Source organism: Saccostrea echinata, unplaced genomic scaffold (genome assembly GCF_033153115.1).
Source record: "Saccostrea echinata isolate AGI-Se365-2 ecotype Australia unplaced genomic scaffold, CSIRO_AGI_Sech_v1 ptg000006l, whole genome shotgun sequence".
NCBI lineage: Eukaryota > Metazoa > Mollusca > Bivalvia > Ostreida > Ostreidae > Saccostrea > Saccostrea echinata.
The window spans coordinates 3,419,236-3,707,593 of NW_026889755.1; the positions used below are offsets into that span (position 1 = coordinate 3,419,236).

Here is a 288,358-nt window from a genome sequence, read left to right on the forward strand (position 1 = left end):
GTTAGATTTTCACATATCCTTGCGCTTTCACGAAGTACACTTTATCCTTAAGGACATATGCAATGTACCTTACCTACTTATAATTTTTCATGATATTCTTAATTTAAGATTATAGTGCCATCAAATGTTGGTCGACAAAAAATCAGCATGCATTACCAGGGGTTTTGAAAAGATGGCAATTGATGATAATTCTTGTATTATTTAAAGAAAAATAAACAAAAATTACTAAGCATATATTCTAGATGTTTTGTTTATCCAAAATTGTTATAGAAGAAGTGTACAACAGCATATATAGACATAGAAATGTAGCATACAATTCCTTTAAGTAGTGGAACTCTTCAACTCCAGGGAAAAAGACAATAAATTCAAACTACATTGCATATGTCCTTAATACTTAAGAAAAATATAAATTATGTAGTATATTAATGAAAAATATTATTACCATAATCCGGAAAATTCAGAGTAGTTTACAAACACAGATGCTTGACATGATGTTATGAATAATGTCGTCATTGAATTCTAAGAATATTCATGTTAGTTCAATTCATTAACCTTAATTTATTTCTGGAGTAAAAATTGAAATTTTAAATTGTAAGAAAAAAAAACGCAAAACAACTGTGTCCAAGCCCCTTTAAGCACAAAGTAGTCTTTTCTTTAATTTGTGAAAACATTTTATGGTAGCATGTATCATTTTACCGGCATTGTACTTGTTGTATATTGTACTGACTTCTAACACTCATTATAGGATATATAAACGTCTAATTTTAACAGCTACTGTTCATTTATATTTATCCAGTTTTTCTTATTTTCTCATTTGTTTTTCAGTTTTTCAACTTATTTTTTTTTTACATTTGTCGTATTTAAATAAAAAAAAATGTTTCCATTTTTTTTTTTTTTTTTTTGGTTTCTTTGTGTTTTTGTGCGTTTTTTAATTTCATTAAAGACAAAGGCTAAAGTGAGTTATTTTAATAAATAATTTTTTTTCTATCGCACGTCCATTTGCGTTTGAAAATTTTCACAATTTAACCAGACTTGCAGCAATGCATTTTATGGCGAATGAAATGTATGTTTGTTCTCCTCAAAAGCTACGCCTTCTTTAATGTCAATTATTATCAACATGAAATGGTAAAAACAGGCTGCAGCTCGGAAACATGGCAAAAGTCTTCTAGAACCAGTGGATGCCTGCTGAATGAAGACCGTTTGTTCTTCCATCTTCTGTTCCGTATCAAATCACACAGAAAAGAAGGGCAATGAAATCAAACATGCTATTTTATATTTTAACAATTTTCAAGTGTTTTGGATCATATTATAGTCTTTATATGTTAAAGTCTTGATCTTTAACATTGACCCACGTTCAAGTCTTTTCCCAGATCAATTTAAAGGTTTAGTCTTAATCTTAAACATTGAGACACCATTGAATCAGGCCTTGCAGACGTGCGACTACATTAACATAAATAGAAAATACACTAAACAAAATTGCTAACCCACCACTAGTTATTCTTATTTGTGAACTGAACATTTGCCTGATCGGTTCTAGTATATATAATATGCCAACTTTTTCAAAACAGTGGGGTTGACAAATGTCTTGGTGTCATGACAAGACCCTGTAATGACCTTTATGCCGAAAACCAATTTCCCGACGAGCACCGCGAACCGTTTTTGCCATGATATGAAGTTGGTGATTACCATTGGTGGTCCATGAGCAGTCTCCCACTTAAAGAGCAAAAAATATACAGCGATTGACTATCATATCGCCTAGTAGTCATCCAGTACCTTGGTGTCTATACCTAATCCGCCAAACTTTTGGTTGCCCCAATTTTGTGGAACAATCTTATCGTGTGGTGCGTACTTAATGCCGTGGCTATCTATAGTAAACATTTTTTTGTCAATCTATTTACAACAATTTTTCAGTAGAGGAATGGATAATTTTTTAATTGTTTTAATTTTTCATAAAGAGCTAAATCCGCGAAGGGGCTAAATCGGCCTATTTTTTCAGGAAAATCAAACTGAGGGGAAGAAGAAAATAAACAATAGAAATATTATCCTTGGGTATCAAACTTAAATAATTTATGCCAATTTTTTTATTTGATGACGTCATATTTGTATAGAAAACGTCTAAACGTGCACTTTGCTAGTTTTTATTAAAAAAAAGAGAGCATTTTTTCGTCTTTGGTTCAAATTTTTGCTGTGGCCACACCCTTCGAACAAAATAAAATTTATACCATTGAAAAGAGGATTAAAATATGAATAAATAAAGTATATTTTTATTTTGTTCGAAGGGTGTGGCCTCATCGAAATTAATACTTTTCGTTCGATTCAAATACCTTAGCACCGACTCACACTTTGAAAATAGCGGGGATTACTTTAAGTTAATAGAAGAGAAAAAGATTCTATATTGTTTTTGTAAATATTAAAAAGTTTCGAAATGCGAATGTTATATTTATTATAAGTTATTCTGTGTTGTGGTGCAAAAAACTACGAAAAACTCTCTCTAAGCATGACTGCCTGTATACATGCAGTAATTTCGACATTTTGTGTACTACGTGCCTCAGTCCTGACCCAAGACTTTTCCTTCTTGTAGCTGATCTATATTTAACTCATCATTATGCTAAAATGTTGAAAAAAATAAGGTGTTCTCTTTTCCTCTGACAGCCTATTTATTCATACTTTGAATTGGTTTTCCAACTCCCGGCTCCTCGTCACCATGGTCACTATGTAATCAAAGGGAGATCACCCGAGAAACATGTAGGCTACATCTTTATTTTCTCCTGAGTGGCCGTGTCGGAATAACCTAGAATATTAAACAAATTACATCGGATGCAACTGCCAAGACGTATTTATAATGATTGTTTTGCCACCTTACAAAACATGAATGTCGTGAAGTCTGCATCGACAGCATACAAATGGTTAATGTTACGCAATAGAGTATGTTATAATTACATGTATTATAATTATAACCCATACCCAACATGCGTTTCAGAAATCGCCAGTGGCATTTTTAGACAAAAGATTAATATTTATTAGTGAAAACCTTTACTGATCCGAGACCTCTTAATATAAATTATGTTACGAAGTACTGAACCTAGAAAATTCGAGTTGACAAATCAAATAAACAATAGATTGATTTTACAGTAAGATCGCGTGTAATTTTTGTAATAGGCCTCTATAAGAAAAATGTCTATATTGTATAAACGAATAACTTACTACCAAGGCAGTGACAACTCTTTAAGGTTTTAAGTAATTTCAGTATCGCATGCATGCTGTGACCTAGCCAACGCATGAAAAAAAATGTCAAAGGGAGGCTACTTGCTATCTCTTTCTATTTTGAGTTACTCCGCTTAAATGTAACAGGCCCAAGTGAGAGATGGCAACCAAGATTAGCAAGCATGTAGTAGTGTACATTCATAAAGAGGGGATCGGAGCATTGATATAAAATAAGAAGCCCCCCCCCCCCCCCAAAAAAAAAACAAACAAACAAAAAAAACAAAAAACTATTACATTTACAAAAAAAAAAGACAGGGGTTATTTGGGGAGGGGGTTTCGGGATTCCCACCTTCACTCATTAAATACATGGGACAGTTCGACCAATTACTGCTGCCATTTAAACAAGAAAGTTGTAAAGTGAATAAATAACAATGCCAATTATATGAGTCCTTGTATATATAGTATTAAAAAAAATAATAAAGTCGACAGCAGTTTTCATTTTTTTTCAATCTCCTTGATAAAAATATCATTTAAAAACGATTGGTTTTTCGTGACTCGGTCATTGCATTTAATTATAGATCACAGGCCTGTATGTAGCAATTTCAGTTGGGGGGTAGGGTGGGGAGGGAGGCACAGCTATACATTTTCAGTTGGGGACACTATCAACTACCAAAATTCCTTGACAAGCAAAAAAAGAAAAGAGGGGGAGGGGGGAGCATCAGACATTTTTATTGATGGGATAGCATATAGTAGCTTTGTTTGATATAGTATTCTATATATCGGCAGAATTATTTGGGGGGGGGGGGGGGTGTGCATGGCCAACCCCGGTTCCTACGGCCATGTAACCTGAATGTATTATTTTTATTAACGGTTATAACTGCTAATTTTGCCTGTCAATCATATCTGGTTTTTTTTTTTTTTCTTTTTTCTTTTTTTTTTTTTTTTTTTTTTTTTTTTGAAAGGATGTCTATATAGAATATAACTTCATAGATCGGGCATTTAAACATGGTATTTTTTTCGGGGGGGGGGGGGTGTTATGGTAATATGTCGCTCGACATGTGGTCCGTATTTTTTTTTTTCCCCGACGGTCTGTAATGATAGCCATTTATTAATGCTAGTAGCTGTTTTTCGTATATTTTTGTTTAATTACCAAAAGTAACGATCCGAAAACGTCCAAGTTAAAAAGTATACGATATTATGATTATTTTTTCGTCTTCTATATCTATTTGTAGTTGTGTTAGAAATTAATTGCACATGGAAAAACGAAACATTATTTTAAATATATGAAAATTATGAGTAAAAGGTTAAAACTGGTTTTGAACAATATGAAAGTCTTAGATGTTGTTATGTTTCAATTTCATTTTCACTTCTCTCCAGATAATCATAATTTTATTAAAAGGGTTTATAATAGGTACTCCGCAACATGGGAGTGTGTAAGATATGATAATATGATAAGAAAACGATAAGTCAGCAATAATTAATTCGATCGGTTTTGTCATTTGAAATCTCTTTATATATCCATTGTGGGTATATAAAAAACGTTTCTCTTTGATGATATAACATATTTATCATAGTTAGTGAAACTTTATTTCGATTAAGTAATTTACATTGAGTAAAGTGGTACACGTGCCATTTCCGTTTATCTTTTTTTTTCTGAACTTCAGGTTCCGTTTTGAAATTCAAATACTTTGAAAATCTTGTTTCGTTGGACTCTTAATTTTTTTTGCGATCGATTTGATGCTTTGCATCACTCTTGTTTAAAAGTATGTAGTGGCTTCTTTCCTGACAATCTGTGGTGTGCAGGATTGCCGTCAAACGTCACTATTTTACGTATATTACATATAAATGAACTACAATTTCATTTCAAATGTCAGGGAAATGCCATAAATTTCGGAAGTGCAACGAAATTCTCAAAGTGACAATACAATAGATGGTAACTTCAAACGTATTCATTTTTAATGCAACTTTTCATTTTAATTTTATGTTTTCGTTATTAAAGAGTACTTGTGTATTTTCTGAAGAAAAAAAAATCTATTTTTTGTTTGTACGCCGTATGACCATACAATAACACATTTAAGAATGATAAAATCCTTATCCATGGCTACTATAGTGTATATTTTACTACATTAATTCAGTTTTACTCAAATATGATATCGATGGATTAACACTTTGTGTTTGTTTTCAGCTTAACGTGTCTCTTATTATCATTTAATTAAAACGTGTTACATGTATCAACGATTATAGCAGACAACCCTTGTATATAACGAATATTTGGCATTTCTTTAGAGTACAAATAACTTCAGTTAAAAGAAAAACCAAAAGTTTTCAGAACTTCTTGAAAAATTCATAGTAAAATTTTTCCCAAAATTTTTTAGAAGAGCCTATATTGGTTATTTTTATTCCATCAACGTACATATGTTACTATCTTATGCAAAATGTCAACGTCACGACGTTAAATTATGTGAAGTCAACGTAATGACGTGATGGTTTTAATGAGGAAAACAATGCCAAATTTAAACGAATGTAAAAAGAAAACGAGAAAAGATATTGTCAAAAAATAAATTATTTTACAACATACAAATCTTAGAGTTTTATGTGAGAAAGTTTCTTTTATTTTGATGACTGGGTCGATTTAGTCCCTTCGTGGATTAAGCTCTTTCTCCAGAGGAACACCCTGTAGACACCATACTGGCTGCTTTAGCATGCTCTTCGTGGGTCAAACGCCGCATACTGTGTAACTCTTTTTTCTGAGTTTTTAATTAGTACAAACATAAAGAACACAAAGACAAAGAAAAAATAGAAATTTATCCCCTCAAAAACGTATTGACAAGATTTCAATTTTTTCTATGATTTGGTTACGCATCAGTAAACATTGTAGTTATTTATCAGCTAAGACATTTAAATGTCTCGTTTTTTATTAAAGTAATATACTTATTTATTACATTTTCAACAGTGAAATACTGTGGATTATTTATTGAATAAAAGTGATATTCTCTCACAGTGTGAAAGGATACCAAAATGATATTCTCTCACAGTGTGAAAGGATATCAAAGTAAGTAAAAAATAATTTCTGGCCTGTCATAAGATAGAGATAGTAACTAAGCATCTTGATAGAGCTAAATCTGCAAATTTGTTCCCAAATATGTTGCCAGTATCTATGCTATGTAATGTTTTCAATCACACAACTGCTAACTATGAGGTCTCAACCGCTCAACTACGACGTCAAGACTATGACACTGTGTTAAGATAAGAAAGAGGCAAAGGGAAAATCGAAGAAAATGTAATAAACAGAAAATTCAATGTTTTGTAGATGAATATGGAATTTATTTCACTCGTGAGACAGGATTTTTTGATTTTTTCACTCGCGCTTCGCACACGTGAAAATATCAAAAAATCCTGTCCCACTCGTGAAATAAATTCCATATTCATCTTCAAAACATTGAATATCCTCTACGAGGGGTTATCAAAAAGTTCGTGGACTGACGCGATAAAATTAATAATATGTAGTCTTTGCTTACAAAATTTAAGCGGAACATAAAACAACAAAAGTTTAAGAAATGTTGAAAATTTTAGCTTGATACGTTGATAATTTGCCAAATTATTCTAAAATTAAAAAGACTTTATGTGATCACCCGGCGCTGTCGCCGTTTAGTGTCATGACGTCCGCTTAACGTCATTGTTTCTTAATGTCCGCTCTCTCTACCTCATACAATTATATTGATGAGATTACCTGGAGTTAAGTAAGGACTTAAACCCGTCTTATTTATATGAATTTACAATGTCTTGAGCAGCTGTTTTCAATGCATATAATATTGTAAATGGATCTTTATATGGGGAAAGATCCTCACCTGATTATGCCAGAATACTTAGTTTGTTGGAGTTCAATTTCTACCACACATGATCAACGTCACTTTTCGACGTGACTGACTTTTGACACCCTGACTACAAATCGACACTAACTGTGCATATTTCATCTCTCTGAATCTTTTTGGGCATTAAAAACAAGTACTCTGGATGCATTTTATTTTTCTGTAGCCAGTTTAAACATTCCTTAGGTCAATACCAGTTTTTCCAGGAGCGAAACTCTATAGAGTGATTGAAAAAGAAACCCCTCCCCCTTGTTGACGTTATTTTCAAGTCCATAATTGTTTGGACACTCCATATAAAATTTACGATAAAATTTCATAGAAATTACAGAATCGGGTAAAAATTGCAAATTTTACTAAACAAATGTGTCATACCACATGCCTGAATTAACGAGATTTTTGGATGACAAATACTCATATCTAAAGAGTTTTTCTCAGTTATACCCAGGTAGAAAAAAACGTCATATTAGAGGTTGCGCCGCCTGGACATACCTTTGCTTACAAAAACACTAACAATTTATTAAAAAATAAAAATTATGATTTATGGTTTATTCTATAGATAGAAAAGATGATGCTAACTAAATGTGTAAAAATTCATTGATGTACCTAAAGCGGTTTTAATTTTATGACGCTAGTCCACGAACTTTTTGATAACCCCTCGTATATATCAAATACATCATAAACAAATTTTGAAAAATCAAAATATTAATTTCTTTTGGCGGGGCGTTAGCAATTTTGTCTAGTGTATAGTAACAAGCTTGAAATATGGAAAAATATGTTTCTGTGGCTCAATAAAACAAAACTGATTCAGAAACTACATGTATCATGTATTGTTGAATTATAAATTGTTTCAAACAAACAGGAATTCAATGAATGAATAATGAACTAGATTTATATCTGCAAAAATTATAGTATTCAATATAAAGGACAGTATTATATTAATTTAAGCTTAGAAAAAAAAATCCCATGATAATACCGTTTGTTAATGTCGATTTTGAAGTTGTCCATCTTAGTGTCCTATTCCATCAGGTGATTATGAACAGCGTTAAGTTTCCATTCAATGTAATTTTAATATCTAGTAGATCGCTTCGTTTATATTATGCACTGTTGCGTCCGTTCCTACACAAAGTATGGGGCATTATATGAACAAACTGAGTTTTATACTATGTCAGGAAGGTTTCACACAAGTTTTTATTCTTTTCTGGCTTAGTGGTTCTTAAACAAGAAAATTATTTCAAATGACCCAACCAATTTCTGTCTTTTTTTATAAATTATTTTTCCAAGAAGTATGATGTGGTCCATCTTATAAATAAACGTGAATATCCTTCAACCAAGCATTTTGATTAATTTTGGCCCAGTGGTTCTTAAGAAGAAGTTAAAAATGTGAAATGTTTGAAACGATGACAGCAAGACGGACATACCAGGCGCAAATTTCAATCAAAATACTAAGTGAAACCTTGTGAGAGCTTAGAAATATACTTAAAGGATTGAGGGTCTAAAAATTAATTATTGTTTAATTATATGCTAATCAATGACTCTTTGCAGTAACTGAAATTGGATGTTTTTTCCCATGTCTAATGAAGTTGCAAAAACCCCTGTCCTCCACTATCGTCTATCCACCTATAAATAATTCAGTTCAGTTCATTTTATTAAAGTCAAAAGATTTCAATCATATATAATGATTATATTAACATCCAACATGTACAATATATAACATAATGATATTTTCAGTAATTCAAAGATTTGTAAAAAAAAAAACAATGTTCTTGTTGCATTCGCTAAATGCAAAAATTTACGTAATTACATAATTCTTTCACATTCTGTGTACTAAGTAATTGTACCAATTTGAAGACACATGCAGCTACATGTACATTACAGGTATACAAAGGTTGTCCCTAAAGTTCATGCACAATAATATTTTTGTCAAACTGAATGGTTCTAGACATGCTAATTGTATACCACAATATTTGTAACAAAATTCAATCCGAAAAAAAATTGGTTGTTTGAACTCGGTTTTGGTTTTAAATGATTATTTTCTTCATAAACAAGCCAAAACTTCATAAAAGAAAAGAGTGTCAAATAAAGCGATTATCTTTATTTAATAATAATATCTAGTACATGTATCTAGTATAGCTTATTGGACAGATAGTGAAAATATTAAGAAATACGTTTCAAAAATCGACAGAAAAAGTGGCGTTGGTCATCCGAATTGAACAGCTTACGATCATAAAATTATGGTTTAATATGTTTGAAACGACGTCAACGACGAACAATCAACTAGAAATTATTGGGATATACGAATTTTCAACGGTGTGAACAATTTGAGAGAGTGGAAAACTGCTGTTATTTGATAAAGACACGATATCCTTTTCATGTCGTTATAAGAAATCTAGCGCAACGTCGAAATGGACTGTGCAGTCTGTCTATACGAAATTCTTATACTAATGAAGCTCGTAAGTTATCATTTATCGTTTTAAATTTTAGAGAATTACTCAGTAATGGTATATATGTAGATATTATAGCACACCTTTAGCAGTGTTGCATAACAAAGAAAGTATAGGGTGTGTCCACCAATATGAAATAAAATTCAAATCCATATTTTTGTCATTATCGTGAAACTAGCCTATGTCAGACTGGGCTGTGCAGCTTGTTTATGCTGTCTATGTACACCAATATCTTTCGTAAAATTGTTTGTATTGTAAGTTTTATTTTTAATACATTTATTAAATCATGGTCTATATATCAAAATAATATCGGACACTTTGGCAGTGTGGTCATCATTAAATTTGTCTACGAACTTCATAGACAGGCATCTTACATTTACTTTTAATTATGTCGATATTCAAATAGCGGATTCAGATAATAAAAATAAAATCAAAGCAAACGAAAATAATTCCAATACAAGATATGGTATGTGTAGCCGTCCGTTTTGAGAGATAAATGTATATAAACTGTTTCAAACAAGAATGCTATATATTTTGTTTTATATTTGATACATTAAAAAAGTGTGACTTGAAAAGAAAAGAACTGGAATGGTGTTTTGTTATTTGAATTCATTCATATATACATCCATATATGAAAGAAACTCTCCAAGTAGTTAACTACGTATAATTGTATGTGATTTTTTTAAATTTAATGTTAAATTACAATTTAACAGAGATTTTAACAGTAAGATGAAACTTCATTTTTAAATAAAAGGGGGTTTATTGAAATGTTTAATGTTATCTTAAGAAAGTAACAAATGACACCCCCCCCCCCCCCATGAGTTATAGCGTGTCATTTACAACAATTTGCAGCTTGGTTTGTTTATTAGTCTCTTGATTTGAGCAAAACAAAAGATGATTTTCAGCCTTTTTGAAATGCCTGTATTTCACATGCTAAAGTCAAATTTCCTGGAACCTGGCGTAGAGTAGAGATTCCCGGACTTTGCGTCCACGGATTGTGATTCAAGCTTATGATTCGTATGAGTATGATGATGCGTGATATAGTGTTTTTTTTTCATCTGAAGAAAAATCGCAGCTAGAGCAATCGAAATGTGAGCTTACAGTCATTTTCAAGAAGTCTTTGTATCACTTAAGGAAAAGAAACTATAACTTTTGTTCGGATTATTGCCGCCATACTTATGATGAACAGAAAAAAACTTTGTAAACTCAAATTATAACCATTTGTTTTGTTTAACATGCAAATATTAATATCCGTTAAGTCGGGCTCGGACTTAGGTCGGTAAAGTGTTGAAAATAATTTAAGAGTTAAGTTACTGACTATGCAAATTTGGAAATGTCTTTAATTTTATGTACAAAAATAAACTCTCTATCTGATTTTTTACTGTGAAATGGGATGTTGCAATTTTGTGCGTTTCAATATATATATATATGATAGATTCTAGTGAATATTTTTTTGAATCTGTTAAATATTATTGTAACATAATTCAATTAAACGTTATATTCTGATAAAGGATTTCCTCTCTGTTATTTTTTAATTCCTGATAGCCATGCACAGCAGATGACAAGGTTCCGCTTTCGTTAAGAATCTGTCTCTGAATTGAGGCATCCTTTGACGCAACAGTGTTAGACTTTATCTTTGAGCACTCCCTCCTTCGAAAAGATATAAAATTAAAAAAAAACATGATTCAAAGTTATTTTCTAACTATTATGTTCTCCATACTGTAATTGTACAAACAATATACCATTATAGTTCTTATTGAAGCAAAGTTATCAAATTTTACAAAACATTTTTTTTCAACTCAGAGAAAGAGAAAATCCTAAATATGACTACAATGTAAAACTACCTGAAGTGCCTAAATCCAGCAATTAGTATTAGACATATATTCAGTACAACCGACAGAATCAGTCTTAGAAACCAGAATAAAGGGATCGGAAGAATAGAATCTGTAGCGGATTGTGGATGCAGCTCTGTAACTTTTTAAAGAATTTTAGCAGTAATTTATTTTTTAAGTACCAAATTCCTCGACAATATAATTGCTGATTTCCTAAATCTAGCCAAAAAGCATTGTTTTTAATGTTTAATCATATAAAACCCCTCACTATAAAAGTTTATATTTCATTCTGATTCACAAGAAAGTGAAAATGTTATTTTAGTTTTTTTAAATACACATAGAATATTTATATTACTTTTCCCTTCAACAGAAAAGAATATTTTTCGAAACTGGTATACTAAGAATGAATTTTAAAAACAAATGCTAGAAGTACCGTTCAGTTGTGAGCAGTTTCCTGTTATTTGTGAACAGTTTGACCCAGTGTAGGGTTGTTGACATCCTCGTGGACAGGTTCCATCGTATATATCGCATGAGTCATTAAATCCACAGTGTAAACTACACTCTTCTTCACAATTTATTCCGTAAAATCCAGAGGAGCATTCTAAATTGTCACAGAAAAGAATAATTATTTTTTTAAAGTGTGTTTTTTTTTCAATGTGTTACTAAAATCAGTATACAGTAAAACTCATTTAGTACGAACACGGATTTATCGAATTCACGTATTTTGCGAAGTTTTTGGGGCCCCCGGCAAAATTCTTTACAATTCTTTGTAAAATTTACGGTTATAACGAACTCTGATATAACGAATTTACGGATATAGCGAACTGATTTTTAGTCATGTAGAGGTTAAAAATAATGAAATTTACATCTTTTATAATGAATTTTCAAAGATCTCAAAATCTGAGATATTGAACCGACTTTATTTTCAGTAAGTATTTGTATATAAAATTCAATTCATTAAAAACCTCAGTTATCCAAGGTATGTTTTGTAATAATTGCTTCCCTAACATATTCGGTAATAAAACTAGAAGGAAAACGTCCATATTGCGAATTTGCTATATATAGTTATGCGAATTCGTTAAACGGATATAACGAATTACGGATATAAGGAATTAAATTCACAGATCCCCAGGACTTCACTATAACCGAGTTTTACTGTATATAGATTAAAAATAGTTTAAATTCAAACTAAAAGAAAAAGAATAACTATATTTTGAGCACCTTGGATACAATTGGTGCCCATCCAACCAGTGGCACAGATGCAAGATCCGTCTGTTTGCAGACACGTGTCCATGCATTTAGGAGAGCATATCTGAGAACAATTTCTACCATAATGTCCGTTATCACACACTACATAATGAGAAATTACATAAACCTGATATATAAACCATAGACTATCAAGGGTCAATCTGTATTCTGAAAATTTATAATTATGAAGTGATTTACAAGAAACTTAAAATTTATGACGTATTTTTTTCCCACATTTGTTGCATCTGTCTCCTACATATCCATTGTCACATCCTTCTGCGCAGACTCCGTCTACATGGTCACATGCACTGTCATTCAAACAGTGTTCACTACAGCGTTCCATACATCGGCTTCCAAAATGTCCGACAGGGCAAACTATTTGATTGAGAGAGAAATGATACCATAGGGAACTTTAAAAATTGGTTTTATCTTAACTTAATTTTTGTTTTCCAGTAACTAAGAAAGAAAGTTACCGCTGTTACAGAAGTGATCAGTGTATCCGTCTTCGCATCCTTTGTCACAATGTCCAGTTTGTTTGTTACAGGGATCGTTATTCTGACAGTGACCACTGCAACTGAATTTACAACCCACGCCATAATGACCAACTCCACACTCTGAAAACAAATAAAACTTGCAGAGGACCAGTGAGAATAGAATTACAATGTCAATGATCACAACTTGTCTATAATTTTAATATGTGTGTTCTACTATGCTTTCGGTAGACTGGAAGAGATAAAGATTTAACAGAAAGACTTTTAGACAATATGTTATGGTTCAAAGTGACAAGGCTCGTAACAATATAGTCGGCTTTTATATCAATTACATTAAAAACATAATTAACTCCACATTTGGAATTCCAACTTACACACTTTGATCTGTTTAAAAGGAAGAAACAGTTCGAATTCAATGTTCAAATTGTGTATCAGTTTTAACACCTAATAATCCAGTCAATGGAAGTGAATTTTATTTACAGTACCAACAAAGAATTCCAAGACTTAATAAAAATCCTTGCAAACAAAGACACATTACAGGTTAAGTAACTTTGAAAAGACTCATTGTAGGGTCAGTAAATGTTCTCATACTCCTCACAAAAGTATAAACTGCTGTGAAGGAGAAAAAAAAATCAAACGTACGTAATCAAGTGTGGATTTAGTTAAAATCCAAAGAACTTTAAGAAAAGAATTTCAAAATCAACACCATCAAAACTTCTTACTTTTGAACATTGTATATGTTACAGTAAATATGTGTAATCAGGAATTCTATGTATTTCCTGAATTTTAGGACATACATGAAATTCCTATCCTGCTTAGGGAATACATGTATTTGCTGTTTTCGGTTAGGAAATACAGGTGACTCTCGATGGCTCGAACTCCGATCTCTCGAAGTTCTCGATCTCTCGAAGTGAACCTCCGGTCCCGTTTTTTTTCCTCTATATATCTAAGCAAATTTACTCCTGATCTCTCGAACTCCCGATCTCTCGAAGTTCTCTATCTCTCGAACCAAGACCTGGGTCCCGTAACACTCATTTCATTGTTTTTTTACTCTCTATCTCTCGAAGTTTTGATCGCGCGTGTCTGTATACACGTCAATCAAGCGTAAAAATAATGCAGCTTGGACTTACATGGATGACAGTGAACGTCGGGGGCTGGGATAGACGTGTTAATTGGGTGTTTACATTGATTATACTACACCTGTGAGTCGTCCGAGTGTTGATATAATTAATTGGTTAATTGGTAAATTATAAACAAATCGCTTCACAACTTATTAATTAATTTGACCTGACGAGACGATAAGTTTGAGAATATAATTTAGGGACGTGTCCGTAATTTTCCATAGATTATGAACTTTAATATTTTTAGTCTACACAATCCCAGTTTGGCAAACATTGCACAAGAAATCCTATCTCAAGAAGTGAATATTGATTACGAACAATCTTGTAAAGTACTGATCAAGCCCGGGGAATAGCCAAATCGACAATTGCTATTCAGTTTTCATGTAATCATGAAATAAGAAGAAATATAACTTAAAATATTCATTTTATTTATTTAAAATACGATCACTGATGTTGAAATCAAGTGAATTGCCTGTAAAATACGATTATAAATGTGTAATAACATTATCAACATATACTTCCGGTATGTATAATAGTAGAAAAATGATGATCGGAACTGAAAATTTCGGATTTTATTCACTCTCTATCTCTCGAACCCCCCGATCTCTCGAACTTTTCTTACCGTCTCTTGAACTTCGAGAGATCGAGAGTCACCTGTACATGTATTTACTGATTTTTTTCAATACTTTTTACACATATTTACTGACTGTGTTTTGATGAGATAATTTAAAAATATGAATCACAAAATATGAACAGATGCATAGGATATTCAATGTTTATATCAGTTAGCATATCATGTGAATAAATAATATTTGAAATAAACCTTTATTTATCATTTATAAATAAAAATGCATTATTGAATATTAATTAAAAACAACAAATAATGATGCACTGCTTTCATTTTTTGAAATGAGTTGTCTATATCACAACATGCTTTAACTTTTTTTTATTTTACTTACTGCTATTTCTTGTTTTACTAGATATTCATACATTGCTACATGTATTTTGCATTTATTGACGGAAAATTTGAAACCCTGAAGCATCTTATTTGCAAATAAAACAATTCTTCTGTCGTCTTTAAAAAAGCAAAAAATATACTATTCCTCAAGATATCTTAAACATAATGCCCTTGACTTAATAGACAAGTGCGTCCTGCAACAAAGTAGAACGCGGAAATTTTGATTTTTTTGTTTTTGGTTAAATACAAAATTTCTTCTTTTTTTTTTCAAAAATATTTTTCTTAACACAAGTATTTTGAGGTTGATAATAAAAGGATGGGGTTCCTTATAGACAATATCTCAGTCGGCTTTCGAGACCACCTTAACAGAAATGAATTAGATAACTATAATTTACTTAATATTCTTATATTCAATTTTCTAATTCTTATGAGCAAATCTTTGATATTTAAAGTAAATATTTTATGTATATATTTGCATATTTTTTTCCAAAATAATATCATTGGTATGGAATTTAAAGGATATTAATGGTAAAAATCTTAGAAAAAATTAGAGTTAAGATTTATTGTAAATCAAAAAATTAAGTATGTAAAAAAAAAAACAAACAAAAAAAACTCTTGTTAACTATATTAATATTTTGTTAGGATAGGATCTTCCATCAGTCCGTTGAAATTTCAATGGACGAATTTAATCAGCTGAATTCTCTTAAAAACATAACTTATTTTAAAAATTCTACATGAGAAGATCAAAAATTCAATTCAACATTAAGATATAGCGACGGAGATTTATCAATTAAGTATAATATCTTGCATTCAAACTCCATTTACATGTATCTCCAACATACATGTATGGAGAAATTGTAATATTTCTGCTCATTTGCAGTCATATTCGAGCTATTATGGAGGCAGATTTCTTAAAGGTTTATATAGAGAAAATACAAAAAATCGCAATTTTTTTTTTATATACAAACCATTTCAGATAAAGTTTTCCCTCCAAAGATTTGATTTTTCATAATATCTTCAACCGGAAATTATTGAATGTTGATACCAAAGTCAAAGTTTCGACCTCCCTTTTTATTTGAAAATTCGAAGCCAGGGAATCTCCGGTTAACTGGTCAGAACATATGGCTCAAAGCAGGTATGACCGATCGGTAACGGATATCTACCCTTTTTGGCACCTCATCCCATCTCTGATGTTTTAAAGGGACCATACTTTTGCCCTGTTCACGATATGTATTTTTACAGAATTTATGAGATTGATCACTGTGCTATCTTTTTTCATTTCACAGGAACAGGAAATATATCAATTTTTGTCTAATCTTAAAGATAACAATTTCTTCAACTTAAAACATAGAATAATGTATGTATTTCTTTTTTTTTAAGAGCAGGATATTGGTACAGTTGAGATAAATGTTTATTACACACTTAGGTATGAAACATTGGAATCCATATGGTAGCAACAATCTGATATTTAGTAGACTAATTTCAGTAATTTGGCACATACGAGAGGTTATCAAAAAGTTCGTGGACTGATGTGATAAAATTAATACTACGTAGCCTGTGCTTACAAAATTTATAAGGAACATAAAACAATAAAAGTTTAAGAAATGTTGAAAATTTTAACTTGATACGTTGATAATTTGCCAAATTATTTTAAAATAAAAAAGACATTATATGATCACCCGGCGCTGTCGCCGTTTAGTTTCATGACATACGACAACGTCATTGTTTCTCAATGTCCGCTCTCTCTAACTCATACTCTTACCTTGATGAGATTACCTGGAGTTAAGTAAAGACTTATGCAAGTCTTGTTTATATGTCTTTACAATGTCATGAACAGCTGCTTTCAATGCTTATAATATTGTAAATGGATCTATACAAAGGGAAAAGCCTCACTTGATTATGCCAGAATACTTAGCTTGTTGGAGTTCAATTTCTACCACACATGATCAACGTCACTTTTCGACGTGACTGTCTATTGACACCCTCACTACAAATCGACATTAACTGTGCATCTTTCATATCTCTGAATCCTTTTGGACCTTTAGAAACAAGTACACTGGATGCATTTTATTTTTCTGTAGCCCGTTTAAACATTCCTTGGGTCTATACCAGTTTTCCCAGGAGAGAAACTTTATAGAATGTTGGAAAAAGAAACCCCTCCCCCTTTTTGGCGTCATTTTCAAGCCCATAATTGTTTGGACACTCCATATAAAATTTACGATAAAATTTCATAGAACTTACAGAATAGGGTAAAAATTGCAAATTTTACGGAACAACTGTGTTGTAACACATGCCCGAAATAACGGGATTTTTTGATGACAAATGCTCATATTAAGAGTTTTTCTCAGTTACACTCAGGTAGAAAAAAAAGGTCATATTTGAAGTTGAGCCGCCTGGACATACAATTGCTTACAAAAACGCTAATAATTTATTAAAAAAAATAAAACGAATGATTTACGGTTTATTCTATAGATAGAAAAGATGATGCTAACTGTGTAAAAATTCATTGATGTACCTAAAACGGTTTTAATTTTATGGCGCTAGTCCACGAACTTTTTGATAACCCCTCGTATATATATATATATATATATATATATATATATATATATATATATATATATATATATATATATATATATATTCTATGTTAATAAATAATTTTTGTGTTTCTATTCTTGAGAAAGAAACTTTTCTTTGACGGATTTAAAATTCAGTTAGAGAACCTACTCAAGTCTTAGGAGTAAATGCAACCAATGCTGAGAAATATGCACATACGTACGTTCATCACAGTTTACTCCTTTCCATCCTTCAGCACATTCATTGTCACATTGACCAGTCACGTGGTTGCAAAAAGCGTTACCTCTGCAGTGTCCAAAACACTGTAGTTTACATTCAAGACCATACCATCCCCCTGAGCACTCTGTGTAAGCAAAGTTTATGTTCAATTCAATTGTAATATTCATACAAATTATAACACAAACATCAAATTTTCAAGGATTTGCATTAAAGCAAAACCAAGGAGGATATGAATATAAAGCTATATGCGCTGTTTTTTGTTGTTTTTTTTCCAGAATTTTCTTCTGCTGTACAAATGTTCTATTATGATAGTTCTACACGTACCTTAAAACTTTATATCAGACTTAAACTAAGTGCTAAATCTTCAGAAGAAAGATATCTGTAGAATGGAATGTATGTACATGTACGAGGGTTGTTCAAAACTTCGTAGACAAGCGTAGTTTTGGAGGATCCCCGTGTCATAAATTGATGAAACTTTGTACATAGATTAAATCAATAGTAACTTATAAATATATGGACATACATTGAGTAATTACACAGAAGAACCCTATTTAAATGTCATATTTTATTGTATGGTTTAAGAAAGCGGGACATTTCCGAAACATTGCAATTAAAAATCGATATATAAATATTTAACATCGTAAAACAGGTATTAACTGATCAAAGTTTCGAGAATATAGAAATAAAAATTCTTAATATTGTGTTGTTAATACGCTTTTCTCAAATTTTGTTGTGCATGCTTCAATTAGTGTTGTTGAGAAATGGCGGCTGCGTTGACAAAGGCGGCGCACTGGACTGTGATCAAGTATTCTGATCTTGAATTCACTCCTACAGAAACGCATGTCATAAAATGCCTGGTACACATGGAAGTGTTTTTTGGTCCTTAGTATATGAAAATAACTTAAGCACTTTCCCTATTATAAGTTAGTGAAGAAGCAGAACTTAAAAAAAGACAGGCTAAAGAATCGGACAAGAGTGACACTGTGCAACTCTATCGGGGTAGACAGATGAAAAACCCATAGAAACGTAGAGGTTATTATTATTTGATACATGTACAGCTGTACATACTTTGTTCTATATTGAAATGTTAAATGAAAGCAAATAATTAAGAGCTTTCACACTTTTATCTTGAATGTTTACGATGAATTAGTGACTTTCATTAGTGTCGTTCAGAAGAAAGATCCGAGTCGGTGGTGTTCATCTTTTTTGACGTTGGAGATTTTCCCTGGTGTTAGGGATCGGAACATTACAATTCTTATTATTCCAATTGTTTTCAAGTAATCATGTTAGGACTTCGAATTTTGCAGCGAACAACATACTTTATCATCCGGAAAATATAAAGATATGAGCTCAGTCCATAGAATTTTGGGACAACCCTCGTACATGTATGTGGTATAAAATAAATCAATTTTCAATCAGCGTTTCTAAATAGTTTTTCTATCATAAATATGAATTGAAAAAATTGGCTAGTGCAAACAACAGCATATGCAATCATTTAGTAATGAAGTGAACATGCACAATACTCAAGTTAAATTATGCAAAAACTAAAATTTTCAGAAGTTAACCAAATTTGATTTCCATGGCAATGACAGTCATTTAGGAATTTTTATTTACCAGGAACATGGTGAGACAATTACAATATCAATATAATTAAGCTTGAAAGACCTATACAGAGAAATATTTATGAGAAAATTTCTATTTTGGTTCCCATGGTACCAAACTTTGTCCGATAACCGATCCCATTTTTCCTTTAGCAGAAACCACTTTGATAAGATGTAGTGGATAGTCAGTTAAAATTAAAAAAAAAAAGGGGGGGTGGCTGGGAAGATACTGAGAAAATTGAAATTAAACATTATCATATATCGTGTGTTTCCATTGCATTCGGGGCAACATTGAAAATGTTAAATGCCATAGGATGAAGCTATGTGAAAGGTGGTTGACATTCTACTGAAAGGTACATGAAATAACTGAATGGCAAAGCTCTGCCATTCAGTTACCTTTTCAGACCTTTTGGTGTAGATTCATATTGTGTGCACAACTTGATGGATATTTCTGAGAGGTTTCCTTAAGATTACCCGAGCCATCTGCATGAACATTTGCTTACAAACTTATACCTGAAACTATAGAAATGTGTCGCGTCGACTTCGAATGGGGTAATATGAAAAATTACTTGTAATAATATACATTATTTTTTAATGTCATTAAAATAGTAAATTATAATTTAACAGCTAAAATTTCCGACTTCAAAATAAAAGCTCATATTGCTTTGATATAATCATTAAATCGTACTATTTTCGCAAAATGCTCCAGTCCACCCTTCTAAACATCCCAGACAAGTTCCGTTGACGATGTCACACCTCTGTTCTTGACAGTTCTTGGGGCATTTTTGTCCACAATGCTTACCATAGACACCTGCTCTCCTACAACCTTATCAATGTTTAGAGTTATAACACACTTAGAAATAAAATTAAATATAAGAGCTTGTCCTACTTATTTAAAGAAATTTATTTTCCTATGTACGATGATTGTACTTGAAAAGAATTTAGCTTATTCATATCTTTCATAGAGTAGATTGAAATCTATAATTTTCTAGTGTGATTTCTATGAATGGAGAAGAGAATTTAAAGAAAACTAATAGATTTGTATTTAAAATTATGTATAAAAATGTACGGTACAATTTTGTTTTAAATCAGTCACATGTTACTAACATATAAGATGTATCTGACATTAGAAGATATCTGAAATCTAGTATATTTCCTTCAAAAGCAACGAATTCTAGGAGCTTAGACATCATATTGATTCAAATCTTATGTAACAATTACAAGTTAATTACTTATTTGCTATATTTCTTTTAACTACAGTACGTACTGCGTTATAATTCACCGAATCACGCTTGATAAACCTTCAATGCAGGACTGAATGAGTTTTGACATTTCATGTCACTGAGAGTTTAACTTACCAAGTCCTGGGAATCGGTATTCTAAATAAGTAAGAATCATGGTAAGTGATTACCATTTACTATTACTTCGCACAATTCAGTGACTGTCGTACGTTGGTATCCGTCTGGATATGTATTTTCATCCAATCGTTGATTGTAAAATGTAACATATCGTCCATATCCGACACATATCGTCGTAAAGTTTAATGGTGGCAATTCTTGTTCATCCTCGTAACACAGGAAATCACTGTATCTTACACTAGAATTTGATAAGTAAAGAGACAATCCCGCAAAACGGCCTCTTTGTCGTATTTCTGTACAGAATAAGTAATAAGCTAATTACACATTCATTTCAAACTTATCTATTTATGATTTCAAAAATGTAAGTTTATTTCAATGGGCTTTTGCACGATATTTACCCACGGGTTAATGTACAGGTTCCATTGATGGTTTTTAAATAGTAACCTTTTTTTGTTAGTTCTTTTTTATTTGCATATATTGTTTTCTCAATGCAGGTCTCTCATCAACTCTATACAACCAAATAAACATTTAATCAAATTGATTTAATTGATAAGTCATTTACCCAATTTATATGAATACCTGAATTGTTCATTTTTTTAGAAAAACAAGATGTGTTTGTGAAACACTGATGCCCCCGTATGGCAGCTTATGGCGAAGGTTAAAGTTTCTTCAAATGCAAGTCAAAATCCAGGCCAAAAGATAAAAAATGTTGATACCCAAAGAAAGGTCTTGTCTCGAGGAATACACCTGTGAAATTTGAAAGACCTAGATACAACTGTTAAAAAGTTATGGCCAAGGTTAAAGTTTTTCAAAAGTAGGTCAAACTCCTAGGTCAAGGTCAAAGGGTCAACATGGTTGATATCCAGAGGAAGGTCTTGTCACATGGAATACACATGTGAAGTTTGAAACCTTAAGCTCCAACTGTTCAAAAGTTATGGCCAAGGTTAAAGTTTTTCAAAAGTAGGTCAAACTCCAAGGTCAAGGTCAAAAGGTCAAAGTTGTTGGTATCCAAAGGAAGGCCTTGTCACAAAGAATACACATGTGAAGTTTGAAACCCCAAGCACCAACTGTTCAGAAGTTATGGCCAAGGTTAAAGTCTCATAAAATTTTGCAAAAGTTGGTAAAACTCCAAGGTCAAGGTCAAAAGGTCAAATATGATGGTACCCAGAGAAAGGTCTTGTCACAAAGAATACACATGTGAAATATGAAAGTCATAGCTCTAACCAATCAAAAGTTATGGGCAAGGTTAAAGTTGACAACAGACTGACAGACAAACGGACAAACAGACAAACAGACAAACAGACAGACAGGACAAAAACAATATACCCCCGGGATCTTTCGATCCGGGGGCATAAAAAACTCACCATAACCGTTATAGTTCTTGAACAGGACATTGGTGCTGTAAATACTGTAAACTGCACCAAGATCTACTCTCCACCACACCGTTTTCGTGATTGAAAATGTTCCTATTTCAGTGTTTCTTGTACACGTTGATTTGTCTCGGTCAACTGCATTCGCTGCTATATAAAATGTGCTACACGCATTTTTCAGACATGGATGAGTTGAGCTCTGACTGGTGGTTTTACCCATTGACAAATCCTCTTTAAAAACAAAAAATACGTGTTATGAGTTTTTTGTCGTTATGGATATTAATTGCACATACTCAATACAAGAAAATTCGAATTAGGCCAACTTTAAAATAATGTTTGTTTGCCCTCTCTCGACTCAAGAGGAAAAAATTGGGTGGGTAGGTAGGGGTATTTTTTTTTCTCAGAAAATTTCAACATCAATGCTAAATTTTCAAAATCTATTTTCAAGAATTCTTAAAAAAATATTTCTTTTCTAGAGTTTAGAAAGTTTTGAGTCGGGCAAGCAAGTAAAGAAATAAGAACAGGCAGGACATCTATACGATGTATTTGTCTTTGTTACAGGTAACCTGCCTAGTCATTTCTAATTCAGGACCAGTGAAAAGTGTGTGTGTGAGTGGGAAGGGGGGGGGGGTTCTTTTGGTGAGGACAGAAGTAATGGCATATGAAAGGTTTATACTGGATTGAAAGGTGTCTGGAATTCGCTAATCAAAATTTTGCATAATTTAACCAAACAACGTTCACGTTTAAGTCAGTCAAAGCTTAAAAATTATTAACCCATCAAGAGAAATTGGACAGGTGGCAGAAAAAATTGATAGAGACATCAGGATTTCTTTCCCTTTGCGTTACTCATAGTATAAGTTAGTTATTTGGACTAGGCTTTTAGACTTGTCGGAAATATCAGCTCTGAGATCTACATATAATGTAATTCCTTGGTGTCCTGCTGATATAGCTATAGAAACTTTTTGACTTAAACTGATATAGTGATCGTAGTTCCTTTTTTAACCCGCTTGAGCCGAAGGCTCAAGTAAATTTTTCCTTATCAAAAAGAACTGCGAACGATAGTATTGTTCTCCCGCCTACCTCCAAGTCAATTTTCAAAAGTTAACACATTTGAATGATTTTTCATATCTATATAGATATTTATATGAATTTTCATAAAATAGTTCTTCTTTTGGGAAAACAAGGAGAGATAACTCTATAATTTTGGTAAAACTTGTGTTTTTCACCATAGAAAGCAACGGAAAACGGAAAATATTTAAATATTTTTAAAACATCTGAACCCCCCCCCCCCCCCTCGTGAAACAAAAATTCCTTTTTACAGAAAATGATTCAAATTAATTCAAATGCAGGGCAACGCCCTCTTCCAGGGGGATATAATTAACAAAAAGTAAAAATTGGGTGTGGTCATTTAAAAATCTTCTCAAGAACCACTGGGGCAGGAAAGATGAAATTTTTGTGAAACTTTCCTGTCATAGGGTAAATTCAAGTTTGTTCAGATCACGCCTCCTGGATAGGATGGGACCCCTATGGGTGATCAAAGTTTTACTTTGGAATATATAGGAAAAAATCTTTCAAAAACTTCTTCTCAAGAACAGCAAAGCCATGATCAGTCATATTTATATGGAAACATCGATAGGTAGTGTAGATGCAAATTTGTTCAGATCATGACCTCCGGAGGTTGGGTGGGGCCACTATTGGCGATCAAAATTTTACATAGGTATAATTAGGAAATATCTTTTTAAAAAAATTCTCCTTCTCAACAATAGCAAAGCCATGATCAGTCATATTGATATGGAAGTTTCCTTAGATATAATGTAGATTCAGATTTGTTCAAATCATGAACCCCAAGAGGGGAGGGGGGTTAGTGTGGGGCAACTATGGGCGAGCAAAGTTTTACTTGGATATAAATAGGAAGGATCCTTAAAAATATTCTTCTCGAGAATAGGAAAGCAGTGTATAATCATATTTATATGGAAGTATCCCCAGTTAGTTTAGATTCAAATAAGGAAAACATAGGAGAAATCTTTTTAAAAAATCTCCTGAAGAAGAAAGGTAAAGTCATTACCAGTCATATTTATGTCTAAGCATTCATAGGCAAACCCATCATATGTCTTATTTATTTCGATGCATCCACAGATAGTGCATATCATGACACCAGGGGTAGGGTGGCGCCACAATAGGAGATCAAAGTTTTACATGGGAACACATAAAAAAAAAACTTTAAAAAATTTCTTTATCCCAGGAACATCAAAAATATGAGAAAATTACTATTTAGACAGTGTAGATTCAAGTTTGTTCAAATCACGACTCCCGGGGATAGGGTCTGCTACAAAGGGTGATCAAGTTTTACATGGGGATATATAGGAAAAAGAATCTGTTGATAAGAACAAGAAGAACCATAGTTACTCAGGTGAGAGTTGAGGCCCATGGGCTTCTTGTTATAGAGTATTTTATGTAGTCACAGGCTGTTTCGGGTAATAAGAGAATTGTAAGTTAGACTAGTCCGTCTAAGTGATGGGTTTATAAATAGGCTGGCGTTTTGTATGGATGATTAATTATTGGTCATTTTTATGCCCCCGGATCGAAAAATCCCAGGGGTATATTGTTTTTGTCCTGTCTGTCTGTTGTCAACTTTAACCTAGCCCATAACTATTGCGCTGTCAAGGGTAAGGCTTTAATATTTGACATGAGTGTTCATTATGACAAGACTTTTCCATTGGTACAGAAATTGTTGATCATGTGACCTCAACTGTGACCTTTGACCTACATTTGAAAAATTTTAACATTGGCCATAACTATTGCACTGTAGTCTACGTCCCACTCCAGAATTGTGTTACGATCGGGGGCATAGTGTTTCACAAACACATCTTGTTTTGATTATTTTCGTTCTTATTTTTTATTTTGTAATTATTAACAAGAAAGTACATAGAAAAAGTATATATAAGGGATGACGGTCAGTTTTGCGAGAATAGTAAGTTAGACCAGTCCGTCTCGGGGATAGGTTTATAAATAGGTTGACATTTTATTTGGATGTTTGATTTTTGTTCATTCTTTGATTATTTTTCGTTATTATTTTGTATTTTGTAATTATATTAACCAGAAAGTAAATAGAAAAAGTATATATTACGGATTTTGGTCATTGTTTTGTTAGTGTCTTGTTGTAAATGAAATCTCCTTTGATTTTTAGGAATGAATCTAAGTGAACCCAACTGGAAATCATTTGTATCTGAAGATAATTTTAGAAACTTGCACAGCCATGAATTCTAAATTTTAAAAAGAAAGATAATTTTGACACATCTGTTTCATTTTTGGATATTTTACTAGATAAATATGTTAATTGTAACCTAACAACAAAACTTTATGATAAACGGAATGACTTCAATTTTTCTATCGTCAACCTCCCTTATTTGTGTAGCGATATACCCTTATCACCTGCATATGGAGTTTATGTCTCACAATTGATTCGTTACGCAAGAGCATACTCTACGTACAAACAATTTTAAAAACGAGGCAAGCTATTAACAATTAAGTTGATGAAGCAAGGATATCAACAGTCTCATTTAAAGACAACATTTCGCAAATTCTATGATCAATACAATGACCTAGTCAACAAATACAATCTACCATTAAGATGAATACTGAAATACAGATGAATACAAATTGTTAAGCCATCATTTACACAATGAATTGTCTGCGGAATTTTCTGTATGCCCGGTCATGACAAGGAGCACACGGCGGGTGTTACCGGTCGGCAGGGGATGCTCACTCCTCCATGGCATCTGATCCCAACTCGGATGTTTTTAGAAATCCGTGTTTGCTCTGCTCCAAATTGGTATTGTTTCAGTGAGCTTTTGAGCTTGATTAATGTTTGTTATATCCATATTACATGATTAAGATATTCAAGATAAATCAGAGGCAAGAAACACAAAAGAAATAAAATAAGGGAAAATAGACTTCAAATCATGAAATCAACTCGCAATATTAGAGATGCAATTTTAAAATGACACGAAAAAAACATTCATATTATTTATATCATATATATTTCCTGGTTTCTATGGTCGAGACAATGGCCTAGTTTGCAAATATAATATGTCATTTGAACGATTTGGGACGTTTTTGAAACAAATCCTTAAGTAATTGTTTTCATGCTGACTTATCTACTGAATGCACGTCCTCCGTTTACCTGATTAAAACCAAAGGCCCAGGGCAGGTGTGACAATAGTTATGAATATTTCCTTGTTAAATTCCCAATTTGTAATATGATTTATAATTTTAGTTTACATGGTAAACAATTATGTTTGATAAAAATATCTTATTGTAAATTTTAAATTTTACCGGGAAGCAGTCAATGCAAATATTGCTTTGTAGTTTTCATCTGTAAATTTTGTTCTTACCGGTACTTTCGTTACACAATGACTGAGGTAATATGTGTGAAAAAATGGTTCCTGTTCGTTTTTCATGCTTTGAAAAGTAACATAGTATGTAGTTTACAGCTAATAATTAATTAAATTCAAAGCTTCTGTTGACAACTTGATATCGTTATATTTTATTAAATATTTTCCTTACATTGAAAAACATCAGATTTCCTAGATTATGAAATCCATTTTTGAGAAAGGTTTCATGTTATAAAAAATTTCACAAATGCACTTTAATTCATTGCCAATCAAACCCTTATGTTAATATGATTTTTAAAAGCTTGCTTAACCAAAGACATAGTCGCCCGCGTGGCGCAGTGGTTAGAGCGTTCGCTCTAGAGTCGCGGAGTAAGGAGTTGCAGATCCTTAATTACGTCGTGGGTTCGAATCCCACTAAGGGACGTGGAGACCAGTCCTTCGGATGAGACCGTATAAACCGAGGTCCCGAGTCGCAGTAGGTGCTGGCACGAAAAAAGATCCCTCACAGCTCAATGGCTTTGAGTGCCGAGTATAGATCAAAATATGTAGCTCTCCACCGGCAAGTGGTGGCGTCTCTATATGTTTGAAAAATTCTCTCGAGGGACGTTAAACAATAAACAACAAACAAAAACCCAAGACATAAGAACAGTAGGAAAACAAAGCTTAATATTTTTATTTTTTCTCAAAGCTTACTTATATCAATATAATGCAAAATATCTTTCTTCTCATTATAGCTAAAATAAGTTTAAAAAAATTTAATTGTTTTATGAAGATATTTGACATTTTAGCAAATAAACTTTGTTTACCAACTTCCGTCATTCTGAATATGTACTACATTTATATAGCACTTTCAGTGTTATTCTCTTACTGATTATTGATTTGAAGTGCTACATCATAAAATTGCCTGGTGGAGTTTGCATTTACTCTCATATGGCCCAATTGTATCGAAATAATAGCGTTTGGAATGACATTCTGTTTTATGTATGCCATGTCTACAGACAGGATACTGAATACTTGGTATATAAAACAGACAGATTTCTGATTTCCCAGTTAAGTTTTTATATAGCCCCATGTGTAAGGAATGAGTTCATTTGTGAAAATCTCATTTTGCAAAACGAAAAGAAAAGAGACATATTCATTAAATATTTGAAATTGGTACTCACCATATCCAAACGATCGACCTACTGAATAAAGGACAAATATTATTCTGAAAAAGATCGGGATATCCATGCTACGATCAACGCTATTCCGAGGAACGTACACTACAAATACATTACAATATAACGATGCTTTATATTGAAGGAAATGAAATAACTTTTATTGAAAAGCAGGTAATCTTTGAATTTTATTGAGTGGTAAAGCACGTTCGTCTTATTCATTAATTTACTAGATAAAACATATTTTATTTTCTACTTGTACATGTAACATAAAATTGAAGCTGCATAAAGAGATTTATTTCTAGTATTTCAATTCTATATTGAAATATATAAATAAAACTTTCTGTGAAAGTTTCGTTGCGTCTCAAAAAGAGTAAAGTCAGAGTTAGCTATATTAAATAAATATGTAAGCAGCCTCAAGGCAGAATTAAATTTGTTTTAATCGTGGTCCCAGAAGATAAGATGGGGCCACAAGAAAATATTTACAGTTTGACATAGAAATACATAGAAAAAAATCGACCTCTTCTCAAAAACAGCTAGACAAATATTACATAATTAGCATCTCTTTAAGTGCAGAATCCCGGGAGTATCTGTAAACATACCACTAACGAAACCATCGATTTGATATCTTAGATAACAAACCCTAAACAAGTACCAAAAAATGTTGATCTTTACCTATGAAAACAGAGATTATTTTTTGAAATTTTGCTATTGTTTGGTCCAAAAAGGATCCCAAGTGTATGTGTATGTACAGCCTACATATCCGTGTAGAAACAGGAGTTATGTCTCTTTATATGAAACGTCCCTTGCAGTGAAGAAGCTGATCTCCCTATATAAATGGCGAATAGGTAAAGTATCTTTAGTTAGTCCCAATTATGATATTTATCGTTTTGGCTCACCGTAAGGAAATACCTAAATTTCATTGTATGTTGTTGTCAGTAATTTTGCATTATATTTGAACCCACAGCCAGAAACATGTACCTTGTACTCATACTCATTCAAAAATGGGGAAAAATGCATCATGATGTTGCCAAAAGGACATTTCACTTCCTGTTGGGAGACGTGCATATGAAATGAAAAAGGTTAAGATAGCAAAGTGATCGATTTAAGACAAAACAGATCTGTTAACAGGGCATAAAACACAGACCCCCGAAATTTCAGAGGCGGAATGAGGTGCCTAAAAGGAGTAGGCATTCTCTGTTGACGGGTCACACCCGATGGGAGCACTATGTTTTAATCAGGTACTGGAATATTCCGTAGTCAAACTTAGTATAAAAACAATTGTTTGAAATTGGTAAGAATTAGTATGAAAGATGTCAGTCACAATACGACCAATTGACAGGTTACAAGTAATAAGGTCATTATAACGTCCATAGACATTATTGACACATCTAACTAGATACTGTTAAGAATCTGAGAAATACTTTCAATTTAGCTCTGCGTAATTTGAGAAAAAATATACTTCGTTTTATTTGACGTACATTTTAATTTCATCATCTTAGACTTATCAAAATTTAAATAAAATTACAGCTTGCTTGTCTTAAAAGAAAGACACAAGGAAAATAGCATAATGGAAAAGTGCATCCAAAATACGGTTAAGCGCTAAAATGAGAGTTGGTACAAGAAGGAACGGAAAGAAGAGTACTTATATTCACCAGGAAGTTTTGAGATGAAATTTTGTGACTATACACTGAAATTGAGTTTCTTGATATTTATCTACTGCCACTATACTTTTCCAGAATAGAAAATGTAAACCTGTTGTTATTCTGCACGGTTTTAGACACATTCTATCAAAAGCACAACTCAGCGTAACGCTGGCTGTTTTTGATTAATACTAACATTATTGAAATAATTTAATTCTCCGATTTTTTGTTGTAGTATTGCTGATAAAATATGAGACGCACATATCTGAACAAATGAAATGAGAAATGAAGGATACTAAATATGTATAATTATATACGTTTGTGCCGATGATATCCTGAATGTGTACATCTCAAATAACAATATAGGATTATAGGTGTATAGTAGAAGATAGTCCGAAATATCTGAAGTTTTCCAGGCTTTTTTCACGATTTTGATATTTTACGTGCCAGGAAAAACGTCAGAACCGGCGCCATTGCGAAAACTGGGAATTCGCCGCCTCCAACAAGAGGCGGCATTCTCGGGTTGATTTTCGATACTTGCAAAGCGAATGAAATGTCAAACTTACAATTTATCAATAGTACAATGCTTTTAGTAATCACGAACATCGTTTTTTATTGTTTGTTTATAAAATATACAATCCGATGAAAACATTTTATCCGACTCTCGAGATTTGTTTTCATTTAGTGCACTAAAAACAACCATTTATGGCCAAATCAATTTAGTAAAATAAACAAGTTACTACATGTGCTCATGCTTGCAAATAAGCGAGATTGATTGGTTGGATGATTGTTGTTTAACGTCCTTCTCGAGAATTTTTCAGTCATATAGGGACGCCACCACTTGCCGTGGATGGCTACAAATTTTGACCTTTACTCGGCACTCAGGGCCATTGAGCAGTGAGGGATCTTTTTCGTGCCAGCACCTTCTGCGACACGGGACCTCGGTTTATACGGTCTTATCCGAAGAACCGATCTTCACGTCCCGCAATGGGAATCGAACCTGCGACGTCAAGATCAACTCCTTACTCCACGACTCTAGAGCAGACGCTCTAACCACTGCGCTACGCGGGTGACCAAATAAGCGAGAGGCTACATGCATCATGTTCAGCATGTTGAAATTTCACTCCACTAGGATGTAGTTTGTTCGTACAGATAAACAGGATGTAGATGTATCTATTTATGCTTATGCTATACCCCCGGCGTCGGTGTCGGCGTCGGCGTTAGCGTCGGCGTCCCAGGTTAAAGTTTTAGGAGCAAGTCCCATTCCCAAGTAACTATAAGCCCTACCTGGACCAAACTTGCATGGATGATGCATCTAGGGATGGACACTACCAAACTTGCTTCGGATGCTGGATCTGACCTAGATTTTCCAGATGAGTGACCAGGTTAAAGTTTTAGGAGCAGGTCCATTCCTTAGTAACTATAAGCCCTACCTGGATCAAACTTGCATTGATGATGCATCTAGGGATGGACACTACCACACTTGCTTCAGATGCTGGATCTGACCTAGATTTTCCGGATGAGTGACCAGGTTAAAGTTTTAGGAGCAGGTCCATTCCCAAGTAACTATAAGCCCTACCTTGACCAAACTTGCATGGATGATGCATCTAGGGATGGACACTACTAAACTTGCTTCGGATGCTGGATCTGACCTAGATTTTCCAGATGAGTGACCAGGTTAAAGTTTTAGGAGCAGGTCCATTCCCAAGTAACTATAAGCCCTACCTTGACCAAACTTGCATGGATGATGCATCTAGGGATGGACACTACCACACTTACTTCGGATGCTGGATCTGACCTAGATTTTCCAGATGAGTGACCAGGTTAAAGTTTTAGGAGCAGGTCCATTCCCAAGTAACTATAAGCCCTACTTTGACCAAACTTGCATGGATGATGCATCTAGGGATGGACATGGCCACACTTACTTCGGATGCTGGATCTGACCTAGATTTTCCGGATGAGTGACCAGGTGAAAGTTTTAGGAGCAGGTCGATTCCCAAGTATCTATAAGCCCTACCTTGACCAAACTTGCATGGATGATGCATCTAGGGATGGACACTACCAAACTTGCTTCGGATGCTGGATCTGACCTAGATTTTCCAGATGAGTGACCAGGTTAAAGTTTTAGGAGCAGGTCCATTCCCAAGTAACTATAAGCCCTACCTTGACCAAACTTGCATTGATGATGCATCTAGGGATGGACATGGCCACACTTACTTCGGATGCTGGATCTGACCTAGATTTTCCAGATGAGTGACCAGGTTAAAGTTTTAGGAGCAGGTCCATTCCCAAGTAACTATAAGCCCTACCTTGACCAAACTTGCATGGATGATGCATCTAGGGATGGACACTACCAAACTTGCTTCGGATGCTGGATCTGACCTAGATTTTCCAGATGAGTGACCAGGTTAAAGTTTTAGGAGCAGGTCCATTCCCAAGTTACTATAAACCCTACCCGGACCAAACTTGCATGGATGATGCATCCAGGGATGGACACTACCACACTTGTTCAGATGCTGGATCTGATCTAGATTTTCCACATGTGAGACCAGGTTTAGATTTAGGAGTAGTCTCATTCCCAAGTAACTATAAGCCCTACCTGGACCAAACTTTCATGGATGATGCATCTAGGGATGTACACTAACCAACCTGCTTCGAATGCTGGATCTGACCTAGATTTTCCACAGGAGTGAATTTTAGCCATATTTTAACCAAATTAGCATGGATGATGTATCTAGGGATGGACACTTCCAGACTTGCCTTGGATTCTGAATCTGATGTACATTTTCCAGAAGAGTGACCAGGGTAATTTTTTTGGAGTAGCTATATAATATTATGGCCTGTTATGATTTAACTTGCATAGATGGTGCATCTAAGGATGAAAACTTCCAGACTTGCTTTGGATGTTGGAACTGACCAAAATTTTCTTGATTACTAAACAGGTCAAAAGTTTTTTTGAGCAGGTCTATAATTAAATCAAACTTGCATGGATATTGATCTTGGGATGTACCCTAACTAGAAAAAAAATATGATGTGAAATTTGCCTTACATGTAGATAACATTCGTCGAGGTGAGCTTCGTAATCTTTGATTACCTATGTTTTCAATAAATAGAAAATTAACATTTTACTCTTATTACATATGGAGGAGTGATGGTTATTACATATAATGTGAATTTTTAGGTATGTTTTGTACCCTAATATCTCAAAATCCTCTTGACAATACCAACTCGTTATTTCATCACCAGACATGTACAGTAAAACTCGTTTAGTATGAACGCAGATATAGCGAATTTACGGATATAGTGAAGAATCTTGCAATCCTCGGCGAAATTCCTAATAATTCTTTTAAACTCTCACGACTAAAACACTCGGATTTAGCGAATTTGCGGTTAAGGCGAACTAATTTTGTGTCCCCTAAAAGGTACCAAGATAACGAAATTTACAACTTTTATAGAGGATTTTTCAAAGATGTCAATTTTTAAAATATTGAACTAATATTTGTTTTGTAAGTATTTGGGACTTAATTCATCCGAAAGTTCTTGAACTCCAAGGTAAATTTTGTGTTTTATACGTCCCTCGATACATTTGGTAGTCATACTTGAAGGACAAAAAACAATTTTTATTGCGAATTGGCTATGTATACTTTAACGAATTCGTTATACAGATATAGCGAATTACGGTTATAGCGAAGTAAATTCGCAGGTCCCCAGAACTTTACTTTAATCAAGTTTTACTGTAGTTATGATACTAGTTCAATGCTTCAAAAACTTTTATTTTTTATTTATTTATTTTTTTATTGGCTCTTACATTTTACAAATTAAGATAAAATACAAACATGTAACATTGCAGAAAGAATATATAATGAATATTACTTAAAATTATCTTATATAATAAAAAAAAAAAGTCTAATAATTGAATGTTTTTGGGCTTAATCTTGTATAAAAATACTTTAAATCAGTTTTCCAAATTCTCTAATAATTTTGCCATTCATTGTAAAAATCTTCTAATTCTCCCTTACTACAATATAGATTTTTTTGATATATAGTTTTTCCCTTAGCATTTTTCTAAAAACAGTGAAATTCAAATTACATTCACAACTCTCTTGTGCATTTCCAAAGGTTGAGAGTTGCTTTAATGTCATCTAATTTGGAATTGAAATTTTTAACAAAACAGTCATATTCCCCATGTACACTAAACCAGATTCCAAGTGAAAAAAATAAACCATTGGACCATTTCACTGGTAAACTTCCTGGAGGAAAATTCTTACAACTACCAATCCATATGGCTTCTGTTTTATTTAGATTGATCTTTAAACCAGAGCAATATTTAAAATTTTGGGTGATTCTCAATACTTCAAATCCTGATTTTTCATCACTTAAGAAACAAGTTGTGTCATCTGATAACTGACTGATTTTAAATTCTGTTTCACCAATTCTTATACCGTGAATACTTTTATTTGATCTTATTGCAATAGCCATTAATTCAACACATAAGATAAATAGATAAGGTGATAAAGGACATCCTTGTCTTACGCCTCGAGAAATCTAAAAAAAAAAAGGAGGAGGAATACCCACTATTAATTTAACAACTTGTAATGCCTGAGTATAAGATACGTACCCATTGCCGTAACCCTGTACCGAATCCAAAAGTTTCTAATACTTTATCTAAATATATCCATTGAACTGTATCAAAAGCTTTTTCAAAATCGACTAATAAAATAAGTCCAGGAATATTTTTTAAACTTGTGTAATCAATAAGATCTGCAATAGTTCTTATATTTTCTTATATTTTCTCCTATATATCTATTTTCAATGTAACCTGTTTGATCAGTATCGACTATATAAAGTAGAAGTTTTTTAATTCTTCTTGCAAGAACTTCTGCTAATATTTTATAATCAAAATTCAGTAAAGAAATTGGTCTCCAATTCTTTAATAAAGTTCGATCTTTGTCTTTTTTAGGTACAAGAGTAATGATTCCTTTTCTTTGATCTGAAGAAAGAGTTAATTTATGAATGCTTTCATTTAAACTATTTACCACTAGGTCTGCTATTTCAGGCCAAAAGTACTTATAAAATTCAAATTGAAGTCCATCACTTCCTGGAGATTTATTTAATTTAAATTGTTTTAAGATATTTTCACATTCATCTTTACTAATTAAACCTTCACATGTTGCAGAATCTTCTTTAGTAAGTTTTGGACAAAAACTTTTAGTTTATAGCAGAAGACGATCATGTACATAAGTTATGGCATTGATTGATGAAATATTTTTCTTTCTTTGAAATTGATTTTTTTTTCATTTATTCTTGTAATTACATGTTCTCGTTGTCTTTTAAGACAGATAGCACGGAAATGTATGAAACAAATAAGAAATCCCTATACACACAGCTTTCCAAAAATGATATGTGTAAATTACAACCAGAGATTGATATAAAACTTACAGATTAAATTTCTTTACAGATATGGTTTTACCTGAAGAAAATGGTCATTGATCTCTTTGTAAATCTACTACTATTATATGAGAATTTAATATAATTTTATGCGAATTTAATTGCTCTAATTATACAGATACTTCGCCAGGTACTCTACAGGTTGATAAATTATATACACTTGTATGAATATGAGACAATACTCTTACAAAATGCGAATATTTTAAAGTTATATTTTATATTACTTGGATTAATTGTTGCCTTTTTTTTGAAAAAAAAATAATATAATCGTCTGAAGGTTTCACCATACGAGGCATTTTTAATGTTTTCTTCTTACTTCCTGGCATGGACACATACATTTAGCAGGTACATGATAGCAAAAGACATGAAGTATTTTATAGAGTATATGTTGCTTTTGTGGCAACTATATACGGTATGTACAGCAAAATCGAAAGAAAATATGGTGCACTTTAATTTCTTGATCGATCTTTTATTGTAACATGTCTGAAATCGTGTACGAAGTACTCTCTGCAATCTAAAATAAAATGCACTGTAAAAGTTATTTAACTACATGTATGCATCTGTTCAAAAACCTAGGAAAAGCATACTTATTAAAGGAAACAGACCTATTCAAGAGACATTCATTGTAAACTCCCGTAATTTCCTCATTATAGTCTCTCTCTCTCTCTCTCTCTCTCTCTCTCTCTCTCTCTCTCTCTGAATGTGTAATGGCAGTAAAAATCTCCTCTCCACCCACTACACAGACAACGATGTAATGCACAATTTAAGTGCAGAGAGAGTTCAAAATTTAATTAGAATATTTATTTAACCTTCACATATGACAGTTTTCATTGTCTTTTAATTGGCCCCACTAAGAAAAAAAAGTTCGATTTGAATATTTCAATATAGAACAATGTTTATAATATAGGAAAAACATAGATCTCCCTCGATTTGTAGGAGTGAAAACTTTCAGTGGATCTGACATTGCATTTTTCTTTCCATTTTTATTTGGGTAGGTTTGATATCAAATTTAAAGTGCAAGATTGCAAAATTTATATTTTCCGGGTTTTATGTATGGAATTTTAAGATATATTTTCTTTAATAAATTATTTCGTTATAATTAAGAAAAAAAGTTTCGAATTGAAAATATCAGATATTTACAAGTTAATATGGTATTCAAAACAAAACACAGTTTTCTCGATTCGAATTTACCGGTATTAAAGCGCAGAAATCTTGTCAATAACTATATAACCGGATACAGTAGAGATGTGCAACAGTTAAAATTAAAAACAATTAAATCTAGATCTGGTATTTTGAAAAATTCATTCCAAAATTTCGACATTCTAAAGATAAGAAATTTTTAAAGGATTTTATTCCTCCCATAGATGACAAGAATTTTCGATACATGCATGTTCCTAATTATCTCCGAATACTGAATGACTTTACTCTGAATTCAACTTAGCATATTTTGGAAAGAATTTGGAAAGAATTTAATGTAACTGTATATACAAATAAACTCCATACATGTATAAGGTTTAGAATACAATTTTAAAGAATACAATTTTAAAGATAACCACATTTGTTTTACTCGTTATATAATATAAAGTTTCTCTGTAAAGGAGAAAGGCCGAAAATGTCCATTCTGTGAGAGAAAGAACTAATTGAGGGCCGTAGGGCCGAGATTAGTTCTTCACAGAATGGAAAGTTTGAGGCCTTTCCCCTACTTAAATTCCTTGATTTCCTTTGTACTGAAAATTAAACAAAAATGTACAAAACTGGTATCAGATATGACAGGTAGCAAACATACAACGACAAGTTCATTGTTTACAGAATGGACAATCACAGCTAAGCTAGGGGTAGCCTTTGTGTTTCCAGATGCAAATAAGAAAAGGTCTTTGTCTAAAGAATGGACAGTTACAATTGGATTTTGGGGGATATTAGTGTCCTTTCTAACATTTTATTTCTTAAATAAAATCTGCGTCATGTCGCAGATTTTATTTAAGAAATAAAATATGCCAGAAAAGACACTAGTGTATACAAGTATGCGATGCTTCAAAATCAGTTTATAGTTTGCGTTGAAAAGGCATACATATACATGTTTTCCTCTGATGGAGAAAGTATATGGCAGAATCAAAATCTAATGCCTCCGATGGAGAAAGTATATAGCAGAATCAAAATCTAATAAACCAAAAGATGCACAAAATTAGTGATATTTGGATCGTTAAACAGAAGAGTTAGAAAAGAAGAAATATTAGCCAAACTTTGACCAAAAATGATCTTCTCCGACAGATACAGATACTAGTAATCTAATTCGAATCACACCTAGAAATGTTTTATTTGAATTCAATTTTAAAGGATATTTTGATCGACTTCAGCAGTGTAATGGTGAGATGTAAATTGTGTTCTGAGTGTTGGATAGTCATGAGCCGATCTTCGACCTGAAAATGTTTTTCAAATCAAATCTGGAAAGGTTTCCAGCAGCAGTGTAGTGTATATTGTGCAAACTGTTTTCAGAGTGGAGGGTTTAATATTAGACGAACTTCTATCTAAACTGAATTCACCTCGAGGGAATAATCTTTAAATCAGATATGAAATTGTGTCATTTGAATTCAAGTTTTGTTAAAATTGAGTTTTGAGTATTGAAATAATGTGCATTATTCATGAATTTAAAATAGTAAAATCTAGTTGTTGCTGTGCAGACATTGCGTTCTGGATTAACTTAGATCTCCGCGTTCTTTCTGTTATTTACATGTAAATTAAAGAGTATTTAGTGTATTTTGTTTTTGTTTCCCTCTTGTACACATTCCAAAGTTACCTATAACTCTCCATTCTGTTTGTTTTAACTGTCAATTCTTTTTTTTAAACTGTTCATTCTCAAAAAGAATGGACACTTACAGGTAACTTAATCGATTGTTTTAGGAGTTAGCTCAACATTAAGCTATAGAATGGACAACACAAACAGAAGGTTTACGTCACAATCATGTTTTAAACACAACTAATATTTTTTTTTCATACAAATCAGTTTTAATTTTTAAAGTGGATTTATCGAGCATTAACAAACAAGTCAGATCTTAGGAAGACCACGCTCAGTTGCTGCATCTTAAAACGTTTATATCTCAAGTAATACAGTGGATAGAGACAAAAACATCTCCACAAGAAACAGTTTGATGTGTGGAAAAATCAGCGCGGTGGAAAGTGGATAAGGGCGATATTTACAGCATCAATATACTGTTTAAAGACATTCATGACTACGGTAAGAATTAACATTTAATCAGTTCATCCAAACTATTATGTGCATGTAGAGTACTTCAATTTTGAACATGGATAATATAGAAACATTGACAAAATCGATATATTACTGAAAACAGTAATCGCAACTTAATTCCTGACAATTACTGTTAAATCAATAATTTCCTGGGGGGGGGGGGGTTTAAATTTTCGTTGTTTTCAAGGCATGAAAAGACCCACGAATTTATGTCCATCACGAAACGCAAATTTCACATATATTACTACTGAACAATTTTTCAACCACGAAATCATTTCCCATAACCCGATATATTTTCCTCAAACCACGAAAATTTGACCCCTCGGAAATATGTGATTTTACAGTATGCCATGCATGTTTGAAGCATATTCAAGCTCAAAATTAAACAAAAGAAATTAAAAGTGAGAAAAATAGATACCTGGAAACACAAAACATCAATGAACTTTGTGACATGAAGGTATATTTCCCTTCTCAATCTCATATTTCACACTGGTTTTTACACCTTCGGTGAAATTTCGGGATCAGCTCTGTGGCTACTGAGCTACTCGCTTAAACAGGGGATCTGATTGGAACAAATCCGAGATAAAAATTTAAAGTTGAGCTTTCAAAACATCGTTTATATTCTCAAAGTAATTCAAAAATAAATCAATCTCCTTAGACTAAAGAGTTCCAAAGCTGTTAATTCAAACTGACAAAATTAAATAGCAATTAAAATCATGAAATCAAATAGCAAAAGAAAATTCGTGATTATTTTACACTTGATCTTGTCCATGATCTTGAACTTTCACCATGACCTTGAATACACTGCTCAACGCGTTATCGGCTATTCGGTTGTTATCGGGCATTCGGTGCAAGAAAAGCAAAGTTTAAAAAACATAGGTGATTTTAAATTTCTTAATTCAACGATAATTGCGTACTTTAGCAACAAAGATTGTGATCTTAGGCACATAAATGATTATACTTTCAGCAGCAAAAAGAACAAACCAAATCACTCTCTTTCTAAAGATATACAGCTTTTTTAACGATATTTTATTAAAATTTCGGAATATTTCATCACATTTTAGCTTTTGTAGAAGTCAAAATCAGATTATTCTATAAAACAAAACGGTTCATTTATTCTATGGACAATCATATACCTGAAGATAAGCAAACTGAGATCAAAATCCAAATGAAGGGCTAGTTAACAGGCATCTAAAATGTCTCGTTAGGTTACAACAAGGTTGATGTTGCCGGGTAATTCGGTTTTTACGGGTGTACTTTATCGGAAACTCAGGATAAAAAGTTTCTTTCAGCTTTAGAAATAGATTGGGAAAAAAGTAATTTATAATCCGTAAATCCTTGAAAATAGCAGACGCAATGTGTTTTAAGGATATGCAATCCTCAACCATGAAGGATTATTATTTAATTTAAAAAGTCTCAACATGAAGCTTGAAATTGAAAACTATTCATGCAACAATTTCCTTTTTATGCATCTTAATATGACTTGAGGTTTTTGAAGTCTTAGAAAGGGTCTTGTAAAAAGTTGATATTTGTTCCTTATACAAGTAAAAAATAAATACAGTTTTAGATGAATAGGATTTTCTTGAGTTTAACCTTAAACACCAATGCTTTTTAGAATAATATGAAATTGGAAGTGATTTGTGATGCCTTGCAATGATAGCACAAACTTTTTATACTATGTATTATATAAATTTTGGAAGAAAATGGGAGACCTATACATGTAAAACCAAAAAAGTATTTTTAAAAAACATGCAAATTTCCCTAAATGCCTAGATACCTATTATTTTTTTTTAGCTTAAAATATATTTGTTGATCAGTTTTCAATTAGAAAATGCATAGTTGTTGTTTCTATTCGTCTTCTGAATATAATGAACCATAATGATTAACTTTGAAGAAATACAGTGGGTAAATATACATTTATTTGTGAATTCAGAGATATATTTGTGAGTTTTTTCAATTACATAGCTGCCGAGGATCGGACTACCTTAAGTAATTTTTTTTTAAATTTTCCAGCTTTCCATTGTTATTTTGTTTTGATACTCATACATGTATATAAATAAGAATAATTATTATAATTGTGATTTTATAATTTAACTATCTGTTCAATCATTTTTTGTTCTCCATTAAACATTATATATATGACATATTTATAACAAATCTATAGTTGCTTTAGTTAGTCACGTCTTCCGACCTAATACTAGTATGTCATTTTTGAAAAACATCGTCACTTCAAGTGCCCAAATGAGTCTAGAAGGCAAAATGTTTTTATGTTCAATATAGAGCAATAACATTGTTTGTGTCAAAACATTTGATGTTAAGGTTTAAAATAGAGGAAATAGAATGAGGTGCATATCGCAAAGAAATATTTCTTTATAAATTAAATTAAAAAAACGTTAAATTTCCCAAACGTGAAAAAACGGGGGGGGGGGGGGACTGGTTGATTCACTTCACTTCTTCATATGTTTAACTTTTTCTACAAACAGTGTTCCGCATTTTCAATGAAGGGAGGGGGATGCCAAGGGATTTTTTTTTATTTGCTTGAGTATAAAAATTCAATAACTCTGCAAATTCGAGGTGAGGTTCGAACCTCCCCCGACGCCCCCCCCCCTCTCCAGCTCCAGGCATGAGCTCCACCTACACATTATATTATCTACGGGTTTTCATTTGGCCGATAATGATACAGAGCACACTGTGGGTGTGACCGATCGACAGGGGGTGTTTATTCCTTCTTGGCCACTAAACCAACCTCTGATGTTTTTAGAGGTCCGTGTTATCTCTGTTCCAAATTTATATTGTTTCAATAGACTTTTGAGCTTTATTACTGTTCGTCATAATTTCCTTCCGTCAGTAACTCTATTTGAAAACCAGTAAAGTAAATCTCTTTTTTTTTCCCTCAAAAGTTAGAATTCTAGGTCATATTTGGCTTAACACCCTTTTGGGAAATTCGTTAAACCACCCATGAGTTTAGATTCTTTAATTGCTTGATACCAAACTAAAACATGTATGTACTTACATGTAGTACTAACAAAAGGCGGTTAAGGGTAGATCAAAAATGCAAAGTCAACGAATAAAGACGAAGCAAGCAAAACAGAGACAAAAGCGAAGAACAGTGCGTACATGTAACTGTGAAAGGCAATCACAGAAAACTAAGAATAAATTACTGTGAATTCAGCAATTATTGCCAGTCTTTTATATTGCGAATAATGCAATGTAAGAATCGAAATAATTAAATCTGGAATCTGTATTTTGGCTACAATAGAGATTTATAATTCAGAGATTTTAAAACTTATACCATATTTTCGAACAGGTCAAGATCATATACATTTCAGTGATTATGAGAAATGCCAAAAACACTCAAGTATTCTAAAAAGAGACAAATAATAGCCAAAAATTCGAATTGTGTGCCTGCATTTTAAATATTCAGATTTAATGAAGTTTTCTGTTGTTTCTTCACATTTTCCTAACCTATGACAACCTTTGTTTCCGATAACAAAAACCGAAATTTCCGATAACAAAGTGAACCATTCAACCGTATTTCCGATAACATCCTAAAAGTTAAAAAACTTTTTTTTTAATTGCATCTTTGCGAGATTCTGAGGATGTCACATTGTGGACAATAACTAATGTTAGGTAAATATAAGGATTTTGAAGAAAGAGGCTATATGCAGCAATGCCAATCGGACAAAAACTTGCAAAATATAACAAATTTGACTTTTAAAGTCTTCCCAAGACTCACAAATACTATAATAAGACATATTGGGCTTAATTTTTTATCTGTATTCATTCTTGTTCACAAAAAGCACAATCAATTTAACATTCCCTGTTTCTATTATTACAATGTTTATTTGCAACAATTTACTAACCTGTCAAAAGTTGTTATCCACGGAATGCCCGATACAACCGAATAGCCGATTACGCGTTGAGCGGTGTGTTGAATTTGGTCATGAAATCTGTCGTGATATAAGCAATATTTGTATCGAGTATACAGATCCATTTTGTTTCCATAACAAGGCGTTAACTGGGAAGAAGTTATACGTCATTTGTCAAGTGAACTTATTCGTACAAAAATTGCATTCTGTCAGGGTCACGACATGACCACTGGTCATACGCAATCCTTTGGTTACCTATTGGACAGTTATGCACCAGAAACAGATGGTACATATTTTCCTGCCTCAGATGTTGAATTTGCCATATTGATCTTGGGTTAAGGTCATAATACATCATCTTGAAATGGTTTTGTGTGTGTGGGTGTGTGTGTGTGTGTGTGAGGGTGTGTGTGTGTCGCCTGCAGAGCAGCACGACATTTATGGATCGCTTACCCGGCGCCTGTTTGTCTGTCTGTCACACCTCATAGCTCGAGAACTGTAAGAGGTATGGATTTATATTTTGCACATATATTGCATGGCAATGGCTTTTGTAAACTACAATGATTATCGTCTTTGTGACCTTTGAACTTGATCTTCGACAATGTTTAAAGTACAAAGTATATTTACAAGTATCACTTGTTTATCTAAGCAAATCCGCCTTGCATATGAATATTCCGCATATAAATCATTAGCTGTATCGGAAGTAGTGAAACCTGGAAACAGTAGACTAGTGCACTCAACTTTACCAGGATGTAATTGTTCATAAGATGGAAATTTCCATTACACAGCGACATGAAAAATTTGTTGATTTTTTTCCTTCTGTCTCTTTAATAAAAAAGTGAAAAGCAGCAGCAATATGGTTGTTATATATTTATTTATATAATCCCTTTCAGATTCTTCTTTACTTTCGCATTTGCCTGAGCAATGGCGTTTCAAAGTTTGAACAAATATTGGCTGGGATTTCTAGGTTATGGCCTGAATAAAATCATCTGAGAGACAAAGAGATAAGTGTTAAAAATAGAATATAGCCTTAATGTAAACAGATGTAATGAAGAAGATCGTTTAGATAGTGTCAGAAAGCTGTTGCATTTTGACATGATCTGATTTAATTCCTGACTCAGACGTACTTGTCAATTTAAGCATCTAAAAAGTACAAGTACCGTCTGTTTGTGTTAAAAGGAAATCATGTGGAATAAAGTCAAATCAATTATGCATTCAAAGTATGAGCTAAACCGGACGTAGGTACAAGGGTGCAAAAAGTGGTGTACTCGTCTTCAGGAAGTAACTGTACTGTTCCTGAGATGGTACTTATATACATACCGAGATCTCGTTGATTTCTTCTCTACTGTCACTATAAAAAATATTAGATTGCTTGCCTGTAATATGGATTACAAGAAATTGATTAAAAACTAATTAAGCTTTTGCAAACCTTTATTTTTGAGAATGCATATGCTAATGGAAATGTATATGCGTATTTTTACATGGACTGTGTAAATTATTATATCAATGTCAATGTTATACTGTATGTCCAAAGTGTAATACATGTATTATAATTCATGTATCAGATTGAATGCCAAGAAAGCTTATTCAGTTAGAATTGATTATTCTGGCTAAAGATTTTATCTAGATTTAAAGATAATAAAAAGTTATGATTTTCATATTCATAAATATTTTTAGATAAGCAAAATTCCTTCTTCTTGATATGTTTTATGAGTATCTATGCGATTTATGGGAAAAGAGGACTCATAAAATGCATTAAATGACAGAAAATTTGAAACTGTTTCTCATTTACAATATAAACACATTTTAACACCTTATGGAGCACTTTCTTTTCTTGTGCATGTAATATAAAGTATTTATCTGTTCATAAATCATTTAAATGACGCTGTCAAAAAATTCGTCTGAGAAAAGTACGATAGATAGTAAATTAATTACAAACAAGTACCTATTTTTTTAAAAAAAGAAAAAAAAATAGACCCATCTGCACATCTTAAACGCCACGACAGTTCATACTTTGAAATAGGAAAAAAATAGTATTACGGACGAGATAATTAATTACTGGAACATTTTACAAATTCATATTTTTCTTTTCTTTAAATTTTATATTTAATTAAAGGGGAAATTAAGGTAAAAGGCGCATTAACTGAATTGATGGCATAATTACCGAATATTTTTTATTATCGAAAATACATTAATATATATTGTTTGAGGAGTTTTTTTTATTTTTCAAAAAACATTATCCATTTCAAAAATTAAAAATTATCAGTGTGTGGGGTAGATGTGGAAGGTGGTAGGTATTTGATTAGCCAAAATATTCAGCAACTTTGACAGTACAAGAAAACAAATATTGAAAGTGTAGGTCAACTTAAATTACAGCTTCATTTTTAACAGAAAACACCATTACTGAAAAACCGGGAGGGTTGCAGCCCCCTCTCCCAAAGTACGCGTGCCTGCTTTTTTTTTAAACTCGGGCACCTCTTAATATCTTACCCAGTTTCCAAATTAAAAATTCTTACTTACAAATTTCATCAAACCTTTTTTACGGAAAAAAATCTGCATCCTCGCTGGATTTTTACTTATTTCTATTGACCTACATAATATTGAAAATTTTACGATTTTTCGCATATCATATATGCACATAAATAGGTACTATATCGAATACGTACAAAATAATTATTCTTTTATCTCTTTATGATCAAAACACTTGCCACTTTTTTCAAGATGTGTACAGACTAAGAACTTACGCCTACTCATGAGCAGGCATAGATTTAAGCTTAACTTTAGTCTCGACTTAGTCTGCGCCTTTTTGTGAAATGCCTAAGTTTAAAGTAGGGTACATATGTACTCGTGAAGTATTTGTTACTTTATCGGATATATATTTAAACAAGGAAGCATACTGTGCCTTTAATCATCATAAGGAAGAAAATATTTGCAAGAATGGAGATATGTTTATCATTCTGCATTTATAGTACATATTTTGCTTTTTTTTAAAAATAAAATAGTTCGCTGAGACATCCGTGTCAGAATAAAGGGCAACGTTTCCGCTTTATCTTTCAATTTCCCTAGGAGGTAACATTTCCTGGTAGCGTAATTTGGGGTGTCAAATGCTAAGGTGCTTTCTGAAGATGCATTTGCGCTGTCATTTGTTTTTCTTTATCGAATATATTTAAATGGCTTCCATTCACAATCGATTCAGGACGTAAAATCGACACAAATTTAATAATGTGATTGTGGTCCACTTACTCTGAAAGCACGAGTATTTCAAAAGAAAATTTAGTCGGATGAAAGAAATGATTAACTCGTATTCCTTATCAAACGCCAATCATCCGAGGACTTCATTTGCGGAAGTGAAATAATGTACAGGTCTCCCCGACTGGTATAAAGATTAACTATTATTCTCAAGATATTGACAATATTCATTGAAGACTTGTAACCAAGTATTTATGGTTAATGGTCTTTAGACAGATAATTCCTGAAAGCATAGGACCAAAATGACATATATTTCTACGATGTTTATTTCTTAAGGTTCTAGCATATATTAAATACGAAGATAAAGAACAGTAAGGAAGCTCAAAAGTCGACTTAAAGAAAACATATTCGGAGCAGAGCAAACATGGACCTGAAGAACTTCAAATGTTGAATCAGGTGCCATGGAAGAATAAACACCCCTTGTAGACCGGTCACACCAGAAGTGTGCTCCTTGCAATGATCGGGTATACGAAAAAGCCGTAGAAAATTTCAGTGTAAATAGAATAGCCTAATATTTTGTACGAAAATCGTCAATCAATATTAGACTTAGAGACTGTAATTGTTAACAAGGTCATTATAGCGACCTTAAAATTTGCGAACTGTTGACTTAAAAAGATACTGTTGATATACTTGTATCATCAATTTATTTGTTAAAAGCTTGCCTCGATTGAGAATTGTTCGCACGTAGAACATGCTCTTGCATATTTAATCAACTGGGAAAAATAAATTCCATATGTGTGGGATATAACTACATAAGTAGGGGACGTTGAAGTTATCAGGGTCATACGATTTTGTTGTTATGTCTTTCTAAAGAAAATATCCGAATCTTAATGAAATGCATTAGACTCGGCGGTGTTTTTCATTTCGAGTTCATACGGATATATCGAATCAATTGGCATCTGATCTAGAAATTGACTTGGTCAAGGTGAGGGACACAAAAAGGATTACATTTTTTTAATGAATAAAACATTGCTTATCCCTATGGAGAGCCCCATTATTAAAAGATAGGCATAACGAAGAGAGAAAAAAAGACAGGTATTTCGATGGGCTGGAACTGAGTCAATCCGACATCAAACAAATTTCATAATTGTGTTAACTTTAAAGTATTTTGGTCAATAACAAGTTTAAAAACTTCACTGGGAAATGAAGTGGGTCGGTCACGTGATCAAATCCTGTGAAGGCCGAAGGCAGTGAAGTTTTTAAACTTTTTTTTACTTATATATACATTTGGGATGGACAATCGAATATAAATATTGCACTATCTGTTCGTTGTAGATTTTGACAAATTACGCAAGGTATAAATCGGCTTGAAAAGCGGTTACGCTTCAAATTCATCTGGCAAAGGATTCGGTTTTGAAGGGAATTCGAATACCGGTATTCTGTGAAAGGCTACTTTTGATCAATTATAGTGAGCATATTGGTTTCTGGGAATTCTTGTATTCATGAGAACCCAATTTCGATGTTACAAAAACACAAGAAACACGAAATACTTCCGATGTTTGTTAATAAAAAGTTGGAGGGATTTTGGACGGAAAGGGATGGATGGAGACACTGGTCCGGACCAGTTAACTTGAAGTAAGTATGAAACTTGATTAGAAACATAAAATCTACCATTTAAGTAAAACATATTTATTATGATGTTGACACGGAGACACTGGCGACAGCTTACATTGTTAAGACAACGCTCTCGATGATGCACGTGCGCCTTACAAACTTCCAAAGTGTTTAATATCAGCTATTTGTGGCGTGATTATATTACATAGATATTTTCCAACAGATTTTCAAATTTATTGTGAGTAGAGTTTAATGAAAAAAAATTAGCATTTAGAGGTCTACAAGAAAAATAAGGTTAAACGTTGAGACTATGGAGCTCAGACATGAAACTTATAACACGTAGTTTTCTATTCTCTATGTAAAATCGATCAAGAACTGTATTGAATACTTGTTTACATTGTAAATAAAACGATTATTATTTTACTTGCGTAGTTTGTAAATTTTTATACATGAAAAGCATGCTATATCGCTAAGTAGAGTAAGTCTTTTTAATGTAACATTAGATATTACTGCGGTGTGTGATTAGGTCACGTAATGACCTATGACCTTCGAGAAACTTCACACAGATATGAAGATATTTGCTCTCTGTATGTTTATATAATAGAGAGATACCACAAATATATAATTTTATATATATATATATATATATATATATATATATATATATATATATATATATATATATATATATATATATATATATATGTGTGTGTGTGTGTGTGTGTGTGTGTGTGTGTAAAATAAACATGCTCATGACAGTTGAAGGTGGTAATATGTGAAAAAAATTCTTCCTTTTTTTTTTTTTTTTTTTTTGTGATATTTAAGAAAATGTTGTTTTTTTTTTCATTCTGTGTTATAACGCTTAAAAAAGATATTATCTGTATAAAAAGAAAAAAGGGAAAAAGGAATGTGACAGAAAAAAATAAGGGGATTTTTAATGAAGATTTTGAAATTATTGAAGTTAATTTACAAAAAATGTACTCGAATGGAGAAATGATGAAAATTTATGAGATAGTTCAATTTGGCCTGATGTTTCTTTGTTTGTTAAACGTCCCATTCAAGATTTTTTCACTCATTGTAAGACTCTACCACTTGCCGATGGAAGGCTGCAAATTTAGACCTACCCTTGGCAGGGTAATTAAGCAGTGAAGGATCTTTTTTGTGCCAACACCTACTGCGACAGGGAGCCTCGGTTTATACATGTACGATGTCATCCGCAGGACCTGTCTTCACGCCCCGCAGTGAGATTCGAAACCACGACGTACATATGTAAGGATCAACTCCTTACTCCGCGACACTAGAGTAAACTCTCTAACCACTGCGCCACGCGGGTTTCCTATTTGACCTTTTGATAGAATCATAAAATAACAGGCTTGAATATGATTTTTTTCTTTTTCGTTTATTATATATCAAAAAAGGAAATTGACAAATTTGATCATTTTTAATCAATATAGACCAATTTCTATTTGAGTAAGTTAATTGCATTATATAACTATGACAATCACTGTTAGTTCAAGTAAGAAATCTCAAAGAAAGAATAATCTTTAAGCTCTTTCATTAAACAACAGTAATAATTTTCCAGATTTCTAAAATGACAATCATGAAATTATATAACATGCTAACAAAATGTACAGAATAACTTTTTTTAAGACGAGTGAAATATTTATTTATTTTAAAGATAAATGTGTCAGAAAGGTTTCACCATATGTGAAATTTTTTAAATGCGTTTTATTTTGCTTCCTGGTCACATAGCTAAGTGTATGTTAATCAAAGAAATGAATTTTCTCGGAAGATATATTTTAAGGAGTATCTTTCTTCTAATGGGAATCTATCTCTCCGCGGGATACGGTATGTACCTCATTATGTTACTGAAACTAGCGTCCTTTATTTACTTGCAACATTTTGTTTATATTGTCTTTGCTTTACTGGCCCTTTACTATGTGTTTCATAATCAGTAAATGTTAGTATCAGATACAAGACACCAAATTCAGTTAGATGCAGTAATTACTCCTCTTAAGTACCTACCTCCTCTTAATGATAGATTGTATTTGTTGACGAGGTCATTATATCGACCATAGAACTTGCGAGATGATCGACTTTAAAAATGACTGTTGATATTCTTGTTTTATCAACTCGTTTGTCAATAGTTTGTCTTGTTTTAGAAATTGTTTGTACGTAGATCAAATCGACTCTTTAGATAAATCTTATTTTGAATTTTATTTTAACCTTAAATACTTTTTATCAATTTAATTTCATTTTTTTTAATTTGTTGTTGGACTACGGATTACTTGATTATTTACTTAATTGTATAGTGACACTTTCTGGACAATTGTTGAGAAATACGAAGAAACATATAGTGTTTATTCCCTCAATACTTTGTAATGCCATATAAAAACATTCATGAAATTATTTAATTCAAACTTCTTACATGTCCATCTGATCAAAGCCTGTCCAGAATATTTAATTTACCAAACACATAGCATTTTGTCACTCAATTCACTAATTGTTGCAAAGAACTCTTTTATACACCAGTGTCTAAATGATACTTAGTATTTGGCAGTTCGGAGACCTGACGCATTACTGGTCACTTCCGTCTTTGTCCCCGCATTTAGTACTTTATTGTTAAAATTGCTGTCCATCATTAAATTAAATGCTTTTATTAATAAACTCGGAAGCTAAATTACCCGTTACTTTGGATTTATAATATATGCTTTCTTGAAGAGCCCTAGGAATACGGCACTACTTCTTCCCGCCCGCAGCGCCACTCATTTTACGCCAACTTTCCCTCTTGCCCTATCAACGACATATAATATTTTTGACCCAGACTGCGCGGTCAAAATACTAAATGCGAGGCCATTACTTACACACTGAACTGTCTACGGGATTTCTCCGTTTTCCCGATCATGACAAGGACCAAACGGCGGGGGTCTATCTAGTGTTGACAATTACATTATCCTGCTGCATTTTTCTTATCTTTAGTTTGCATTTCTTGCAAAATTGAATTAAACATATAACTATGGGGAAATGGCTTTACTAAATAGACATACACACCTATGACTATGAGACAAACGTTACGGCTTTTAGGACATAACGAAATCTAAATATGTTCCCCAAACGAAGTTTGGGAACATATTGTTTTTACTCTGTTTCTTATTATTATTAAGGTCTTTCGTCTCCAACGGAAGACCTTATTGTTTTCGTTCGGTTTCTTTTTCCCTATAATTATTATTATTATTATTAAGGTCTTCCGTCTTCAGCGGAAGACCTTCTTGTTATTCTTAGGTTTCTTTTCCACTATTTTTATTAAGGTCTTCCGTCTCCACGGAAGATCTTATAGTGATTCTATTGTTTCTTCTTCTTATTATTATTAGGTCTTCCGTTTTCAACGGAAGACCTATAGTGATTCTACTGTTTCTTATTATTAGGTCTTCCGTTTCAAAGGAAGACCTATAGTGATTCTACTGTTTCTTCTTCTTATTATTATTAGGTCTTCCGTTTTCAACGGAAGACCTTTAGTGATTCTACTGTTTCTTATTATTATTATTATTATTCTTATATTTTTGACTTTCTTATTTTGTACACGCGATTTCTCGAAGACTATTGGACAGATTTACATGAAATTTTCAGGAAAGATGTGTCGTAACATGAACTTGATCTATCTGAGAGAAAATTTCGAAATTTACTTCCGGTGCCAACTTACGGACCATTTTCTGAATTTAAAATGACATTTTGTCCACGGATAATCTCAAGAACGGTAAAAGATATCAATGTGAAACTTTCAGGGATTATAGATCGTAATAAATACTAGCCGGGACGTGACCTTTCGTTCGTCGTCAGTACTTCCGGTCGTTACCAGATGCAAATTTAAAAAAATGAATTTTTAAACTTTTTTGATTTTCAATATTTTTTATTTGATGGAAGTAGTGTTAATAGAAGCCCTTCTGAAAATGCTTAATATATAATTTGTTTTCAAATAGATAAATTCGAACTCTAGATATTCGCATTTTAAAATTTGAAGCGGGTCCAAAATGGCGGCTCTCTCCGTACACTCCGACGAGCAGGTCGACACTCGGAGATCCTCGGGTGGCTCGTACCTCACACACTAACCTCGGACGTCAACGGTGTTCTACCATGTTGCTGATGTATTTGTATGTTTGTATGGAGCGTAGCGGAGTCAGTCGAGGATTGCCGATTGGAAGGTTGGAGTTTACGGAGACAGCCGAGCGTCTTGTTGAAGAAAACTACCATAATGATCACTGAAATGTGAAGGAATTGTTGGATCTGGCAGATTTTGGAAATCGATAATCTATCTTTGAAAACATAAATACTCTGACTTCCAAATGCAGTTAAATAAGTAATTTGTACGGTACATACAATGATATATATGAGAATCGAAACCATTCAATAGAACATACATTTCAAAGAAAAGGCGTGAAGATTTACCCGTGACTTTGGCGCGAAATAATGTATCGTGACTCCCCTTTCAAAGTAGAAAAATGGTCTGATGCAGAAGTTCAGAAAAAGATTACGTAGACACATCTGTATGAAATACATGTATATGGAATTGCATGGAATAAAAAGTTGAATACATAAAGAATAAAGGAAGTAAACATTATCATCAGTTTATCAGTAATAGATTATTTCTTCTGCTAACAGTTATTGTTTAAACTCAAGTAACGAATTCCGATGTGATTCTGCTTGCACAAAATTTGTCTAGCTAGCTATCATTCTATAATTCCGCACTACATAACAAAACTTTTAACCTCCCTGACGCTCGTTACTTCAGACAATGATACAAAGTAAACATCGATGATGGCTGGTAAAATTGATCTGGTGTAGTGGTTTCCATATTGAATTTTAACGCAGGCGATCTGGGTTTAATCCCGATTATGTCTGAATTTCCTTTCTCATTTTTTAGCTTAAATTTACTTTTTCATCTTTATAATTGATGTTTGGCGGGTTTTTTTCTGTGTGAATTCTGTGATTTTTTCATTTTGAAAAATAAATCTTTAAAATCCCTGCATTTTTGAAAGACCCATATATTTTTAGGCGTCTTTACTACGAGCATATAAAATGTAAGTTTACATGCAAAGAACATCACATATAAGGATGGTTATTCGGACGGAAGACCTCTCATTGCTCGCAATGAGATTCTAGTTAGGTCTTCCGTTTTCAACGGAAGACCTATAGTGATTCTACTGTTTCTTATTATTATTATTATTCTTATTTTTTGACTTTCTAATTTTGTGCACGCGATTTCTCGAAGACTATTGGATGGATTTACATGAAATTTTCAGGAAAAGTGTGTTGTAACATGAACTTGATCTATCTGAGAGATGTTTTGGAAATTCCGTTCCGGTGCCAAGTTACAGACCATTTTCTGATTTCAAAATGACATTTTGTCCGCGGATAATCTCAAGAACGAAAAGAGGTATCAATGTCAAACTTTCAGGGATTATAGCTCGTGATAGGTACTAGCCGGGTCGCTACTTTTCGTTCGTCGTCGGCACTTCCAGTCGCTCACGGAAGTGATCAAAGAAATCGTAAAATTTCAAGTTTCTTTTTTTTAAATTAATACTTACATCACATTATTGGATCTCTTTTGTAGTTTCGAAATATGTTGGTCCCACCGGAAACAAAAACGACAACTTCCGGTTATAAGAGAAAAACTACATAATTTGAGTACTTTTCTTTCCCATTAATATCTTTTGTAGATAAAGTATTTGGAATGAATTTTAAATATGTTATTCAGACTAAAAATGTCTAGAGTAACGTCAAATATCTTTGTAAAATTCACTTCCGGTCGCGTGTTTTCCTGTCCTCAAAATGAGAAGTTGTGTGAGGAAGATCTCGGAACGGTAAGAGATTTAGACACCAAACTTTTATGAGCAACAGACCTTAAAATGTAGGCAAAACCATTGGGGTTAAGAGTGTCAGTCGTCACTTCCGGTCGTCACAGGAAGTGATCAAAGAAAACGAAAATTTCAACTTTTCTTTTTTAAATTAAAACTTGCATCACTTTATTGCATCTTTTTCGCAGATTCGAAAGATGTTCGTCCCACCGGAAACAAATACGACAACTTCCGGTTAGAAGAGAAAAACTAAATAATTTGAGTTTTTTAATTTCCCGTAAATATTCTTTATAGATAAAGTATTTGAAATGAATTTTAAATTTGCTATTCAGAGTGCAAATGTCTAGAGTAACCTTAAATATTTTTTTCAAAAATTCACTTCCGGTCGCGTGTTTTCCTGTCCTCAAAATGTGAAGTTGTCTGAGCGAGATCTCAAAAACAGGTAAAAGATTAAAACACCAAAATTTTAAGAGTAATGGACGTTGAGGGGTAGGTGAAACCATTTGTGTTAAACGCGTCAGTCGTCACTTCCGCTTGTCACAGGAAGTGATCAAAGAAATAAAAAATTTTAACTTTTCTTTTAATAATTAAAACTTACATGACTTTATTGCATCTCTTTTGCTGTTTTGAAATATGTTAGATTCCACCTGAAACAAAAACGTCAACTTCCGGTTTTAGGAGATAAACTACGTTATTCTTATATTTAACTTTCTCATAAATATGGCTTATCAATGAAGTACCTGAAATGATTTTATGCATGTTGTAGATACTGCAAATGTCTAGAGAATAGTCAGAGATTTTTATAAAATTCACTTCCGGTTGTGTGTTTACCTGTTCTCAAAATTAGAATTTAGTCCCACAATATTGTTTGGCAACAGTAAACGACTGAGGACTAAAACTTTCAGGACTGATATTCAGTCATCAGTTTATTTGAATCGTGAGAAAATCTTGCATCGCCGTTACTTCCGGTCGTGAAAGGAAGTGATGTAAAAAAGTGAATGGTTAATGGTTAGCACGTTGGATTTTCATGCTGACGATTAGGGTTAAATCTCCATAGTGTCTGAATTTCTTTATCACTTTTTCAGCTTGAATTTTCGTTTTTATTTTCAGAATCGGACGGAAGACCTCTCATTGCTCGCAATGAGTTTCTAGTTATTATTATTTTTTTGACTTTCTAATTTTGTGCACGCGATTTCTCGAAGACTATAGGATGGATATACATGAAATTTTCAGGAAAAGTGTGTTGTAACATGAACTTGATCTATCTGAGAGATGTTTTGGAAATTCCGTTCCGGTGCCAAGCTACAGACCATTTTCTGATTTCAAAATGACATTTTGTCCGCGGATAATCTCAAGAACTACAAGAGATATCAATGTGAAACTTTCAGGGATTATAGTTCGTGATAGGTACTAGCCGGGTCGCTACTTTTTGTTCGTCGTCGGCACTTCCGGTCGCTCACGGAAGTGATCAAAGAAATCGTAAAATTTCAAGTTTCTTTTTTTAAATCAATACTTACATCACATTATTGGATCTCTTTTGTAGTTTCGAAATATGTTGGTCCCACCGGAAACAAAAACGTCAACTTCCGGTTATAAGAGAAAAACTACATAATTTGAGTATTTTTCTTTCCCATTAATATCTTTTGTAGATAAAGTATTTGAAATGAATTTTAAATATGTTATTCAGACTAAAAATATCTAGAGTAACGTTGAATATCTTTGTAAAATTCACTTCCGGTCGCGTGTTTTCCTGTCCTCAAAATGAGAAGTTGTGTGAGCAAGATCTCGGAAACGGTAAGAGATTAAGACACAAAACTTTTATGAGCAACAGACCTTAAGATGTAGGCAAAACCATTTGGGTTAAGAGCGTCAGTCGTCACTTCTGGTCGTCACAGGAAGTGATCAAAAAAACGAAAATTTCAACTTTTCTTTTTTTAATTGAAAATTGCATCACTTTATTGCATCTTTTTCGCAGATTCGAAAGATGTTCGTCCCACCGGAAACAAATACGACAACTTCCGGTTAGAAGAGAAAAATTAAATAATTTGAGTTTTTTAATTTCCCGTAAATATTCTTTATAGATAAAGAAATTGAAATGAATTTTAAATGTGCTATTTAGCGTTCAAATGTCTAGAGTAACCTTAAATAGTTTTTCAAAAATTCACTTCCGGTCGCGTGTTTTCCTGTCCTCAAAATGAGAAGTTGTCTGAGTGAGATCTCAAAAACAGGTAAAAGATTAAAACGCCAAAATTTTAAGAGTAATGGACGTTGAGGGGTAGGTGAAACCATTTGGGTTAAACGCGTCAGTCGTCACTTCCGCTTGTCACAGGAAGTGATCAAAGAAATCAAAAATTTTAGCTTTTCTTTTTTAAATTAAAACTTACATGACTTTATTGCATCTCTTTTGCTGATTTGAAATATGTTAGATTCCACCGGAATCAAAAACGTCAACTTCCGGTTTTAGGAGATAAACTACGTTATTCTTATATTTAACTTTCTCATAAATATCGCTTATCGATAAAGTACCTGAAATAATTTTATGCATGTTGCAGATACTGCAAATGTCTAGAGAAAAGACAGAGATTTTTATAAAATTCACTTCCGGTTGTGTGTTTACCTGTTCTCAAAATTAGAATTTAGTCCCACAATATTGTTCGGCAACAGTAAACGACTGAGGACTAAAACTTCAGGACTGATATTCAGTCGTCAGTTTATTTCAATCTTGAGAAAATCTTGCATCGCCGTTACTTCCGGTCGTGAAAGGAAGTGTTGTAAAAAAGTGAATGGTTAATGGTTAGCACACTGGGCTTTCACGCTGACGATTAGGGTTAAATCTCCACAGTGTCTGAATTTCTTTTATCACTTTTTCAGCTTGAATTTTCGTTTTTATTTTCAGGTTGAATCTCCACAGTGTCTGAATTTCTTTTATCACTTTTTCAGCTTGAATTTTCGTTTTTATTTTCAGAATCGGACGGAAGACCTCTCATTGCTCGCAATGAGTTTCTAGTTATTATTATTCTTTTCTCACCGATTTTGTGCACGCGAGTTCTCGAAAACGGCTCTATGGATTTTCATGAAACTTTCAGGTCTGATAGAACATCAAAAAATCTAGACATATATTTTTTTTTATTTTGATGACGGCACTTCCGGTTCGGAGATTTCTACGATTTTGCGATTTTTAGAGGGTCACTTTGTCCGGCAATGTTCTCAAAAACCACTGAACATAGACGTATGAGATTTTCAGTGATGATAGAACAAACTATGGAGAATTGAATTTTGTATATCATAACCACCGGAAGTACGAAGCGCCGACGCTCGCTTTTGCTCGAAAATATGATTGACAACTTCAAAATTTCTTACACCTTTTCTACAATATCTTTTTACCTGTAAATATTTGTTAAAACATATAGAACAAAAGTTGTGTAGAATGTTACGATCTTTCAAAGGATATCAACAATAAGGGGCTGGTCCCTAAAATCAGGGAGCTAGAGGGGCCAAAAGTGTTTTCCAGATATCTCAAAAAGTATTGAGAATTTGTAAAGCATCATAGAAGCAAAGTTGTTCAAAATGACAAGAAGCATTAAAAGTCGTCAAAATGACGTCACTTCCGGTCAAACCGGAAGAAATGGTAAATGGCTCATTCTTGCTCATATGACCGTAGATGTCTCTCGATCTCGATCCCATCTCCTTGAAATTTAGACGGAAGACTTATTTGTTGCTTTGCAACAAGCTCGTCTAGTTAAGGTCTTCCGTCTCCAACGGAAGACCTTATTGTTTTCGTTCGGTTTCTTTTTCCCTATTATTATTAAGTCTTCCGTTCACAACGGAAGACTTATAGTGATTGTATTGTTTCTTTTTAAGTCTTCCGTTCACAACGGAAGACTTATAGTGATTGTATTGTTTCTTTTTAAGTCTTCCGTTCACAACGGAAGACTTATAGTGATTGTATTGTTTCTTTTTATTATTATTATTATTATTATTATTATTCCTCCCAAATTTTGTGAGCGCGATTACTCAGAGATGGTTGGATAGATTTTCACAATTTTTCACATGATAGTAGGCTGATATATGAAGTTTATATAAAATTCCGTTTTTTGAAAAATTCACTTTCGGTCCGAAGTTACGGCCGAATTTCCAATTTTTAAATGGACTTTTGTCCGGAATTTTTCTCGGAAACGGTTTGAGGTAAAGATGTGAAATTTACAGGGGTATTAGATCATGACATTCTCTTCGTTTCGAAGTTGTTTTCGTGTGTTTCCGGTACTTCCTGTCCGAACCGGAAGTGAACTTGTGTTTGGTCAATTTTCAACTTTTTTGTTTTTTAATATTTTTTCAAGATATTATTATGTATAACAGATGTTATTCTACAAATACTAAATATATAATTTGTTTTGAAATCAGATTCCACATTTTGCAGATTTTCGGTACCCTCATTTTCCCTATTTACCTAGTGTTTATACAGTGGGCAAAGAAAGATAGCTCTGACTTGTAACTGAGAATAGAACTTTCGAGATAAAGGCGGAAATAGTATCGATGACGTCAGAGACATATACACTCTCCATATCAAAATATTTAGACGTTTTATATTCACTCTTCAAAATTTAAGAGGACGTTGGTTACCACTTCCAGTGCATGTAAAGTTTGAAGTTGCCAGTGTAGTGTAAGTCTGTATTGACAGTTAGTTAATTTACACATGAATATATCTAAAAAAAAATTAATATATATATGCTAGGTAGCTAATTCAAGTAAATATATTATAAGCACTGAATATACATTTATAGTGATGGACAGGCATGCAGTTTTATCTATTTCGTATATTAAGTTCAGAATACGATAGTTATAAGCCTTCTATAATGCAGACGATTTATTATTCTCTATGGTCTGAATGCGAAATTATCCCGATTTCCGAGTTTTACTTTCGATATTAAAAAATATAACATACACTCAAAAAAGGAATAAAGCGATAGAAAATTGTAATACAGTACTGTTTTAAAGCCTTTATAAATAAATTGATATCTGTCACTGAAAAGAAAGAAAATCAATCTATAGATTAGATTTGGTTATTACATATATATTTGATAAAAGGTTAAATTATTTATGACACATGATCTATACTCTATATACCCAAGGAATTATAAAAGATGTGAAAAGGCGACTCTTGGATTTTTGTGAAATACTCAAAGAGTTAAAAGTGTGTGAAATAATGGTACGCTATATGTTTCTTTTGAAAAAAAAAACATGATAAAAAAATTGTACAAGTCTGTTGATATGCGGGATAAGTATATCTGAATGAACACAATTTTATGCAATGATATATAATCATGTACATGCAACTGACGTCCGTACTTTTCCTTGTAATTCATAAAATTATCTAATTCCTTTGAAGCCCCCCCCCCCCCGTCTTGAATTTGAATTATATATTCGTTTTAGATTTAAATCTGGAACATGTGAATAACATTACCATTTACATGTATACAGAATTTCATATTTTATAATTATGAAATGTTCAATTTACATGTCTGAGAGAGAGAGAGAGAGAGAGAGAGAGAGGAGAGAGATTCCCTCTTAATCCCGATCCAGACCAAAAATTAGTTCTTTATCGGTCACACCCATTCTTTATTAGATGTTTTCTGATTTCATAGTCAGTCATGGTCACATCCTGTATATTTTTCAGCTTAAAAAGTATCACACGGAGTGCACGTGTGTTGACCTGTCAATCAAAATCACTTGACGCTGTATGCACTGCAATTAAGTAGCCTGAGTTCGAAATGATCTTGAAGTATGATCTTTAAGTAAATCTGCTGCAACAAACTTGTGAAAAAAATAGAATAAAATAAAAAATAAAATATCTCGGTATTATGAACTTCGATTGTGGGACGTGGAGACCGGTCCTTTGGATGAGATCGTATAAATCGAGGTCCCTTGTCGCAGAAGATGCTGGCATAAAAAAGATTCCCCACTGCTCAATTGCGATAAATGCCAAAGTATAGGACAAAAATTTACAGTCTCCACCGGCGAGTGGTGGCGTCTCCATGTGAGTGAAAAATTCTGGAGAGGGACGTTAAACAACATACGTATAATCAATCAATCGATTGCTGAAGAATTACTGTAATTGAATAATCTGTCTTATAGGTATGTTGTCAAATCTTGATATTATAACTTTACAAAACTCAGTGACTTTACGTTTAATGTGATACTAACTTAATTCATTATATTTTTTTATAACACCATCACAATTATGCCAAAACATACACACAGTGAAGTTTATGATAGTACGGTGTTCGTTCGTCTGTTTGTTTGTCTTAGAAATGATTGCAAATATTTTTTTTTTAAAATTGCTAATGATATACGTATATCTCTCATAGGTGCCAAATGTATTATACAAGATTGATAATGAAAATCAAAGTACCTTAAGTACTGAAAGGACTTTTTTCCAGTTATTTTTTTCTTTCACAGTAAATATGATATGTATGGTTTTTACACAGAAAAAAGCAAATTCTTACAGATTTAGAAGAACGGAAGACTTTTTTGTTGCCATGGCAACAAGAGTCTAGTTAAGGTCTTCCGTCTCCAACGGAAGACCTTATTGTTTTCGTTCGGTTTCTTTTTCCCTATTATTATTATTATTATTATTATTATTATTCTTACCGATTTTGTGCACGCAAGTTCTCGGTAACGTCTTGGCCGATTTTCATGAAACTTTCAGGTCTGATAGGTATTGATCTGAACCTTATTGGAAATTTTTTCCGATGATGACGTCACTTTCCATCTCGAGATATTTAGGATTTTCTGATTTTTAGAGGGTCGGCTTGTCCTGGAAACTCCTCCGAAACGACTTAAGATATTGAGTCAAGATTTTCAGTGAAGGTAGGGGAAGGTTTGTAGATTTGCAGGCAGGTGTCCGAATCTCTCTAGCGCAAAAGGCGCCGAAGCTCGGTTGGGCTCAAAAAATGTCTCGGAAACATCTCACAAAATTTTACACCTTTTCTTTCATATCTTCATACATGTTAAGAATTTGTTAAAACATATAGAAAAAAAAGTTGTGCAGAATGATACGACCTTTCATTTGATATCAAGAAAAAGGGGCTGACCCCTCAAATTAGGGGCTGAGAGGGGCCAAAAGTCTTTAATCTTTAACTCTTTAACGATCAATATTTTGTAATACATTACTGAAGCAAAGATGTTTATCTTAACGATTTACAACAATATATGATAAGATTTTGATCATATGTTACGTAATAAGGGGTCACAAGGGGCCAGAATTCTAAATCTTTGACGCTTTATATCTCGAAAAGGGAGAATATTTTGATAAGCAATACTGAACAAAAGATGGTCAGAATAATGTTCTAAACAAGATGTACCCTTTCAATTTTTGTCAAACGGCCCCATAAAGGACTTGGAGGGGTGGCCCCTTAATATTTCCATTCAGCATATCTCCACAACGAAAAGAAATCTCTGAATAGTTGTTGAACAAAAAGTCTTCAAAATCACAAGACCTTTCATTTGATATCAAGAAAAAGGGGCTGACCCCTCAAATTAGGGGCTCAGGGGGGCCAAAAGTCTTTCATCTATAACTCTTTAACGATCAATAATTTGTAATACATTATTGAAGCAAAGATGCTTATCTTAACGATTTACAACAATATATGATAAGATTCTGATCATATATTACGTAATAAGGGGTCACAAGGGGCCAGAATGCTAAATCTTTGACACTTTATATTTCGAAAAGGGAGAATATTTTGATAAGCAATACTGAACAAAAGATGGTCAGAATAATGTTCTAAACAAGATGCACCCTTTCAATTTTTGTCAAACGGCCCCATTAAGGACTTGGAGGAATGGCCCCTTAATATTTCCATTCAGCATATCTCCACAACGAAAAGAAATCTCTGAATAGTTGTTGTACAAAAAGTCTTCAAAATCACAAGACCTTTCATTTGACATGAAGAAAAAGGGGCTGACCCCTCAAATTAGGGGCTCAGGGGGGCCAAAAGTCTTTCATCTATAACTCTTTAACGATCAATAATTTGTAATACATTATTGAAGCAAAGATGCTTATCTTAACGATTTACAACAATATATGATAAGATTCTGATCATATGTTACGTAATAAGGGGTCACAAGGGGCCAGAATTCTAAATCTTTGACGCTTTATATTTCGAAAAGGGAGAATATTTTGATAAGCAATACTGAACAAGGGATGGTCAGAATAATGTTCTAAACAAGATGCACCCTTTCAATTTTTGTCAAACGGCCCCATTAAGGACTTGGAGGGGTGGCCTCTTAATATTTCCATTCAGCATATCTCCACAACGAAAAGAAATCTCTGAATAGTTGTTGAACAAAAAGTCTTCAAAATCACAAGACCTTTCATTTGATATCAAGAAAAAGGGGCTGACCTTTCAAATTAGGGGCTGAGAGGGGCCAAAAGTCTTTCATCTATAGCTCTTTGATAATGTAATATAAATCAAAAGAATGAAATCTAATTAGGGAAGTCTATGTATTATTATCTTTTAACAAAGATCATAAACAAAATCATATCTCATCTTATCGAAAAATCGGACGGAAGACCTACTCGTTGCTCGCAACGAGATCTCATCTAGTTATTATTATTATTATTATTATTATGATTCCTCCCAAATTTTGTGAGCGCGATTACTCAGAGATGGTTGGATAGATTTTCACAATTTTTCACATGATAGTAGGCTGATATATGAAGTTTATATAAAATTCCCTTTTTTGAAAAATTCACTTCCGGTCCGAAGTTACGGCCGAATTTCCAATTTTTAAATGGACTTTTGTCCGGAATTTTTCTCGGAAACGGTTTGAGGTAAAGATGTGAAATTTACAGGGGTATTAGATCATGACATTCTCTTTGTTTCGAAGTTGTTTTCGTGTGTTTCCGGTACTTCCTGTCCGAACCGGAAGTGAACTTGTGTTTGGTCAATTTTCAACTTTTTTTGTTTTTTAATATTTTTTCAAGATATTATTATGTATAACAGAGGTTATTCTACAAATACTAAATATATAATTTGTTTTGAAATCAGATTCCACATTTTGTAGATTTTCGGTACCCTCATTTTCCCTATTTACCTAGTGTGTAGAAAATGGGCAAAGAAAGATAACTCTGACTTGTAAGTGAGAATAGAACTTTCGAGATAAAGGCGGAAATAGTATCGATGACGTCAGAGACATATACACTCTCCATATCAAAATATTTAGACGTTCTATATTCACTCTTCAAAATTTAAGAGTACGTTGGTTACCGCTCCCAGTGCATGTAAAGTTTGAAGTTGCCAGTGCAGTGTAAGTCTGTATTGACAGTTAATTGATTTACACATGAATATATCTAAAAAAAAATTAATATATGTGCTAGGTAGCTAATTCAAGTAAATATATTATAAGCACTGAATATACATTTATAGTGATGGACAGGCATGCAATTTTATCTATCTCGTATAGTAAGTTCAGAATACGATAGTTATAAGCCTTCTATAATGTAGACGATTTATTATTCTCTATGATTTGAATGCGAAATTATCCCGATTTCCGAGTTTTAATTTCGATATTAAAAAATATTACATACACTCAAAAAGGAATTGAGCGATAGAAAATTGTAATACAGTACTGTTTTAAAGCCTTTATAAATAAATTGATATCTGCCACTTAAAAGAAAGAAAATCAATCTATAGATTAGATTTGGTTATTACATGTATATTTGATAAAAAGTTAAATTATTTATGACACATGATCTATACTCTATATACCCAAGAAATTATAAAAGATGTGAAAAGACGATTCTTGGATTCTTGTGAAATACTCAAAGAGTTAAAAAAATTATGTGAAAACGCGATTCTGTGTGAAATAATGCTACGCTATATGTTTCTTTTGAAAAAAAAAACCATGATAAAAAAAATTGCACAGGTCTCTTGATATGTGGGATAAGTATACCTGAATGAACACAATTTTATGCAGTGATATATAATTATGTACATGCAACTGACGTCCGTACTTTTCCTTATAATTCATAAAACATAAAACTATCTAATTCCTTTGAAGCCTCCTCCCCCTCCCCTCCCCCCCCCCCCCCCCCGTCTTGATTAATATTTGGAGACGTTCGTGCAGCTAGGCATTTGAATTATATATTCGGTTTAGATTTAAATCTGGAACATGTGAATATAATTACCATTTACATGTATACAATATTTCATATTCTATAATGGTAGATTTTTCATTAAGAAATGTTCAATTTACGTCTGAGAGAGAGAGAGAGAGAGAGAGGAGAGAGAGAGATTCCCTCTTAATCCCGATCCTCCTATCCATTTACATAGACCAAAAATTAGTTCTATATCGGTCACACCCATTCTTTATTAAATGTTTTCTGATTTCATAGTCATGGTCACATGCTGTATATTTTTCAGCTTAAAAAGTATCACACGAAGTGCACCTGTGTTGACCTGTCAATCAAAATCACTTGACGCTGTATGCACTGCAATTAAGTAGCCTGAGTTTGAAATGATCTTGAAGTATGATCTTTAAGTAAATCTGATACAACAAACTTGTGAAAAAATAGAATAAAATAAAAAAATAAAATATCTCGGTATTATGAACTTCGATTGTGGGACGTGGAGACCGGTCCTTTGGATGAGATCGTATAAATCGAGGTCCCTTGTCGCAGAAGGTGCTGGCATAAAAAAGATTCCCCTCTGCTCAATTGCGATAAGTGCCAAAGTATAGGACAAAAATTTGCAGTCTCCACCGCAGAGTGGTGTCGTCTCCATGTAAGTGAAAAATTCTGGAGAGGGACGTTAAACAACATACGTATAATCAATCAATCGATTGCTGAAGAATTACTGTAATTGAATAATCTGTCTTATAGGTATGCTGTCAAATCTTGATATTATAACATTACAAAACTCAGTGACTTTACGTTTAATGTGATACTAACTTAATTCATTATATTTTTTTATAACACCATACACAATTATGCGAAAACATACATGATGGTACGGTGTTCGTTCGTCTGTTTGTTTGTCTTAGAAATGATTGCAAACAATTTTTTTTAAAATTGCTAATGATATACGTATATCTCTTATAGGTCCCAAATGTATTATACAAGATTGATAATGAAAATTAAAGTACCTTAAGTACTGAAAGGACTTTTTTTCCAGTTATTTTTTTCTTTCACAGTAAATATGATATGTATGTTTTTTACACAGAAAAAAAGCAAATTCTTACAAACTTAGAAGAACGGAAGACTTTTTTGTTGCCATGGCAACAAGAGTCTAGTTATTATTATTATTATTATTCCTCCCAAATTTTGTGAGCTCGATTACTCAGAGATGGTTGGATAGATTTTTTACAATTTTTCACATGATAGTAGGCTGATATATGAAGTTTATATAAAATTCCCTTTTTTGAAAAATTCACTTCCGGTCCGAAGTTACGGCCGAATTTCCAATTTTTAAATGGACTTTTGTCCGGAATTTTTCTCGGAAACGGTTTGAGATAAAGATGTGAAATTTACAGGAGTATTAGATCATGACATTCTCTTTGTTTCGAAGTTGTTTTCGTGTGTTTCCGGTACTTCCTGTCCTAACCGGAAGTGAACTTGTGTTTGGTCAATTTTCAACTTTTTTTGTTTTTTAATATTTTTTCAAGATATTATTATGTATAACAGAGGTTATTCTACAAATACCAAATATATAATTTGTTTTAAAATTGGATTTCGCATTTTCTAGATATTAGGTACCGTCATTTTCCCCATTTACCTAGTGTGTATACAATGGGCAAAGAAAGATAACTTTGACTTGTAAGTGAGAATAGAACTTTCGAGATAAAGGCGGAAATAGTATCGATGACGTCAGAGACATATACACTCTCCATATCAAAAATATTTAGACGTTCCATATGCACTCTTCTAAATGTAAGAGTACGTTGGTTACCGCTTCCAGTGCATGTATAGTTTAAAGTTGCCAGTGTAGTGTAAGTCTGTATTGACAGTTAATTGATTTACACATGAATATATCTAAAAAAAATTAATATATATGCTAGGTACCTAATTCAAGTAAATATATTATAAGCACTGAATATACATTTATAGTGATGGACAGGCATGCAATTTTATCTATCTCGTATAGTAAGTTCAGAATACGATAGTTATAAGCCTTCTATAATGTAGACGAATTATTATTCTCTATGATTTGAATGCGAAATTATCCCGATTTCCGAGTTTTATTTTCGATATTAAAAAATATTACATACACTCAAAAAGGAATTGAGCGATAGAAAATTGTTACAGTAATACAGTACTGTTTTAAAGCCTTTATAAATAAATTGATATCTGCCACTTAAAAGAAAGAAAATCAATCTATAGATTAGATTTGGTTATTACATGTATATTTGATAAAAAGTTAAATTATTTATGACACATGATCTATACTCTATATACCCAAGGAATTATAAAAGATGTGAAAAGACGATTCTTGGATTCTTGTGTAATACTCAAAGAGTTAAAAAAAAATATGTGAAAACGCGATTCTGTGTGAAATAATGCTACGCTATATGTTTCTTTTGAAAAAAAAAAAAAAACATGATAAAAAAAATTGCACAGGTCTCTTGATATGTGGGATAAGTATACCTGAATGAACACAATTTTATGCAATGATATATAATTATGTACATGCAACTGACGTCCGTACTTTTCCTTATAATTCATAAAACATAAAACTATCTAATTCCTTTGAAGACTCCCCACCCCACCCCCACCCCACCTCCGTCTTGATTAATATTTGGAGACGTTCGTGCAGCTAGGCATTTGAATTATATATTCGTTTTAGATTTAAATCTGTAACATGTGAATATAATTACCATTTACATGTATACAATATTTCGTATTCTATAATGGTAGATTTGTCATTATGAAATGTTCAATTTACGTCTGAGAGAGAGAGGGGGAGAGAGAGAGATTCCCTCTTAATCCCGATCCTCCTATCCATTTACATAGAGCAAAAATTAGTTCTATATCGGTCACACACATTCTTAATTAAATGTTTTCTGATTTCATAGTCAGTCATGGTCACATCCTGTATATTTTTCAGCTTAAAAAGTATCACACGAAGTGCACCTGTGTTGACCTGTCAATCAAAATCACTTGACGCTGTATGCACTGCAATTACGTAGCCTGAGTTCGAAATGATCTTGAAGTATGATCTTAAGTAAATCTGATGCAACAAACTTGCGAAAAAATAGAATAAAATAAAAAATAAAATATATCGGTATTATGAACTTCGATTGTGGGACGTGGAGACCGGTCCTTTGGATGAGATCGTATAAATCGAGGTCCCTTTTTGCAGAAGGTGCTGGCATAAAAAAGATTCCCCTCTGCTCAATTGCGATAAGTGCCAAAGTATGGGACAAAAATTTGCAGTCTCCACCGGCGAGTGGTGGCGTCTCCATGTGAGTGAAAAATTCTGGAGAGGGACGTTAAACAACATACGTATAATCAATCAATCGATTGCTGAAGAATTACTGTAATTGAATAATCTGTCTTATAGGTCTGCTGTCAAATCTTGATATTATAACTTTACAAAACTCAGATACTTTAGGTTAATGTGATACTAACTAAATTCATTATATTTTTTTATAACACCATACACAATTATGCCAAAACATACACACAGTGAAGTTTATGATAGTACGGTGTTCGTCTGTTTGTTTGTCTTAGAAATGATTGCAAACAATTTTTTTTTAATTGCTAATGATATATTACGTATATCTCTTATAGGTGCCAAATGCATTATACAAGATTGATAATGAAAATCAAAGTACCTTAAGTACCGAAAGGACTTTTTTTCCAGTTATTTTTTTCTTTCACAGTAAATATGATATGTATGTTTTTTACACAGAAAAAAGCAAATTCTTACAGATTTAGAAGAACGGAAGACTTTTTTGTTGCCACGGCAACAAGAGTCTAGTTATTATTATTTTTCTTCCAACCGATTTTGTGCACGCGATTTCTCAGAAACGGCTGGGCCGATTTACACCAAACTTTCAGATGTAAAAGATATTCAATTGATCTTGATTAGTTTTTTTTGGTTTTTGATGACGTCACTTCCAGTCGTGAGATATTGACGATTTTCTGATTTTCAGAGGGTCGGCTTGTCCTGGAAACTCCTCCTAAACGACTAAAGCTATTGAGTTAAGATTTTCAGTGAAGATAGAGGAAAGATTGTAGATGTGCAATTGGGCATCTATATCTTTCCAGCTCAAATGGCGTTGAAGCTCGCCTGGGCTCGAAAAATAGGCTCACAAACATCTCGCAAAATTTGAAACGTTTTCTTTTATATCTTTTTACCTGTAAATATTTTGTTAAAAGATATATTATAAAAGATGTGTAAAATGACAAGACCTTTCATTTGATATCAAGAAAAAGGGGCTAACCCCTGAAATTAGGGGCTCAGAGGGGCCAAAATCTTTTATGTATAACTCTTGAACGATCAATATTTTGTTATAAATTACTGAAGCAAAAATGTTTAATTTCTCAATTTGCAACTATATGGCTTAAAATGTAGATCATATGTTACGTAATAAGGGGCCAAAAGGGGCCAGAATGCTAAATCTTTGACGCTTTATGTCTCAAAAAGGGGGAATATTTTGAAAAGCAATATTGAACAAAAGATGTTCAGAATAATGTTTTAAACAATATGCAACCTTTCAATTTTTGCAAAACGGTCCCATTAAGTACTTGAAGGGCTGACCCCTAAATATTTCAATTCAGCATATCTTGAAAACGAAAATAGATTTCTGAATAGTTGTTTAACAAAAAGTCTTTAAAATCACAAGACCTTCCATTTGATATCAAGAAAAAAGGGCTGATCCCTTAAATTAGGGGCCGGGTTCAGAGGGGCCAAAAGACTTTATGTATAACTCTTGAACGATCAATATTTTGTTATAAATTACTGAAGCAAAAATGCTCGTCTTAACAATTTGCAACTATATGTTTGAAAATTTTGATCCTATGTTACGTAATAAGGGGCCAAAAGGGGCTAGAATGCTAAATCTTTGACACTTTATATCTCAAAAAGGGGGAATATTTTGAAAAGCAATATTGAACAAAAGATGTTCAGAATAATGTTTTAAACAATATGCAACCTTTAATTTTTGCAATACGGCCCCATTAAGGACTTGAAGGGCTGTCCCCTAAATATTTCAATTCAGCATATCTCGAAAACGAAAATACATTTCTGAATAGTTGTTGAACGAAAAGTCTTTAAAATTACAAGACCTCTCATTTGATATCAAGAAAAAAGGGCTGATCCCTTAAATAAGGGGCTCAGAGGGGTCAAAAGTCTTTTATGTATAACTCTTAAACGATCAATATTTTGTAATACATTACTGAAGCAAAGATGCTTATCTTAACTATTTAAAACAATATATGATAAGATTCTGATCATATGTTACGTAATAAGGGGTCACAAGGGGCCAGAATGCTACATATTTGACACATTATATCTCGAAAAGGGGGATTATTTTGATAACCAATGCTGTACAAAAGATGGTCAGAATAATGTTCTAATCAATATGCACCCTTTCAATTTTTGTCAAACGGCCCCATTAAGGACTTGGAGGGGTGGCCCAAAAATATTTCAATTCAGCATATCTCCATAACGAAAAGAAATCTCTGAATAGTTGTTGAATAAAAAGTCTTCAAAATCACAAGACCTTTCATTTGATATCAAGGAAAAGGGGCTGACCCTTCAAATTAGGGGCTCAGAGGGGCCAAAAGCCTGTCATATATAGTTCTTTGATAATGTTATATAAATCAAAAAATGAAATCTTATTAGGGAAGTCTATATATTATTATCTTTAAACAAAGATCATAGTCAAAATCATATCTCATCTTATCGAAAAATTGGACGGAAGACCTACTCGTTGCTCGCAACGAGATCTCATCTAGTTATTATTATTTTTCTTCCAACCGATTTTGTGTACGCGATTTCTCAGAAACGGCTTTTCAAATTTACACCAAACTTTCAGATGTAAGAGATATTATATTGATCTTGATAGGTTTTTTTTTTTATTTTTGATGACGTCACTCCGGTCGTGAGATATTGACGATTTTCTGATTTTCAGAGGGTCGGCTTGTCCCGGAAACTCCTCCTAAACGACTAAAGATATTGAGTTAAGATTTTCAGTGAAGATAGAGGAAAGATTGTAGATGTGCAATTAGGCATCTATATCCTTCCAGCTCAAATGGCGCCGAAGCTCGCCTGGGCTCGAAAAATAGGCTCACAAACATCTCGCAAAATTTGAAACGTTTTCTTTTATATCTTTTTACTTGTAAATATTTTGTTAAAACATATATCACAAAAGATGTGCAAAATGATAATACCTTTCATTTGATATCAAGAAAAAAGGGCTGATCCCTCAAATTAGGGGCTCAGAGGGACCAAAAATCTTTTATGTATGACTGTTGAACGATTAATATTTTGTTATAAATTACTGAAGCAAAAATGTTCCTCTTAACGATTTGCAACTATATGTTTTAAAATTTTGATCATATGTTACGTAATAAGGGGTCACAAGGGGCCAGAATGCTAAATCTTTGACGCTTTATATCTCGAAAAGGGGGAATATTTTGATAATCAATACTGAACAAAAGATGCTCAGAATAATGTTTTGAACAATATGCACCCTTTCAATTTTTGTCAAACGGCCCCATTAAGGACTTGAAGGGCTGGCCCCTAAATATTTCAATTCAGCATATCTCCAAAGCAAAAATAAATTTCTGAATAGTTGTTGAACAAAAAGTCTTTAAAATCACAAGACCTTTCATTTGCTAAAAAGAAAAAAGGGCTGATTCCTCAAATTAGGGGCTTAAAGGGCCAAAAGTCTTTAATGTATAACTCTTGAACGATCAATATTTTGTTATAAATTACTGAAGCAAAAATGTTCCTCTTAACGAGTTACAACTATATTTTTTTAAAATTTTGATCATATGTTACGTAATAAGGGGTCACAAGGGGCCAGAATGCTAAATCTTTGGCGCGTTACATTTCAAAAAGGGGAAATATTTTGATAAGCAATACTGAACAAAAGATGGTCAGAATAATGTTCTGAACAATATGCACCCTTTCAATTTTTGTCAAACGGCCCCATTAAGGACTTGGAGGGGTGGCCCCTTCAATATTTCCATTCGGCATATCTCCACAACAAAAAGAAATCTCTGAATAGTTGTTGAACAAAAAGTCTTCAAAATCACAAGACCTTTCATTTGATATCAAGGAAAAGGGGCTGACCCCTCAAATTAGGGGCTTAGAGGGGCCAAAAGTCTTTTACGTATAACTCTTGAACGATCAATATTTTGTTATAAATTACTGAAGCACAAATGCTCATCTTAACAATTTGCAACTATATGTTTTAAAATTTTGATCATATGTTACGTAATAAGGGGCCGAAAGGGGCCAGAAGGCTCAATCTTTGGCGCGTTACATTTCAAAAAGGGGAAATATTTTGAAAAGCAATATTGAACAAAAGATGTTCAGAATAATGTTCTAAACAATATGCAACATTTCAATTTTTGCAAAACTGCCCCATTAAGGATTTGAAGGGCTGGCCCCTAAATATTTCAATTCAGCATATCTCGAAAACAAAAATAAATTTCTGAATAGTTGTTGAACAAAAAGTCTTTAAAATGACAAGACCTTTCATTTTCTACCAAGAAAAAAGGGCTGACCCTTGAAATTAGGGCTTAAAGGGACCAAAAGTCAAAATGTAACTCTTCAATGATCAAAATTTGTTATAAATTACTGAAGCAAAAATGCTTAACGTAACAATATGCAACAAAATGTTTAAAATTTTGATTCTCTATTGCGTAATTAGGGGCCATAAGTGGCCAGAATGTTAAATCTCTTACGCTTCATATCTCGAAATGGGGAAACAATTTGAAAAGCAATATTGAACGGAAGATGTTCAAGTTATTGTTATATAAATCAAGAGAATGAAATCTAAGTAGGGAAATCTTTATATCATTATCTTTTAACAAAAACGTAATCAGAATCACATCTCATCTCATCGAAAACTCGGACGAAAGACCTACTCGTTGCTCGCAACGAGATCTCATCTAGTTATGTTCCCCAAACGGAGTTTGGGAACATATTGTTTTTACTCTGTTTCTTATTATTATTATTATTATTATTATTATTATTCTTTTTTCTTCTTATTTCTTCTCCGGTACTTTTTTGTCCGCGAGTGTTCTAGGAAACTGCTCATCCAATTGAGTTGAAACCTTTTTAGGGTTAATAGGTATGTTGTGTAGATTTGCGGAACGAAGGTCATTTTGCGCGCACATGCATGCACGTGCGGGCGCGTGCAATGAGTGAAATGACTTACATACTTCATATAGCCGTAACTTATATATTTTTTGATGAAATGCTTTGAAAATCATAACATAAGGATATATTAGTAGAGTAGACAAGATAACATGGTCAAATTAGCATGAACTCACGCGCATGCACGTGCGCTTCGCTCTGATTGGCTGAAACAAAAGTCTCAATATCTTTCTTGTTTTTTGACAAAATACTTTGAAATTTAAAACATAGTCATACATTAGAAGGTTCTACAAGACAATATATAAGGATTATCATGAAAACACGCGCATGCACGTGCGCTGCAATCTGATTGGCTTAAACTTTAAATGGCTATAACTTTTTTGGTTCTCAACAAAACAGGATGAAATTTAGAACATAAATAGGTATAATAGATTCCTACATTATGCTACTATCAAAATTGAATGCAAGAAGATGCATGCACGTGCGCGCGCATACAATGCGTTAAGTGACCAATATACTTGATATAGCTGTTACTTTTCAACTTTTTGATGAAATGCTTCGAAACTCAAACGATAGAAATATATTAAAAGTGTAGACAAGATGATATGGTCATCATGCATATGCCTGCACGTGCGCGCGCATGCAATGTTGAAATGACCAATATACTTGATATAGCCTTTACTTTTATACTTTTTGATGAAATTCTTCGATACACAGTTTCATAAAATATATCAATAGTGTAGACAAGTGACATGGTCATCTTGCACATGCATGCACGTGCGCGCTCGTGTAATGCGTAAAACAACAAATATACTTCATTGCCTTATTTAATGAAGTCTTACAGGAAATAAGACACCAAAAGGGAGTTGGGGAGCGTTTGGGGAACATCTGTAACGGTCCCCGTTACAATTATAACTAGTTATCATTATTTTTTTTTCCACTTTCTTCTCCGGTACTTTTTTGTCCGGGAGTGTTCTCATAGAACCACTCATCTGATTGACATGAAACCTTTTTAGGGTTAATAGGCATGTTGTGTAGGTGTTCGGAACGAAGGTCATTTAGCGCGCACATGCATGCACGTGCGCACACGTGCAATGAGTGAAATGGCTGATATACTTGATGAAGCCGTAACTTTTATATTTCTTGATGAATTGCTTTGAAACTCAAAATATAAAGATAGTCTAGACAAGATAACATGGTCAAATTAGCGTGAACTCACGCGCATGCACGTGCGCTGTTCTCTAATTGGCTAATACAAAAATCTCAATAATTTCCTTTTTTTTGATAAAATACTTCGAAATTTAGAATATAAGTATATATTATAAGGTGCTACAACAGGTTATATAGGAAATTTCTTGAAAACACGCGCATGCATGTGTGTTGCAATCTGATTGGTTGAAATTATAATTATCTATAACTTCCTTGGTTTTCAACAAAACAGGATGAAGTTTACGACATGGATAGGCACATAGAGCACCTACATTATGTTACTATTAAAATTGAATGCAAGCCATGCATGCGCGTATGCTGAATTCTGATTGGCTAATACTTAAAGGGTTACATCTCGCTTATTTTTCAATGAAATTCTTTAATATTTTACACAAATGTATATATTGTGAGACACTATAAGAAAATTAATGTGAAAAATGTAGAAAACATGTGCAAGCACATGCGCTGAAATTTGATTGGCTAATACCCATATGGCTATATCGGAGTAGTTTTCCAATGAAATACCCTTAAAAATAAAGTGTCCATCTATATTACCAAAGTATTGTCTAATTTATTGAAGCTTTGCAGGGAATGGGGCATCATAAGGGATTGGGGAGCCGTTTGGGGAACATCTGTAACGGTTCCCGTTACAATTAGCACTAGTTGTATTATGTTTTTAACTCTGTTTCTAACATTTTTATTGAATACTTATAAAAATTAACTTTGATTGACATGTTTATTTATAAATCAGTCTATATCCATCACTGACATTCTTATTACCAAAGACTGGCCATGGGTCCCATTAAAAGCTCTTGATTTGCATGTTCGACGTGCATGTGTGGATTGGTTAACAAATTAAAAGTGCATGTATGTGTGTCTGGCGAGAAGAAGCGGGGGTAGGGATTACTTCATATGTTGATCATTGTTTTTTTGCGCATGCAGAAACTATCCATTTTATTATTAAAGAGAGAGAGAATTTTAATTTAGCTGGTTTGCAATGCATATTGTAACGGCAATAGGTAATAAAGGGAAGGGGATAAGGCGTTCCGCAAGGACCCTGTGTTCGTAAAACCCCGAGTTCCCAGGTATGTCGAATGGTTTGATCACGTGACATATCCAGGGTATATATAAGGCCTCCGAGACTCAAATGAGTGAGTTACTGATACAGTCACAGATAGGCAGCAGCAGTAGAAGAAAGCCAGCGTAAAGATATTGGTAAGTCTGTTCATAAGTCAAAATTGCTATGCGATTTGCGGAACAGTATTTTTACCTGTGCAACTGTCTAAGTGAGCGTTGCATGCAGTCTTTGCTCAAATAGAAGTAACCGGTCACATCTGGTAGAAGTGACGTGCCGGCGCTTGGGTTGCTTCTGTGGGCGCTTGGAATTCGCTCCAGAGTTTGAAGCCCCATGGATTAGGAGGCAGTTGGTTAAATTATTTTGTTTATTTGCGTGCTAGGGAAGCACCCTATATATGTATACATTGTAAATGTAAATAAGTTCATATCAAACAATCAAATACCTCAGCAAGCTATGTGCGGGGGCCCTAGACCCGGAGGAAAATTATATACGTGTTAGGCAAACACGTTACACACATGATTTGTAAATCAGCATGAAATTTTAAATGTCATGAAACCCCCTTCCCGCTATGTTTACACATGCCAGTAAAAATAAATAGATTTCTTTTCTAAATTTCATGCAAGTGCTATCAAAAAGCAAAAGCAAACTGATACACTCATCAACGAAATAAACACCCACCCACCCACCCCACACACACACATATCCGCATGCATGTTTCCAATTTGCAACACCTATGATTTGAATATCAACTGATTTTAAATGGCTAATGAAATCAATATATGATGAAATCAGATCTTATGTTAAGAAGCAGCATATGTTTATTTTTCCTTTTGTCTTATTTTCTTTCCATTTATTTTCTTCATCCATTGAAAATTATTCTCAAACTGACTGACAATAAGTGTGTTATTACATTTTGTGTTGTTGCATTTTGTTAATCTCGACGAAAAATGTAACAAAGCAAATGTAATAATCCTAAAACGTCTATTTTTACATTTTGCTTTATTATGCAAAATGCTATAATCCCGTTTTATTATATTTTGTGTTGATATTACATTTCGCGTTGTAATAATGCTGTGTCTTGAATATTTGAATACATGTATCCATACAAATAAATATTCATACATACAACATAAAATAAAACATACACCAATTTACATATTACATATAAAGCAATATACAGTATATAAAATTAACATAAATTTATTTATCTAAGCAGTGCGTGCCTGTATAATTGCATACATGTATCAGTAAAAATAATTATTAGTAAATGCAACACAAAATCAATAGACTTTACAAGCACATAACCTTTAAAGCAAAAAAAAAATAAATAAAATAAAAAATATAAAAATGAAAATGCAATTTAATGTACCAGTATTTATCTGATTTATTACATATTGGCCGTCACGTTACATGTAGCTCAGTCAGTAGTGCGCTCGCTCCGTGATCGGAAAGTCGTGTGTTCGAATCACGGCCGCGACTGACCCAAGCCGATAAAAAATAAATAACAATTGTTCCTTCGGCAAGCGCTCGACACTTTGAAGTGAAAGGTGCGGATCTTTCGGATGAGACCTTAAAAACCGAGGCCCCGTGTCACGGTTGGCGTTAGCACGATAAAGAACCCTCACTGCTCATTGACTATGAGTGCCGAGTAAAGGTTTAAATTTGAAGCCCTTCACTGTTATATGGAGACTTCTCTATATGGGTGAAAAATTCTCGAACAGGACGTAAAACAACACACAATCAATCATATTACATATTGCTTATCCATTTAAACACAGGAAACTTTACCTGTACACCCTTAGAGGGTCCCTTAAATTCATGTAGCTCTACATAGTTATCTGCTGTTTTTGGTGAACAGCCGTTCGGGGAAAAAACATTTCTTTATCGCGCTAGCATAAGTGGTAAACATCAAAAGACCGAAAGTTAATTTGACGCTTCCAATAAACGCCCGATAAGGAAGCTATTTTAATATATTGTATGTGATGTTTGCTTTTACTGAAATTTATATTAGAACGTGTATTATTACATTTTCAACAGTGAAATACTATAATTTATTTACTGAATACAAGTGATATTCTGGCACAGTGTGAAACGATATCAAAACGGTATTCTCAGAGTGTGAGAATATCAGAAATGCGGCAAAACGTACGATTTTCCTTCCCTTCACAGAGTTGTTTTTTTTTTTTTTTTTTTTTTTTTTTTTTTTTTTTTTTTTTTAAATCCCTGACCTTTTATAAGATAGAGTAAATGAGCCATCTTGACAGAGACTAATAGTTATACTGCCAACGTTTTTTCCAATAATGTCGTTAAAAATCCATGTTTACAACGTTTTTCAATCTCGCAATCGCTTAACTATGATGTCTCAACCGCTCAATTATGACGTCACAGTCTATGACATTGTGTTACGAAAAGACTGAGGCGTGAAAGAGAAAATCTAAAAAAAATGTAATAAACAGAAAATTCAATGTTTTGAAGATGAATATAGAATTTATTTCACTCGTGAGACAGGATTTTTTGATATTTTCAGTCGTGCTCTGCACTCGTGAAAATAAAAAAAAATCCTGTCCCGCTCGTGAAATAAATTCCATATTCATCTACAAAACATTGAATATCCTTTATTTATTTTATATTATTATGATTCCTGTCAATTTGTCTATATATAATCAATACCCAACTTTTTTCGCATAGTATTCTAAGGATTTATATAGCGTAAGCGGACTATGCTGAAATAGTGCACAGCTTCTTTTTCTGAAGAAAATCCGACAGCGCCCACGCCGATAAGAGAACTCACGAAACCGAAATTGTCAGTCCGACACGTTACCGATTACGCCACAGACGCCGTTATCTAAAGCACTTTAGTATAATATATATAAACTTAGTTTCAAATATTTAAACTGAAAGAAAAAATAAACAAAATTGTTTAAAAATAGTTTAAAATGGCAATTTTTCCCCCTTCACTCAATTAAAATTCTCTGAAACTATCTGTAAATGGAACAATCAAAATTAAAGAAAAAAGATTATGGCGTACATGTAGCACAACGTGACGTTATAATAGGGGTGCAATAACATGGAGAAAATGTTGTCGTTTTTATAGAACAGTCAGCATAATGATAACAATAGTTTTGTACTTTGCATTCACTATGCCTAAATAGTAGTCAGGGTTTTACACATAGTGCACTCGCCTCCGGCTCGTGCACCATGTGTCAAACCCTGACTACTATTTAGGCATGGTGCATGCAAAGTTCAACACTATTATATAGATATAATAAAGTAACATTTCACTTCACGATATAATTGACAATAATGGTTTGTCAAAAGAAAATTTACAAGCACATCGATTTAAGGTCAAGATCTAGTAGGGTGAATTCACCATGCATCGGACACCCTCGCACTTAAACAAGTTCTAGTGATATCGCTACCGACCGATTATAAGCAAAATGGAACTTAACATGTAGTATGTGGTTAAAATATAAATTTTGGTCACAAGCGTGCCCTATTTATTGAGAAAATATCATTAAAAACCGATTTTTTCGAAATAAGTCAGAATTCACCACGGATCGGGCAACATTCACCATGCATCGAACATGCGGTATTTAAACCAGAAAAAATATCATACCTTGATCTCGGTGCTTCAAAATTAGTGATATCGAAATATTTTTATCTTTTATTAAAAAATTAACCTTCTAATTAAATTTGAATGACTATTTCGATCCACAAATGTGATGAGATTTTAGTTGCATCACATCGCCTTAGAAAGGCTTTACAATACTAGTAATATGGCAACTACCGCCTATGTTTCGTGGGTTATCATCATCTAGTTGAAAGAAATAAATTGAGTTCACTTCTAGTCGTCATATATCGATTATTTGTATTTTCACTGAAAATTTAGAGTTTCTATTTTCTATTTCCGTAAAAAACAGCTGTCAATAGGGTTTTATATGAAAATGGAAGTGATTACCAATGCATCGGAAAGTGTCCGATGCATGGTTAATTTGTGTCCGATGTACGGTGAAATAAATATACTAGTAAAAAAACAACTCTAAAAAAATATTATACAAACATTAAAGTAAAATTTTTGAAAAAATTCTGTAAAACTATCAATTATTGATAAATTTTATAAAGGTCCGACCCGTTCCGTTGACGTCTATTTAAAAGAACAACTCTAAAAATTGCAAAATCGTAAAACTCTGGTTACGCCCCTTTGATGATGCAAAATATGACGTAATTTCAAGGCCATTCTTGTGGTATTTTTATCACAACATGAAAATCAAAATCGGCATCATTAAAAAGTGTAAATCTTCACCTTTAAAACAGAAACAAGTAAAAACACGGGGAGACTCGGGTTCAATGAAAGTTTATAGCTTAATATTGTTCGAAGCAAGGTATGTGTCTGATGCATGTTAACTCACCCTAAATGACTTTGGACTATTTTTTTGGTGCTAGATCCATTATGATGTCATAATCATTTTCAACTTTCTTTTTCCCGTACTTTACGACTCTAATATGATTATGTAGAAAATAAAATACTTTCATGGCATTCAATTTGAAATCGTGTGAAATGTAATCCAGATACCTATATTCAATTTAATATTATTTTAAAGGAGAGGCCAAGGATATACAAATTATCGTTTTCTGAGATATTGAAGGCAATCTGGGTACATTTCCTTTGTCTGATATGGAATAAAACTCCCGTATTCATGACAGATTTTCTTAATTTTCATTGAAAATGACAGTTTAAAATATGATTTTTCGTCTTATTTACAAATTATGCCCCGAAACAACTTCTTTGACAAAGCTAAAATTATAAAGCATCGGAAATGGTACATCACAGATTTGGCTGATTTTTTGAAACACCATATATAAAGCATATTTGGGGTCAATTATACAATTTGTGTCCCGGTTGCCATGGTAACCAAAACCATTAATTTAAGGCCAAAAAATATGGAGCAGCCTACTGAAATTATAACAACTTCATCTTATATTTCTATTTTCTACAAAATTCTTACAGGATGAATTGTTGCCTACTCTGATGCTTCGATTCAGTATTACATGTAGATCATGAAAGAGTCGTCTTTCAGTGAAAAAAGTGTCAAATTTTTTAAATTTAACAAATTTGAAAAAATGCCAATTTTTGGCATTTTACAAACATAGTAGCAAGAAAACGCCGGCAATCCATAACGAACAACTACCATCATTGAAAAGTTCACGTGTAACTAGTTCAGGAATGATCCCTATAATTGTTGATGTATCTTCATACAAAACCTATAGCCTCAGTGTTTGATTGCACTTCTAATTAATATACTTACTCGGACATATACAAAGGAATACTTAAACTGATCACATTTCTGAATTACTGCAGCATATGATCTTAAATGAATTCAATTTTTGAAGAATCATGAGGACATGAACTACAACGCTTCACACCGGCATATTTATCATGAAGCGCTTCATGATAAATATGCCGGGGTGAAGCGTTGTAGTTCATGTACCTCATGAATCTTCAAAAATTAAATTCATTTCTTATTTTTACATTATTTTTCTGATGATTTACCACAAATAACACCATGTCATTTTAAAGCAAACAGTTTGCACTATAGTTTTGACGTCAAGTGAGGCATTATGACGTAACAATGGAGATATTCATGCCCATTCAAGGTAGTTTATGAGAAAATGATCTGTGCTCTATTTTGTAAAGAATCATAGGGGAAATTTATTGGGAATGTGAATATTAGAGAATGAAGCACCAAAAAGGAGTTGGAGAGCTTTTAAGGTGCATTTGTAACGGTCTCCATTACAATTAGAACTTGTTATGTTTGGGATACTGTAATGTTTCTTTCCTATAGATAGTCACGCTCTGTTATTAATTAACTTATTACAAAACTTGTGAGTTTAAGTAAATATTTAGAAAAGTAAAGATTTTCACTGGACGATGGTACTTGCCTAGTATCTTTCTACATCACAACCTTATTATCCCATTCGACTAGCATTTTGCAACTTTCTAACATAGAAAATTCAAATAACAAATTACACTTGTAATTTTAGTAAAAAAAAAAATCAATAATAGTCACCTATTAATAAATTAATGGGATGAAATGACATTTATAGGTATTTATAGGTATTTTCCCACCAATGTGCGAAAATAGGTAACCTGTTGCCATGGAAACAAGACATTGCTCATTTCCAATAATATTTTTATAAAATGGGCTTATAATGTAACTATTTCACCAAGTTTCAACGAAATCGGTGAGAGTCAATTTCTAGCCCATTTTGATGCTTACAGAGAATGACTCAACATATTTCAACCCAGTGGGGATATTCTTGTCACCCTGACATCAAGTCTGCTTTAACACACTTTAAAAAATGGAAGAGCAAATTATACATTCATTTTGTTAAACATAAATCATATTTTTTACCTTTTCTTTAATCCCACGCTTTAAAATTTTGAATACACAAAATCTTGTCAACTTTAAAACCACTGGAGAAGCCCTCCACTAGGAAGGGCATGGTTTCTTGGGTCATATCCTTGTAAATAATTTGCTAATATATTCGCATTCATTGGTGTAGCAATCAATCTTTTTTTTTGGTAAGCAGCCTGTTTTCTAGGGAGTTCGACATGGGTTGATTTGAAGTGGCTGGTACTTGACAAGGTATGGCGACCTTTCGTGCACTGCATTTTAAAGTGTCGTCCTGCGCAGTTTTGGCAGATATGTGCAGTTTGGTTTGGTGCAGAAACCTTTGTTATTGTATAAGAAGCAGTATTTATGTTTCCATGGGCTTGCACGAAAGGGCTGTTTCCTAAATTTGGCCTACCCCAGCCATAATTGCTTCTTGAAAAAGCTCCGCATTTTTTTTGATTCCATGGACACGTTTTTTCATCATACTCAATCGCGGCATCCTCCCCACATGCCTTGGCAACCGCGTATAATCTGGGCGTATGTAATAAGGTGACTAACCTTCTCTGGATATTTTTGACAGTAAATTGCGACATGAAATTGACACATGAAATGCGTCTGTCCACTGCGCAAGGGTTTTGATCTTAGTAGTGTCAGTTGTTTTAACAAAAATTAAGTTGCCATCTTGTTCCAACATCTTAAATTTGGATTCTTGGTCAAAATCGGTTTAGGGAATCAGTACCTTAACTTGAAATATTCGTTAGCAAAGGTTTTTGCTTTTATTTTGGTGTCAACCCCTAGACCCACTGGTTTATCAATTCCTTGGGTGTGTTGGGATTTTGAGCATGTGTGTGTGTGCGGGGGGGGGGGGAGGGGTCAGCTATGTTCTACCTGCAGAAGTGATCTCTGAGAAGGTTTATGATCCTGTTGTCAAAGACCGTGCTTCTTGGTTCAAAGTTGAACTGTTAGTTGTTGACTTTGGTGTCAAGGACACTGAGGTTTTGATGACTGTAGAGTCCGTAGTATTAGATGATGTGGTAGTGGCAATTTGCCACAAGTTTTCAAGGCATTTTAAAACTGTTTCCTGAACTAGGGGTATTGTGGCGGCAATCACTTCTCCACCAGTTCGCACATCTCATCAGGCTGCCTGTTGCTGTAGTGTAGCATTGCTGTTCTTACGTGTGTGGCGTCGTTTTGGGTTGGATGCCATCCTGTAAAATTGAATTAATGCAATGATATTTGCAAACAACTCTGTATAGTTTGGCTTCACTACCCCTGTAGTGATAGCTATATACAGTTGAAATTAAAAATAACCAGAGCTAACTGGTAGACGTCCACTTAGCTTAAATTGATAACGTTATTAACATTTTGTTGCTGGATCTACTGCGTTTATGTCTGTAGCCAGAGCAACTAATGCATACTGTAGCCAGAACTACTATTACATTCTGTAGTCAGAGCTATGTTATTTCATACTGTAGCAATAGGTACTATTTTGTACTGTAGCCAGAGCTACTATTTTATACTGTAGCCAGAGCTACTATTTCATACTGTAGCCAGAGCTAATATTTCATACTGTAGCCAGAGCTATACTATTTCATACTGTAGCCAGAACCACTAACATTCTGTAGTCAGAGCAATAACTTAATTCTGTAGCCAGAGCAAGTATTTCATTATAAGCTATATTCTGTAGCCAGAGCTACTTATTAGTTTCTTTAAAACTTACATAATAAATTGAGTTGCCGGAGCTACTTAAAAATTTTCTAGGCATGCCTACTAGCTTATGATGCTTAAACCCTGCTGATACTTAGGCTTGTCCCTAAGAAGCGCGATATCATTCAGTAGTGCCTTGTGTGTCACAGAGTATTAAGCCTACCTTACCTGTAATAATTGAACTGTCCAGAAAACTAACTATGTAGATGTGTCCAATAAACACGCAGGGAGCTAGATAATGAAAGTATGAATGTCAACGAGATAATGATATTAATAATCATAGTACTGTTAAGCATGACATATATAACCCAACATTTGTAAGTCTATAGCATTAAACATATAAATATAAATCTATATAACTATATGTTTGTTTACAAAGAATATGTATCTCAGAATAAGTAATAACACTATATTTGTCCCATTCGTTTCCTGAAAAGAAATCCAGTTAGCCAGATGCACCTGACATCATGGCTCAAATACACTTGTGATTTTGTAACAGGATTCCCCTTAATTGGCGATAATATTTAATACGCATTCCCCAGGAATTTAAGTGTACGCCGTCTAAGAAAATGTCATTACAATTAGTAAATCCCTTGAGTCGCCAGTAACTGAAATTCACACTCTGACACAGTTCTTTCAAAAGAGCATTCGCTCTAATAAGCCTTCCGTTGTATACAGATGCACAGATATGGCGGGTTCTCTGTCTGGGCGAAAGTCTTATAATGGTAATCGTTGATTTAACACTATTTTGTCTTTTAACTGTGTAAGAACGGATATTAAGACGTGAACAGTTCTTTCCACAAGGTCAACTACATTGTCTAGGTCATTACCCCCCAATTGAACAATGACTTGGCCTATGATGCTGAACTGCGTAATTGAATTCCTGTAGATGACTGTGATTTCCTACTTTGGCTCCACCGATACCGAAAAAAGTAACAAGGGGTAGGTGTTCAATGTTGAAAATGTCATGAGATAGTCTGTGAGAACCGATAAATTGGTTGAAACGTCTTACATGTGAGCTGCCAATGCAGAGAGTATAGTCATATTCCGTAGCTGGTAAAGCGGGGTCACGTGATCAAATCGTTCATGTTACACAACACATTAAATTTAGAAAACCGATGTAAAAAGAGTCTGTTCCAGAGAAATAAATCACTTTTAAATGTAAAACGAATTACTGTTACACGTCCTGTTATGCAACACTCTGAGGTTTCAAGTGTATTTACACGCACTACACAGCTCTGTTTTGATGCAGATGAGGGCACAAAGATACACAGAAATTTTTCAGCGAAAAGTTGCTTTTAGCAATACCTAGAAATACTGGTTTTGATCACTGAAATTGCGTCTCACGTCCGGTGCATGAAAATCCAAAGAATACCTGGATCGCAGTCGCATAAAAACACACAAATAAGACTTCCCTAGACCTTACAATGGAAAAAATGCCGACTGACGCTATGTGCAGCCAACACAGCTAGTGTTCTACATTTAGAGATCAGCGCAAAAAATTCAAAATGAGTAACATATCAATATCCATAAATATGTTATTGTCATAAATATGTTTTTTTATTCTTTTTAAGAGGATTTATCAAGAAGTAAAACAACAAGTCAGAGCAAAACATGGGAATGCGTTATCCCAGCATGTATGAATTATTACATCTCAAGTAATGCAGTGGATAGAAATGAAAAAACCTGTGCAAGAAGCACGTTCATAGGTGAGGGCGCAACAGAGAAGACAGTATGGTGGAAAGTGGATATGGGTGATATTTACAGTATTTACAGCATCGATGTGCTGTTTGAAAACATGGAAGACGGTAAGATTAATTGTCTATATAATATAAATGACAATATCTCAAAAGAAATTTCATTCCTCAATTATATGTTTATTTCCCCTCAATGATATTTTTCCAAAAAAAGAAAATTGTTCACAAAGTATACTTTTCGTTAGAACTGCATAACATTTTTTTTAAATTCTACACTATATAACTGAGTGTTACAAAAATTGTCCACAAAGGTAGAGGATTCCTATGACACGTCATTTGATATATATACATGTAATTTTACTTGCCAAAGACCCTTAGGTGTACACTAATAAGTTCCTCGCAAGTTTATCATAATTGTTGCTGTTTTTTTCATAATGAAGTCCTTTCTCATTTAAAAAAAACGCTTTGAAATCTATATCATAGTTTAAATGCTAATAACATCTAATTGAAATGGCATACGACAATCAATTTTTCAATTTCTAACAACCGCAGCCTAATTACGCCAATTCAATTTGTACATGAAATTTTTACAGTGAAACCACTCGAATATACTATGCTTCTTCGAAATTCCAGAAAATGAAATGAATTCCTATTTTTAACTGCATCTAACCTTTTCTTTGCTTATCAAATTCGACATAACAAAGTAAAAACTAGGTATTTGTTTTCCGGGGGGGGGGGGGGGCAGATAAAAAATCTGACAACTTAATTGAAAGATCTTTGACGTGTAAAAAAAAAAGAGGAAAGGAAGTCTTTGTCTTTGACAAAGTAAAAGTTGGATGATGCGTGTATGACATGTATACGTGGATAAATGTAATAAAAGTACGAGGGTTGTTAGAAAAGTTCGCGGACACATTAATTTACGGAAAATGTAATGTGTATTTTGAAGAATCACGTATGTCTGATTAAATTTTTATCTTTTGTTCATTAGTATTTAAAAAATCAAGTCCATTCTTTTAAATTTTGAAAATATACGAGGATTTTTACTGTGCGGTTATAGGATTCATGGAGCAATTGCTTAACGTTAAGTGACAACATGTTTCCAAACTTGTTAAGCCCCTCTTTACAGTTCTAAACATCTTTTCTGTAGACTTTTCATATATTTTCCATACTATAAAGCTAAATAATTGTATAAAGACATGTTGCCTTTTTCAAAAGATGTCTTATTGTTTCATATTGGATATAATTGAGATCTTAAAATCAATGCCTACATAGTATTTGGAAACAATGCAAAATCCGTAGGCACAACGTCCATGCGATAAGCTGGATATTGGGGCATCACAAGAGTTGATCATCAAAAATGTCAATCCTTCCATTCTTATTAAGCTTCTACTATTTGAACACTTTGGTCCTAAATACGTGTAAGCAATTCCCAGCAGCATTTAGAACAATTTAGTATCTTTCGGGTATTTTCCAGTCTATACATTTATTTTTTTTAATAGCGCGGTGCTCCAAGACGTTCAATGACGTTGTCAGTCTTGACTTTTTTTTATGCATTGATCATCTATAATTAGCGATAAAACCGTCATGACACCTCCAATTAAATTCAAAATGACGTTTCATGATTATTGTAGCGGTAGGTAAAAAATAATAAATCTTTGTGCGCTACAATAATTTTTAATTTCCAAAAAAATGTCTATGTAATGTAAATGTGCGAAAAAGTGACAAGCTTCGTAAAACATATTTTATCTAAGTAAAATAGCTGTAAATTTTTGAAGGATCATCGGAAAACACCAAATATTTGCATATTTTGGAAAATGTGTATAGTATTTGTCTGCAGAGTTTTACTGTTTTCATGCAAATAGCGCACTCACAATAGAACTTGTCCGCGAACTTTTCTAACAAACCTCGTATTTAGCTTTTTTTTTTTCTTAGTCGATTCCGATAAAGTTATCTGCTGCGTAATATGTAACGGTGTGATAAATGTAAAAATTAGGTTTCGATGCATCCGGAAACATTAATTTGGACGTTGTTTACGCTCAATTTTTCATCGGTTAAAAACAAGAGAAGTCGTCATAATTTACTAGGGTTTTATGCACTTTATACATTTAACAGGTCTACAATTTTACAATTATTGCAAAGCTTCCGATGTCACAGGCGGACAGTCACAGAGAGAGAGAACGAGAGATAATTATATATCTAGTTATTATTTGCGCTTTTGGATAAGAAACACATAGCATTGCATTTCACAGGGAAAGGATAATTGACAGCAAAAGATAATTGACAAAAAAGAATCCCATTTTTTATACTTCAGGGAATTTTTGGAATACATACAGGGAAGGTTTAGTGTACTCAAACCAAAATTGGGGTGTCAATGAAGGAATCCATACGAAATAAACAGAAAATGATTATTTTCAGAAATAAAGGAGGGGCAGCCCCCTCCCTTTCCTATATTACATGCCTGGCTGAGAAAGTAAGAAACTATTCATTTTCACTTAAAGTCTAATAAATAGTTCTTGGATTTTTTTTCAAAATAAAATTATAAAGATACTTTAATACACAGTAGTAAGTGAGACATACAAAACAAGATGTGTCTGTGAAACACTGATGCCCCCGTATGGCAGCTTATGGCGAAGGTTAAAGTTTCTTAAATGTAAGTCAAACTCCATGTCAAGAAATCAAAATTGTTGGTACCCAAAGAAAGGTCTTGCCTCGAGAAATATACTTGTGAAATATGAAAGCCCTTGTACAAACAGTTGAAAAGTTCTGGCGATCGAGGTTAAAGTTTTTTTCAAAGTAAGAAAAACGGCACGGTCAAATGGTGCCCAAGGGAAGTTCTTGTCACAAGTGATACACATGATCGTGAAATGTGAAAGCCTTAGAACCAAACGTTCAAATGTTATGGCCAATGTTAAAAATTTTTAAAAGTAGGTCAAACTCCAAGGTCAAGGTCAAAACTGTTGGAATCCAAATAAAGGTCTTGTCACAAGTAATATACTTGTGAAGTATGAAATCCCTAACACCGACTGTTCAAAAATTATGGCCAAGGTTAAAGTTTTTCAAAAGTAGGTCAAACTTCAAAGTCAAAGGGTCAGAGTTGTTGGTATCTTATGGAAGGTCTTGTCTCAAGGAATATACATGTGAAGTATGAAAGCTCTAACATCAACTGTTCAAAAGTTATGGCCAAGGTTAAAGTTTTTCAAAAGTAGGTCAAACTCAAAGGTCAAGGTCAGACGGTGAAAGTTGTTGGTATCTAAAGGAAAGTCCTATCAGAAGGAATGCATATGTACATTTCCTGAAACGTTCTACTTTCCCATTTTTCTGTTCGTTCACCGTGCATTCACCGTTCGTTCACCGTTCGCTCTTCGTTCACACTTTTGCGTTCAGCGTCCACCATGCGCTCGCTTTTACCGTTCACAAAGCGTTCAGCGTTCGCTCTCCGTTCACCTTGCGTTCAGCGTTCACTTATCGTTCAGTCTTCAGTGTCATTCGGAACTCCTAAGTGAAAGGTCTTAACTTTTTGTTAGTAAAGATTTACAGCTTTTTTAATTTAATAATTAACATATCGTGTTTAAAGAATCATTATTTCATGGGGAAAAAATTATCCACAATATTCTAACTTATTATTTTTTTTTATTATTCTTACTTAGCTGTAAGGTAATTTACTCTGGAAAATAAAAATTGTAATAAGTATGTACCTATGTAGAACGATGCTGAAAAATTAAATTTAAATATGGCAATATTTAGATACTTCAAGCACTGCAACATTTTGTTGTTATGTTAAAGACGACAAATCGTTAATGGGTAGATAATTATCCAAGTCAGTTATTTACAAACTGCAGCAAAATTACGAAAATATTTATTTTTGACCCTTTTTTTTTAATTACTACAGAAATACATGATAGAACTAGTTCTGAGAATTATACATAGTACTGCGGATATACTGTTATTGAAATATCTTTGAAACGAATTTAATTGATAGTGTGGTTAAAAAAATATTTATTGAAAATGTAATACACTACATGATTTTCTCTACTATAATATATAAAGTCTATAGTTATAGAAAAAAATAAATTCTTCCATCACCGTAACTTTTTTTTAATTGACTTTAGACATAAACAAACATGCATACACATACACAAACACAGACACGCCACGGCTGAAAAGCTTACATACAGATTTTTAGGAATAAACATGAAATATAAAAAAAAATATGAATACACAAGATATACTAAAATAATAATGCAGATGACATAAATTTATCTATATGTTTATGTTTTCAAATATCTGGTTCCAGTTAATCCATCTTCTTTTATACACATGAAGTTCATTGTTACATTTCTACAATTTTTCTTCAAATTTATAATACACATATAAGTATTTAATGCTAATTTGTATAGTTATATTTTGGTTTTTTCTTGATTGTTGAAAAATGTACTGTTTAATAAGTAGCAATATAAGATTAATAATTGTGTCTTCTTTAGAAGAACCAAGTATAACTGTGCATGCATCAGATTTTATTATTTTTCCAGTTTTTTCAAATATCCAATCTTCTAAAAGAGACCACAATGGGTTAACTTTAGGACAATAAAAGAAAATATGTACAATTGATTCAACATTTTGCTGACATAAAGAACATAGATTATTTTCTCTCATTTTTGACAAAAACAAATACATACTTGTACCAAGAATCCTATGTATGATACTAAAATTAAACCATAGAAGCCTTGTGTCTTTTGTTATTGAATAATATTTTTTATGAATTAATTTCCAATTAAATTCCTGTTGTAACTGCAGTTCTTTAGCCCATTTTGATTCACACTTTGGTGAAGTATATACATGTAATGACAGATATGTATCATAAATTGTTTTAGAAACCTTTTTTATCTTTATTGATGATTTCCACAAATTTTGGCTGATAAGGTCTTGTGACAGAATTTATACCAACATTTCTAACATTTGGCCAAGAATGCAAAATTGCCCTTTTATGCCTTCGTATATAGTAAAAGGGACTTTTAAAGAAAATTCTTTAACAAGATCATCAAAGCATATAAAGTTACCATTACTGTCAAATAAATCACCAACTACAATAAATCCCTTTTCATACCATGGCCTTGAAAAAACATACTTATTTTGAGTCATAATTTTATTATTATACCACAGAGGTTCCAACAAAATATCTCCTTGGTTCGAGTTACATGTTATAAGACTTAAGAATTCTGAAAATACATACAGTACTTCTTTCCAAAAGCTATTTTGTGTATTCTTTGCTTTAGCTTTTGAATATTCTGGCCAAAATGGGACAGGTTTACAATATTACATTTTGTTATTTCAGTGAACAGTGGAATCCAACTAGACTTTGTAAATAGTAATCTTCTGATCGAAGTTAATTTAAAGATTTAATAAAGCAGTCAATATTGGTCATTTTAAGACCACCATTCTCTTTGGAAAGTTGCATTGTTTTTCTTGAGATTTTTTCTGTTTTATTGTTCCATATAAATTTATAAGAATGTTTTTCCAAATTTTTAATCCACTTTTTGTTTGGCTTTGGGAGAACAGTAAACAAATGTGTAAGTTTTGATAAAAATAAACTCTTTATTACAACTGTAACTTTCCCTAATGGAGATATATTTCTTTTTGACCATGATATTGTTTCCTTTTTAATGTTTTGAAAACATTTCTCAAAATTTAGCTGTTCCATATTTTTTTTTAGATCAGCAGTGTATGTTATGCCGAGGACTGTAAATGGTTCCACTGTCCACTGAAGTCCTATTTCATTACATAATGTGTTTCTTGAATTTATTTCAAAACCTATCCATATAGCTTTTGTTTTAGTAATATTTGGTTTAAGTCCTGAAAATTTTGAAAATTGAAAAAGAAAGTCTGAAGCACTTTTTAGGCTTTTTTCTGAACCATCTAAAAATATTACTGTGTCATGAATATTGCATATTGAAGTAAACATATTTTTCCTCACCTATTTTTATTCCCTACAGCATTCGGTAGCAATTACAATGTTTTACGGCGATGAAAATCGTGTGATTAAAAAGTTGAATTAAAACATCATACAAGAAAGATACTTACATGTAATGTGCATGTATCGTTTTTCTTAAGAAAATTTTGTAGCATTTATTTATTTAATCTTTGGTTTGTTTATTTATTATTTATTTATTTTTTGGCACCTGACATTAAGGTATGTCACTCGTCAGCTTTTTAGAAAAGTTCAGGCAGAAACTCTTACTTCAAAACTATTTATTAAAAGTCAGTTTTTATAACATATTTAAATGAAACGATGTAAATTGTTCAACATTCAATGAAAAAAAACTGCTCAAAAATTCATAAAGAAGCAAGATTTATGAGGGACTATTTCTTGTGTGGAAGGATATTTAGAAGAAAATTCTTCAAATCTACACATTTGTTAAATTTAATATCTTGGAACTTTAGCCTCACATACTTTTACTCAGAGAATATTTTCCGTTATGATATGCTAGGAATGTTAAATATAGGTCTCAATTTATATTTTAATAACAAATTTTACACCTTCCCTCAACAAACTTTGCCGATAAATGAAGATATATTAAAGAAGTCAAGATAAAATTCACACCATTTTTTGCCTGAAAATCGCATATTTTGACAAATATTTCAAAATTTACATCACTGACCCCAACTTTTTCTTTCATTATTTTAAACTACTCGATACTTTAGACTGATCAGCACTTAAGGCGTTAAAAGTTTGATACAAGAAAATATTTTATTGCCTATATAGATTTTTAATACCCCAAATATGTTACTTTTTTAGTGCAAATGTCACACAATAATTTACGCGCATTAATTTGCAAGATTTGTTCAATGATAGATATTATTCAAACTATTTTACGTAAAATAAGATTATATTTATTGCCATGGTTACATCTGATAAAATATGATAAAGGTTAAAGTGATTGACCAAAGAGTTAAAATTTAAGTGCAAAAAGGTCAACTTAATTGTACCGTAGATCAGTAAAATGCACACTGACACCCTGTTTTATCTGCGATTTTGAGTCATACTAAATGAGTACTCATCCAAAATATACTTCTCAAAAAATCCTTGATATAACAAATTTCACGAGTGACATACCTTAAAATACAATAGAATGGTTTGAATGCAAGGAAAAGATCAAAAGCATTCCGAATAAAACGTTCACCTTGCGTTTACCGTTCGTTCATCGTTCACTCTGCGTTCGCGTTTGCGCTCCGTTCGCGTTCTGCATTCGGTCACCGTTCACACATAGTTCACAAAGTTGCGTTCAGCGTTCACACATCGTTCACTCACCGTTCGCTCTGCGTTCGTTCACTGTTCGTTCAAGTAGGAAAGTAGAACGTTTCAGGGACTGTTAAGTATGAAAACCCAAGCACTAACGGTTCAAAAGTTATGGCCAAGGTTATTTTGTTTAAAATTGAAGTAGGTCAAACTGCAAGGTCAAGGTCAAAGTTATTGGTATGCAAAGAAAGGTCTTGTCACAAGGAGTACACTTGCGAAGTGTGAAAGACCTAGGTCAAACTGTTAAAAAATTATGGCCAAAGTGAAAGTTTTTTCAACATTAGGTCAAACTCCAAGTTCAAGGTCAAAGGGTCAAACGTGTTGGAATTTAAAGGAAGGCCTTCTCACAACGAATACACAGTGTTCAAAAGTTATGGCCAAGGTTAAAGTCTTAAAAATTTTTGCAAAAGTCGGTCAAACTCCAAGGTCAAGGTCAAATATGATGGTATACAAAGAAAGGTCTTGTCACAAGGTATACACAAGGAATACGAAGCCATAGCTTCATCCAATTAAAAGTTATGGGCAAGGTTAAAATTTATAAGGACAAACAGACAGACAGACAGACGGACGGACAGGGCAAAAACTATATGCCCCCGAATCTTCGATTACGGGGGCTTAAAACGAAGAAAAAACTAGACACATGTATTTATTGCCTAGGCAATAACAGGTCTTCTGTTTTCTTGACTACGTTTAAAAAACTCCATGTTATCAATTAGATAACTCTGAATGATTAACCAAAGTAACATCAAAGCTTCCAAAGATCTGTAATTACAGTTTAAAAAAATAAAATGTCTTCATTTCCAAATTACCTGTTTACTTTATTTTCTTCCTGTCATAACCGGAAATGCTTTTAACGAATTAAAAGTTACTCTACACCTAAATCATTCAAAACTGAATATTCCAAAAAGCTACTCATTTTTTAGACAACTTTCGGTTTTGGGGACCGGCACATCCGGTGAAAATAATTTGCATGGACCTATTCTATCTAACATCTGTATAACCCACGCTATTTTGTGAAAAGAAAAAAGATGGAAATTTACTTTTTGCATCGTTTCCTGTCATGACCGGAAGTGACGGCTACGTACGACCAGAAGTGAAGGCTGACGCGTTTAACCCGAATGGCTTCGCCTATTCCTTAAGGTATATTACTCTTTTTTCAGCTCTTTAATGTTTTTTTTTTAATTTAGATATTTCGGATTTCCAGCATTCCGGCATGAGCATCACTGAAATGCGCATCTGTTGCATCAAAATTGGTTCTGTATCAGATTTAAATCAAATAAGTTTGGTGTCTTAGTCCCTTACTGGTTCTGAGATCTCACTCGGACAATTTCTCATTTTGAGGATATGAAAACATGCGACCGGAAGTGAATTTTACAAAGATATTTGATGTTACTCTAGACATTTACAGTCTTAAAAACAATTTCAAATACTTTATCAAAAAGCGATATTAATGGGAAAGTTCAATACTCAGTTATGTAGTTTTTCTCTCATAGCCGGAAGTTGATATTTTTGTTTTCGGTGGGACCAACATATTAAGTAACTGCATAAGAGAAGCAATAACGCAAGATATGATTAAAAAAAGAGAAGTTAGAATTGTTTAAAAAAAAAAAAAGTGATGGCTGACGAGTTTAACCAAAATGGTCTCACCTACTAGTCAAGATCTATTGCTCATATAAGTTTAATGTCTTAATCTTTTACCATGTCTGAGGTCTCACTCGGACAAAATATTTAATAAAAAAAGAAATCGGATATATCTGATGACCAGGAGTGAATTTTTAAAAAAAATAAGGGAAAGAAGGGGGGAAAGTATTTTCATTGGCTATCATCTCTGAAACTTTCAAGAAAATCCATCCATCTCTGAGAAAGCGAGTCGACAAAAAGGGAATATTATGATAACTACAGACTTATTGCCTACGCAATAACGGGTCCTTCGTTTTCTTGACTTCTTCTCAAAACAATGCTAAATGATTGATAGAGGTCATCTCAAACCTTCGAAGGATATGTATAAAAAAAGATGAAAAATGAACTATCTTCATTTTTGAATTACTTTGAATTCCTGTTTCAAGTATCTACTTCTGTCATGACTAGAAGTGCTCCAAATTAAACACTACTACGTGTTACCAAGTTAACACTACTTCGTCTGCGTTTAGGGCTGATCACCATGTTCTGTTCAGTTTTGTTTGGCGCGTCCCAGTCCACTCCCATATTCACTTCATGGATGTGTTTCTTAACCAGCAATTTAAACCATTACTGAAGTGGACATCAAGGCAAAACACACACACACACACACACACACACACACACACACACACACAAAACAATTGTATTATTGTATTATATTAAGCGTGTACGATATTTGGCGGAAATTGATTTTTGAACAGGTTAGAGCAGATTTGATTTAGCGCATTGCTCCTTGTTCTTGCAAGACGTTGTACATGAATAAGCGGAGGTTTCTCTCCGCCAAAAGCGCTAAAACAATACACAGCCAAATGTAATACGTTTACAGTATGCATTTTTCCTTCCACGTATACTAACAAAATGCAGGAGTCAAAATCGATGAAACGGAATTCTTTGTTCAACGTCCAAGGATTTTTTTTTTTTTAGCTCAGAGCACAACTTGATCAAACTACATGTACAAGAAACACTGGCTTTCGATTTTACCAAATAGAGCCTTTACATTCAAATCTGATTTATGGTCTGGAAACATATCCGATCGTAGCATTACTCTGAGGAATGGATTTCTACATCTCATTTAAGTAATCAAGTTATTGCAGATCTCGGATTCTTTTTAAATGAACTCCTTCTTCATGTTCCTTAAAAGGGAACCAGGTCAATACGGCAACGTTTTGTCTGCCATAACAGTATGGAATAAGCGAATTTTTTTGCCACGCATGGTCACCGATTTTGATGAAACTTTGCCCATTATTACAACTTGACACCAGAAACATTTATCAAATCAATTTTGGTTGATATGTGTATGGTTGCCATGGTAACAGCCGGAAAAGTTTGATTTTTTTTTATTTTCGGCTACAAAACTTAGGCTAACCATTTTCACAAAAAATATGACACCTTGTTGCCACTTACGCTATAAAGAAACTATTTAAAATATATCTCCTAACGAAGTGGTAACTATGGGTACAATTTGGAATATATTTTAAATACAGAAAAATGTTCAAACTAATGATAGGTTTAGCATGATCAAACTCGATAAACAACTCAAGAAAAACAATAAAAATATTTGATCTTAAGTAATTTGGTAATGCTTTTAACATATGAAATGTTTGAACAAATTCAGTCACATTTAATAAACACTTTCTTAAAATTCACACTCTGAATCAGAACTATCAGATAGGATATATGCGCATATGCAGTCATTTTTTCTGCTTTCAAATGTTTGTCTTTTCATTTCAATTATTCAAGAGTAACAATTTGTATACTTCATCGCATGTCATTGGTTATGGTTGCTTGTATAGGGATGCTGTCTTAGACCAAGATCAGTAATTTCATCAGGCCTAGATTCCTCACAGGATTTCTCCACTGCCTTCTTATCAGTATAACACCAATATCTATCATTCAATCCTAGACAAAACTATTGCAGTCAAAACAGCATAGCAACAATTAATGCGCTTACATGTACCATCACCACTACAAAAAAAGATATAGTACTTGTGGCGATATTTTCTATCTTGTATTATGATCGGGTTTGACGTACACTATATGTTGTCTTTTGTTCAATAAACGTTACATGGTGTCAGAAGTACACATGTGCACCACGTTTTGGTGAATGCTGTCCCTTCTGTTCGGCATGAATGAAGGAAACTGGGAACCTCAGGCAGAGGGAGTTGCAGCCGTCTCACAGAAGGTGTATGTACCAAAGAATATTCCTTTTCCGGCGAAACTGGACATTCGAGGTAACTTGGCCATAAATTGGCGCCATTTTAAACGAGTGTGGAAGAATTATGAAATTGCCACGGGACTGAAAGAAACACACAGTGAATTACGTGTAGCAACATTGTTAACGTGTATCGGTGCAGATGCATTGTCAGTATATGATGGTCTTAAGTTTGAAAACGATGCAGATTGGAAAGACATAATCAAAGTACTGCAAGTACTAGAAGACTTTTGCATAGGTCAGACAAATGTGATATACGAGCGCTATACTTTCAACAAAAGAGAGCAAGAGATGAACGAAACAATTGACAGGTATGTTGCTTCATTTCGTACACTTGTAAAAACCTGTAGACGGCGGTCTTGAAGAAGAAATGATTCGAGATGAATTGTGCTCGGGATACGGGACAATCATACCAGAAAGAAACTGTTACAAGAGAAAGGCTTAGACTTACAACGTTGTGTTGACATTTGTACAGCCAGTGAGAAATCTAGTTCACAACTTCGAGTGATAGAAGAAGTACAGTTTGTAAAGAAAACAACTAAACCAGTGTCGGACAAACAGAAGAAAGGTCCTAGAGACAAACAAGAAGTAAGTTGTGAGTACTGTGGTTTACGACACCACAAGGATAAGGCAGATTGTCCGGCTTATGGCAATGAGTGTTCATCATGCGGACGAAAGAATCACTTTGTTCGAGTGTGTAAACAAGGAAGCACTAAGCAGCAGACGAAGTTGCGACCTGGCAGAAAGCCATTTACGAAGAGATCAGTGCATGATGTGAATGATTATTCATCATCAAGTGAATGTTCTCACTGTCGAGGAAGTGCACAATGTCAACAAGAAAAAGAAAATTATAGCCCAAATGGTTATCAATGACCAAACCGTACAGTTCCAGTTGGATTGTGGATCTAGTGTATATATTCTACCTGAGTCGGTGTATAAGAACCTGTGTAAAGGCCATGAGAACCTGACAGAAACTAACATGACATTAGTGATGTACAACAAGAGTGAGACGAAGCCATTTGGGAAAAGAAGATTAATTGTTCGTAATCCAAGGAACAGGAAGAAGTACAGCATTGAGTTTCTGATAGTTTCAGGAACAGAACTTAATCCAATTCTTGGAGTATCGGCGATACAATCGATGAAACTCATCACTGTTAATGAACAGAACTTTGTTGCACAGGTTGCAGGAAAGAGTAGTGACACTACAGAGCCTCTTACCAAAGAACATTTGAAACGGCAGTATCCAACATTGTTTGATGGGCTTGGGAAACTTGAAGGAGAGTTGTTACACCTTAGAATTGATGCTACAGTGCCGCCAACAAAGATTCCCACCAGGGAAGTGCCACTTTCACTCAAGACAGATCTAAAAAAGGAACTTGATCGGCTCCAGAAACTTGGAGTTATCACTCCAGTAACAAATCCAACTGACTGGATATCGTCAATGGTAGTAGCAAGGATCGATCGATCCTAAACCACTAAATTCAGCACTTCAGAAGAATCATTACCCCACTCCAACAATAGAAGATATCCTACCAGATTTAACGAAGGCCAGGATCTTCTCAGTGGTAGATGTAAAGGACGGATTTTGGCATGTCCTGCTCGACAAAACCAGTAGTTTCTTAACCACATTCGGAACCCCCTGGGGACGTTATCGTTGGTTGAGGATGCCTTTAGTCATAGCACCAGCCCCTGAAGAATTTCAGAGGAGTATGGATGAGGCACTTGAGGGTTTGAATGGAACGAAAGCAATTCAGGATGATATACTTGTCTATGGTTGCGGAAACACAGATGAAGAGGCAATTAGAGACCACAATCAAAAGCTGATTGAGTTGATGGACAGATGTAAGCAGAAGAACATCAAATTGAACTTTGACAAACTAAAACTGGGACATGTTATTTTAAAGCAAGGACTGAGTGCTGATCCGAGTAAAGTACAAGCGATTAGAAAGATGCCTATTCCAATAAACAGACATGCAGTACAGCGATTGTTAGGCATGGCCAATTTTGTGCAGAGATTTGTACCCAATCTTTCAGAATTAACTTCTACACTTCGGGATTTGTTGAAAAGTGCCACTTATTTCCATTGGGGTGAGCAGGTCCATGGAAAAGCCTTCAGCACTATTAAGAAGATTTTGTCGGAATCACCAGTCCTGAGTTTCTTTGATCCAAAGAAGGAGACAATACTGCAATGTGATGCATCGCAGAATGGATTAGTGGCATGTTTTGTGCAGGAAGGACATCCACTTGTTTATGCTTCGAGAGCATTGACCCAAACAGAGTGTAATTATGCACAAATTGAGAAAGAATTGCTTGCTGTAGTTTTTGGACTGGAGCGTTTTGAGAACTACACCTATGGGCGTCATGTCAAAATAGAGTCAGATCATAAGCCTCTGGAAATTATCCAAAGGAAAAGTCTTGTGATGGCACCATGAATACTTCAGAGGATGTTATTCCGACTCCAGAAGTTTGATTATGAGATCGTTTACAAGAAAGGTGCGGAGATGTATGTAGCAGATACTTTAAGCAGGGCATATCTACCAGCCTCAGAAGAAGATATGGAGAAAGCAAGCATATTTGATATTGATCAGAGGAGCTACATATCAATATCTGATGCCAAGATCATGAAAATAAAAGAAGCATCTGAGGAGGATGAAACAATGAACTTGTTGAAACATGTCATCAAGTCAGGATGGCCAGATTGCAAGGATGAACTTACACATAAAGTTCAATGTTACTTTCCATTCAGAGATGAACTTGTCATCCAGAACGGCCTAATATTTAAAGGGGAGAGAGTTGTGATTCATGATAGTGTTCGCAAAGACATTATTGAGAGGGTTCACGAAACACATATTGGAATACAAAGATGCCTGTGAAGGGCTCGAGAGACAGTGTATTGGCCCAATATGAACAATGACATTGAGAATTTTATACAGCGCTGTGAGATTTGTAGTTCATGTCAGCCAGACCAGCCAGAGGAACCAATGATTTCACATGACATCCCAAAGAGACCTTGGGAAAGAGTTGGTTGTGACCTATTTGAGTTCGATGGAAATGACTACCTGATTTGTGCAGACTATTTCTCAGATTTTTTCGAAATAAACAAACTCCACGGCAAGACTGGTAAGGAAGTCATAAACAAAATGAAAGCCCAGATAGCATGTCGTGGCATTCCAGATGTCATTATATCTGATAATGGTCCGCCATTTAACACTGGAGAATTTAACGATTTTGATGAAAAGTACGAGTTTGAGCACTGAACATCATCTCCTCGTTACCCGCAATCAAATGGAAAAGCAGAAAACGCCAACAAGTTTGCTAAGGCCCTAAAGCGCAAATGTGTTCTTGACCAGGAAGATCCTTTCTTAGCACTTCTAGCCTGGAGAAATACGCCAAGTGAGACTATTGGACTTTCAGCTGCGGAAAGATTATTTGGCAGGAAAACCAGGACTAGACTTACACTATCCGCAAGACACTTGCAAACCCACAATTCAGGCGGGAACACCAGGAAGCTGTACAAGAGGAAAAGAAAAGAAGCTAGCTACTATAACCACGGCTCAAAGGAAACGCAGAAATTAAATACTGGAGACACTGTCCATTCGGGAGAGAGAAGTCGTGGACAAAAGCACAAGTTACATGTAGATACCAAGTGGATATCCGTTCTTATAAAGTCCGTACAGAAGATGGACGTGTAAATAGGAGGAATCGAAAACATCTACGGCTTAGCAGGGAACCATTTTCTAAAGAAGACATACCCAGAAACACCAGTTTGTTCCCTGATGTAAATAAAGACAATTTGGAGACTAGTGCGTCTACATCGACAAAGTGGAAACCCAAGTCCAGAATACATTACAAACACAGAACACACCGGTAGTTGAAAAAACTGTCACACCAGCCAAGATGGTCCTGCAACATCTGAAGTATCAGGCAAGCGACATACAAAGAGTGGACGCGAAATCAAAACTCCACAGAAATATCAAGACTTTGTATGCAATGTTGAGTGTTTTTTGTAGTGGAGGTAGATAGTGCTCAGGTCATAATACCTTGTCTACCTCAGGTTTCCAAAGAAATCTTCTAGTCATTTTACATATTGCTTGTAGTTGCATGACAGTTTAGTTTTGTTTGTACGTTTCTATATTTTATGAACCCAGCAATTATTTTGAAACATTCAATTTTGGACACCATAGACTATATGAGATATTGATAAAGTCAACGAAATGTATAAATTTCTCTCATTTGGAAAATGCCCGTTTTGTACATTCATAATTTTGAAAGAAAAAAAAGTAATCTTGAGAAAGGGGATGTGACGATATTATCTATCCTGTATTATGATCGGGTTTGATGTACACTATATGTTGTCTTTTGTTCAATAAACGTTACAGTACTGATATTTATAGCATGCATGTCTTAATGTGCTCTTGTTATTCATGCACTGACTCTTTCCTCTCAACTTTTGAAATTATTTTTACTTCTGTTAATTAATTATATAGATATTTTGTATGTACAAATTGATCAATACTCAAATGAGTAACCTTAGCCCTGCTGTTTTGCGGAAGATTTTTAAAGATAATTAATTATATAGATATTTTATATGTACAAATTGATCAATACTCAAATGAGTAACCTTAGCCCTGTTGTTCTGCGGAAGATATTTAAAGACTTTTATATTGAGTCTAGAATTTTCGGATGATTCGTGTTTTAAGTCCTATTCACAGGTTTGTATTGTTTGAAGATTTTTTTACTATCGTTATTTTCACCTTTTCATTCAAAAATTTAAAATATGTTTGTATAAATGACAGGCAGTCCAGGGCAAACAAGACATTTACAATCAATGCATCCAAACTAATGAGATTCCGAGGGTAGTGAATCAATATTCTGTGAATTTGCTTGTTAACTCGCAATGCTTGTAGACAATTTTGTGAACTGTGTTTCCATTCATATGACTTTTATATAAAGATCTCATTCCTTTCATAAGAAATTAAAGAGACTGTTCAATCAAACTTTATTGCTCTCTCATTTTATTTCATTGCAATTCAGATTCCTTTGTTTAAAAAAGAAAGAATCCTCATAACACTACTTTCTCGCCCCTTTTTAAATGCAGAATTTTACCTTTTCAAATCAGAACATTGTTATATTATAGCTAAAGTCTTCAAGCATAGTCTGTATAGATACTCATAAAAGATTTTTTTGGGAAAGAGTCTTTCAATATATACATTATATCGATTAAATAAAATCGTATACTTCACTGTAAAATCCCGGTTTCGCCATTACAGCTATGTAGGTCATTGAATTATTTGAATGAGAAGGCGGAGCGTCTATCAAGCGTGCGATTAGTATGAATACATTAGCGTGTGTTCAAGGTGTACTACAATGTAAGTTTTATTATTAACTGACACCTGAAAAGCCTTTTTCATGCTAGAGACCGACAAAATATAAGCATACATTTTTTTATTTGGCTGGCTTAAATTTGATTTATTTTTTGCTTAACTTACGAGTCGTATTTGAAATGATTTACTAGAAATTCGTTAAATTATTTATATATTAAATACAAAATGGAATTTGGAAACAGAACGTATAACGAAAGATACACTATTTTTCATACTTTACAGAAACCTTTTTTTTTTTTGAAAAAGAGATAATTAATCCATTTAAGCTTATTACGTACATAATTAGAAATTTTTCATACATGTATATAATTTTGCAAAATCCGAGTGCTACAACAAATACACGTAGGCGGTTGAATAATGATATAAAACTACACTCGGTGTATAAAAAATAGATAGTTAAGAAAGTGAAAATTTAAACGTCAATTAAACGTCAGTTTAAGGTCAAGGTCTAGTAAATGATGAATGCCTATAGATTTTCAAATTTGAGAAACAAATTCCTTGAATGATCTATTACAATTATAGCTAAATAAATTTAGGTGTATCGGAACATAATTTTTAGATTAACTCAACGAAAAACCTATTTAAGATTACCCTTTCAATGAAAAATGAAGAAAATCAGGTACAAAAATGGGAGTTTTCTCCATCCCAGACAAAGGAAATGTATCAATATTGCCTACAGTCTCTCAGAAAACGGGTTTTCATATCTTCTTGACCTCTTCTTTAAAATTATATTAAATTGAATATAGGTATCGGAGTTACTTTTGACATGATTTCAAATTGATTTCTATCAAAATGCATCATTTTCTACATAATTCTGTTACAGCCGTAAAGTACGGGAAAAAGAAAGTTTAAATCAATTATGACGTCATAATGTGTCTAGCACAAAAAAGACAGTCTAAACTCATTTACTAGATCTTGTCCTTAAGGTCAAGATTTAGTAAATGACTTTATACTAACTTTTTGGTGCTAGATCCATCATGACGTCATAATCAATTTCAACTTTCTTTTTCCCGTACGTTACAGCTCTAATAGAATTATGTACAAAATAAAGTATTTTAATGGAATTCAATTTGAAATCATGAGAAAAGTAACCCGAATATCTACATTCAATTTTATATTATTTTAAAGAAGAGGCAAAGAACATACAAAATTACCATTTTCGGAGAGACTGTAGGCAATCTGAATACATTTCTTTTGTCTAATATTGTTTTTAGTTTTTCATTGAAAATGACAGTTTAAAATATGATTTTTCGTCTTGTCTACCTACAAATTATGCCCCAAAACACCTTACTTGACCAAGCTAAACTTATAAAGCATCACTAAAGGAATTTATTTCTCAAATTTGAGAAATCTGTAGGCACATTTCATTTACTACATCTTGACCTTAACGTCAGTATCATCACTGGTGGATAAAGAGACATCCGTGTCAGTGTACTTTGTGCAGTCCAAATTGCATTGCTTCAAAAAATCCTGTTCATTCTTGCCAGACAAGTTTATATGATCTTCCTCATTTAGGAATTCATTAATTGCCGAAATCCATTTAACAAACTCTCTCCCTGTAGTAAGATAAATAATAAATCAGTCCGAGGTATTTTTAACGCCCTTTTTCATTCGACTGATTTTTTTTTACTAATATCTAGATCGGACATGTGAAAGGGTCATACAAATGCATGTTCTTGCTTTTAAACATTATGCGTTAAAAATACCTGCGAACATGGACTTTCTTTTACATGAGCTGGAAAAAAAAATGTGAAATTTTGTGCCGATGTAAAAAGTTATAGCATTTGCTTCAGAAGAAACCTGAAGCTTCCTTCTATTCAAATTAGGGGTGCTTTTTGTGCAAATGTATTCATCCAGTGACTTTTCATCAGCTCCGTACTTCAATTTCTTTCCATGAAGTAAACATACCCCTGCTATATTAATCACATAAATACCTAATTACAGCGCAAGCAAGTAAAAATTGAAATTGAAATTAATAAACTACAATGTTTGATGGTAAGATTGAGGCAAAATACAGTGTATGTAGAAAATCTTTAATTTAATTTTTTGTAAATTATCGGGGGGCCAGATTTGGACATTTAAACGATTCATCCTTTAAAAAAATAGTAATGTGCTTGATTAGTATGTTAAAATACTTGGAACTTTAATTTTTCAGAGGCTCGACAAAGAGGGCGTTTTGCAGGATTTTCTCTCTACTTGTCAGAGTCAGGAAAAAGAGACAATGATTCACTTTGTTACAAAAATGGACAGGATGTACCTCCATTGAATTTTACGACAACTTGCATCGGATACGGGCGTTATGTTTTCTTTTACAATGAACGATTGGACGGAGTTGATTATCCACCAGATTACAAAATGAGATCATTATCTATGTTATGCGAAGTGATAGTGAAAGGTAAATGACACGTTTTAAGCTTTTCTTTCTTTCATATACTGCCATTACATATTAAGTCATTATTCATTCGCTAACAATAAATCATCGAGTCTGTAGAGCGCTTGTATGAAATTGACAGAAAATTGGATTTTTGAAATATACGTTCACTTTTTCTAGTTTCCTTCTTGTATTATAAAAATAAAATTTATGTTCTTTTAAAGCAATACGAGCTGCATTTTTGTGAATTTTATTTTGTTGTAAAAATGTGCTGATATGATAAATCTATGTAATTTAAATTTTTATGATCATTAAGACTAATGTAAAGTATAAAAAAAAAAATCAGAAGAAAGACTTCTTTACAATGGATTGTACAGTTTTATATATTAAAAAAAACCAATACTGCACAGGACGACAATTTTGTAATTTTGCTTCAATCAAAGCATATAAATAGTTCTTCCATCGCAATTATAAACATAAGTTTATAAACCTTCTTTTCTCTGTCATTTTAAAAAGTTAATTACAATATTGCAAAAAAAATTTCCAACCCCAAAGTTTCAGCTTATATTGCTTTAAGAATTGCATGATTTATCTCGAAATACTCTATAAAAATTGAAATACAAACTTGGGATAAAACATTAAAATTTGTGTTGAATATATATATATATATATATATATATATATATATATATATATATATATATATATATATATATAAATTTTTTTATAATTTATGCAGAGGTAATAATAATAAACCTAAAGAAATTACATTGACGTGTAAAGCCTTTTTGCATACAATTCAATTATCCAATAAAAATTGTTTTTACTCTCATGATCAGAAAACCAAAAAAAAGTTAAAAGACCTTTTTTCTCCAATAGGATTCGCCCAGTTGTTAGTCAGCCAATGGGCTGACTAATTATCTTACGAAGATTTTCGAATTTGGTTGCATGCTTTAGAGTTCTGGGAAGAAGATTTTGTGTAATTCACTTCTGTTAATTTCGTTTCATTAAAATCAATATTATCTAAACACCGAAACACCTATTTTTAACTTCATATACCGCTAATCCATGGAATGACTTGAGTTTTTTCACGGTTTTTCAAAATTTGTACAGCATTGATTTTTTTAGGGTCAGTTTTAATTCCCTCTGAAGATATAACATGTCCAAGAAAACGGACTTCACTTTGAAAAAAATACACTTTGATTTTTTTTTAATTTTAACCCATGTTTCCGGATGATTCTAAACACAGTCTCTAGTCGCTTAAATTGTTCTGGAATTTCTTCTGAATATACAATAATATCATCCAAAACACTCGTAAAATGTTAAATATTTCATCTCTAAAGCAGTGTTGTGTTGCATTAATCTTTGAAACGTCGCCGGGGCATAATCCAAATTGCATACGAATATATTCATACGGACCCATTGGCGTTGCAACTGCTGTTTTTTGATATCATCTTCATGGACAGCTACTTGGTTATATCCACATGTAAGATCTATTGTCGAGAAAAATTTCGCACATAGAGCATCAAATGATTCTTCACTGGGTAGTGCATAAGCATCTTTGTGTGTTTTGCTGTTAAGTCTACGGTAGTCCACACATAAGCGAAGTGAATTATCTTTCTTTCTGACTAACACAATCGGTGATGCGTATTGACTAGTACTCTCCCTTATAATATTGTTGTTGAACAGTTTACGAATATGTGATTTCACTCCCTCGTATTGTGATGGCGGTATTCGTCTGTAGGGTTGTACTATAGGTTGATCGTCTGTCGTCCGAATAGTATGGTTTATGGCTGACGTATATCCTTTGTCATCAACGTTCTGTGAGGATACATCTCGATTTCTGTAGAATAGGGCGTGAATGTCTTTCATCTGTGCAGAATCTAAATTACGTAAGGGTTAATGTACGAGTAGCGCTCCATTCCATTAATAGAGCCGAGGCCCCGAACGGGGCCGAGGCCCATTGCTTTTAAGGAATAGAGCGCTACGAGTATATTAACCCGTCTAAAATCCACCTTTTTAAATGCTTGTAATTATTGTTTGTTAATATAAAATAAAGAATATTTCTATATACACTGTAAATATACATTTAAGGAGGCTCATTACACCCACATTTTATTTTAGATTTCATTACAGCACCACTTGTAATGTAGATGTCAAATATCCAAATGGAGGTTATGATATCATAAATATTTTAGTGAATTTTTAAACTTTTTTCTATTAAGTTAATTATTAATAGAATTGCAGAAATTTCAGTGTCAAGTGATGCACATCTTCTTTAGACATGTACACAAAATGACAATACTTCATAATATTTAATATTATTTTTTTTTAGAAAAATAGTTTTCTCCAAAAAAACAATGAATGCCATTTTCTTCCTAATTTGTGCTTCAATAATTTGGAAAATGAGTTCTAAAGAGACAATGAATGCATTTCAATGAATTACAGGTGGCAAATTGAATGAAGAATGTTATAACGAAATGAAAATTCCAATTCAAAAAATATTTGGAATAAAAAGTCCACTTGCAAGAGTTATCTTTCCTAATTGCCCAAGACTCAAACACAAAGGAACGTTTGAACATTACATCTAAAGTTCAGAATAAAGCTTTAAATTTCTCGAGTATATAATTAAAACAATAAAAACAAGTATATAAATCAACACGACTACAATAAATAGTGCAAGTATTTTTTTTTTTTTTTTATTTCAACAAGGTTGTAGAATTTAACTCGAATTTCCTCCATACATTCATGTTGTAGCTCACACCGTTTTCGCTATGACACTGTATATTACTTGTTTAGCGATGATATGGCTGTTGTTTTCTTTGGTTTCTACTTAAAAACAATTCTTCTTCGTGTATGCGTGATGAATCCGTTACATTGTTTTCACTGTTTACAACATCGCATGTTTAGTCTATTTTTAAAGCGTTCTAAAGATCTGGGTCAGATTATGAGGGAACCTGTACAATTCGTCCCCAGAAGAAAACGGACGAAACAATGGAGGTTTATTTTTTTGTGTAGTACGTCATCAAAAAGTGGTGTAATGAGCCTCCTTAACATATTACTAGTATTTATTTATATAGAAAAAGAAAGCGAGGCGAAAAAAGTGTAGTGAAGTTATTTATATCTGCTTTCATTCAACAGCTTCGATAGCGTAGTGAGATGAGTACTTGACTCCGAAGGTGAAAGTACCGGGTTCGATTCTCAACAGTGCCATATTTATTTTCTTTACGTGAAAATAAGCTTGTTAAATTTTTTTTTTCAGTTCTTTCTTCGGTAGAGGTACGGGGAGGAGAATGTGAATATAACAAATTCTGTTTTCGATTATTTCAAAACTCTCCATTCCTGAAAAATAATGGACCGCTCAAACATAGGAGTGACGTCACAGGTGGATTTTACCCCTTACTTCTGTCTTCAACTTTTCTATTTCCGGTTGAATTTTGAAATAACTTTCCCTTCATCTGACTTTGTGGTTTCATTGCACATAAATTTTTGTTGAACGAAAATCTCTTCAGTATTTCCTTTTCAAGTGAATTCAATGTTAGATGAATTTTCAAGTACATCACCATTAACAAGGACTGCAACTCTTGTTCTGGGTGCTAACCACACATCGTCAGAACCAATATTTGCGATACGAAAACACAAAAATCCACAGTTCACTTTGTTAAGGGTTCGAACGACTATAATGTTTCATGAGAAGTGTTGATTAGATGTTAAAGGTTCTACCTTGGCTTCATAAAAATCTTGGTATCTTTGGTCCTGTACCGTTGATAACAGTAACTCATTTTCCCGGAATGCGTACTGGAGACTGACTTCGCACACACTTTAACATATCCTATAACATCACGTTTCATATTTCTGCCACACGCTTTGATTTGTTCTTTTAATTTGTAATTTGCTGATATTTCTTCAACTTTTTATGTGTATTCTGTTCCATGTTGCGTTCCCAATAATTTCTTACGCAGTGAAAGAGTGTTCGTTCCCAGAATGGCCGAGATGTTTTCTTAACGCTGACGTGTTTCTAAATCAACGGAATTTTTCACAACCAATACACCCAATTGCAGTCGCCCGCGTGGCGCAGTGGTTAGAGCGATCGCTCTAGAGTCGCGAAGTAAGGAGTTGATCCTTACGTCGCGGGTTCGAATCCCACTGTGGTACGTGGAAACCGGTCTTTCGGACGAGACCGTATAAACCGAGGTCCCGCGTCGCAGTAGGTGCTGGCACGAAAAAGATCCCTCACTGATCAATAGCCCTGAGTGCCGATTACAAGACAAAAAATTTGCAGCTCTCCACCGGCAAGTGGTGGCGTCGTCCCTATGAATGAAAAATTCTCGAGAGGGACGTTAAAACAATAAACAAACAAACACACCCACTTGCTGTAACTGTTGACCCATGTCCTCAATATATCCAATAAACGGTATAGAAAGTCTGTGAGATGCTTTCAAAGAGAACACAATGTCTGAATTGAATTTGGTTGCTGACTTCAGATGTTTCTCATAAAAAGATTCTATCACTGTAGAAACTAATGATCCAGTATCAACTAAACAATTAAAACTAACACCATCATTGTCACAAAAATTGAAGGACATTTACCAACTAAGCGTGTGTTCATTCTGCACGAGTCCGTTTCACTCCCCTCTAAAACAGGACTCGACATTAGGAAGTGCTTTTGTTTTCCTATTCAAAATGCGTAGAATCTGGTTTTAATTTTGTTGGATAATCTGCAGCTTTGTGTCCCTGCTTTTTGCATAGGAAGTATGTAAGTAGTCGTTCATAATTATACCAGTCAGTTTCACAATATTTTTGTGTTGAATTCACATCTTTTGTTAAATTCTCAATCAGACATGATTTTTTCTTCAATATTTTGGTAAGTTCCTCGACTTTGTTTTCACTTTCCGTTTGCTTCGGTATTTTTTCTGTGAATACTTAAGTTTTCTTTTCACTCTCAGATTTTGGAGTTTTTTCGGTTGATTTTTTCTCAGGTGATTCTTGTAACGAGGCTTCGCCATGTTCTTCACCTTCTAATCATAGTATAGCTTCTTCTCTTAAGTTCCATAAATGTGATTTCCAGTTGCGTGCGCAGTATACATTTTAGATGTGTCCGTAGTTACTGGTCTCTAACATTTTCTGAAAAGTGTTCATATAATGTCTCATGTTGGTTTCCGAATACTGTATGAGTTTGCGAGCTATTCTTCTTATAATATCCATCAGACCGTGGGAATATTGACGCAGTGTTTCAGTTTCATTCTGTTTTCTGTCAAGAAAGGATGACTGCACTTAATGCCTGTTTTTTGGGTCTTTTTCGGTTGCTTCTGTTGCTTTTTTTTTATCTAAACTTTATCTCACTTTTGTATGTTTATGAAAGAGTACTGTCATTTTGGAACCACATTTAATCTTAAAATGATTTTAGACTGTGATACAATAAAATGATTCAGTGTTTTTTGTCCTTACTGCTTTCCAAATATTGTGAATTTACACTTACCTGCCCTTGATTGAACATTAGATATGCATGAGAGGTGGAGCTAACATAGTAAGAATGGATCTTAAATTAGACTTGATAAATAACAATGATGTTAGGAAAAGCGAATGTGATCACTCTTTCCAATATCCCTCTCCATTCTGTATGGCACAAATACACTTCTGACAAAGGTTTCAAAACAAAATTAACTATATGAGCACGTCAATGCACTTAAAGCAGATTTAATATCAATGCCAGATGACTTAACGTGTTCGAACACAATGTCCTAGTTAGCACAAAACATGCTACCTTACATGTCACGTGATGGAATTTGGTATTACTTGAGGAAAAATGGTGAATTATAATATTCAACATGTCACAATCCTTGGTTACAACACAGAGAGCGAATGTAAGAAGAAGCAGTTTTTTCTCTTTTTAACCATGAGCGCATGTTTGTCTATTAATCTCCTTTTGACACATTATTATTTATGCAAATATACAACAATCGTTTAACGTAGAACAATAAACAAACATGCGTTGACTATGTATAAAGTCAGTAAAAAATGGGCGTCCTCATTATCGAACGGAGATTTAAGAAATTGTGATGACCCCTGCCTTTGAAAACGGATTCGAACTTCGTAAATACACACTTTTGTTAAACGTAATTACATTAAGTTGTAGTTTGGATGTTGACCATTCTTGCAATGAAAAGAAAAATTCTTGTTTTGAAAGTTTATTTTGCCGCAAATGTCGCATGTCCTTTAGTGCAATCATCCTTTCTTTTGTAATTTTATAGTACTGTCTCTGTCACCGAACACATCTCGCAAAATTTAAACCATCTGTAGGGGATTTTTTCGTAGGTCTCCTGACAAATACTTAATTTCGTCTCGCTCATTTCCGGATAGATTTTAGTAAATTAATTCCGACCCTCTTTCTGTGTCATACTACGCGCTGCATATTGAACGTTTTCTATCCAAACCTCTATATCCATATTACTGCCGTTGAATTCCGGAACAGTGCGATCTCGCTGCACATAAACAGTTTTTTTGGTTCGTAGTTTGTTTTCCAGCCCATCTGGCTGAGTTGATTCTGTAGTACTTTAACTTCTTTCTGGAACGACTTTACGGTTGTGTGACTCGTCATTGTAGCGGTTAAGGTTTTGCCAAAGGTCAAGACGTCCAAAAAATTATTTTTACAATAGCTCCAAAACTATGTGAGGTATAAAGTTAAAACTTTTACAGTTTATAAATATATTATACAAATATGGACTCAATGTAGGTCAATATGCATTTATAATGACCCAGGATGACAGATATTGACCGAAGATACATGGAGTATATCGACCGAGGGCGCTAGCCCGATGTCGATATTCTCCATGTATCTGAGGTCAATATCTGTCATCCTGGGTCATTATAAATGCATATTGACCATGCATTGAGTCCATATTTATTATATTATATAATTTCCCAAATTTATTAGTTCAATGTATATCTTCCTAATGTGTACAGAGATAGTGATATGCTGTTGTTGTAAACCATAAATAAGTTGAATAAAAATGTTTCAGAATTTATTGAATTTTACTTACAAAACTAACAACCAGAGTTTCCTTTCATTGAGCAACAGTCCTCATAATGTATAACAGAAATCACATGAATAATTAACAATAACAATAATTGTAAATCTATCACAACATGAATAACAAATAAATAAATTTAAAAATTGATATCACATATGCTGCAAAACCTGGGCCGAGTCAGAGCTTGAAAGGTAGTCATACATTTTTATCAAGTCAGCATCAGTTATTGGAGGGTGGTGGTCTATTATTCTAACTATATGATAGCCTGCCCCAGCTTCTTCATTTTTATTGTCATCCCTATTTTTTGTTAAAAAATAAATAAAATTTTCAATCCTCTAAATATATCTTATAAACAAATACCGAAACGAGTATGCTCATTGACTAGATAATTCGTGAAATTAATATAAGCTGATATTAATATTTCTGAAAATCGGGAGTCCTACCTTTAAAAAACTTGTTTTTACTCTCGGAATAGTGGTCCCTTGATAATGTCAACGTCTGGTCGAATAGATTGCAAAAATCTCTGTTTATCCTGACGATATGGTAAGAAAGTGTTGTTTTGTTTGTTTGGTTTTTTTTTGTACATTCCCCCTTTGTTATTTCAAAATTCAACATAAAATCTCCGCAGCAGACGATCAAGTTGTTCACACGTTAGGCCTTCAAATTCTGCACTGATTTGTTAAGAAAGTAAGTATTCCCGAAAAATGTTAACAGATATCCTTGTTAATCGTTTCGTACTCTCAGCCTCAGAGTTCTTCACTACATGTATATCTTTTAAATCTTCCTCACTACAACTTGAAAACTGAAACTTGCGAGCTTTCGTATCTTTCGACGCCATATTTGATCGAAGCGAAAGTGAAAACGAGACAGCTCGTGCGAGTCATTATTCGCTTTCAGCGGTCATTATCAAAAAATAATGACTTCGTATTGACCAATCAGATTACCGGATTTCACAAAGCTATATAATATCATTGATTAACAGATAGAAAGTATAACTTGAAAACAAATATTAAAAAAAAAATAATTTTCTTGAGAAAAAAAATGCAAAAAATTAGCATATTTTAAAAAAAAAATGCACCTGCTTAATTCTGTACTTTTAGTGAAAACCATCATTGCAGAAATAATATATGTTTATCAATGAAGGGCAAGTTGGACGTGAATGGTCTCTGAATGGCTGTTATTAAAAGCATGACATGTATAAAGACAAGACCCGTATAAAATCCGCCATTTGCAATGTACTTTCGGTTTCAAATCTTTACATTTGGACAAAATAAACAGGGAAAACAACTTTCAAGAGGCTATCGAAGTCCAACTTGCCCTTCATTGATAAACATATATTATTTCTGCAATGATGGTTTTCAGTAAAAGTACAGAATTAAGAAGACGCATTTTTTAGAAATATATGCATTTTTAGAAAGAATTTTTCTCGATAAATATTTTTTTTAACATTTGTTATCAAGTGATACTTTCTATCTGTTAATCAATGATATATTTATAAACTGTAAAAGTTTTAACTTTATAAACCACATTGTTTTGGAGCTATTGTAAAAATAAATTTTTGGACATGTTGACCTTTGACAAAACCTTAAGAATGGTATTCACTATTCAGTACGGGTAGTTTACACTCGAATAGACATTCTTCTCCCTCGATGTTTTCATTGATATAATGAAATCTACTCGCGTTGTTTGAATTTTACATGTATTCTCCGTTGTCACCACTAGCCATTGCTTTAGTTCCAAGCGACGCCAAATATAACCAAGCGGAGAAGGAAAACGCAGGTTATTTTAAAGGATGAATCGGTTAAACGTCCAAATTTGGCCCCCCATTAATTTACAAAAAAAATATATATTAAAAATTTTCTACATATTTTTGCCTCAATCTTTCCATCAAACATTGTAGTTTATTAATTTCAATTTCAATTTTTACTACCATGCCCTGTAATTAGGCATTTATCTGATAAATAGAGCAGGGGTGCGTTGTTTACATCGATTTCTCATAGACTTTAGGCCACACCTCCATTTTGCAAACCCATTTTTTTTATATGAGCGCATGAATGTTTCAAATTGTCATAAATATGGTAAAAGAGTTATACTAATCATTTACATTCAAGAAAGAGATTGAAACATTCAGGCGCTCATTTGTTATTTTCCAAAAAGGTGCAAAATCACGGGTGCTTGTCTCCATAGTAAAGGCACCTTGTTTACAAATTTCAACCCGTCTTTGACCTCATGAATAACAAAGCACTGAACACATGACTCAAATCTATTCACTTTCACGCTTCGAGAACGCCTTTGCGACATTGTGTCTAGTGTCTGCAAGCTATTGATGGTTAAATCTTTTGCCATCGGGTAAAATTCTGGGAGAAAACTTCTATTTGAAATTATAATCGTACATACTTGATATATCTATATGCTAGGTTGTATTGTTTTATTTACTTGCTATTAAACTTTATTTTTGCCGATTTCCGTTTGGTTTTTTCTTTCGGTAAGTATCTGTCGATCTACTACTTTGGGGCCTATAGCATACATCTGGCACTTAATTACTGCTTATATTTCATTATACAGAATTTAAAAAAAACACTCTGTAGGTATTGTTGGTACCGCCTTTCCTTTTTCAAATTTTACTGCGTTTATATATTATAAAAGTGTGTTTGTTCCTAAACAAGCGTTCATTAACTGTTGGAAGACAATTATAGAAGTTAAATTTTTCACTGTAAAAACTGTCATTATAATCGGAAAACACCTATTCACCATGTCTAAAAGTATTGACTGTGTTGTTTGTAAAAAACGCACAAATAATTTTAATCGAAGAACTCTTAACGGAAAGAAAAACGAAGTACGTAGGACTGAATTGGCACGTATTACCGGAGGAAAGGTCACTGTGGATGACCACATTTGCACAAAATGCACCCTCAATTTTAATAGAGGGAAGCTTCAGACTTCTAAGGGCTATGTTGATGTTGAAACTTTTTACATCGGCACAAAGTCACATTGTGCTATTTGCAGGTCACGTAAAAAGTCCATGAAAACTGTTTCTAAGGAAGCCTGCACACAGGTATTTCTAAAGCATAATGTTATATTGCACGAAAAAGCACGTGCATGTTCCTCTCACATCTCCGATGAACGTATGATTAAAGATAAAGATATTAATGAAAACTTTCACCGGATGAAAAAGGGTGCTACAAAATTGTCTTCGAGTGATTTAAGCAATTACTTATCTCAATGCAGGGAACTTTTGTTAAAATCAGAAAGTACACGAGTAGATTTCGACAACGAATCCCTAAATGACGAAGATTATAATATTAACTTGACTGGCATCAATAAACAGGATTTTGAAACACTATGTTCACAGGTTCATGGACTAAGACAGAATAAATATTCAAAGAAAACGGTTATAGGGATTGTTTTAACAAAACTTAGAACAGGTCTCTCCAGCACTGTACTTAAGACCATATTTAACATTAAGAGAAGCAAGTGCATTTGTCATATTGTTAAACGTGCAAGAACAGTTTTGATGGACCAATTTGTACCTAAATATATAGGCTTAAGTCACTTTACAAGAGCAGAAATCATAGCAAAACATACAATAATATTCGCTCGCGAACTTCTTGCCTCTGGTGACGACGACACTGCCATATTATTAGTAGATGGAACATACATAGCGCCAAATATAGCTCTCAGAGAAGATCCTTTAGTATAGACAAGGGTCGGCCCCTTGTAAAACCAATGATTTTGTTGCATCAGATGGTTACAGTCCCTGAAACGTTCTACTTTCCCATTTTCCCGTTCGCTCTCCGTTCACTGTTTTGCGTTCAGCGTTCACCGTGCGCTCGCGTTCACCGTTCAGAAAGCGTCCAGCGTTCGCTCTTCGTTCATTCACTTTGCGTTCAACTTGCGTTCATGGTTCACTTATCGTTCAGTCTTCACTGTCATTCGGAACTCCAAAGTGAAAAGACTTATGGTTTTGTACAGTGTAAGTAAGGATTTACAGCTTTTGCAATTTAATAATAAACATATCCTGTCTAAAGAATCATTATTTCCTGGGAAAAATTATCTACAATATTTTTTTATTATTATTATTTTAACTTAGATTTTAGGTTATTTATTAATGTACCCTGGAAAATAATTGTTGTTACATGTATGAGTATGTACCTATGTAGAACGATGCTGAAAAATTAAATTTAAATACGGGAAATATACAGATACTTCAAGCCCATTTTGTTGTAATGTCAAAGACGACAAATCGTTACATGTAATGGATAGATAATAATCCAAGTCAGTTAATTTACTAACTACAGCAAAATTATAAATATATAGAAAATATTTATTTTTATCACTTTTTTTCAATTACTATAGAAATAAATATTAGAACTAGTCCTGAGAATTATAAAAAGTACTGTGGATATCCAATTAATTAAATATCTTTGAAGCGGATAAAATTGTTAGTGTGGTTTAAAAAAAAAATATTTCAAAATATAATACACTACAGAATTTTTTTTCTACTTTACATATATAAAATTATAAAAGTCTATAGTTAGAGAGAAAAAAATTCCTTCCTTCATGATCACCGTAACTTTTGATGTTTGAAATTCGATATGTTTAATAGCCTAACCCCCCCCCCTTTCCCCTTAATCCGTTATATTGTACTTAGTCAGTATTTCCAGTGTATTTTAATTAACAAATTAACATTAAAAAAGAAGCTAATGCGTTTTGTAGCGCAAAAATATCAGTCTCAAAACATACATGCATCTAATAAAAATCATTAAACAATTGTATTTTAAATACACGTGCCAGCGATGGTATTTTAAAATGCAAGGAATATGTCTCACATTCACGCGGCTGAATCATTCCAAGTGTTTATTCCCATGGGTCAATGTATTTTATTTATTTAGAAAACTAGTGTCGAATGATTTTGATTGACAGGACAAGCACGTGGACTTCGTGTGAACATGAAGCAGGAAAATAGATCTAAAAACCGATAATCTGATAATGACTGTTAAACAAATGGATTTGTTGATTTAAAAATTGGTACTTTCACTGCTTGATATATTTAGAAAAACAATTAAGAATTTTTGTTTGATACAGGTACAAACATTTGGAGAAGGGGGGGGGGGGCTAAAACGATATCGCTCTTCTCTCTCTCTCTCTCTCTCTCTCATTTGTCTGTCTGATAAAACCATGACAGTATATTACTTTTATAATTTAATCTCTAACAAATAATATGAATATGAATGCCTCTTTGTATCATCTTGACCGAGTATAATCACTGGGAAATGTCCTCAGATACATGTAGAAGTCTGCTCAATAAATCATCATAAAAAATAGAAATCACACATAAATATATTTTTGCATTAAATTTTAAAATGCGAGTGTTTTTTTATGCAATACGTCCACGGACCTTTGTAAAATATTTTAATTTTTTTTCTAGTTATTTTACACGGAATCGCCTTGGCACGGAAATACATGCATGGATGTTACAACCGTTGTAATTTATTCTATAAGTCAGTAATTTTCCCTTCTAAAATCCACATTATTTGTTACGATTTTATTTATCAGATAAGAATAAACATATTTACTTTACAACTAGAATAATTTTATCTTTTATACTACAGTGTTTGGTAACAATTAAAATATTTTACAGCGATAAAAATCGTGCGATTAAAACAGTTTTAACATCATACATATGAGGAGAAAATATTGTAAGAAGCTCAAATTAATAGTTGTACTTAATGTGCATGTATTGTCTTTCTTAGGCGTTTGAAACCTCTTTCTAAGCGTTTGTTCACCGTTCGTTCAGCGTTCGCTCACTGTTCAAGTGGGAAAGTAGAACGTTTCAGGGACTGTACATTATTGATATCCTGGGTCCATATCTGGCGGATGGGAAAAACAATGACGCTAGTATTTTGAATAAAACTTTACTAAAAGATGACACTTTACCAAATTGGGTAAAAGAAAATGACATTTTTGTTTTAGAAAGAGGTTTCAGAGATTAATTAGATGTCATTGACCTATCTACATACCGGTAGCTGCAATGGCGAAGTTGAAATTTCGCACTGAAGTATGCAATTTTATTTAATCGATATTATGTATATGTAGAGAGTCTCTCTATCAAAAAGCTTTTTAAACGTATCTATGCATACCATACTTGAATCTCTAAGCTAAAAAATCCAATGTTCTAGTTTGAAAAGGAAAAAAAATGGTGTTTAAAAAGGGTGGGGGTGGGGGTCGCAATGTTATTAAGATTCATTCTTTATTAAGAAAATGAAAAAGCAATGGCAGATGTGAAATACATACAAATACAAACAAAAAATACAATATGGTAATACACATAGACTTTGAAATTAATACATTGAAACAAAATACTTGTATGTCGTATTCACTTCCTATTCACTTCAAAAACAAGAAAATTTAAGTTTATTAGCCCAAAAGTAGTATTTTTATAGTTTAGAAAGTCTCTTTCAAAAATAGGGGAAAAAAAACTAAAGCTTATAACTTGGACTTAATAAATAAATTACCAATAAATTAATAAAGAAAATTTACTTTTCAAGTGGTGACAACGGGCAGCTGGTAATTTGTAAGAGTAGAGTTAAGTTTTCCGCACTGATAGGAATGAGCCCGAGCCTCAGTACTTATAGAAGGAAAACTGGTTAAACAAGATTTACTGGGGGTATAAACCTATTGGCCAATGAATTTTTTGAGTAGAATTCATGAATGAAACCAAAACACGACCTGGCTACTAGTAAACATGGCATATAGTAAATAATAGCTCAGCTAATTCTTATGAACAAATCGAAAAATTATTTTAAATAAATATTACTGTGCCACATTATTCTAGTGCAAATGACCAAAACTTGCTTACAAGAGTGAACATGTTATAATTATTTTATTCAAGAATAATTTTCCATGAATACTTTCTTTTTATATTTTTGATACTTCTTGTCACGAGACCTGTCAAAAAATGCCAGGTTTGCTTGGATAGTTCTATTCAAATGTTTCTTAAATAAACATATAAAATACATGTAGAAGTCCACATGGCCAACTCAGTTTTTTTTAATCATGTCCTATCAAACGGGATAAATATGTTTATTGTAATATTGTCAATATCTTATTCAACAATATTTCACGTAGAATAAAATTAAACAATGTTCTGAGTATAACATGCCTATTATTTGTCCTTCAAAATGTCAAATACTTGTGATGAAATGCAAGATAATAATTTTTACATCAAAGAAAGGACAAACAGGATCATCTACATGTACGATCTCAATTCTAATATACAGATACATGTATCTTGAAACTGTTTTTTTTTTTTTATCAGGTTGTAATAAAACCTTTTATGGAAAAAATTGTGAAAAAAAATGTTCAGTCAACTGTGAAGATCAAAGATGTAACATCGTAAATGGAACATGTATGAGATGCTCTAGCGGGTGGACAGGACAATTATGCAAAAATAGTATGAACGTTATGATTTCATTCTCCAGTCTAGTTTAGTATTAGTTGTTTACTTTTTGAAGTACTTGTAAATATTTCACGCAGAACTACATGTATATATAGTATTATCGATTTGTTGTATATAATCGATATTGGGGTACATTTCTTTTACTAGAGTGTCCAAGTGGAATGTATGGGTTTGATTGTAAACAAAAATGTTCCGTCCATTGCATAAACAATGAATTTTGTAATCACGTCACCGGTAATTGTGACAATGGATGTGCTGATGGATGGATAGGCATGAACTGTACAGAAGGTATTGCAAAATATTTATGTATCTTTGATCTTTGCAATATTTTTAATTAGAATTGAAATATAAAAAGCAACCTATCTCATAATTTCTAACATTCTTTATTGTAATTCATTTTATTTCCTGAGTGCGTCATCTTATACCTATTTGTGCATTTTAATATTAAATAATGTTAATTGTTTTCTTTTTCTTTAATAGCAAAATTTTACAAACAAATATATTCAAATATGGATAACAAGTAAACATATTAATAGTGTGCTAAAGTTTGTGGTATATGTTTATTCTTAACAGCATGTAAAGATGGAAACTATGGTCCCGGTTGTGTAAATAACTGCAGTGGTCACTGTCTTGGGGATGTCCTCTGTAACAAACAAACGGGACACTGTGACACAGGGTGTAAACCGGGATATACAGGGGATTTATGTGATACAGGTGAAGGATACAAAAACAAAAACTAGAAATTTGAATTTTTTTGAGAGATTAAAATTTAGATCATAATTATTTCAAATAACATTATAATGACATAAGTGAGTAAAGGCTAGGTATAGGCGATTCTATGCAAATAGACTTATTAAAATACCTAAGAGCCATACCTCTTATACAGAGAAAGTTAAAATCCATTGTCCATAACATACTTCGTACTTGCGATATGATAAAGCCAGTACACATTATGCGTTACATAATGACGTCATTGTTTTTTACTACACAAGATTATAAAGAACATCAACAGCGCAAAAGCATATCCTTTTTTTAAACAGAAATAAGGTATAATTAGTAGCAGAATATCCAAGTTATTGATGTAATTACTGCACAAATATCAACATCTCAGTTTTTCAGATCCTATTAATAAAGTCATAAGTTTACATTATGGGGTAAGAATGCGTAGGTAAGAACAATGACGTCATAATATTATGTCAAAATGTGTACTGATTATATCAAGTCGTGGGTACCACGTAAATATACGAAAAATGAGTTAAAACAGTCTCTGTATAATAGATATATGATATAATACAGGCACGTAGGAAGCAATTTCAGATGGGAGGGGGGGGGGGCACAAAATTAATTTTTCAGTTTTGGCACTAACAAATATTCAAATATTATTGACAAGCGAAAAAAAATCATCAGACGTTATAATTGATGGGGCACAAGCATACAATGGATATGTTATTAGTATAGTAATAATAATAATAGTATTCTATATACTGGCTAAAATATCGGGGGCACCCCCGTGCACACCCCCCCCCCACCCGTTTCCTATAGCCATGTAATAAATACTTCATATGCGATTTTATTAGCTCGTTTGCGAAGAAATGCAAAATGCATATACATTGTCTTAACACACCTGCAAATATTCTATTTACTATATTTTTCATTTCCTTGATTTAAATAGCATGTGACCGTGGATACTTTGGGAACCAATGCAAAGAACTCTGCAGCAAAAACTGTTTGAATGAGAAGTGTAGTCACATTGACGGTGTATGTAAAAATGGTTGCAAAGATGGACATATCGGAGAAAGATGTAACGAATGTAAGGAAAAATTACAGTTTTTATTATGAAGTTTGTGTTTAAACCTGAAAATGGATTTAGTTTGTGCTTGATTTCAAAAAAAAGTATTCCCCTCTTTACTAATTTAGCCCATTGCAGGTAACACATGTTATATAACTTGATTATAAGTTAGGAATTTCTTTAATCCTCTAAGCTATGTGCAAAACAAATTATACGTTTAGCATTAAGTCCAACACCCTCTTATTGTCTTCTGGCATTGTCCAATAAAACATGACAAATTATGCCCTTTATCCGAGAGATTTTACTTCGAATCAATTCGTCAGAGAAGATTAAGCCCTGAATCGTGCACATTGCTTCAAAACTTTGAATCATTTCGCTTAAGGAGTCATGAGCTATAATCCAGACATGATTTCAATATCTAATAAGCCAATAACCTTCCCATACATAAAATGAATCTTTTTAAATTAACCGATATGATATGATTGTACATGTATGTCTCTTCCCTGCACTGGGAAAACTAACTACAGTTTTATTCTCTTAACACAATAAGAAAAATCGTTTTAGCCTGTCAGCCGGGGTATTTTGGGAGAAAGTGCTCTGGTATTTGCTCTCATAGATGCATAAGTACATGTAGGTTCACAGACGGATCCTGTATCTGCAACCACGGTTGGATGGGCTCAAATTGCAGTGAAGGTACGTGCTAAATTGATGCAGATATGCGACATATCCCTATAGTTCTATACATGAAAATCAAGTAAATGATAAAGTCTACAAATAAATACTTTCTTTTGCAATAACAGTAAATTTCAAAAGCAAAAAATTATTAAAAGTGCAATATAACCTTAAAACCTAGAATGTGAAAAAGTGAAGATAACGAACAGTGATCGATCTCAAAATATCAACAAATAATACAAATCTGTGAAAAGAGAAAAAAAACACGGACCACAAATTCTAGAGTTGGGATCAGGTACCATGGGGGGGGGGGGGGGGGGGGGGGGGTTAGCATCCCCTATTGACCTTTCACACCTGCCGTGAGCTCTGTGTATTAAATTAGAAGATGAAACACTCCGGAGTTAAATTTATCACAAAAACAAAGGCATAACATTTGGTATGGAACACCACAGCCAAAGTGCAACCCAATGATATGTTATAAATGTGTTTGTTAACAAGACCATAGAATTCACGAAATGCATACTTCAAATGAGGTTGTTAAAATCCCTGTAACATCAACTAATCTGTCAGTAGCCTGCCTCAATGATCGTCGTGAAAGCATGCTATTAAGTATCGAATAAATTGGGAGACGTAAACACCATATTGAGGTGTTTATAGACGTTTAACGGAATACAGCAAAACTCCTCAAAAATCCTGAGAACCTGCAAATTTAATTCACTATATCCGTATTTCCTTATATTCGTCTAAAATATATTGAATTCGCAGTAGATTTTTCCCGTCAAGTATGACTATCAAATGGATTCGTGGTAGTTTAAAATATTATAGTTACTTTGGAGTTCAAAAGTTTTAGGATGCTCAAAAATAACCAGATCAATTAGATCAATATTTTAAAGTTGAGATGTAACAAAATTAGTTCGTTATATCAGTAAATTCGCTATATCCGAGTTTGATGTATCCGTACAGTTTTTACAAAGAATTGTAAAGAATTTTACAAGGGGACCAAAACAAAAAAACTTTGCTATATCCGTAAATTCATTATATCCGAGTTCGTACTAAACAAGTTTACTGTATTACAATGAATCTTGTCTGATCCGACTTGCACTAGGAGACGAATTTTGTGTCGGAATAGAAAGGGATTGTAGTGTAAAAAAAACATGGAAAATAGTACAACGGGGACGAAATCTAACGTCGTAATTCACAGTGTGACGGATAACACAGGTGTCGGATTAGATAGTTTTCATTGTACTACATAAGTAAGGAAAGTTAACGATAGAAAAGGTTAAGTCATCTCGTTTTACAATTTAGTAGTTAATTTGCCCTTAACGTAAATAATCAGTAAAACATCTAAATATGAAACAGATTTGGCGGACTTTGTTTTTTTTTTTTAATTTCAAGTTCACTGGGATATGTGGAGTCGACATATAAATGTCAGTAACGATTGCTAATTCATAAGACGTCGTTGATATATCTGAATGTCGAGTTGAAGGCCACAGCAATTATTTTCTTCTTCTCATGTAGAAGTTTATGAAGAAATTCTGCTTCGTGGGAATATAAAAACATGTCGGCTAATAGAGGAGCACAATAACTGCCCATTGAAATTCCAATTTTTGCAAAACCTGGTCTCCGAAGACTACATAAATGTTGTCAATGAGGAACTTCAGCTTCCTCTTAATATCAACATAAAGTACTTTTGTTAAGAATCAAAGAAATTTCTAACAACTCAGTTTTGTTGATGACAATAAGAGTGTTTCATGCCATATGTCTATCAACACTCATATCAGATTTTAAGCTCATATGTTTTACAGTAAAACTTTTCTAATCCGAACATCACTTGTTCCATAGAAAGAACAAGGTACAGTTTCAATACAAATGTTGCCCAGCATTTTTCAAAAATACGAAAGTGATGTACGGAATTAAAACCCATGCTTTCTGAGTTGTTGAAATTCCATGCAGTAAGAATAATAAAATCGTTTTTGTCTTATGACTTCCTAAGGGCTAATTGTGACGTCATAAACTTGTGCATTTTTCCGTATTTTTTTTTTAAGTTGCAGAAGACATCAATTTTCAGTGAAATTTTCTTTCAGATAATATAGAGCACATGCATTGCCAACAAAGATTTTCAGAAATATGATTTTTCAAAGGATTTTACACTGCATATCCAAACATTGCAGTGGGCGACGGCTGTGAACACTAATTTCTTAAGGAAAATAACCCCAGAAATGAGTCATTTTGAGGTTTTTCTGTTAAAAACTTAGAAATATACCAAATTAATGACGTCATATTTCCAGAATGGGCCTCCTTCATGCCGTATTCTACGGAAGCCGGTTGGTGCCAGGTAGAAAATATATTTTATCTGGCGGCCGCCAGAAAACTTTCTGGCGGCCGCCAAATAATTATCTGGCGGCCGCCAGTTATTTATCTGGCGGCCGCCACATAATTATTTGGCGGCCGCCAGAAAGTTATCTGGCGGCTGCCAGATAAAATATTTTTTCTACATGGCACCTACCGGCTTCCGTAGTATTCTTTCATGGTTTATCACATTCATATACTCAACTCATATTTAAGCCGATTTCATAACTTTTTGAAAACATTAAATTTTAAGGGCACATTAAAGCCCAAACTGTACCTTCTTCTTGGCCGGATTAGAGAGCATTCATGATTAGACAACATTTAAATCAACCGAATTTACAAAAAAGAACTGAAAATTAACTTCGTATTAGACAAGCTTTTGGAATACACAACGTCCTGATTAGACATTAGTCAAATTCATATTGCCATTTACATGTGTAATAATTAAATACTTAAGTAAAATTTCATCATTTTTGTACACAATTTAATTCTTTTATGGATTATTTTTTCATAGAATGCCTTCAGTACTATGGGGAAAACTGTCAAATTCCCTGCAGTGAATATTGTGTGAACCGCACATGTGACAGATTCAACGGAAGTTGCTTAGCTGGGTGCAAGGGAGGAGCCTATGGAGAAAAATGCGACCAAGGTTTGTGAATTTTTACTTATTATTCAATAACTATTACTCATTATTTATTTTCTTTTCATAATCGTTTTAATCAATTTTCTTACTTTAATATTTGCTCTATCAATTGCGTGATAAGTGAGGGAATGAAGGATGGCATTTTCTCACAGCGTATTCATAAATTATTGTGTTGTGCTTGATGGTGATAGGGAAGAAATAAAGCCAAATTCCTTTTTTTACATAGGAGTAATTTCAGCATATCAGGTATCCAATGCTCCTTCATCTGATACACTTACTGCTGTTGGGGTTGTTGTTTCGTTAGCTGTTGTTATCGTCATTGTTGTTTTGGTCATTTTGCTTATCCGGTATGTACTCATAGCTGTGTCATGTGAGCCTGAAAAGATAGAAAAGAGAGTCACTTAAGTGGCTTGTTTCTTTTTTTTTCTTTTGTGTTTTTTGTCTGTCGCGGTGCGTAAATGCCTCATGTTTACAATCTAAAAATTATATGACATTTCTCTTTTTCACGCTATGAAAAAAATACGAATTAATCTTTACATTATGAATTGGAATATATTATTGTAGATATAAAAGACAATCTTCAGAGACGTTAGCTAAACGTAAAGATTTTGTGAACATGAAGCCTATTTCTATTGTGGAACAAGTGACCAGAGAATCCTTGTCGGAATGTAAGGTCATATGGAGAACTTAATTAATTTAACAATTAAAAAATTAATATAAATAAGAAATAGTACTGTAGTTTCATTATTTATGGTCCTTCTTAAAGTTTAAAAACATTTCAAAACTTTCAAAATATTTTAAAAGCATTATTCGCATTATTTGTTTATTTAAATAGCAAAACAACATTCCCATGTGCATTATTTAAACTATTTTTGCTGATTCTGGAGATATCGTAATGCTCTGGTTGGCAGAGAGTACATTTATTTAAACAAAACAAATTGAACTTGTTTTTTAGTGTAAAAATAGCAATTTAACATTAGATATGAAATAAAACATTGAAACACTTCCTTATCTAAATTTTTATCTCATCAATGAAAAGTAATTATTCTCTATCAATAAACGCTTCTTTATCAACATTTTCAAATGATAATTGTTAAATATTAATTCTTATTTAGAATGATTTGACTATATTGAAAGATTTTCTTAAAATTAAAAATTGTGCAACACATTTATTTTCATACATTCACTTTGATTTATAAACGGTGCACTGTGTACCTTTTGGAACGACTTTGTGTTGCTTTATTTTAAACTTTATGATAAAGTAAGACAGGAAAAATGCCACGCGTACGAAGGGATGGTATATGTATTTTGCAGACAACAACCTTAATAATGCAAACATTATCCGTAACTCAATCAACAATGATGTTGCAAACGAGACCGCAAAGAGAGGCCCCCCGACGAATAAATGTATACCAGTGAACAATTTACGAGCCATCATATCTAAAATGTCTGCCACTGAAGATGCTGGCTTTCAATATGAATATCAGGTATGTCCTTGAATAAAAATCTCAGAACTAAATGTATACTCACTTCCTATGATACCAGTGGTTCTCTGGTACCGGTGTATTTCTAATTTTTCTGTCGCGTGCAAAAAACGACACCTGGAGGCCGGCTATTTTTAGAGATGAGAAGTGATACCCTGCTGACAAGAACTATCTAATTTATTTATGAAATGTTACGTCGTTTGGTAAGTAATCAGCTATTTTTCACAAGACCCATAGTTTCTGTGTTATTTTGCACCACTCTTCATACCAGACACCGATAAAGTGTTATTAACAACTAAATTGTACACCATTTTCCCAGACAGACTTCAGCTTTGTTGTTGTCTGATGTATTATGGTCACGTGACATGTCAAAAAATATATGGAACGCTGTTCCTGGTAAATTATACAGATTTTCAAGGGCGAAATAATAGTGAACGTTCACTTGGAAAGGACCTAAGATGTCAAAAGTCCCCCTCCACTTCCTTGAGCAACTGTTGGTTTTATAGTTTTCTGAAGCGTTGGCCGGATCTCAAAGTTCTCTCCCCACAAAAATGAACAACAAACCGAGCAGAGAATGCCTCTAGAGAGAAGGTAAATGCTTATTACAAAGAACTGTCAACCATTCTAACTAACCATGATCTTAGAGAAAAGCCAGCCCGAATCTACAACATAGACGAAACAGGGATAAGTACAGAACACTCCACCAAAAATAATCTGCAGCAAAGATACCAAACCTCAATCAGTCACATCTTTTCGGACATCTCTCACAACTATTATTGCAGCGGGGAATGCCATAGGGAACCACTTACCACCTTACTATGTCTTTAAAGGGAAAAGGTGGAGTGATGAATTCCTCAATAATGCTGTGCCAGGTTCAGAGGGTGTAATGACTGAGACAGGTTGGTCCAATTCTGAAGTATTTGAAAAATATATGATGGACTTCTTCGTTAGACAACTGGAGTTACAAAGGAAAAAGACCCAAAGCCAACTTTAATCCTTTTATGATGGACACAAGTCCCATATAAGCCTCACATTGACAACCTGGGCCAAGAAGTATAACATTATTTTATTTGTGCTTCCTCCACATACAAGTCATTTGACGCAACCCTTAGACGTTGCAATTTTTGGACCCCTGAAAGCCATTTACAACAAAGAGTGCCAACTTTATCTGCAAAAAAAATCCTGGAATTAATATTACCAAGCATTTAGTGGCAGAACTAACAGCCAAACCCTATTTACGAGCGATGTCCCCTGAAAACCTTATTTCAGCATTTCGGAAAACTGGCATATTCCCATTTAACAACAAGGCAATCTCTAATTCTGAAGTAGCCCCTTCTACTATTTATTCTGCCATCATAGATGATCATGACAAAAAGACCTCTTCTGGTTCAGAGAAAATAAAAACAAATGTTACACATCCTAAAGAGGATGAATCCCAGGTTGATGGAATGGAATTCTTTGAATCAAAGAAAATTTTAAAAGTAAAGAAACCACAGAAAAAAGTTCATTCCCCCATATATTGCAGGGAGTTTGATGAAAAAGAAAATCAAAAAAAAAATCTGGAATCGGCCAACAAACAAAAGCAAGCTAAATCTGAAGAGCCTAAAGCATTAGCCAAGACCAGGACATCCAAGGTATCTCGACAGAAATGCATTTCATCCAAAACCTCTGAAACAGACATGAAATTAACTAAGAATACCCAATAAAAAGCATTCGTAGCAGTAAGTGGACTATCAACATCAGGGATCAACAAACAAGGGGGGCCTTGAAGTGTTGAGGACAATAAAAGTGAAACTGAGTCTTTTGAAGCTGATGATGAGATGTGTTGTGTGTGCGGCCTATGGGAACTCAAGAAGTTGAAGGAATGTGTCAATTTGACTCTAGTTGATTGGGCCAAATGTGATACTTGCAGTCACTGGACTCACTTAAAATTTTGTAGTGATGTAAGAAAGGTTAAAATTGGTGATGTGTTTCATTGTCCTCACTGTGATATTAAGTAAATTGGAAACTTGAAGGATATTCATTTTTCACTGATTAGATGAATTTATTTTTAGCTAATTTAAAGGGAGATAATTTCTAATAGTATTATGTTAATTCATATTTAATTTAAAATGTATTTATTTTGAGAAAAATTTGTTGATTAAAAAAAATCAAATGCAAATTTTGTTTGATTTATGACTATTCTAGCTCGCAATACATTTGCTCCGGTACCAGAGTTATGTCCCTTGAATACACAAACGCAAAACCCGGATAGGTTTTTGTCTCTTTTACAGTAAAATATGTAAACAGTTCAATTACAACATCAGAAAAAGGTAATTTATTAGTTTTTTTATTGCAAAAACATGGTAAATGATTATATAAAACTTTCTTGTCCGATTACTTGACTTTCAAAGTTAAGTACACCGGTACCATAGGACCCCGGCATACCTATTAATAATTATGAATATAGAGCCATCTAAAAACTGTCATTAAATTTGATCACGAATTAGTTTGAGGATTATCATTTCGTTATAAATGGTGATTTTACTTCACTTGCTCATTTTGAAGCTTTATCTCTACTGAAACAAGACACTTCTTTACAGGATATTCCGAAAGGTGAACTTCATCCATGTGAGGAAGCCAATCGACCAGAAAATAAATCTAAAAATAGATACAAAACAACATTTCCATGTAAGAACATTACAATTTTGAGATATTTTTTTGATAGACAGACATATATGTACATTCTGTAAAGTATATAAGCTTTACAATTTTAACCTACAGATGACCATTCCCGAATCGTATTGAACACCACTTCGCCGAGTGAAGGGGATTACATTAATGCTAATTATATAGAGGTAAGACTATATAATATGTATCTATCAAATATCATACACTTCATTTTTACAAGTCGATGTCATCGAAGTACTCTAAAAATAGGCGTATTTAATGGAAAAACGTTAATATGATAACGTTTTCTTTTAGTTTTATCTTAGTGTTTTTCTATATCCTCTTGAATGTATTTGCACTTTTCAAATAAAACTGTGTCAGACATTAAACACGTCTCTTTTTGCTTATATTTTATCAATTATAGGATGTTCAGGGAAAACGCTCCTACATTGCCACGCAAGGTAAACTTAAATACCTTTAGTTTTAAACAACAATACTTGATTAATAGTGAAATTCATAAATAAAATTTTGATTATTCTACAGAAATACTAAAAATCTTTCATAAAATAAAAAAAAAAAATTATATATTTGTGTTGTACTCCAATTTTGTTTCTGTTCTGAATTGTTTGTTCTTTGTTTGTTTGTATCTCATTTTTAATTTAAAATTTTTTCTTGTTAGGTCCGAAACCAAAGACGATTGCTGATTTCTGGAAAATGATTTGGCAGGAGGATGTATCCGTTATTGTTTGTCTGACCAATCTCAAAGAAGGGGCAAAGGTCAGCTAAAGAATACACACAACAATATCTTTTCTTCATTTGCATAATAGTATCGATATCAGACAATTATTATCAAAACTTTGAAGTGTTTTTAATTTTTGAATGCAATATAAATTAAGGCATGCATTATTACTCCCTAAGGAAAATAAATTTTGTTCGATTCCAATGTGTTAACATGTAACAATTTCAAAAATCATCTGTAGGATATAAATTAATCGTATTTTTTTTTATAATATCTTTATTCCAGCTGGATATACGGATTCATTCCATCTTGCTGTTGTACATGAAATAAATGATTTATATAAAAAAAATCTTTCATTTCCTTATTTAGATCAAGTGCAACCAGTATTGGCCAAACATTAACGACAAATTACAGAGTGGAGGTTTTAATATCAGAAACATGGAAGAAAAAGTGTATGCTAATTATAATAAAAGACGCTTCAAGTTCTACAAACACTTGGTAAGGTTAAATTGATGACCTTGAAAATGAATTTAATCTTGTTAGCAATGATTTTTTGATAGTAAAAACATCATTATTCCTTAATTAAACGGTTTGTATAAACATATTCTTCATGTATAAGAATATGCCCTACTACAAAATGATTAAAATTATGAAAAAAGAGAAATTATAATCAACAAAGAGCAAGATCAGAAACAACGGAGAAAAGGTGTAAATTCAAGGTCTACATACACTTGATAACAATATATGGGTTGGCTTTGTGAAATAATTTAACCTTGTTAGCAAAGCAATGAACTAGTCAAATCATCTTTATTTTTAATACTGTATCGTCATATACTGCAATAGTTTGTATAACACGTATAAGCAGGTACAAGGTTTTATCCATTGCATTACAAGGGATGAAATTATTAGTTTGAACATATTTAATTGTCATTGAATTTAACAAACAGGATTAGGCAAAAGCATTAAAAATTATGTGTCCTTTCTTTGCATGTGAAAAATATCAAATATTTTACACCCTTTCATCTTAAAGTAATAATAATAAGTTAATGTAATAATTAAACTTAACAGAAAAATTGTAAAAATGGGAAAACAAGATAAATACATTCAAATGCCTGTTATTTTGTCACGGGAGATCTTTTAAAAAAATTAAAAGTGATGTGATACTTTTCAAAAAATAAACTTAAAATTGAAACAAAATGCTATTTATAACTGTTCATATTTGAAATTAATCATTGAGAATCTCTCATATGATTGCAGGAGCAAAAGGATAGAGAGGTGGTCATGTTTCACTACACAAGATGGCCGGACCATGGAGTCCCCGATCCACTCAGTCTTGTCGTATTCCATCGTCACATGATGAGAATGTCTTCTAAATACCCAGGAAAATACATTGTCGTACACTGCAGGTTTTATGCATCTCTCTCTCTCTCTCTCTCTCTCTCTCTCTCTCTCATATGAAATTATCTTTTCATATGATTTTCAAAAACTTATTTCTATTTTTTAAAATATAGTGCTGGAATCGGTAGAACAGGAACATACATAGCTTTAGACGCCCTCTATCGGGAAGGGGAGAGAAATGGTAAAGTTAATGTACCGATGTACGTCAGAACCATGAGAAAAGACAGAATGAACATGATACAAGGCGAAGTAAGTCTTATATTGAAATTAATTCTTATTGAAGCATAATCGTTATCATGCACATAAAGACTGTTTTGAATGCAAAAATTCGATAAGGTTGAAAACACATATTATACAATATATTTTATAGATCATTTATATTCAATATCAATGCATATCATATTTCCGGACGTTGAAAGAGGATGATATAATTTGTTATTGTAGCTCTTCTTTGAAAGAATATGTTTGTCTCGATATGTGCCACTTTTGCATTCACATCTTACCAGGATGATTCATGACTTTTTTTCATTTATATAACATTCCAAATCCAGTTGGTCTTTATAAAAAAATTTATGTAGTCAAATGCAATATTTTATGACGCATTAAATAATATTTCTTAAAAAGATACGATTAGTTTATTGACCTTGAGAAAAGTAAATCACATATAATTTATCAAATTAAAATCGTGTTGTTTATGAATATAAAAGTTTTCTTTTATTTATTTGTCGTTTGTGTGTGAAAGTTACACGATAAGGCCAAAATAAAAAATACCTTTGTTTCCCCTAATGCGACCGACCCAATTGAAACGCGCCGACTGGAATGTTTTTTTTTCATAAGATTATCAACCTTATGCCTTTAGCATATAAGAATCCTACACTCTTGAAACACTTTGTTAATAAAGTATAATATACAATGTCCTATTAAGAGTGTGTTGGTTGTATTTACTAACCTGTCTTAAAATTAAGGTACGTAAAGAGAGCATGGTTAGATCCGTAGGCCCTCCTCATGACACCGCTCATGTGCAGACAAGGGCCCACTTTGTGAACACACCAATCAATTTAACTGCGTTTCATTTAATTTGAGCTTTGATCTTATGAACAGTTCATCAATATTCCTTAATCCTATATTTACAATATAGGACAAATTAAAGGAGTTGTAATTATGTCTGCATATTTCATCCTAATATAGAATTCAAAGGTCCTTTCTCCATGCCTTTTATTCATGGGTTAAACTTCAAGATTTTGACATTGTGTATGACATTTTATCATTTTTATATATGGTTTGTCTCAATTAAATAGTATTAACATACTTTTTCCAAATAGATTTGAAATTATGATACAAGCTCTGTGTATTTTTCTTCAAGGCCCTTAAAGATTGGTTGTTCCTTTGATTTGAATTCCTTTGATAATTATTGGAACAACAACTTTTATTTAAACATTTGTCTGGTGAAGGGCTACATTTAGAGTTGTACGCGGCTGTAAGGGATTTTTTTGTGCCAGTATCTACTGCGACATTGGACCTAATTTTTTTTTTTGGTCTCACTTGAAGAACAGGTCTCAACGTCCCCCACTGGGAATTGAACCTGCAACTTAGAAATAGCTCCTTACTTCGAGACTCCAAAACGAAATGCTCTGCAATCACTGCATATTTTGAAGCCCTGAAAAACTACATATATATACTCTGATGTCCAGTCTTTGCGTACCCGAGAATCTTATACACAGATGTATTCAATTTCAACAAATTTACTCTGGTATGAGATATTTTTCGATTGAATAATAGCTTTGAATAAAATTATCTTAAATGTTGAGTCTAAACGGCATCTGTATGGTATTCTAGCTGTGTACAATTTGCTCTCTTTTTTAAGGTATCATTCCATTCAATTTTAAGAATATATTTTCAAAGCTGCTGTCAAAAAAAAATTATTTGCCTACCTACCTACCCAACTTGGGATTGTTTGGTCGGGTTAGGGGAAACAAAGATATTTTTTATGATGGCCTGAAATCGGTTCTTTTCTCTTTTTTTAAATAAATCTTTGTAATATCTCACCATATTTTAATTTTCAGGAACAATACAAGACTGTCTATTTGGTACTTTACGAATCGTTCGTTGGGAAATCAAGATGCATGACAACTGAGGAAATTTTAAAAGGATATCAAGATAAATCTTGTTATGCCAATTGTGGAGAAGTTTCATCAAACCCTCTGTCTTCAGACTTTAAGGTACACGTTATTGCAGTAAATCGTGATTAAAGAGTGCTGATGACCTATATAAACATGCATCGTTTTGGTTTCTACAATTCGCAGCAATTCCTCTTACTTGATTGTAAAAACTGTCTTTGTTTTCTTTTTTTTAATTTGACGCATGATAACTATTTTAGGAGTTGCTATCTCTAAAGAAAACTTATACAGATGCTGAGCATGAATCCGGAAGTACTAATATAGAAGCCAACTACACAAAGGATGTCCTTCCTGGTATTGTCAAAACTTTTAATCAACTTTTCAAACTTAACTAACGTCAGCTTTTGAGCTGCTTTCCGTTAATTTCATTGTTTATTTTAATAAAAAATAAAGATTGTCTCTGTAAAAATGAACTGATTCAATGAAAATACTAACCTCGTGTCTTTTATTAATCTTCCATTTCAGTGGAAGAATTCATGTGCCGGTTAACATATACAAAAGGGAGATCAACATATTACAACGCTGTTTTTCTCCAGGTCAAGTATATGTGAAGGCATATGTGAAATAGAATTATATATCTAAAAAATTTGAGTTTTTTTTTAAAGACCCTCTGTACACTACTGAAAAAAGAATTGATATTGATAATCATTAGAAAAGTGGAAATATTGCGTTTATATTTTTCATTTTCAACGATAAATTTAATGACCAAGACAAACATTTTTTAAGTCTTCAAAAATTATTTAAATTATAGTATGAAAAAATAAATTGTGATAAATCCTTCAGGAAAAAAGCATGATCTTTATTAAAGAAAATAACATTCACAATAAACAGATTTTATAATCAGTCAAGATTGTTTTTGTGAAAAGGGGATACTGGTGAATTAAACCCTTGTATTGGTACATCTAATGATTTTCTTACCTGAGAAATATGTGTATTCTACGAGTCTTTCTTGGCTTAAAAATTAATTGCACCAAATCATGGTTTAAGAAAAGTATTCATAAAAAGGAAATGATATTTTTTCAGTCTTACAAAGAACACGATAGCCTTATCAGTGCCCAATATCCTCTCAACGACTACACTGAAGACTTCCTAAGACTGGTGAAGGATATGAATGTCAGTGTGGTTGTCTACCTTTGTCCATTATCTGATTTGGAATCCGTAAGTAACTCTGGTAGTTCCACCAGAATAATAATGAATATAAGAATTGTAGTCCACACAATGTAATTGACTTATTGGAATTCTTTCAATTTAGAAAAAAAAGAATAATATACTTCGAAGATGCAAAAAAGTAATATTGAATACATCATGGGAAGATTTATTTACAAAATGAATAAAAAATACGACTACAACTATTATAAATGTTTTGATGAAATAGGATATTAAGTTTTGATAGTTTTTTTTTGGGGGGGGGGGGGATCGGGGGAATGGGGTATTTTTCTTGAAATATTTACATCTTGTTAAGTTTAATTTCACTTTTTTTCAGTCTTCTCTTTGGTTTCCATCCAAAAACATGGAGAAAACTGTTGGAAGTTTTACAATAAAGCTAACTTCTTGTGAAGATTCGGCGAATGTTTCCAAAGCAAATATACTTATTAAACTAAAGGTTTGTAAAGTCAGCAATATTTAAATCAAAAACGTTTTTTATTTGGTCATTCAGAGAAAATACTATCCATTGTATGCATTAAATACGTCAAATCCTTTACATGGAAAACAGGGCTTAAGTTCAATGAAGGTAACCGTGCTAGAATGCCAAAAATGGAAAGAAGGACAATCTATCGCAGATAAAAGAGACTTAGTGGACATTGTCAAGGCGGCAAAAAGTGAAAACTTTGATCACGGAAACAGACTTCTCATACTCTCCAGGTAATTTCAAACAAAATTAACAAAGGAATTTTTTGTGAGAAATTTACTGATTATTTTGATTACTTATCCATATATACAGGGATCTGTTTACCATATGCTTTTATGGCTATCTGCTAGATTTTATGGAATAGCTAGAAGGCTTTCTGTCAAAAGCTGTAAAAATTACAAGACTACATACATGCAAAAAAAATTATATTAATCACACTCACCAGGTCTTAGAGATAGTAAGATTTTGGAATTTTACTTTAATAGTGATGGTGCCACACGTTGTGGAGCATTCTGTGTGGTTTATAACGCTCTGGAACAACTCTCAATGGATCAGGAAGTTGATATCTTCACCATCACACGTCAACTTCAGATCCGTAGACCGGAGTTTGTGTCTACCTTGGTATGTATTACATGTAACAGACCTACTTTCAACTTTTTTATTTTCCAGAATATATGTAACATTGATCAATTCAACACTATGTTTTGAAAACACTATGTTTCATATGATGTTATAAATTTCAGAAATTGTATTGTAGTATAGATACATACTTAGTTTGGAAATAAATGACAAGAGTGATTATTATTCATTATCAAATAATGTACATAATAACGACATCCTTATTCTGAATAAAGAAATGAAAATTCTGATTTAAAAAATTAATATTATTGTAATGTATTTATTTTTTAGGAGGAATATCAGCTTTGTCATGAGGCTATAGCAGAATATTTAAGAAATGATAGTGTATACGCAAATTTTTAGTCTAAGGGAGATTACCCTCACAAATCATTACAACGTTTTCCAAAGACAATATACGGTTTTTCGTTTTATTTGTGATTTAATGTGTTTTGTGTCCCCTGCAGACTGCAGTACTAAGGGATTACTTTACCCGGTGTCTGTCTGTCACACCCTATATCTCGAGAACTGTAAAAGGTGTGGATTTGATATTTTGCATGTAATTGCTTGGTACTATGACTTTTGTAAATTACTATGGTTACCGATCTCTAGACTCTTGACCTTATCCTTTGACCTACTTTTCTAAATACATGTAATTCACAGTGCCGATTAACAGCATATTTTTGACATTTAAGAGGGACACCTTTGCTATTTAGGAATTTGTGCACTGTTTGCAATAAGACGATATGAAAAATACCAGCATTACAATTCACTTGACCTTTGACCTCCTTTGCAAAAATACCCTGGACAGTTTATTCTAACTTATGATTTTTGAATTTTGAGAGGCAGGAGTTTGATAATTAGCATTTATACATGTTTACGAGTTCACGATACTGAATTTTGAAACTGTATGATATTCAGTTACCATACAAACTTATATTTAAATACCATGAAAGTACATCGGGATCGGTTTTCCACTATGGATCGTGTAGATTGACAATTGTAGTAAACACAGACTGAAATCTCTTTTGGAGGATTGTTGAAACACGTATTGATAAAATGATAAAATGATATTTCTAATAATTTCAATTTAAATATTCATTTGAGGGTTGGGGATCGAGCCATATTTTCTTTGAATGTCAGCTTCTATCGCAGTCATATACTACCCATGGAAGCCATTTTTTTCTTTGCAGGCAAATGCATTTGTACTTTCATGCTAGAAGTAAATAAAAAGCTGACCATTGTTAGATTTATGTACATCTTTAATAAAGCTACAAAGCAGGTGACACATGCGTTCCTTGGAACACTCTAGTTTTATGTTTGGTACTTTTATTTCTTGTGAGATCTAGGTGGAAAAGAAATGTAGAACTAGGATCTTTATTGGATTAAGATTTGTTCACTACTGAATTGCAACTCAATTTTATTTTTATTTCCCCCTGATTTTATACTCGTTTTATTTTGACTTGAAATCAAACCTACATTTGTTTTTATTATCTTATACCCTGAAATATTAATTTTTACATGATTATACATACATCTTATTATTTCATCTTATTCTGAATAAAATTTTTCTCCTTCAATTTTTTTTTAATTTTTTAAAAAAAATTCCTTTAAAAAGCGACGTGATCTTGGGACTAATTGAATTTAGATTTCTACATAATTCAAATTTTATACATGCATGGAATTATATACAAAAACTTATTCCTTTCAAAAACGTTTCTAAAACAAAACACATTGTAAAATTATTTTTAAATCTAAATAATGCATCGCTGATGGAGTTTCCTCACATCAAATGTCTATAAAAATAGATGAGTTCTCACGGCGCATGATTTTCTTGCAAAAAGGAGTGAAACTGGATCATATATATATAGCTTACTGACACTCACTGTTCAACTTCTACACATAAATATCTGCAAAAGCATAAAAATAATTATATAAGAAAATTTTTCAATAATTTTGTGCTCTTTTCTTTGTTTCTTGTCCCCAGATGACCTTGAAGCATATTTGTTAATGAAGAGCACAGCCAATGACAAAACTCTATACTTTTTGTTGTATGGGTTATTTAAATATTATTCTTAATTTTGAATGTTTGGTACATGAGTGAATAGTCCTGATTTACGTAGAATAAAAACTTCGGTTCAGTAAATAATGAGTTTTCGGTTGAGGCAAGGGCCCAGGGGAGCCAGATAAATTCAAGAAAAACTCCTGTAATTTTTTTAGAAGTTTCGTGACTGCGTGATTTGATTTGAAAAATTTAATACGTATTTTAAATAACACAATATAAATGAATTACTTTGAATTCGAATGCATGCATGCGTGCATCGGAGAATTTATGTTTCTCTTTAGGTAATTAATATGCATTCTTTTCCTACTAGTTCTTCAATCTTATCATTCATAGTAAAATTATTTAATTTTGGGGACAAGGCAAGGTTTTAGTTTACGTGTATAAGGGGACAGACAGAAAGTCACTAATAGACATAGATCTGAATGCCTGAGATGAAAAGTATTTCTTCTAAATAATGGGGTTAATTTTCTCAATGTAATAATAAAGGTATCTCGTACATGAAATCTCTTTCTACAAAGCAAAATCTAAGACTGATTGATGATTGAATTTTGTTTAACATCCCACTCGAGAATTTTTCACTCAAAAGAGACGTCACCTGCTTTAGATGAAGTGCAACAAATTTTTGCCTTTGCATGGCGCTTACGGCTGTAGAACTAAAGACTCTATTTTAGTGTCAAAGCTTTGCATGACATGAGACCTCGCTTTTTTTCTCATCGAGAGAACCTGTGATCATCACTTCTAGTGCGAATGTGCTTGGCAAAGGAACAGTCACTACCAGTGCTTAACGTCTTATGTTTGACGCTGCGCTGGGACCGGGAATCGAACCCGGGCCTTCCTCACGAAGCGAGCGCCCTCTTACTAGGCGACAGGTACACAAAGTAAGAAAACACAATACTATTAAACAAACTGTAGGAATTTAAAGACAAGGAATGTACACAATGGTGTATCGGCTTAAAAATCGGCTTTATCCCCATCAAAAATTTCTAAAAATATCAAAAATGATATTTAAATATTGCACTAGAAAAAATAAATAAGAAGATTTCCTTTCAGAATGATTGAATATTTCTAAATATGTGTATATTGTAAGGGCTTTATTAAACACGCCATAAAATATATATGTTTTTAAACAACCACACCTTGAAAAAAAATCATGCATTCTGGAAAATCAGTATTTATGCAACATAGTTTAACGATTCTGCTGAGATAAAAAATCATCTTTAGGTATAAACTATTTTCTAGCGTGGTGCTTCATCCTTTACATAACATAAGGAAATCGAGCAAACATTTATCTTTTTGAGATAAGTATGAAAGTTACATTCCATTATGTTAGTATATTTCCCAGCGAAACGTAGTATTTGATGTTATTGTAAAATAAAATGTAAAGATACAATATATAGAAGTAAAAAACAAATTGATTGTGCAATAATTTTACCTCATTTTTCTTACAATTAGGCCTTTATTATTCAAGCGTGCATATGAATGCTATTTAAACATACACTCAGGATAAAAAAAAAACCCACTCTGTTCCTTTACTTAAAAGTGCAGAATTATTTTAAAAATAAATATAAATATGATGTATTAGAAAACAAATCCACCAAACCGCTTGTCCTTTTGAAAAATGATGTACGTGTTCTCTTGATTTTACTTTTTTTTTTATCTTCAAATGATGGTCTTGTTGCTCTTGAGTGCATTTGATAAACGAACTTAAAAGCAACACACTGTTACCTGTCAAGAAGATAGATTAAACACATCTCTCAATTTTTAAAATGATCTTTTCCAATTGTCAAGAAATTAATTTATATAAATCAAAGACTTTCAAAACATTGTTTGTTTATTTTAAGTGGGGAATTGGAACAAGGTATTTTGACGGTTCATTAACCTTCGATCAGAGTTAATTTAATCATGTGTACTGTTGTTTTGTGTAAAACAGGTGCGAGAGTTGACCCAAAAGTAATGTTACAGCTGCTATAAAATCTTAAATGATCAAATGTTATCAACAAAGTTTGATATAATAATACCTCTATCTATTTTGATTTTTTCCTTGAAATTTCCTTTGTTTATATAAAATATTTTTTAAATTATTAAGATAAACACAACGTTAGGTTTTGTCTATCGCCGCTGACGTCGTTATGACGTTATACTTTTGGGTACTCATTCTCAGTTCATCTGCATATCTTTTTAACTTCTCACGTGCTCCTTTTTAATAATCTTTACTGCCATTTTGGTATAAACCGTCTTGTTTTGAGTTGTAGTTTTAAATTATTTGAACCTTGTGTAAATGTGTCGAAGAAAAACGTTATAATGAGGTCTATACATTCTTGCAGTGCGGCGATAGACAAGACCCAATGATGTGTTTATTTTAATATTTCATAAAGTTAAATAAATCTGAATGAAATCTTAGCAAAAAAGTCAAAATAGATAGAGGTATCAATAAGTAAAATTTTATTTGGAAATCTTCCGATTATTTAAGATTTCTCACAACTGGTTTTAAGATCAGGTGTGACATTACTTTTGAATCAACTCTCGTTAAGTCATCTTGAATACACAACTATTCCTTAATGTCATGTGCAGAAGGAAAATTAGTTAATTTAGCCTAGGGCATATTGTTTACAAAGATTTAAATAAATATGCAATGCTGAACAGTGTGCAAAATGATAATAAATTCAGCAATAAAAGAATTATTACAAGGGTATACCATATTATGTGGAGGACAGGGTGATACCAATATACTGAAATATTTGAAATATGTCACATTAATTTACATATTTAAATCATCTCTATGGTAAAAAAAAATAACGATTCACAAACGAAAACCCATTGACATATACAACCAGTAATCTTTTTCTGCCTTATACTTGTCAAACACATCGATTTGTCCGACTAGCGTGCGGTTCACAAAAAAAAAAAAGATCCGTCGAGTCCCATTTCAAAGTTTCACGGTGATAGGCTTAGCTCAACACCTGTTACACTGTATCATGGGTACAGTCACACTGGGCAGTAAAACTGGATGCAGAAGCGTTGTTTTTGGGTGGCATAATATAACCAGTTATTTTTTTGGTTATGTTATAAAAGTAAGTCTTGGACAATATCCGTTGTTTTAGCGTAAACGGGGAAGAAGGAATGTTGGCGGTTAATACAGTGTCGGCGCTGTGGGGCCATAATACAACGTAAACGAGAAAGGTGTCGTATTCCTAATGATCTTCCAATATAAAGGCCAAGGACTGGTAAAATCAGGTTTCCGAATTTATAATAGACGATGGTAAATAACAATCAATATGAATTTAACAATAGTTTACAAGTCTTAACCGAGTTGGATGTGGCCGGTAGAGCATCGGGCCTCCAAACTGAAGAAAGTATAATGGATATAGCTTTTTGTTAGATAGAGAGTAAACAATAACTGCATTATGACACTGGCTGAATTCATTGATGGAGATGTGTGTTTCTTTGATAGACTGGACATGAAAGACATTGCTAAATAATTATATAAACAAAGTTATTGATATAAGATTAACAGGTCCTGAGGCATTACACCTAACGAGAATCAATTCTTTTGACAGTCACTGGAATGTCTTAATCCTGCTTCAAAGAGAATGAGACACAATCAACTAAATAATAGACATACAATGAAAATAGATAGAAAATTTAACAGATAAATGTCCAAATTTAGTAAAATATATTAAAAAACTAGAGCAGAGCTCGTTGCAAAGCAACGAGTAGGTCTTCCGTTGGAGCTGCGAACAGGAAGAAGTGACCTTGAGTCAAGGTCATGCCACATTCTAAGGTTATAAGCAATCTTGTAAGGGGTATCAACTTGCAATGTCTCACCAGTAGAAAGACAGTAAAGGAATGTTGTTTCTCTGTTGATGACCTTGAACTCGTTCAAATGACCTTTCATCAAACCATGACACACTCTGGTTATAATAATAATATAATTTTGCCGATATATAGATTACTATAGTAAACATAGATACTATAACTTGTGCCCCCTCAATAAAATTGTCTGATGCTCCTTTTTTTAGCTTGTCAAGGAATTTTTGGTAGTTGATGACCTTTTTTTTTGTTTGTCAGGAAATTTATGATAGTGCCCCCTCAACTGTCAACAGAAAATGTATGGCTGTGCCCCCCCCCCCCAACTGAATTTGCTTCCTACGGGCCTGATCAAGGCAATGATACACTCTGCATGATATCAGCGATACCCTTTTGTATGTTTCGGACAAGTTTACACTTTATATTTATTGCATGAAAGTGAGGGAGACATGAAGATTTCTTCGCCCATAAAAAGTCATATTATCCGAGGGCAACATGAAGATTTCTTCGCCCATGAAAAATCATACTCATCGAGGGCAACGCCCGAGGGAAATATGATTTTTCATGGGCGAAGAAATCCTCATGTCTCCCTCACTATTATGCAATAAATTGTTTATAATACCGAATTAAGCACAATGCAGGAATTATAAAGGAGATCCAATGAATAAAGCAAACATGCATTTGATGAGAACGATATGAAACAGGTGTAAGTTCCTACGTCACAAGTTTGTGTGATTTTCACACCAGTAACATTCAAACACCACCCATTGCATTTTTACACATTTAAATCGACACAATCAATCAACGATAATATGTTGACGGTGTGACCGTTGGGGCGAGTGCATTGTTCACTGAATTTTAAGATCCGCCTCTTCAAACCGCATGAGACATTTGGAATGTCTAGACTGTGACGTCACATGACGTCGTACGTTAGCTGTATTTTCATAAATGAACTTTGAAAAGTGCAAAAATTTTAACAAAGAACGTTTAATCTACTATCTGTATGCAATTCCATTGATTAAGGTGATTTTTGGTGAATTTTTAGTTGTTGTTACAGCGCGAACGAAGTTAGCAGCGTTGCTATAAACAATCTAACTCCTCAGTGGTTTAATTGTGACGTCACAATCGTGAAACACGACGTTTTGTTGCAGGGCAAACGTGATGGACACATGACCTTCTCAGCCAATCCAATTCTATTTTACTAGTGATTTTTCACTTGTAAGCTAGTTTCACAGAGGTATAATAAACGTTTTTTTAGACCATACATCGAAATAAATTATCATAAATTCTATAGTCGTAATTTATTAGGTTCAACTCACTGCTTTAAAGGTTCATTGTAAATGTTTTATGCCCGATTTGGATACTGAAAAAGGTGTGTTTTTGAAACACTGATTCCCCCATATGGCATCTTATGGCGAAAGTTAAAGTTTCTCAAATGTACGTCAAACTCCATGGTCAAGGTCAAAAGATAAAAGAAATCTTTTTACCCAAAGAAAGGTCTTGAACAGAGAATATACTGTGAAATATATATGAAAGCCAAAGTAGCAACAGTTTAAAAGTTATGGCCAAGGTTAATTTCTTTAAAAGGTCAAACCCAAGGTCAAGGGGTCATAATTGTTTGTACACGAGGGAAGGTCTTAATTGTTACAAGGAATACACATGTGGTATAAAAAAGCTATAGCACCAACTGTTCAAAAGTTAAAACCAAGGTTAAAGTTTTTCAAAAGTAGGACATACACAAAGGTCAAGGTAAAATGGTCAAAATTGTTGGTATACAATGACAGGCCTTGTCACAAGAAATACACCTATAAAATTTTAAAGCCGTAGTACTAGCCATTCAAAAGTTTTTGTCAAGGCTAAAGTTGTTTAAAAGTCGGTCAAACTCCAAGGTCAAATGGTCAAACATATTTATACCCAAGGAGGAGACTTATCACAAAGGATACAGAAGTGAAGAATAAAAGCCCTAGCACCAACTGTTCAAAAGTTTTGGCCAAGGTTATAGTTTGGTAAAATTTTGCAAAAGAGGATCAAACTCCAAGTTCAAGGTCAAGAGGTCAAATATGTTGGTACTTGAAGAAAGTCATTGTTACAAGGAATACACATTAGAAATATGAAAGCAATAGTTCCAACCAATCAAATTTTATGGGCAAAGTTAAAGTTTTTGCGGACTAACAGGCTAACACAGGCGAACAGACAAATAGACCATCGGACAGGACAAAAACTGTGTATGCCCCCGGATCTTCGTTTACAGCAGCATAAAAAAAATGTCGGCGTCTTTGGGTTTTCGCACTGGCCTTCAATCTGAAAATCAAAAGGATTACATGGTGCATTACGATACGCTTTCACATCATGAACTATAACGCAGAACATATTGTCTGCAAAGAGAAATATTTCACTCAGTATTTAATTAGCTATGTATAATTATATACTAGAATGTTGTGTTCATAAGGAAATATAAAAAATAGAGATATACAGAAAATGTTTTCCAATCTTAAGTCCTATCTCAATACACATTTTCAAAAAATAAAAAAAAATGTGTGTGTTGGAGGGGGGGGGGTCATTACATTTTTGCTGGGATTGGCCTATCTATGACCGTAGAGGAAAGAATAGTGGGGAGGGGACAAGCAGCAACTGAATCAAAATTTACATATTAAAACTACAGCAAAAGACTATTTTCAGAAAAGTCTGCCCCCCCCCCCCCCTACAATCCGTACAACGGACCTGTGGAAAAAAAACTGATCCTACATTCAGAGTCCCAGGGCACCAGGAAAGAGTGACAAAAAGAGAATATCAGTTTATTTCAGTCTATAAGTCGAATCAAAATATCTTTTCCTCAAGAGTCTTCTTTTCTTGAGTTCATCCCAGTGATCGTGTGATTCATTTCATTTATTTTACGTCCTGTACTGGACTTGGAAAATGAGGACATCTTTAGGTTCCTGAGCTGGCCTTGAAGCCTGCAGAACAGATTTTATGCTTTCAATTCAAATGATAAATTCAAGTTATATGTAATTCGGTATTAATTTTGTGTTGATTTTTTTTATGTTGATTTCATCAAGAAATATGAAAAATCAATTTTTGAACTATACATAGTGAGGCATTTTTTGTGTGGAACGATTATTTTGGGGTTTTCACGATTTTTTCATATGGTACACATGGTGAATAAGGGCAAAAAATCTAATTTGTGAAAAAATGTACAACAAGCCCCGAGGTTGAATATCGGGGGGGGGGGGGGTGTTCTAGTCCACAAGTACCTGTGGCCAAGCCCGTAGAAAGCAATTTCATTTTTGGGGGGGGGGGATCAAACAGAAATTTCCACAGGTACTTGTACTCGATTTTTTCCTACGGTACACATGATGAATAAGTGTAATAAATATAGTTTGTGGGAAAAAATGTCCCAACAAACATCGGGGTTGAATTGGGGCGGGGGGGGGGGGGTGTTCCTGTCCACAAGTACCCGTAGAAATTTCTTGATACATAAACAAAATTAAAAAGTATGTATAAGACAGCATTTGAAGGGGAGAGGGCACGACCGTAATTAAAAGCTATATAGAATAGGAAGGAATGAACTGTAATTTGTTAAGAACTATTACCTAAACTCTTCACTTTCACATTTTCAATTACAGATTCTTGTTTTAAAAAAAGCTATATATATGTACATTTATATGTATCTATAAGATGCATAAATTATGTTATTAATCATTTTATCTTAAAGGAAAAGTAAAATTCTCAATCAAACTTGTTCCGCATATTATGCTCTCTGATTCATTACTTAACAGATGCTTAATATACATGTAAGAAGGGAAGACTACAGACGGCAGGTGTGATAAATTCACAGCATGCAGCTCCAGCCTTAATTCCAACTTTATTCCAAAATATTATTATTCAACGCGAAAAATTAGAATTAGCCGAAAGAATATTTTGAATCACTTCGGAAATGGTGCCATAGCACCAGACTGAGTTTACAATATCGAGTGATTTTGATTGACAGGTGTAGCGCCGTTATGCATGGATTTCGCGTAACTATATATGTACAGATTGTGTTTGAAAATAATAAACAAACAGATCTAAAGAAAAGATACTGTATAATGTACATATATTTGTTAAGAACCAGTTAATTCATGAAACGAATTTAGTCGTATTATGTGGGCCCATGTTAGATTTGACAGGTTGATTTACCAGTAGAAGTTAATATTTTAATTCATTAACTTGCTATCCGTTTCGAAGAAATTGCCCATGTAAAAACGTTGCATGATATTTCTCATCGATGTCGTGGCGTTGTTGGTGGATGAAACATGGCATATTAGGTATCGATAGAACGGCAATTTTATAAGCTTCTGTGAGTATTATTTGTTTTTGATAACACCTCAAAAATATACTAGTAACATGTATGGCCGCATTTGTAGCCCCCTACAGTTTGGAGTATTTCGAACCACGTGTGTACATGCCCGCAGCCAAATAAATTGAACACGCTACATACATGTCATATGTCAGATATTTTTTTAACATTGTGTTTCTTAAATGCAAGGGGTATGAAAGTAACGATTTGACAAAGCAAGAGCTAATAAGACTATCCCGGGTCCCGGTATACACTTGATCAGTATTGATCACTGTTGGTGTGCACGAGTACGTGCAAGTTATGCAGTGATACATGTATATATGTCATTCTTGATAATCATGATATCTAAATATGAGTTGGTTTAATTCCTTTTCACAAATTTTTTTATCATCATTATATCATTTTTGGTAGCCTACTCGTAGAATTATGATAGTTCAATGTTAATTGTTTTGTATTTAAAAAAAATCACATGTGTGAAAAAAATACATAATTATCATGATTATATTTTAATTACATGACAAAAATTTGCAATCAGGCAATTTCTGAAAGCATTATTTTGTTGGTATTTGCTTTTCTGCATGATCCGCTTCTGAGAACGCTGTTTTATAGTGTGCCTACGGGGGGGGGGGGGGCTTTAATAACTTAATAGATAAACAAGAACAATCAACAAAAAAATAATTCTTTTTATTTTTTGATACTTTTGGTAAACAATACCAACTAATTCGTTGTTATCTGACTGTTTTTAGCCATTTACCTGGTCATTCGAAATACCCTGAAGTGACCTGCAATACACTCAAAAGGTGATGTAAATTTAACCTCTGTCAAGCCGCTGTATCGTAGATAGACTCGCCGTGTAATGTAGATCTGATTTTTCATAGAATTGGCTTTCCTTTAATACCAACCATTTATAAACTTGTTAATAAAATCAATAAATAATCAATAAAACAAGTTGCTGTCCTTTAAAAGAAGGACTGCAATACGTGGACCATATGCATGTGTTTCGAAACGAAATTCAAAGAACTAGATTTAGTGAGTTTACAAAGGTGTAATTAAGTTTAATCTTTTTTTTTCCCCTAATTTTCATCGTTATTTAAGTCTGTTTAATTAGGCTGTAATGATAAAAAAAATCATGACCTTGAAATGATATGAATATGAAATGTTGATCTAGATATCACAATTGTAATTTAGCCTTTAAAATTAACAACAGAATTAAAAGAGACTTAAGCGTGCAGGTATCGTAATCTCCATTGGCGTATCCAGGGAGGGGGGGGGGGTTCGGGTGTTGGAACCCCCTTTATTTTTGCAGAAAGAGGAAGAGAGAGAGAATGTTTATTCTGTAATACATAATTTTTTTTAACATCTAGTATTTTCAATAAAATATGAAGTACTTCAATCTCTGCCCTTTCTGCTCTCTAGATGGAGTTTTGCTTATTGTTTCCTCCGTGTACCTTCACAATACCGGTCCCGGGCCTCGACCACCCATATGTAACATGAAATATTTCACTTTGATATCATCGGAAGATTCCATCGAACGAACGTACGACTATGCCATTTTTTGGACCATCTTCTAAAGTAACTAACTTTAAGAAGTATGCATAAAAAGTCATGAAAGGGAGTATCCATAAGAGAATATTATCCTTTACAAAAAATTTGATATTTCTTATGCAAAATTTGTACATGACAATTAATTGTCATGTACAAATTTTGCCTAAAAAATATCAAAATTTTTGTAAGGGACAATCTTTATCTCCTTATATTATGGGGATATTTTAATCAATGAAGAGAAAGGTTCAAAATGTCCCGTAGTATGTGGGGGAGGGGGGCTCACTTTTTCTTTTAAAAAAAATTTAGTTAGAATTTGAATATATAAGTTTTAATTTGCATTGGAAGCTCCCCCGCACTTTTTTTACGGAAAGGTTCAAAATACAGAAAATCAGACATTTAAAAGAAATCAAAATGTACCGAAAAGTTAGACGAAGTCCCCCCCCCCCCCCTTAAATAGGATTTTACAGGGTGGTGCACAGGTTTTTAATTTATTTATTCATTTCTGCTTGTCAACTCTTTTTGGAGGTTGCCTCCTTTGAAAACCGTTGCTACGGGCTTGAATGTAAGTGCCTGTGGTGTGACTTAGACCACCCCCCTTTATGAATGGGTCTCGAATTATCTTAAACAATGCTAAGTTATCGATTAACTCGCTCGATCAATTAAAAAACACAAAAAAGATTAATTTTGTGTGTGTGTGTTTTTTCTCTGTCTATTTTAAATAACGGAATGGTTAATATACAACACCTGCAATCGTAACTTCTCGGCAGAAGGTCTGAGAAGATGCGATTGACAATCTTATCGCACTTGTGTAGACCTATGCTATTTGGTCTTGCAAGCACAGGTGTGTGTATTGTTTGCTAGTGACGCTTAGACTGGTGACGGTATTTGCCACAGACATGAAGAACTATACACCAGTTTCATAACATGTACAGATTTATTTTTGCTAGTGAAAATTGGAGTAAATTAAAAGTCGAATATCTTGGATATGGGGTAACCCATATCTATTCTTGTTACAACGACGTCAATGCACCCATGGACGAGTTCATTGGTTACTCTGAAAGGTGGCACAGGTTTACCTTTCGTTAACATTTTCTACAGTGATCTGCCTACTTTGAGTGATTGTACTTTCATAGCAAAGTTGTTAAATTTTATTCCCGATTGGCCTATAAGTTTTGTCATTAACTGAAAAAAAAAAATCGGGCTATTTCGATACATGTAATGCTTAACGGCTGGGACTTGACATCTGTACTAGATTTATACGGAGGTATCCTATCATTGGAAAGATAGATGGTACACGTGTAGCACAGATCTGTAGTACGCAGAATTTTTTTGGATGTTTCTCCCTCTCCCCCACATGGAAAAACATTGCTACAGGCCTTTATCAAGCTATATTTGGATTGCTGTCTCTCAAATTATTTTGCAAACCTTGATGCACAGAACTAATGCAGGTAAACATGGCAAAGACTATCTTTTAAAACCTAGTGGTTTTAATTCAACATGTTCAACCTGTTAAGCTATCTCTATAAGTTCTTCTTACTTATTTAAAATGCCTGTACCATAGAATTTAGTTTGTATATAAGGATATATGTATTAAAGAGAAATTCAGATCTTGGTTACGCCAAAGAATACATAAATACGATGTGCAGATTTTAGAGAAAAGGTTTGCCAGTGATTGGCATATTCTAATTCGAAGAGGGCGAATTGTTCTACGGGGCAAGTTGTCTTAAAGGCGAACTCTCTAGCATCCTCGCGCATGCGTAGCCTGACGTAAGCCCATGGCATCCGGTTTAACTCCGCTAATATATTTTCTGCGTGGACCTCAGGGTCCACGCAATCAATAAAAAGTGATTCGGAATACCCTAAATGTATCCGTTATAAAAACAACTCATTATCAACTCAGCGGACCTATAATTTACTTCAAAATATGCTATAAATCAATAAAATCAGATTTAGCGATATTTTGTTGCAAAGATAATGTAAAACAGAGACGGGGGATTTTGTATTTCTCTGTATTTTAAACACTCGATATGCGTATATTTGGGGTACTCTTGCATATACATGTACACTTGTACATTCGAATTCATGAAGAGCATGTTCTGTACTTGCATGCATGTATGCATGTATCCGTAAAACTTTCCGATTTTCCCGAGAATTCATACTCACAATATCAATTAAGGTTCCCAAATCACAATACCTTAACATTGTGAGGATGCCGAGAATTGAAAAAGTCAGCTCCACTTACAATTATCATGCATGTGTACATGCAGATTAAAACATTAAAGACAGAAAATTTAATTGTTGCAAACTTAATGGTTAAGTCAGCAATTGAAATGCACAAAACTTGAAATGAATAAATGCACGGACGGTTAGGATAGATAAAAATAAGCGTGAGATAGTGTGAAATAAAATAATATGTAAGATTCGAAATGATTTCAATGTATTGTTGTGTCGACAGGGCTCGAAATAATTGATGGCCCGCTGGTCTGGGGCCAGTGAATTTTCAATCTGGGCTAGTACATTGCAGAGGGCATGTGCCCTTTGGGTCAGCATTTTTTATGCATAATAAAATTCATTCACAGTCGGGCTAGTTAACTTGACAGGGTTGTGTGCCCCAACTTCTGCTGTTTCTTGTTTTGGTAAGTTGTACTTCTAAGTTAGACTAAGTATCACAATATAAAAAAAATATTACAATTATTAGTATGGTTTTGGGCCAGACTTTTTAAAATATACAGGCCCAGTGGGACAGTGAAAGTACTAAGCTGACCAGTAAAAATTTAAGGCGATAGCCTAAGTGACCAGTAAACAGAAATAATTATTTCTAGCCCTGGTCGAGTGTCGACAGTGAACAGGCCGGTGAAAGCGATTAAAATAATTTTAAGCAATAGTGTTTGGAATTAAGATTAAATCAAAGATGAGATTAAATTATCTTAAAGATTCGATATAAAATAAAAAAATAATACCTAATGTTTCATTTATCGTTGTTTCTACACAATGGATTTTAAACACGATCACAGATGTTTGCTTTGTTTAAGGACATACGCAACATACCTTACCTGCTGATAATTTTTCAAGATATTCTTAATTTAGGATTATAGTATCATCAGATGTTCGTAGACAAAAAATCAGCATGCATTACCAGAGGTTTTGAAAAGATATCAATTGATGAAAATTCTTGTATAATTTAAAGAAAAATATACAAAAATTACTAAACATATATTCTAGATGTTTTGTTTCCAAGCTTGTTTTAGAAAAGGTGTACAACAGAATATATAGACAATAAAATGCTTCACGCGGTTCCTTTAAGTATAGGAACTCTTCAACTCCAGGGGAAAAGACAATAAAGTTCAAACTACGTTGCGTATGTCCTTAAATGGTTTATGACCGCAGGTGGCTGGTACACTGGTGACCTCGGCAACGTGGGATCGCTGGTTGTGTTACATAACTAAAAACATCGAGGTGAACATGGAGAACGTAAAATGCGTACAGTTAATGATCATTAATTATTCGATGCTTAAAGTTTAATATTACTTATATAGTTATATAGATACATTTAATTCCTTCTTTATTTAAAGACGTAGTTCCCTTTAAAACTAAATTAAAAAAGGAAAGAAAGTTGTAAAAAATAATTTATGAGTGAACCACGGAACACGTTTAAAACCTTATTTAGAAGAAAATTAGCATTAAATACAGTAGGGTATATTATTTATAGCAAGTTTCTTTAAGTTATACACATGAAGAGTTCTGATTTACTTGCCGAATGAAACCGCTTACCTGTTTACGTGACCTGCTTTTTACCTACATATTACGACATATTACGCAATACTCGAACAAAACAGCATTTTTATGAAATCCATAAGGTGTTAAAGAGCAACTTTAATTCCGAAATCCATATCGAAATATTTACCGTTTTTGAGTTATAAAGCGAAAACTTTCAAGGGCTCTAGATCCCTAATTTTAGGGGCCAACCCCTTTTAAATGATATCAAATGAAAGCTCTTGCAATTATGCACAACTTTTATTCTACATGTTTTAACAAAATATTTTTAGTTTTAAAGATATAAAGGAAAATATGTCAAAATTTTTGCTCTTTTCCGCGTTCCAACTTTTGACCCCTCTCTAGCGCCATTTTTAATGCAAAAATCAAAAAAACAAAAACCGATGTGAACAACTTCAATGCTTCTTCTTTTCAAATTCAAAGGGTTTTGTGCTCCAGTTATTACAGTCTCAGAGTCTTTGTTTGCAAATCAATAAATACCTAAAAATAAATGCCTAAAAATTTCAATCAAAGGGGAATAACTCGTGAACAGAAAGTAATTTCCGAATTGTATGACCGTATTCTGAAAGTGTTTTGTAAAGTCTAAAAGCTCAGGAAATTTGAACAAAATCTGTTCAGGAATGAGGAAGATATGAAGCCTAAAAAGTTGGCGTCTAGGAAAAAAAAAGAATAATAAGAATAATCTTAACCATCAGAATCAGTAGAAGGTCTCCCGCTGGAGCGGAAGACTTTAATAATAAGAAACTGAGTAAAAACAATATGTTCCCAAACTTCATTTGGGGAACATAATTATCATTATCCTGTTGCAATGGCTTGTTGACAAGGAATAAATAATTATCTATTGAAATATCTCGTTGACAAGGAATAAATAATTATCTATTGAAATGGCTTGTTGACAAGGAATAAATAATTATCTATTGAAATGGCTTGTTGACAAGGAATAAACAAAACATCGTTTACAAAGAATAACTGATAACAACGTGAAAAAAGATGTGCTTCAACGGTACAAAAAAATAAATAAAAGTTAAAACTGATGGAAAGTTTCCTTACATATGGTAGATTTAAATTTGTTAATATGACCCCAGGAGTAGGGTTTTACCACAACAGGAAATCAGTAGGAAAAAATGTTAAAATAACCCTCTCAAGAATGTTTAATTATATTAAAACGCATGCATCCCAAGACAGTACAGATGCAAGTTTGTTCAAATGATGGTCCCTTAGGAGATAGTGTTCGGCTTCAAAAGGGGGCCAAAGTTTTACATGAGAATGTAAAGGGAAAAAATCAGAATAGCAGGACCGCACTTAATCAAAATTGAGTTAAAGTTCTGTACTTTTAAGCATGTTTTAAAAAGTTGGGGGGGGGGGGGTGCTGATTTGCATAGCTAGTAAGATGTATTGTTTCATTTTCAATTTCAGATTTGTGGGCATACTAATCTACAGGTCTGTAGTGAATCCCAAACATAGGAAAGATATTGGTCAACCTGTATCTTGTATAAAAACGATGTTGTTTCCTCTTTCATGAGAATCACTATTTTTCCTTTCTGCAAACTATGCTGGTGCCGATGAAGGTAAGCAAATAAGGTTCTCATGAGGAAATTTCTAGATCTGTACAAACAATCTTCATCACCAGTTAGACAAAATATCAGATTGTTTGCAGGCTAAATAAAATACAAAGATTATTTTGCACATATAAAGCTGACATCCATTAATAGTGAAGGGCAACAATTTTAACCTTGTTCTTGACTCCAGCATGCATGATAACAAGGGAATGTATTTTTTCAAGTCTCCTTTGTGCAACTTTTGAAAAATGACAGATATAGAAGTGAATTATATGCTTACTTCATACTTGTATAAATTTTATATAAAACATCACTTTGTTTGTATTTAGGTGATACTTTAATAAGCTTACAACAGAGCACTGTCTTTAAGAACAAGTGAAATCCATATTCAGGGCCTTGTTTCAGTTATAAGCATTTGAAGACATATGGATGGTAGCATCAAAGCATCACTTCTCAGAAGTCAGGGAATTCATGTGACAAACCATTTCATCTTGTTATCAAGTTGTGGATACTAGCAGATTCCTTTACTGGTTATGCTTATGCATTTTTTCCCTTGGCAAGGAGAAAACAGAACTTAACAGCAGAACCAAAGGACTTGCATACAATGTGGTGATCCAATAGAATATAAAACTCCTCAACCAGGGATAAAGAATTCATACCATACATACAGATTCATTTTACACCACCCATTTGGCTGCAGATCTCTTACAGAAGAAAACTGTCTCAGAAATGCTGTTAAACAAACATGCAGTGCTATGCCTTGTTGCCTTAAAGACATTGAATTTCTTGAAAAGGTGTCAGTGGATAGACAGCAATTTCTCCTATCTATATTAGGTGTGCAATTGAACATTGTCAAAAAACTGTAAATGAATGATCAGGCTGAAAGAAGAAATAGCTATTGCTCAGCATTACAACAGTAACATGGGAAGTGTTGACAAATCCAACCAAATGCTGAACAAGCATCTGTGCTGCATAAATTTTATCTTTCATAGGAGGAAAGTTTTCTTTTTTCACAGTATAGATATCATGGTTATGAATTCTTTCATCATTCTTTAGGCATTCATGAAGAATAACACTGAATGTTCAGTCCATGGGGTCTCGGCAACCTTTGGGCAACTTGACAGTTAGAGTCTAGCCATTTCATTGATGGTTTAGAATCCCAACTGCATCCCCATGCTAACATTTGTGTTGATCATTGCTTAAAAATAGTATCAGAAAACCACATAGACTGTGTATGCTGCAAAAGTGATTTTGACTAAGATTGCCAATGACACCAAGGTCAAGGCTATGACTACTTTGAATATCCCTCTGCATATCAAATTAGAGGCCCAGATATGATATATACAATTTTTTTTTTACAAATGGCCTTGAACTTAACAATATAACCTCAGGTCAAGGTCATTACGCATTTTGGGTCACTAAAATCCTCTTTGTCAATCAGGTACTTCTGGTACCTCTTCAAAAGCAAATTGCACTTCATTGCAAAATAATAATAATAATGGTAGAGATGGAGTAAATTCTCCAAAAGATTTTGGATTGTGGGGGTGTAATGTTTCTAACACATACTAACTGATATGTTTGCTAATGGAAAACGGAAAATATTTTTAAAACATCTTTCCCCCCGTGAAACAAAAATTGCTTTTTACATGTATTAAGAATCGTCATTTAACAATTTCATACCAAAGCGTTTGCTGTTTCACGGGGGGGGGGGGGGGGGGGGGGGGCATATGTTTACAGACAAATTAAAAACAGCAAAAATGATCATTTTATCACAAATTTCAGAGGGGTTTACAGTTAAAAAAAATTGTACTTTCTCGATCAGATATGTTTAGTTTTACAGTAGTTATTCGTACAAACAGATTGAAGGGACATTTATCACAGACTACCACTAAAAAACAAGTGACACCATTTCTTAATTATTTATTTATTAAGTTTGGCATCATATGGCCACGGCTGGTTGCAGATCAAATATTTAAGGTACATGTGTTCAGTGGGTGCCGACCCAATTGGTTTTTGGCACACCTCCAATCAAAGCAAACAATCAATCAATCAATATTAACTGTACACATGTCATTTTTTACACTATAAGACTGGCGTTTGCTTTCCAAATTTTGCGGTGCGCCAGCCTTATAAAACAATATTCAATCAATATTCAATTGAATCAATCAATATCAAGTTCAATCAATCAATCAATAAATTTATCAATTCAATTAATGAATATCCAATCAATTAATGAATATTCAGTTGAATCAATCAAAAAGTTTCAGTCCAATGAATCAATCCATTTTCAATAATATCAATCAATATTAAATCAATCAATCAATATTCAATCAATCAATGTTCAATCAATCAATGTTTCAATATTCAATCAATCAATGTTCAATCAATCAATGTTCAATCAATCAATACTCACTCAATTCAATGAATTGTAGTAAGTTTATGTTTAAGCCAAACAATATTTCAATTAATCAATGTTCTGTCAATTGTTTTCCATTGACCAGTTGTCAAAATAATTATGTTGCAGCCGCGCCCTGTTCACAGCGGCGCTAGTCGAGATAAATTGTGTTAAGCTAAATCCGCCAAACGTGCATAGTTACTCATGTAATATGCACGCCGCCACAAACGTGGGGGTAGCTTAACACTCTACTCACAAAACCAGCCGTGACCCCCAGAATATATATCAATGATACTACTACTACTATAAATGATATTAAATCAAGTTGGCAGTTCACTATTTTTAAGCCCGCTTTTAAAAATTTTAGCTTACTGCCAGACGAATTGTATATATAAAATATCCTCTGTTGTAACTAGATTAATTATGCTTGGTAACTGAGTTAATTACTTTTGCGATCTTTTTCCTGATCGAACTTCCCATCACATCTGGAAACGACCCTATAGTTAACTTTACTGAACTATTTAAGGATTCGGCAGTGCATATCTTTACACAGCCAAGGTCATTTGCCCCGCAATAGAATATCGGATTAGGAACCCCATTCTAGCACATTCCTCTCTTGCTTTGTTACAACATACTAAAATTTACTGCTATAGAAGCCTGTGATTAAAATGAACAGATGAACCAAGTATCTAGAGAAAAAGTTCAAATGTCTTTCTTATTCTATTGAAGTGCAGGGTTTATAATCTATGAATGATAACATTTAAATTGTTCTCTTCCAAATAATTGAATTGATTCGCATGAAAGTAAGTAGCTTTTCAAGTTCTAAAAGAATATAATTTACATGTATAGTGGATATATTTATATTGAGACGCAACACATCTAGTTTAAGGTTAATATAAATAATAAATTACCAGGAATGTTTGCTCTGATTCGTAAACAATGGTGCATGGCTAATAATTAACAATACCGAGAGTAACTGTGTCTCTTTACCCTACTGCCCCCCCCCCCTGCAGTTTAACGTCTACGTGATGAAAGTACTCGTTTATAACGAGGTTCTACTTATGCAATGCCGAGTTTAAACTTAAAGTGCTTAGTATAAAAAGGTTTTCTTACTAAAGATAGTTAATTATCTACTGTTGGATACGTATTAACATTAATGAGAACATGAGATGGAATACACTATTTATTTATTTATTTATTTATTTATTGATGATAGTATGGTAGATAAGATTCTTTATTTCCAAATCAGGGCCCTTTCAGGCATCACAAACAACAAGCATGATTTCTACAATTACAAACAGTACAAACAATTTATGTGTATACATACTAAATAATCTATATATGTATTTGTATATTGTAAAATTTTACACTGTATATGCAAGTAATGTTGATAAATGAAATAGTACTTCCGTGATGATAACATGTGAAGTGTGATCAAGTAATTCTATGATGGAGATCTCAATTTAATAAGGTAAAATCTAAAAACGTGTATAAGTCATTTCTAAATATACTAAACATCAAATCAAATTGTATAGATCTTACATATTTTGACGTCTGTTTATAAAGTTGTGTGATCTAATCGTAACCAAAATAACTTTACTACAATTATAGGTGTATAACCATATGCTGGCTTTCCCGCAGCCAGTATGCCTTCCGTCTGCGCTTACCGTGCTCAGCTAAAGAATATTACTGCTTAATCAGCCATATCGTAAAGAAATAAATATAAAGTTATTCAAAATTTAAATGACATAAAAACAAATGGTCTTTATACAAATGAAAAGTTGCTGCATTTTTTATGCCAGTCATTGCATCGTGGGAACGCTGGTAACAGCGCGGTAAGACGGCACCGAAAGAATTGCATTTCATTTGAAGTGACTTTTAAGATTTATTGGCCCTTCCTATCAGCAAAATCTTAGGTTTAATTAGCTTTTCGTCAGAATACAAACTTGACATGTATCAATTTCCAAACCCAGATGAATTAATTTTTGTGACGGGAACAAATGTTCAACGCATTGAAGAATTCCCAATGCTGACCAAATTCGTCAAACGTGTCATCAATTTTGAGCAAATGTTGGCGTGAGCTGAACTTGCAAAACAGAAAGACATCAAGATAAATAAATGCGTTTCATATTTCGAACCAGGTTGTGACCTGACGACCCATTGAAAAAAGATAATATTTCATTTGTGTTTAATTAATTTATTAATCACTTTATTTATTTATTTATTGGTGACGATGTGTAACAACAAATGGAAGGCGTTTGACATAGTAGTTCTTCGAAGCCAAGTAAGCAAAACATCATCTGGTTTTCTAGACGATAGTCTAAAAACGATTTTTTGTATCCATTTTGCCAGGTAAAGATCTTATCAATGGTGCTATCATACCGATTATGGCCCTCAATCTATAAAATTTTTGGGTTTATTGTTATGTGGATATTGATTCCCCTCCATGATTTATGGGCCTAGTTTTGATAGAGGTGTTAAGGAAAAGGAACAGCCATTCGCCCATAGCTATTTCACTCAGCAACATATACTGAATTTGTCTTGATACAGATCTACTGAAATTGCAATTAATTAATTAATTAATTTGCTCTTCACTCCACGCGCCCTAAATTAAATTAAAACCATTTCTCAACTCATCGCCTAATTCTTGCTTTGGTGGAACATGACATGCATAAATATTGGAAGTAGTTTAATATTTACTTAAGAATGACCGATGTTTATTAATTGAATGCCTAGGAGTAACGAAATTTAATGTTTTCTGTTTCAAAAAGTGTTTCCCCAGGCCGGGGTTGCTGATTTATTGAGGACGGACACGAAGATGTTAATCGAAGGGAGAACAAGCTTAAAATACATATTTTATAACAATGTGCACATATATACACAATAAGTAACGATATTTGGCATCAAAACACTCTAGTCTTTCAATTGTATGAGGGATGCTAGCGAGGACAGTTAAATATTACAAGTGAGGATCAGGTTAATATTGCACGTAATGCAGCCATTACTTGCTATAAACGTAATTGTATTGTTTTTATAAATTATATATATATATATATGCCCCCCTTTCAAAGCTCATTGATTGGTGAATAGATAAATAAGTCTTATTATTATAGCCTCATATATTGATAACATTAAGGCTCCATGAAATATATACTCGGGCGCTTACAACATCGGAACAATGACCGACGATGCCGAGTGCGTGATCTTAAGAGTATGAGGTTAACTTAATTCAAGTCAATGGGAGTTTTATGGAACCCAATCTTAACGTGTGCATAATTATATTTATATTGCTCTAAACTCTGTGGTTGAAGGGGGTGTGCTTAAATTTAGAGTCTACTAAATACAATAAAACCAATTGTAATGACTAGCTTATTCCTTGCCTTTTCCCACTGATTTTAACAGAATGATCGATTAACTGAACATTTAGTATTTTCTTGTGCATTTTTTAAAAATGTAATTGATACAACAGTGAAAACATTATACTAATAATTGATGCAGGCATACAAGATGACATACCGTTTGTGCTGTGTGTAGTAGTATTATGCATGTCCTCCTCATTGCTAGCGCTGGTATTGACGTTATTCTCTCTCTCCATTTTGTAATGCCTTGTTTGGCTTTGGCGACTATAGATGTTGTGGACATCTTGGTCAATATTTACAGCAACAATACTCCTAGAAGTAAGAGCCTCGGCTAACGTCCATACGCTCTTTACAGCCCTTCGGCGCGAAGTCGAAAACTCTAGCATGTTGAAGTACACTAACGGTACAATTAGTGCAAACAATCAGTAAAACCTCGTCTTTGTACACCAGTCTTTTGACAATGTCATTGTGCAATATTCTAAATTTTCTTAAAAATTCACAGCAAACCCTAAACGTGCAACATTTGGAAATGGTGTGAGAATGGAATGTACAAATGCTTGCGCATATATTGCGCGCGCATCCTTCCACGTGGGGCGCTGTGATAAATGGATTTATAACGCATTCACTACATAAATCCGATTATCAATATCCAAGAATAATTTAAAATCTGTGCTGATCTTTTGAAGCCTGATTTCAATGGAAAACATCGTCTACCCCGCTTTTTAAAGAGAAGTAATTAAGAGTAATTAATTATTTGACACTGGTATTAAAATTATTAATCAATTACCAAATGAACTCTTCTTTGTATTCAAAGTAGTTTTAATGGCCAAATTAACATTAGTATTTAATTAAATGGGTGTAAAATGTAGGCGGGAATCGAGAGTTAGCGTGCGTAGTTCTTTCTTGAATTTCATTTCTTTTCAAACCAAAGTCTCTAGCCATATGTTTCTGTTTCCATGGTAACGGCAATAATAATTTCGTGCACTTTTTATAAGCTTCTTAAATACAGTAATGTTATTATTTTATTTTTTTATAATAAAAGTTGCTAAATGTGTTTAAAAACAAAGGTTATTGTTTTAAAAAAGTGGAAAATTTCAAGTTTTGGTCACATGGACTAGTTGCTAAGCAACATTAATTTTAAAAGTTTCTCCATGATTACCATAAACTTATACTATTTGTGAATACTTGAATGTTGAGGCTAGTTAGTTTTGCCTATTTTAACTTACAGCAAAAATTATAAAGAAAATGTCAAATCTTTAATTATTTTTGTTACAAATATTTTGCTATTTGTGCTCTTTCTCCGACCAGTTTGCAAAACGTTGCCATGACAACCCAAATATTTTTTTTTTATTTTTTTTCATCTTGAAATCCGGACCATTGTTTTCATGCATAATACATGCATCTTCAGATGTGTATTTTTTATTTAGGAAGCATTCCTGGAAAATCTTATTTCAGCCTTTAAATTTAGCAACATCAATTAACAACAACAACAAAATGAAATAATCCTCTTGACTGTAATGACAAGGTATTTGAAATTAATATTTATTACTTGGAAAAAAATTGTCTTTTTTAAAAAAAAACTATTCAAATATCTCTGTTGTTTATCCCTCTTTTAGCATAAAAATCAATTTCTAAATGTTTGCAATGAAAATTTTTTTATAGAGTGCAAACAATTGTTCAATTGTTCAATTTAAACAAATGCCTTATTTCCAACGTATCGTATATCCAATTAAATATTTTCTTTCCAAAGCCGTTTGAAAATGATACATTTCAGCATATTTTCCCACAAGTCTATTGTGATAATTGAATAAAACTGTATTTTAGGAGTGACTGTTTTTAATAAAAATGCAAATCAAAAACTTTTACTTTTTAAATTTTTAGTCGCATTTCTTTCCGTTTTTCGTGTTTTGTGATGAAATAAATTGGTATGATTTAAGAGTATTCAGAAAAATTGATCTTACTTTAATTCATTGTTTCATGTTTCAGGAATTGAAGACCTCTACATAAACCAATGAATATGAAGTTATACAAACATCAGACGGAAATCCATCAAAAACAGGAAACACTTGGAAGTCTTGTTCTGTCTACTCTATAAGACATAAAGCTGTGTTTTACCTGGTTCTGAACAATGTTATTCCGTTTAAACCATCAATATGTGCTGTTCTTTACTTTTTTAATCATAAATATATCATTTTTTTTTTATCATGCAATGCTCACCCAATTTTCGATATGAAAAAAGAATGCATACGAGACACTGTTTCAATTAATATCTGATTTTGTTTTTCTGCATTTCAATCACGTTATGATAAAACATTAATGCATGATTGTGTAGGCATCATTTGAAGAAAATAATTAATATATCCATATCTAGCATACTGGAATTATATAATACAATAATTAGCTTGTAATTCAAAATATCTTGAATATGATTTATTGACTCATTTATACACGTTTAATTTGTGGCATAGCGAATCATGTAAGCAAGCAGTAGGGGAAACAAGAAAAAAAAATATCAAAATGCTCTGGGAAATCTCAGGTATGTTTCGGCAGGTAAAACCGCTGTGTATTTTTAAGGAATAAGACATCTGGTTTGAATTCGACATAGTTATTCATGAAAAAAGTAAGTACAAGTACCACTTGTTTATCTTAACAAAACCCTCTTGCATATGAATATTCTGCATTTAAATCATAAGCTGTACCGGAAGTAGCGAAACGAAGAAGCAGTAAGTAGTACACTCATCTTTACCAGGATGTATCTGTTCCCTTGTTGGAAGTTTGCCAATACACACCGGCATTAAGAGTTTGTTGATTTTTTCTTCTAAAGGGTGCTAGGAAAGTTCGTTCCATAGTGAAATTTGAAAATTTCAAAGTAGTGTTTAACTGAAGAAATTAATTTCCTTTCTTACAAAATCCCAATATTGTGCTTTCGATTTATAGCAATTAATTTTAGCAGGAATTTATAGGATTTTTTCCCATATAAAAATAGGTAAACATCTCTAAAGCACCCTAGTGACAGAACTGCTGGTAATCTTTTGTGAAAATGAAGGATTATTAACTTTTGCTTCTTCACAGCTTATCTTGCATCATACAAAACTGATGAGCTTAGGTAAAAGAAAGATCAGTCACTTTGAAAAAAAAATAGGTTTTCATATTTGAATTATATACTGACTTGATAAATTTTGCATAGGTATTGAAAAGGATATATTGATCTGTGTACTTAAGATATTTAACAAATATGCTGCATCTCTGATTCTTCTGCACAGACATCATCTGTATCAATACCTGTCCTACCTTTTTCGTCTCAATAAAACAGTTACATGTAAAAACTTATCAGTAGCAAGAATGGGCTATGTGAACTTGAAATATCACAAATTTTAAGTATCTTCTCGTTGTATTTCTTTTCGAGAATTAAAGAAAAACGTGGAATGAACTTTCTTTACACCCATTACCACCCATTCTAATTGCCCAAATGAAGAAGATTCGTCTTTTCTTTGGCATTTACCTGAGCAACAACGTTTTAATGTTTTAATATATGTAAGCTGAGGCTTCCGATGTAATGACCCTAAGATAATTATGTGGCAGACGGGGACAGCTATTTCAAAAACTTTAAACACGGGATGTTGGAAAAGTTCACGGAAACATTGATTTAGGGAAAATTTATTGTGTACTTGGAAGAATGAAGTATGTCTGATTAAATTCTTATCTATTGTTTATTAGTATGTAAAAATCAGGTCCATTTACGAAAATTTTGAAAATATTGTCTACGTTTGAAATGAATAGATTTTTGAGTGACAATAATTTTCTTTGATAGTGCTAATAATAACATAATAGACATTGACTGCAAGACAGTTGATGCCACCTGTACTTGAGTTTAAGTGTATTAAATTATAATTTAATTATGTCAATTATGTCTTTCTGCTTAGAGCTACTCGGCATTGTAATTACTTCTTGCATCATTGTTATAAATTGGTTGTTTGATACAAGATCGTCAGTTGGAAACTGGACCTTGCACTGTCCACGCCGACTTCCAGATCGTGTAGAAAACGCTAAGGTTTGGACCATTAATACAGTAATTAAACGAAGCACGACATGTGTATTTCTACCGGTCATAACTGGAGGAGAATCTTAAGGGTAATTTAACCCGGCTCCACTGCATATATCTTGTAGTAGTTAGATCCCATGGCCAGTACCATCTTTTAGCCAAGAATTTCCCTATCTATGGACATATTCCATTTCTTCCTGCTTGGATGCGACCAGTCCAACCAAGCTTCACCTTTCAATAATGTGGACGCTGCGGATTAACAAACAGATAGACCGTATGTATCGTAAGGACGTCAACGTGTTTCAAACGTGGAAAAAGAGGACATTATGCGCGGATGTGTAAAACACGGAATTCCCGATCCATCTGCGCTGTCTCCTCAATTCCGATACGCTCAGTCGAAACACAGACTGACAAAACATGTTCAGTGCGAAGGAAATGAAAAGGAAGTCAGATTAGAGACAGGGAAAGAATTATCAAATTTCAACTCTTAAGGAAAAATCATGTTAAGTGAGATGCCCTTCTCATCTGTAAGACTGTCATCGAAATTCATAATGAAACCTTGAAAACTCAAACTGAAAAGATTTGGAAACAGGCGGCAACCCACATACCAGATGCAGAACCCATAACTCTTTGGCCATGCATTTAACAATTTTAGACGAGATATTGTTGCCTATCATTACCATGCACTTAGTTTATCTAATAAATACCCAGGATCATTAGCGAACAAACTTCCATTCACTAATGCACCATTTTAGCTTGTTTTTAATCATTTATGGTACAAGGCAAGACAAATGCTTTTTTGGTACATCTCCCATAGTATTCCCACACTACTTGTCCTTTGTATTGTACGCATTTAAATACCCCTGGCATAAAAGCAATTGAGGGGATTAGGCTTACTTTTGCACTTACTATAGAAATAGCGTTTTATCGTGTATACTAATTATTGTTAGCTAATTCTAGCTAACGTTTCTAGTATTTTGACCCACATACATTTTGTGACTAATAAAGCTGTTACGGTGTAAAATACGACTTTTCGGACTTATTATAAATTACTGTGAAAATTAACTTTTCGGACTTCGTGTAAATTGTTATAAAAACTTTTCGCATATTTCTGCAATTGTGATAAATTCTATAAATTCTGCATATCCTTAATCCTACCCGAGGCACAGTCAGAGATGGACACTTAATCCCTTAATTGACTTCTGTTTATATTTATTGACACTTAATCTTTCATCTACTTTAATTCTATTATATACATGCCGCTTAAATGTCATCATTCGTTCAATAATTGTTTAATACTTGATTTCTTAATACTTATTGTTAATCCTTTTATTCTGTTCTTTCATTGTTCAGTATGTATGTTTTGTTGTTAAAAATTATAGCCAGTTGGAATCAGACCTTCGGTGCTGATACATCCCAAACTCATGTAAAAGTTTATTTTATGCTGATTCTATATAAAAGTACTAAAACTATAACGCGTGTTGGCTTAATAGAGGTTTTATGAAAAAGGGTTCAACAATAAGAGGAAAACTCAGGGTTGGCCCAGAATTAGAATTCGACAGACAAATTCATCCCGTAAAACTTGGTGTGAGAAACCTAAGGGTATTGACACCCGGGGCTGCTACATACATTTTGTAGTTGTCAGATCCTGGACCTCTACAAGAGCCAAATAGCGAGTTTCCCCAGATTTTGACAGTGCTGATACAGATGAAGCAGACGTAGACGTATTAGGACAAGCCATGGAATATTCTTTCCGACCGCAGTGGAGACAGAAGTTCAACTTCCCTTCATGTCAGCATCCAGTGTGCGGAAGGTGTGGAAACGTACACCCTATCGTTTTATGTTTCGCGTTTAACCAGAAGTGCTACAGATGTCAAAGAATTGGACATTATTCTAGGATGTGCTTCACGCAGATTAAAGAATCAAAGCCAAACGTGAGGGCAAGGGACCGGTTGCTAGCAGGAAAAAGACGCGAGCCGTGAAACGACTGTGCAAGTATCTCGAAAACAGACGAATTCTGCGAGAACTGCCATTCTGTTCTCTTCGGGACAGTCAGTCTCGTTTATTATGTGATAATTCGTGTGCTCTACGAACTGAGCTGAAAAATCTTAAAATTCAAATATGCAATGCAAATAAAGAGAAAAGGAGTTTGACAACGAAATTATCAAAAGCCGAATCTGAAATCAAAAAACTTCAAAATCAAAATGTGGTTATGAAAAAGAATATGCAAGAACAATCTAGCAATTCTAATGATAAAATCTATCGTGAGAAAATTCGCAAACTGGAAGACGACGTGCATGGTGATATAGTGATTATGGACTTAATGCAGAGGAAATTAAACGAGATCGGAAACGAACATAATCAGTATGTAATGCAAATTCAGGAAGAAGCTGAGAAAACAACCAAACAGTTAAGGGAACAAAACAACGCCCTGCTACAGACCATCCAAATATTGGAGGATGAAAGGGATCATCTGCTGGCCGTATTTGTGGAAAATAAACGACAATTTCAACCACGAAGACATCAGGGAAAACCAAGAAGAGGCAATTTCTATTACCTAAATTTCAAAACACGAGGACGTGTTTTACGCGAAGGCGGAGCATGTGTTACGGTGTAAAATACGACTTTTCGGACTTATTATAAATTACTGTGAAAATTAACTTTTCGGACTTCGTGTAAATTGTTATAAAAACTTTTCGCATATTTCTGCAAATGTGATAAATTCTATAAATTCTGCATATCCTTAATCCTACCCGAGGCACAGTCAGAGATGGACACTTAATCCCTTAATTGACTTCTGTTTATATTTATTGACACTTAATCTTTCATCTACTTTAATTCTATTATATACATGCCGCTTAAATGTCATCATTCGTTCAATAATTGTTTAATACTTGATTTCTTAATATTTATTGTTAATCCTTTTATTCTGTTCTTTCATTGTTCAGTATGTATGTTTTGTTGTTAAAAATTATAGCCAGTTGGAATCAGACCTTCGGTGCTGATACTTCCCAAACTCATGTAAAAGTTTATTCCATGCTGATTCTCTATAAAAGTACAGAAATTGTAACTCGTGTTGTCTTGTTGGAGGTTTTATGAATCTGGGTTCAACAATAAGAGAAAAACTCAGGGTTGACCAAGAATAAGAATTTGACGGACAAATTCATCCCGTAAAAGAGCTATAACAGAAAGCAGTTTTTCTCCATTTTGAGCAGAAGCAAAACAAAAAATAAAAAAAAAACCTTAATTACATGCTCTTGAGAATCTAAAAATTGGTTTCTGTCAGAAACCATCGCTGTGTAGTTTGAAGGAAAAAAAACTTAATCTGATTTGACATACTCGTGAAGTAATTCATGTAAATAAGCACAAATAACAGTCGTTATTATAGTAAATGTGCTTACCGGAAATATGTAAACATTGAAGTAGTAAGTTGGTTACTCATTTTTACCATGAAGAAAATGTTTCATATGGGGATATTAATGATTACATTTCCGACTTAAGAGTTTATTAATCATTTTCCTTTCTACTACTTTTCTTTTAATTGCCAAGATAGAAAATGCAAAGCAATGTGAAGGTTGTACAACTATTTATTTAACAACGGCTATTTTAGAATTGTCTTATTTTTTACATTTGCCTGAATAACACCGTTTTGGTGTTTATAAACTCTTTTCGTGACTTGCTATACTTCATGGTCAGATCAGAATCATGAAAAAGACACGAAATGACAGCTTTCTTAAAAACATTATATAACATTCTTGTGGGAAACGTAATCAAGAACATATTAAATATATAGTCACAGTCAATTTTAATCACATTCTCTTAAAGAAATTGAAAAAGTCTCAGAACGCTGTGTATTTTGATAAAAAAAGACGTTCTTGTCTATTTTTATAAAATATATGTCTTAAAATACCCCATAGCATATGCATATGTTTTCGTCGGAATTTGATTTTTTTACCTTTTTGTTTTCTCAATATATGTCATGTATATAATTCATATACTGAACATTTAATTTTTTATGGTAATGATGTGCCTGAAAAATTATGTAAAACTAAAGACATGATATTTGCATAGTTTAAGATACACTCATTTTTATTCACTAGGGAAAATGGGGTACAATTAATTCAAGGATATAGGATTATAATATCGGTGAAAACTTGAAATGTAAGATATCTCTTCTGATTATCATATGCACGTCTCTACTTACATGTTAATATAAAACAACTAACTAGTTACCCGGTAAACGTCCGTAAATAATTACCTGCAATTTAACTCATGCATATCTTAATTTACTACAGGCAAAGGAGATAAAGGAAAATTATCTCTATTATATGCATGGTTAAAAAAATAACGTCCAAATCATGAATATTAAGTACAATGTTAATCTGTTTGTTGACTATTCTTTCTTTAATCTTTCAATCGATGTAAGGGAATGATATTTACATGTACATATATAATAATACTATATGATTGTCATTGACTAGCTCTGAGAAGATGAACTTTTTAAACTGAATAGAGTCGAAAACAGAAGTTTGAAATCTATTATATTTTACCCCCAGGCATATGGGGAAGTAAAGTGTGCGGATGGGGAAGTAAAGTGTACCGATCTCCATGGCTATTAGAAACAGAGCAAAAAATAACAACTGTGATTCAGAAGATATTTATCAAATCATTCTATATCAATACTGAGAGTTTTCTTCCTTTTTTAAAGACTTTATAGTTCGTCCGTTACATGTATATTTCGTTTAAATAAACCAATCCTGGTTAGTTGTCATATTTTATTGAATTGCAAAGGACAAGGTATTTAAACAGTGGCAGAAACGTTTCACCTTATGGAAAAGTATTTTATCGGACATTTATTCAACTTCCTCGTCCTACATTTTGTGAGATTTTATACATGCATCTAGAGAAATTATGGACCTATTCAAACGTCTTATAACTAGCATGATACTTTTTATGAGGATTTCCCATTCGTCTGCATACTGTGAGTTATCTGTTAAGTTTTTATAAACATCAATTTAGCTTAAATAATAATTAAAGTTATTTAATAATGAAATTGCTTTTGTTTCAATAAGATTGACTGGAAGATTGACTTATATTCAATACTTAATGAACAAGCTATACGTTCTGATTTCTCCCGTTTTTAGATTTTTTTCATGAGAGAAAAAGAGAGTATGAGAACTACACGAGATATGTTTAATACTATGTACTTTATTACGGAATAGCGCGTCGGGACATTTTTATCAGTAATAACATCAATACAGTCAGTTAAAAGTACCAAATGGAAAGAAACAGTGTCTATATGAAGCCTACAAGTACGCATCATATCTAAATTGGTGTTTCCTAAATACATGTATATACAAAAGGTGAACAATGTGGTAAAGAGGGGATGAATTAAACATATATGTATTCTTAGGGATATCCGCTTCTCAGACAGGAACATTCACTTTTAAAATTTCTCAAAGTGAGGCTTGTAATTGAATTATTGAATTCAAAGTTCTTTGAAATCATAGAAACGGCCTTTTAAAAAGTAGTTGCACCCCTTAGATTTACTACCTAAAATTATATTTATAGAGAAAATGAATTTCCTTTTACATGTTTTAGTCTTGTTTAAGATATCAATGTTAATTAAAATATATAAAATTTGAAGTTATTTGTAATACCATGTAATGATAACCTTATTGCATGTTCAGTCAATTAATCAATCACAGGCGCGTTGCTATATCCACCCCAGCTACGTTGCTAAGGTTTGATTAATTAGTGAATGTACGTGTCTTCACACAGTAATCTTGAGTTAATATTCTCGAGTTTTGTTTATATAACACAGAAAACATAATTCTTGAAATTACAGATCTTTGTTGAAAACATTTTTTTTTTTTTTTTTTTTTTTTTTTTTTTTTTTTTTATTCTGAAAAAGGAAACGCGAATTTTTTTTAATCATATATTAAAAACCAGTTTTACTCGTAAAAATATATTTTTGAAAAGCTCATCGTCTGGTGGCTTCAATCACAATGCAATATATCATATATTTGTTCCTTGAAAGGGGATTTATCAACTGGAAAAGAAACCACTCAGAGTTCAACCTCTCCTTGTCCTGGTGGTGCATGTGTAAACTTTTATAACTCAAGTAATGCAGTTGATGGTAACAGGGGCACTTGTTCAAGAGACGAAGGGATGGATAACAGGACAGACAAAAACGAAGTATGGTGGAAAGTAGATCTTGGTGGTATCTACAGTATTTATAGCATTAATATACTGTTTAAGGAGGACAGCGAACACGGTAAGACATTATTCTGAAAAAAATATAGTGTATGTTATTTAAACTTTCTCATTCTTTTTGTTATCCGCTTTTGCAAAAGCGAGAGTAATCAAATCTCAGTCGTCTTTCAGTTTGTCTCAAAAACTCTAACGTTGGTCATATCTTTCAAATGAGAAGAGATAGGGTTTTCACTTTTATGCCCCCTTCGAAGAAGGGAGGGCAAATTGCTTTGCTGCTGTCTGTCTGTCGGTCGGTCGGTCTGTCGGTCCATCAACATTTTCCGATCATTTTCTTCGCTGAGGTTGCACAATGTCATACTGAAATGAAATTTGATTTTCAGATTTACCATAAGAATTTCTAGGTCAGGTTCTGTTTTAGGTACGATCGAGCAAATTTTTCACAGAGTTTTGTCGCTTGGACCTAGAAAAATTGCAATTATTTTCAGTTTACGTTCATTTTCTTTGCAGAGGTTGCATATACAAAAATGAAATTTGGTATTCAGATTTGTCATAAGAATATCAAAGTGAAGTTCTGTGTTGGGTACGATCGAGCAATTTTGACAGGGTTATGCCGCTTTGACTTAGATTGATTATATGTGGTTTTCCGTCCCATTGGAGAATTTTTTCATTCATATAGAGACGTCACCATATACCGGTGAAGGGCTTCAAATTTTGACCTTTACTCGGCACTCAGGGCCATTGAGCAGTGAGGGATCTTTATCTTGTCAACGCCTGCCGTGACACGGGGCCTCGGATTTTAAGGTCTCATCCGAAGGACCTACAACTCTCACTTCAAAGTGCCGAGCGCATGGCGAAGGAAAAGTTGCTACCCATTTTTTTATCGACTTAGGCCAGTTGCGGTCGAGATTCGCTCTAACGACCTCCCGATCACGGAGTGAGTGCTCTACCGACTGAGCTACCGTGAACGGTCCCTTTGACTTTGAAAACTTCCAATTATTTGCAGTTTCCGTTTATTTTCTTTGCAGATGTATGTTTGTCCAAGGGGGGGGGGGGGGGGTAATTGTTCAACAAACATCTCTTGTTCAAATTTAATTTACTTTTCCTTACTTTCATCCCTTTCAATAAATAGATTTCTACGAAGAGATTTCTCGATGAGTTTAATTTCAAATCAGTAGTCGAACTATTTTTAATAGACAATATATATATCATTTTTAATTTGTCAGTATTTTAAGTTAGTACGATAATTACAGGAGAATGACATTATTATTAATTAATACCCTCCCCAAAGAGTAACTTTTTTATGACTTTAGTTGAACTTTTATAAATCTTTTATACCTTCGTTCCGAAGGAGAGGGGTATACTGTTTAACCCCTGTGTGTCTGTCTGTCTGTCCATCTGTCTCTGTGTCTGTCGTAACAAATTTTCGTCTTAGTTTTCTTAGTAACTACTCATCGCAGATGATTGAAATTTTAGCACACTTTTTGTTTAGCATGCGATATGGTGGAATTCATTTTTGTTTGAACCCAATGTCAGCTTCCTGTTTATCCTTGTGTCTGTCCGTATCAAATTTCCGTCGCATTTTTCTCAGCAACTACCCATCGCAGATGCTTGAAATGTTAGCACACTCTTTCTTTTAGCAAGTCATTAAATGGTATTAATATATTTTTGTTTGAATCCGATGTCAACTTCCTGTTTATCTGTGCGTCTGTCCGTATGAAATTTCTGTCACAGTCTTTTCAGCAACTACTCAGCGCAGATGCTTGAAATCTTAGAACAATCTTTGATTAGGCATGCCATATGGTGGGATTTATTTTTGTTCAAAAGTTCTGTCAACTTCCTGTTGATCGGTGTGTCTGTCTATATCAATTTTCTTAGCAACTACTTATCGCAGATAATTGTAATTTTAGCACACTTTTTCTTTAGACAAGTCATATGGTGGGGTTCATTTTTGTTTGAATTTGATGTTAACATGAGAGGTATATTCACATCAGAGCAGGGGTATTACTAGTGAGCATTCGCTGACAGATTTCTTGTTTTTCCTCCCATGATTTAATAAAAGTTTTTTTCATGTGTTCTTAATTAGAAGAATACTAAAATAAAAAATATCTGGTTAAGTTGAAAAAAAAGAAGAGATATTCGAATAAATCAGAAAGTGATATATAATTAGGTCCATAATATGGGCCTGGGAGAACATGAAGAATATATGTAACTCTGTAAAGAACATGTGTTTTGCGTTATGTTCATATGACTAGTAACCAAATTACATTGAAATTCATATAAATTGAAAAGACTAAAAAACTAAAATCGATCTCTATGCCAGCAAGGAGTGGGTATTCTGATAAATATCTGATCAGTTTATATAGGATTAAATATATGTAATCAGAGATTATAGACCTCATCTCAAAGAATGTTGTCTTTACGTAAGGCAAAAACCCATATTAGACTAATAATCTAGTAGTGTACATTCAAAGAAGCAACATTTATGCAATTTAGATCTGAAAGGACTTGCAGTTATATGGAAATGGACTTATCTAAAAACTTCAAACTAGTCACTCATCCAGAAAATGTACTTCAAATCCAGCATCTGAAGCAATTTTGAGGGCGTTCATCCCTCGATGCATCATCCATGCAAGATTGATTCAGATAAGCTTTATAGTTTCTTGGTAATAAACTTGTCCCAAAAACTTTAACCTGGTCACTCATGCAGAAAACGTAGGTCAGATCCAGCATCTGAAGCAAGCCTGGTAGTGTGCATCCTTAGATGTATCATCCATGCAAGTTCGTTCAACACAAGGCTCATAGTTACTTTAGGATGAACAAGCTCTAAAAAAAATAACCTGGTCACTCATTCAGAAAATGTAGGTCATATCCAGCCTCCGAAGCAAGCTTGGTAGTGTGCATCCTTAGCTGTATCATCTATGCAAGTTTGGTCAATATAGGCTTTATAGTAACTTAAGAATGAAGCTGCTCCAAAAACTTCAAACTAGTGACTCATCCAGAAAATGTAGGTCAAATCCAGCATCTGAAGCAAGCCTGGTAGTGTGCATTCTTAGATGTTTCGTCCATGCAAGTTTGGTCAAATATAGTTAGCAACTTAAAGTTACTTCGAAATGAGACCTGCTCCAAATATTTAACCTGCATCAAAAATATTAACCTGGTCATTCCTTTGCTGAAAATCTTAGCCTTGACTGGTACAATGAAACACACTTTTCGAAACAGTGCATCTCTGATTAATGTAGAGCATAGAAGTACTTAAAAAGAAAACTGCACCAAAATCTTTAACCTGAGACGACGACGACGAGGGTATCACATAAGTTCCCCCCCAACTTCGTTGAGGTGAGCTAAAAAAAAACTTGACTTAATGTTGGTGTTTTAAGAAGAGTATTCACTACAACTTATGTTCTAATGCTTTGCAAACTTTTACCTTGTTTACAGGATATAAATGATCATTAGATTAAGCAATTTTGTCCCTTTAGACCTCTTTCAGAATTCAATGATGTTCTCCGCTAATTAAATTACGGAATACGACCTTGTAGTAACATTTATAAGCAGTCTTTTTTTTTTAAATTTATCAGCTTAAATTACATTCTATTTGAACTCCAAAATATTCCAAAACACATTGTATGATGTTTTCCACCTTCAAAATACCGAAAGTAACCTTGTTTTAACATTCGGGAGCAATTTCAATTTTTAGAAAATTTTAAAATGTTGAAATTTCACTCTATTTGACCTCCAAATGTATACCGAAAATGACGTTGTTTTCCAGTCCCTGAAACGTTCTACTTTCCCACCTGAACGGTGAGCGAACGCTGGACGAACGGTGAATGAACGCTGAGCGAACGCAGAGCGAACGGTGAGTGAACGATGTGTGAACGCTGAACGCAACTTGGTGAACGATGTGTGAACGCTGAACGGTGAGCGAACGCAGAACGCGAACGGAGCGCAAACGCGAACGCAAAGTGAACGGTGAACGAACGGTGAACGCAAGATGAACGATTCATTCGGAATCCCTCTGATCTTTTCCTTGCATTGAAACTATTCTTTTGTATTCTAATGTCAGGTGCCAAAAAATAAATAAATAAACAAATTAATGAATAAATAAATAAAATGAATGCTGAATGAAAATTGTCCTAAGAAATTATAGACGATACATGCACATTAAGTAAAACTAAGTTTTTTTTTTACTTGTATGATGTTTAAATTCAACTTTTTAATCACACGATTTTTATCGTTGTAAAACATTGTAATTGTTACCGAACGCTGTAGTATAAAAGATAAAAATATTTTAGTTTGAAAATAAATATGTTTATTCTTATTTGATTAAAAATAAAAGTACAAATAAGAGAAAACTTCTGATTTATAGACAGTTGTAACACCCATTCATATATATTTCCGTGCCAAGGCGATTCCGTTTAAAAAAAAAAGGGGGGGGGAATGAACAAAGGTCTGTGGACGTACTGCATAAGTACATTCCCTTTTTACATTTTTACTGCAATAATATTTTATGTGTCATTTCTATTTTTGATGATGATTTATTAAGCAAACTTCTACATGTACATGTAGACATTTCCCCGTTATTATACTCGGACAAGATTATACAAAGAGGCATACATATTCATATTTCTGTTAAAGATTAAACTTTCAGAACTTGATATTTAACCAATATGCTGTCATAGTTTTTATCAAAAAGACAAATGAGAGAGAGAGAGAGAGATTCCGTTTTGCCCCTCCCCCTCCCCGCACTTTCAGGCTTCACCAAATGTTTGTACCGATATCAAACAAAAATTCTTCATTTTTTCTAAGTATATCAGGCAATGAAAGAAACTTTTTTTATCAACAAATCCATTTGTTTGACAGTCATACTCGTTCCTTTTTTTTCACTCTTTTTTTTTTCCTGCTTCAAGTTCATAGGAAGTCCACGTGCTTGTCCTGTCAATCAAAATCATTCGACACTGTGCAGGTGTGAAAGTCTCGTCACAACGAAGACGTAGTGCTAGTATCTCCAACAGGTTTTAATTTTTTTTTAATCATTTCTAGATTTGACTCCAACATTTTTATATAAATAAATAATTAAAATACATTGGACATTAACACTTCAATTTGAAACATACTCTCTGCCAATTTAAAATACCACCGTCGACACTTGTATATTTTGAACTATTATTGTTTAATGACTTTTTTAGATTAATGTGGTTTTTTTTTTTTTGAAACTGAAATTTTTGTGGTACAAAACACATTAACTCCTTTTTAATTTTTAAAAAAAAATATACTAGAAATACTGACTAAGTAACTGATTTGGGAGAAAAAAAAGGGGGGGCTCTTAATCATATCGAATGGCAAACATATACATGTAAAGTTACAGTGAAGGAAGAATTTATTTTCTCTATAACTATAGACTTTTCATTATTATTGTAGAGAAAATCTTTAGTGTATTACATTTAAAATAAATATTTTTATAACCACACTATAAATTTAATTCGCCCCAAAGATATTTAATTAACAAGATATCCCCAGTACTATGTATAATTCTCAGAACTAGTTCTATCATGTATTTCCGTAGTAACTGAATTAAAAAATGAGTTTTAATAGAAATAAATATTTTCGTAATTTTGCTGCATTGTTAGAAATAAATATTTTCGTAATTTTGCTGCAGTTTGTAACTTAATTAACGTAGATAATTATCTCTCCATAAACGATTTGTCGTCTATAACATAACAACAAAATGTTACAGTACTTGAAGTATCTAGATATCGCCCGTATTTCAATTAAATTTTTCAGCATCGTTCCACATACATGTAGGTACATACTTATAACAACATTTATTTCCCAGAGTAGATTAATAAATAACCTTACAGCAAAGTTAGAGTAATAAAAAAAAATAATGTTAGAATACTGTGGATATTTTTTCCAATGAGATTACGATTCTTTAAACACGATATGTTAATTATTAAATTAAAAAACCGTAAATCCTTAGTTACAAAAAGATAAGTCCTTTCACTTCGGAGTTCCGAATGACACTGAAGACTGAACGATAAGTGAACGCTGAACGCAAAGTGAACGAACGGAGACCGAACGCTGAACGCTATGTGAACGATGAACGCAAGCGCACGGTGAACGCAGAACGCAAAACTGTGAACGGAGAGCGAACGGTGAACGCACGGTGAACGAACGGTGAACGAACGCTGAACGAACGGTGAGCGAACGGAAAAATGGGAAAGTAGAACGTTTCAGGGACTGTAGCAAGTGGAAGCAATTATATTTTTGGAAAAAAATTAAATAAATATTTCATTTAATGTGATCTCCGAAAGATTCCAAAACACATTATGTTGTTATCCTACCTTCAAAAAAGCGAAAATAACTTTTCCTTACATTTTGAAGCAATTTTCTTTATTTTTTGTTATTTTTATTTTTTTTTTAATTAAAAAATATGAAATATTGAAATATCATTCTATATGACCACAAAAGGATTCATGTATGTTGTATGATGCTCTTCTACCTTCAAAACACCAAAAATAACCTTGTTTTAACATTTCGAAGCAATGACCTCTAAAAGATAAAAAAAAACGCGTATATCGTATGACAATGACCGCCAATCAAAATATCAACAAGCTAATTCAGAGAATTTGTGTCTCCTGCTTAGGGAAAAAAGAAGAGCATGCGCAATTTCGGGGGGGGGGGGGGCACACTGCCACTGTATTTGTAGAATTATTAAATGTATACATGTATATTGAAGCAAATTTTTTTTAAAAATGCCAATATGGATATAAAGATTTTATTGCTTATTCTTTGATATGTGTATAGAAGATTATTTTTAATATACAGAATACTTATCACACTGTAATAATGATTTTATGAGTTTGTACACGCCAAACATCATAATTTTTTCATTTCACATGTTGAAAAGTATCATTTAGTAAATCCAAATAAAAAAAAAAAAGAAAAAAAAAAATCGTCCGAAGATTGAACCCGGGCCTCTCGCTTGCTAAGCGAGCAACATACCACTAGACAACGGAGGCACTTAATTACACATCAAATTAAATGCAAACATTAACTCACATATAATGTTTATATTGACGTTTGATATTGTCGAAATTTTAATCAATACATGGTGTCAAATGTAGCCTTTACTAAACAGTTCTAATAGATGTAATAAGAATATAATGTCCGCCGACAAACTGTATTATACGTAATAACTCTCCACATGCCCCTTTGCTAAAAATAGTGCCATGCGACTTTTAATACAATACTTGTGAATAATAATTAAAAAACGGGGCGGGACACTTTGAGAGGGGTGAGAGAGGCACTAGGGAGTTATGGTATAAAATTTCATTGCAAAAGCTCAAAAGCTTCTTGAGATATCGCCCGGAAACAAAAGTGTTACACACAGACGGAATGTATGAATTTACGACCTTGAACTCTGACCTTTTGACCTCAAAATCAATGGGGTCTTCTTTAGGCCACAGGGAGTTGTTATGTAAAATTTCATTGCAAAAGCTCAAAGGATTCTCGAGATATCGCGTGGAAACGAAAGTGTGAAAACAGACAGAATTTATGAATTTATGACCTTGACCTTTGACCTTTTGACCTAGAAATTTATAGGGTTCTTCTTTAGGCCATAGGGAGTTGCTATGCAAATTTCATTGCGAAAGCTCAAAGGGTTTTCGAGACAGAAATACAGACGGACAGACGGACAGGTAGACACAAATTAATATCCCCCAATTTCAGTGAAAGCGGGGGACAAAAATAACTTTTGTTTAAGGAAGTACTCAATAGAGAGCCAAAATTTTCCTCAAATTCAATCTTTTTGAAACTTTGATATTTTGTTCTAGGATACAACATCTCTCTTCATCTGTAATATGAAAAAAAAAATATTAAAATTAAAATTATTAAAAAACATTTTTTACCCAATTAGTTTGAAATATGGCCTATCAGACCCCTGTAAGAAGATTGTGAAATCAGACATTCCACTTGAAAATGTGCCTTTTTTAAAAGGCATCAATTGATTTATTACAAATTTGTGTGATGCTTTTTATAAGGGCAACCCTTTAATAAGTAAACTTCAGTAAAATATATTGATATGGTAAATTTGATTTTAAAAAAATATGTAAAACTAGGACACACGTAGACCCGGAATTGAAAATTCAGATGTAAATATGCTACACTTTAAGTTCTCTTAAGAGAAAATGTGTAATTCAATTTTTACAAAAAATCAATGGATTGATTGAAATGGATCACAAATTAAAATGTGTTAAAATATGGAAAATTGAACCGATGGTTTCAGATATTTTGGCGACTAGGTTTCATGATAAACAAAAATGTGTTGGACAAAAATCGCATTGGCACAAAATTTTTGTGAACGTTTAGTTACATATGTCAGTTAATCGTTTTCTATTGAATAAAGAATGTGCTGGGGGTAAGTCTGAATTTAACTTGTAAATATTTCATGAGAACTTTAACTTACCCACTCACATGAGGGCATTTTCCACTTTTCATCGCAATTTATATAAAATAAGGTGTGTTACATACAATCCCCCCAGCAAGATTCTGTAAGAGGACATAAATCTCTTATAGATTCACACAGAATATCTTCAATTTATCCGTATTAATCACTTGTGCCAGTCTAATATATACATAATTTATAAACTCCAATTCTATGTACGAACGAATAACGGGAGTGATTTCACATTCCACTTTTAGTTATTGTATAAATACGTTGTATACAAGACAGGCGAAAGAAATATCGATATTAAATTGCAACTTTTCACCATCATAACAGTAATTGAAGCTTAAAACAACAATCCGACATCATAATTCAATATCAACGTTAAAAAAAATCTACAATGTCATATGAAAGTAAAGTTAAAATTATGCCACTTTCCCCGTTATGTCAGCTCAAGTTTGACGTCATATACTATTATGACGTCATATCTAGGTAGTTCAGAGAAATAACTACAGCTGGTACACTGTGATATTTTACGAACAGCCTTATCATAGCCGCGTACAGTCAAAACATTTGATGATAGAATAAAATTGATGAGAAAAGTTTGATTCGGACTCAGAAAAATAAACATCGTTAGAACTTGAAAGTAAATTTATGGGGGGGGAGGGGGGTTCAGACGTCCATGAAGAATTCAACGCGGACGTCTGAGAAAACATTGCATTCAATATAATGTTTTTGCAGGCTTCCGCAAAAAATTAGCAGCAGACATCTGGAAAAAAAATATTGAAGTTTTAGTTCTTACAGTTCAATTCTTTCTCAGACGTCCGCGACAAACTACGACAACAGAACAATCGTTTCAAAGTGGAAAGTGACGAATATCTCCACTATGGACAAGCCAATTTTAAAACAAATCAAATATTTAGCATTTAGAAAAGAGTCTCTATTAACTCTACTAACGTCAAAGAAAAATATTGAAAAACGAAAAAGTCAACAAAAAAAAATCTGCATTTTCAATTCGCTTCCGGTAGCGACCGGAAGTAATGGTGACGTACAAAAAAGTTACTATGCACATTAATAAATCATCCTCTATCATCTCTCACGAGTCTCCAGTTCATATCTTTAGCCATTCTGTTGAAAATGAGTAGAAATTTCCATAACTTGACACTGGAGGCGAATTTTCAAAGAATGGAATTTTTTTTTTAAACTTCATTTAAAGACCTCTCCTCTCTGAAAATTTCATTCAAATTTACTAAATAATTTTCGAGAATTCATTTGCACAAAATTTTGCTTTGAAAGAAAGAAAAACAATAAAATAGATGCTTGCTCCTCAGTCCCTGCAAAGGCAACACGTGGTCTTTCGACCGACTATTCGCTGAAGAGACATGCTGCAATACCTTATTAGAGACACACCTAACTGTCAACTTTACTTTTTTATTTTAGGGTCCTCTACACACCCCCAGCTTATGTTAACATATTACTGAGCATTACTTTTAACAAGCATATCAACCTTTAAAAACTGGCCAAAATTGAATTATAATTTATACTGATTTTTTAATTTTATTTTACAAGTTTCGTGATATTTTTCCCACGGAGTTTTGATACGTAGCACAGCAAATTTTGTTTTTTTCCAATCGTATATTATTAAGCTCACAAAACAACCCTAAAATCTTAATTTTATCAGTCAACATACTTTTTTAGGAAATTAATTAAAGTTCTAAAAAAATATTATAAAACTGATTTTTAGATAAAAAAAAAATATGCAAGACTCTTGATAGTATAAAAGAAACATTCATGAATTAAATAACAACAAGAAAATGAACTAAATTTAAATTCATTGATGTAGAAAAATTATTTTCAAAATATTTGGTATAGAAGATCCTTTTTAGAGTTATCTTTCCTGTTGCCCGGGACTAAAAAACTTTGGTAAGTCTCCGTATACGTCACCATACTAAAGTTACTGGTTATTGGCTACTAAACTGGACAGATATAAATGAGCAAAACTAGAAATGCACACTATTTGTCAATATTTATAAACACACAATGAGATAGGTATTTTTGACACGCACAAATTAGTGTGCAAAGATATCAACTTTCACAACAGACTTTGTTGACGATATGGGAATGGATTGATTAGTCTGAAAGTATAAATAACCTAAAACTTTTCTCGTAGATATACGGTACCTGTTATTTACGAACTATTATGCAACATAAACCCAGAGGTCTGCTGTTCTTTTACTGAAAAAATCGACACCTTTTTCTTTCGGGTTTTTTCTGTGATCATGCCATGTGTTCATTGTTTATGATAATAGTATCACTCTCGGGTTACTGCATACTTTTCACTTGACAAAACCTTTATCTCTAAAGCGTTTCTAAGACTCTCTTACAGGCGGTGCCAGGCAAATCGTCAGTGCACAAACTACATAAAACCGGAAGTAAATGTATTTTTTCTACATGTACGTCACGAGTCACGGGGTGTGGAGGACCTTTAAGTACCACAGATTTTCAAAAATAGACCATGATTTTTTTTTTAAACTTTAAACTTTAAATTAGTTTTTTTTTATTTTAACAAACCGTGTTGCCATATGTACTAAAATAGATATATTTCTGTACATTTCTTTGTTTGTTCAATTACACTTAAACTTGCCAAAAAGAGACTAAAACAAGGATGATTATTTTATTTTTATTGCTGTTGCCATAGTTTGAAATCCAAGTGCTACTTATCTCTACCTCTGTTATGTAAAAACCAGTAGAGCTACAATCTCATCAGAGACTTCTGGAAGTTATGACAAAGGTTGAAGTTTTTGTGTCAGACGGACAGAAAGACAGACGGACAGACTAACAGATGAATGAGATTTAATGTCCCCTCGCTTTCGCAAAAGCTTTCAACCTAACATTTGCTCGCTCCCTATCTCTCTATATAACATTCTTGCAACACTTTCCTACATTTCCAATATTTCTAAAAAAAAAAAAATCAACTGTTTTGCTCAGATCATGAAAGCAACGCTTCATAAGAACGTATTGCCGGCGGTATTCAATAGTGGGCGTTCTTTTAATAGTGTTCACTCATATAAAACTGCTATTGAAAACACTTAATATTGAAAGAATTATTTCAATAGTAAACTTTATGTCAAAAATGGTTGTAACTTAGCGACCAATATTGACATACATATGTAACACCTATACATGTATAACTGAAAAAAAAATGTTTCAGTACCTTTTCCTCTACATACATAACCTCTTATTACATACATTTGAGAAAAAGCATCTGATAAATATTGTGATAATCAAAGCAAAATCGGACAACAATAAATCGTATTCTTCTATATATATATTTATATAATGTATACTACTTAAGCAGTAGAGACATTTGGTCACACTCCCTTACCTATACCATTGATAACATAATGAACGATTGATCCTTGGAATTTTGCGAGAAGCACTGACTTCAACAGTCGACGGCTTATTTTTAATATATATGGAAGCTCTTTTGCGATATTAATATTTAGCTTATAAATAATAATGGGTCAGTTCAAAGCACATATTATGTTGTCTAGGAAGAGAACAGTAACCACCCTATCCTCAACCCCTCCCTTCCCATCTTGACCAACTCCTGCCAAGTTTTCTTTCCGAGATGTTTTTTTTTCTTCCTTATTTGATTCCTTCAGAAAATGAAATTGAAAGGAAGTACATCTACTATCTCTCACGAATAAAGTTTTTTAAATTTTGTTATTCTGCCTCCCATCAATTCTTGTGTTGATTGTATACCGGACAATCATGTTTGCGCCTCTAATATAATGTCTGTAAGGTTTTTTTAAATCATCAATTCCGTACCTCCATACATAAGGCAAGTAAACCGTCGACTGTAAAAGTCAGTGCTTCTCACAAAAGTCCCTTACATAAATTACAATACTGGTTAAAACTTTTCAATGTACATGTTAAAGCAATTCATTTCTTTTTATAATCATGACATTAAATATCATCATAAAAGATCAAACATAAGCTTGAAGAGATATCCAGACATTTTATATATGTACTAGAATTAGAAAAATCTTTCATGCCTTTCTTCAAGTACACTTCATTTAAAATTTAAAATTTAAAATTGAAATTAAAATTTCAGAGGATCGGCAAAGAGGCCGCTTTGCCGGATTTTCTCTGTTCTTGTCAGAGTCTGGTAATAGAGACAATGATTCCCTTTGTTACAAAGATGGACCCGAGTTACCTCTATTGAATTTTACAACAAACTGTACCGGATACGGGCGTTATGTAATCTTTTACAATGAGCGGTTGCGTGGATTTGTGTATCCCAAAGGCTACGAAGGTGTGGTATATACTGAGTTGTGCGAAGTAAGGGTAAAAGGTATGAGATACATTTATTTTTTTTTCTTTGTCTTATGTAAACATGATTTTTCACTCATGCTCGTGTCATGTCTCTGCCGCCTGTTTGATATTGACAGATAATTATATCCCCGCTTCGAAGGAGAGGAGGGATACTGTTTAACCCTTGTGTGTCTCTCTGTCTGTGTGTCTTTCCGTAACAAATTTTCGTCGCAGTTTTCTCAGCAACTACTCATCACAGATGATTGAACTTTAAGCACATTCTCTGTTTAGGCATACCATATGGTGGGATTCATTTTTGTTCAAATCCGATGACAACTTCCTGTTTATCCGTTTGTCGGTCCGCAACAAATTTCGTCGCAGTTTTCTCAGCAACTACATGTACTCATAACAGATGATTGAACTTTAAGCACTCTTTTGTTTAGGCCTGCCATTTTGTGGGATTCATTTTTGTTCGAATCCGATGCCAACTTCCTGTTTCTCCGTGCGTCTGTCCGTACCAAATTCTCGTCAGTTTACTCAGTAACTGCTCAGCGCAGATGCCTGAAATTTAAGCAAATTCTTTGTTTAGGCATGCCATATTGTGATATTTATTTTTATTCAAATCCGATGTTAACTTCCTGTTTATGTGTGCTTCTGTCCGTATCAAAATTTCATCCCAGTTTTATCAGTAACTACTCAGCGCAGATGCTTAAAATTTTAGCACACGCTTTGTTTAGGCATGTCATATGGTGGCATTAATTTTTGTACGAATCCGATGTCAACTTCCTGTTTATTTGTGCGTCTGTCTGTATCAAACATAACAAATTTTCGTCGCAGTTTTCTCAGTAACTGCACAGGTAAGAGGTTTGAAATTTTAGCACAATCTTTATTTAGGCATGCCAAATGGTGGGAATCATATTTGTATGAATTCGATGTCAACATGAGAGTGTATATTCACATCAGAGCGGGGGTATACTAGTTAGCATTAGCTCACAGAATACTTGTTTAGATTTTTTAAACATATCAATCCCACGATTTAGCACAGAATAATTGGTGAAAGCAAAACTTTATACGGGGTATAGAATTATGATTGTTGGTATGTTGAACAGTCACATTAATTTTATTTCAGTTCCTTTACAATTCACGCGCAGAGTAATACCGGAAGAAGAAAGTTTGATACATGTCCCTTTCTTATACAATCTGATTCTAAAAAAAATAATTGCATTTTTTTAATTAGAAAACAGACAAGTTAAAAATGCAAAAGGTACGACTCTTCCCCACGTTACTTTCTTTATAGAATTATTACATTTTAAGATAAAATAAAATTTCGATTGTGTTGCATGGACAGAGAAAGCAATTCTTATACTTCACATAAATTCTACATGTAATTCATTTGTATTTAACTATACCCTAATATTTTAGCCGCTTACTAATTAGATAAAGTTACTCTATGAAGTATTAAGATAAGAAAATAAATAAAACAATTTTTTGAAGGTATTTCAATGTAGTGTAATATATTCCAATGATGACAGCGCTTTTAATGTCTGTACAGCTAAATACATTATTTTCAGATGAACTATTCAGTTGGTCCTTGTTCACCCTTTTAAAATTTATATCTCCCACTATTAATATATTTTGCTTTATTATATAATTATCACATTGCCATTCTATGGATCTTTTACAGGGTTGTATCATTCTCTGGTGACCGCTGAGGCCCTTTGGTCTCTTGTTAAAAAAATAGATTAATTAATATGATTAAATACTTAGAATGAAATATAACGATGACGAACAGTGACCACGCTTAAACGTCTATTAAAACAATACAAATTGATAGCAGAGCCAACACGGACCTCTGAAAACTAAGGTGAGATCAGATACCATGAAGAATTAAGCATCCCCTGTCGACCTGTCACACCAGCCGTTTGCTCTTTGTTGTACGCCAGTCAACATTCGACCTAACGGCAGACTGTATTTGCAATTAAACTCATTGTATGGAACAAACGAGATTATACATTCCCTTGTACCGTCAACTGCTATATAATAGAAATTGTTTGTACAAAAATACTTTTGCGCAGAGAATCAACTGTCAGACATGCTCCCCATTTGCAGGTGATAATGGCATACTGCTAAATGAATAAAAGAAGTTGACGATAGATACGTTGAAGACATCCATTTTTCTTAAAGTTAAGCTGTAAGATTGCCATCAATGCCTTTCTCTAATACAATGTCCAAATATGAAGCAGTTGTGCCAGACTCCGTGCTGTATCTTATTTTGAGTTCTATGGGATATATCGAATCAGTGTATGAATTAAAATAATCATTGTTAATTTGACAAATATCATCGATATCTAAATGTCAAATTGGAGGCCACAGGAAATGATTTCCTCTTTCTATAACATCTGCTTCATAAGAATACAAAAAGGTCTTCTAATAATGAGACACAATTAGAATCCATCGGAAATTCAACAGATTGCTGGAAAGCCTAGTCTCCAAAGACTACATAAATATTGTCAATGAGAAAACCCAGAATAAAACCACGAAGCGAACACCCTTCCACTTGGCTACCATGACCGTTATGCAGGATTGTAGAATTCATTCAAGGTCCTACGTTATTTTCATCAGCAGAACATCTTCAAACTGGGCATAACATTTTTTATAGTGGACCAAAACTATTTCGAGAACTTCCGAATTGATTCAATTATCTATGTTTATTTCAAAACCACTTCTTTCACTACCACAGCTACTTAAACAAATGTAAACACTAAACAAACAAGAGAAACAGCATGGTTTGCTTAACAAAAGAGTATAAATTAATTATGGAATCATATAGATGATACCACTTGTGTTAATGCTCAGTAATTTTAACCTTAAGATGTTGGTTTCAATTTTTGGGTTTTTTCCTCCTAGATTGTAAATATTTTTGTGTTCAAATGCAAGATAAAAATGCACATTGTCGATATATGGATGAAATACTGCCGACTTGGCGTTTCAAAATAATCAATAACAACAATATTTGCTGTCGATAACACGATACTATTACAGACCTAAATTTAGCTTTTATCTGTATTTAATATTTTAATCAGGTTGTAATAAAATTTCGTATGGAAACCAATGTGGTAAGAAATGTTCAGAAAACTGTGAAAATCAAAGATGTAACATCGTTAATGGAACCTGTCTGAGATGCAGACGCGGTTGGATGGGAAATTTATGCACAACTAGTAAGAAAAATGTGCTATTACATATATCTTTGTAATTTTGTGGCTAGTTGAAGCATTAATTATTGATTTTTTAGAAATACATTTTGCAATTCATGCAACAGGATCAAATTCTGTAATTTATATATAATTGCTTTTCTTGAATCAGGGTGTCAAAAAGGATGGTATGGGCTAGGTTGTAAACAACAATGTTCGAACCATTGCATAAACAATGACGTTTGTAATCACGTGACCGGTGATTGTGACAATGGATGTGCTGCTGGATGGATGGGGAAAACATGTGAAGAACGTAATTTTAACTTGTCTATAACCTACCTGTGGTCTTTGCAATTTTCAATATTAACCCATGAAAAACGTATCAACTAACATCATAAGTGCTTTGAGATAGAGAATACGATATGTCTATAGATCTTATACATCTAATTTCTTCAGCAACACAGTTTTTTTTTAAAATTAACCTGAAGCCAAACTGCAGATTCATACATATGAAGCTTGCTGTATATGGTAATTATTGACAGCATGTACAGATGGAAACTACGGTCCCGGTTGTATGTATAACTGCAGCGGCCACTGTCTCAATGATGCCTTCTGTAACAAACAAACTGGACGTTGTGACACAGGGTGTAAACCAGGATATACAGGGCGTTTTTGTAACACAGGTAAAGGATAAAAAAGCAAGAAACTTTAAGTAGATAGGCGAACGAGGCGAGAAAAATACCTATGGGGCCAAAGTGGTTTTTTTTCATTTTCTGTTTAACGGAAATTTTTAAGAAAAAGTCGGGTCGAGGGGACGAAATAAAATAAAAATAAAAAGTTAAAAATTTGTCGAGACAAGATCATAAAAAAAAATAAAACCCAAAAATGGTATGAATTTTTTTTTTTATAAAATGTTGAACAAGATGTGTTTGTGAAACACTATGCCCCCAATGGTAACACAATTCTGGAGTGGGACGAAGACTACAGTGCAATAGTTATGGCCAATGTTAAAGTTTTTTGAATGTAGGTCAAAGGTCACAGTTGAGGTCACATGATCAAAAATTTCTGTACCAATGGAAAGGTCTTGTTATAATGAACACTCATGTCAAATATTAAAGCTTACCCTTGAGAGCGCTATGGTTATGGGCTAAGTTAAAACAGACAGACAGGACAAAAACAATATACCCCCGGGATCTTTCGATCCCGGGGCATAATAAAAATGAAAGAATGCTCAATAAAATTTTGTTTATCATTTATTTGGATTTCAAATATGGAGAAAAAGATACAACTCCCAATTATATGCATATGTTATCCTACTGTGGTTAATTACACTTGTAATTTCTAGTATGAAAGCTAAACAATAAAATCTTAAAGTTTAAATTATTATATAGTAACAATAATGTTTGATACACGGATAGCAGAAAAATCCACACTGCTTAAAAAATTATAGATGTCTTCCGGTGGTCATCTCCTACTGTATAAAATTTATAAAAGTAATGATAAGAAATGTTTTAAGCTACATATATTATTATTAAACAGAAGTTTGAAGAAAGAGATGGGGTTGAAAGCTAACTTGACAATGCATTCCTAGTATAGGGCTCACACATTCTTGAGGTTCAGAATGGTAATTTGTCAGCTGAAATTATTTGACGAACAACAGCAGTCATCTTAGAAGTCTTCTGAACTCTTCAAAAATGGTTAGGTCTCCACCAAGAAATCAAACTGCACAAAAATTGCATTGTTCCTTTAAGATATTTTATTAATATAACCAAATACATGTAGTAAATAAAAGAAAGTAGAAGATAAAAAACAGTATTTACATGAGATTGTTTTCTTTTCTAAAGGAAGATACAGAATATTTTTGAGTTTTTGATAATGACACATTTCTTATATAATAAATATAATAATTTTGTTCTGTGTTCAATTTGCATTTTAAATATTAAATTGGACAATTTGTTGACTTAATTCTTTCTATCTCTACCTTTCCACAGGATAATGTCTGCAACTCCAATAAGCTGCCACTTGTCAATAAAAATAGTTAAAAAAAAACAATTAAACATATTTTTTTATCAAACCTTATATGCTACTAGCTATTGATCAGAGTTGTTCAACTTCATCAACATTTTTTTACCTTTCCTCTGACCTTGACGTCACGTTTTGTGAATTTATGCATGGGTCAGTTTCAATAAAACTTTTTAAGATAATTTAATCAAACTTTATATCCTAATTCATATTCATGAGAGTTATTTAAATGGATCGACATTTTTTTACCTTGACTTTTCTTTTGACCCTGATCTCACTTCAAAAACTTTGTTTAGCTCATGTTCAAAGAAACCATTCAATATATTTTTATCAAACTGCATATGGGGATACATTTGATGAGAGCTATTCGATTGCATCAAAGTTTTTGACCTTTACTATTCCTTTTACCTTGAATTCACTTTTCTCAATTTTGTGGTTAGCTCATTTCAATATCAACAAATCAAGATATTTTTATCATATAATGATGTTACTTTTGGTGATTGCTATTGACCTCCATCAATTCTTTTTTTTATCTTATAACTTCCCTTAGACCTTGACCTCAGTTTTCTTAAGTTTGCATTTTGCTAAGTTTCAAGAAACTCTACCAGATAATTTTCTGTACTCTATTGCACTGATATAAAATTTTGTAAGAATTTATCAACAGTGTCCAATTCTTTTTTTACCTAGACCTTCCGAATGATATTTGACTTTACTATTTATTCTGTCTAAAACTTCAAGATATTTTCATCAAACATCATACATTTATACAATTTTTGTGTGGCATGACTAATGAACCCTTGGCGGGGCATTCATGTCCTATCGACATATTTCTAATTTACCATAGAGATTTTTTGCCGAAAGAAATGTTTTGTAAAAAAAAGTTTTGTTTGTCATAATTTCATATCATTCAATAATTAAAACTTGCTTTAAATACTTATTTCCCAAATTAAATACATACATTTTACGCTACAAGCCTTTTGCACGCCTTGTTAGTCCATCTTCTTTATGTTAGAAAGTTCAACTCATATAATAATTATCAAAACAAATAATAATTTTGTATCCGTGTTTCCCCTAAAATTTTATTAGAATGCACCCTAGGATACTTTGGGAACCAATGCAAGGAACTTTGTAGCCAGAATTGTTGGAATGATGAGATCTGTAACCACATAGACGGAGTTTGTACGAATGGTTGCAAGGATGGATATATCGGAGAAAGATGTAGTAAAAGTAAAGCAAAATTTTAATTTCTATTATATCCCTTTTTATATAATAAATATTTTGTAGACAGGAAGAACATCAACCATGACTTAGAGAACAATGCAGTTTATACAACTTTATCCTCTTAATGAATTGACCATGAGTCTATCTAAACCCTAAGAAGTGTAATAATCAAAATATAAAGTATTCCAAATCTAAATCAAATTGGTTTATGTTCAATATTACTATAACTCTATTTTAGCCTGTAAAGAAGGATATTTTGGAAGAAATTGTTCTGGTATTTGCTCTGAGAGATGCACCAGTGCATGTAAATTCACAGATGGATCTTGTGACTGTGAACCTGGTTGGAGGGGTTTAAACTGCAGTGAAGGTACATGGTTAAGTTATGATAAAGAGAGTGTACACCTCATTATTAAGAATAAGATATATACACATGTACTTACCAATACTTCAAAAGCTTTTTTTCTACTTTTATTTCTAAGAAAAGGAAAGCAATTCTCCTCCCATTTGTACTTAAAGGTTGCATTGAACACCTTTGATAAAAAGAAATTTTAACATTGATTAAAAACTTATAAAAATATTTTTGTAGTTTGTATGATAATTACCCTTTTTTCCTATATGCTGAATGAAATTCCAAACATTCAAAGAAATAATATCCATTTTAAGAAAACATTTTTTTTTAAGTGTTTGTAAATACATGTATAATGTTTTCGAAATTCACAAGTCAGAGAGACGATACTTAAAAGAAAGTGTACTTTCATTTTTTTCGGAGGGGGGGGGGGGTAACACGTAAGTTCAATCCATTATTTTTCACTTAATAAATAGGCTATTCATGACTATATATACATGTATAAAAAACATAGTCTATGCATTTATGCCCCCTAAATGTGAAATATTGATGCTTCGTATTGAAAATCTTTTTGTTAAGACACAAGCTTTCCGGTCACCTTAGTCACTTAAGAAATCTATTGCTATCTATTTTTTTCCATCGTAAATTTTTGGACATTTTCAGCTTCTCCTCATAAACCGCTGGATTAATTTTTACCCTTTTTGTATACAGCAACTATGAGTAGAGGGGAACAAAAATTCTAAACTATGTTTTTTCTACCCCCTAAAGCCTGAGTGGTGTGGCTACAACCGTCAGTATTAATGTATTCTTTTTATTAAAAATATCCCATTTACTCCTGTACATTCAGCAATCTAACTGTTGGCATGATTACATGCATAATAAGAAATAATAAGCCTGAGTGGTGTGGCTACAACCGTCAGTATTAATGTATTCTTTTTATTAAAAATATCCCATTTACTCCTGTACATTCAGCAATCTAACTGTTGGCCTGATTGCATGCATAATAAGAAATAATAAGCCTGAGTGATGTGGCTACAACCGTCAGTATTAATGTATTCTTTTTATTAAAGATATCCCATTTACTCCTGTACATTCAGCAATCTAACTGTTGGCATGATTACATGCAATATAAGAAATGAACCTTTTACCCAAATTGTGAAAATTCATTCCCCAAGGGGTCAGGGCCCTAGTGTTAGGATTGGACTCTTATTGATCCTATTGAGAACATAGCATACATATTTTTTAGAAGATCTGTATTTCCCTGTGTATACTTTGCAGATTAACTAAGTCCTTGGTAATTATGAGCAAGGGTGTCTCTTCCAAAATTGTGAAATTCATGTTCCCATGGCCAGGGGCTCTATTGTTAGGGCGAGGCTCTATTGTTCATAAGGTAAAATTCTTCAAAAATCTTCTTCCCTGTGTATTTGTTGCAAACATACTTAGTTCATAGTAGCGTCCTCTAAAAATTTGAAATTCATGTCCCGAGGGTCGTCTGTTCTGGGGTTAGGGCGGGCGCTGTTGATCAAATAGTGAAATCAATTCCTTGAAAATATTCCTTTTTTCTAGATCTCCTTTGCATCTATCAATTAACAGGAATAATGTAATTGATAAGAAGTTTTAAAATACAATAACCGTCTTCCTTATAAGACGGTATACAGAGTTGAAGTATTTTACAACATCGGACTATGCACTTCCTCTCTTTTGTGATTGGTAGAGAGTGCATGATGTATGAATTCTCTATTATTTCATCCGTTCAAAGCAGACGATTTTTTCTGTCAATCTAATTTTCGTAATTTTTCAAGATTTTTGATCTTAAAAGAATCGTCAAAGCGATAAGGGAAAGTTGCAATACAGTTGAACTTCGGTATCTCGAACACGGATATCATACCATGGATATGTCGAAGTGATTTTAAAGTCCCATGCGCTTATTTCTTAAGTGTTTTACCCTGTATATCTCGAATCCTTGGATATCTCGGATAGTTTCTTGGTCCCATCAAGTTCGAGAAAACGAAGTATGTCTGTATATAAAATCAACTACTAAAACTATAGCAACTTACGGAGGTTGGATCCTGCCATCAAAAGTAATAAGATTTTTTTTTATCAAGTATATTTTTAGAATTAATACACATAGCTCAACTAAAAATCAAAACAAAAAACGGGGGTCAATGCGCTTCTTTTGGCGCTACAGAGCATCTAGTTTGACCTTTTTGCAATGTAAAAACGTCTTACACATAAATCAATATTTAAAGTTTTTCCTCCAATATTTTTTATTAAAATAAATTATGGGAACAGACACAGTCTTATTTCATCTTCAATAGACACATTAAAATTTGTGACAATGAAAAAAAAATTAAATTACTCCGCATGTTCAATTATTTGACCTTTTTGCACTCAAAAAATTCATTTTTCTGGCATTAAGAATTTAACAAGGAAAAAAATCATTTGAAAGTAATGACATTTTACTGAATTTAAGAAGAATTAAAAGTATCTTATATTTTCAGAAAAGAAAATTAAAAGTGGGGGTCTGTGATGTTAATTTTTAGATATTACTAAATTAATGCTAATTTTAAGCTTAAATTAGGGCTATTTTTTTCTTGATTTTCATAATATATTTGCTATATTTATCAAATATGATGATAGAATTCATGACAGTTTATTTAATATATAATTTAAGACCAGTATAAAACAGTTCATTGCACAAAATAACTGTGTGCAGACTGCATGTAAAAATAGGAATCCAAACTTAACATACTTTAATTACTTATAAAGTGAAAAAATAGATCATTTTCTTCTTAAAAAAAAAAACCTTCCGCCACAAAATATAGTTCCTCACTTAATGCTTTTGGTATGGAATTTAATCATGAAAATTTTCAATGAATATAGTTGAATTGGCAATGTAGAATCCAAATTTATTGTAAGAATAAAAACATTATGCAGACTTTTTGAAATATAGGTTAAGATAAAAAATCTGCTCAAATGCTCAGGAGCGAACCTCGTTAAAAGGGATTTCCATATTTTCAGAGTACATAGAAATGTTTTGTTTTGTTTTTTGCATGCAAACATAAAAATTTTGATTTTCACCGTCTCATATACATGTATGCTAGGGTTAATGTCTGTCAAAAGCTGTTGAGGAATTACAGCGTTAAATAATTTTTATAACGGCTCCATTTTTATTATATATAAAAGATTAGATTCTAATAGAATCATCTATTTAAATATATTTGTTAAAAGAAGATTAATTTTGGTGCTTAAGCGATTCAATTAAAATTAGAACTAGATACTGCGAGCAACGGGGGGTCTTCCGTCCGAAAAAACTATCCTTATATGTGAATGTAAAATTACATGTATATGTGCTCGTAGTAAAAACACCTAAAATATACCATGGGTCTTTTTGAAATTGAATTCAAAAATTTTACTTATAAAAAATGAAAATAGCGCAGAATTTACACAAAACAAGAATGCCAAACATCATTTATAAAGATGAAAAAGTAAATTCAAAGTTTAAAAAAAAGGGGGGGGGGTCGGACTGGATAAAACACAGATCACCTGCGTGAAAATTTAATATGGAAAACACTACACCAGCGCAATGAGCCAGCTTTCATCGAAGTTTACTTTGCACTCATTGCTTGACGTAACGAGTGTCAATCAGGTTAATTTTTCTATAGTGCGGAATTATAGGATGAAAGCTAGCCAGCCAAATTTTATGCAAGCAGATTCACAGCGGAATTAGTTACTTGAGTTTTATCAATAACTTTTAGCAGAAGAAATAATCTGTTACTGATGAAAACTACTGATGTCTTTCCTTTCTTTATTCCTTGTGCATTCATCTTTTCATTCCATGCAATTCCAAATACAAATGCCCGTATAAACTTTATCTGCAATTCTATAATACTGCATCAGTCTATAAATCTACTATGAAAGGCGGGACACGATAAATTATTTCACGCCAAACGTCACGAGGAAATCTTCGCACCTTTTCTTTGGAATGCATGTTTTATCCAATGAAATACATTGAGATAACGAACAGTATTCAAGCTCAAAAGTCCATTAAACAATACAAAATAGGAGCAGAGCAAACACGGACCTCAAAACATCAGAGGTGAGATCAGGTGCCATGGAGGAGTGAACATCCCCTGCCGACCGGTCACACCCGCCGTGTGATCGGGAAATAATGAAAAAATCCGTCGACAATTCAGTGTATAAATAATGGCCTAATAATTAGTATGAAAAACGTCAGTCAGCATTTGACTCGATGATAAACTGTATTTGCTGACAAGGTCATTGTATCGACCATAGAACTACAAAATGATGACTTTTAACGAGACAGCTGATATTCTTGTTTCATCATTTTGTTTGTCAATTATTTACCTCGTTTTAGAAATTGTACATAGGTAGAGCATGCTCTTGCGTATCGAATTAACTGAGAGATGTAGACCCCGTATGCAGGTGATGAAGGTATATTGCTGCGTAAGTAAGGGAAGTTGACGATTGAAAAGTTAAAGTCATCACGTTTATCATAAAGCTTGGTTTTTAGATTACCATTAACGTCTTTTTCAAGTAAAATATCCAAATACGAAACAGATGTGTCAGACTCTGTGGTATCTTTTATCTCTAGCTCACCAGGATATATCGTATCAACATAAGAATGGAAATAGCCATTGTTAATTGACAATACCTCTCGATATATCTAAATGTCGAGTTGAAGGCCACAGCAAGTGTTTTCTTCTTTTCACGTACAAGATTTTGGACAAATTCTGCTTCATATGAATACAAAAAAGGTCTGCTAATAACGGGGTGCAATTGGTACCCATGGAAATTCCATAGAATTGTTGGAGGAACTGGTCCCCAAAAAACACATAGATATTGTCAATCAGAAACTCAAACATCTTTTTAATGTCAACTTCAGAGTACTTGTGTGTACAGTCAGAATGTTTTTTAACAAAATAATTTTGCAAATGACCACTGACAAAGTAAGTAAATTTACGAGTTCCATTTTTATTGAAAAAGCAGCTGTCAATGATATCAAAAAGCCTGGACTTTAAAATATCGTGAGGAATGGTTGTGTATAGAGTTGAAAAGTCGTTAGTTTTTAAACGGTTGATTTTGGTAAAATCTTGTGATTTCAAATTTTCCAAAAGTCCCTTGCACAGTACTCTTGAAGTTTCTCCTTCACTACTGTTAAGGTGGTATGGGATACCAAACGAAACTTCTCCTACATATTTATATACCCAAATAAGGAGGATTTGAAATACCTCCACTTTCAGTATGTCAAGTTGTAATTTTAATAATTTTTTAAAATTATTTTAATGATAAATACAAAAATGATTTTTTTTCTTGTATAATTCTTTTTTCCTAAGCTTCATATTAAAGGCAGGAGTTTACTAATATAAAGTGTATACAAAAACAAAAATGACAAGAAATATGTCTTAGTATTTTTTAATTTTCAACAAAAAATAAGAGTAAAAAACTGGGGAAATTTTATTTCTTGAAAACAGACGGATAACATTTCATGAAAGTCTACAATTAGAATGTATGTTAGCAAAGTGAAATAAACAAGCTAAAATATATATATATAAATGGAAAATATAAAATGAATTAAAATTTTTTTGAATTAAAAGATCCGATCGGAAGAGTTATCCTTCTTTATTTTCCAAGGGTGGAAAAACCTGGGTGCTATTTCAGAAATGATGAGCATTTTTTCCCAACCATAAAAAAATTGCACTTTGTAGTTTTCAACTTTCAACAGTTTTGAAAACAATGCATGGACAATCCCTTTCCAGGACGTGTCTTGTTCAGAGCAAATGCATTCATCTAAACGTTTTGGGACTATATACAACTGCTAGCTGATTTGTGACCAAACCAAACAGTTACAAAGAAGTCCAGCTCTGGTTAACGTGATAATTGATTGGTAATAATTCAGCACAATGTGAAGTAATCGCACTTATCCATGCCTCACCGCACACAAGGTGCTGTACAGTTACTCAAACAATTGAAATACAGCTTTTGCTTAAAAGTGTACGAAAACAGCAATGTTGAAACTACCTTTTACAGAGGTTTGTTTTTAAAATGTTCGTTGTACAATTATAAGTAAATTTATATACTTGCGATTTACTTAAAATGCCGACTTGTGAGAACTTGCATTGACATAGGCTTCAGAGTGTTCTTATCAACGGTGTATCTACAAATTTTGACCCGATAATAAGCACTCATGCAAATAAAAAACAATACTTCAAACGGAAATACGTCATAACGTGAAGATATCCCATACTACCTTTAATTTAATATCTTAGTGAGGAGTAAAGAAAGAGGCTTGGTTGAACATTTACTGGAACCCGCTATGTATCTTTGTTTGTAAAGATTTTTATGAAGTTTCGAAATCCAATATAAATATGGTAGTTCAAATTCTTTTTGGTTGTTTGGAATATTAAAAATATTCAAAACTGACATATGATTTTGAAGAATTTCTTCCTTAGAAAGGGAACTATGTGTATAAGTTGGATTACCACTTGTAGAATTAAATCCAAGTTCCTCTAAAATACATTTAATATAATGAGCCTTACAAACAAAGACAAAGTTGTTACCTGCTTTGTCAGCAGGGTCCAGTAAGTACTGATCATGCAATCTATCTAATTCTTTTTTCACTTCTGGATTATTGAATACAGAAGGATGGTTCTCATATTGCCCCTCAATCTTTTAATGCGCGATTTTAACATACATCTTATACATTTAATCCATTCTGACAAAGTTACAAGGTCTTTTTTTTTCATGTCTGGCCCATCGCCTGGCGTAGTCCTCTACAGATCCATAATATTTAGGAAATTCCGACGCCAGTTGAAGGATCGGCGTTCCCTATATTAAGGACCTTTTAAAATTAATGATCTTAACTATATTTACGTCACCAGTAATAATGTGTCCAGCAGGACTATATTTATAGCGTAAAGAACAAGAACACGACGAAGGATTATGTTTCAGATATTCGATATCCAGGTCCTGTAAAATTTTCTTGTAATTAAAAAGTTTGGAAGCAATAGTCGATGTATATTTGTAGGAAATACAAGGTGTAGTCTTTAACTTGAAATATGGTGTTATACAAGACTGGACCCTTTCGTGATTAAGAATATTACTTATTTTAATTCATTTGTTTGCATATTGAAGTTTAAGGAAAAAACGGATTGTTTTAGATGCATTTTTTTCAGTAAAACGCGGGGGTTTAAAAAGACTATGATTTGCAATATCCATAATCACAGATCCGAGCCTATATTCTGGTGTCGAGGAATCAAAAAATGGACTTTCCTTGACCTATTCAAAAACTATTTAAAAGTTTCAAAGGGACAGAGTAAAGTTTGGTGCGAATATTATGTAGACCTAACTGTTGATTTACGTAAGGTAGTTATGACTCAAAAGAGACATCGTGTATTAAAGGTTTATTGTAAGACTGATGCCCATGACTACGCTTACGTCTCTGTGTATGGTTAAAAAGTCATATCACATTTACATTGTTACACTGTGGACTGGAAAGATTTCCAACACTATCGACATTGTCATTACATCCATAGGGAAAGGCTGTCCCTAGCCTTCTAATCCCAAATTCTTCTCTCTTTTCTACGGAAAGATATTTCAATCAATGAAATATAAAAAGAAGGTTCTTATAACCTGATTTTCGAGCTATAGAATACATTCATCACACTGTAATCGTAATATATCGTATATTGGGAAGTAACATTAAAGCAGTGATTTTTTTTTTCTTTTTTAACCCTAAATTCGACCATTCAATTTAGTTTACACATTTATAAAAAGACTGGAACGTTTTTCAACAAAAACGTATGTCGCCCTACGACGGTCAAGGAATCTAATATATTTTGTTCAGTAACATGCATCAATAAAAATATCACTATCAACTTATAAAACAAATAAAAAAAATGTTTTCTTATTTTTGTCGTTTTCTATTCTTTTGATAAGAAATGAGTGCGGCATGCAAATGAAACATTTGCCACGTAATATTTACTATAAATTTTACTTACCGAACCCGGGTCGCCCCCGTATAAATCCAACGCGTTAACCATTACGCCATCGGAACCACCGCTACAGAGTGGAAAATGACGATTATCTAGAAAATGGTTTTGGAAGTTTTAAAACACTTTATATATTTGGCATTCTAATAAGGCTCTTTATTAACCTTATAAATATCAAGGAAAAATTTTAAGTTTGAAGAAATCGATTTTTAAAAAATCACTGCCTTGAGGAACCAGAAGTACTGACGACGAACGAAAAGTAGCGACCTGGCTAGTACATATCACGATCTATAATTCCGGAAAGTTTCACATTGATATCTCTTGCCATTCCTCGGATTATCAGCTGACAAAATGTCATTTTGTATTCAGAAAATGGTCCATAACTTGGCACCGGAAGTGAATTTCCAAATTTTCTTTCAGATTGATAAAACTTATGTTACATCACATTTTTCCTGAAATTTTCAATTAATTCCGTCCAATAGTCTTTGAGAAATTGCGTGCAAATTTAGTAGTAAAAAAATAACTAGAGACTTATTGCCTAGGCAATAACAGGTCTTCCGTTTTCTTAACTCCTTCTAAAAAATCTTTTACTTAGATAAGGCTAAATGATCAATAGAGGTCATCTCAAACCCTCCAAGGATATGTAAATAAAGAAGGTAACTGAATAAAAATTCTGAAATTTATGTCTCCTGGGACCAGCTTTCGGGCCCCAGTGTTGGGCTAATTTTGTCATGTATTGAAAGTAAATGACATTTCCTAAAATTCGTTTTTTTTATTCCTGTATGTTTTGTAGCAAGCTAATTGTTTGCATGATTATAACAAACAGCTATTCGTCTATATAAGAAAATGGATGCCTTCTGAGACCATGGGTCAGATTCCAATGTGGTAGCAAAGTTGGTCATACATTGAAATTTATCATCTTAACTACTGAACTTTAAGGAGACAAGCTAAATTAATATGATAATAAGTGCATGATGCTTATATAATTGTGTAATTGTTGTTTTTAATACTTATAAAATTTTATATTATCTCAGAGTGCTTTAAGTCCTATGGAGAAAACTGTCAAACACTCTGCAGTGAATATTGTGTGAACCGCACATGTGACAGATTCAACGGTAGTTGTTTGGCTGGGTGCACGGACGGAGCTTCTGGGAATAAATGTGACCAAGGTATGTGAATGTATGTTTTTAGGTCACCTGAGTCACCTAAGTGGTGGCCTATTGCTATCCTTTTTTAGTTCACCTGAGTCACTCAGGTGACCTATTGCTATCCGTTTTTGTCCGTCGGCGTGCGTCGTGCGTCGTGCGTTGTGCGTTAACATTTGAACATTTTTAGCTTCTTCTCTGAAACCGCTCAACCAATTTCAACTAAATTTGGCATATAGCATCTATGGGTGAAGGGGAACAAAAATTGTGAATTTCATGGTCCCTGCCCCCCTGGGGCCTGAGGGGTGGGGCTAAAACCACCAAAATTAATGCAATCTTTAAAAATCTTCTTCTTTACTCCTGGACATCAAGCAGTCAAACTGTTGGCATCATTGTGATAAGCATTGAGTTCTCTACCAAAATTGTGAAATTCATGGCCCCAGGGTCAGGGGTTCTGGTGCTAGGGCGGGGCTATATAGATCATATAGTGAAAGTGCATTATTTCTTTGAAAATCTTCTTCTCTGCTCCTGGGTATTAAATAAACTAACTAAGTATATAGTTATGATGAGTAAGAGTGACTCTTCCAAAATTGTGAAATTCATGGCCCCAGGGTCAGGGGTTCTGGTGTTAGGGCGGGGCTCTATTGATTATATAGTGAAAATGCATTAGTTCTTTGGAAATCTTCTCCTCTGCTCCTGGGTATTAAATAAACTAACTAAGTATATAGTAATGATGAGTAAGAGTACCTCTACCAAAATTGTGAAATTCATGGCCCCAGGGGCAGGGGTTCTGGTGTTAGGGTGGGGCTCTATTGATTATATAGTGAAAATGCATTAATTCATTGAAAATCTTCTTCTCTGCTCCTGGGTATTAAATAAACTAACTAAGTATATAGTTATAATGAGTAAGAGTGCCTCTTTCAAAATTGTGAAATTCATGACCCCAGGGGCAGGAGTTCTGGTGTTAGGGCGGGGCTCTATTGATTATATGGTGAAAATGCATTAATTCATTGAAAATCTTCTTCTCTGCTCCTGGTTATTAAATAAACTAACTAAGTACACAGTTAGGATGAGCAAGAGCGCCTCTTCCAAAATTGTGAAATTCATGGCCCCTGGGTCAGGGGTTCTGGTGTTAGGGCGGGGCTCTATTGATTATATAGTGAAAATGCATTACTCTTTTGAAAATCTTCTTCTCTGCTCCTGGGTATTAAATTCAGTAACTAAGTACATAGTTATGATGAGCAAGAGTGCCTCTTTCAAAATAGTGAATTTCATGGCCCCTGGGTCAGGGGTTCTGGTGTTAGGGTGGGGCTCTATTGATTATATAGTGAAAATGCATTAATCCTTTGAAAATCTTCTTCTCTACTCCTGGGTATTATTGAAACATATTAAATACATAGTTATGATAATCAAGGATGCCTCTTTCAAAATTGTGAAATTCATGGCCCCTGGATCAGGGGTTCTGGTGTTAGGGCGGGGCTCTATTGATTATAAAGTGAAATGTTTTAATTCTTTAAAAATCTTTTTCTCTGCACCTGGGTATTATTTAAACAAACTAAGTACATTGTTATGATAAGCAAGGATGCCTCTTCCAAAATTGTGAAATTCATGGCCCTGGGGACAGGAGTTCTGGTGCTAGGGCGGGGCTATATAGATCCTATAGTGAAGGTGAATTATTTCTTTGAAAATCTTCTCTGCCCCTGGGTATTGCTTAAACAGGCTAAAGTACATTGTTATGATACACAAGGATGCCTCTTCCCAAAATTGTGAATTTTATGACCCCAGGTTTAAGGGTTCTGGTGAAGGGGGGGGGGGGGGGCTTCTATTGATTATAAAGTGAAAAGCAAAATTTCTTTGAAAATATTCTTTTCTTCTTCTGGTTAAAAAAAGCAAAGAAGCTAAGTGTATAGTTATGATGAGCAAGTGTGCTTCTTCCCGAGGAGTGAATTTCATGACCCCTGGGTCAGATGTGCTGGTGTGAGGGTGGGGCTCTTGATTATTTAGTGAAAATGCATTAATTCTATTAAATAATCCTGTTTGCTCCTTAGTGTTAAGCAGATAAACAAAGTGATGATGAGCAAACATATGGTCCCAGGGTCAGAAGATCTGGTGTTTTGGGGGTGGGGGGTTGGGGGGGGGGGGCTCTATTGATAATATAGTGAATCTGTAGTAAAAATGCATTATTTATTTAAAAATCTTCTCCGCACCTGGGCATATCTGAGGCAAACAGAGTAAAAGTTTTTATAAGGAAGGGAATTTTTACCAGATTTTTGAACATCTGGACCATTTGGTCAAGTGTTCTGGTCCTGGCCAGGGCTCTATTAGTTTGTATTCTACTGAGAGGAGTTATTCCCCTTTACCATTTACTTTTGATAATTTATCACTGTAAATAATGTACTTGAAAGGTAAATAGAATAAGAGAATTTTGCAAAAACTTTAATTGTATAATACAAAAAGTACTTTCATAGTTTTAATGATCAGATAGACTTGTAAGTAGTAGATAAATAAAAATGAGACAAAAATAACTTGTCTTATTAAATATTCATCAAAGACCAAGAGATGCCAATGTAAGAGATTTCAACAAGGGATTAAAATAGTACAGAAGCATTGATAATTTGTTAATATACTGTATAGTGATAGTGATAAATGGGGAACAGATTAGAATCTAATTTATGAACTGTTAATGAATATTAAGACCAATTAAATTGTTGATCATGATCACCCTATTTTTCTTGCTTTTGGGCAACAAAGCTTCACCTTTCAGTTCATTTTATACTCTATGCATCCTTGAAATTGTTTTATCATACTCAGGTGACCGTTAAGGCCCTTGGGCCTCTTGTTGTCTGTCCTTGTGCCTCGTGCGTTAACAATTGAACATTTTCAGTTTCTTCTCTGGGACCGAGAAACCAATTTCATCCAATTTTTGGCATATAGCATCTATTGGTGAATGGGGAGAATTGTGAATTTCATGGTTCCTGCCCCCTGGATCCTAAGGGGTGTGGCTAAAACCACCAAAATAAATGCAATCTTTAAAAATCTTATTTACTCCTGGACATCAAGCAGTCAAACTGTTGGCGTGAGTGTAATAAGCATTGTGGCCTCTACCAAAAATGTGAAATTCATGGCCCCATGGTCAGGGGTACTGTTGTTGATTCGGGGATGTATAGATTACTTATTAAAAATGCATTCATTCTTCAAAATCTTTTCTACTCCTTTGTATTAAAGAAACTTAAACTATAACATAGTTATGAATAGCAAATGTGCCTCTTCCAAAATTATGAATTTCCGGGATGGGTGTTCTGGTGAAAGGGGGGGGGGGGTCTATTGATTATTTAGTGAAAAAAGCATAATTTCTTTGAAAATATTCTTTTCTGCTTCTTGTAATAATGCAAAGAAACTAAGTGTTTAGTTATGATGATTTGAGTTTCATGGCCCCCGGGTCAGATGTTCTGATGTAAGGGCAGGGCTCTATTTATAACATTAAGAAAAAACATTCATTCCATTAAATAATCCTGTCTGCTTTTAAGTGTTGAGCAGATAAACAAAGTGCTTAGTTATGATGAATAAGGGTACTTCTTTTTTAAAAAAAAAAAAAATAAAAACGTGTGGTCAAAGGGTCATTGGTTCTGGTGTCTCGAGGGGCGGGGGGAGGGAGGGGGGGGGGGGGCTTTATGGACAATATAGTAAAAATGTGTTAATTCTTTTAAAATCTTCAAATAGGTGCATAGTTATGATGATGAGGTAACCTACTCCAAATCTGTGAATTTCATGACCCTGGGTTACTGCTTCTATTTTTAATGTAGGGCTCTGTTGAATCTGTAGTGAAAATGCATTATTTCTTGGAAAATCTTCTCTGCTTCTGGACATATCGGAGGCAAACAAAATAAAAGTTTTAATAAACAAGGGTATTTTTACCGGATATTTGAACATCTATACCATTTGGTCAAGTGTTCTGGTCCTTTCGTGAGCTCTATCAATTTGTATTCTACTGAGATGAGTAATTTCCCCTTGCCATTCATTTAATTGTGTAAAATAAAAAAGTACTTTTATAGTTTTTTATGATCAAGTAGAATTGTAAATAATTGATGAATAAAAATGAGACAAAAATTACTTATTTTATTAAATGTTCTTCAAAGACCAACAGAGCCAAATTGGAAATGATATAATTTTGGGTTAAATATAGTACAGAAGAACTAATAGATTGTTAATAGTTTGTTCATAGTCTGCCTGTTTATAGTAATAAATGGGGGATTTAGAACTTACTTCATGAGTTATTACTGAAAACTAAAGTAATTATTTTGTTGATTTTGATCATCCCATTTTTCTTGCTTTTGGGCAACAAAGCTTCATCTATGAGTTTATATTAATACTCTAATTTGGATCCTCCAAATTGTTGTATTATACTTAAGTTAAGAAAAGGCCCTTGGGTCTCTTTGTTTTATTCAACAACAGCTATTTAGCTATTTAATTTCTTTTTTATAATGTTTTTAATCTATTTTCTTACTGTTATAAATTCTGCTTATATTTGCCCTTACAATTGCAAGATAATCGAGAGATTTGATTATGGCGTTTCTCTCAGAGCATGTTGATATTCTCCTATGTGCTACTTAATGGTGATAAGAAAGAAGTAATATTCATTTCTCTCTTTTAACTTATGGCTAGTTACAGCATATCAGGTATCTAATGCTCCTTCATCTGATACGCTTACTGCTGTTGGTGTTGTTGTCCCGTTAGCAGTTGTCATCATCATTGTTGTTTTGGTCATTTTACTTATACGGTACGTACTTATAGCAGGGTAATGTGAGCCAATGAAAATAAAGACAGATTAATTTTAGTGGCCTATTGCTTTTGATTTTCGTATATCGTAAATGCCTCATATTTACAACGTATTTGTATTAGATTGTTTTTTAATCACGCTATCTATAATAAATCTTGACAATATGAATTAAAATACATTATTGTAGATTTAAAAGGAAATCTTCAGGGACGTCCGCTAAACGTAAAGATGTTTTGAATATGAAGCATGTTTCTATTGTGGAAAAAGTGAACAGAGAATCTTTGTCAGAACGTAAGGTCATATGCATGTACAACATTATTAAAGTTAATTAAAATTTGTAATTTTCTCCATTCATTTTTTGAAAGATATAGTAAAACAGCCATTCTTTTAATAAGTCTCAATATTCCTTTTTGAATCTTTAAATGCATTTTTTAAAATAAAATACATGTATTTTTTTTCTGATTCTGCAGATTTTTTTTCTCTTTGACAGAGAAAGATATGAAAATTAAATAAATTGAAATTTTGTCCTTTTTTTATGACCATCTAATATTTAGATATAAAAAAAGAATGAAACACACTCTTTTCTTAATATTACTTGAACAATGAAAAGTAATTATTCTTAAAGAATTCAACATTTCTTTGTCAATATTTTCGTATGATCAATAAAAGCATACTACACTTTGACCTCATTTTCAGTTTTTCTTGGACTTTTTTGTGCATCACATTTATTTCCATATGCATTCAAGTAGAATGGGTTCACTATTTATTTACTTTATTTTAAACTTTAAGACGAGAAAGTATAAGGAGTACGAAAAATTGAAAATTTAATAATTTTGATTTGAAAAAACTATTTTAGAATTATTTTGAATAGTTTATTTTGCTAATTCTGAATTTTGTAGCAGCGAATTCTGATCACTGAAACGGTAAAAATTGCTACCTATTTAACGAAAGCCCTGGATATGTATTTTGCAGACAGCAACCTAAATGATGCCGACGTTATTCATAACTTGAAAGACAATAATTATACAAATGAGAGTGCCAAGAGAGGCCCCCCGACGAATAAATGTATACCAGTGAGTAATATACAGGCCATCATATCTAAAATGTCTGCCATGGAAGATGCTGGCTTTCAATACGAATATCAGGTATGTCTTTTTATCAAGTCTGGAAGAATGTTACTCAGATTTTACTCAGATACTTGATTGGTAAAGAGCAATACAAACCATTCAGAAACTTCCATTGTGTTTGTTTAATTATTTGTTTGGGCTTTTCACATCATTGGGAATGATTATTGAACGTCATATGCTCATTAATACAGTGCAGGGAACTAATTTTGTTACAGCATCAATGCTGATTTGGATACTTCCTTTGCTTGCTGATTTGAATGCTTCCTTTGCTTGCTGATTTAATACTAGTTATCCTTATCCTGATCCTTATCCTGATGCTGCCTTTGCTGGTTGAAAACTAGATCAATGCAAGTAATGCTACCGGAAGTAGGATTATTCTTCTAATGCTGGCGGAAGTATATAATATAATTTCAGCATTGCTATCTTAACCCATAAAAAATATTTTTTTTTGTAATTTTTATTTGTATTTTGTATTAGATAACTTTCTTTTATCTGTTTACATTTTTTGCCGAAAGAAAAGCGATTTTTAACGAATTTCGCTTTGTCAATTTCCAATCGTAAAATTGAAAACACAAATGGCGACACGGTAGAAGTGCGAAGTTATCGTAACAGAGTTGTTATTTCAGCAAAAGAATTATGCTTTAAGGTGTATAAGCCGTTTTTCCAAGGAACCATCAGATCGTCTGATCAGTACACTACCATGACTCAGGGGGTATGTAAACAATGATTTTTTTGAATTATCAGTCTTCTGTAATGTGTTCCCTTAAGTTAATCCATATGGTGTCAAGTCAATACATAACCTGGCCGACTGATAACCAAGTCCACTCAAACCTAGTATGTCAACTCGTGACCTAATCTAGAAGTCAACTCTTAAACAAAAATATGGTTACGGCGTCTTAATTTTGAGGGGGGAAGTCAGGATGTACCCTATCAAACTTTGAATCATGTAACTGCCCTGTGTCTGGTTTACGAGTAGATTGTACGTAAGGTTCTTAACAGATATATAACATTTTTCAAAAAGCAGAAAAGTAACTGACAAAATACCTGAATAAAATGCTACAAGAAAAAAAAAAGAAAAAAAAGAAAGTTGTCCCAAGTCGAATAAAACTATTATTGGATGTGAAGGGTTCTAAGGCTGGGATGAAACATTATTTTATATTGATACGTACAATGATACATATCAATCATGATATTTGAGCTACGATACGATATGTTTCAAATAATTTGAATTGGTCATGAAGTCTTATTTTTGTATTGAAAAGAACAAAAGAATTCTTCACAATTATGAATAATTTTTAGATTAAGCTATATATCCGTTGTTTGTTTGTTTGTATGTTGTTTAACGTCCTTTTCGATAATTTTTCACTCATATGAAGACGCCACCACTTGCCGGTGGAGAGCTGCAAATTTTGTCCTATACTCGGCACTTACGGCCATTGAGCAGTGAGGGATCTTTTTCGTGCCAGTACCTACTGCGACACGGGACCTCGGTTTATACGGTCTCATCCGCAAGACCTGTCTCCACGTCCCACAGTGGGATTTGATATATCCGTCGTAAAACAAACTTATTTCACACAAGTGGTGTAAATTATGATGCATTTCATATAAATATTTCTATTTAACATGTTTATCTTATATATGAAACCCAAAATGTAAGTAAACAAAGAAAAAAGCCTGAATTTTTTGGCGATATTTTGATATTTTTACATACGTATTGATATGCGTACCATCCTCACACAGAATCAATATTATTGATTAATCTTTTCAGCCCTAATTGCTCCTTTTAAATTTTACTGGAGATAAGGAAAAAAGAAATTAAATTAATGTTGGAAACTGTGATCATTAATTTGACATTAAAAAGCTCAATTATGTTCCAAGTTACTAATTGTGCCCCATTGAGGCAAGTACTTTTTCAAGTTTAAGTAGTGTCTATTTTCTTTTACCTGTAAAAAAAAAATTAATTGCTGCAAAACTTGTTGTTCTTGAAGTTTTAATTTCTAGATACATATGAAAATGACAATCAAAGGTTGCAAAAAAATTCTGTAAAGTCTTATGGATAGTACCCTTGTTGACATATTGGGTTCGAGTCAATAAGGTTAGATGTTGACCAAAAACATCCACATGCATGTTAAAGAAAACTGCTGCATGCTTAACTTTGTACTCTGATGCAGCTGCATGATTTTTTTCAGAGTAGGCTGTTGTTGTCTTTAGGAGCATTAAAGATAAAAGAAAAGATTATAAAGATGTCACCTAGAGTGGAAATGGGTTCCGTGGGTCCCCTAACAAAAAATACTATAGTAAACTATAGTTAACTATAGTTTACTATAGTTAACTATAGTACCAAAGTAAAAACTTTGGAACTTTGATTTACTATAGTAAAAACTTTGGAACTTTGATTTACTATAGTGAAAACTTTGGAACTTTGATTTACTATAGTAAAAACTTTGGAACTTTGATTTACTATTGTAAAAACTTTGGAACTTTGATTTACTATAGTGAAAACTTTGGAACTTTTATTTACTATAGTAAAAACTTTGAAACTTTGATTAAGTACGATAAATCCCGTGGAATTATGTTTTTGATTCCCATTCTCTACATTTTATGATATTTAAAGTTTAAGATTCATGAAAGCGTTAGAGAACATTTTAAAATCCTGACCCCTCCCCTAAAAGCATAATGTTCAAGATATGAATTTTAATGTAAAGGTTGTCGCTTGCGCCGATAAATAAGCAATATTTATTTCAATGTATTTAATTTTAATGTTATGCAGACGTAACGGAAGTCTTATTTATGGAGAAAAAATAATATATTATAAAAAAAAGTGTGTCATTTAGAATTAAAATATCTGCTTCATCAACTTCAGTCAACATGTATTTTTTTTCTTTTAAATTTATTAATGTAAACATTGCATTCGAATTAACTACTTTGTATATTTAAATAAAGATGTACAACAAAAACCAGCCTCAACCAACCCCATAAACACCCCCTCCCCTAAAACGGTTAAATAATCAAAAAGAATTAATAAAAATACATAAGTTATTTAAACAAAAAACTTTGAAACTTTGATTAAGTATAGGGAAAACTTTGAAACTTTAATTAACTATAGTAAAAACTTTGGAACTTTGATTTACTATAGTGAAAACTTTGGAACTTTGATTTACTATAGTGAAAACTTTGGAACTTTGATTTACTATAGTTAACTATGGTAAACTATAGCTAACTATAGTTTACTATAGTTAACTATAGTTTACTATAGTATTTTTTTGTTAGGGTCAGCTACATTTTAGCAGTTGCTCCTCAACAATAGATTGTCAGTAAACAAAAAGACCAATGCCAAAGCTTTCATACAAGGTATTTAGTTATATAAATAACTAATGGATAACCATTTTACTTATTTAAGCAATCTGTTTGAAAGTTAAAATTATTCAAGGATGAGTTTCTTATATATATGAAATTTAAAAACCTCCAACCAAAACATATTCAGATTCTCTTTGGAAGATTGGTAGAGCGCTCGCTCCGTGATCGGGAGGTCGTGAGTTCGAATCTCGGCCGCGACTGACCTAATTCGATAAAAAAAAAAATGACAGCAACTGTTCCTTCGCCATGCGCTCGGCACTTTGAAGTGAAAGTTGCGGGTCCTTCGGAAGAGACCTTAAAAACCGAGGCCCCGTGTCACGGCAGGCGTTGGCACGATAAAGATCCCTCACTGCTCAATGCCCTGAGTGCCAAGTAAAGGTCAAATTTTGAAGTCCTTCATCGGTGTATGGTGACGTCTCTATATGAGTGAATAATTCTTGAATGGGACGTAAAACAACATACAATAAATCATGCAATCTTTGGACGATTGTGGGTTAATATCCACCCTAGAAGAGAAATCAAACTAATTAACTTTGATAAGATTTTTAAATGAAATCATGACCTAATATCTCGTATTTTTCAGGCCAATGACAGTAAACACTGCAGTAAGTCCACCAGGAATTGATGACAAAAAAGAATATTTTGAAGAATGATTTAGATATGCTGGCCTCCTTTTTGGACCTAAATCCAATGGAAAACTTTGGCAACTACAAACAGCTAATGAAATTCTATCTGAAAAAATAGTGAGAAGCCAAGAACTAATAATTACCTTCTGTAAATCAGACAGTGGCATTAAAACCCGTGTGATGAAGTGTGCCAAATTCTTTGATCCCATACCTGTACATTTTAAAATTATCTCCCATGTAGATCTAATTTTAGTGTACAGAATAGAATTTAAAGTGGACTTCAAGTCTTTATGCATTGTACATGATTACATGAGATGAATGAAATGCATGCCTGCTCTTTCGTGCAGTCTTAAGACTGTTCATGATGATTGTCCACATATTTTTTTTTTTGTCAAATAAATAAACACATATATTTCAGTCAAATAGTTTACATTTGTCTGATGTTTTAAGTACTAATAGAAAGATACATGTATATATAAAATTCCAAGTACAAGCTATGTTTGTAATGCACATTTTTCAAAAATATACAAAATAATACCTCTAATATTTATTTTTGATAAAACCAACATTCCTGTCTCTGAAATTATGTAGATAGGCAATATTTCTGTTACATGTAGTGTTCTTATTGAAGCATATGCAATCATTTATTTCATGAATACTCTAAAAAATAGATTTTTTGATCACTTACTCCCCCACTAAAAAAATGAAACACTAATTCATGACTTAGTAAATTATTCATTGATGTTCCTACTTTTCACTTAATTTTGTGTTGGGTATAAGAGAAACCTTTCTTGCATAATAAATACACTATACAGAATATACAGTATTTGAATTAAGAGCTAAGAATTGTGTACTAGGTAACTGAATGGAATATTATAATGGTTAAATACTGAGTAAAGCCAAGGTTAATGAGTTGTATGGACAAAATTTGTAATATGTCCTCATCTGAATATTTAAACTTGAAATAATAACATTTCTTTATTAAGATTTCATTTGATATGTTAACTGGAACTTCCATAATCTGCATTAAAAGACTGAGTATGGTGGATAACACATTATCATGTAGGGTATTTTAGAATGAAGTAAATCATTCAAATACAGAAAAAAAGCTTATAGCAAAATGCCTGGGATAAACAAATTTGCTTTGTTATATGTTTACTTTTCAATGGATTTTAAAACCACAGGGAATGAAAATCATTACGCCATCAGCATGAATTCATTATAGCTTGTTCGTTATAACCATGTTCTACTGTATAGATATTTCTTCTCTTACATCATGGTGCATATTGTAAAGATACATTTTCCTCATTGTTTAAACCAGTGGTTTAAATCCTTCACTTATTATATTATAGTGTATTATAGATTTAGAGTTTGATGCCAGCCAGATATTTTTTCACCTTGATGATATTACATTAAAACTGTACAAAACATATTTCACAATTTTAATAATAAAAACTTAAGTATATGAAATTTACAGTGACATTTTCTATCAGTTTTTCTTTTCTAGATGTATACCTCCTTGGTAAAATGTTCAGTTTCTGAAAATATAACAAACTCTTATATCATCTTTTCCAAATTTTTCTTCTACCAACCTTTAGAAGCAAATTGTGCTGTAAGGCACAATATATTTGAAGTAAGTGGCAAAATAAAGGTTATTTTATGTTTGTTGTAGAACAACAGTATACATGTAAAATTTTAAGTTCATGGAAGCAATAAAAACAATTCCCAGTGGCTAAAAATTGCAATTCATTTATAGTCTTGCCAAGTTAACCAAATTATAGTTTTAATTAATATAAATGGAATCACAAAATGTCCCATAACAACTTTCAGAATTTCATGAAATGGTGTAATCATGGAATCACCAGATTAATAGTTTACAATTCAAGTCCCACATTCACTGCTTTTTCACTTCTTGTTTGATAAATTTATGTTCACAGTCAAATAAATAGACTGGTGTTTGCATGAAAAAGTGAAGCTTTTTTCTCGACCACCAGAAAAGTTTCTTTCAACAAGTTTATTTTCTTGAAAAGTTTTCACCATTACATTATACTGTCCATGCCCTCTACTTTTAGGAATCAAGAACATTTTTTTAAATCATTTTCCAAACAGAATTTTCAGTGAATCATCATTTTTGGATATCACTGTAGATTGCTCCAGTCCTTGGAATGAGACCATATAAATCGAGTTCCCGTGTAAGCAGTAGGTCTGGCACGAAAAAGATCTCTCACCGCATAAAGCCTTAGATGCCTATTATAGGTCTAAGTTTGCAGCCCTTCACTGGCAAGTGCTGGCGTCTCCATATGAATGAATGAATCTCATGTAGTATGTTGAAACAACAAACTGTAGACTGATCATAGCACTCCATTTCTATCAAGTACTCTCATGTTCTTCCAGAAAGAGCTATAATAAAGATAAAATACTTTATACAAAGAAGCTAAGATTTATTCCTTGATCATCTTTATTTTTTTTACAGATCTGGCACAACTTAATTTGGGAAAAAACACAGATAACTATTTTATATAGACTTCCTGTTGATAAAATCTGATGTATTTAATTGTATGGCGATCTTATTTACAAGGGTATTAATGAACTTAAGTACTTAAAATGAAATTTTACATACCAGGATAGTTATACAAACTAGTTTACACAATGTACCACTATGATGAATATGCAATTCGTCAAACAAGGAAAAGAATATGTAGTGTAAAAGTTTTAAAATGAATGTATTTTCATGAATAGACCCTCTCCCATGTATTGTATTGTGTTATAGTGATAATTATTTTCGCTACTTTTCTGGTACATACACAAATTTATCTGCACATTGTTTTATAAAACATGCACTGGAAATCATTTGCTTAAGAACATTTGCATTAAAAATATTTAAACCAGATTCGTTTAATGCTAAATCAATTATTAGTTTTTGTTTGACACACCTCTATTATTATCTTATCAAAAGCATTGCGACTTTTAACTGACTTCCGTCAATTTGGTTTGGAAGAAATTCGGATTGTGAATTACTCGGTACGTCTATGCACATAAACCCCAATAAGAATTATAATAAATTGTTATACACCAAACATCACACTTTTATTGTATTATTAAACTCATTTTTCATAACCAAGTGTTACTACATACCCTTTTATCATCAATTTCAATAACATCAAGTCGTGGCGAGGCCTCAGCAGTGGACTCCATAGGACTTTTGGTGATCAGCTGATTCAGATTGAAAAATATTGCTCGATTATTGCTATTAAATTAAATTAATATTTATCTTAAGATTGTATTGAATAATTTAACTGCAAGAAATACATTATTCGTATTTATCCCCGACTGAAATAAGAATACAGTAAAACTTGTCAAATCCGGCGACCAGTGGTTCCAAAATTTTTTGCCGGATTAGACAACATCCGGATTGGAGAAAATTGAACCATTATAGCAAGTTAAAAATAGCATAGATATAAACAAAGAGTGGTCAATAAATACTTGATCAAATGTGTCATTTTTTACGTTTCGCTTGAAAAAAAAAAATCGTCTATTTCCGTTTGTTTTAAACTCTGTTTGTTCTTCAGAATTTTCATTTCTGTTTAAGTTTTTTATTCAGTAACGAAATATAATATCTCTTGGTCATTTATTAAATTTGAATGTTTTAAACACACTCCAAAACCTCATCGTAGCTGTAAATATTATTTTGTTAGGGACAGATTCCTAGTTAATTTCTTTCTTTTAAAATTAATATGTTTGAATATTTAGACACTGTATTTGTTAATTTCAAATGTTATAATGAATATTTAACCAAAATCTTCTGTCGTTACGAAAGTAGAAAGGAGGTCATGAATAAGTCTCCACGTTTTTCTACAGACATCCTACACGCAACCATCACTATCACTCGTTCTTTTGCGAGTTAATTTTCTCGCCTTACTTGAGCTATTAATGATTTTTTTTATCACGTTTGTTAAAATCTAAACTGTGGATACAGGATAGATCATTAACTGGACAATAATTACTAAACGCGAGACTTCTCTAATGACCAGCGGGCACAGGTAATAATAAGTGGCCGGATTAGAGGAGATAATTTGTACTAATTATGAGCAGTTAGTTCTTTAAATAGCGGCGGCTTTACAGAATAGGCAAGATCCGGATTGAACAACATTTATTAAACATATTTTATGAAGAAAATTCAGGGGACTATATTATTACGCCGGACTGAACAACATGCCTGAATGTACAACATCTGGATTCAACAAGTTTTACTGTATCTACTTGCAGTTTCGTCTTGTGAAAAACGAATCTGTATTATTAGTAAACCAGCATAATCCTGATTTTAAGTAGGTCAATGTTGATTTTTAAAAAAAAAAAAAAGCTCAGTGCTGGCTATGCTAGTTTTATCCTTTGCTTGCTGACGCTGATCCTGGTAGTGCTGTTTTTAAATGCTGATGCTGATGCTAGCTGGATCCTGATGCTACTAATGCTTATGCTGATGCTGGTTGATATAACAAAATTAGTTCCCTGCACTGTATGTAACTTCATGTGCTAAATGTAACTAAAACAAGACCCTTCTTTACAGGATATCAAAAAAGGTGAACTCCATCCATGTGAGGAAGCCAATCGACCAGAAAATAAACCTAAAAACAGATACAAAACAACATTCCCATGTAAGAGCATTACAACTTTAAGATGTCTATTTTTGAAAGAATTTTTGTTCAGTATAAAAGCTTTACAATTTTAATCTACAGATGACCATTCCCGAGTTGTATTGAACACCTCATCTCCGAGTGAAGGGGATTACATTAATGCTAATTATATAGAGGTAGGTTTATACAATATGCATCAATCCAATATCATACAAAGTACTGTATACACACAAGTGTTTAAAGAAAAAAAACGCTAAAATGATAACGTTTTCTTTTGTTTTTATATTTCTTCTTGAATGTATTCGGACTTTTTTTTTTAAACTGTATCAGCATTAAAATTCATGTACGTCTCCTTTTGTTTGTGTTTTAACAATTATAGGATGTTCAGGGAAAACGCTCCTACATTGCCACGCAAGGTAAACTTAAAACTTAAATACCTTTAATTTTAAAAAAAATACTTCATTAATAATGAAATTCATAAATAAAATTTTGATTATTCTACGTAAATACTAAAAAAAATCTTTCAGAAAGTTATTTATTTTGTGTTGTACTTCAATTTTGTTTCTGTTCAGAGTTGTTTGTTCCTTTTTTTTTTTTCATTATTTATTTATTTAATTATTTTTTCTTGTTAGGTCCGAAACCAAAGACGATTGCTGATTTCTGGAAAATGATTTGGCAGGAGGATGTATCCATTATTGTTTGTCTGACCAATCTCAAAGAAGGGACAAAGGTCAGCTAAAGAATACACACAACAGTATCTTTTCTTCATTTTCATAATAGTATCGATATCAGACAATCATTTTCAAAACTTTGAAGTGTCTATAATTTTCGAATGCAATATGAACTAATGCAATCTTCATTGCTCCTTAAAGAAAATAAATTTTGTACGATTCCAATGTGTTAACATGTAACAATTTCAAAAATCTTCTGCAGAATATAAATTGATTGTATTTTTTATATTCTCTTTATTCCAGGTGGATATATGGATTCATTTCATCTTGCTGTTGTAAATGAAATAAATAAATTAAAAAGATCGTTTATTTCTGTATTTAGAATAAGTGCAACCAGTATTGGCCAAACATTAACGACAAATTACGGAGTGGAGGTTTTAATATCAGAAACATGGAAGAAAAGGTGTATGCGAATTATACTAAAAGACGCTTCAAGGTCTACAAGCACTTGGTAAGGCTAAATTGGTGACCTTAAGAATGAATTTAACCTTGTTAGCAAAGTTTTCTGATAGTACAAACATCATTATTCCTTAATTAAACGGTTTGTATTAACATTTTCTTTATGTATAAGAATATGCCCTACTACAAAGTGATTAAAATTATGAAAAACAGAGAAATAATAATCATCAAAGAGTAAGATTTAAGATCAGAAACAAAGGAGAAAATGTGTATATTCAAGGTCTACATACACTTGGTAACGATAAATGGGTAGACTTTGTGAAATACTTTTACCTTGTTAGCAATGCAATAAACTAGTCAAAACATCTTTTTTTTAATACTGTATCGTCATATACTGCTTAAAGTAGTGAAATGTTTGTATAACACGTATAATTTATAAGCAGGTACAAGGTTTTATCCATTGCATTGCAAGGGATGAAATTATTAGTTTGAACATATTTAATTGTTATTGAATTTAACAAAAAGGATTAGGCAAAAGCTTAAAAAAAATAAAGTGTTCTTTCTTTGCATGTGAAATATATCAAACATTTTACACCTTTTAACCTAAAGTGTTAATAATAAAAAGTAAATGTTATAATTAAACCAATCAGAGAAATTGTAAAAATCGGGAAACAAGTTAAATACATTCAAATGCCTGTTATTTTGTCATGGGAGATCTTATTTAAAAAAAAATTAAAAGTGATGTAATACTTTTCAAAAAAAATAAACTTAAAATTGAACTAATATGCTATTTATAACTGTTTATACTTGAAATTAATCATTCAGAATCTCACATATGATTGCAGGAGCAAAAGGATAGAGAGGTGGTGATGTTCCACTACACAAGATGGCCGGACCATGGAGTTCCTGATCCACTCAGTCTCGTCGTATTCCATCGTCACGTGATGAGAATGTCTTCTAAGTACCCAGGAAAATACATTGCTGTACACTGCAGGTTTTATGGCCTTTCTCTCTCTCTCTCTCTCTCTCTCTCTCTCTCTCTCTCATATGAAATCTTTCCATATGATTTTCAAAAACTCTTACTTCTAACGTTTAAAATATAGTGCTGGCATCGGTAGAACAGGAACATACATAGCTTTAGACGCCCTCTATCGCGAAGGGGAGAGAAATGGTAAAGTCAATATACCAATGTACGTCAGGACCATGAGAAAAGACAGAATGAACATGATACAAGGCGAGGTGAGTTTATATTAAAATTAATTCTCATTTTAGCATAATCGTAATCATATACATCAGGACTGTTTTTGAATGCAAAAATTGGATAAAGTTGAAAACACATATTATACAATATATTTTATAGATCATTTAAATTTATATTCAATATTAATGCATATCGTATTTCCTGACGTTGATAGAGGATGATATAATTTGTTATTGTAATTCTTCTTTGGAAAAAAAATATCTTAGTCTCGATGTGTTCCACTGTCACATTCACATCGTATGTTCAGAACAGAATAATGATTCATTTTTCATTTATAGAGCATTCCACAATCAATAAGTCTTTATAAAAAAAAATTATGTACTAGTCAAATATACTATTTAATGACGCGTTAAATAATATTCATTTAAAAGATACGATTAGTTTTTTTTTACCTTTAGAAAATTAAATCACATCTAATCTATCAAATCTAAATCGTGTTGTGCATGAATGTAAAAGTGAAATCAAAGTTGTTTTTTTTTACTGTATAGGGGATTAATTTCACGGGTTGTAATTTTCACGTTTTTCTCTCCTCGGACACGATCGCGCTTTGTTGAATTCGCGGAATCGGTATATAATAAAAGTTACCTCCCTTGTCTTTATACGCGTAATCCATAGTATAGCTAGGACGACATTTATCAGCGTTATTTATTCACTTCACGAACAACAGGGTAGGTTTATATAAAATGATTAAATTTAGTAGTTAATTGATGATTAATCAAAACAAAATCTGTTATTAATTTTTTTTTACTATTAACGTCAAATGACTTTCCTTTATGCTTTTACGATGAGTGCATGTGTACACATCGTTCCGAAGGCATAACACATCGCAGCGGAAAAAAAAAACAACACTGGACGCTAATAAATGTATTAATGTAGGTAGACGTAATAATATATTTCCATATCTTCAGCAAGTTCGATAGTTATTTTTTAAAACCAAAATTTCCCATAAAAACTAGTACGCAAAATGCTAATGCAGGTAACAAATACACGTGGTAATGTTACGCACGGGTAATCAAAAGCCATGTCCCATGTGTTTTGATTGATGACACATGTATCTATTATAACAGCTTTTTAACAATAAATACAGGTTATTAGCTGCTTATTTGAATTAAAATAAAGCGTGATATTTGAGATAATTGAATGACAAATAATACTCGTAATTACTGAATGACCATGTATTGTACGTATATATACCTATCGTAGTCTATTCTCAAATTTCCAAATAAAACACTGAGGTTAATATTTAAAACTTATTCACTGTTTCTTGAATTTACGGATTTATTAACTCCGTGAATATAGCGAATATTAACACCGCGAGTTATTTTCCCCTATACAGTATTTGTCGTTTGTGTGGGACATTTACAAGATAAATTATAAGTCTTTGTAATCGAAGTTGTTTTCATTTGTGGATTTTGTGTAAAATTTACATGATAAAATCACGGTTTCAAAATAAATCTTTCTAATAGCTCACCATATTTTAATTTTCAGGACCAATACAAGACTGTCTATTTGGTACTTTACGAATCGTTTGTGGGGAAATCAAGATGCATGGCAACGGAGGAAATTTTACAAGGAAATCAAGATAAGTCTTGTTACACCAATTGTGGAGAAGTTACATCAAACCCTCTGTCTTCAGACTTTAAGGTACATTTAACTGCAGTAATCATGATTAAAGATTGCTGCTGACCTACATCAACATGTATCGTTTTGGTTTTTAAAATTCTCAGCAATTCTCCTTACTTAAAGGAGCCTGGACACAGATTTGAAGTTAATGTTTTCTCAAATATTCTGTATAATATCATGACTTATATGTTGTTATAGCATTTCACTAGGAAATATAATAAAAGCGTGTTCAGAAACTTCTTTTATCTGAAAATTACTCAAACTACAAATTTCGGGACGCGTTTGATCGACCCATCCTTGCACTTTCACAAAGTAAACTTTATCCCCAATATTCAAGAAATGAGAAATTTTGTTGTGTATTAATGAAAGATATCAAAACTATAATCAAGAAAATTCAGAATAGAAATGTGAGAAAGCGAAACCAACTCACTAGAATGTTCAGTCCATGCTCAGTGTTGTGTGTAGAGTTTAACAAATTGAACACACCCGGTGAATCGTAAACATTAACAATAACAGAGTTCGTGCCCTGTTTACAAAAGAAAACTAATGTATGACGTAATGTAAAGAAGAATGTCGGTGTCATTGAATTCATGTTAGTTTAATTCATTTAGCTGGCTTTATTTTTTGAATAAGCGTAGAAATTAAACATGTAAACAATGCAACTGTGTTCAGGGCTCTTGAAAGGAAAAAAAATATCATTGCTTTCTTTTTCTATTTGACTCATGGTAACTATTTTAGGAGTTGCTGTCTCTTAGGAAAACTTATACAGATGTGGAGCATGACTGCGGACGTACTAATATAGAAGCCAACTACACAAAGGATGTCCTTCCTGGTATTATCAGAACTTTAAATCAAGTTTTTTTTTTAAATTAACAAACGTCAGTTTTTGAGCTGTTTTCAATTATTTTCATTGTTTGTTTTCATCAAAAATAAAGGTTGTTTTTGTAAAAATGCAGTGATTCAATAAAAATAATAACTTCTTGCCTTTTATTAATCTTCCATTTCAGTGGAAGAATTCATGTGCCGGTTAACATATACAAAAGGGAGATCAACATATTACAACGCTGTATTTCTCCAGGTCAAGTATATTTGAAGGAATATGTCAAATTGAATTATACATAAAAGAATCTGCGTTTTTAAAGACCTTCAATATAAAAATGAAAACATTTTGGACATTGAAAAAACATATACGTTAGAAATGTGGAAATATTGCGTTTATATATTTCATTTCAACTAGGGTACCTACCATTAGGAAGAATGTTTTAAGACAAAAACAAAAGTTACTGTTGCTTACTTAAATGAGAAAATACGCGCAAGCAAAATGTTAAGAATACCTTGATTTATTACAAATTGAAAACATGTAATGCACTGTGGATTTCAGTCTATCTAATTAAGGACTTCTGGTAGATTACTTTAACTGCAAAAATATCATGGGATTAGATGTCTTTAGTGTACAAGCCCTTAAATTCCTTTTACCGCGGTCTGAATATATTGCTAATAAATTTTATGACCAAGACAAGTATTTTTTTTTCAACTCTCCAAAAAAAATAAATAAATAAATTACAGTAGGTCAAAAATCTTATATATTCCTAATTCTGTTGCATTACAATAAATTGTGATATATCCTTCAGGAAAAAAAAGTAATATCTTTATCAAAGAATAAAAACATTCAGTAATCATATTTTATAATTAGTGGGATGGTTTTTGTGAAAAGGGGCTACTGGCAAATAAAACCCTTGAAGCGTTACTTCTAATGATATCCTTTTCTGAGACAAATGTGTGATCTACAATTCTTTCTTGGCTTAAAAATTAATTGTATCAAATCATGATTTAGGAAAAGTCTTCATAAAAAGAAATTTTTTTTCAGTCTTACAAAGAACACGATAGCCTTATCAGTGCCCAGTACCCACTACAAGACTACACTGAAGACTTCCTAAGACTGGTGAAGGATATGAATGTCAGTGTGGTTGTCTTCCTTTGTCCATTATCTGATTTGGAATCCGTAAGTAACTCTGGTAGTTCCACCAGAATAATAATGAATATAAGAATTGTAGTCCACACAATGTAATTGACTTATTGGAATTATTTCAATTTAGAAAAAAAAAGAATAATAATTATAGTTCGAAGATGCAAAAAAGTAATATTGAATACATCATGAGAAAATTTATTTACAAAATAAATAAAAATACGACTACGACTATTATAAATGTTTTGATGAAATAGGATATTAAGTTTTGATAGTTTTTTTTTTTTGGGGGGGGGGGGGGGGTCGGGGGAATGGGATATTTTTCTTGAAATATTTACATCTTGTTAAGTTTAATTTCACTTTTTTCAGTCTTCTCTTTGGTTCCCATCCAAAAACATGGAGAAAACTGTTGGAAGTTTCACAATAAAGCTAACTTCTTGTGAAGATTCGGCGAATGTTTCCAAAACAAATATATTTATTAAACCAAAGGTTTGTAGAGTCAGCACTATGTAAATCAAAAACGTTTTTTATTTGGTCATTCAGAGAAAATACTATCCATAGTGTGCATTAAATACGTCAAATCCTTTACACGGAAAACAGGGATCAAGTTCAATGAGGGTAACTGTGCTAGAATGCCAAAAATGGAAAGAAGGACAATCTATCGCAGATAAAAGAGACTTAGTGGACATTGTCAAGGTGGCAAAAAGTGAAAATTTTGATCATGGAAACAGACTTCTCATACTCTCCAGGTAATTTCAAACAAAATTAACAAAGGAATTTTTCATGAGAATTTTACTGATTATTTTGATTACTTTTCCTGATAAACAGGGATCCGTTTACTTATGCTTTTTATGGCCTTCTGCTAGATTTTAAAGAATAATTAGAACGCTTTCTGTCAAAGGCTTTAAAATGTATACAAAAATTACTTTATTACTCACACTAAAGAGTTCTCAGAGATACGAGTAATTAGAATTCAGAACTTAATGTATCTGTTTATACTTTGATAGTGATGGTGCCACACGTTGTGGAGCATTCTGTGTGGTTTATAACGCTCTGGAACAACTCTCAATGGATCAGGAAGTTGATATCTTCACCATCACACGTCAACTTCAGATCCGTAGACCGCAGTTTGTGTCTACCTTGGTATGTATTAACAGACCTACTTTCAACTTTTTTATTTTCCAGAATATATGTAACATTGATCAATTCAACACTATGTTTTGAAAACACTATGTTTCATATGATGTTATAAATTTCAGAAATTGTATTGTAGTATAGATACATACTTAGTTTGGAAATAAATGACAAGAGTGATTATTATTCATTATCAAATAATGTACATAATAACGACATCCTTATTCTGAATAAAGAAATGAAAATTCTGATTTAAAAAAAATCATATTATTGTAATGCATTTATTTTTTTTTAGGAGGAATATCAGCTTTGTCATGAGGCTATAGCAGAATATTTGAGAAATGATAGTGTATACGCAAATTTTTAGTCTAAGGGAGATTACTCTCACAAGTCATTACAACGTTTTCCAAAGACAGTATACAGTTTTTCGTTTTATTTGTGATTTAATGTGTTTTTGTGTCCCCTGCAGACTGCAGTACTAAGGGATTACTTTACCCGGCGTCTGTCTGTCACACCCTATATCTCGAGAACTGTAAAAGTTGTGGATTTGATATTTTGCATGTAATTGCTTGGCACTACGACTTTTGTTAATTACTATGGTTACCGATCTCTAGACTCTTGACCTTAACCTTTGACCTACTTTTCTAAATACATGCAATTCCCAGTGTCGATTATCAGCACATTTTTGAATTTAAGAGGTACACCTTTGCTGTTTAGGAATTTGTGCACTGTTTGCAATAAGACAATATGAAAAATAACAGCATTACAATCCACTTGACCTTGACCTACTTTGCAAAAATGCCCTGGGCAATTTATTCTAACTTATGATTTCTGAATTTTGAGAGGAAGGAGTTTGATAATTAGCATTTATACATGTTTACGAGTTGTCGACACTGGATTTTGAAACTGTATGATATTCAGTTACCATACAAACTTATATTTAAATACCAGGAAAGTACATCGGGATCGGTTTTCCACTATGCATCGTGTAGATTGACACTTGTAGTAAACACAGACTGAAATCTCTTTTGGAGGATTGTTGAAACACGTATTAATAAAATGTTAAATAGATATTTCTAACAATTTCAATTTAAATATTCATTTGAGGGTTGGGGATCGAACCATATTTTTTTTTTTTTTGATTGTCAGCTTCTATCGCAGTCATATACTACCCAAGGAAGCCTTTTTTTCTTTGCAGGCAAATGCATTTGAACTTTCATGCTAGAAGTAAATAAAAAGCTGACCATTGTAAGATTTATGTACATCTTTAATAAAGCTACAAAGCAGGTGACACATGCGTTCCTTGGAACACTCTAGTTTTATGTTTGGTACTTTATTTCTTGTGAGATGTAGGTCGAAAAGAAATGTAGAACTAGAATCTTTATAGAATTAAGATTTGTCCACTACTGAATTGCAACTCAATTTTATTTTCATTTCCCCCTGATGTTATACTCGTTTTACTTTGACTTGAAATCAAACCTACATTTTTTTTTATTATTTTATCCCCTGAAATATTTATTTTTACATGATTATTCATACATCTTATTATTTCATCTTATTCTAAATAAAATTTTTCTCCTTTAATTTTTTTTTAATTTAAAAAAAAAATTCCTTTAATAAGCGACGTGATCTTGGGACCAATTGAATTTAGATTTCTACATTAATGAAAAATAAATGACTTAAAATTCAAATTTTATACATGCATGGAATTATATACAAAAACTTATTCTTATTCCTTTCAAAAACGTTTCTAAAACAAAACACATTGTAAAATTATTTTTAAATTTAAATAATACCTCGCTGATGGGGTTTTCTCACATCAAATGTCTATAAAAATAGACGAGTTCTCACGGCGCATGATTTTCTTGCAAAACGGAGTGAAACTGAATCATATATATATAGCTTACTGACACTCACTGTTCACACTTCTACACATAAATATCTGCAAAAGCATAAAAAATAATTATATGAGAAAATTTGCCAATAATTTTGTGCACTTTTCTTTGTTCCTTGATGACCTTGAAGCATATTTGTTAATGAAGAGCACAGCAAATGACAAAACTCTAAACCTAGACACTTTTGTTGTACGGGTTATTTAAATATTATTCTTAATTTTGAATGTTTGGTACATGAGTGAATCGTCCTGATTTACGTAGAATAAAAACTTCGGTTCAGTAAATAATGAGTTTTCGGTTGAGGCAAGGGCCCAGGGAAGCCAGAAAAAATCAAGAAAAACTCCTGTAATTTTTTTAGAAGTTTCGTGACTGTGTGATTTGATTTGATAAATTTGATACGTGTTTTAAATAACAGAATATAAATGAATTGCTTCGATTGATTGATTGTATGTTGTTTTATGTCCCATTCGAGGATTTGAATTGCTTCGAATTCGAATGCATGCATTGGAGAATCTATGTTTCTCTTTAGGTAATTAATTAATATGCATTCTTTTCTTACTAGTTCTTCAATCTTATCATTCATAGTAAAATTATTTAATTTGGGGGACAAGGCAAGGTTTTAGTTTGTAAACGTGCATAAGGGGACAGACAGAAAGTCATTAATAGACATAGATTTGAATGCCTGAAATGAAAAGTATTTCTTCTAAATAATGAGGTTAATTTCCTCATTGTAATAATAAAGGTATCTCATGCATGAAATCTCTTTCTACAAAGCGGAATCTAAGACTGGTTGATGATTGAATTTTGTTTAACATCCCACTCGAGAATGTCTCACTCAAAAGAGACGTCACCTGCTTTAGATGAAGTGCAACAAATTTTTGCCTTTCCATGGCGCTTACGGCTGTAGAACTAAAGACTCTATTTTAGTGTCAAAGCTTTGCATGACATGAGACCTCGGTTTTTTCTCATCGAGAAAACCTGTGATTATCACTTCTAGTGCGAAGGTGCTTGGCAAAGGAACAGTCACTACCAGTGCTTAACGTCTTAGGATTGACGCTGCGCTGGGACCGAGAATCGAACCCGGGCCTTCCTCACGAAGCGAGCGCCCTCTTACTAGGCGACAGGTTCACAAAGTAATAAAACACAATAATATTAAACAAACTGTAGGGATTTACAGACAAGGAATGTACACAATGGTGTTTGTATTCAGTATTGATAAATATTAGGAGGTCTGAAAAATTGCCGTTATAGAACAAAACATCTGCTTAATCCCCATCAAAAATTACTAAAAATACCAAAAATGATATTTAAATATTGCACCAGAAAAAAATAAATAAGATTTCCTTTCACAGTGATTGAATATTTCTAAATATGTGTATATTGTAAGGGCTTTATTAAACACGCCATAAAATATATATGCTTTTAAACAACCACATGCAACGTAGTTTAACGATTCTGCTGAGATAAAAAAAATCATCTTTAGGTATAAACTATTTTCTAGCGTGGATCTTCATCCTTTACATAACATAAGAAAATCGAGCAAACATTTATCTTTTTGAGATAAGTATGAAAGTTACATTCCATTATGTTCGTATATTTCCCAGCGAAACGTAGTATTTGATGTTATTGTAAAATAAAATGTAAAGATACAATATATAGAAGTAAAAAACAAATTGTTTTTGCAATAATTTAGCTCATTTTTCTTACAATTAGGCCTTCATTATTCAAGCTTGCATATGAATGCAGCTATTTAAACATACACTTAGGATCAAAAAACAATTTGTTCCTTTACTTAAAAGTGCAGAAATATTTTAAAAATAAATATAAATATGATGTATTAGAAAACAAATCCACCAAACCGCTTGTCCTTTTGAAAAATGATGTACGTGTTCTCTTGATTTTACTTCTGTTTTTTTTTTCTTCTTGTTGCTCTGTAGTGCATTTGATAAACGAACTTAAAAGCAACACACCTGTCAAGAAGATAGATTAACACATCTCTCATTTTTTTAAATGATCTTTTCCAATTGTCAAGAAGTTAATTTAAATAAATCTAAGACTTTCAAAACATTGTTTGCTTATTTTACGTGGGGGATTTTAACAAGGAATTTTGACGGTTCAGTGACCTTCGATCAGAGTTAATTTGATCATGTGTACTGTTGATTTGTGTAAAACAGGTGCGAGAGTTGACCCAAAAGTAATGTTACAGCTGCTATAAAATCTTTAAAGATCAAATGTTATCAGCAAAGTTTGATATATTAATTCCTCTATCTATTTTGATTTTTGTCTAGAAATTTCCTTAAGTTTGTTTATATAAAATACTTTTTAAAATATGAAGATTAACACAACGTTAGGTTTTGCCTATAATGTTTTCGACATCGTTACACATGTATGACGTTATACTTTTGGGTACTCATTCTCAGCTCATCTGCATATCTTTTTAACCTCACGTGCTTCTTTTTCATGATCTTCACTGCCATTTTGCTATAAACCGTCTTGTTTTAAGTTATAGTATTAAATTATTTGTGCCTTGCGCAAATGTTAATTCTAACGTCCTTCCTTTTTGCATAAATTTTATGTAAAATCAGATTCAAAATGAGTATCGAAGATAAACGTCATAATATGGTCTTATACACCCTTGCCGTGCGACGATAGACGAGCCCCAACGTTGTATTTATTTTTATATTTCATAAAGTATTGCATACAGGTAAATCTGAAAGAAATTTTAGGAGAAAAAGTCAAAATAGATAGAGGTATCAATAAGTTTTTTTTTTGGAAATTTTTCCATTATTTAAGATTTTATAGCAGTTGTGACACTACTTTTAGATCAACCCTCGTTATTTTCATCTCGAATACACAATAAAATGTACGATATATATTAAAGAGACCTCAACTATTCTTTATGTCCTGTGCAGAAAGAAAATAGTTTATTTAGCCTAAGGTTTATTGTTTACAAAAGAAATATGCAGGGCTGAACAGTGTGCAAAACGATAATAAATTCAACATTAAAAGAATTATTACTAGGGTATACCATGTAATGTGGAGGACAAGGTGACACAAATATACTGAAATAGTTTGAAATATGTAACATAAATTTACATATTTAAATCATCTCTATGGTAAAAAAAATAACGATTCTCAAATGAAAACCCATTGACAAATAATAATCTTTTCCTGCCCTATACTTGTCTAACACATCGACTTGTGCGACTAGCGAGCGGTTCACGAAAAAAAGATCCGTCGAGTCCCATTTCAGAGTTTCACGGTGATAGTTCAATGCCTGTTATCATGGGTACAGTCACCCTGGGGATTATAAGAGTAAAAATGGATGCAGGAGCGTTGTTTTGGGGTGACATAACTTCGAACAGGAGAACATCTCCAGTAAATTATCTACAGTACTTCGTAACGACGATGTAACTATGTCTCTGTGATACTGTGTACTTCAATCTTTGCAATAACCATGCATCAGTCTATTTGACTTTTCTGTAAGATACATGTAATCACGTTAAGCCCCATTATGCAGGGATCGACATTAACGGTTGTCCGATTGCCCGGGACAAGTAAATTATCAGTTCGGGCAAGTGAAATTGTCGACGTACTTGTCCGATCGGGCAAGTGAATTTTTTTTTTATACAGATGTACATATTTATTTAGTTTACATTAATTTATGAATAAAACAATAAATTGAACACTTGATTTCCGCAACTGACAATGTTTTTGCATTCAGAATTCCTTGCTAGCGTTTCTGGATTATACCGTTCATTTAAAAATCGGGTTCGTTATTTTCTTTCGTAGTAAAATAAGCTCTACGTCTAACAAAATTGTGTAAACTTCTTATAAGGAAATTAGATTATTTATTCACGCACAGCATGTAAGTACAGTGTAACACGGTGTATCGTGATCAGGATAAGATGTATGTTTCGTAGCAACTATCTTCCTTTAGCTTTGCTTCACAGTTATCTCTGAAAATCACGATTCACAAAAGGATCCTACCGAAAATAATTTTTTAAAATATGAATTATATTAAAAGGAAAAGGGGGTTATTGCTGCATGGCAGTGTGTGTTAACAGGTTGAATTTACAAGTACAGTGGTATACATTTATGTATACTAATGCAGCACCGAAATTTTGTTCACGTAGTTCAACTTGTCAAATTGACAGTAGTGTATTTGGTCACATTTTTTATATCATAACGTTTACAGTAATAAATAATTTTCTTCTCAAGTTCTTTCTTAATTTTGGGCAACCAAGTTTTTCATTCGGACAAGTCAAAGTTTGAGATCACTTGCCCTTCGGGCAAGTGAATCTGAAAGTTAATGTCTATCCCTGTTATGGGATGCCGTTTTACCATTATCATGCATAACATTGTTATTTAAATGGAATGAGTGCTAATTCTATCCATTTCTAAAATTCGCATTTCAGAATGAAAGGAAGTGACGCATAGTCGTATATATATGTCATTGTCCGAACCCTCCAATAAAGCTAAACAAAGCGGAACGTGCACTTAACGGATATAACAGGCTTTTATACAGTTGATTTGTTCCGTACGCCCTAGATGCAGTGTATTAATGCCAATTTCGAATACAAAACAGATTGAGGTCTGATGGTACAAAAGATAGTTTTCATATGACGTATTTTCTCTCCGAGTTTTTTCCCTTGACCGCCATCTTGGTGGTCAACTTGGTAATTTTTCTTCTTTGTAGCAACAATCTAATTCAAAGAAGAGCATACGCAGTTCGGGGAGGAGGGATCGGACTCCCCCCCCCCCTCCTTGATTTGTAGAATTATTAAATGTATACATGTATATTGAAGCAAATAAAAAATATAAAGATTTGATTGCTTATTCTTTTATATGTGTATAGAAGATTCTTTTTGTATAGGATATTTATCACACTGTAATAACGATTTTATGAATTACAATGTAGTACAAGCCAGACGTCATAACTTTTTCATTTTACATGCTGACTACTATCATTTATATAGTAAATCCAACAACAAAAAAAAATTCCAAAAAAAGATCGATCGGGACTTGAATCCGGGGCCTCTCACGTGCTAAGCGAGAGTCATACCCCTAGACCACGGAGGCACTTGATTATACACCAAATTAAATGCAAACAGTAGGTCACATATAATGTTTATATTCACGTTCGATATTGTCAACATTTTACACAATACATGGTGTCTAATTAAGCCTTTACTAAACAGTTCTCATAGATGTAATTAGAATATAAAGTCTGCCCACAACCTGTATTATACGTAATAACTCTCCATATGCCCTGTGCTAAAAATATATATTGCCAAGCGACTTTTAATACAATAAATAAAAAAAGGGGCGGGACACTTTGAGAGGGGCGAGAGAGGCCATAGGGAGTTATGGTATAAAATTTCATTGCAAAAGCTCAAAAGCTTCTTGAGATATCGTCCGGAAACAAAAGTGTTACACACAGACGGAATGTATGAATTTATGACCTTGAACTTTGACCTTTTGACCTCAAAACCAATAGGGATCTTCCTTAGACCACAGGGAGTTGTTATGTAAAATTTCATTGCAAAAGCTCAAAGAATTCGCGAGATATCGCGCGGAAACGAAAGTGTTAAAACAGAGAGAATTTATGACCTTGACCTTTGACCTCAAAATAAATAGGGGTTTTTTTTAGGCCATAGGGAGTTGCTATGCAAAATTTCATTGCGAAAGCTCAAAGGGTTCTCGAGATATCGCGCGGAAATGAAAGTGTTACAGACAGACAGAAATACAGACGGGCGGACAGACGGACCCAAATTCATATCCCCCACTTTCAGTGAAAGCGGGGGACAAAAATCCGAGACTGAGTGTAGATGAACACGATATTTGTTATTAAAGTTCAAATTAAAATTTTCACCGATTGTGAAATTGAATAACCCCACGTATCTATAGTTAAATTGACTTTAAATTGTGCCTGATATTTAAATGCGGAGTCAGTAAATAAATCGGTTATTGTTTTTAATTTCTAATAACTATGAAACGTGATTGATTTAAATTGTGTAATTTACAGGAAAGTCCTATCTTAATATATAAAGTTATAAAACAAATAGAAAAATCTTTTTAATTTAGTGAGTCTGAACTTATCAAAATACGCTATATATGACTTTAAAAGAATTCTGAGTCAAAATATCTTCTAAGTAGATATGCATCCCTTCTACTCCCCGGTTGCATCAATAATCTTTAACTGCGCTCAGTGACACTTTTTGTGATAAGTTGGTGCAAAGTTAGATAACGCCTGTTGTTGAAAAGTGATTTCCTAAGTACTTGGTTTAAGAGTGAGTGTATGATACTCAAGTTTTTAAGTAGATTGAATGACTATTTAAGGTGAATTGAAGGGCATTTTTATCGTTTTCATGTGTGTTTTGAAGAGTGTTAGTATTTATACTTATTGCTGTAAGATATTGTACAGGAAATACCACTCATCAACCAGTTCATGCTGGTTGAATATAAAATTGTGCACTCAAATGTAAACTATTATAAAAAAGAAATCGTGATTTCTTATTCATCTTTTAAATGGGGTTGGAATTAATATGGTATTTTTTATGTTACCAATGAGAAGGAGTCATATTGCTTTGCACCTGTCTCCGTCGATCAAACGGTCGATATGTCGGTCGGAAAAATAAGTGTCGTCCGCTGTATATCTTGAGAACCTTATGTTTGAGAGAGGAAAAAAACTTGATGCACTGTCACCCAATGAGAAGTAAATGAGCCATCATTTTACGTCATAAGTTCAAAAGTCAGGTTCCATACTACACTAGGTAAGGTATTGTGTATTCCATTTGCTTTAAAGACATCACACTTAGTGTTGATTTCGAGGTCAGAAAGTTCAAAGGTCAATTTGGGCATGAAGTAATTGACCGCTCTTGAGAACCCTTTGCTTTACACACATCAAAAAGTGTACACTTGTTTCTTCTGAAAAGTAGATGAACATTATAATTTTTAGGTCAAAATGCCGGAGGCCATGGTCACGTTTCTCTAGACATGGGAAACTGGTATTCTATCCGAATTAAATTACCCCTAATGATATTGAGGTCTGACAGAGATCAAACTTATATTATGTTTCCCTTTGACTTGTAGATGACATTCGCAGGATTTAAAACGATAGTTGAATGGTAAGTTGAATACCAATCCCGTCAGATTGAGGACGAAAAAAAGGTAAAAATCAGAAGAAGAAAAATCGAAGCGTCTGTAAAATATCGAGTCGGGCAGGGATTAGAGTAAAGGATTATTTATTATGGCCTCATGGCAATTTGGTACATGAAAAATACCTTTATTGAAAACTTTGCTTTAGTAGTAACTTTTTATCCATGATAATGATACATTACCCCCCTCCCCCCCCCCCGATATATAAGAGGGGACTATATGGGTTTTTTTTTCTCAGAGATTCAACGAAATATTATAGCCCATCACTCAATCTACAATGTAGCAAAATATGTATTATCAGTTATAGCAGAAATTATACTTTAATTTTACCCATTGGATTTACACATAAATAATTTGTTGTAATAGGGAATAGCAAATTGAGTCAAGATTATTGTCTTTTATACTTAGTTTATATAAAGACAACATTGGGTGTTAAATGATTAGACAAAAAGCTAGTCACTGTTCAATTTAACCTTTCCCTTTCCTTCCGGTTTTGTTAAGTATCCTAGTATGACCATGGATATATTAGTACAGACGCCAAAAGGTAGTTCACCTTTATTCAACTCTATTTTGTCTAAAGCTTATGAAATTTTGTTTATCTCTCTAAATATTTTAAATTTAAGAAAGGGTTTACTTAATTCTTGTCAGATGTCAGTAACTATAGTTAAATTGATTTATTAGCACTAGTAACAGGATGATGATAAAGAACTACGCACGCAAATACTCGATTCTTGCCTACATTTTATCCCAATCTTATTAAGTACAAATGGCATTTTGGTCATTAAAACTTTTTTGAGTGCAAGAAAATAGTTCATAAGTAAGTCATTTATAATTTTAAAACCAACGTCAAAAAATTACTTTTTTTTTTACAACTTTATAAGTGGGGTAAAGAATTTTATTCATTGCAACCAGGCTTTTAAACATAATCAAAATTTCAAATATGAACGGAAATTGATAAATGAACCTTAAATCTTTCCGTATGTTTAAATTATTAGGTCACCTGAGTTTACTCAGGTGACCTATTGCTATCTCTTTTCGTCCATCGTTGTTTATCGTCCGTCGTGTGTTAACATTCGTACATTTTCAGCTTCTGCTCTGGAACCACTGAACCAATTTCAACCAATTTTGGCATATAGCATCTATGAGTAAAAAAAAAACATAAATAGTGAAATTCATGGCGCCTGTCCCCCCCTGGGACCTGAGGAATGGGGTTAAAACCATAAAAATCAATACAATATTTAAAGATTATCTTCTTTACTCCTGAACAACAAGCAGTCTTGGCATAATAATATGCATTGAGCCCTCTACCATAATTGTGAAATTTATGGTCCCAGGGTCAAAGATTCTGAAACTAGGGCGGGGCTCTGTTGAATATATAGTGAATATGCATTATTTCTTAAAAATCTTCTCTTCTGTTCCTGAGTATTAAGCAAACAAACAATATGCATAGTTATGATGAGGAAAGGTGCCCCCTCCAAAATTATGAATTTCATGTCCCATGGGTCAGGGGTATTGGCGTTAGGGTGGGGCTCTAATGATTATATAGTGAAAATAATTAATTTTTAAATTCTTTAAAAATCTTCTCCTCTGTTCCTGGGTATTAAGCCGAAGAACTAAGTGCATAGTTATGATGAGGAGAGGTTATTCTTCCGAAATTGTAAATTACATTGCCCCTGGGTCATGGCTTCTGGTGCTAGGGCGGGACTCTAATGATTATTATATAGTGAAAATGCATTAATTCTTTGAAAATCTTCTCTGCTCCTGGGTATTAAGCCGATGAACTAAGTTCATAGTTATGATGAGGAAGAATACCTCTTCCAAAATTGTGCCGCCGAATTTGGCTGAAATATTGCCGACTCAGCGTAAAACAACATTAATCAATCAATCAATCCAAAATTTTGAATTTCATGGCCCCAGGGTCAGGGGTTATGATTTTAGGGTGGGGCTCTAATGATTATATATTGTGAAAATGCTTTAATTCTTTAAAAATCTTCTCCTCTGTTCTTGGCATTAAGCAGATGAACTAAGTACATAGTTATGATGAGAAAAGGAGCTTCTTCCAAAATTGTGAATTTCATTGCCCAAGGGTCAGGGGTTCTGAAGTAAGGGCAGAGCTCTAATGATTATATAGTGAGAATGCATTAAATTCTTTTAAAATCTTCTCCTCTGCTCCTGGATATTAAGCGGATGAACTAAGTGCATAGTTATGACGAGGAAGAGTGCCTCTACCAAAATTTTGAATTTCATGGCCCCTGGGTCAGGGGTTCTGGTGCTTTGGTGGGACTCTATTTATTTACTAGTAAAATGCATAATGCTTTGAAAAATCTTTCTCTCTGTCTCTGAGTTCTTAATAGCAAACAAACTAAATTCAATAATATCAATGTTGAACTTCGGTATTTCGAACACGGATATCTCGAATACCATGGATATGTCGAAGTGATTTTGAAGTCCCAACCCCTTATTCCTTAAGTATTTTAATGTACATAACTTTAATTAGACCACTACTTGAATATTGTACTGTAGTTTGGGATGGATGTTCTCTACAAGGTGTTGAAAAATTAGAAAAGGTGCAGCTTTATGCTGCGAGAATAATTACAGGGTTACCCATTATAGCTTCAAGAGATGCATTATATTTAGAAACAGGATGGGAACCTCTCGCAGAGAGGCGTAAAGTAGGAAAACTAAATACCATGTTTAAAGTACATCACAGTTTGGTAACTGATTATTTAAAAAGTATTTTTCCCTCAATAAGGAGTGTTGAATCAAATTACAACACACGTAATCGAGATGACTACACTATTCCTAGATGCAGACTCGAAATATTTAAGAAATCTTTTGTTCCTGATACAGTAAACCAATGGAATAGTTTAAGTATTACCACAAGAAACAGCTCAACTTTTAGTAGTTTTAAAAACAATATACATAAAAAACCAGCAGACCCCCCTCATTATTTCTGTTATGGTAACAGACGACTTAATATCATACATACTAAACTAGGACACAACTGTATTTTAGATTATGATCTTTATAAAAGAAACATTATTGAGAGTCCTAATTGTTCGTGTGGTACTCCAGAAGACCCATATCATTTCTTCTTTGTATGTAAAAAGGTTCAACGTGCTAGAGAGGAACTATTTAGAAACCTACTGTGTCTTACTAAACCAAACACTAAATTGAATATTATTGATTGTTTCCTACTTCTGTGGGGAGATGAGTCACAAAATGTTGAAATCAATAAATATATTTTTCAATCTGTACAAAAATTTATAAGAGATTCTGGCAGATTCAATTAATTATTACAGTCTTACACTAAAACTCTAGTTACTTATATATTTATCATGTAATGAATGTACGTTTAAAACAAACAAATTTGTATATCAATATTCTATATATAGACCTTGACAGTTGTAGCCATTTATGGTGAGAACCTTGTAAGTTGTTAGAACTTTTGTTCAAACCATTTGTATATTATTTATACAATAAAATATGTTCAAACCAAGTATTTAACTCTGGATATCTCGAATCCTTTGATATCTCGAGGTTTTTTGTCGGTCCCATTGAGTTCGAGATAACGAGGTTTGACTGTATATTAAATATTACTTTAAGTAAATGTGCCTTTTCTTTGGTCTTGAATATCTAGGAGGCAAACAGAATACACAATTGTAATAAGTGAAGCATATGAGAGTTACTCCCCTTTGCTATATTGTATTAATCAAGAAATCATTGTATATAATTTAATAAACAGTCTATTTGATTGAAAGAGAATACAAGAAAGAATGTTATACATGTATATGTTTGGTTTAAATGAGCAAAGCGTGGTCAAAGTCAGATTCTTGCCCGAAAAGCAATATAGAAGATTGACATAAAGATATACTTAGCAAAATTTGAAATTGTAGATAGTTTGTTAACACTGTGGTGATCTATTTGACATTTTATGAGTTATTATCAGGTAAAGTCAAGCTGACAAGAGACTGGATAAAGTTGTTTTATACTTTATCAAAGCGAACAAAGAATCATAGAGAGCCTGGTTGACTTGTAATTCGTGACAAGTGGCAAATAGCAACGTTATACAATGTAAAGCCAAGTCTCTGTGTACTGAATTGTACATGTAGCACTAGGCAAGTGACATATATTGAATACCTTACACAATAGGCAAATGTTCATTGTATTGTATTTTTATGCATTCATTATCATCCCTCTAAGGCTTGAGAAAACAAGCATTATCCCAAGGAGATCAGTTGGGTCAGGCACGCTACAATAAGCAATGGTATTTTTATCGGATTTTTGAAATTCTTGGGCAACATTTGTCTATCATTTAATTTTGTTTTATACTTCTATGGATCCTTTACAGTGTTGTATTAGACTCAGGTGACTGATAAAGTCCTTGGGCCTCTTGTGTAAAATTCAAATTATAAGATTGATAAATTACATTTTTTAAATTTACTATCTCATTAAAAATTGGTTATAAAATGACCATTTTTACTGCTTTTCGTCTGTAAAGATATGTCCTCCCCGTTAAACACAAAAAGCTTTGGTGTGAATTTGTGTCCATATTATCTGTAAAAAAAAATGTTGTTTCAAGGGGGGGGGGGGGGGTAAAAACATTTTCCGTTGATTTCTATGGTGAAAAACACAAGTTTTACCAACATTATAAAGTTATCTCTCTTTGTTATCCCAAATAAATATTTTTTAAGAAAATTCCTATAAATATCTATTTAAATATGAAAAATCAGTCAAATGCGTTAACTTTTGAAAATTGACTTAGAGGTAGACGAGAGAACAATACTATTGTTCGCAGTTCTTTAGATTGTCCCTTGTATATTACATATTTTTTTCTTCAAATCAGTTCTACATAATTTTTCAAAATCATGTTGGTAGCTTTTTTGTTTTTTTTATCGAAAAATATTTTGGTATCTCTCTTCTAGTTTCATTTACCTTTTGTTTATCGCGATTGCTTTATATTTTTTATTAGGAACACGTTCCTAAATAAGGAGCTCGATTCCTGTTAATAATTGAAAAATTCGTTTAAGAGTAGGGATTTTAGAAATAAATCTAGTCACTGGGTAGAATCTGAATTCCAGAAAATTTCAACTCACACTTTTTTTCTTGTTCATATAATCTTTCACCTCTTCGGTATCGAATGTTCACTTGTAAATGATTCTAAATCAAAAAGAAAAGAAGAAGAATATTAACATAAACAGCGCTTTTGGTATTGAGTTGTTGTATCTCATTTGTATTCTTTTACTTATTGTATTCTAAAGACTCAATCGTATTTCTTTCATTTGTCAATTTCAACTTACTATGACATAAACTAACTTCTTATGGCAGATTTCAATTATTAATGAAAGAAAAAGGGAAACAGTTATTTGCCTTAAAATATTGTTTTCTTACAAATTTAAATTTACAGCATAATACATGTATGTTGATATATTTATCTTTTCATCTGTGAGAGATTCAAGAAGGAAAATACCAAATAAAACACTATGACTAAGAAAGGAAATATGAACGAAGATTATGTAAGTACCACTTTTAAATGTTTTAATAAGTATGAGAATAAAAGGAAACAACAAGCACATAAGTGGACAAACAAACATAAAAGAATTGAAAAATACACATATCTTAATGACATATTTAACACAATATTTTTTTATTTATTAACCCATAACTTTCTTTTACGCATTTTCCTCTCATTCATCAATTTAAAAATATTTTAGGATATCTGTGTAATAATGCACAATCCATTTACTGTAAATCACCTTTTATTCGCGAAAACTTTATTTTTGCGCAACTACGCGAGACTGCCTGCTCGCACAAATCCAATTCTCACGTATATTTATTGTTATAAAAGTAATGTAGAACAAATATCAAACTTTGTGAAAATTATGTCTCGCTAATAAATACCAAATCACCATTCTCGAAAATAAGATGTCGCGTAAATTCGGTGATGTACATTAAATGTCTATTCTCCCTGTTTTACAATAGGTTGAAATCCAAGATGAATATCCGTGTCCAGTGTTTATAACCTTTGAAAACAGACCATATAGGCCGTATGAATCTCTGGTAAGTTTTTCAGTGTGTAATGTCTTTTATGTGTATCACTTTTTTGACTTGTGTTACTTCAAAAACCCAGCATTTCTCATCATACTCCTAGCTCCAGAATTGAAAAAAGCAATCTATATATTCAATGCAATATAATTATCAAATGTATGTTTGGGAATAAAAAAAAAACAATGAACAACAATAAGTACACTGTTGAGAATTATTGGATACAGTAAAAGTTATTACTGTATTAAGATCTGCAAAACAATATTTTCTTCTTCCACATATTATTTGTTTGTTCCCAAACGTTAAACACGAAGGGCATCTGGGGGGTTTTTATAAACGGATGAATACTTTATATAATGAACAATCTCAGTTTCTGTATAATTAGTTTATTTCATGACTATGAATTACAGTGTCATGATGATATCATGATGATTTAATAAAAAAGAGGAAATAAACTACACTTAGGGTTATCCTTGACATTCCTGTAAACATAACATTCATCATAAAATGTGCTGTATGAAAAAATTAATTCATTACAAATTGTATCGGTAACGATCCTTTAATAAAACTAATGTCCAAATAACTGTATCTCTCTTCCATTCTAAATGACCGTGTAGTGTAGGACAGCGCCGCGAGAATTCCATCGGCATCGAAAGCCAGTTTTATTTTGACTTGCCTAGATGGCCGCGCTGTTCCTGTACTGCTAGAAGACAGATTCCGTAGGTCGAGAGTTCAACCCTGGGCTGGGGCGGAAGTGGGTATCCTTATAAACGTGATTTCTTTGTGCTTTCCATAGTAATATTTCTTTACTTAGAGCAGTTATGTTAGTTTAAGAGTTGTTGTAAAATGTGTTGTATAAAAAAAAATCATTACAATGAGTATCGGTAACGTTCCTCTAATAAAACTAATGTCTAAATAACTGTATCTGTCTTCCATTTTCGATGACCATGTACGAGGGTTGTCCCAGAAAAACGCGAATATTTTCAATATTTTTCGTTTCACTTATATTAGAAAGTTAAAAATTGGCATACACCCTAATCAACATTTTTTACATAATTCGCAGAAATTTCAATAAAATATCTCTTTAAATAAGATTTTTCCCTCTGATAAACAAATCATTCAAAATAGCTCCCTGCGCAACACCGACGACGTCAAAATGAAGCTCGTGGAATTTTTTAATTTGTCTAGGAATCGTTCGAAGCAGAAATTCGATACTGTATTTGATTTTCTTTTAGTATCCGAATTATCCATTTCATACGTACTACAGTTAAGAATAAATCAAGGTTTGTTTTTTTTTAAATAGGCAATTCTACAACCCCGATCATAAACTTAACTACGCTCATAGTTAACGGCGGTCTCCATGATGTCCAGCTCTAGACTTTTCAGTTTGTCGTCATTTTTGTTGGTCTACCAAACGCTCCTTCAATCGGATAACCAGTCCATCCTTTAACCTCTTTTTCTATGTATAATCCAGTATTTGATACATGTACATGTATTTGTGTCATTCCTTCGTTCCCGCTCTTGGCCGCGACAGACCTAATTCGATAAAAAATAGGTAGCAACTGTTCCTTCGCCATGCGCTCGGCACTTTGAAGTAAAAGTTGCTCCTTCGGATGAGACCTTAAAAACCGAGGCCCCGTGTCACGGCAGGCGTTGGCACGATAAAGATCCCTCACTGCTCAATGGCCCTGAGTGCCGAGTAAAGGTCAAAATTTGAAGCCCTTCACCGGTATATGGTGACGTCTCTATATGAGTGAAAAATTCTCGAATGGGACGTAAAACAATATACAATATACAATCAATCGTTCCAGCTCATTTTCCGTATAAACAGGAGTCATACCCCGCTCCACACTGTACTGATTGATAATTTGGTGAGCTGCGTTATTGTCCGACGTCGCCGTTTTTGACAATATCTAACTAATAGTGTTTGGTCATATAACGTCATATTTTTGTCATTTATTAAGTCAAATTGATCTTCTTCTTTTTTTTAAACACGAGTACTCTAGATCGCACAGTTTCTATGGATGTAATTTTGTCACATTATATTTCCGTATAGCCTTGTAATGAAGAAAAATTAGATGACAATGCTAATATTTAAAGACAAGAAATTGCCGTGCGCTGACCCCCGATTTTTAAAATACTTTAAATGCTGTTTCTAAATGCATATGACGTTCCAACCTTTTAGTATTTGGTCAAAATGACGAAAATATCATTTTCCAACATTGTGCCAAAAATGAAAAATTTTGGTCAGGTAGTTTATGAAATATTTAAAAAGTTTGCGTTTTTCTGGGACAACCCTCGTAGTGTAGGGCAGCGCCGCGAGAATTCCATCGGCATCGAAAGCAAGTTTTATTTTGACTTGCCTAGATGGCCAAGCGATCTACCTCGCTGTTCCTGTACTGCTAGGAGACAGAATCCGTAGGTCGAGAGTTCAACCCCGGGCTGGGGCGGAGTGGGTATCCTTATAAAAGTGAATTTCTTTGTGCTTTCTATATTAATATTTCTTCGTTTAGGGCAGTTATATATATATGAATATGCACTGCATGAATATTTATTCATGAAAAATTAATATTTATTGAAAGAAATACACAATAAATAAGTCGGTTTAAAGGATACAAAGGCATTCTAAAGGAAGATAAAATTGAAACATGTATATGTTTATTTATTCTCTTCTGTAGTATGTACCATTAACAACATGCTTTGGTGAAATCACTGTTTTGAAGTAAACTGTTGAAAACTTTTGCCCATATAATGTGTTGTTTTATTGTTTTAGTAAGATTTCAACAGTGTTAGATATTTTTTTTTAAATAAGCTATGCTCATGAATATGCATCATGCTGAAACATACTCATAATATTAAGCATATTAGTGAACTCCATAACCGTCTTCGATTTTATATCCCTTCTTTTTTGCCGTTGCCTATGAACCTTGCCAAGTTATTAGTACGAGGGTTGTCCCAGAAATACGCGAACATTTGCAATATCTTTTGTTTCACTAACACTATAAAGTTAAAAATTGCCATACATCATAATCAAAAATGTTTGAATAATGCATATAAATTTCAATGAAATATCTCCGTAAATAACATTTTTCTTTCAGGTAAACGAATCTTATAAACTAGTTGTCGGCGTAACACTGACGACGTCAAAACGTAGCTCGTGGCGTTTGTAAATGTTCTGGAAATGTGCTTCTGGCAAAATTCGTTTAAGCATAAATTTGGCACTGTATTTAATTTTCTTTTATTTATTTTCAAATACTAGTGTTGCCAGAAGATTGCGGAATTAATTCTTTTAATAGACAATTTCTCAATGCCGATAATAAACCTAACAGTTTAACGGTTAATTGTTTAACGGCGGCCTTCCCTTAGGCCTATGACGTCCAGCTCCTGACTTTCAGTTTTCATTTTTGTTGGTCTACAAAACGCCTCTTCTATCGGATAACCAGTTAAGTCATCCTCAAACCTCTTTAACTGGGGATAAACCTGTGTCCGAGATTTATATTTCTGTTTTTCCATCGTTAACATCTCTTTATCGTATGGATAGGAGTCATATCCCGCTCAACACAGTACTGCTTAATAATTTCGTGCTCCGCATTATCGCCAAACGTCACCATTTTTGACAATATCTTATTAAAAGTGTTTTGGCATATAACGTCATATATTTGTCATTAATGTTGTCAAATTAATGAATTTTTATATACGAGTACACCAGATCAAAGAGTATTTATGGAGGTAAATTTTGTGACATTATATTTCCGTATAGCCTGGTAATAAAGAAAACTTCATTGACAATGCTACTTTTAAAAGTCAAAAATTGCCGTGCGCCGACCACCGATATTTAACACACTTTAAATCCTGTTTTATATACTTATGACATCACAAGCCTAAAATATTTCGTCAACATACCGCAAATATATTTTTCTAACATCGTGCAATTTTTTTTTAGTTTTGGTCAAATAGTTTCTGAAATATTCAAAAAAGTTCGCGTTTTCTGGGACAACCCTCCTATTGCAAAGATCGAAGATGTTCCTCGATGTATTTTTGTGAAGTGAATGTCAAGTCTTAATCTGTTGTGGCACTAATATTTCTTCTGAGTCTCAAATAATTCAAACTGTATGACTTTGTTTGATAAATTGGATGGGTATACAATATATGAAAGATAATGATATACAAAGAAAAGGGAAACAATTATGCAGAAAACGAGCCTGGTCCTCCACATAACCTGATGGAGTCTTTTCCATCCCGTATAAAACCTAGATAAGCATGTAGGCCAAAAACATAACATTTCTTAAGCTTCTTTGGTGTAGGTTATATGAAGTTCACTTAGATGTAATTGAAAGTTCTTTCTTTAAAGGAATGGAGAGAGGACGGGAGATATGAACGGGTAAGAATAATACAAGATAGTAAATTTTTAAATAACTTCTTCATTAACTGCTTTTGCAGAATATTTTTTTTAAAATGTAAAAAAAAACATCATGTACTAGTTCTAACAGGTTGGATGTTAGTGTAAAGTTTGCTTAATATTAATACATGTATGTCATTTGAAATCAAAAGAATTTTGATAATTCTTGAAATTTAGCAACCTATTTTTTGTAGTTTTTATACATTTTACTTTATATATACCTTTGTCGATTTAAAGCTCCAGAAATACCCCGCAAAATCAAACCAAAAGGAGAAGAAAGAGGTTGGCGATGAAACTAATAAACCTCAAAAATCAAGGGTTCCTATCAAAACATGCATTGCAGTTATCGTCAGTGTTATTCTGATCTGTGGTTTTGTTACGATGGCATCATTATTTGCTGTTAAGCTCAATAACAATGGTGAGTTATATTATATATATATTTTTTTTTTTTTACATTTTATAAGTTTTGATTGATTGATTGATTTATTCATTTATTTGAAAACTTCCCATCTACATTTAAAGCACTATTAATAAAAGCAAGAAATCGCTGTTTAAGAGACCTGCAAATTAAGTGTTTATTTACAAGCTTTCAATACGCCTATCAGGTGATGTAATCAAACAAACAACATTATCATCAACTGTCCTTCTGTGAAATAACAATCTTCTACTACATTAGTATATATATATATTTTTGTTAAAAAGCCTTATTTCATTTTTTTGGATAATTTTTAAAAGTAAATAAATTATTTTAATTTCATTTGTTTTTAGTAGAGAAAATCATAGCTTTACCAATTTTCTTTTTAAAAAAATGTACAAGCAGTGTTCAAGAATATACGTAGTTCACCAAACTGGACAAATTTGAGAGAAATCGTTCTCACAAGATTAACATAGTCAACATGGCATAACAATCTACGAGTTATTTCTCTTAAAATAGTGTAATATTTTGCGAAAAGTCACTCCGATTTTCTATTTTATTAAATATCGACTTTTTAATGTCCACCACCAAAAAAATTATCAAAAGAGTTAATATTATTAATAAATAAATTTTCTTGCTTATGTCTTCGTGTTATAGGGAACAATGCACGAGAGGATCAGAAAAGAATCATCGGTGAGTTCTTTCTTTGACGTGTCTATCATTTTGAAAGAACGAGAGTCTCTTTATGTAGAGTAAATAAGTAGAAATTTACTTTTTACTTGTCCCGTATTATGAATACGTGTTCCATGTTTGTTTCTTTAAAATGTTGAACTATCTTTAACAGAACTTAACCAGTCACTGCAACGGCAAACGAGCCTTTTGAAAAATGTAATCGGTAAGTCTTCACTCATGTTTTTTTTTTATTCAGTGGTGTTACTTTTAATATAAAAAACCAGGTATTATCTTTTTTATTTACATTTAAACACGTATTGTTCTTTAAAAAAATCGGCTGCCTACTTGCCTCAGAAAACAACAATAACATTTTATACATTAATTATCAACAAGTGGACCTTAGTTCTAGAAATTCCACCAGAATATTTTAAAAATTGAAATTCAGGCATCTCTAAACATATTTTTATTATGTCAAATATTAATAAGGGAAATTTTGTTCACCCTTTAGGAAAAAAAGATGTCTTGTATTTAGAAGCACAGTAAAGGAAGCTATTATAATAATGAAGTAAAAGAGAGGAATGATTTTATAAGCATAATTCTTTATATCCGTTAGGTTCGCAATATATTTTAAAGTCAGTGGGAATGAAAATCACTTCGCTGTAAGCGTCAATTCATTATAAGTGTTTTTGCTATAAGCGTGTTTTACCGTTAAACTTTCTGAGAGCTTTCTTGTAGAGTCTCCACACTCATGGTCCTCGAATGGAAAATCGATTTACATATTATTTCTGAGCAGAAGAACTTGGATAGAGTCTCAGGTAATTTAAGCAGGATATTCAAAGTACTGGTATAATTGTTTGATATGGATTTTATAACACGAGTGGTAGAGGACTATTTAAAATATATTAACGAGTGCGAAAAAATCCCATCTCACACAGAAAATAATATAAATGATTTGAATTGTCTATAAAATAGTCAACATTTTCATATTACGAAAAATACGTCAAATGATTTTGGCCTCCGATTGTAGAAAAGAGATTAAATGATTATGAATAATAATTACATTTTGTATTTTATTTTATTTTATTTTATTTTTATTTTTATTTTTATTTTTTTGGTAGGTTTGGTGTTCTGATATTGGGGGAAAATTAGCAGAAATTGAAACAGAAGAGGAGAACACATTTATAGTGAACAACACTTTGAGTGAGGCTAGCACAATTGGAGGTACAATTTTTACATTGTAAATCAAACACAATTTTGATGACTAATTTTAAAGCTAGCTAGAACCAATGTATTTATCCATAATACATAATGTCCATTATTGTATGAGTTATTTTGGCGGATGTGTTTTATACCAATTGTAGGGCCTTTGTTTTTATACTTAATTTGACTACGAAATGTTCCGTCTACCATACATAACAAATTTTGGTTGTAGTTTTCTCATCAACTATTCATTGCAGATGCTTAAAATTTTAACACACTCTTTGTTTAGGCATGTTGTACGGTGGGTATGAATCCGATGTCAACTTCCTGTTTATCCGCGTGTCTGTCTGTACCATACATAACAAATTTTGGTCGCAGTTTTCTCAGCAATTACTCATCGCAGATGCTTGAAAGTTTAGCTCACTCTTTGTTAAGGCATGTAATATGGTGGGATTCATTTTTGTATGATTTTAATGTCAACTTCCTGTTTATCCGTGTGTCTGTCCGTACCATAAATAACATTTTTGTTGCCGTTGAACTGGTGTATTCACATCTGAACAGAGCGGGGTATAATTAGTGAGCAATGGCTCACAGACTTCTTATTTGTATTTGTTTTTTTTTAGATTCATCACTTTTTCGTTATCAGTATTTTCACCTTCTTCATTAATTACCATTTTTTCTCCAACTCTTTTTTTTTTATTTTTTAATTGCTAAAAGAAATGAATCGTAACTACTACCACGTGCGGCAGATTAAATAAGGTCTACTTTGAAAAAAGTCTTTAGAGAGGAATTGCCATCTTTTTTTTAAAATTAATTTTCCAAGCCCTGATTCTTGTTGTGATGTAATTGTTTCATAGGCACTTCACTAATTACTATATATAAAGATAGGTCTTTTCTGTTAAAGACAACGCGCTTCATAAATATCAAAAATTCAAAATTACCGGGTGTTTTTTTTTTTTTTATCAAATCCACAAAAACAATAGAATTTCGAATAACTCAGCTTTAACTTAATTCCACGTAACTATATAATTATCTTAACAATGGCGACTATGAAAAAGAGAGGTAGCCCAGCGGACGCAAGCAGTTTGACAAATTAAGATAGAAAAGTGTGGAAGAGAAGGTATATGTAGAAAAAAGTAAGAAGAAAATCATGTTGCTTTAACAACATTGTGTATACAAATACCCTTTCTTTCATCGTGCCATTAATGCTGTATTTTCCGGCAGTCACCATACAAAACTGTACGTGTGGCGGATCCTATTAAAATTCAAGCCAATTTAACTATAGAGACGTGAGATGTGAAGTTATCAGAGTTGAAAATTGATGAAAATTTAATTCTATTGTATAATAAGTTTATCTGCACACAATTTCGTATTATTATTTTTAGCCAAGATGCGTCATATATCTCCTTAAAATTAGAAGTGATAGCTTAGCATATTCTTTTTTCAGCGTTATCTTTTCATTGTTTGATTGAAGGATATTTTATATACATAGAAGATTTTACATATGCCTTAAAATTTTGAAAACCTGAAGGAATGGTTTTAAAGAACAGAATAATTTATCCATCAGGGTATTTTGTATAGCCGAATTTATATTTATAATACATGATATACATTTTGTAATTAGAAGTATGTGTAAAAGTGTTAAATTTATTTTATCTGTTGCTCAATACAGTGAAACTCGGTTAAAGGGGCTATCAGTGTACCTCGTTGTATCCATAATCCATAATCTCATCCGTGTAATAAATTCATGTAAGTTTATAGACAAATCTTCGACAAACTATGACCACAGAATATGTCCAGGGAAGTATTAAATACAAAACCTACCTTGGAGTACTAAATCTTTTTGATAAATTGAATTTCAAATATGAATGTTTACAAAATGTTTACAAAATATTGCCAGTTCAATATTTTGAATGTTGATATCATAAAAATTCATTATCAAAAATATTATTATCTTTATTTTTAACCTCAGTTTTCTAAATCCATAAATTTGTTATATCCCAATTCGTTCTATAAGGAATTAATTAAAACTTCGCCGGGAATAAAATAAACTTCGCTATATCCGTAAATTGGCTATATCTGTGTTTGTGCCAAAGAGCTCGAGTTTAACTGTAAAAACATCTTTTAAAAAATGAAACCCTAATTAAGAAAACATATTTTTTTACTTTTTTTTTTTGCTTCTTGACATTTCCAGCTAGTGTATGGGTAGGAGGAACAGATGAGGAAAGAGAGGGTGTTTGGAAATGGGCGTCTACAAATGCAAATATAACATTTACCAATTGGAGTCCAGATGAGCCAAACAATATACTCGATCACGAGCATTGTCTGGAATTGGCAGGGATGGAAGCATGGTCATGGAATGATAATTATTGTAAAAACAAAAGAAGATTTCTATGTGAAATATTGCAGAGTTAATCAATTTTCGCTTCTCCCTTTTTTTTTAAGAAATATTTATCGTCATCATTGTTTTACTGCATTTGTTTGGTTTATATTTATGTCACGTATTCTATTTTTTTTTTCTTCCATTGAAGTTCACTTAGTACGAACAAACAAAAATCTTGAAAGTGAATACTAGATGAATGTTAATACAAGCAAAATAAACATGTTTAATCATGTAAAGTTTAATGGTTAATTTTCATTCACGATTTCTCCCCAGTGTTCTTCAAAGTAATGAATATCGTCATAGTATTAGATTTATAAGGGGAATTGCTAAGCATGAGAGCATCATAGAAAATTTCTTATATAATTATGTAATTGATAAAGGGAAAAATCCTTCTTTTTAATTTCATGTCCTCTTCCTCGCTTTTGGTATGAGTTCCGTGACCCTTTACAAAATTGCGAAATTTATAACTCCTGAGTTTATTGTTCCAAGTATCAGCCTGTGGCTTAATTAATAATACATGTATATTGAAAATCCATATTATATCTTGTAAAATTTCTCTTTTTTTTTTTCTTTTTCTGTTTTAATTCTATATTTCAGTTTATTAATCTTTGCAAAATAAAAAAAATATGACACATTTTATATTAAATATTTGTAACCTTATAACAAAGGTAGAGCAAGTGAAAGTACTATTTAAGAGAGACAGAGGGAGATAAAAAGTACTCATTTATAGTATAGGGGGAAACTGTGGCCATGATTGTGCGAATCCTTTACATAATTGTGAAATTTATGACCCCTGTGTCCATGGGCCTAAGGGTGGAGGTTAGTTCTGCACGTGTGGAAAGTTGAAAAGGACATTTTACAAAAACAAATCTTAAAACTTACGGAAAGTTGAAAAGGACATTTTACAAAAAGAATATCATAAAACTTATTCGCAAATGCGTTTTCTGCCTGAAGTCCTGAATAAATTAAACAATTTAAGAAATATTTCTTCTGTACTTTTGAAATTCCCAGAATTAATTATTCCTGTAGTATAAAATGCGGTGCTTTCTAGAGGGAGGTTAAGGATAGCAATACATAGTGAATTTCAAATATTCACCTGTTGTTCGTTTAAGAAAAAGCATATGAGATTGTGATTAAATTAAGTGTTGTTGATTTGCAGCGAAAATTAATAATATATTGCTTTTTAAACCGAGCGATTTATGTTCACTTAAATGTCTTTATTTTCAAAAATATGTTCTGACATTTCATCATTAAAGTCTTATTATCTATTTCTAAATTGTTAATACTATTATGAATTATTGAATCATAAATTATTGATCTTATTTCCCAAAATCATCAGCACAGAGATTTAATTCTACTTCTAAGTCAGGTATTCTTACATAAAACGCGTATAAATTTCTTTTCTTTTCACAAAGGAAATTAAGGTTCACAAACCTTCTGTCATTCATTTAAAACGTTGCCTTAACTTTTATGAAATAAATGTATCTTATTAGTAAAATACAAACCTTTTATACCATAGCTTGCGAGGCAAAATTTATCAAAAAGACATTTCAACTTAACATACATATCTATAAGGGAATAATAGACATTTATGTCATTAAGAGTTATCACTCTTATCGAGTATCAATGAACCTTAAGGCGTATATGAAGGGGAACACAAAACATTAAATCGTGTACGTTTTCATTACCTAGCTCACAGCAGTTAATTAAAACATCATGCCAAATAGTTTGTTTGCTTTTGTGTTCTTTTTTCTGTTTTTATTTTAAACAAATTATTCATAAAATGCATCAAAATTAGCCATGACGAATACTAAAGTACATGTATGTGTTTTTAAAAGAAGAGCTCGAGGATATTGAAGAAAATCCGTATCTTTGTACTTTAACAATACGTTAATATTACGTTGTATACATGTATTTAATTATTTTTGTGTACTTTTAACATAGCAATATAACAACACATTTCATAAAACTAATCGATCATTCTATATTTTGTCTAAAAATAAACAATTCCTATATATCATTGTTAAAAGTTTGATAGCTTTATTACATTCAAAGAAAAGTAGACATAAAACATGAAAATTTCTTATGTGTTTTAAAGTCTTCTCTGTTTCATTTAATTCTTTCTTATATCAAGATATAAGTTTCTCTTACTGATTACTATAATTTTGCGGTTTTTATAGGATGATGATTAGCAAAACAGAAATCATTTCGTTTTGTTTAATTTTGTGTGATGGGTGAAAAATGAGATTAACATTCTATTAAAGAGTAACAAAAATGGCCGAGCTATATATTTATGTTTATAAGAATATACTGAATTTCCAACGAAACATCTTAAATTTTTGTGCATATGTACTAAATCCTGACATTAAAGTACATATCGATATTTATACGTAACAAGAACATCAAAAGTGCATGTGATAACAGGAGTTTAGAAACGGGTCACTATTATTCGGGGAAATTCATTGTACTTTTATGAAAGGTATATTTTTTAATTAAAGATTCTAATATTTCGAAAGTCCAATTTAATAGCATCCCCGCAATATATAAAGGTAATGTAGACTCGGTGAAATACACCACAGATACACAAAGTACGGTAAGTATGTTATTTTATTTTGTTGAGCATAATAATGATAAATATCAGAGATTTACTATGATAAATATCCTTAAGATTTTCGGCATTTTTTTTAAAAATCTATGATTAAATATATGTGACCAGATTTCACTTCATTTTCAATTTTTATCTGTTAGGGAAATTTTCACTTCATATTCATTTTATCTGCGGTATTTTGAGTTATCAAAAAAAAAAAAATTCCTAGTGTAAAAAAAAATCGTCAAGTTTGCAAATTTAATTACATATTTTTTTTTTAATTAAAAAAAATTGCTTATTATATATATTAATTTTTTCATTTAAAAAAAACGGTCACTAGACTTGTAAAATAATGAAAGTAAATTTTATTTTAAAAATGATATTCATCATATCTAAATGCTAAATGCTAATTTAAATGTAAACATTGAGCCATCCTTAACAATTACCAGTAAATAGTTATTCTACTAGTAGGCGGCTGAAAACTCGTTGTTCCTTTTGCTATTTCAAACCACTTTCCCCGACAAATGTCAAGAATTTGTTTGTGTGTGTGTGTAAATTTTAAACTCTCAATAGCTTTCCAAAGCTTTTTCCTAATCTTAAGTTCGAAAGTTACTTGGGCATTAAACCACTGAGAATATAAAGGCACAAATAAGCCTCTTTTATATTACATCCCTTCTGTGCTGCTCAGTTTCAATTTTTAACGCTATATACCTCTGTTATTCATCATATCAGTAAATGTATACGCTACTGGGAAAAATGACCTTTACCGACACTGTATGATTATACATCTTCGTAACTTTGTATCCAGACTTTTACTTATCTTCAGTTCAAAAGAGTGAAAAACAATGGATTCAGTGAAATTCTATAGTAGTGTTCACATGCAATTTTATAGCAGTAGACAATAAAAAAAAAATAAATGTTATTAGATAAAATTAAATATTTAACAATTAGCTAAAAACAAATTCTTATGTACCACCAGATTATTCATGAATGTTTCAGGAAACATTCATTTATAAAAAAAAAATGCATAACGAAAAGGTGAGATTAATTAACTTTTAATAAACTATTATAATTAATTACACATAATAATTAGTTGTTTAATTAATGAAGATAAATAATTTGAAAAATAGAAGGAGTGGACTCATGATATTCTTCATTAACACAATTAAATATAAAATTACATCCAAAAATTAGGAGCTGGTGCTTTAATTATTAATTCTAAAAAGTCTGAGTCAAGGGAAAATACAATGAAGAAAAATAAGTAAAATTTATTATTCAGATGCAACCATCTTGTAACTATGAAATTCATTTTTTTAAAGAAAAACAAACGAATAGCAGAGACATCTGTGAAAACTCCCATAATATAACCCTTGATAATCTTTATTGGAAAGACTGCAGTTTTTCGACGATCATCTTTCATTGAAATACTTTTGATGAATTCTGTCCAGTAATTGTGCAAAAGGCAGTAAGTTAGCGAATGCCTGGACTTCATATAGAAATAAAGTTTTTTGACCTTAATTCAAATTATACAACCAGTAAAAGACATAAAATAATATTTAAAATTGCGTGCATCACTGTTTCTGAATTCTTTCATTGAGACAACACAATCATCTACAAACATTTTTGTACCTATTACTTATTCTAATACATAAACTCAATAATAAGCATGTGAACGTCTGTTGGTGTGCGAGAAACAAGATTTGTTTACCAAAGAAGTCTTGTTTAGAAACAGCGTCATCATCAGTTCACAATGACCAGCCTTTATTGCAGACCACCAGCGAATAAATGGCAGCTTACAATTGAACTCCACTTCGGCTTTCAAACTTAAATTAGTGTCATTTTCTGAGGAAGATCACGATCATTAGAAATTCCTGTTCACATGCATAAAAACTGTTTGTATGGGGGTTTTTTAATGTTCCTTCCGAGAATTTTTCACTCATTAGCCGTACGGAGATTCCACCACTTGCAAACTAGCTCTTAGAAACTGCATGTTTTAGACGTATACTCTGCACTCAGGACAGAATCTTTTTGATCCAGCACCTACAGCGGCACAAGACCTCGGTTTTTACGGTCGCATCCGAAGGACCGGTCTCCACGTCAAGCAGTGGGATTCGAACCCGCGACGTAAGGATCAGCTCCTTACTCCGTAATTTAGAGCAAACGCTCTTTAGGTTTAGTGTTAAAGTGTTAGTCACGCAGGCGACTTAAATGTTTGAAAAAATGTTATAAGATACCGAAAATAGAAGCTTATTTTTTTTTTAATAATGGATAAAGCCAAGTGAGGGAGATACTTATGCCTCTTCGGCCATACAACTCATATGATCTCATATTTAAATCTCTGTTTCACTTTTACAAAAGAAATTATTTTAGAAAGTGGGACTAAGATCCAAAAAGTAAGTTCAGATACATGTTAGTTTGATCATCCTTGGACCAGGTTATAACATGTAACCAAAAAGCAGATGAAAAAAGTCCCACCGACTTATCCTCAATATGACTTATGATACAGAAAGCAGTTAAGCCACTTCTTTAACATAAGGCTACGTTTTTCAATGCTTTTTAAATTTTTGGTAAAATTATTGAGATTACGTTTATTCTCTTTGATAGTAAATGTTAATGTATATATTAGCTTGTTGTAAGATTTCTAGATTTTATTACGCTTTTTTCACCTCTTTTTTTTTCTAGAAAAGCTGTTCGTGAATAAGATTACGGAACCTTTGCATTAAAAATGAAAATCTTCTACGCATTCGTTCTGCTTTTTGCAATATTTAAGCTCATTGACGCTTATGAGGAGTATCGCAGAGTTTGTCTGAACAACGAAGTTGATGTCGGAATTCGAAAGACACCATGGGAAAATTTTGCTACACATACTTGTATCTCTGGACCTCTAACTCGGACATGTGTAATCGTCGGTGAGCAAAAGGAAGAGAAGTACAAAAGTCATAAAGAAAAATGTAGTATCATTTGAAAATTTCATTTTATCATTCCTGTTTTCACTCCTGTAATATTTTTCTTTAACGCTAATTTAGCGATATTACTAGTATTAAAAAATGTATGCAATTTGAGCATACCAAATTTTGACAGAAGTGGTCTTTAAACGTGATTTTGTAGAGATATAAGTTCGTTTTTCATAATATTTTAAAGTCTCCTTTGTCTAATTTGCATTTTAATTATCAATGAAATTTAAATCTATATAAAACTTATAAGTTACCCAAGATTCTACGTTTAAGGCATATTACCTCTTATATTATTCAAATTGCTTGGCATATAATATTCCACCTACATAAGCGTGTTTCTATAGATGCCAGAAATGGGTTTACCTGTACAGGCGAACGTCATTTACAGGGAGGCCTGCCGTATCAAAAAAGTTTATGTTGCGACCGGAAATGTAAGTTTTTTAAAGAGTTGCAGAGTAAAAAGTTTTAAATCTCATGAATATTATAATTAGGAGATGAATAATACTTAAAATTAATGTTCTTCGGCAAATAAGTACTGTAAAATAATTAATGTCACGTTCTGGAACAACTACACAGGATAAAAGTTAAAAAGGCAACTATTGCATATTTAATTTATTAATAATTATGAAGACTTCATGTAGGTACATATATAATTATGATATTTTCCTACATTTTAGTTCATCGACTCGTGCTATGTAGGATTTCGCAGCTATTTTCTTTTCGTGATGGTTTCAATATACAGCTTGGTACAAAAGTGATAAAAAGTGTCATACCGTAAGTTTTCTTTTATCATAGAATGAAATTACAGAATACGTTTGTTACATTTTTCTATTTATCTATATTACTTTGAAAGTACTTGAATTCAAAATTTGTTTCTATATCTTTTTTTAAATTCCCCTCTAAGTGAGAAGGGCCTTTGACATTAAACTAGATTTTTTTGCTTCATTTATTACGATATAAAAAAAATGAAATTTAGTGAACTTTAAAAATTTAGAAAGTGATACTATATGTACCATAGTTTGTTTAAAAAAAAAACATTATAATCTATAACTTTTACCATTATCCCACTTATGGTAGCCATTACTCCTCAAATGTTTTATTATTATTTTTTCAGAAACCCAATTCCAAGTGACCAAACAGCATTTCGAGTTGAAATCTGCAACCTTCTCCAAACTAGATATGGAGCCTACTAATGTGAAATTTTCTATAGATGAAAGTACCTGTATGATATACATGTACCCTTATTTTTCATTGGACAGAAATTATTTTTATCATATACATGTATATTTCTTTAAAAATGTAATTTCATCTTAAAATAAAAAATAATAAAGAAATATTGTCATATATTTTTCTCTAAAAATTGCATTTTGGTCAATTCCTTATTAATACCTTTCTATTATCCTCACTATAAGCTTCTAATGTACCTTTCGGAAAGAAATAAAATTGACAGCAATGAAAAAAAAACCCTTTGTTTTGTTCTTCGTTTTCAAAGATAAATAGTTACATTTTTTTAATGGAAAAATAGGGCGTTCTTTATTCCATCGTCGTTGACTCTCCCTATGCTCTCCCGAAAAATACGATTTAAAATTAAAGCGTGTAATTGTGAAATTTACTGTAGATTCCTAAATATACGCGAGGAATTAATTATCGCGTAATAACGCGAGAAGCATCTCTTGCGAAATAAAATTTCTCGTTTTTATTTTTATTGTGCTGAAATCCATGTAAAATCAGTTGATCAACCATCCATTCGCGAATTATTGTTCTCGCGATTTGACGTTAAAGCACCATTTCGCGATATTAAGTACCCTCGTAAAATAAGGAATGTACAGTAATTAAAAAAAACAACTGTCAAAAAGCCATTTCCTTGGGTGAATAGAAGGTAATATAAAGAAAAAGGTCCTAGTTTTCCAGCAGCTTGTTAGTAATGTTAATATGTTGATTAACCTTATAACCGCTTCATGTTGATGTCTGCTGAATCCTCTTTGAAATGAAAACAAACGCCTTGGTACAGAGCAACCAGAAAATTTAAATCAAGGAATAAAAAATATTGATATCTTGATAATGTCTTAGAGGTCCGTGTTTGCTCTGCTCCTATTTTGTAATGTTTAATGGACTTCTGAGCTCGAATACTGTTCGTTATCTACAAATATTTCATGTATATTTGTACATGTAAAAATAAAATGCAATTATTTTATAGCTGTCTAACTATGGTCATTGTCACCCCCTATTGAGGATTACTAGGAGGTTCTGTATGAGACTTTAAGTGAATTTAAAAAACATTCTAACGTATTCATTTTTCAAAGAAAAACGGAGATTCCCATTGTGTACTTTATAGAAAAAAAAATTCTCATGTCAATGTCTTATCTCAAATGTATATTTCATTTTTGTGTACTTTTCAAATGCAGGTAAACGTAAGATTTCATAAAACTCTTTGATCATTATCTAAAAATAAAGCTTTATAGGTAAACAAACCATGATTTGTGAGGTGTTTTATGACTCGAGAAAAAGCTCCAACTGGTGTTGTAAAATAATCTGCAGAGAGGCCTGCTATAGGTTTAATATAATGTAACTTTTTGTTGTCATAGAAAATAAAGATAAAAAATATTTTCACCCAAATTTATCCTACCATATATTTTATTAAAAAAACACAGTCGTTTCAATTTTCAGAGTGGTAATTTTATGGGTACTTTTGGCACAAAAATGTCACTACATAGAAAATTCTGATGAATTATACAGTGTACGTATTCAATGTTCATACCATCTTTGTCCCAGAAATGTAGATAAACAATTGAATTCAAAATTTATCTCCCCTGTATTTCAAAAGAATGTCCTGCATACAGCATTATCATTATAATACCACGATCCATGTTATTAATATCACGAATAAAATTATTTAAGGACAAAAAAGGCTTTCTGAACTAACATTTGTGCATTACCTATCTTACATGAATAATTTGCGAGAATGACATCGCCATTGCTGAATGAATTACCATAATTTTCGAAAGGGTAATATCCTAATCAACCAAAATAATTTGATAAATCAGAACGGATTTTATTATTTATTATGATAACACGTGTCTTTTAGTCTATTGGACACGTTTTTCTGTCTTAAAGAAGATAAAAAAAACTTTCCAGTAGCAATGGGATTGACAAAAAACAAACAAACAGAAATGTGTACAAAACAAAACGACTCTCAATCAAAATTTGATGCCAAAATGTCTGTTTGAAACAATGTATGTAACTTTTCAAAAAAAGTTTTTTTTTTAATAATATTATCATCTTATCTTTAACTGGGTATAAATCTCATTTAAAGTTAAAAAAAATATCCGACTTTATGATTACTTTTCAAATGGTTATAAGGAACATTGGAAAGAGAAAACCGCAGGTACTATTATCTAACTGACCATAAATTCTCTCTCTCTCTCTCTCTCTCTCTCTCTCTCTCTCTCTCTCTCTCGTTTATCACACAAAATCTGAATTTACCATTGTCCCATATACGCCATTAATAAAGAAACAAACGCTAAATCGCATGCTGATAAGAGATATAACTAGTGAAACGAAGGAATCATATCTAACAATTTCCTGTAAATTTCTTTAGAACATTTTACAGGCACTGGATTGTATTGTTAAAATTGAAATGGCAAAAACTAGGCAGTAAATATACATTTTATTTTTCCGTAACCAATAACCAATACAAAATATCAAGTATAAAATGTCCGAATTAAACAGAAAAAAATTCATTTAAAAAAAATAATATATAACATTCAGTAAATAGTGAAATCAGCCGACTTGTATGTGTTCAGGATAATAATGTCGTATTCTACGGAGGAAACATAACTCAACGGCAAACGTTGTTCGATCTCGAGGTGTGGGGGAACTGCAAAAAAAAAGAACTTAAGTAGAATTTTTAAAATAAATATCAATATTTATTACAACTAAATTTATTATTGGTCGACAGTAATGATACTATATTTATTACAGTTATTCATATTTCCTTTTTTGAAAATTGGAGTAATGATACCTTCTGACCAGCTATTGGGAAAAACGACTGATGTAAAACAATGTTAAATAAATCCACAAGATATATAATGAGAATATCATTATACTCAATAAAATATTCATTTAATAGATTGTCAATTCCCGGAAATTTTTCTTTCTTCAAACGTTTGATAACACGAGTTATCTCCTCTGCGGTTATTGGACTGTTCAATTCAGGATATGCAGAATTGTCTTTTTCTGAGGACACCGAGTCACTACTGGCATGCATTGAATGTTGATTTGAGGACAGTTCTTTAAAGTGGTTATAAAATTCCGAGAGATCCGGTCCATGTGACACGCTTCCTTTCTTTTTGAGGAAAATGCGATAGAATTCTTTTGGATTTTTCTTCCTTATGTATTCCATTTGATCTCCTTGGTAACGGAAATATTCTCTTTTAACTTTTCTTTCATACCTTTTATAATTTCTCTTAGAGGTGACCAGTAAATTTCTGTAAAAATGAGTCCGTGAGCTATTAAACACATTTAAATTTCTTAAGTAAGTTTTACGTTACTCCGTGCATTTGACATCAAACCAAGGTTTATTGTCTATGTGTTTTCTTCTTTTGATTTGGTTGGAGTTATTATTAATTATAATTTCCTTACCACAATGCGGGAGAAAAATATCGTTAAGTACCTGCGTAAATGTCTCCATACAGTTATTGACCCCTTCTTTTTTTATTTCTACATCATCTTAAGCGTCCGCAAGATGTTGTAAATGAATACATAGTTCAGTTTTAATTTCATTATATAACAAGTCATCCCATTTCGTTCTAACAAAGCGTGTATTTACATTACTTCTCTTATCATTCAGCACGATAGATTTATTGACACAAATTTGAAAATGCAGTGGAGCGTGGTCAGACCATTCATTAAAATCTTCAACATGAAAATAATCAACTACATGAAAAAAAATTTCAGATACAATTGTAAAGTCATTAACACTCACTCCAAGGTGATTTAAAAATGTATATCTACCATCCTTATCTCCAAATGTACAACCATTACATACTCGTGTACAGGTTGAACGACAGAGTTCTAACAATTTCCTTCCAAAACTATTTACAACTACATCTTGTGTCTTTCCCTCTGGTAATGGAACATCGCAATTATAATTTATAACAGGTGAAATAAATTTATTCAGCTCTGTACCCATCGAATCATATTCTATAAGATCTAATGAGGTTCCTATACGTGAATTAAAATCACCACTTAGTATAACACATCCCTTTTCTTTGTACATTGATATGTCCTCATTTAGAGTAGTAAATAAATCAATATCATTTTTTTTGTAAAAAACACTATTTTCATGCGGTATGTAAACAAATCCAATATAAAGGTCGGTATTTTGATCATTAATACCGTTTTGCAGTTTCACCTATAAAATGGATTCATGTTCAATACTCTCCACCACCAAATTATCATGTAATTCTTTCTTGTAAATAAGAATAAAACCTCCACCTTTACAAGATTTTCTAGGAAAACATTTGTGAAAAAAATCTTTCATTAATAAGACTGTCATCAATTTCAGTATTTACATCAAGCCAACACTATGATAAAAAGATAATATCATATGTGTCAATAAATGATATGAATTCTGGGTCTCTAATTTTATTATAAATCTGTCGATTAACATTCCAGGAACATACTTTGAGTTTATCCCCGACGTTTTCCTATTTGGTGGTATTGGTATCAAGTGTTGGGCGATAAAGCCTATTGTCGATGTAAAGCATGTTGTACACCAGTCTAACTCTATGTCCTTCCTCGCGTTTTTCCTTCATGATTTTGATCAATTCTTTTCTTTCCGCGATAATTTCATTCGGGTATTGTTCATTGATGTAATAATTTGTACCTCTGAGGTTTTTTGACATCCCCTTTACCTATTGTCTTTGTTGGTATTCATTGAATTTCGACCCTTGGCGTTTGACCTCCAGCTATTCTGTGCACCCTGTCAAATTTCAAGCTGTTGACCTGTGCCTCGCTCATTGACAGACTGTTCTTGAGAAAATCACGAAGAATTTTTTCAGTATCTTTGGCATTTCATTTTCTGATTCTGGGATATTTGAAAAAAGCAAATTATCCCTCATTGAACGTGACTTTAGTTAGATCCACTAGTTCATCCTTTAGTTTCTTATTATCTTCTTCAAGTTTACTTAACTTCTCTTCTAACTTACCCAGTCCAAACTCCATACCATCTGACCTTTCTTGTAATTCTCGAATGAATTTGTTGTTCTCCTCAAAACCCCTTTTCAAGTCCGTTGTTATATCATTTATTTTCTTATCAAATGTAGACATTTTTTTCTCAACAAGATCAAACTTTTTCACTTGATGGTCAACATTGGTAATTTTGTTATCTAAATGTGTGATTTTTGCTTCAATGGTACCCATAGTTTTCATAATAATTTCAAACCAAGGGGGTGGATTCACTTGTGGCGGAGGGGGCATAGTTGACTGTGTTGTAGGTTGGACTGCAGAGATGTCTGCTTGGGGAGAGGGTTCTGTTTCATTCTGTGCAATCATGTTTTCTTTTATTTCAGCCAAATTAGATTTACACACTGGTGTAGAAGTATTTGTAACTGGTATGAAGTCTTTCAATACGTCGCCATTCAACACTGAATTACACTCGGCCAGAGTACTACTCAAGTTTATACTATCACCACTGCTATTGTTATCGCTACTACTTACAAATTTGTGGTCTTTTTCACTTGTTTTCTTGTTATTTCTTGGTTGTTTCTGCTGCCCACTATATTTCCGCTTTTTACCCATAATATGCACCACTCCAGAGCGTCCGAAACGTCTTTAATCCACAAAACCAAGAAGACATTCCTGAAGTGCGTGCGCCCTATCCCGCCATCTTGATTAATATACATGTACATATCATTTCATGCATCCAATTTTTCGTTTGTAGAAAGTGTCATTAACTCTGTGTCAATAGAATTATCAATTTAAATATGTTTTTAAGACTTTTTGATACTGTTTTTGTTAGAACCAGAGGTGGAAAACGAATGCAGATTTGTTAAGCATTTGCCGAAGCACGTTATAGGAGTTCTTCATTATATCATCATAGTAGTAATTTATTATTTTTTTTATTATTACTATTATTTTTCGTTAATTAATTAAGGAATGAATTTAATAGCTACCCATTTTATAGGGTATAAACTAGGTTGGGGCAGTTTACGCTTTTCTACAGACCCTGAAACGTGCTACTACCCCACACGCACCCTGCACGAACGGTACACGCTCGCTGCACGGTTTGCACGAAACGCTGCACGGTTTACACGAAACGCTACACGGTTTACACGAAACGCTTTGCACGAAAGGCTGCACGAAACGCTTTGTACACGTTTCTCACACGCTTTGTACACGATTCTCGCACGCTTTGGCCTCGATCTGGATTTTCTATTCGGAATCTCTCGGACTTTATTTCAATTATTACCGATTAATCAAAGAGTAGTTAAGAATTACAATCATTCAGATTAAGTTAAGATTAAAACTCGCTACACCAGTACTATCTTAACAGTCAAAATTTATACTCAATGTTCAATTGTTCAATTGTAATTAATTGATAGTTCTCACTGAGTATGAGGCCCGCCCGGTGAAATGCTTATATCTTCAAACTTTTTTCACTAGACTCTAAATTACGCACTGACAAAAAATTATTTGTAATTCATAATCTTTTACAGCATTTAATGTTTTTGCAATTACAGTTTGATATTAAAAGGTCGTTTCATTACTGACTTTATTACTGACAAATATACTCATCAGTTTCACAGTTATATTTGAAAAAAAAAATGATTAAATTGCGTATGATATCTGTAAACGGGTTGATTTTCTTTTCCTTTTTTTAATTATTGACTGATTTATACATTTTTTTTGATTTAGTAAATAAAATAATTTCATTTGATTAAATTAGGTTCTGTTTTTAATTTGCAAAGGTAATATGTACACTGCATCAAACAGGAACATTGTGCAGGAAAGGGGGGGGGGGGGGTAGATTACCGAGATCTTACTGTTGTATCTTCAAATATGTACATGGCCAAATATAAAGGGCGCTTGTTTAAGTAAGTATACCATCGGGGGAAAAATATTATAGAAACAAGTGCCCGTTCTAAGAAAAAAAAGATATTCATGTCTCCAGCGGGAACCGATACATGTAATTCATCAATATGCACTTTATTCAGAATGGTAAATATATCGTTTCATTCCAGAGTTAAACTTTAATTTATCATTAAGATCTTGTATGGTAGAGCAGCCGGGAGATATGTATTGTAACTCTTTTGTTCTCTTTTCAGGCATTTTGTTTATCAAATATCAATATACCCACCACCTTTAAAATTCCTTGATTTCAAACCCCGTCTAGAAAAAAAAAACATAATTATGTATTCAATAGTCGCGGCTCTTAACAATACATTCGCTATATATGTATGCATGTCCTATGTCCTAAAAACTAAAAAAAATTATGCTCTAGGACTGCGTGATTAATAAAAAAAATATGTAATTATATAGGATTTATTTCTTTATATTATTTTATTCACGAATACACTGGCAAATTGATTCACTGTTTACAGACAATCGGATAAATTTAAGAAATAAAATCCAAGGGTATTACCGTTTAATTAATCAATCGTTATTCTCGGGTGTTATCTTAGCTATGATTGTCAAGAGATAATAGCAAAACAAGTTTTCAGTCCCGGCACGCGGAGTTCGTGATCGCTGTTGTACATGTAAATGACCTTGATCACATTCGTAAGAAGAGTATTGAAAGTGTAAAGAAGATTCCAATATATTTTTAAGGGCGCATCGGGCGCAACCCATCGAAAAAAGCAATATTTTTCTTACAAAAGAAAATTATCAATAAAACACTTGTTTACGTTTGTGTTTTCATTTGATTAACCCCCCCCCACCCCCTGAAATATTTAACCTTGTATTTGCCGATGCATGTGAATTATAATTCATTTATATGACTTTCATTAATCAACCGATTTTATGCATAAAAAGACAATAAATGACTCATCGTTTTCAAAATTATTTGTATCACAATCTTGTAATATAGGAAAAATATGTTCGTTTATAAAGAAAATCAATTAACTGTGCTCCCCGGCCTAGAATTCCTATACTTAACATTTATAGCAACGCACTAAATTTTGCATTTTATTTTTCACGCCTGCCATACATGTATCTATCTATCTATTATTTTGTATTAAACACCGATATGCTCTTGTAATCTCTATATCCTATGTACAATGGTGAAGATATTCAAATAAATGAATGAAAAGGACAAGACCGGATTCCTAATGAATTTTCTTTTAAAAAATATTCAGGATTGCTCCCTTTAAAAATGTATTGAATCAATTACCTTAAAATTGATGTGCATATAATTAATTACTTTTAACACATTTTCTGTCCATCTTTATTTAAATAAATAAATAAAGAAAATCAAACAAATATGTAATACATTACCGAATAATTTTATTTTGTTGTTTCCGTATTTTTTTTTCACTCTTATAATACCACTGGTACGATATATCTGAATAATATTAGTCACAAACAACACAGAAACACATGTTGATCCAACAATAGTCATATTTAAAATAAAAGGACTTCCGAATGAATCCTACACGTTTCTCACACGATTCTTGCACGAAAGTCGCACGGTTCTTACACGAAAGTCGCACGTTTCTCACACGCTTCTCGCACGCTCGCTACACGGTTTGCATGAAACGCTTTGGAGCTTACACGAAACGCTGCACGGTTTACACGAAACGCTACACGGTTTGCACGAAACGCTGCACGGTTTACACGAAACGCTACACGGTTTGCACGAAACGCTGCACGGTTTACACGAAACGCTACACGGTTGGCACGAAACGAAAAGCGCACGAAAGTCACACGCTTTTTTGGGGTAGTAGCACGTTTCAGGGTCTGTATAAACCACTTTGCGGTTTATAAAGCGGTTTATAGAAAAGCGTAAACTGTTCCAACCCAGTTTATACCGTATAAATTGGATAGCTATTAAATTCATTCCTTATAATTTAATTCTCATTCATTTGGTGTAAGAAAGGAAGATGATTGTCCTTAAAAAATTACTTCAATTTGTACAAAACTTGAATGTAACGTCAGGCAAATCGATACGTTTTTGACGCAAGTCATTGTGACGTAGGCAACCCATTTTATACGATATAAAGTAAATTTTTTATCCAATCAAATACAGCGTTACAACCAGAATTAAATTATTTCACTTTATAGTTCACCCATATCGCTCAGGTGACCTATTCCTGTTTTTTGTCAACGCGACATCAGTTGTCCGTAATATTTGGACATTATTTATAGTGTCCTTTTTAAATAACTGAACCAATTTCAGCAATTATTGGTACGTAGCATAGTTGACAAAGGGAATCATTTTTTTTTTAATTTCATAGCCTCTTCTTGCGAAATTTATGACTTCTGAGTAAACCGTTCCAAGTATCAGCCTGTGGCTTCATTGATCATGCATGTGTATAAAATCCATATTATATCTTAAGATTTTCTTTTTTTCCTTTTCTGTTTTTATTCTATATTTTTCAGTTTATTAATCTTTGCAAAATGCAAAAAATATGACACATTTTATATTAAATATTTGTAACTTTGTAACAAAGGTAGAGCAAGTGATATCACTATTTTAGAGAGATAGAAGGAGATAGAAAGTAATCGTGTGCGGTATAGGGGGAACATGTGTGCATTATTATGCGATTCCTTTTACCATAATTCTACATAAAGAATATCATAAAACTTATCAAAATTTTATAAGGAGTACTAAGCCTTATTAAATGGAGTTTCCAATTGCGTAATCTACCTGAAATCCTGTATAATTTAAACGCTTTAAGAAATATTTTTTCTGCACTTTTAAAACCCCAGAATTAATAATTCCTGTAGAACAAAATGCGGTCTTTTCTACGGTAACTTTAAGGAAAGTAATACATCGTGAATTTCAAACATTCACCTGTTGTTCGTCAAAGAGAAAATATATGAGATTGTGATTAAATTAAGTGTTGTTGATTTGCAGCGAAAACTAATAATATGATGCTTTAAAAACCAAGCTATACATGTTCACTTAAATGTCTTTAATTTCAAAAACAATTAATTTCCTCTGACATTTCATTATTAAAGCCTTTAGTTATTATCTATTACTCTATTGTTTATATTATTATGATTGAATGAATCAAAAGTTATTGATTTTTTTCCCCAAAATCATCAGCACAAAGATTTAATTCCTATAAAACGCGTATATATTTCTTTTCACAAAGGAAATGAAGGTGTACATGACGGGGAACACAAAATAAAATCGTATAGGTTTTCATTGACTAGCTCACAGCAGTTAATTAAAACATCATGCCAAATAGTTTGTTTACTTTTGCCTTTGTTTACAAATTATTCATAAAGTACATCAAAATTAGCTATGACGAATACTAAAGTATGTGTTTTTAAAAGAGGGGGATATTTAAGAAAATCCATATCTTTGTACTTTAGTAATACGTTAATATTAAGTTGCATACATGTATTTAATTGTTTTGTGTACTTTTAATAAAGCAATATAACAACACATTTCATAAAACTAGTCGATAATTCCATCCGTTGTCTAAAAATAAACAATTCCTATATATCATTGTAAAAAGTTTGATATCTTTATCACATGCAAAGGAAAGTAGACAGAAACATGGAAATTTCTTTTGTGTTATAAAGTATTTTCTATTTCATTTAAGTCTTTTTATATCAGGATATGAGTTTCTCTTTCTGATTTTTAGTATAATTAATTAATCGACTTTTATTTGATGATGGTTAACAAAACAAAAATCTTTCCTTTTGTTCAATTTCGTGTGATGGGTGAAAAATGTTTATAAATTTTATATTACAGAGTAACGAAAATGGCCAATTTATATATTTGTTTTTATGAGAATATACTGTATTTCCAACGAAACATCTTTAATTCTTGAGCATATGTACTAAATCCGGAACTAAAAGTACATATCGATACTTATACGTAAAAAGAGCATCAAGTGCATGTGACAACAAGAGTTTAGAAACGGGTCACCATTAATCGGAGAAATTCATTGTACTTTTTATGAAAGGTACATTTTTTAATTAAAGATTCTAATATTTCGAAAGTCCAATTTCAATAGCATCCCTGCAATATATAAAGAAAACGTAAAGTCGATGTAATACACCACAGATACATAAACTACTGTAAGTATGTGATTATATTTTGTTGTGCATAATAGTGATAAATATCAGAGGTTTACTTTAATACTTATCCTTAAGATATTCGGCATTATTGTAGAAATCTATAATTAAATATATGTGACCAGACATCACTTCATTTTTAATTTTTATGTGTTAGAGAAGTATTCAATTCATATTCATTTTTTTGCGGCATTTTGAGTTTCAAAAAAAAATTCACATTGTAAAAAAAATCGTCAAATTTGCAAATTTAATTAATTATTTTCTTAAATAAAAATTGCTGATTATATATATTACATTTTACAAGTTCAGTAAAAATTAAAAAAGAAAAAAAAGAAAAAGGTCACTAGACTTGTAAAATAATGAAAGTAAATTTTATTTTCAAAATGATATTCATCATATCTAAATGTTATTTTTTAATAATAAATTAGACGGATAAAAACATCAACATTTAAATCTTTTCACATTTCAAAGAATTTTGTTTCATGTATGTCACAGAATAGAATGTTGCATGTAACTTTTTTTTTCAACCATTAAACTAGTTGAAAATTTTAACTTTGTTTTATGTTTAAATGTTGAATTTCCGTAGTAGCAATTGTAAACATTGAGCCATCCTTAACAATTTCGGCTGAAATCTCGTTGTTCCTTTTGCTAATTCAGAACCACTTTCTCTGACAAATGTCAAGAATTTTTTTGTGTAAATCTTAAACTCTCAATGGCTTTTCAAACCGTTTTCTTAATCTTATGTTCGAAAGTTACTTGGTCATTGAGCCACTAAGGATATAAAGGCAAAAATGAGCCTCTTTTATATTATACCCCTTCTGTGCTGCTTCAATTTTGAACGCTACATACCTCTGTTATTCATCATATCAGTACATGTATACGATACTGGGAAAAATGATCTTTACCGACACTGTACAATTATACATCTTTGTAACTTTGTATCCAGACTCTTCATGGATTAAGTGAAATCTATAGTAGTGTTCCCATGCAATTTTATAGCAGTAGACAATAAAAATTAAATGTTATTAGATAAAATTTAATTTTTAATAATTATCTCAAAAAGAATTCTAATCTACCACCCAGATTATTGAGGCTGTTTCACGAAAAAACATTTATTTGTAATAATTTTGGCATAATGAAAAGGGTGAGATTAATTAACTTTTAATAAACTATTATAATTAATTACACATAATTATTAGTTGTTTAATTAATAAAGATAAATAATTTGAAAAATAGAAGGAATGGACTCATGATATTCTTCATTTATTTAACACAAATCAATATAAAATTACATTAAAAAATCATGAGCTGGTGCTTTAATAATTAATTCTAAAAATCTGAGACAAGGGAAAATACAACAAAGAAAGTCAAATTTTTATTCAGATGCAACCATCTTGTGACTAAGAAATCCATTTTTCAAAGAAAAAAAAGAATAGCGGAGACATCTGTGAAAACTCCCTTAATATTACTCTTGATCATCTTTATTCGAAAGACTGCAGTTTCTTGACGATCATCTTTTATTGAAATACGTTCGATGAATTCTGTCCAGTAATTGTACAAAGGACAGTAAATTAGTTAATGCATGGACTTCATATAGAAATAAATTTTTTCGCCCTCAATTCAAATTATAAAACCAGTAAAAGACGTAAAATAATATTAAAATTGCGTGCAGCACCGTTTCTGAATTCATTTATTGAGACAACATAATCATCTACCAACACTTTTTGTCTATTACTTATTCTAATACATAAACTTTGTAATAAGCATGTGAACCTTTTTTGTGTGCGAGAAGTCAGATTTATTTACCAAAGAAGTCTTGTTTAGAAATAGCATCCTCATTCGTTCACAATGGCCAGTCTTTATTGCAGACAACCGGCGATTAATGGCAGCTTACAAACTTATATTGGCCTTTCAACCTTAAATTAGTGTTATTTTCTGAGGAAGATAACGATCATTGGCAATTGCTGTTAACATGCATAAAAATATTTGTTTGTTTGTTTAAAGTCCCTTTCGAGACTTTTTCACTCATTTTGAAACGCCACCACTTGCCGGTGGAGGGCTGCAAAGGAGAAGTGCACTAAAGCAATGCTTAATGGGCCCTTTTCAGTGCCGTATTACTTTAGAATATATTATGGAATTGTTCTCTTCTGGTAATAGTTAAACACAAGTGGATATTTCTAATTAAAATCACGTTAAAACATCTCCTAAATCAGCATGAATTTGAAACAAATGAAGATTTTTAAATGCCTATAGACACTCCAAATCCGGAAAAGTCGTACCGAAACTATTTTGAGTTTTGTTTATTTAAATCAAGGGGAGGAGACATTTAAATCGGACACTTGAACAGTCTGATGGTGGATCATTGACGGGCGCGTTTGCCGAATGATACTTCTTGCACTATTTTACCTGAGAAAAAATTGAAATAATGCAATAAGTATTAACATTAGTCCTTTAAATTTTAAAATGAAAAAAAAATGTATTTAGGTGGCTTTCAATGATAGCAATCATAAATGTCTTGCATGAATGTAAAAAATGTTTGACGCTTTTATGTATGATGACATTTTAACGACACTAAACTCTCCTAACCCTCCCGTGTTCCTAAAACAAAATGCATACAAACTTCTCTATGTGGCAGGACTTCGATAGAATGATACAAAACGTGGCTATCTTTTACAGTGAGAACCTTTGAGGAATGTTTACCTGGGTAGAACTCACGTGACTACCAGTATTTTATATAATTTATTCCACGGGTGGGTTCAACAAAGGTCATACAGGTAAATAGCTCTCGCTTGCTATAGGAAAACATTCTCAGCTATGTTAAGGAAGGATATGGAAAATGCGATCTAAGTACCTTCTTAAAATGCATTATTTTTAAAAACTTTTATAACAAAGTAAATGTTTACATGTAGGAAAGGTAATAAAGATATCCATAATGGATAGGTTTGGGTCCGCACACGGTACCATTTACATCGCATGCATCAGCTGTGTGTCACGCGACTGGTATAAAAATAGAAATGTTAAGCTGAATGTAGAAAATGACGCTAGTGCAAGGGCATACGCATGTTTTTGGGGAAAAAAATTGTTACACATTAAAAACGATTTACATCGGCTACCCGAAAAGTGCTGGAAGCTAGTTTGAACTGTTTCGGAAATACTCGTAAATTTTGCTGAAAATGCGTACAATAGCTAAAAATTCACACTTCGCTTAAATTCCGTCATGAATAAAAATAATGTTACCCTGACCAGAATCAGCTCATAGCACTTTTTAAAATATACACGATATAAGTAATTGATATTCCGTATTTCAGCTCAAACAGTCTAGTCTATGCCCTTGCACTTTTGAGGTTAATCAGGAATACACTTATCGTCCTAGCGATATTCTTTACATTCTCTGTCGTTGTGCAGCTCCATAGCACCTAGATAAATTGATAATCTACATAACTGTTTTAAATAATTTTTTTTCCTTTCATTTTTATTGATTAGATTTAAACATTGGCGATGGTTTTATATTTATTTAAGCATTTTTGTAATTATTAAACCAATGGATCCACTCCTCTGGATCACTTGCACTGCGTCAAGTCAAGGCTAATGACGTCATTTATGACATAAGATTTGCTTCTAATTACTCGACAGTATTGTTATCAAATCTTGTGATTTTACATGCTTTTATAAATAATTGATAAAATAAATGAATGCAAGTTGTCATTTACGCATTATCATGTAGTTTTATTGATTTTTGTCGCTTGTGAAATATTTAATGACGTCACAATGAAACTTCCCATACGGTGCATCGCAAATGTGAACTCAGGCCTTCCTTAACATAGCTGAGTTGAATTTTTCATACATTTTTTAATATTTTAAGTACAAGCCTAATCTTGTACAAATTTCTTACTTTCACACAAGTTTTATAAACGTAAAATGCGTTTTTTGTCATTCGCACAAGTTTGTACAACGCTAGGCTGACAGTGAACAAAAGCTTTGAAATGAAGACCGTCCTCAATTTACTATAGAAAATCACGAATGTCGGCTGCCCCCTACTACATTGTATGGCTTTGCTCTTTGTATGTTCATGAATTTCAACGATAAAATTTGTTGAATCTTATTGTTTAGCTATCAATTAATGATCTGAGATGAAAAATTATGCTTAATTTGATTCTTCATTTTTTCACATTTTAACGGGGCCCATATTAGACGTATACTCGGCACACAGGGCCATTGAGCAGTGAGAGATCATTTTCGTGCCAGCACCTACTGCGGCACTGAACCTCGATCTTTACGGTCTCATCTGAAGGACCAGTCTCCACGTCCCACAGTGGGACTCGAACCCACCATGTAAAGATCCACTCCTTACTCCGCGGCCTTAGAGCAAATGCTCTCACCATTGCGCCACGCGGGCGACTAAAAATGTTTGAAATAATATTATAAGATACCTACCAAGAATAGAAGCTTTTTTGTTGAAATAATGGACAAAGCGATGTGAGGAAATACCTATGCCTCTGCGGCCATATAACTCAAATGATCTCATATTTTGAACTCGGTTTCACTTTTACAAAAGAAATTATTTTATTTAAGAAAAGTGGAACTAAGATGCAAAAAGTGAGTTCAGATACATATTAGTTTAATCATCCTCGGGCCAGGTTATAACAGATAACCAAGAACCAGATGAAAAAAAAAAGTGCCACCGGCTTATCCACATTATTATTTTCGATATAGAAAGCAGTTAAGTTACTTTTTTTAACTCGAAGGTTACGTTTTTCAATGCTTTAAATCTTTGACAAAATTATCGAAATTATAATTCTTCTCCTTGATAGGAGATGTAAATGTATTTATAAGCTTGTAAGATTTCTAGATTTTATACGCTTTTTTCACCTCTTTTTTTCAGAAAAGCTGCTCGTGAATAAAATTAAGGAACCTTGGCATTGAAAAGTGAACATGTTCTTCTACGCATTCGTTCTGCTTTTGGCAATAGTTAAGATCATTGACGCTTATACGGAGTATCGCAGAGTTTGTCTCAACAACGAAGTAGATGTCGGAATTCGAAAGGCACCATGGGAAAATTTTGCTACACATACTTGTATCTCTGGACCTCTAACTCGGACATGTGTAATCGTCGGTGAGTAAAAGGAAGGGAAATACAAAAGTCATCAAGAAAAATGTAGGATCATATAATAATTTAAGTTTATCACTCATCTGATCCCCCCCCCCCCTGTGAAATTTTGCTTTAATGCTAATTTAACGATATTACTTACATGTGTATTTAAAATTTATGCATTTTGAGCATACCAAATTTTGACAGAGAGTTGGTGAACCCTAACTCTCTTTTTTTTTTTTTTTTTTTTAAAGTTTTTTTAGTGTTTTACGCGCCAGAAAAATAACGCATTTGAAACATTTTTTTGATTCTATCTTAAATGGTATTTTTTTCTCTTTATATACGATTATTTTATGCATTGAATCATCCTTAATTACGTAACTCAAACACTACCAAATCTAATTTTGAAAATACATTTCTTTTTAATGAAAGTTTCTTTTTTAATATATGTTAAAATGTCCCTATTAATTATCAATAGAAGTTTAATCTATAAAAAAAAAAAAAACTTATAAGTAACCCCAGATTTTACGTATCAGGCATATTATCTCTTTTGCCATATTTCAATTGCTGTAAAAGTATTACATTTGGCATTCTCTTTAGCGCCTGGTGGAAAGCAACTTTCGCTAATTCAAGAACAACGTTTACGTTCAAGGTTTTAATCAATACATATAAATAAGAACATTATGAAATGCGCTGAATCAAATCTACGCTAATTTGTTCAAAATCAGTTCCCGCCAGATATAATATACGCAAAATATGATATACATTTACGGTTTATTGTTCAAATTGCTTGGCATATGATATTTCACCTACATAAACGTGTTTTTACAGATGCCAGAAATGGGTTTGCCTGCACAGGCGAACGTCACTTACAGGGAGGCCTGCCATATCAAAAAAGTTTATGTTGCGACCGGAAATGTAAGTTTTTAAGAGTTGCAGATTGATAAAGTTTTAGGTTTCATGAATATTATGATTAGGAGATGAATAATATTTAAAATTTATATTTTTCGGCAAATAAATATTGTAAAATAATCAATGTTATGTTCTGGAACTACTACACAAATGTGTGATTAATATTTGCACAGGATAAAAGTTAAAAAGGCACTTAGTGTAATATTATTAATAATTATGAAGACTACTTGTACCAACAAAATTATGACATTTTCAAATATTTTAGTTCATCGACTTGTGCAATGTAGGATTACGCAGCTATTTTCTTTTCGTGATGGTTTCAATATACAGCTTGGTACAAAAGTGATTAAAAAAAAATGTCATACCGTAAGTTTTCTTTTATCATAGAATGAAATTACAGAATACGTTTGTTATATATTTTTAATTTATCTATATTACTTTAAAAGTACTTGAATTCAATAGATGTTTCATAACTTTTTTTTTTTTTTTTTTTTTTTTTTGCAAAATTCTCCTCTAAGTTAGAAAAGCCTTTGAAATTAAACTAGATTTTTTGCTGCATTTATTATAATTTATTTTTTTAAAAAATGAAGAAGTGAAATTTAGTGAACTTTAAAAATTGAGAAAATGATTCTACATGTACTATAATTTGTTTTCAAAACAGCATTATAATCTAAAACTTTTAGCATTATCCCACTTATGGTAGCAATTACTGCTCAAATGTTTATTTTTTTTTTTTCAGAAACCCAATTCCAAGTGACCAAACTGCATTTCGAGTTGAAATCTGCAACCTTCTCCAAACTAGATATGGACCCTACTAATGCCAAATTTTCTATAGATAAAAGTGCCTGTAAGACAAATGTACCTTTATTTTTATTGGATAGATTTTTCATCATATACATGTATATTTCTTTAAAATTGTATTTTCATCTTAAAATATAAAATAATAAAGAGATATTGTCATATTTTTTCCCCTAAAAATTGCAGTTTTGGTCAATCCTTTATTAATTCCTTTCTATTATCTTCTTTATAAATTTCTAATGTACCTTTCGGAAAGAAATAAAATTGACAGCAATGAAAAAAAACCCTTTGTTTTGTTCTTCGTTTTCAAAGATCATTGGTTACATTTTTTAATAGAAAAAGTAGTGCGTTCATTATACCATCGTCGTTGACTTTCCCTATGCTGCCGAAACATACGACTTAAATCAAAGCATATACTTTCAAAAGTTTAATAAAAAACAATTGTCAAAGAGCCATATCGTTGGGTGAATAGAAGGTACTATAATGAAAAAGTTTCTAGTTTTGCAACCGATTGTTAGTTATGTACATTAACTTTATAACCGCTCCATGTCGCTGTCTGCTCAATCCTCTGCGTAATGAAAACAAACGCCTTGGTGCAGAGCAACCAGAAAATTGAAATCATGGAATAAAAAATATTGATATATTGATGTATAGTCGTACATGTAAAAATAAGATGTAATCATTTCCAACTATGGTCATTGTCACCCCCTAGTGAGGATTACTACGAGGTTCTGATGAGACTTTAAGAGAATTTAAAAAACATTCTAACGTTTTCATTTTTCAAAGAAAAACGGAGATTCCCATTGTGTACTTTATAGAAAAAAATTCTCATGTCAATGTCTTATCTAAAATGTATATTTCATTTTTGTGTACTTTTTAAATGCAAGTAAACTTAAAATTTCATTAAACTCTTTGATCAATATCTAAAAATAAAACTTGACAGGTAAACAAACCATGATTTGTGAGGTGTTTAATGATTCGAGAAAAAGCTCCAACTGGTCAGGTAAAATAATCTGCAGGGGGGCCTGCTATAGGTTTAATATAGTGTAACTTTTTGTTGTCATAGAAAATAAAGATAAAAAATAATTTCACCCAAATTTATCCTACTTTAAAACATTGCTGTGACGTCATGCCTTTGTTCTTGCAGTCTTAAAATTTATAATAATAATTAGCAGTCCAATAATATATTATCGGACGACAGTGATAACAAAAGACAGTAGTTAACAACAACTAGAGTGATATCAAGGTTTAATTTGTCCAGAAACCAAAAAAAAAGTTACGGAGAAAAAATTCAGGGAAAGGGAACGCGAGGAAATTAAGTTGTTAAAATAACAAACCTAAGAAGAAACTGGAGTTTTAACCTTCCTCAAAAGTAACACCTTCCATTCGTTTTTTTTTTTTTTTTTTTTTTTTTTTTTTTTTTTTTTTTTTTTGCAAAGCGTTTTCGATACAGCGCTGTGAATAAGCCAATTTAAATCCATTTCTGACAAAGAACCAGTCTGCGAATCTCTTTATTTAACGAGGTTTGTTCGCCAATGACCACACTTTTAAAACCCAAGATTTTCATTATATCATCCAATCAAAATTATTGATAATATCCACATTTTTACTTTAAATGTATTTTGAAGATATCATCCAACACTGTATCTGTATCAATGTCAAACGAACTTGATAAAAAAAAATATTCCGAATCATAAAAAAATCCTTCATCACCTGACCACTGTCCATAGTTCCTGCTAAGCCAAACGACTGCCATTGAATAAATGAATCGAAAGAGTTCACTCACTGATTTTACTATCTAAAAAAAAAACTTTCTCTTTTCTTTTGTCTATTTATTAGATGGTTTAAGGTAGAAAACTATTGATGCCTGAACTCCTATTGTGTAATTATCGGACTCCTCCAGGTAAATTTTGGACATTTAAAAAGCAATGTTTTAAGTAAGATATATGCCTCATACAATTCTATATGTAAAATTATCAGACTGTTTTCGGCCCTAACGGGCCTCAAACAGTCTGATAATTTTACATATAGAACAATATTCGGCATATATCCATTACATACATTTTGTAAAAAAAAAAAAAAAAAACACAGTGGTTTCAATTTTCAGAGGGGTTATTTTATGGGTACCTTTGGCACAAAAATGACACTATAAAGAAAATTCTGATGAATTATACAGTGCACGCAATCAATATTCATACCATCTGTGTCCCAGAAATGTAGATAAACAATTGAATTCAAAATTTATCTCCCTTGTATTTCAAGTGAATGTCCTGCATACAGTATTATCAATATAAAACCATGATCCATGTTATTATTATCACGAATAAAATTATTTAAGGACAAAAAAGGCTTTCTGAACTAACATTTGTGCATTACCTATCTTACATAAATAATTTGCGAGAATGACACCGCCGCCATTGCTGAATGAATTACCATAATTTTCGAAAGGGTAATATCCTAATCAACCAAAACAGTTTGATAAATCAGAACGGATTTTATTATCTATTATGATAACACGTGTCTTTTATTCTATTTGACACGTTTTTTCTGTCTTAAAGAAGATCAAAAACTTTCCAGTAGCAATGGGATTGACAAAAAACAATCAAACAGAAATGTGTACAAAATAAAACGACTCTCAATCAAAATTTGATGCCAAAATGTCTATGTGAAACAATGTATGTAACATTTCAAAAAAGTTTTTTTAATAATATTATCATCTTATCTTTAACTGGGTATAAATCTCATTTAATGTTTAAAAAATATCCGACTTTATGATTACATTTCAAATGGTTATAATTGACCATAAATTCTCTCTCTCTCTCTCTCTCTCTCTCTCTCTCTCTCTCTCTCTCTCTCTCGTTTATCACACAAAATCTGAATTTACCATTGCCGCATATACGCAATTAATAAAGAAACAAACGCTAAATCGCATATTGATAAGAGATACAACTAGTGAAACGAAGGAATCATTTCTAACGATTTCCTGTAAATTTCTTTAGAACATTTTACAGGTTCTGGCTTTGTATTGTTAAAACTGAAATGACGGAAAACTAGGCTAAAAATATACATTTTATTTTTTTCCCGTAACCAATAACCAATACAAAATATCAAGTATAAAATGTCAGATTTAAACAGAAAAAAAAAATACATTTAAAAAAAATAATATATAACATTCAGTAAATAGTAAAATCAGCCGACTTGTATGTGTTCAGGATAATAATATCGTATTCTACGGAGAAAACATAACTCAACGGCAAACGTTGTTCGATCTCGAGGTGTGGGGGAACTGCAAAAAAAAGAACTTAAGTAAAATTTTTAAAATAAATATCAATATTTATTACAACTTAATACACTATATTCAACCAATATTGTACATATTTTATATATAGAAAAGAGTGAGAAAATCTTTCTTTTCTTTGTAAAATTTGAATCTTGTACAATATACAAAAAAGTACTTTCTGTATAAAGTTAGAAGAAAAATATTCAAATTGAAGCATCATTTTCTAGACATAAATTCATTCTTATTAATTTGTAGTCGCCGGTGTATTATCCCTTTGTTTTAAAATGAATTGTCAAGAAAAATCCACATTTCCTTGTATTTATGACATTGATTGCTTTAAGTTCTCTTCATCTTTTTTATCTTTAATTGTAATTTTTGAACTTAGCAATGGTCAAGTCTATGCACCATTTCTACCTATCATTAGCTTAAGTTCATTAGCTTAAACTTACAAAAATACTGTAAACCAACTATTATTCGCGTCATCTTTTATTCGCGATTCGTCAGTTTGAAATAGATCTGCGACGATTAATGTTCGCGACTGAGGAATTATTCTATACAAAGACAAAGCAAAATAAATGGTTCGCGAATTAAAGTAGGTCGCAAACTTGGCAAATATTTTTCGCACGCGAATAAAAGTTGGTTTACAGTAATCTATATTGGCAGCTGATTCTGAGTAATAAACCAATACCTTATAACACTTCTAATAACCGATTTACGTCGCTGTATGTTAAATCCTCTTTGAAATGAATACAATCGCCTGGGTACAAAGCAACCAGCTAACTGAAATCCTGTAATTAAATGTTAATCACGTTAATGATTACAATACAGAAAGTAAATAAAAGGAAAATTTATGAGCACGTTTATAATTTTAGGAAATGGAATTCTTAAAGTTAAAAATGATATGTATTGATTAATCTAAAAATTTATAAAACCTATTTTTTTGACAAAAATGCCATTTTGATATCAACTTTGAATCTTTCTTTTTAAAGTTTTTTGCAAACATTTTTGTCAGATAAAACATTGTGTACCCAATTTTTCACAGCATAGAGACTGGCGATTTGGTAGGCCACCTTGAAGCTGGAAATCAGCTGTACAATTGAATCCACCATCCGCATCTATCAAACCAAAATAGGTTTATTCTAAGTCGTGAAGTGCATTATCCTTTTGTCAGCATGCAAAGCATGTTTGTAATTTCTTGTAAACTTACAACCATATTTTTTTTCAATTAAATCAAACTTAATAGATAAAACTCGTTTTACCCACTCGTAATTCATTGAAAACGTTCATTTATTATATTAATCTATTTTTCCTTTAAAGTTAAACATAATTTTCAAAGTCGAGACTATTTATTTTGTGATTTCAGCTTTTCATATGACATCGTGTAGAAAGTCTTCATTAATCATTAATTTAAATTCTTTACAACTCACAAAGACTACTACGCAGAAGATAAATAAAAAGAATATTTAAAAATATATATATTTCTAAGATATTTATATAGAGACTAAAAAAATATGACTGACAGAAGAGATTTTTCAAACAAGATTTCCCGCTTGTTAACAGGAAATTCTTTTGTAGTTGACATTTACTTGAAAGTTAAGGTAACATTTTGTCACACCTGTCTTTCTAATTACTGAAGGCAAATCGTGAAAGTTTGATGAATTTTCTTGCACTTTTAATTTTTTAAGGATTCCAGGTGTGTCTTTTCATTAGATCGGTATGATAAAAAGATGATTTACTTAATATACAACCAGTATGGTAGAAATCATTATTTAAACTTTTTTTTTTCTTAAGGTTGTTCAACAAGAACGTTCATCATTTTGTTGAGACTGGTTCATGTGCTTGAACACTAATGTTTGTTATATATTTTTATTTCATAGTTTTGTTGTAGAAGTTTTTTTGTTTGTTTCCTAAAGAAATTTACACATAAATTGTCGTTAAAATCAAAACCCTTTTGATATTTTTTTTTATAATATAATCTATCTTGAGCAATATTATGCATTCATTCAGTTTTAAATAGATATCCCTTTTAAAAATACAGTTTTATATTTATTGCTATTTTCTTTTTAATTTTTTCACAAATCATATCAGTTAAAAAGGGAACTTTTACGTAAATACATTTAACGAAAAATGAAGCAGTCCTACATCAAAAAAATGACAAAATATATTGCAATTTTGTTTTTACCTTGTATAAAACATCTACCATTAAGGGGACCCGGTACACATGTGTGGGTGGTTTGGCTGTCTTGTGGCCTCCGTCTGATTCCAACATCAAGCTGATTAGGTCGACAGACACGTCTAAATTCTGTCTGTGTGAATGACTTATTGAAATGTGTCATAAGGACTGCTAAATATATCAAAATTTTTGACATTTCTGTGTTTGGAGGTCGTCTGTAAAATATAAAATGTGTGTTAGTTTTGCCACAATGTTTGCAATATTCGATATAACAACGAATGGCAACAGTTTCGACATTTTGAAGTTTCAGATTTTCAAAGACTCTAGCATGTTTAGGTAATATTAATATAGACGAATGTTTAGGAATCAAAATTAAGGCATTTATAGAAGTGTTACATGATTGTATTCTTATCTAGCTTGATCTAGTAAGTTATTCATAAATATTGTTTTCATCAATCCTGAACTTTAAATCTTTAAGTGAATACGTCATCAGAAAAATATCAATATTAACCTCGGCTTCGACTCGGTCAATATTGATATTTTTCTGGTGGATGTTTTTTAAATGATTTTATAACGATTTTTTCCACATAGAAAACGTGAACAGACCCCCAAGCAAGCTTACAACAATAAACTATAATAACTAATTGTAGTAAAATAGATAATTCTTACCTTTAATTCATTTACAAATAATTTGCTCGAGACAAATGTTCATATTTATACTGAAATGTAGGTCAAACTTAAAGTGTCTGTCAATTCTAATAAAACCTTAAACACCAATGAAACACCTCGGAGAGTTCACTTTTGATCGATTATTATTGAACTTTAACAAATGTGTTTTGCACTGTATTCATTTGATCTGGTATGCATATTTTAAAATAAGTTAAACCAATAACTTATATGGAATTGTTCAAAATAAACCTCAAAGGATTTTATTCCAGAAATTATCCAATAAACGATCTTTAAATTTAAATTATCGGAAGAGACTATTGCTTTCTATTTTGTCTTCAGATCATGATCGATTATGTTTATAAATGTAAAATAATAAAAATAAAAAGCAATTAAATCTATTTTCTACAACTACAATAGCCTAATACTTTCACATGTCAAAAATTTAAACATAGCGTTAAAATGCGTGTGTGTGAGTGAGAAAGGTTTCGTATTTCTTTACTTTAACGATATTTAGCGTCGATCGAAAGAGAGAGAGAATTTCGCCTTTTTTTGTCACTTTAACGATTGCAAAATTTTCTGAAATATGATTGTCTTTGATCTGTCTCGTTAATATACATTTATACGAGATCTTTGCTTTTCTTCATCGATGTATTTGAAACAAACTAATTCAAAGAATTAATGAATGCTTATGACCAAAAACAAGAGGGAAAAAAACTCGTTATAACTCAATGAAATGTCAAAATTTATCGATGTATCTTACTGGCTACTGCAAAGACGACATTACCGACCCTCCCCATAGTTCTCATAGAAAACATTATGTGGAAGTTTAGAAAATGTCATAGTAAAAACCAGGCCATCTTCTATGATCAACAAAATAAATCACACGAACATGCGCGACTGAAATGTCGAAGATGGAATCTGTAGATTATAAAAGAATAAATGTTAACAAAACTCAAATAATAGTGTGCAAGACCTATAAACATTTTCATATCGGTCAGATTTTATTTATGTTCTATATTTCAATAACCGGTTAATTATTCAACTATGATTTATAAATTATTACACAAACGTTTGTAGGAAATTAATGCACTATCGCGTTAACTACTTACGCATTTGGTTTTCTTCCTTCTGACAACATTATTTTTTTCCTAAAAAAGTGAATAGAATATTTTTTATCTCAATGTATCTCATTTTTTAAACAGTATAAAGTTTACGCTTTAAAAAACTATTCTTCTGTTCAAATTCCAAGTACCAAATATACCTTTATATTGTATCCATGCAAAATGGATATTGTTTGAAAAAGACAATCAAAAGAAAAATAAATGTATTGCTATCCAAAGCAATGGCTTGTGTCACCCAAAGCTTATCCTAACTGTGTTACTACTATTTTAATATTTTGAAAAATTTAAGACTTTCTTCAACTTACAAATTTGTATTTCGATGGAAATGAAAGTAATTTTTATATTTAGACCATAGAAAATTTGAGAAGATACATTAACATTACTCAAAATTTTGTCTAAAGGCATTTCTTAATTTGTTAAGTTAATTGAGATCTTGATATCCACTTATCAGTACATTGTTATATTACAAATCATATTTCTTGATGCACAGGAACAAATTTCAAATAAACAAGAAGCTTAAGGACCTTAACTGTCACCTGAGCAGTTACAAGTCTACCTGACCATTTAAAACTTTAAAGGACTTTTTGTATTTTGCATTCATTTTATTTTTTTTTAATTTATTTATTCAATTGACCTATCAATTATACTATTAACAGTGATGAATTCACATTGGTGAATAGAAAAGGGGAATAACTCTCTCATTAGAATACGAATTTCTCCACAAGATCAAAAAATCCTTGCCCAGCAACAGAAGGTCTAAAACTTCCAAATACCCTTGCTCATAACAACTTTGTACTCTTTTTGCCTCCTTGATATTTCAAGAATAAATGCATCATCATTATATAATCAATAGAGTCTCCTGATCCAGGGGCCATAATATCACAGGCTGGAAGAGACATCCTAGCTCCATCATAGCAACGGATTTACAGGTGGTTTATCAGTTAAATAACCACGTGTAGAGAAGCTTTTCAAAGAAATAATCATTTTTCACGACATAATCAATAAGACCCCACCCTAACACCAGAAACTCTTACTTAGGGGCCCTAAAATGCATACTTTTGGAAGAGGTTCCCTTGTTAATCATACTCATGCCCTTAGTATGTTTACCAAATATTGATTGAACGTATGTTGTTGTATGTCCCGTTCGAGAATTTTTCACTGAAATAGAGACGTCACCATATACCGGTGAAGGGCTCCTTATTTCGACCTTTACTCGGCTTTGAGGACCATTGAGCAGTGAGGGGTCTTTATCGTGCCAACGCCTGCCTTGACATAGGGCCTCGGTTTTTAAGGTCTCATCTCAAAGACCTGCAAATTTCACTTCAAAGTGCAGAGCATAAGCGGTCCAAGATATCTTGACAGGTTCAATATCTCACTCTGTGGTCAAACATCGATTTTTAAGACCTCTCAGTAAAAGGGTGTAACCACAATGGAGGTCAAAGTTTTACACAGAAATATATAGGGAAAATCTTCTTCTCAAGAACATGTATTCGTATAGAAGTATTCTCAGATAGCGTAGATTCAAATTTGTTCAAATCATGATCCCTGAGGGTAGGTTTGGGCCAAAATGGGGGATAAACGTTTTACATAGGAATATATAGGACGATTTTTCTTCTTAAGAACAACACAGCCACGTTTAGTGATATTCATATGGAACCATTCTCAGATAGCAAAGTTTTACAAGGGTATAAGTAGGAAAAAAAATCTTTCAAATTCTTTTTTGAAGAAAAACAGAGCCAAGATTGGTCATATCCTCAGATAGAATAGATTCAAATTTCTGTACATCATGACCTATGACGGTAGGTTGGGGCCACAATTGGGAATCAAAGTTTTATACAGGAAAAATCTTGAAAAAAACTTCTTAACAAGTACAACAAATCAATGATTAGTCATATTGATATGGAAACATCCTCCAATAGCGTAAAATCAAATTTCTCAAATCATGACCCCCGGGGGTTGGGTGGGGCCACAATTGGGGATCAAAGTTATAAAATGGAATATATGGAAAAAATCTTTAAAAATCTTCTCTTCAAGAACAACAAAGCTGCGATTAGTCATATTGATTTGGAATCATCTTGAGGTAGTGTAGATTCAAGTTTGTTCAGATAATGACCCCCATGGGGAAAGGATGGGGCAGCGATGGGGTATAAAAATTTTACATAGGAATATATATTGGAAACAGCTTTCTAAAACTTTTCAAGAACAACAAAGCCACACGTAGTAATATTCATATGGAAGCATTCTCAGGTAGTAGATTCAATTTTGTTTAAATCATGACCCCTCGTGGTAGGGTTTGGCCACAATGGGAGATCAAAGTATTTCATTGGAATATATAGGAATATATAGGAAACATCTCAAGAACAACAATTAGTCAAATTCATGACACCCCCTCCCCATCCCAAGGTAGGGTAGCAGACATCTTTAAAAAAAACTGTTTTCAAGAACAGCAAGCAATGATTAGTCATATAAATACGTAAGCATCTTTAGAAAGTATATACTCACATTCGTTCAAAACATAACACCTGGGGTAGGGCGTGGGCTATACATATGAATATATAGGAGAAGAAATCTGCTAATGAAGAACAGCAGGGCCATATTGACTCAGGTGAGCGTCGTTGCCCATGGACCTTTTGTTCAGTATAGATTCAGATAGGAAATAAATTTAAAGATATATTTTGTTAATGATATATTAACAAAATATGTTAATGTCTGCAAAATCCAGTACTTACATCTCCAAATATATCATAAAATAATATCCTTTTAAATTTACCTTTACCATATACTATGTACTTAAGCTTGCCTGGTGTAGCATGTCCACTAAAATTATTTTTTTTAAATATATCTTCTTTCCTTCATTTTGTGAAATTCATTAAATGAATGAGAAAAATATCAAAGTCAATTGGAATAAAAAGAATTGCTAAAAATCTGTGATTGATTTTCCGTCAATTCATCATATTTGAAATCCAATCCCAATGCAAGAAATTCCTAAAATCATGTTTAATATACAATCAAATATTGATTTACGATAAGTCTGTAATGCCAAGAATTTGAAATATAAAGTACAACAATTTGAGTATTAATGGTATTAGTTATTAAAAAAAAATTACATGAAGATTTTTTTTTTTTTTTTGGATTTAATTTGATTTCTATATTACAACACAAGGACTCATTATTTCTAAAGATTAGAATTCTGATTTAAATCGGGCATTTCAAATGCTACATTTAATCCAATTAATATGTAGTATAACTTCTAGAACATTTTTACAATTTTTTTTTCAGTTGCTAGAAATAAAAAATACATATAAATATTTATTACTATTATACAAATATTTGTTCCTTCGTAATTCATAGTTGGGAACTGTTTTAATCGCAATCAATTCAGGCGCAAAAAGAATAAATTTTAAGGTCCAATCAATGTTTCTACAGTAAAGCAAATTATATAATAAGATATTTAAAGAGGTTTAAATTTCTATATACAGTGTACCACCATAACTGTATGTATATGAGTATCCCAAGATAGACTATGTGGCATTTTGCGGAATAAGGAGCTGCCTATTACTTCGGGAATTAGACTCATATTGGTCTAACGTCTCAGTAGATTTTGGCACGAATTTTAAAAAGGATCCATAAAAATCCAAAAGTGCCAGATTCACTTTTGTAGCTGGCAGTTGGTGGCATATATTAATATGAGAAGAAATAGTTCTTGAAGCCTCCCCCATTTTTTCACGATATCAAAACATAATTGTGAATCCCTCGCCTTTTTTTTCAAAATTTCAATTGTCTTAAAATTTTACAAGGGTTATATAAAATCATACTGAAGAGGAATTATGTCTTATATACAATTTTCGTTTAATTGATGTATTGACTATATAGCTTGTCGTAATTTATTGTTTCACTGTTTTATTATTGACAATAGAATCGACAATATATTATACACACATTTAAATGCGTAACACTGCAAACATATTTCTTTCCCAAACAAATCTCATTTTATCAAATTGATGAATATCTTTAAGAGAATTGATTTTTTAATTCATAGTGAATATTGTAACACCAATTTCAAACCTACTACCTATTTTTGTCTTAAATACAACTTGACCTACAAACGGGTTTTGAACACTGTCTGATTAAGTTATAAAATCTTTAAAAAAAAAAATCCGACGTTATGTTTGAAGATCTCATTTTATACGTGAAAGAATTTTTTTGTAAATAAAATCATGAAAAAATATGCATGGTTGATGCACTTCAAACTTTTCCGACATTTTTTGTATTAATCCGTTCCATAATAAGAGATTGATTGATATGAAAATAATGCCACCTGCCAACATAGCTTCCTCGTGGAGATTGATAACTTGGAAATTCGTCGTAATGAAGATCTCCACTGCAATAAACTGCAAATCATACACCAAAAGTACAATGTAAAAAAAATTACAATGATACTACACCTCCCAGTCTTGTCAAAGGTGAGGTCTTAAATAGAAAATAAAATGTACTTGTATAACGATGACAGCTCGTGTTTTACGCCATAAGGTTAAAAAAAACACAGAAAGCGAAAGAACACTCAATCACTCACTACGTGTACAAATCTTTTTTTTCTTCAAAAATCATGAAAAGGAATAGTGGATGTTTGCATAAGTAAAAAAAATCTTAACTACATTAGGTTTATTTTTACTTATGATATTTAAGTGTTGTCTTGAAAAGTAATTTAAAAAATAGGATTTAAGAGGGAACACAAAAATTGAAAAAATGTACATAACAAAATATTTTTTTTCTTAATATTTTAAGAATTTATTTTTTTTCATTAGTTGCAATCAAAAATATAAGCAATCATGTATACAGATCTATGCATCCAATTGTGGATACTATTTTTTTTATATTACCAGGAGTCAGATGTTAAGCGTACGTTAACTTTATATTTCTTTACCTAGAAAAAAAAAACAGAGAATAATGATTTAGACGTCATTTTTTTTATTCGCATGACCATGTCCAATTCCTTAATGTGCAAGGTATAAAGTTTCTACATGTTAAAGGTAAAGATAACCAGAAGTGATCAATCTCGTAAAAGGTAAAGAATATAAATCGTGAACAGGGCAAAAAGACGTAACCCCTAGACAAACTAGAGGTGGGACCGGTATGTATCCCCTGTCAATCGGTCACAAGGGAAACTAAGCCCTCTGTTTTGATAGGGTAAATGGAGAAACTTGTAGTCAAAATTGAATAAAAACAATTTCCTGTCAATTGGTGGCAAGCATTTCAGACAAGATACGATTCAACAGTAACTTATTTGCAAACAAGGTTATCATAACAACTATAGAATTTGTGAAATGCAGCTGACTTTAAAGAGGGAAGTTGAAACCCTGTAAAACTAGTTAATTTGTCAGTAGACTGACGCGGATTAAAATTAATCGGACTCAGATCAGAACTACAAGCTCTTGAGTTCCGAATTACATGGGAGGCATAAAAGCAAATAGGAGTGATTACTTCGTAGATGTAAAGAACGCAAATTTGACAATGAAAAGCTAAAGTAACCCCGTTTGTCATATAGTTTAGCTTTTAGCTGACAATGTCTATCATCAGTAAAATATTATTCAAGTATGAAACAGATTTGACAGACTCTGTTGTTTTTTTTGTTTTTTTTTTGTTTTGTTTTGTTTTGTTTTTGTTTTTTTGTTTACTGTGTAAGTATGAAAAATAGTGAATAGTAGAATAATAGATTCAAAACATATAGAGAATGTTTAATACTTTCTAAAATCGAACTTCTTTGGTATGTCGTATGTACTGCCTGCCTTGTATAAATTATTGCTTAATTACACTGCAACAATAGGGCAAGAATGCACAAAAATGCACTTTAGGTGTTATTTTAAGCACCATGAATGATAAAAAGATTCCAATCAAGGTATACACGTGATTAAAATGCCTTTAATAGATTTTCAATCACATCTTAAAAGAAAAAAAAATATAAGTTATTTCCTTCAGAATAAATTAAAATTCAATCAATTGTTTTAACATGTAAGAAGATATGCATAAGGTCTGCCATGGCATTAATCTTCCCAAGAATAAATTATCTATTCATTGAATTGATTCTATTACGATTTCCAAGTAATTTTTCCAGTTTTACATTTGGTTTTTCAACTTTAAACCTCAAGGTCATTTAATTTTAGTCGGACCATTTATGATTCATTTTTTTTAAATTCTTTTATTATTATTATTATTTTTCATTTATAAATACATTGTTTGTTTCTTTTTTTTATTTTTTTTTTATTTTTTTTTTTTCGCTTCTTATTTTTCTATACTTTTCTTTCTTTTTCTTCAAATAACATATGAAGTTGTAACGCGTTTTCGTGTCATACGAATCAAATAAACGTGATTATCATTTCTTTAAAGGAAAGTATCAGTTATCGTTCCCTCTTTGTAACCAGTATTTGATTTCATTATTTATGAAAAAAGAACGCTTACGAACATTATTAAATTCATCTCTATTTTTGAAACTGAAAAGAGGAGATTTTCGGACTTCGTTGAAAATGTGTTTTTGGAAGAAACTGAATCAATTTGTAAACATCTCAAAAGAATTTTTAAAAATGATTTTCTAGAAAATGAAGTACAAATACACGCGAGACAGTTAGGATCTCATTGCAAGGTATTGTTGATTACTACCGTGTCACAAATGGTCCAATTTTGTTTCGTACAAAGTCAGGAAAGGCAGTGATTACCTTATTGTAAGGTAATATGAACTGTTACCGTATCCCAAATGGTTTATTGTGTGTTGTACAAAATCAAGAAAAACTGTGAAGATCTTACTCATTGCATAATGAAGTGCACATATATTTTTTGCCGTTTCTCTGTTGTCTTCTTGGTTTGAAATCATGTATAATCCTGTTGGGGTTTTTTTCGTAATGATCCAAAACAGTCTAGAAACATTTATGGGAACAAGGAAATTTAAAAAAAAACAAAACAAACAAACAAACAAACAAAAAAAAAACAAAATAAGAAGAAAAGCTTCTTATATCGATGTTTTTTAAGCAACCCAAGCATAAAATTTCAAAATGGTGTGATGCCATGGAAGAACATCTATGAAAGACTAATATTTCAAAAAATTATACTGAACAGCAAGAGAGATAAAATCGATAGCTACTAGCGAGGAGGCATACCAAATTCTTTTTCCTGGGATAATTCTAGGATAAATGCATGTTTACGTCTACGTGTGTATCATAGAAATGTAACAAAATATTTCTGTTGTGTCAAAATTCTAAATGTGTTTACCTAAGGACATTTTACATGAAAATGAATAATCATCCGACCAATCGATAGAATCTTAATGTAGTATTAAATTCCTGTTTATCAATACTGTTCCTCCCGCGGGGACATATAATCTCTTCTGTCCGGCAGTCACAAAAACTCCTTGATTAGGGCTTTCTTATTTCCTCTGACAAGCTCTTGCTGATTATGCTATGCTTTTGACCTTGAAGTTTGATCTACTTTTCACATACATGCAATTTAACCTTGACTGTAACCTTTGTACCTGAAAAGACAGAGCTTTCATATTTTTACATGTCCATTACCTGTGTCAAGATCTTTTCTTATGTACTATGACTTTTTTACTAAATGACCTTGAAATTTCACCTACATTTCAGAAAATTAACTTGACAAAAGCATTTCTAACAGAACACAATTCAAAAATTTTTGAATGATATGCAGACAAGACAGTTACAATTATGCCAATTATTTCGTTGCAGCCATTTCTCAAATGCTCGGGAGACAGAGTGAACCTTAATTCCAGATGGTATTGACAGATATCCCAACCCGTTTGAATTTTTTAAGTTTGTCCTTATTTTATGATAAAGATGTTTAATATATTAATCCTTAATTTCTTATTAATTGAAGAGTAGAAACCTATTGTCATCTTGAAATTCTTGAAACCTATATCATCCTTTTTTTCATATGATCCAAAAAAGACTAGAAAGGACAATAAAAAAACATTAAAAATGCAGTAAAAAACAGTTTATTCATTAATGTTTCTTCTCAGCAACGATTACAAAAATTTCAGTTGCAACTGGTATACATGAGTCAGTGATGCAGTAGAAGAACATGAAAGGCACATGAAGGTATGCAAAAATTAAACTGATTTCATAACTTTGTAAAGGAATAATGCAAGTTTGCATTTATTTTTAGAAATATGAGAAAACATTGTAAATGTTTCGTAGATCTTGCATTTACAGATGAACATGATGGCATTTTAATATGAAAATAATTGATCATCCCACCATTCGATAAAATCTACAAATAAAAATTTGTTTTTTGTTGTCTTTGATATAATCTTTATATGAAAATGTAAAACAATCTCTAAATCTAAAACTATCAAGGAAGAGGCCGAAGATATTCAGCGTTATCGTTCCGAATCTGTTCGACAAAGGCTAATAGATTCACCTTGTAAAATCCTGAACATTCTAATGGAAGAACATGGAATTCAACGAAGTAAGATTACCATTTATCGGTTTATAGAGCGTATATCGTGACTGTGAGGAGGACACCAGTGCATTCTAAAGACGAATAAATGCGATCAAGGAAGGACATGATGTACGGTTGAAGATACGAATGGCCCATAAGAAGTACATCAGGTACTATGTGAAATTTTAATCGAATATTGACCTTTTAATATGAGTGGAAAATTCTCTTCATGGACTAAAAACAACAAACAATTACAGTTTTACCATGCTACAAACAAAAACTTCAAATCAGCTCTGCCTCCATGCTTTAGGTAGATAGAATGTTTTATCGTTAAAAAGACACGGTTTAACGATTGAATGCGTCCCGTGTATTGGAAATTAGAAAAGCAAAAACTCTAACTCAGTACATGAACTATGTCAAATGGAATTATGTGTCTTAGTGTAGTCTACTTGTATGCCAAGTTATATTATAATCAGACCAAAACTGTAGGAGGAGTAGCATTTTAGATACTTCAAAGAAATTCCTATTTGTAGTAACCATGGCACCACCGTTCATCGAAATCAAAATCTAATATACAGAATGATGAATCTTAGTCTCGTCTACTTTTGTGCCAAGTTATATTGAAATAAGACCAAGACTGTAGAAGAGTTACTTGCAAGAAATTTCTATTTTTAGTAACCACGGAACCCCCGTGCATCGCAAACCAAAAAAAAAAAGATAAACCGAATTATGTATCTTAGTGTAGTCTACTTGTGTGCCAAGTTATATTGAAATCAAACCAAATCTGCAAGAGGAGTAGCATTTTGTAAAATTATTTTTCAAATAAAAAAAAATCCAGATAGTTTCAAATGTCAACATGCTATGTTAATTTGAAGCGAGTAAAACCCGTTCATCAAAATGTGTTGAATTCTTCCATTATTTGAATTAAATTTTTGGATGAAAGGTATTCACAACCTCAAAAAGGTTCGTTAAGATTAATTTGATGCTTATTTTCAATGCAAATTCGTTTATTTTCTCCAAAATCGTTTCGGAGCGATTCTGCAATTTTCTGATACATTGCAGATATATGTATGGAAGGCATTCTAGTTGTGGTGAGGACCAGTCCCAAGACACAGATTATTCTAACTATACTTTAGTATGTCACTAAAATATGTTAAGATTATGGCTGCAGCAGATTATACACCCTCTGTTGGTGAGTTCATGTATATTATCAGACCTTCCTCTCAGATTCTGCTTCAATTTATGTGTTATCCAAAGTCCATGCTAAAAGTTCAGTCACTCCATTTAAAAGAGAGAAACATGTATGATGTAGATTATGTAATAAGTTAATATCAGTCATCAAATAAAACAAGAAAGGGAAGTCATGATTGATTACAGAAGCCGGTTGGTGCCATGTAGAAAACATTTTATCCGGCGGCCGCCAGATAAGTTTCTGGCGGCCGCCAAATAATTATCTTGCTGCCGCCACATAAATAACTGGCGGCCGCCAAATAATTTTCTGGCGGCCGTCAGATAACGTATCTGGCGGCCGCCGTCTAAATGCCAAGATTCTTTTCGAAACTTACTTTGACCTATTGCATAACAAATTATAAATCTTAAAGTTATATATTTTAGCTTTAAAATTTAAAGTACCAGTAAAGTTTATTTATGAAAATTAGAAAGAGATATGTCTGTATCACAGTACCTCAGAAGGAATTATTTCTCGGCGGGATATTGCATCATTCATGTACATGTAGACAGATATGCAGAACGTGGAAAATTTATAACGTATTGCCGACAAATATCAACATGGTTTAGTTTTTAAAGACAAACAACTTGCAGCATTGACACATATACAGAAACATAAGGTAATACGCTTGTTAATCTTCCTGTGAAAAGGCCACGTGTCTCCGTTTTCCGTACTACTTTTTAGACGTTGACAGAGGTATTAGTGGAGCGAAGCAGGAACGATAACTCTGGGTAGAGATTTGGCCGACAGATAATTATTTGGCGGCCGCCAGATGAAATATTTTTTCTACCTGGCGCCAACAGGCTTCCGTAATTGATAGTTACAATTAAAGTACATACTAGTAAATAAAGTAATATGTATAATTATTTCACTCTATGGTCAAAAACTCAGCTATGTTCAGGAAGACAATAGGATATTTGATTTTAATAGTTGCTTTCTGTGTATTAGTTTTGCTGAGTATTGTATCAATAGTAACTATAAGTAATACAGAATCAATGCGTGTAATGGCAAACAAATTCCCACTTCGCTTCTACGTAACGAATTAAAAAAATATTAAACAGATCAGAGTCAACTACTAAAATGTTATGCCCCCGCCATAAAATGGCCGAGGCATATAGTGTTTACCTGTTCCGTCATTCCGTTAACATTCATCTCTGCAAAAGTAGCACACATTCAACACAAATTTGACATGCGGATAAGCCATAGGAATACGCAGATCAAGTTCGAATTGGTCCTGGAAATTTTCAGTTTCCGTGCTCTAACTTTTGTAGGAATGTATGTATAAGGTTGAAATTGAATGTGTATGTATTTTACCAGAAAATACAGGTCAAGTTCAAATTTGGTTATAGTCCGATAATTTTTGACAAAGTAATCCCTCTTGAACTCTTGAAATTTACAGTTTCCGCTCACATACTTTTGTAGGGATGTCTGTATAAGGATGCAATTACATATGCAGGTATTTCACCAGAAAATACAGATTAAGTTTGAATTTGGTCATGGTCTGATGATTTTTGACAGAGTTATCACTTTTGAGCTACAACTAAATTTCCGCTCTCTAACTTTTGTAGGGATGTATGTGTAAGGTTGAAATTGCATGTGCAGGTATTTTACCAGAAAATACAGATCGAGTTTGAATTTTGTTGACGTCCAATGATTTTTGACAGAGTTATCTCTCTTGAACTTTGAAAAAAAAAAAAAAAATTTCAGTTTCCGCTCTTCAACTTTTGTAGGGATGTATGTAAAAGGTTGAAATTGCATTTCACAAGAAAATACAGATCAAGTTCGAATACAAATTTAAAACTAAATATAGCATTTGAAATTTATTTTGCCTGCGGGAGCATTCCTGGCGTTAAGACACATCTAGTTTGAAATATACCTGCTATAAGCAACTGATATTCCGTATTTCAGCGTAGACAGTTTAGTGCTTTTGAGGTTCATCGGAATATGCTTATCGTATTTCTTCACATTTTCTCTCGCATTATAAAGTCTTGCTAAATTAATTATCTACACATGTTTTAAAGAAATGTTTAGTTTTCAGTTTTACTGATTATATATTATAGAAATGGTAAAGATTTTGTATACAATTATGCTTTTTTTTGTAATTATTAAACCAATTGATCCATTCCTCTGGATCTTCTTTATTGCGTCAAGTCAAGGCTTGTAACGTCGTAACAAAGATTTGTTTGTAAACAAGCAAATTCTAAAAATTGTGATCCTCCGCTTTTTGTGTCTTTAGTGGTTGGGATGCAGTTATTTATGGCATATTTTAACTTCTAGGTAAGGTCATAAAGTCTAAAAGATATACCTTTCTGAAAGGTATTGTCATGTGTAATGTAACGTAAAATATGAAAACCCGACCTTCTCTAATTCAAAGGTTATTTCCAATATAAGAAAAAAATGCAAAAGACTGTCAGTTCAACGTTAAGGTCAGGAGGTCAAAAACCAGTGTATATTCTGAAAGGCCTTGAAATACATGTAGGCAATGCACATGTCAAATATATATGCCCTTTATTCTCTCCTTCAAAAGTTATCAGCATTGTTTTTTTTTTTTTGAAAATTAGGTCAAACTTCAAGGTTAAGATTATGGGGATAAAAATCAAAGCACGTTTGGAAACATCTTGTCACAGGTAATGCACACGTCAAATATGAATGCCCTGTCTTCTCTCCTTATAAAGTTAGCAGCAATGATAAATGTTGTGAAAGTCCAACTTAAAGGTCAAGGTCATACATGTACATGTAGGTTAATTATCATAGCACATTCGGAAACATCTTGGCACAGGTAATGTTCTTGTCAAATATGAACGGAACGCCTATCTTCTCTCATTCAGAAGTTATCACCAATGTTCAAATTTTTGAAAATTAGGTCAAATTTCAAGGTTAAAATCAGGGTTCAAAATTCAAAGTTCATTTGGAAAGTTCTTGTCACAGGTGATGCACATTTGAAATATAAAAATTCTATCTTTTCTCAATTAACAGTTCCTGCTATGGTAAATGTAATGTTATTTTTTTGGAAAAGTATGTCAAACTTCAAGGTCATAAGATCAAAAATCATAGAATAGATGGGTCTTTGGAAAGGTCTTATCACAGGTTATGTACGTGTGAATTCAATTATGAAAGCCCTATCTTCTCTCATTCAAAAGATATGACCAAAGTAAACGGTTTTGTGACAGACTGACAGACGAATGAGATTTAAAGTCCCCTTCCGCTATAGCAGGGACAAATTTTTTGTAATCAAATGGTGAGATTTTCCATTCTTTAACAAATAATGGATAAAATAATTGTATGTAACCCTTTACTTATAAATACTCATGCGGTGTAATTTATTTTTGTTACTCATTCAATTTTTAATGGCTTAAGGTCAAGATCTAGTAAATGACTTTAGACCGTCTTTTCGGTGCTAGATCCATTATGACGTCATAATCAATTTACACTTTCCTTTTCCCGTACTTTACAGCTCCAATAGAATTATGTAGAAAATAAAGTATTTTCATGGCATTCAATTTGAAATCATGTGAAAAGTAATCCCGATACCTATATTCAATTTTACATTATTTTAAAGAAGAGGTTAAGAACATACAAATTAACGTTTTCTGAGAGACTGTAGGCAATCTGAATACATTCTTCGTCTGATATGGGAAAAAACTCCCATATTCTTGACTGGCTTTCTTAATTTTTCATTGAAAATGACAGTTTACAAGATGGTTTTTCGTCTTGTTTTCTTGCAAATTATGCCCCGATACACCTTATTTGACCGCGCTGTAGTTATAAAGCATCATAAAAGGAATTTATTTCTCAAGTTTGAGAAATCTGTAGGCTCTTTTCATTTACTAGATCTTGACCTTAACAATGATACTTCCCTTAAGGAACAAGATAAATGTAAACTCAACCTTCCTTAACTTAGCTAAGAAAATAGATTGTCTCAGTCTGGTAACCTGTAACAACCTTGAAAATAAATTGATCTACTTGCCTGTATATGACAGTGCTACTTCCATTTGACACTTTCATTTGCCACAAGTACAATTAAGTGTTTCAGCATAAGCCCTTTCAATCAACCCGTTCTACTCTTTTTAGGTTTATTTATGGTACAAGCGTAAGTATTTTTTGTTTGAGATCATTTACATGTCCATTAAAAACTATAAAAAGGAGTACTTTTGTATTACATGTATACATTAAAAATGTTTTATTTAAAATACATGTACTTACCAATTAATATTGTGTATAATGATTAATTATCAAAGTAAATCATATAAAGGGAATGACTTCTCTCAAAGTACATGTAGAGTAAACATTTCCCTACATTATCAATAAGGCCCTGCTCTAGCATCGAATCTCCTGACCAAGGGAGTATGTGTTTCACAAATCCGGTAAAATACCCTAAGGTTCCTCATTACATCTCTAACTGGGTTTTCCGCTAGATGCCTGGGAACAGAAAATATTTTCTAAGAATCAGTGCATTTTTACTAGTTGATCAATAAAGGCCCGCTCAAACACCAGAACCCCTGACCCCAAGGGTCATGAACTTTACAATTGTGGAAGAAATCTGAATTTAAAAAGTGCCAAATGTATTGACAGTGTATATAATATTAAGAATACGTCCCCTCACTATCCACCTCTTTGTAACAAAGACTAGTCGAGAGTAATATTTGCCTGACGCCACGTGCGTCAGGCAGTTTAAGGATCAATATTTTCATGGTCCAAAACTAAGCGATCATACTTGGTGAGCTAGATTTTGTGCAAGCTGATTTACGTCAGAATTTGTTACCTGCATTTAAAAATACAGTTTGCAGAAGAATCATATTACTGATGCAAAATAATGAATCAGATGTGTTTACTTCCTTCAGTTTTTTTGCATGCACCTGTTTATTCTACGGACGTGTCCGTTTAACATTTTTCTGCGTTTCTAAACTACTGGATCAGTCCATTTGTCTTTTACGAAAGGGGTGGCACAATTATTTTGCTCCAAATGTCACAAGTTATTTATCTTCTTGGATTGTTCTATTGAATGGGTGTGATAACTTCTTTGGAAAAAAATAAAGTTTGTTCTTTAACCTGATTCTCAAGCTTCAGATTTTATCTAACTGCAATTTTATCTCATTTAAAAACAAGCACACATTGTATATGGGCAGGCAACATTAAAGCAATGGATTTGCTGATTATTCTAACTGGTTTTTTCCCGGTTACCATTAAGTGGTACTAGTCCAATCATAAACAAATTCCCACCACCTAGTAAATGGGACTTCCCTTCTTGATTCACTTTTCTTTCAATATTACAAAAATAATGTACGTTTCAAGATTAGCTTTTCAAAAAGCTTAGAAAGTCAGCCAAAAGCATATTATTCAATGCTTTGTGAAGAACAAGGGTTTCCTTTTAATACAGTGACAAGAGTGTAGATCATTACCCGTGGAGGAAATGGGCTTCACTCCTGTAAAGTTCTATGTAAAGGACTGGCAAAATGATTTCAGAAGGCATCATGATTTGCACTGGTTTTTCATTTCATAAAAAAAAACACGTTTAGAAGAAATGAGAAAAATCCTGATATCGATTGAAAAGAAAAAACGGTAAACGATTTTAAAGTTGTACATAAAGATATAATCTAATCTCATTCATAATATATAGTAAGACCATCATCGCAAGTGAGTTTTGTCCGGGGGGAGAGGGGAGAGGGGATTATTAGTATCTTGCTTTGTTCTACCTATAAAGTACGTCGAGAATGACGGAGAACAGACCAGTCTACAAATACAGGCCGACTCATCAATCTGTCAGTGACCAGGAAGTGTGCATGAAGAAGCGCGCCCTATGGTAGGAAAGTAATATGAATTTCATTAGAACGACTCGTTTGACTATTTTTTCCTAGAATTCCAATCTACACAAGTGCACTTGCAGTTTCATTCCAAAATAACTAGTCAGCCCGTGGCATGAGCAGATCAAAAGGGGGGTCGGATGGGAGGGGGGTCCCCCCCCTGGAATTTGCATAGGTATTAATAGTATATACTGAGGCAAATGAAAAATGACTTTGGAACCACCACCCTCCCCCCCCCCCTTTAGAAAATGTTGACCCAACCATCATCACTAAATAGGTGTTTTTCACGTTTTGGAAATGGAATTTTCTCTCTCTCTTTTTTTTTTTTTTTTTAAATAAAATTTTTGGGTTGGAATTTTTTTTTTCAATGGGTGGACCCCCCTCCCCCCGGAGAAAAAATCCTGGATCCGCGCCTGCGTGGGCCAATTTAAAACTGTTCAAACAGTGGCACCGTTCACGGTAGCTCAGTCGGTAGAGCGCTCCGTGATCGGGAGGTCGTGAGTTCGAATCTCGGCCGCGACAGACCCAAGTCGATAAAATGGGTAGCAACTGTTCCTTCGCCATGCACTCGGCACTTTGAAGTGAAAGTTGCGGGTCTTTCGGATGAGACCTTAAAATCCGAGGCCCCGTGTCACGGCAGGCGTTGGTACGATAAAGATCCCTCACTGCTCAATGGCCCTGAGTGCCGAGTAAAGGTCAAAATTTGAAGCCCTTCACCGGTATATGGTGACGTCTGTATATGAGTGAAAAATTCTCGAATGG

At 32.7% G+C, this 288,358-nt stretch overlaps 7 protein-coding genes and 1 long non-coding RNA gene across 9 annotated transcripts; 5 read left to right on the plus strand and 3 right to left on the minus strand.

Moving 5' to 3' along the window:
* Positions 1-11,877: 11,877 nt before the first annotated feature.
* LOC133180235 (uncharacterized) lies at positions 11,878-12,922 on the minus strand. The gene is made up of 3 exons (XR_009720291.1): positions 12,829-12,922; positions 12,568-12,696; positions 11,878-11,947 (listed from the first exon to the last, which is right to left on the minus strand). It is a non-coding gene; the product is annotated as an uncharacterized LOC133180235 (long non-coding RNA).
* Positions 12,923-13,050: 128 nt separating this feature from the next.
* Positions 13,051-22,509, minus strand: LOC133180173 (cell death abnormality protein 1-like). The gene is made up of 5 exons (XM_061314742.1): positions 22,284-22,509; positions 20,973-21,212; positions 20,250-20,387; positions 17,944-18,084; positions 13,051-13,208 (listed from the first exon to the last, which is right to left on the minus strand). The coding sequence occupies exons 1-5, from the start codon at positions 22,507-22,509 to the stop codon at positions 13,051-13,053; spliced, it is 903 nt and encodes a 300-aa protein (XP_061170726.1).
* Positions 22,510-82,108: 59,599 nt separating this feature from the next.
* On the plus strand, positions 82,109-116,580 carry LOC133180175 (uncharacterized). The gene is made up of 4 exons (XM_061314743.1): positions 82,109-82,145; positions 82,995-83,228; positions 101,843-102,082; positions 116,408-116,580. The coding sequence occupies exons 1-4, from the start codon at positions 82,109-82,111 to the stop codon at positions 116,578-116,580; spliced, it is 684 nt and encodes a 227-aa protein (XP_061170727.1).
* A 240-nt stretch (positions 116,581-116,820) lies between these two features.
* LOC133180176 (multiple epidermal growth factor-like domains protein 10) lies at positions 116,821-122,594 on the plus strand. Its single transcript, XM_061314744.1, has 6 exons — positions 116,821-116,836; positions 117,122-117,262; positions 118,221-118,358; positions 118,902-119,030; positions 121,873-122,007; positions 122,566-122,594. Exons 1-6 carry the CDS (start codon positions 116,821-116,823, stop codon positions 122,592-122,594), a joined length of 588 nt encoding a protein of 195 aa, XP_061170728.1.
* On the plus strand, positions 122,234-216,655 carry LOC133180208 (receptor-type tyrosine-protein phosphatase alpha-like). 2 transcript variants are annotated; one of them, XM_061314773.1, is made up of 18 exons: positions 122,234-122,348; positions 122,566-122,669; positions 123,316-123,488; positions 126,068-126,155; positions 126,249-126,322; positions 126,559-126,595; positions 126,814-126,911; positions 127,243-127,371; positions 128,131-128,279; positions 128,385-128,520; positions 212,883-213,038; positions 213,756-213,849; positions 214,025-214,095; positions 214,885-215,019; positions 215,353-215,472; positions 215,584-215,732; positions 215,991-216,126; positions 216,413-216,655. In XM_061314773.1, exons 2-18 carry the CDS (start codon positions 122,618-122,620, stop codon positions 216,482-216,484), a joined length of 1,869 nt encoding a protein of 622 aa, XP_061170757.1. In that variant the 5' UTR covers positions 122,234-122,348; positions 122,566-122,617; the 3' UTR covers positions 216,485-216,655. The 2 variants fall into 2 exon arrangements, with proteins under 2 accessions (XP_061170757.1, XP_061170756.1); XM_061314772.1 differs by lacking the exons at positions 212,883-213,038; positions 213,756-213,849; positions 214,025-214,095; ... (3 more) ...; positions 215,991-216,126; positions 216,413-216,655 and adding exons at positions 130,335-130,490; positions 130,649-130,742; positions 130,914-130,984; ... (3 more) ...; positions 132,564-132,699; positions 132,988-134,240.
* Positions 216,656-230,656: 14,001 nt separating this feature from the next.
* Positions 230,657-240,330, plus strand: LOC133180177 (hepatic lectin-like). The gene is made up of 9 exons (XM_061314745.1): positions 230,657-230,689; positions 231,156-231,233; positions 235,570-235,599; positions 235,855-236,035; positions 236,690-236,725; positions 236,877-236,927; positions 237,440-237,519; positions 237,823-237,925; positions 240,099-240,330. Exons 1-9 carry the CDS (start codon positions 230,657-230,659, stop codon positions 240,317-240,319), a joined length of 813 nt encoding a protein of 270 aa, XP_061170729.1. The 3' UTR covers positions 240,320-240,330.
* A 5,249-nt stretch (positions 240,331-245,579) lies between these two features.
* LOC133180445 (uncharacterized) lies at positions 245,580-247,101 on the plus strand. Its single transcript, XM_061314972.1, has 4 exons — positions 245,580-245,783; positions 246,173-246,259; positions 246,506-246,602; positions 246,943-247,101. The coding sequence occupies exons 1-4, from the start codon at positions 245,600-245,602 to the stop codon at positions 247,019-247,021; spliced, it is 447 nt and encodes a 148-aa protein (XP_061170956.1). The 5' UTR covers positions 245,580-245,599; the 3' UTR covers positions 247,022-247,101.
* A 20,864-nt stretch (positions 247,102-267,965) lies between these two features.
* On the minus strand, positions 267,966-270,542 carry LOC133180446 (uncharacterized). The gene is made up of 4 exons (XM_061314973.1): positions 270,342-270,542; positions 269,188-269,274; positions 268,848-268,947; positions 267,966-268,165 (listed from the first exon to the last, which is right to left on the minus strand). Exons 1-4 carry the CDS (start codon positions 270,526-270,528, stop codon positions 268,069-268,071), a joined length of 471 nt encoding a protein of 156 aa, XP_061170957.1. The 5' UTR covers positions 270,529-270,542; the 3' UTR covers positions 267,966-268,068.
* Positions 270,543-288,358: the final 17,816 nt, after the last annotated feature.

Excerpts from the sequence above, each read along its gene's own strand:
- LOC133180208 (XM_061314773.1), top strand. The coding sequence starts at position 122,618 with ATGAAGCCTATTTCTATTGTGGAACAAGTGACCAGAGAATCCTTGTCG. Across the intron at positions 128,521-212,882 it reads TGAACATGATACAAGGCGAA|GACCAATACAAGACTGTCTA; the intron begins GTAAGTCTTATA and ends TTTAATTTTCAG. Across the intron at positions 216,127-216,412 it reads CGCAGTTTGTGTCTACCTTG|GAGGAATATCAGCTTTGTCA; the intron begins GTATGTATTAAC and ends ATTTTTTTTTAG.
- LOC133180176 (XM_061314744.1), top strand. Across the intron at positions 117,263-118,220 it reads AGGGGATTTATGTGATACAG|CATGTGACCGTGGATACTTT; the intron begins GTGAAGGATACA and ends TGATTTAAATAG. Across the intron at positions 122,008-122,565 it reads TGGAGAAAAATGCGACCAAG|ATATAAAAGACAATCTTCAG; the intron begins GTTTGTGAATTT and ends ATATTATTGTAG.
- LOC133180446 (XM_061314973.1), bottom strand. The coding sequence starts at position 270,528 with ATGTCAAAAATTTTGATATATTTAGCAGTCCTTATGACACATTTCAAT. Across the intron at positions 268,948-269,187 it reads TCTATGCTGTGAAAAATTGG|GATTTCAGTTAGCTGGTTGC; the intron begins GTACACAATGTT and ends ATTTAATTACAG. Across the intron at positions 268,166-268,847 it reads GTTATTAGAAGTGTTATAAG|TTCCCCCACACCTCGAGATC; the intron begins GTATTGGTTTAT and ends TTTTTTTTGCAG.
- LOC133180177 (XM_061314745.1), top strand. The coding sequence starts at position 230,657 with ATGACTAAGAAAGGAAATATGAACGAAGATTAT. Across the intron at positions 230,690-231,155 it reads GAAATATGAACGAAGATTAT|GTTGAAATCCAAGATGAATA; the intron begins GTAAGTACCACT and ends GTTTTACAATAG. Across the intron at positions 231,234-235,569 it reads ATAGGCCGTATGAATCTCTG|GAATGGAGAGAGGACGGGAG; the intron begins GTAAGTTTTTCA and ends CTTTCTTTAAAG.
- LOC133180445 (XM_061314972.1), top strand. The coding sequence starts at position 245,600 with ATGAAAATCTTCTACGCATTCGTTCTGCTTTTTGCAATATTTAAGCTC. Across the intron at positions 245,784-246,172 it reads TCGGACATGTGTAATCGTCG|ATGCCAGAAATGGGTTTACC; the intron begins GTGAGCAAAAGG and ends GTGTTTCTATAG. Across the intron at positions 246,603-246,942 it reads GTGATAAAAAGTGTCATACC|AAACCCAATTCCAAGTGACC; the intron begins GTAAGTTTTCTT and ends TTATTTTTTCAG.
- LOC133180175 (XM_061314743.1), top strand. The coding sequence starts at position 82,109 with ATGGCGGGTTCTCTGTCTGGGCGAAAGTCTTATAATG. Across the intron at positions 82,146-82,994 it reads TGGGCGAAAGTCTTATAATG|AGGATTTATCAAGAAGTAAA; the intron begins GTAATCGTTGAT and ends ATTCTTTTTAAG. Across the intron at positions 102,083-116,407 it reads ATGCGAAGTGATAGTGAAAG|GTTGTAATAAAACCTTTTAT; the intron begins GTAAATGACACG and ends TTTTTTTATCAG.
- LOC133180173 (XM_061314742.1), bottom strand. The coding sequence starts at position 22,509 with ATGGGTAAAACCACCAGTCAGAGCTCAACTCATCCATGTCTGAAAAAT. Across the intron at positions 21,213-22,283 it reads CAAGAACTATAACGGTTATG|AAATACGACAAAGAGGCCGT; the intron begins GTGAGTTTTTTA and ends TATTCTGTACAG. Across the intron at positions 13,209-17,943 it reads AGGAGTAAACTGTGATGAAC|AGTGTGGAGTTGGTCATTAT; the intron begins GTACGTATGTGC and ends ATTTGTTTTCAG.